This window comes from Drosophila mojavensis, unplaced genomic scaffold (genome assembly GCF_018153725.1).
Source record: "Drosophila mojavensis isolate 15081-1352.22 unplaced genomic scaffold, ASM1815372v1 contig_277, whole genome shotgun sequence".
In the NCBI taxonomy this organism is placed as follows: Eukaryota; Metazoa; Arthropoda; class Insecta; order Diptera; family Drosophilidae; genus Drosophila; species Drosophila mojavensis.
Genome location: NW_025318822.1, coordinates 3,512,448 through 3,798,485, shown reverse-complemented (window position 1 = coordinate 3,798,485; position 286,038 = coordinate 3,512,448). Strand labels below are relative to the sequence as shown.

The 286,038-nt window shown below is 39.5% G+C and overlaps 24 protein-coding genes, 1 long non-coding RNA gene, 2 other non-coding genes and 1 pseudogene across 51 annotated transcripts; 12 read left to right on the top strand and 16 right to left on the bottom strand.

The window, feature by feature from the left end:
- The first annotated feature begins 75,976 nt into the window (after positions 1–75,976).
- On the top strand, positions 75,977–81,081 carry LOC6574259 (indole-3-acetaldehyde oxidase-like). Of its 2 annotated transcripts, XM_044008237.1 has the most exons (7): positions 75,977–76,100; positions 76,306–76,366; positions 76,481–76,635; positions 76,703–77,434; positions 77,494–77,727; positions 78,220–80,023; positions 80,090–81,081. In XM_044008237.1, exons 2-7 carry the CDS (start codon positions 76,327–76,329, stop codon positions 80,887–80,889), a joined length of 3,765 nt encoding a protein of 1,254 aa, XP_043864172.1. In that variant the 5' UTR covers positions 75,977–76,100; positions 76,306–76,326; the 3' UTR covers positions 80,890–81,081. The 2 variants fall into 2 exon arrangements, with proteins under 2 accessions (XP_043864172.1, XP_032584183.2); XM_032728292.2 differs by lacking the exon at positions 75,977–76,100 and having other exon boundaries at positions 76,188–76,366.
- Positions 81,082–82,109: 1,028 nt separating this feature from the next.
- On the top strand, positions 82,110–82,577 carry LOC6574257 (annotated as a pseudogene).
- A 1,343-nt stretch (positions 82,578–83,920) lies between these two features.
- LOC6574256 (indole-3-acetaldehyde oxidase) lies at positions 83,921–89,807 on the top strand. Its single transcript, XM_002000276.4, has 6 exons — positions 83,921–84,143; positions 84,842–85,764; positions 85,871–86,104; positions 86,202–88,005; positions 88,758–89,378; positions 89,444–89,807. The coding sequence occupies exons 1-6, from the start codon at positions 84,104–84,106 to the stop codon at positions 89,623–89,625; spliced, it is 3,804 nt and encodes a 1,267-aa protein (XP_002000312.2). The 5' UTR covers positions 83,921–84,103; the 3' UTR covers positions 89,626–89,807.
- Positions 89,808–91,035: 1,228 nt separating this feature from the next.
- Positions 91,036–92,104, bottom strand: LOC122757050. Of its 3 annotated transcripts, none has more exons than XR_006356947.1 (2): positions 91,627–92,104; positions 91,036–91,550 (listed from the first exon to the last, which is right to left on the bottom strand). It is a non-coding gene; the product is annotated as an uncharacterized LOC122757050 (long non-coding RNA). The 3 variants fall into 3 exon arrangements; XR_006356946.1 differs by having other exon boundaries at positions 91,672–92,104; XR_006356948.1 differs by having other exon boundaries at positions 91,699–92,104.
- A 29,169-nt stretch (positions 92,105–121,273) lies between these two features.
- LOC26527162 lies at positions 121,274–123,270 on the bottom strand. 2 transcript variants are annotated; one of them, XM_015167352.3, is made up of 2 exons: positions 123,084–123,270; positions 121,274–123,025 (listed from the first exon to the last, which is right to left on the bottom strand). In XM_015167352.3, the coding sequence occupies exon 2, from the start codon at positions 123,010–123,012 to the stop codon at positions 122,467–122,469; it is 546 nt and encodes a 181-aa protein (XP_015022838.1). In that variant the 5' UTR covers positions 123,013–123,025; positions 123,084–123,270; the 3' UTR covers positions 121,274–122,466. The 2 variants fall into 2 exon arrangements, with proteins under 2 accessions (XP_015022838.1, XP_015022839.2); XM_015167353.3 differs by having other exon boundaries at positions 121,274–123,012.
- A 480-nt stretch (positions 123,271–123,750) lies between these two features.
- LOC6574255 lies at positions 123,751–124,899 on the bottom strand. Its single transcript, XM_002000275.4, has 2 exons — positions 124,696–124,899; positions 123,751–124,629 (listed from the first exon to the last, which is right to left on the bottom strand). The coding sequence occupies exons 1-2, from the start codon at positions 124,882–124,884 to the stop codon at positions 124,123–124,125; spliced, it is 696 nt and encodes a 231-aa protein (XP_002000311.2). The 5' UTR covers positions 124,885–124,899; the 3' UTR covers positions 123,751–124,122.
- A 507-nt stretch (positions 124,900–125,406) lies between these two features.
- On the bottom strand, positions 125,407–126,270 carry LOC26528416. The gene is made up of 2 exons (XM_015167351.3): positions 125,997–126,270; positions 125,407–125,930 (listed from the first exon to the last, which is right to left on the bottom strand). The coding sequence occupies exons 1-2, from the start codon at positions 126,132–126,134 to the stop codon at positions 125,412–125,414; spliced, it is 657 nt and encodes a 218-aa protein (XP_015022837.1). The 5' UTR covers positions 126,135–126,270; the 3' UTR covers positions 125,407–125,411.
- Positions 126,271–144,269: 17,999 nt separating this feature from the next.
- LOC6574253 (sex-lethal homolog) lies at positions 144,270–145,735 on the bottom strand. 2 transcript variants are annotated; one of them, XM_015167350.3, is made up of 2 exons: positions 145,634–145,735; positions 144,270–145,521 (listed from the first exon to the last, which is right to left on the bottom strand). In XM_015167350.3, the coding sequence occupies exons 1-2, from the start codon at positions 145,705–145,707 to the stop codon at positions 144,432–144,434; spliced, it is 1,164 nt and encodes a 387-aa protein (XP_015022836.2). In that variant the 5' UTR covers positions 145,708–145,735; the 3' UTR covers positions 144,270–144,431. The 2 variants fall into 2 exon arrangements, with proteins under 2 accessions (XP_015022836.2, XP_002000309.1); XM_002000273.4 differs by lacking the exon at positions 145,634–145,735 and adding an exon at positions 145,590–145,607.
- Positions 145,736–149,378: 3,643 nt separating this feature from the next.
- On the top strand, positions 149,379–154,299 carry LOC6574252 (tensin). The gene is made up of 2 exons (XM_002000272.4): positions 149,379–151,647; positions 153,836–154,299. The coding sequence occupies exon 1, from the start codon at positions 149,394–149,396 to the stop codon at positions 151,599–151,601; it is 2,208 nt and encodes a 735-aa protein (XP_002000308.1). The 5' UTR covers positions 149,379–149,393; the 3' UTR covers positions 151,602–151,647; positions 153,836–154,299.
- Positions 154,300–156,801: 2,502 nt separating this feature from the next.
- LOC6574251 (F-BAR domain only protein 2) lies at positions 156,802–169,012 on the bottom strand. 6 transcript variants are annotated; one of them, XM_044008308.1, is made up of 13 exons: positions 168,923–169,012; positions 163,393–163,761; positions 162,756–163,322; positions 162,497–162,692; positions 161,603–162,262; positions 160,361–160,654; positions 159,629–159,737; positions 159,198–159,559; positions 158,963–159,132; positions 157,973–158,715; positions 157,576–157,911; positions 157,284–157,513; positions 156,802–157,227 (listed from the first exon to the last, which is right to left on the bottom strand). In XM_044008308.1, exons 2-13 carry the CDS (start codon positions 163,420–163,422, stop codon positions 157,130–157,132), a joined length of 3,795 nt encoding a protein of 1,264 aa, XP_043864243.1. In that variant the 5' UTR covers positions 163,423–163,761; positions 168,923–169,012; the 3' UTR covers positions 156,802–157,129. The 6 variants fall into 6 exon arrangements, with proteins under 6 accessions (XP_043864243.1, XP_002000307.2, XP_043864244.1 ...); XM_002000271.4 differs by having other exon boundaries at positions 158,963–159,129; XM_044008309.1 differs by having other exon boundaries at positions 161,792–162,262.
- On the bottom strand, positions 163,917–169,011 carry LOC6574250 (lysine-specific demethylase 3A). The gene is made up of 2 exons (XM_002000270.4): positions 168,923–169,011; positions 163,917–166,728 (listed from the first exon to the last, which is right to left on the bottom strand). The coding sequence occupies exon 2, from the start codon at positions 166,720–166,722 to the stop codon at positions 164,038–164,040; it is 2,685 nt and encodes an 894-aa protein (XP_002000306.1). The 5' UTR covers positions 166,723–166,728; positions 168,923–169,011; the 3' UTR covers positions 163,917–164,037.
- A 320-nt stretch (positions 169,013–169,332) lies between the features above and the next one.
- On the top strand, positions 169,333–170,407 carry LOC6574249 (39S ribosomal protein L47, mitochondrial). The gene is made up of 3 exons (XM_002000269.4): positions 169,333–169,499; positions 169,573–170,130; positions 170,192–170,407. Exons 1-3 carry the CDS (start codon positions 169,396–169,398, stop codon positions 170,340–170,342), a joined length of 813 nt encoding a protein of 270 aa, XP_002000305.1. The 5' UTR covers positions 169,333–169,395; the 3' UTR covers positions 170,343–170,407.
- On the bottom strand, positions 170,332–172,018 carry LOC6574248 (serum response factor-binding protein 1). The gene is made up of 2 exons (XM_002000268.4): positions 171,869–172,018; positions 170,332–171,813 (listed from the first exon to the last, which is right to left on the bottom strand). The coding sequence occupies exons 1-2, from the start codon at positions 171,896–171,898 to the stop codon at positions 170,404–170,406; spliced, it is 1,440 nt and encodes a 479-aa protein (XP_002000304.1). The 5' UTR covers positions 171,899–172,018; the 3' UTR covers positions 170,332–170,403.
- A 199-nt stretch (positions 172,019–172,217) lies between these two features.
- On the top strand, positions 172,218–175,012 carry LOC6574247 (ras-like protein 1). The gene is made up of 4 exons (XM_002000267.4): positions 172,218–172,463; positions 172,883–173,194; positions 173,277–173,533; positions 173,610–175,012. Exons 2-4 carry the CDS (start codon positions 173,056–173,058, stop codon positions 173,781–173,783), a joined length of 570 nt encoding a protein of 189 aa, XP_002000303.4. The 5' UTR covers positions 172,218–172,463; positions 172,883–173,055; the 3' UTR covers positions 173,784–175,012.
- A 131-nt stretch (positions 175,013–175,143) lies between these two features.
- Positions 175,144–179,083, bottom strand: LOC6574246. The gene is made up of 6 exons (XM_002000266.4): positions 179,004–179,083; positions 177,287–178,350; positions 176,571–177,232; positions 176,212–176,403; positions 175,567–176,148; positions 175,144–175,485 (listed from the first exon to the last, which is right to left on the bottom strand). The coding sequence occupies exons 2-6, from the start codon at positions 178,334–178,336 to the stop codon at positions 175,227–175,229; spliced, it is 2,745 nt and encodes a 914-aa protein (XP_002000302.3). The 5' UTR covers positions 178,337–178,350; positions 179,004–179,083; the 3' UTR covers positions 175,144–175,226.
- On the bottom strand, positions 178,634–183,700 carry LOC6574245 (aldehyde oxidase 4). Of its 2 annotated transcripts, none has more exons than XM_002000265.4 (6): positions 183,027–183,693; positions 182,219–182,953; positions 181,812–182,045; positions 181,315–181,759; positions 180,206–181,246; positions 178,634–180,112 (listed from the first exon to the last, which is right to left on the bottom strand). In XM_002000265.4, the coding sequence occupies exons 1-6, from the start codon at positions 183,237–183,239 to the stop codon at positions 178,980–178,982; spliced, it is 3,801 nt and encodes a 1,266-aa protein (XP_002000301.2). In that variant the 5' UTR covers positions 183,240–183,693; the 3' UTR covers positions 178,634–178,979. The 2 variants fall into 2 exon arrangements, with proteins under 2 accessions (XP_002000301.2, XP_032589702.2); XM_032733811.2 differs by having other exon boundaries at positions 180,001–180,155; positions 183,027–183,700.
- A 2,295-nt stretch (positions 183,701–185,995) lies between these two features.
- On the top strand, positions 185,996–190,777 carry LOC6574244 (RNA-binding protein cabeza). Of its 3 annotated transcripts, none has more exons than XM_002000264.4 (5): positions 186,004–186,156; positions 186,305–186,885; positions 187,838–187,973; positions 189,164–190,346; positions 190,411–190,777. In XM_002000264.4, the coding sequence occupies exons 1-5, from the start codon at positions 186,154–186,156 to the stop codon at positions 190,464–190,466; spliced, it is 1,959 nt and encodes a 652-aa protein (XP_002000300.3). In that variant the 5' UTR covers positions 186,004–186,153; the 3' UTR covers positions 190,467–190,777. The 3 variants fall into 3 exon arrangements, with proteins under 3 accessions (XP_015022833.1, XP_002000300.3, XP_015022832.2); XM_015167346.3 differs by having other exon boundaries at positions 186,005–186,156; positions 186,302–186,885; XM_015167347.3 differs by lacking the exons at positions 187,838–187,973; positions 190,411–190,777 and having other exon boundaries at positions 185,996–186,156; positions 186,302–186,885; positions 189,164–189,366.
- Positions 190,778–190,829: 52 nt separating this feature from the next.
- On the bottom strand, positions 190,830–192,190 carry LOC6574243 (nucleolin 2). The gene is made up of 2 exons (XM_002000263.4): positions 192,061–192,190; positions 190,830–191,999 (listed from the first exon to the last, which is right to left on the bottom strand). Exons 1-2 carry the CDS (start codon positions 192,088–192,090, stop codon positions 191,052–191,054), a joined length of 978 nt encoding a protein of 325 aa, XP_002000299.1. The 5' UTR covers positions 192,091–192,190; the 3' UTR covers positions 190,830–191,051.
- Positions 192,191–194,337: 2,147 nt separating this feature from the next.
- On the top strand, positions 194,338–200,254 carry LOC6574242 (ras-like GTP-binding protein RhoL). The gene is made up of 3 exons (XM_002000262.4): positions 194,338–194,587; positions 199,297–199,542; positions 199,623–200,254. The coding sequence occupies exons 2-3, from the start codon at positions 199,309–199,311 to the stop codon at positions 199,944–199,946; spliced, it is 558 nt and encodes a 185-aa protein (XP_002000298.1). The 5' UTR covers positions 194,338–194,587; positions 199,297–199,308; the 3' UTR covers positions 199,947–200,254.
- A 154-nt stretch (positions 200,255–200,408) lies between these two features.
- On the top strand, positions 200,409–201,508 carry LOC6574241 (transcription initiation factor TFIID subunit 9). The gene is made up of 2 exons (XM_002000261.4): positions 200,409–200,623; positions 200,690–201,508. The coding sequence occupies exons 1-2, from the start codon at positions 200,473–200,475 to the stop codon at positions 201,274–201,276; spliced, it is 738 nt and encodes a 245-aa protein (XP_002000297.1). The 5' UTR covers positions 200,409–200,472; the 3' UTR covers positions 201,277–201,508.
- A 217-nt stretch (positions 201,509–201,725) lies between these two features.
- LOC6574240 (replication factor C subunit 4) lies at positions 201,726–203,184 on the bottom strand. Its single transcript, XM_002000260.4, has 3 exons — positions 202,989–203,184; positions 202,037–202,904; positions 201,726–201,977 (listed from the first exon to the last, which is right to left on the bottom strand). Exons 1-3 carry the CDS (start codon positions 203,096–203,098, stop codon positions 201,891–201,893), a joined length of 1,065 nt encoding a protein of 354 aa, XP_002000296.2. The 5' UTR covers positions 203,099–203,184; the 3' UTR covers positions 201,726–201,890.
- A 78-nt stretch (positions 203,185–203,262) lies between these two features.
- Positions 203,263–204,763, top strand: LOC6574239 (syntaxin-18). Its single transcript, XM_002000259.4, has 2 exons — positions 203,263–204,369; positions 204,434–204,763. Exons 1-2 carry the CDS (start codon positions 203,359–203,361, stop codon positions 204,620–204,622), a joined length of 1,200 nt encoding a protein of 399 aa, XP_002000295.1. The 5' UTR covers positions 203,263–203,358; the 3' UTR covers positions 204,623–204,763.
- On the bottom strand, positions 204,684–237,559 carry LOC6574238. Of its 7 annotated transcripts, XM_044008382.1 has the most exons (7): positions 237,297–237,558; positions 235,282–235,992; positions 210,422–212,674; positions 209,080–209,632; positions 208,260–208,331; positions 207,463–208,191; positions 204,684–205,746 (listed from the first exon to the last, which is right to left on the bottom strand). In XM_044008382.1, the coding sequence occupies exons 2-7, from the start codon at positions 235,693–235,695 to the stop codon at positions 205,508–205,510; spliced, it is 4,260 nt and encodes a 1,419-aa protein (XP_043864317.1). In that variant the 5' UTR covers positions 235,696–235,992; positions 237,297–237,558; the 3' UTR covers positions 204,684–205,507. The 7 variants fall into 7 exon arrangements, with proteins under 7 accessions (XP_043864317.1, XP_032589698.2, XP_043864314.1 ...); XM_032733807.2 differs by having other exon boundaries at positions 209,080–212,674; positions 237,297–237,559; XM_044008379.1 differs by having other exon boundaries at positions 209,080–212,674; positions 235,282–235,748; positions 237,297–237,559.
- Positions 237,560–237,852: 293 nt separating this feature from the next.
- LOC6574237 (BUD13 homolog) lies at positions 237,853–239,887 on the top strand. Its single transcript, XM_002000257.4, has one exon. It carries the CDS (start codon positions 237,921–237,923, stop codon positions 239,838–239,840), a length of 1,920 nt encoding a protein of 639 aa, XP_002000293.1. The 5' UTR covers positions 237,853–237,920; the 3' UTR covers positions 239,841–239,887.
- A 278-nt stretch (positions 239,888–240,165) lies between these two features.
- On the top strand, positions 240,166–269,276 carry LOC6574236 (protein CREBRF homolog). 3 transcript variants are annotated; one of them, XM_015167336.3, is made up of 7 exons: positions 240,166–240,303; positions 247,116–247,180; positions 264,791–266,772; positions 266,836–267,056; positions 267,636–267,891; positions 267,955–268,080; positions 268,155–269,276. In XM_015167336.3, exons 3-7 carry the CDS (start codon positions 264,963–264,965, stop codon positions 268,259–268,261), a joined length of 2,520 nt encoding a protein of 839 aa, XP_015022822.2. In that variant the 5' UTR covers positions 240,166–240,303; positions 247,116–247,180; positions 264,791–264,962; the 3' UTR covers positions 268,262–269,276. The 3 variants fall into 3 exon arrangements, with proteins under 3 accessions (XP_015022822.2, XP_043864173.1, XP_002000292.2); XM_044008238.1 differs by lacking the exon at positions 240,166–240,303 and adding an exon at positions 246,054–246,266; XM_002000256.4 differs by lacking the exons at positions 240,166–240,303; positions 247,116–247,180 and adding an exon at positions 253,094–254,750.
- Positions 269,277–271,789: 2,513 nt separating this feature from the next.
- LOC6574235 lies at positions 271,790–271,896 on the bottom strand. Its single transcript, XR_047500.1, has one exon. It is a non-coding gene; the product is annotated as a U6 spliceosomal RNA (small nuclear RNA).
- Positions 271,897–272,116: 220 nt separating this feature from the next.
- LOC6574233 (extended synaptotagmin-2) lies at positions 272,117–281,449 on the bottom strand. 4 transcript variants are annotated; one of them, XM_015167333.3, is made up of 11 exons: positions 281,280–281,448; positions 280,371–280,445; positions 277,848–278,373; positions 277,233–277,784; positions 276,544–276,714; positions 274,816–274,901; positions 274,488–274,536; positions 274,049–274,225; positions 273,551–273,982; positions 272,950–273,444; positions 272,117–272,495 (listed from the first exon to the last, which is right to left on the bottom strand). In XM_015167333.3, exons 2-11 carry the CDS (start codon positions 280,373–280,375, stop codon positions 272,406–272,408), a joined length of 2,583 nt encoding a protein of 860 aa, XP_015022819.1. In that variant the 5' UTR covers positions 280,376–280,445; positions 281,280–281,448; the 3' UTR covers positions 272,117–272,405. The 4 variants fall into 4 exon arrangements, with proteins under 4 accessions (XP_015022819.1, XP_002000291.2, XP_015022820.1 ...); XM_002000255.4 differs by lacking the exon at positions 274,816–274,901 and adding an exon at positions 276,218–276,303 and having other exon boundaries at positions 281,280–281,447; XM_015167334.3 differs by lacking the exon at positions 274,816–274,901 and adding an exon at positions 275,807–275,904 and having other exon boundaries at positions 281,280–281,447.
- Positions 272,670–272,776, bottom strand: LOC6574234. The gene has a single exon (XR_047499.1). It is a non-coding gene; the product is annotated as a U6 spliceosomal RNA (small nuclear RNA).
- Positions 281,450–286,038: the final 4,589 nt, after the last annotated feature.

Below are 286,038 nucleotides of genomic sequence, written 5' to 3'. Positions count from 1 at the left end.
GGAGCGAGAGGTAGATAGCTGGGGATGGGAGCTTTCTGGAGCTGCTTTTAATTAAAATAGACAAATGGCGCACGATTGAGCACTCGGTGGTTCGTTTAGCTCCGCCCCCCACTGCAACCACCACCGCTGGCGCAGCTGTGCGCCTAATTTATGAAAAATTCACAAAACGAACTTATCAATCATAATACCAGACACTCTCCATAGCCAGCGTCCTTGCCTTGCCTTAACTGTGGCTACATTCTTGCCTTTTTTGGCAGTCGGGGCACGTGCCACGCTGCCGGCAAAGAGCTGCTGCTGCTGCTGCTGGTGCTGCTGCTACTGCTACTGCTCAAAGGCAACAATTCAATAGAAAAATTGCAAATACGTTGCAAAGAGTCCGGTTGCAACATTTCTTCTTCTGTTGCAGTTGCAGTTGCACTTGCCAAACAGCAGTTTGCAGCGCTCATCGTTTATTGTAATTGTGTGCGTGTGCGAGTGAGAGGGGTGTTGGAGCAGCTAAAGGCCGCATCGGAAGTGCGGAACACCGACCGAGTGCCTGATGAAGTTGTTGATAATGCGGTGGATGCTTTACTTTAGCCAATTTGGCTCTGGCAGCCGCTCAGCAATGACACGTTGTACGTGACCTGTTGGCCAAATGCCCACTGCGAAAGAGATAGGGCGAGCAATCAAGTGCAGACAGAGAGAGAGAGAGAGAGAGAAAAAGAGAGAAAGACATAGTTAAGGAAACGGAGGCAAGTGCAGCAGGCGGTTGTCAAGCTTTGATCAGGCTTTTAGCTGCCAGGTGGCACATCATTTATCAGTCTCGCGCAACTTGCCACAAATATAAAAATAAATTGCTGAGCATTATAATATGAATAATATTAATATATTATGTATACTCAATATTAATTAATATATTCCCTATTTAAATTGGTTTAATATTTTATTTTTTACTAAATTTTTTTTTTTTATCTTTGTATAGCATTTCTGTATTTTTACATAAATTCATCTTTTGAGGACCTTAAAGAAATCACAAATTCTGCTCCATTAAATATCAAAATTTGATGGAACTTAAATGGAAATTTCTGAAATTAGTTTAATTTAATTAAAGTAAATGTCAAAATATTACTCCGAAGCTGTTGGAAAATCAAAGGCAAGACACGCGACTACAACAATAAATATGCTGTTTGTCTAAGTTGAGGAAGAAGCAGAAAAACATAAATAAATAAGGAGACAGTGACGACAAAGCAGCCAATGAAATTTCCAAGAAATTTTAATTATTCAACATTTTTAACGCCAGGCAAATGGGTGAGAGCCGAAGAAACCGAAGCAAAAAACCCACGGCAAACTAATTAAAGACACGTCCACCTACAAAAACCGAGATAGACAGAAAGAGAAGCACGAGCAGGAGGCGAGTGGCAGGCACTTCTCGCAAGATCTTTGGCAGAGCAATTCGAAAAATCATACAAAGTTATATAGTCATCAAGTGTACATCAATCATAGGCCGCAAGAAGTTGGGAGTCTCGGCTGATGGCTGCTTTGTCTGCGGCCGCAGAAACAAAAACATACAAAAAATGAAACCACAAGAAAAGCATGAAAAATTGTTGGGCATGACGCAGTTCGTGCAACGCATCCCCAGTCAGAGAACAACGGCAGAAGAAGCAGACAAAATGCATTTGAGCATTGCTAAATTTGGCCCAGAAACCACGTACGAAGGCAGCCAGAGCCAAACACCACGCAGCACCACGAGGCACCACCAAGCACCGCTGCTGATGCTCCGTTGCCATGTGTAGGCATTTTGCTGATAATTAGCGGCCTCTGCAAATGTGAGGACTTTGCGCCCTAATTGATAAACGTGCCAGCCAGCCAGCATCTAGAGCAGGCGATACCCAGTTCTTGCTTCTTGGTTCTCAGCTCTCAGTTCTCAGTTCCCAGTTCCCAGTTTGCAGTACCATTCGCAGTTCTCTCGCAATGCCCAATCCCTGCAGCGCTGCCGTCGCAGTTTCTGCCAGGTCTGCGTTTGTCTAGCGCCCCGCTTGCTGCCGCCTGGCTCCCTGGCAGGGCAGCTCCCCTGTGCTGTGCGCTCTGGCGTAAAAATTATCTTAATGGACAATTTAAGAATCACTCATTGTGAATTATGCGGCGCATTTAGCTGCCGAGTAGAGTAGTAGTCGTTGCTCCCAGATCTGGGCAAATGGGCAGAGGAATGTCTGCTGCGTCGTAAGTTTCCTGATGCCCTTACAGTGGGTTATTTACTCCGCTCTCAGCTGGCTTGACAAATTTAATATGGGTTCTCATTGAATACATTAGAGTTACGATAAAGATTATATAAATATGATTAATATTATATTCAAATTAAAACAAACTTAAAGTGTCAAATGTAATTTCAGTAATTCAACAATAATATTGCTAAATTCCCTATGGAGTGAAGAGTATTTCCACATTCGTTTACCTTTGGCTGTTTCTATACATTTTTGTTTCATTATATACTTGATAAGCATTGCGAAAGTTTTGAGTTCGTAAATGTTTTGGAAAATCTTCTTCAGCGAGAGGCAAATGAAATATGCTATGTGTGGAAGATATCCAATGGAAAGAGATGGTCATTACCCAACCAGGCAGGGCCATGTGTGCCACTCGAGAATTGTTTTTGGGGTCTAGGGAAATTCTCTAACTCATCACTCAATGTTACAGCCGCTAAAAACAATCAACAGGCCAGCGAGAACTATGCGAAATTATTATAGAACTTAGAGTAGGGACGGCACTCTGCGAGCAGGAGCCGTCTTAGGGTCTCTCCCTCTCTCTCTCTCTCTCTGTCTCTTTCTGGTGTTGTCTGTCAGTGTGTCGCTTTGTCGGTTGTCTGCTGTCGGTTCGGTGCGGCCCGTCGCTTTATTCTAATGACTTTAATGAAATTTTTAATTCCCAGCAACGGGAATTTATTATTGTTTTATTTTGGGGTCTGAAATTGTGATTGCTCGACGGCTTTGTCGCTTGTTGTGTGGCCACTCAAAAATAAACCCCCGGCAAGGGGCGCAGCGAGGTGGAGTCAAGTGCTATGCAGTGGAGTGCTGTACGGCGGGTTAAGTAGCCAGTTCGACTGGTAGCCGCGGCAGTAGCTACAATTTCCAACTTGCAATCTTTCAGGCCAAGCTGCTTATGGCCAAGCGGGAGAGGGGGGAGAGAGAGAGAGGGAGAGAGGATCGGCAGTTGAGGCAAATGCAGATTAATCAACTGCTCACTGAGTTTACCTAGTCGCTGTTTCTGATATGCAGCCCGGCACGCCCCTAACGCCCCCCTATTTGCTGCTGCCGACTGCCACTTTGCCAGCTGATTAATGTCTTACATGCGACGTTTTAATACCAATTTTTTATGCATATTCCAAAGCGACTAAAACGCAGGCACAAATCGCGCCAAGTAAAGTGAAAAAGTTGTAGTCACTGCAGCCGTGACATTTCCTGTGCGTGCGTGGGGCAAACTACAGTGAAACCTCAGTCCAATGGACGACACACAATTAGACGTAAACATTATATATAGATAAACTGAACGAATCTAATTCATATTCGAATATTTATCAAAAATAAATTAAGTAAAATGAAATAAAGAATAAATACGTGAGGCAACTACAGTGAAGCCTAAGTCCAATGGACGTCACACAATCCGATAAATAGACCAACTGAACGAATCTAGTGCTTATTGGAATATTTATCAAAAATAGATCAAGAGGTTAAGTGAAGCACAACTAGGCAGAATATTAAATTGGCAATAAATCAATTGTGAATATATATTAAATAATACAAATTTTAAATAAAGAATTCAGTCACAATAAATTGAGGAATATCTGCAAAGATGCCAAAGAGCAGAAGAAACGTACAGTAAAGACTGCTTACATCAAAAAATGGTTTTCCTTTAAATTGCTATCAGTATTCCTACTCATTTTTCGCCATCTCTTATAGTCTTGCTCCACTGCAGTCTCTTAGGAGGGCCCCCCAATTCGAGCCAGTCAGAAATATTCATAATGTTGTTGCTACTCGCTGGGGGATTGAAAGGTGTTAATGCCAAAAACTTGCACAAGATTTGTACACAACTAATTTCAGCGTATTCACAGAGACGGAAAGTTGACAACGGACTGACATGCGACAGGCCAAAGCTGATGCCAAAAAGCAAATGCAAACTGGAATTGAGCCTCTGCGGCTCTGACGGCCGATGAGCAATTGCAGCTAGCTCTCATACAGCCAGTTTGGTAATTAAAAAGAAATTTGTAAGCCCGCACGACAGCCAACCCAAATACATCCTGTTCGCATTTGAGAGGCGCCCCTCTAAGTGAGCTAATAACCTTCCAGTTATGGGTTCAGTTTTTCTGGAGCGTGTTATATCATTGTGTTAAATTAACCAATTTTCGTTACATTTGTATTTTACCTCGTTTCGCTGCCAATTAGCGGCAGCGCTTTGTGCCCCCTAAAAAAGTTGAATTCAGGTGTCATTCGGGGCACCTTTTTGATGACTGGCCATGATTGAAGGTGATTGCACCTCACAACTTCTCGACTCACCTCAGCCAGCCTAATGAGGCACGCTGCACGTAGCACGTTGAACGTTGCAACCTTTTGGCTGCATCCGAATCACTTCCGATTTGATAGTGAGCAGGTAGCACGGGTAAAGAGTAACTCTAATTGGGCTTGTGCCGGCGTTATTTAGAAAAGCAGTTGCCATGGGATTTAAGAAGAAATACTTAAGCTATTAAACAAACGAAATAAACCATAAAATATGATACACAATTATTAATGAAAAATACGTTGTTCAAGGCTCAAAGATGTTTGCAGAAGGCTCTAAGGCATATGAAATTGAGTTCTAGTTGGGACTAATCGACTAGGAGATACCCTCACCACTGGGCAGATAAATAAGGAGAAAGTAGAGTAAATCAAAAATCTTCAGCTCTTACTTTATTCAAGTTAAAAACGAAGGTAAATTACCGACTAATATTGTTCGCCGCGTATATTGTTAAATCTCACTCCGACATCCTAATAAAGATTATACTATTCTGTCTGTTACATACATTTTTGCAAAACCAATATACCCTAAATTCAATTTTTCAATTCCTTCAAAGTATAATTATCTCCAAGTGCTTTCAATTGAAATTCACAAAATTTTTGGCACAAATTTGTTTTGCTGATAATCGGTAATTGAATCTACGCATTATAAATTGGTATTTTCCCATGTAGCGCCATATCGATTTGCAAATTAAATCGCAAATTTTTCAGCGAAATAATAGCAACGACAATTACTTTGCTCATACCTCTCATACCTTGTCAAAGGAAACAGAAATCTCATTGACAATTCAATTTCAATGCAGTCTTAAAAATATATTTTAAAAAAATATTAATTTTTTAATTAAAATAGATTTTATTTAAATAATTTGAGCTGCAAGCATAAAGCCCTTAGATAAAAATCGAAGCAATTTTACTTTTTTTTTTTTTTTTTTTTGTTAAATATCCTAAAATGTCATGATCGAAAAAAAAAGAAAAAAAATTTAGTTTAACTTAGAAGAATATAAGCTCTTTTCGATTTCAATTTGTAAGTCAGCTTAAAGCTTTGTCAACACAATTTATTTAAATACAAATTTAACAATGCGCTGTCCTGTTTTATACCCCTACAGACACGCCCACCGACTGCTTGGTAAAACTCAATTAAAATCTAATTAAATTCTACCGGTATTTCATTCAATTTTCGCTGGTACTAACTCACTCAAGTACACATACATACATACACACACACACACACGTACTCACACATCCATGTTTAAGCAGCATGTAAACAGGCACTCATAATGCTGCTGTGCACAACAATTATGAGCAACAACAACAGCAGCAACAACTTAGCCGGCATATCATTGACGAGCACTCAATGTCAGCTGCAAAACAAGCAGTGACAACAGGGCAACATGGCCACGCCCTCACAGCCCTCCGTGCGCGAAAAAAAAAAGAGAAAATAAATAATAATAACGCCCACACACGCACAGAGTTCAGAGCTCAGCGCTCAGCGCTCAGACACACTTGAATCATGAAGAATAAAGAAGCAGAGATAGGCAAATCAACAAGAAAAACTCAACGAAAAAACTTTAGAAACTCAATTTTCATTTTTGACAACCCAAAAACCGCCCACTTTTCGTCGAGCAGCAGCAGACGAAATATGTTCTCATATTTAGGAAAAATATTTGTTTATATGTGGATGAATTTACGACTACTAGAGCTTCTGCCAGTGGGAGGGTAGTTAGACGGGGGTTGATGGTGTTTACATTATTATCTTTAAGAAGGTGTCAGCCACAGATGCCCTACCCCAGCCACTTTCAGCTGACAGATTCATCCAAGGCGAGAACTGCCAGCCTCGACGACACACTCACACACACACACACGCACATGAGTTATTTATAAGTTGTTGAATTTTCATTTTCATTTTCATTTCAATTTCAATTTTCGGAAAATTTCATTGTCTGAAGGCGGGCAAAATTGTCAATTGCCAGGTGAGATTAGCATATCGCGCGCCCAGGGAGCAGCTGCCATAGTCAGCCTGCCTGGGTGTGTGTGTGTGTGAATATGTGTGTGACGCAGGGTGTGTAGAGCTTAGTTCTCGAAATCAATTTCATTTTGATTTCGCCATTAATGAAGAAGAGCGATTATTTTCGGTAGACAATAATTTTGACCTACTGAAATTTTATATAATGATGTATATATAATATGGAATATAATATTATAAAATATATATTACATAATATATTATATATACATATATATTATTTTGGGATATACTTTAAAAAATATTTCTTTTTCTTTTAAATTCAATAATTATTTAACCAACATGAATCAATCTGATATTAGTTAATATATTAATAATATATTAATTTAAGTATTTTAAAAGTTTTATGAGCTATTATGTACTTTATTTAGCTTTTGAAATATTTAAATTAATATTGAATACATAGTATTTAATATTTATAGAGAATTAAAAATATTTATTTTATTATTTGTATATATTCAAGATTTTCAACTATTTATGATTTGTGGAACATCTTGCAATTTGCGTATAGGAAATCCAATTATTTCATAATAAAATCAAATGATTGCACACTAAATCAATGCTGTCATTTATTATATTTCAGATTTTTAATGATATTTTCTCTCTGCCAGCGACGACTGTCGGCAGCTTTCGTAATTTATGTGCCGCTGCCACGCCCACTTGACACCATACAGTCCATACGCATATAGAGCGACATATGGCCATATGGCGAAGACCCTGTCTCGATCGACATGTAAAGTGGGCGTGCCTGTTGCCCAGGAAGAGTTGAACATGGCGCGTCGATGCGCTGCGATGCGATGGGATGGATGAGCGACTTCTTTTTGGCTACCGCATTGGCTGCTACACAAAATGGGCGTGGCCCAATACAAGCACTACAAAGTCGTTGACATATGCAAGTGGCGAAGCATCCATACATACATACGTGTATATAGACCACGATCCGTGACCGATCTCAATTGTCAGAAACGTTTCGGTTGCGACTCGTTTGAAGTAGACGTTCGAATTGAGAATGAAATCGAAGGAAATAAAGAACTAAAGGCATTTTATTGAAGTTCAAGCTATTAATAGGCGCATCATTTTGATGAATTGATGGCTCCCCAGTGGATATATATATATATCTGTATATATATGTATATTTGTATAGAAGTTCCCTAGACTGTGGACTGTGGGCTGTGTCCGCCTATCGTCTGGGGCCTCGTTGCGCTCGTTTTAGTTTTGATAGTTTTTCAAAATGTTTTGCTCGCTGCTTTCGCATTGATTTTTCTCATTCGGCATTTTCTTTGCTCTTTATTTTTTTTACTCCCGAGATTTTCGAAATATTTTCAAGGATGCATGGCATGGCTGCGTCTCTGCCAGAGCCGTGCAGTCCCCGTGGCTGTCGTCTTCGCTGTCTGAGCAAAATGTCGTCAAGTTAATTAAGTGATTTATGCGCCTTGAGGTCGCGCGTCTACTTAATTATCAAATAGTGTGGCATTTGGGGAATGTTTTGGGAATTATTTTCATGCCCAGATTTACTTTCGCTCTCACTCACCAGTGTCGCGCATAGGGAGAGACCATATAAAATTGGTTTATAGCTCATGCTCGATATAATTCCAGTGGCTTATGGCAAAAGTAGCTGTCAAATAGAGGCATAACATATGCGACTTTACGGTAAAATGGGTTGGACACTAACTAAATCACAGATTCAGCTCGAATGCGACGAAGCATATAAGTATGTATATTTAATTTAATTCAGAGGTTTAAATGTATTCTTGATGCTTTAATAAGAGGGTTGACTGAACTTTTTCGGCGAAGAGAGAGAAAGAGATAGAGAGAGGGGGAGAGTGTGAGAGAGATGAGGAGAGAGAGCAAGAGAAAATGAGTGAGAGATGGAGAGAGAAACAGAGATAGATGAAAAGAGAAAGAGATAGAGAAGGGAAGAAAAAAAACAGGTGAGAGAAATTCAAAGGGAATGAAAAAGAGGAAAAAATAAAAATAGAGATACAGAGAGAGACTGAGAGAGTAGAAGAAACAAGTAAGAAGGCTCCAGTCGAGACTGCTCGACTAGGAGATACCCTGAACCCTCTAAGCTGATATTATAATCATTCTGCACTTCTTTTATGCACATGCATCCACACGCACGCATAAGCCCGTGCTCTGCTAACTGCGCAGTAAGCAGCGACTGCGCTTGGGCTGCGCTGCAGTGTGAGCAATATTATGAGAATTTCTTTGTTAAATAATTTCTTTTGTAGACATACGATCTTAATGAAACTTTTAGAACGTAATCATATGGTGAATATGTGTGTACATTCCAAAGCACAAGTCTGTAGTACTTGAAATGCGTTTTTTGTAAATTGGGGGGAAAGGGGGCGTGGTATCCGAAATCTGTAAATGACAAAATCTTAGTATCGATTGTCTTTATATACAACGCAAATTTGAAGACTCCAGGTCCAAAAGTGTTCAAATTAGGCTAAAAAAACAAAATCATTTTTTCGATTATTCTCGATAAAAAAGTTATCGGACGATTTATCGAAAAAATAAAGCAAACTCGTACTGCGTATGGTACACACGAGTATTCAGCTCTCTAGCTCTTATAACTTCTGAGATCGACGCACTCATACGGACGGACGGACGGACGGACGGACAGACGGACAGGGCTATATCGACTCAGCTCATCGCGCTGATCAAGAATATATATACTTTGTGGGGTCTGCCACGCCTCCTTCTGCCCGTTACATACTTTTTCACAAAACCATTATACCCTGATTTCCCATTTTCAATGGGTTCAGGGTATAAAAACAGACAAGGATAGTGTGAATAAGTGATGAAAAGAGATAAGTAGAGCAACGACAGATATTATCATTTATTCACAATTATTTGTTGTTATTGCTGCCACTAGACTTAAATCTATCATGGAGTGAGTTACGCAGCTTCCGCTGCGTCTTTAAGTAAAAATTGCTTAAAGCTTTTCAATTAATCCTCCCATATTGCGCCACATCAAATATTGCGCATCAAACATATATTAAACACCACTTTTGATCTGTGTATTAAGTTTACTTCTGCCCAGTCGACAGTCAGAAATATGTTATATATGTATGTATATGTATTTATTGAAGCTCTTTCCTCAATATGATGGCATATTGCGAACAGCAGCAGATCTTTTTGCTTTTATTTATCAACACGCCCGAAGGATCTGCACACAACAAGGCGCATCGTGTGTTTGTCATGCATGGCTGTGTGTGTGTGTGTGTGTGTGCGTGTATGTGTGTGCGAGTGCTGCTGTCAGCCACTGTTAACATTATCCTGCTGATTATTGTGCCTGAAAAATGGCCAGCTGGCCGAAGGCTTCGAGTAAGAGTGAATTCCGCTTTAAGGAAATGAGGGCAACGGGAAAACAAGGGCAAGGGTCGAGGGCAGTTCCAGCTTTTGACCAGATTATATTTGCATGCATTTATCGATATACGCGTCATTTCGCTGCTTTTTAATAAATTTCGGATTTATGCTGTGCAACAAAAAAGCAACAACAACAACAAGGAAGCAAAAGAGTTCTGTCTCCTGACCCTAGGTTCCGTCCCCTCAGCGCATTCAATTAACAGCGCACATAAATTTACTTTGGCCATAATAATGCAGCTGAGTCCTGGCCAAGGATACACAGGCTTCATATTCTGTTTATTTAAAGCAGCGCATCTCCCATGTATAAACGGCAAACAGAGAGTGGACGCACATACGTACGAATATGCGATACGAGCATTTCCATAAGGACAACACGGGCGACGGCTTAAGTTGCGGCTCATAATTTATTGGAGGCCAGGTCAGAGCTCTATGGGGCAGGTCTCAGCCGTCGATGCAGGACACATATGAAAATGGCGTTCTAATTACTTTAAGCTGCCAGACGGCTGACCCGACCCGACCCAGACGCCGACAAGGCTGCCCCCAAACAGATGAGTCCTGCAGCGATTATTGCCTGTTTGCCCCGGCCAAGCCAAGGATAGCAAGCACACACCCACACACACACACTGCCACCTCTCCAAGTTGACACAGCCTTTGTTGTGGGCAGTCGAGGCTCGTCTATTAGCTAACCCCCACACGCAAATCTCAGCCCAGCTCCAAAACTAATTGCAATATGGCATTGCATCCTGTTGCTGTTGGTCGGACAGGAGGCGTGCGCCAACGCATCCTTGTGGCCATCAACATCCTGACAGCGCTGTCATGTTTGCTTGCACGTTTCTCCTACGCCCAAGCCGGCGTTTGACAAGCTGCCAACATGCAAGGGCGCCTATTGTCTCAGCCAGGCCGCACATCCTTTGAATGTTTGTGCACGCATCACTGGCAAGGACATGCCAAATTAAAATGCAATAAAAGCGTTAATGAATTTGTGCAGCTTAGGCAGCGCTGCCGAATCGAGAGACCCCAACAATAGGCCTATTTAATGAAGTGCTCAGTGGCAAGAAGCCTAGCACATAGGGGTTAAGCCCATTAAAAAGGGGTTCAAGCTGTTCTAGTTATACTCCGTCAAATTTACTGAAAGGGGTATATTAGCTGTATACACGTAGTAGGTATGCATATTTTGTATTGTTTATTATTTTTTTTTTATTTTCCATCCGCTTATCAAAGTCAAATGGCTTCCAATTTCAGCAAAGCCCAAAAGAGTTCAAGTCTTCAAATACTCCTAATCACCCAGTAAAACAAGTTTATACTAAGGAGTATCTAGTTAGTCAGTCATTCATTGTCAACTGCTGCACGCTTTCCGTTCACTTTGTTGGCTTGGTCAAAAAGTGCCGTTGATATTTCAATGTGTTGTCATTTTTGACATCGCTGACTAATTCCCTAGCCCCTACTCTGAACCCCACTCACACCCCTTGGCCGCATGGACAGCAAATAAGAAGGCAGCTGTCAACATTGTCCATCAGTTTGCATTACACTTCCTGCTCGACTGCCGTAACAACTGCCAACCCTTTTCATGCCCCGCGGTTCCACTTGCTGCCCAAAAGGTCAGCGAGTCGGGGAACGGGGCCAAAGGGGTCGCCTAATTTAGTGGCGCACAATGTTAAGGATATTTAAAGCAAATGAGTGCACATTTATAATGACAACAAGGACAACAACGACAGCGACAACAAGGATCGTATGCTCCTCTTTCCGAACTTATAGCAATTTATATGACAGTGTCATTAGTTCGGGTTATGCAGCAGATGACAAAGCAGCCAAGAGATGCAGAGTAACGAGCCAGGCCGTTCGCAAAGGGTTGACACGATTATAAAATACCCTAAAAAGCAATAAAGTGACTGAAACTTTGAGTATTTTTGTATGATAATACATCGAAATGAATATAAAAGAAAATTAATGTAGACCCCATACATATTTCAATGGATATTTATACATATGTTGGCTTGAAGAGCAAAACACACTGAAATGCATATGGAATTTCAAAAATAATGAATTACCAAAAATATAAAATGTTTAACGAATTTAATTATTAATTAAATTATTTTATTTTAGAATTAATTTATTTAATTTATATTATTTTGTTATTTTTATTATTTATTATTTTATATATATTTAGAGACCTTTCTACTTTCAGCTCTATAGCGTATATCGATTGCTTATCAAGCCGAATCTTTTGGTGACAGCTCCGCAGCTTTGTTTCATTATGCCCCGACAATTATTTGCATTACCCGCTCATATATATGAATTTGTATATATATGTATATTAAATATAGAAAAAGGAACAGCTACATCGCAAATTAAGGAATGACAAGAAAAAATGCGCACAGCTGAATGAGTTTTGGTTTTCGCCTGTTTTTTTTTTTGTAGAAATTGAAAAAGGGACAACGGGAGATGGCATAAAAGCGACCGACAACGAGGACAACCGCCAGAGGACATTTTTGTTTTTTGTTTTTTTTTTTTTTTTTTTTTATTTTTGGCAGACGTTACCCTAATGCATAATCAGGTTTAAAAATGACAACAGCGAAAATAATAACGGACCCGAAAGTGCCAACGGAACAAAGGCAATCAGACGGCAAAATGTATAAAAAATTAACGCTCCCAACATTCAGTAATCAAATTTAATCGAGAACATTTTCTATTGTCTTTCATTCATTACAGTTGTATCTTTTCGTTATTTAATAAGAGATATCCCAGCTACAATGTTTTGAGACTAGACAAAGCAAATGAGACATTTATTGGCCAAATGTTAATTCTACTACGTGAACTGAATCAATATTCTAATTTGAGGAAATTTATAGTATAATATTTGGTATCGGCAAGGTCCTAAAAACATATATTTAGCTTTGTATAATTTTTATAGATTTATTGACATAGATTGTGATGAATGTGTAATATATTTTTGTCAAATAAGCCGCATCCATTTATACTCAAAAATAAATGTAGGGTTGACTAAACCCATTTAAATTTATATAATTTGAAATACTTTTTTGCATTAGTCACACCTCAAAAGTTATTTGTAATTGAGTTCCATTACAAGATAAGGGAGTTTTCAGATTTTAAATTAATTCCGCTTACCCTCCGCTCTACTACTACAGTCCCACTCCACCTGAAAGGTGCACGGTTACTGCTAACACGTACGACTTTCGCATAACGACGACAGCCACTCATTTGTCATGGACCCGGCTCATTTCGTATACAACAAAAAATGTTTCAACAATCTGGCAATTACACACCTCACGCATCAGCCGAGGCACAAGAGCCACCCCCATGGTCCCCGCACCCCCCTCAACGAAGGACGAGCCAACCCCAAAAGCTATGCAGACCCGACCTCAACCAGAGAATTGTCAATTATTAAACTTTGCATTGCAAATGAAAACATATGTTTAACAAGCGGTCCAGAGGCGAGACTCCAACCAACCGAGCGCATATACACACTCACACACACTTACCCACACATATGCAAGCTTTCATATCCGTTTCCGGCTATCGGCATTAGCCTGCCCCCTCACCAGCCCAGCCTGGTCGGCAGTTTAGCATTGCACGTTGGAAATTAAATGTTTCAAAATGAAATTCCTCAATTGCAGTCGCCACGCTCAGACGCCGGCCGACACCGTTACAACTGTCAGGCTGCTGGTAAGAGTGGGCTCTGGCGATAGACCCAAAAGCAATAAATCCTGGCACAGCAACTACAGCAGCAGCAGCAGCAGCAACCCTTGCAATTGCTGCCCCGTTGGCAGTTGCTTTTCAAATTGCAATTAAACGTTTTACAAAACCGCGCTGACCGTTCGTCTGAGAAGCTTCAACCACCCACATCCCTGGGTCGAGCCCAATGTTAGCTAAACAAAGACTCCAACGCCGAGCTCGTGGCCACAAGCCCGAGCCAAAGCCCAATCCGAATCCCAGTGCCAATCCCTAGGCTAGCTTCAACTCCTGGATCAGCCCTAAACTCCAATGCAATTCACACGGCCTTCACTGCTGACCAGCGTCGTGGGCTGTTGCGTTATTTCCGCTCAAGAGACGCGCCTCGTCGAGGCAACCCAACCCACAACCCCAACCCCAACCCCCAACTCCCATCCCCTAGATGACGGCTGCTGCTGCTGCTGTTGGAAGCTCTCATTGACGCCGTGCTTAATTGCGTTTGTGTTTGCGTCCGCACATTGAACGCACATTTTTGCACGTGCTGCTTGGCCCAGCAGCCAGCCCCCACCCCTCGCCACTGCTCACGTTACCAGCCCCACCCAACCCTTAGCTTAGCACTAAACGGAACACTGTCTGTCCTTCAGGTTCAATTTACAATTTTTCATTGCCGTATTTAGGGGCGCGCTTTGTTCCTGCCACGTGTGAGTTGCGCATTTTTAGCGATTCGCTGCGGTTGCCAACCCATCGCCCTCCTCTCCTCCCAGCGCTCTATCAGCCACCACCGCTTCCACTAGCTCAACGCGAATAATTAAAAACTTTGCCAACTTTGCGCAAAGCGACGACAATTTTTTTTATACATTTTTAATAACCAAGCACTCAAAATGCAATTAAATCTTGGTCAACTTGTTGGCCCAAAGCGTCGTGTGGTTTGGCTCTGCTGTGGTGCAATTGCAGTGCAACAGCTGCAAGCATGAAATGCCACCAAATTAAAATTCCAAATGCAACAGTAAATGGCTCCACCTCCTCCCAACCTCAACTTCCACTCCTCCTCCTCATCATTCTCGTCCTCCACCACCTGCGCACACAATGACCCAGCGGTTGAAGCAGCAAGGACACGCATTAGTTAAGAACTGCAAAAGTGGATTTTGAATTCAGATTTTACGTCGAGTAGCGTTGGTAAATGGAATTTGCGTAATGCTCGTTCATTAGTTTGCCAGTTTTCCAATAGATGAAGGCAGCCGGTGGGGCTAAAGCAGGTGAGACCATCGCAGCTCCACAGCTGATGCCCTGATGACAAAGTATGAGTTTAGTTCTAAGAGCACGTTTCGATACACAGAGCAAAATGGAAAGAAATAGAAATAGATATAGATATAGATATAGATATAGATATAGATATAGATATAGATATAGATATAGATATAGATATAGATATAGATATAGATATAGATATAGATATAGATATAGATATAGATATAGATATAGATATAGATATAGATATAGATATAGATATAGATATAGATATAGATATAGATATAGATATAGATATAGATATAGATATAGATATAGATATAGATATAGATATAGATATAGATATAGATATAGATATAGATATAGATATAGATATAGATATAGATATAGATATAGATATAGATATAGATATAGATATAGATATAGATATATATATAGATATAGATATAGATATAGATATAGATATAGATATAGATATAGATATAGATATAGATATAGATATAGATATAGATATAGATATAGATAGATATAGATATAGATATAGATATAGATATAGATATAGATATAGATATAGATATAGATATAGATATAGATATAGATATGTATCTGCGCTCTCTGAAGAGCATGTCAAACAGTCTGTAAACTAAACGAATTTTGCGAGATGCCGAAACTTTCGCAAGTTTAATTAAATGGATCTTTTTGCTCAGTGCCTGACTCATTTAGCATGTAAACTGTGCGCCGTGTCGCTGATAAAATTAAAAACCATTTTGGAGCCACAACAAAAAGCCGAAGAAGAAGAAGAAGAAGGCACACGACAAACTACAGGACAGAAACTGCGCGCATGGAAGCCAACTAGATATGCTAACTAGAGTGTACAACTTTTTTCGGGCGCTGGATCTAGTATTTGTTATGCATGTGTGTGTGTGTGTGTGGATGGGTGGGTGAAGGCAGCTGACAGCTGGCAGCAGACAGCACCTATGCATGGTCAGAGGGGAGAAGGATGGATGTGCGGCAAGGATTGCCGGGATGGTCATAAAAATTTCATTGGACATTTTTAGTGAAGCTGCTGGCCGTGTGCCGTGGCTGGTAACAGTTGGTTAATGACAGTTAAAAGCCATTTGGCTAAAAGTTTTTTGCATATTAAAAACATATTTTGGCAAAGCTGAACGCAAAGCAAATTAGTGGCCGCTGGGCGAGGTAGGGAAGCGATTTGGGCATGACTGAGCCAAAATCAATCACAGCCAATTAGGCTAAGGCGCTTTTTATGATAGGAACCAGAAGCCGGGTTGGGGCGGGGTGGAACGTCTGATAGTTTTAAGTCCAGCTGATGATGTCCTGCTGCTGTTTCTGTTCCTGACTGTCAAAAGGAAACAGCAGCCGATAGAGACTGGCCATTAAATCTAATCGCATTAAATGCACAGCTCTATCAAAGCCCACAGCAACCACCGCACATCCCAAACAGCGAATACCAAAAAAAAAAAAAAAAAAAAAAAGGAGAGGACTCCAGTAGAAACAATGACAACAACAACAGAAACAACAAGGACAACAATCCGCTGACAGTTAACGCAAATTTATCGATTGACGATTAAAAGGACGTTGCCAGGCGACCGCCGCATACCAAATGGGCTCCTAGGGTGCCTCATCTACGAGTAAAAACGAAAATCACAGGAAATTAATTACAATTACGCTAGACGCTAGACGCCAGACGATAAACGCTTCATGCACCCCTTACTCCAAGCAGGACCAGCGATAGGGAGGTGCGCTGGACAAGAATCCGCGCCATATGGTGGTTTACTGCCTCAGTGGTTATCGGGACATTTGCCCAGTTTTTATTCGACACATTTTTAGCATTTTAAGTGCGCGAATCAATTGTGTTTGCTTATCAAACGCGTCCCCAGCAAATGTCAAATCACCAACTGCATAATCCCCTGGAACAATCATAATGATATTGTGCTATTGTGGGTTATGGTTCGCAGCCAGGGTGGGTTGGTTACTTCTGCTGCTGAATGGAAACAAATCGATTGGAAAATCACAATAAAAATGGAAAGTGCTTTGTGTACACTCTGTGTAGGAGTTTGCCATGAAAATCAAAGATAATCAGTGTATTGCATTGGCCCAAGTATGAAAATTTGCAGATTAAGTGTATAAAGGATTAATTTGACAGCGTCGTTTTCGAATTTAAATATTTATTAAGTGGTTCTAGTAGGACTGTTTCTATATATATATATATATATATATAGTATTATTTGATATACCTAAAGACTTGACTCCCTATCCATATTAATCAAAGGCTTAACGATGTTTACCTTACATTTATACTTTAATTTTATAATATTACATTTTTTGGGAAATATTAAAATTTAGGTTTTGAATATAATAGATAGATGTAGCGATTGTTGTACAATATTCTTCCATCTATCGCTAAAGAAAAATATTTTTCAGAAAGAAATCCTCCCATAAGTCTGAACTTAGCACACCTGCACTTACTCGTGACTCACGAACCAACCCTGATGCATGTGCGTGATAGACAATAAAAAATATTTAAAGCTAGCTCAAAACTCCATTGCGTGCTTCACGAATGTATATTAATATGTAAATCCTATTTAAACTAAATGCAGACTGCAGTGCGTGATTCCCTTCAAAAGTTTAGCCATTCAGCACACACACATATACATATGTAGTATATGACTAATGTGAGAGCACCCCTGGCGCCCACTGCCAACGAAATAACACAGATTATAATATTTAAACAGGTGAGTAGAATGGTCTGAAAGCTTTATATGTTGATGCCAAGCTTAAATATCCCAAGGATATTTCTGGTTTACTCTTATGAGCTGGCCACATCAAAGTGTATCGCATTTGAAACCGCAAGCCAATTTAAATACTCATATGTTCTATGCAAATGAAAAGCCCTCAATACCCTGTACAAATTAGAAATACAAATGAAATGCACAGAGAATATGACTATGACTAGAAGAAAGGCGAATCACTATGTGATTCCAAAAATATTTTTATTTTTTACAAACATCAGTACAGGGTATCAACGAAGTCAACTAATGCCAGCCAGTATCTTCCATTTTGTTGTTTATTCGAATGTTCGTTTATGCTGTCAGTTTTAATGTATTTAATATTTGCTTAAGTCTGCCCCATTCTGAACGGTCGTGCCCACGTTTTTTTGGGGCTTTATGCACAATAAATTGCCCAAAGACCAAAGACCGGAGATCAGACAAGAGCCCCGAGACACAGAACACCGAACACCGAACCCGGCAAGGAATTCCACTAAAATGGCCTAAAGCGTGTGCGCTATATGCCTTTGAAGCGCACGCTTGAGTCGATGTGAGTGTGTATTGTGTGCGATGTGATGGGTTGAGAGGGGCTGGGGGTGCATCCTTATGCTCACATCCTCGTGCTCAGAGATGCTTTTAATTTTGCGCATTAAGCGTAGTTAATCCTTAAACGCCCCTGAAACGCTGCTGCATATGTAAATGGACGCGTTGAGGTTAAAGTCTCGCTGCAAGGGGTGAGGGGTCAGGGATCCCTCCACTGCTAAGGGTTGTCATTAACAGAACTCGTCGCGCAACAGCTCACTTAATGTCATGTTGTTGCATCCAATGATTGTCTCTCGACTTTAATTTAAATACATTTTTATATGGCTATGACCGCTTAGTAGCCAGCCCAACCCCTCCCCCGGTAATTGCAGAGTATTCAGCGAAATGCGACGTGACATGAAAATTGCATTTGGCTGTATCTACACATCCTCATCCTGCCCTCCGCTCTGATTCACTCCTTCCTGTAGTGCTCTGTGGCTGGCGTTTTTAGGGTGACCATATGCTTGGGTATTCTTTCTCGTTTTTTCTGTGGCATTTACCGCCCTCTTTTTGCCTGGCTTCTTTTGTCTATTTATGCATTTCACCGCGAAATAGGATTAAACGCTTATGTAAAGGACCCAATCAAAGTTGCCCAGTCGCGCACACCTTGCGTGACGTCTATATATACGAATGTACATATATATCTCACTGTGGCACATATGCCCCGGTTCCCGTAGTGCTGGCCCAGCCCGCAAATCCGCTTTTCAAATCCTATCAGCCTCCCCTACCCCTCGGCAGCGCGTCGAAAACTTTGTCGCATTCTGGAAAGCAAAAAAAAAAAAAAAAATCCATTTTCAATTTGGCAATTCCTTGCGCAAGTAGTTTTCATTTCTTGGGCAGGGGGATAGGGAGCCCTGGAGAGAACCGTTGCATACTTGTTGGCATCTTATCGAGCTACAGAGCCGGGCGACCCTCGCATAGAACTTGACCATTTTTACGCCTTATAATTTCTGATGTCTTTAATTTGTCTTGCCTGGAGGAAAATATTCAGCTCGAGCAGCGGGCAATCGCTCGCCTAAGCCGCAGCAATTTTTATTATGACAGCAATACAATAAAGCAACACAACAAAACAAATAAACAAAAGCAAAGAAATGTTTTCCCTTAATATAAGGCAAGAAGAAGGAAATATTTAGAAACGTGGCCAACAAGTTGTAGTACAAATTTTGTGGTCCATTTTACACAAATGAAAAGTGAAGCACACGAAATTTATGTAACGTAAAAAATTTTTGATGATGTCCTTAAATCAAAATTTAAATAAATTTTCTAAAATAAAACAGTGGGCGTGCCATGTGGGGGCGCTGACATGGGCAGCACTTGGCTGTTGCCTCAAGTTTTTATTTCTCTTTTATATTACTTTGGCCTACACATATTTCGTATTTATTTTACTTTTTGCTTCCCTTTTCCTCAGTCGGATTTTTTTTTTTTCTTTTTTATTTGCTCACTCTGAATTTATTTCTGGCCCACGATTATTTGGCATTTTGCATTTGTGCCCGCCCCTTTGCCCTCTCGAAGCGTACCACCCTCTCAGGCCACGCCCCATAATAAAACTTGGACCGGTGCTGGCCAAGGAAGAAATGCAAAAAGAAATGAAGCAAAAAACATAATCCGTTGTCTCAGCCGAAAGTTGTAAAAGGAAAAGTAGCTGAATAAAAATACATGACCTCATATATACATATTAATATATATATGTATATATATCATATATCACGGGCAGATTGCTTTGGCTTTGCGTGTTTATGATTTTCTTATTCCACTGCCTCTGCTGCCCCCTCCATCTTATTCTGCTCTTCTGAGTTGCTCCAGTTTTCCCTGGGCCATAATTTTCATCTAATACGAAATATAATTGCATTATAAAATTTTGTGCGCGCATGATTTGTGGCATGTGAAGCAGAGAATGCCCACAAAGTATCCATAGATAAGTTTGGGGATAAGCGCAATAATCGTGATGCGAATTGGACTCTGAACACAGCGAATATCTCTGCTTTTCTTTTGCAAATTTAACAGGGAGAATATTTATTGCTTTTTATCATAATAATAATGTAAAAAGTTTAATTGGAAAAGACTTTCTCTAAATACCTTGAATACCTTGACATAAATAGCAAATTGAAATTTATCTAGCAGCCAAATGGAAAGACAATGCAGAATTAATTAATTAATTATTTAATTGAAATTGTAAACAAATTTCAATAATGGAAATTCAATAACAATATTTAAGAAAATTGTTAAGTCTAAATATCCTTTTAATTCAATTAAACCATATTTGAATACATTTGCAAAACGATTATTATATTTATTATTATTTGTCTGTAAACATCTCTAATCGATGTATTTAAAAGCACGTTTGAAGTCTGCCTTGTGAGCCTTCTGCCTGCGGCTCATTTCCATTTGTTGATCCACCTACTTAAGCCATGAAAATCCCCACTCAATTGCCATTTATTTAACTGCTTAAGGCACACACACCCACACACTCCAACACACACACTGTGCTGTGAGCTAAGGGGTTCATTTGCGTAAGGGAGTCCACTAGAGTCCACTACTATGGTCGTAAATATAACCGAACTGGAGCACTTCAGAAATCGAGTCAATGACTCATAAAAATGCCAAAAATGTGCGCCCAGCTGAGTAGTGGCACACACACACACACCTCCATACGCACACATACAATGAAATAAGGTCCTTCAGCTTGGCGTATCCTAGAGCAACACGCTCGCATGTTTATATATATAAATTTTTTTTTTTTTTGTGTGTGAAGCGTTGAAATTTTGCGAGCTTATCTTATAAAAATCATAAAATTTGCATAATAATATTTTGAAATGTGGCCTTATGCCGGCTAGTGGGCGTGCTGGGGCGGAGGCGGTGGCGGTGACCGTGAAGTCCAGCTGCGGCACATCCTTTTGGCCAGCGGGTTTCAGCTCGCATATTCGCATATCCTTTTATGCTGATGATGAAGTGAAAGTGTTGTGAATTATGGGCATTAGTTGCGAATGCGCATGAAATTGGCTTGTCGGGGGTGTGGGCTGCGGTTGTGGGTGGTTGAGTGCGGGCGGCACTTAATGGACTCGCATAATCTTGACTATTGCTGGGATTGTCTGCTGGGACCTGAACGACGGCAGCTGTTGATCAAGTGCCATGGATAAGCGGCACATCCTTGTTGTTTAGTTGTCCCTCCCGTTGTTGATGTTTTTTCTTTTCTTTTCTTTTTTTTTTTTTTTGTAGTGCAAACATTTGAACTGCTTCTAAATGCAGTGATTTCCATGGGGCAAGGATTAACTTCTCACCAGCTGTGGTTACCAGACGCCGCCGGGACGACGACGACGGCGACGACGGCGACGACGGCGACAACGCGACAACCAATCGCTGCGACACGCGACTCGCGGCACGCACGACTCACTGCGCAAACAACTACCAACACACGCACGCACACACTCACATATGCATTGAGTGAGTGGAAGGATTGGCGCGTCCTGTGTCAATAAAAGTGTACGCATTATCCAGGCAGGTCTGCGGGATTTTCCTTTTCATTTCTTTTTCCAGCTCTGTGTGTGCGCCGCTCGTGCGTGTAAAATCATTCGAAGCGTCGTCAATCAAAGCGAAAAGCACTTTTCCAAGCGCAGCCACAGCCACCCACACTCGCTGCCACTCCCGCTGCCACTCACACTCCTGCCAGCTCTCGGCACTTGAAGTTATCCCTATTGACAAACACTCAACTCAACGCATCTCAACTCATCAGACATGCAGACGCATTCTTAATGCGCGACTCTCCCCGCTTAAGCACAGCGAAATGCACATTTTGTTTATTTTAATTAGCGAGCGCAATAAAAAGGCAGCGAATGCCGTTAGGTGAAGTTTATATTCTATATTTTTTCGTCTTTTCCCTATCAGTTTGCGCAACTTTGAGCTAAGAAATTCAATTGCAATTTCGTGGGGAAGTCGTTAAGACAAACACAGCAGCTAACTTAGCCAGCCATCAGAGAGAGAGAGAGAGAGAGGTGAGAGGGTGGCGTTTGGCTTTCAAGTGGATTATTAAAGATGTAAATGAGAGAAATCGTATGCCTGACACAAAAAAAGACACTCGTGAAATATTCAAGATGAATATAGTTTAGAAAAGAGAATCGACAGAGAAAAACTATGAGAGAGAGAGAGAGAGAGAGAGAGAGGGGGGCATCAATAAATTAATTAAGGAAGGAACGAATCGGAAAATATCAATGAACTGCCACGAGGAGTTCATCCAAGCAACTATTTGTTTACTATGGAAGCTCTTCTGTAAAGAGAACTTAACTGAAGCATCTTTTATTATATGTTTATTTATTTATACATATGAAATACTTGTTTTATATTTATTATTTTTTTTACAAATATTTTATATTTGATTTTTTCCCTCGCTCATTCTCTTCTGAATCATCAGTGCAACCCACACGAAGAGTCAGCGACAATCTCATTATATATACACTTTAACGATTGCATCAATAAATAGTGGAGAGCTGAGCATAGCTTGGCAGTGTTTACCTTGATAAACGTATGAGTGAAGCAAATCTAAACACAGGTATTTTATATGCACCCGGATATCTGCAGACCCGTACAGATTATGCCAGCCTGATGCAGAAAGACCGAAGCTCGAAACTAAAAGCCAAAGCAGCCAGATCTCATACATATAAACATGCGATTGTGCAGGCAGAGCCATACAGATGTAAATGTTTATGTTTCCTGTGGTCTGCCCTGTTGTGGGGGGTGTGGGTGGAAACAATTGGTATAGCATGGAGGTTCGAGGTGGGCTGGATGCTGGCACAGTTCTGTTATTATCATTTCATGTGCTTCTGGTTGCTTATGTGCGGCATTAAATTCTCTTCTTTTATTTCGCCCTTTCATTTGGCGGCGTTGCCACACTTTTTAAAAATTTATTAAACACGATTTTCTTTTACTATTTCTTCGTTTACGCAACCAGATAGAAGGAAGGATAGCGAGTTAGAGAGAGATAGAGAGTGTGTGTGATAGGGAGGGGGGAGAAAATGAAGGCAATGAAAGAAAGACTCACAACACATGGACACTCGGGAATGGTGAATTTGTGCAATATTTTTAATATTTATATGGCAACCACACAAGCACACAAATCATCAGCAGGCGACGTTAGCAGTGCAACACGACCAAGAAAAGGACCCCAACAAAAAACACAAACAAACAAACCAAAAAAATAGTAATAAAAAATTCCCTGTAAATAATAAATTCCTGCACGCTACAGCAGCAGCAACAACAACCACTGGAGCTGGAGCAGCGAAAAGCGCGGAATTATAAACCGTGGAAAACTATTACCCCAAGGATGCTCAAATCCATAAGCACACACACGCGCACGCAGACAGATACACACAGATACAAATACGGTTACGTGCTTGGCGGAATATTGCAAAAATATTGCAACAACACAAATGCAAACAGAAACAAATGATAAAGGACCCAGAAGTCCAGGCGAAGCCCAGATATCCTACTCACAATATCAAAACATCATATGGTAGAAGCATATGCAATCTGAGCAAGAAGTCGACTGGAATAAGTTGGAAAATGAATATTACATGAAGGCATGCGAGGCATAGATGATGCAGAGAATCATAGATCGAAGGAAGGAGAGAATCAAAGATCACAGAACTATCAGAGGAAAGGGGATAAACAAGCGAATAGCTAAATGATGTGCTTAAAAGTGAGAAGCAATAGGAGAAGTAGTGCAACGAGGGTAGCGATCAGAAAAAGTTAAATGACAACTTCAAGTATATAAAGGAAGAGGAAAGCATTTGCATGTACTTATAAAGAGGGAAAGAGAGAGAAAGAATGACAAATATGTATATGGTAAGGAGAGTGACAGAAAGAGAGAGAATCTTAAGATCTACAACGAGTCTTCTGCTCGGAATATGAAAAAGTTTAGACAAGTAATATGCAATGTTAATGAAAGAAAAGAAATGAGGGAAATAGAGAAATCCTACGCTATGTGAGTCCGTGTATTAACTTTAACAGAAATAAGAAAAAGCAAATTGCTAACCATTCCTATCTGATTGCATTGATTGGCTAACAAGCCAAATGAACTATTCGATATACCCTACAATTTATAGACATACATAGCTGTACATTGGGGGACTTTCATTTTTTCTCGCCAATATTTTCGCTGATGAACTTTTATGTTGGTAACAAATACAACGACGCAAAAGGCACCAAAAAAAATGGCGAATGTTCGAATATTCATTCATATGCAGACAGCAGCAACAGCAGCAGCAGAAGCAGCAGTAGCGCCCTCTAGCGATACGCTCCGCAACTCCCATTTTCCCCTTACTAGTTAACCTGCACTGCCAGCAGCAGTTGACTTATGTGTGTGCGTGTGCTTGCATATGTGTGTGTGTGTGGTATGCAAGCACCGTGCATATTTTTTAATTGAGTGCGCGGGGAATTGATTGTCAAGGACGTGAACGTGGTCCTGACGCTGAGCTATGGAGCTATGTGGGCCACATGTGGAGGAGGTTTGTTGGCTTGTTTGGCTGCCGTTACCGTTACCTTTTAGCAATTTGCTTCAGTGTTTCTGTGTGTGTGTGTGTATGTGTGGCAGTATGAATAATAGCACTTGACTGGGTTCGTTTGTTCCTCTCTTTTTATATTTTTCATATTTTTTACAAATAGTATATATGTACATATATATTTTTTTGGCTTTCATTCTCTGCAACGTGCAAATAATATGAGTACTTAAAGAGCTTTAGCTGCCTGCCACTGGATGATTCAACAGCTCAAGCTCAGGAATGCTGTAGAATAATACTTGAACATAATTTCAAACTGCGGCAAGTACTTCAATGTGTTGCCCTCATAAGCTCAATTTGTTCATTAGCTGTTCCATTGCTATTCATTTTTATTCTAAATGAAAATAAAACTGTTCTACATGAGACTAAGTGCAAGCAATAATAGGAAAGGTTGAAATTTTTACATTGTATGTCAAAAGACTTGGGTTTGAACTATATAATATGAATAATGAAATATATAATATGAAAAAATAAATAATTATGCCTTTAATACTTACCTTAATGGAATTGAAATGGTATGCAACAAAGATATTTAATTCCACATGCAACATATATATTCTCGCTCTCTATCTCTCTTTGCATTTATCTGTTTTACAAACTCTTCTTTGGTTTGTATGCATTTCCTTTTGCAGGTTTCTATATCCGGTTTGCACACAAACGAATACAACAAAAGGCACGCTTGATATATGTGTATATGGCAATGGCCAGAGTGAAATATGTTTATAAAAATAAAGAAGCAGAGCGCGCATAGATGCATATAAATAGAAAAATACAAATAAAAACCTTTTGGTCGGCAAACACTCTTTCCTAATGTATCAAATGGCCGTGCCTCGGCCCTCCACATATCTAAAATCCCATTCACTTAACAATTTGCAACGACCAGCGAAACAAACTGCGAATGAACTCGACTCAACTCAACCATTTTGCATTGCTGGGGCGCACAGTTTGTTAGCGTCCTTCTGCATACTTTTGTTGCTGCTCTGTTGTTATTGCACCGTTATGGCCGCCATTTTGTGTTCGTGTTACAGTTACGCAGCAGCAGCAACAGCAGCAACAGTGCATTGCAATTTCCGTTTGCTGCGCCATATAAATAAACATTTATTTTGTGTACTACTTCCCACACATGTCAACTGCCGCAAAAATATCTCGTATTGCGCTTCAGCCCCTCGAAGGCCCCTCATCCACGTGGAGCTCTCTTGGCTTAGTTTTCAGTTTACCGTTAGTTTAATTAATCTTAATTCACGACTACAACAGAAAAGCTGCGCCCCACTTCACATGCACAGATTTTATTTATGGCCCACCCCCCGAAAAAAAGAGGCGAACTTCGTATGGAAAGAGTAAATTTGTTAAGCCCTATGAGCTCGACTTGACTACACCCTGTGCACGACACTTACCCTAACATCTATCTGAGTAAATTTCTCTAAAATTAAATAAAATCCGTTGACCATTCACTTAAAAATACAAATGAAATCTTTTGTTCTGTGATAAAATAATATGTCATCTTTTATTCAACGTCCGCTCTGCATATGTCAAAATATTTGATCTGCCAAACTTGCATAGCATTCATGAGCTTTTCAGTGTTTTTAAACAAAACTATTTCAGCCATGTAAAACCTAATGAAAAGTCGACTAAGTCGTATTTGTATCAATTTTTTGACATGAATGCAAATATTTTGCAGTGGCAATGCGATATCGCCCGCCTGTTTGGCATTCAGTTAACTTTTCCTAAAAATTCCAGCCAAAAATGTTATCCCTGTGGAAATAGAAAATAAAAATCAAATATTTTCAAATTTATTTTTTTGTTATTTTGTGTTTGTTGCAAATATCGCATAAATTGAATTATTGAATTACTATTTTTGATGGCATGGCATATTGAAGGGCTGCCACGCCCCACTGCATTGTATGCGCACTCATATTTGCATAGAAATAGAGGCGATGTCGCACTCTATGTATGTATGTGTGTGTCTATATATATATGTATAACTCCAAGTAAACAGAATACACGATTCGCTTTTCAAGCGTTTGATGTCTTTGTTTACAGAATGCCAATACAAATTTTATTTTCACATTTATTGTAAATATTTTAAGTATGTTCTATTTTTTGTTTTTCGTTCATTTTTCTGATGCGCTTTAATGCAGTTTCCATATCCGCTTTCCTTTTGTGCCATGTAACGGTGCATTTCAAGTGAACAGCAGTATATCATAAACAAAAGTACAAAAGGAAAATTGTGAAATTGGAAAATATAAAACAATGGCCAATGAGCGTGGCAGCGGATTTTTGTTAACATTTTGATTTACTTTGAGGGTTTTTCATTAATTTCACTAAAGGATAAATTGAATAAATAGATATATTTCATTTTTTATAGCCCTCAACTGATTTCAAAAGAAGCGAAATTGAATTTATTAAATTAGTATTTAAGAAATCATTTATTTTATAAAACTCATTTAATAATAACATTAGAAATTTTATTATTTAATAATAAAAAAATAAAAAAACAATATATGTATATAATTCAAGAATTTTTTATTTTAATCTCTTTTGAAGTGATCCTATAACAATTTTTCATTTAAATTTCTTTAACTACAAATTTTATTCTTAACTTAAATTTTTGAATCATAATTTTTAATGATTAAATAAATAAACACATTTCTGTTTTACTCTGAAAACTAATGAAAGCTAATCACTTCATACTCTAAAAACATTCTTAAGTGATTTATTTTCTACTCTCATTATTTCTATTTTCGTTCCCCTTGCCAAATGCTAATACCATAAATGAATATGTTCGTATTGATGGGGTCGTCTTTAATTCTTGTTGTTTCGAATAGCCATCAATGCAATTGGTTTCATATCGTGCCTGCCAATAATCAAGTTATCGAGTTATTTTCTCCCCGCTTGCCATCCAAGCCCCCAGCTCCTTGATAGCCTGCCGTTATCCTGTCGCTCATCTCGTGCGAATTCCCTGCATCTGGTCCCAGGGCTGATTAGTTGCACAGCTCCCGCGTCAACCTTTGCGTGAGCTGTCAAAGTGACAAGCGAATTGCAGCAAAAACTTTACGCTAACCAATGTAGACAGAGTACTCTTCATCTCCTGCCCTGCCCCTCACTCTCACCCCACTCGTTTCCCTTTTATATTTAGTGTCCCCACTCCCCTGTCGCTTAGACGTGTGCCCACTCGGAACAACGCAGATCTCATTCTGTCTCTCTTTCTCTCTCTCTCTATCTCTCTCTCTCTCTCTCTCTCTCTCTCTGTCGCTCTATCTTTATGTTCAGCTCGAAACAGACGATTGTTTCCCATAATACATACACGTATGTATTTATTTTTTTCATTTTTTTTCTCTTCGTGGCGTATGAATTTTCATGCATTTTAAGGCCACATCCCTGGTGTATTTTGGCACTCGTCTTCTTCTTCGTCGTCTTCTGCTTTTTCACTTGAGCTGTCAGTCAAGAGTGCGCCAGGGTGTGTGTGGGTGCAGCATACATACGTGAGGTTTTTCAGGCTGGTCGCGTTTTTTATTTCGTAGTTGTTTTGCTTTCGCTTTTGACAGCTAAATGCAGAAGAAACAACATTGGAAGACTCTCTTCCCGCCACTCAATTGTCAAATGCTTCTGCACTTGCTACGTGTACGGCACTCCCCCTCACACTGCTCACCCACCTCGAGTGCTTTTAAAAAATGTTTCTTAGCAAATTGTTTGCCAAAATGCTGAGGCAACGGCGAAGACGAAGGCAAAGGCAAAGGCAAAGCAGCAGCAGAAGCTGAAGGCAAAAAAATGACGCTAATGGAAGCCACTGTCATTTACCTAGAGAGTGAGAGGGAAAGGAAGCCAGCAGAAGATGGAGAGAGAGAGAGAGAGAGAGAGAGAACTCTGCTCTGGGTAGGTGTTCTAGTCCCTGACATGCCCTGGCAGTTGTGTCATATACGTTTAATAAAAAACTGTATGTGCACTGCGTTAATTGAAGCTGCCTTACATTTTCTTCCTTTGCTTCTCCGTTTTGTATGCTTTTTTTCTGTGGCTGCTGCCACCCATTTGACAGCTGCCAGTGTTGTAAAGAAACTTTATTTATATTGCGGAAAACATCGACAAGTTATTTACCATTGTCAACAAACCTGACAGCCTCTACATTGCAATAACAGTCGCAGTCGAAGACACTTTTAATACCTGGCTGCGCGTGTTGGCTTACTGGCGCACATAATACGGAGATCTCAACTGTTAAGCAAATAAATGTTAATGTTAAGTGTCGCCTATTGATCGTGAAATTGAAATCGGAGTCAGAAATTTACAGATAATTTAAACTCTTCAGAATATAACTCTACTAACATATGTAACAAGTTTTAAGACTAAATGGATGTAAGTTCAACTCAACTCAACAGTTATAGTAACATTTTCATAAAGCTTGCTGTTATGTTATGCTATTCAGGCAGAAAAAAAAAAAACACTGTACATGCTCGAACATTTATTTATTTATTGTTATATATACATATATTAATTATTAACAGAGTCTCTCAATGTTAAGCAACTGTTAAGTTACTTCATACTATTTGTATATGAAGTATAACAGTCCATCAAATACTAATACGATAGCTTTAACCACTCATAATATAGACATCACATGAACCTTTAAAAAAATATAAGAAATATCTATTATTTATATTTTATGTTAGTAAATATGTAATATAACAATAATCATAGTATGTAAAATTTGAATGTATTTTTATTCACTCCAGTGACCCTTCCTGAACGGAATGCCAATTTCTTTATAAGTCTACGGCATATGCTAATGAGCCATTCACACCTACAATTTATTTCAGCTCACCAGCACAATATCATCTGCCATGTACAGCTGGCCACGCCCTACCACGACGCGCCCTTTCCGGATTGAGCCCTACTCGAGTGCAATCGTATTGCGTCTGTCAGCTGCTTTGCATATGCCTTGCATTATCCTGTCAGGGGAGAAATAGTGGTAGACGTGATCGGATTAGCTATTTTATTAGAAGCTCTCAAACACACTCTATATATATGTGGATATATATATTTGTATATAGGTCTATATGCAGGAGTATATGTGCCTTTGCCCACAAGCTTGGGGGCCGCAGTTCATGTGAAAATTGAAATACGTTTTATTTATGTAATATTCAATAAAGCTGCCTGAGCCGTCGAGCACACACACATGTGCATATACTAGATACGTATATAAAAGGAAGCTATAATATTTTTTCTATTTCTCGTCTTTTTTTTTTTTTTTAACAGATATGATAAAAAGTTATGAGCGCACGTGGGGGCGCAGCTAGGACACCGTTTGCCTTTGGCTTGACTTTGACAGCGAGGTGAGAAGGTGGAGCACGGCAAAGGCGCTTATGTATGTGTGCGTTGTATAAATGAATGCATAAGTGAATCACTGAGAAACTGACAAACTGACAGACTGACTGACTGATTGACTAAATGCATTGCGGGTCTTTTACCGATTCAATCACTTGAATAACGCCAGCCACAAATTTAGCTAACTGCAAATGTTCAATACAATTTGATTATGATGGAATAGTGGAGGGCTCACAGGTACATATGTGTGTGTGTGTGAGTGTGTGTTTGTGTGTATGCACTTGATTGAGTGCCTTGCCATGGCATTTGAGTGGCTTTGAGTGCCAAGCAGCGTCAACGAACAACTCACAACTCTGAATGCGAAAATTGCATAAATGCATGGCACTTTTCAGCGATTGCGATTTCCATTTTGAGCCACCCTGCAGAACCCATGTGTTAGCAGTTAGCTGCTTGATGCTGATGCTGTTGTTGTTGTTGTTGTTGTTATTGTCTGCTTTCAATATTCAAAACAGTTGGCCATATGCAAACGTTTGGCAGCCAGCGTGGACCAGAGGGCCAAAGGGCCCGAGCCAGAACCGAAAACAAATGCACGCAAATGACCCAAGCGCTGGACAGAGCTCTGTGGCCCTTGGGGCAAGCTACGCCGACGAAGGACAATAACAAGTTAACCGAGAGAAGGAGTCTGTGTGTGTGTGTCTGTGTGTGTGAGTATGTGAAGCACTCTTGCGCAATCAGACAACAATTGTTAATAATAAATGCATAATTTGCAATTGGATTTGGAATGTTTTCGCAAGTACCTAAACGGAACGGGTTGATTAACGAGCCAACCAACAAAGGGAGGACGATAGAGAGCGCTGGGAAATGAATGTAATTGATGTGGAAATGCGCTATGTGGCATGGCCAAGAGCTCCACGAAACAAGTAGCAAGAGCAAAGACTTAACATTCATAGACTATGCAGATAAGGGGCAAGGGCGTGGCAGCTTGATAAATGAGCCCAGAGAGAAACTTGGATCAGTAATAAAAATATTTGCGCATAAATATATGAATATGCAAACGGAGTGCTCGTTAAGAGATTAAAGCTCAAACAGGAAGGTTCATATAGGGCTTTCGGGGTAAATCAGTCTTATACAATGAGGAATGGCAGCTGCTATAATCTCTGGAATGAAGAAGTTCTGCTGAGGCCTTCTGCCTTCAAGTAACAGGCTCAAAATTTAAAGAGAATACATGGAATACAGAAATAAGCCGAAGGATCAGGCAATATCTTATTTGATTAACGACCAAATGAACTGAAAGAATCTCAAACAAAGATATGGAAAATTACATTAATAATTCAATTTCAGATATGTAGGCAGAACGTGGCCAAAAGGACTCCGATGCAGGCAGGTGTGTCCTGCTTAAACATTTTCAACCGGTTTGTTACCGCAACTAATTGGGTTTACCCAGGCGTTAACTAATTATGTGGCTTACATATTCGATAAATTCGGAATATACATTTTTATTGCTTTCGATTAAAAAGACATCAAAACTGAGAAAACAAAAGGAAACGGAAGGGTAGTGCAGCCAGCCGAAGGCATACGAGGGCTGATTATGGCCAGGTCCATAAAACTTACATATGTAAAATGCTCAAATTAAGTTAATTAGATGGCAGCGCATGCAAAAGGCGTTGGTGCGCTACTTTTTTATTTGAAGTGAAACTGGTAAAGCAGCTGCTGGGGCCAAAAATTAGAGTTGCGACCCAGAAGTGAAGGTATTCGAAAAACGCGTCGCACCTGCCGGAACTCTTGGCCCAGAAATGTAGACACAACATATTGGTTGAGAGAAAAACCAAAGCAGCAGCGGCAAACTCGACCAACTGGCCGAGTACAAGTGCGGCCACGCCCACCACAAAAGTCGAGCGCAATTATTGTGTTAGTTGCTCTGTGTTGCTCATTAAAATTGATGTCTTAATTTGAGGAGTTTTACATGCAGCAGGACACGCACACACACACACAACGTGAGGCACCCTGTAATTAGGCGCCGCAGCAAGAGTCGAAGCCCAACTGGCTGAAAGCCCTACGAATTCCAAAATGAAATGAAATTGTTAACAAATGAATTTTACCTCAAAAATTGGCTCGCGGGCAATATGCAAGAGGATGAGCCAGAGTCGGAGTCTGCAGATTGAAACAGGAGCCGTTGCTGCTGCTGCTGCTGCTGCTCCTGCAGACTGCGAACCAGTTAAATGCAAAGACAAATAACGAGAAATGCACAACAGCATTGCCTTTTGATTACGCGTTTGGTCTGCTGCAATTAAGGTCCAAGCCCGAGCTGGGGGCTCAGCTGGTGGGGCGTGCGCGTTATGATGAAGTTGTCAGTGGATTGGGCTACCGTTCAGACGATTTTACCCGCAGGCAGCCAGCAGCAGCCAGCACAGCCAAGCAACAACAGTATAAGTTGGTTTTGGCCAACTCAATAAGCTGCATACTGGCCAACGCCTGCAGCTGACCAAATGCGGTTTTCTCTGTTGGCTTTGTTAAGCAGCACCTATGAAAATGAAATACTAAATCAAATCGATTTCAACTGCTAGCAGCTGTTATCTGGCGCCAAGTGTATTAGCACGCCTACTAAATCGTATTCACGCTACTCTGAGCTGTTTTTGTTTGCAGTCCAGCGAAGTTACTTTGGCAGGAGTCTGGGTTGCGTAGGCTAAACCTGATGATTATTGAAAAACTTTAAGGTTTTTCATTTAAATACTCTTGCTTATTGCAAGAAATAATCTGAGCTTGCTCAGAAATAATCTGAGCATAAACCAACGAAATTGATTTCAAACATTTCTTCGATATTTTTTAAAGCACATACATATGCTGTTCTTCTTATTAAAAATAGATTTGCTTAAAAAAAAAAAAAAAAACATTTTGTAAAATTTCAAATTTTGACATTTTTTTGAGTAACCAAAATTCGAATACCTACAAAAACTCTTTAAGCAACAAAAACCTATGATAAGCCTGAACAACAACAATTTCAATTTCAATAATAACCCAGAAGTCTGGAAACAAAGTTGAATTGAAAGCTGGAAACTAAGTGAAAAGTTATTGACTAACAATTTGTTACTGAATTAGAAGAGCTTATAAAATTACCTTATGAAATGATTGCAGACATTTTGCCAAGAAAGTATAAAGTGCTTATATATCATAAATACATATAATATCTTAAAGATGCAAAGGAAGCCCCACACACACACACAGACACACAGCTGGCTGGCAGAGAGCCAGAAATCAGTAGAGAGTATCCCTTATCCCGTGCCCACATACAGCTCACATCCTGGCTTTGATTCGCTTCAGCATTCGACATGCCAGTGGCTGGCAGTGCACAAAAGGCATTGTCCTTGCTGCTAGATGTATCCAGGTAGACCACACGGCCAACTGCTCGACGTATGCATTTTGTCAGTTGTCGACTCGGACATCCTTGGGACTGGCTTCCCTTTTATCCCAAAGCTTTAGTTACGCTACTTTGATTTTGGATTATTACCGGGCATTTGACTACTCGCTGTCGCAGGAGGCAGCCCCTGGTGATATAACAACATAATCTCCGCTGGACATGGACAGCTGTTGCAGTTGTTGTGCAAGCAGCTGTCCTGCTCCTGCTCCTACTTCTACTCCTGCCGCCGCCCTAGTTGTCTTTATGATGCTTTAAGGACACCCACAGGACACGCTACTAATCACAAGTCGTTGTCGCTGTTGTCACTTCCTAATGAGAGTGCAACACAACACCGAAAATAAGAGAAACAAAATATGTGTATATGGACAGAGTTTTCGGAACAGATCCATGTGTATCCTGTTGTCCTGTTGGCGTCACGAAGTACCAAACACTTGATTTCCCAGGCCGTATAATTTTATGCGCGCGTTTCGCAGGCGTCAAAGTGTCAACTGTCAAATGCGTCGCGTTGTTTCAACACTTAGCAAACACATTGCCCCGCGCCCCCCAGCTCCTGCGGCAAGGTCGCCTCAGCGGCCCAGACAAGTCTGCTGCCTGGACAGACGGCAATTCTGTTCCCTGGCTGGCTGGCTGGCTGTCTGTCTGCTAGACCGTCTGTCAACTAGAAATTGGACGCCAGCGACAACGACTCGTGTTTATATTTAAAATGTCAGCACAACTGGCAATTGGATAGGATACATCCTGTCTGGGCACAAGAGCACATTGCATACCATTGATACACTGAGAGAAAGGTACATGAGCATTTGACTTAAATAAAGTTGAAGTATTTGCAGTTCTTAGCAATATTTCTCAGAAAATAAATTCAGCCAATATAAGATATTTATTAAAACATTTACATAAAATATAATATAATATTTATTTCCTAGTTTTATGAGTTTTATAGCACAATATCATATTTTAATTTCATTCAAAAATAATTGATTTAAATATTTAATAAATAATAGAAAATATATAAAAATAAACTCTCATGATTTTACTGAAATTTAAATACAAATATTTCTCTCAGTGTTGAGCTGAGCTCCTGGATTCAACTCAACGGCGTCATCATGAGCGCGCTCAGCTCATTAGCATCGTTGTGTGGGCAGCTCTAGTGGGCCATCACACGCTGATTACCATGCACATTAACCAAACACACACACACAGACACACGCACTCACACTCGTATTCACAGTTGTAATTGCAACTAGTTTAGGGCTGTGGCATCGCTACTCAAGAGTCCTATGCCTAGCCCATCCAACTCCTGGCCAATCATAAATCTTTCGCCGGTCAGTGATTTTAAAGCGCATAAATATAAATCAAAACATATAAAATGGATGTTCACAGTGGCAGGGTATAAACGAGGCATTTTTGAGTGTAGCGTTACACAACACTGAACGACCAAGAACGCATCAAATTTCACTAACACTTGAAAATCAGAATAAACAAGGGGAAGCATAGAGGGGCAGCGTAAAGGAGATGCGATGAATGTGACTTAAATGGAAATTTTGATAAGTGCGTTTCCATTTGTCAATTCTAGTGAAATCTAGTTAATATATAATTTACATTACATAGAATTCTTTTCAAGTCAAACTGAAATCAAGAGCAAATAAATTTGTTTATCTCTTTTAGATTTGGACTAATAATTCCTTTTACGTTCGCATATCTTTTGAAAAAAAAAAGTAATATAAAAAGCAAAAATGTTGTCTTTTTAAACTGAACATATATTTTTATTATATATATTTAATTCATAAAATATATATTTTTTAAAAATATTTTTGTACATATAACAGGGCAAACTCAAACTGAAACAATAGGGAAAATTAAATACTCTTGTTCATAAATATGTATATAAATCTTTTGCACAACGCGTCAACTAATCTTTATTGGCTGTACCGAATGCACTCTGTATAAATTCCATTCCATTTAATCCACCCAGGCAAGACATTCAAAATATGTTTCAGCGCAGAGGCGAATGTTTTTCTCCATTAAAAAATGTGTAATCTATGTAATATTTACTACGAAAATTGGTTTTTGCTTTTCTTTTATCGTACTCAGTATCAAGGCTGACCAGCGACGATAACAGGGACTGGTCAGCCTCTCTGCCGTCGCCGGCTAGGAACTTTCGCCGGCCCCTTTCTATTAGTTCCCTTTTTTTATGGTTTTTAATATGGGTGGGGGAGGGGATTGTAGCATTATTTATAACTCAGTGGCGCAGGGATAATGCCATATTAAATGTCAACTACGCTAGACACACACTCATAAGACATGTGGGACACACACAAATCCCAAACATGAAAAATCTATTGCTGCGTTCACGTTTTTGGTAACGTTGCTAAAGTAAGTTAAGTCCTTAAGATGTCCTGCAGCGACACAAAGGCGGAAAGTAAATCCATTCGAGGTTACCTTTGCTCCACAATCCCTAACTGGCCGCTTTCCTTTCCTCCCTTGTCCTGCCTTGTCATCCCTTCTCCTTTTGTCTTTACGCCCCAGTGAGGGCTCTTTGGAGCAGTTACACGAGAGACACGAGAACTCATCCGAATCACCCGGCACCCGGTGCCCGAGTGGTTTCGATTCATTTTGCCACTCATTTTTAATTCAACTCACATGCTCACATCTGTTGGTCGCTGGAGTATCCTTCCTGTCCAGTTTTCGGCCGCTACATGCTCCATTGATTTATGCGCCGCCAATGCTCGCGCATATCCCAGCACTGGCCAGCCTGCCGCATTGTTCATCATATGCCTCGCTGCCCACTTTGTTTCCCTACACTGTACAATATATATTGGCCACATTTGTGGCTCATTTTGTACATGCTCCGCATGCCTGATAATGACCACAGAATTTCATTATCCATTCGAAATTCGTATTGTAATTAATTTAATATATCCATATACAGACACATATAGCGCTCATAAGTATTCTGTCGATTCTGCCAACGAAGCTGTCTGTGCCTGACAATTGCGGCACATCAGTTCGATTATGCAGCTTGCGAAAATATTCGAATTCATTTAATAGCTATTTAAATTAATTCAATTTACTTGTGATACTAAATCTTTATCTCAATTTAAACTATATTTTTTATAGCCATTAAGTTATATATATATATATATATAAACCTGTTGAAATTCAGTAAGAAAGTATATCATAATTATATAAAATAAATTAAACCTCTTGAAATTCAGTAAGAAAATACATCATAATAATTATAGACAACTAAAAAATATGTTTTACGTATATTTAACTCTTTAATCTAATATATTCAGTACTATATATGTCTTAAGGACAGCATCCTTGTTCTTAATACCCAATTTGATTAAAGAAATATCAGAATTTTTTCTTATGGTCTTGACATATTTCATAGAAAATCTGCTAATAAAAGCAATTAACTTTTGGCTTATACCAATTAATAAATACAAATTGATCACAATTAAAATATTCTCTTTTCGTGTACGTCTTGTCATCAGTCTGTCAGCAGAGCGATTCATCTTTGTCCACACATCTCCCCAGCTTAATTCCTTTAGCCTCTTAAGATCTCATCCATCCATCATATAGCCAAACTGAAGCCAGAGTAGTTCATGCCAGGAACGAGCACAGCCGGCACTTGTCTTCCGTTTGTTTGTACTCCTTCAGAATGGTAAGTAAATACCCAGAAGTGGGAATCAAAGGAACAGGCAAGGAGAGATAGACAGAGCGAGGGAAAGAGAGAGTCTGTGGAATTGGCCACAATTGCCAGCCGCCGGCCTTTGTCTAATTCTATCAATTTAATTAGTTTCCTGCGCTCCACTCGAGCTGCAGCTGGAGCTCGGATTCTTGCTCAATGCATGGCATCGCCTTGCCAGCCGCATCACGTACCAAATGAGAGCAGTCGAGCCGTCATATTCTCTTGTGGGCGTTGCTGCTGTTCACAGTCGGTACGCGTACTTATCAATCATAACGGCAATTGACTACCAGATTTCTGACTTCTGAATCCTTTGACCCTCCTTATTTTTAAAGCGAAAAACTGCATCTCTGAAGTCATTGAGTTCTGCTCAATCACGAGCATCAATCACTCGGGCACCCGACTTCCATTTGTACGTCAACTCCTACTTTCTTCTCGCAATGCGCTTTGTGGTCTTTGTGGTTTCTTTTTTCTACCATTCTTTTTTTCTTTTTCTTTATGCTGGACTTGCTATCTCAATTTCAGCAGCTGATACTCGGATCCGGCACTGGGCACACCCCGGTTGACTCTTTGTTGTGTGTGTGTGTGTTGTTGTGCATTGTAGGTGTGAAATGCTCAAAGCGCTCATGCATATCCTGTTGACAGGCTGCGCTGACTGTGTGAGCCGCCTGCTGTTCCTGCCGCTGCTGCTGCGGCTGCTGCTTCTCCTTTTGGACTCAGGTCCTTTGTTGTCCAGCCGCTTATCTGCCTGCTTGCCTGCTTGCCAGCCTGCCAGCCTCTGTCTTTCCTGTTCTTTTCTGTATAACATGTGTTTCACAAATGTTCCTTAAAACCATCCTCATCATCGACTCCAGCAGGCCATTGTTCCCATCTTCTTCGTCAATGACAATTTTGTAATTTATGTTCGTCCTTTATGCGAGGCGGCAGCGTCTAATAACTCAATTAAATGCCCGCTACTCCTATCGATGACAGGCAGCGCTTTGCAATCTCTATAAAAATGCTCGCGCACCTTAATTCAATATCCTGGCAAACCGCAAACGCAGGATACGACGTGTCGCCCGCCACGGAAGCAGAAATCATTATCATCATCAGTGACAGGAATATCAATTTACGCACGGGGAAATTAACAAGGCGCCGACAGGGGAGCTAAAATAATCTACAGACGTTTAATTATGGCGCGGTGTGAGCGAAAAATTGGCAGAGCACCAGAAAATATATAGAGCAAATACGGGCATAGAGCTTAAGTAGCAGAGGAGGTGAATTACGAGAGCATGAAAATGCTTCGGGCAATTGATATAGAAGATTTGAGTGATGTAATCTAAAACCTTTTAAGACAGCTTTATGAATATGTTTACAGTTACAAATCGTTTACCTAAGAAAGCTGTAGATTACATGCACATATATATATTTCTGGCTGATAATAATAATTTGTATTTATTGTATTATATATTCCTAAAAATGCTTGAAAGAAAAAATATATCCGACATATATATTATAAAAAATATAAATAATTTTTATATATGTATATAATTATCTATTTATTTTTTAAGTAAATATCTTAACTTTTGCTTACTTTTTTCTTTAAAATAAAATTTGTTCTGTTGGAACCAATTAAATTATTTTAAATATATAATAATATTAAGCATGAGTTCTTCGCCAAGTATTTCTAGTCAGGCATCGCCACCAATTATTTTGCTGGTATTCAATCCTAGCACGAACTCATGCCAGGACCAATAGTCAGCGCCGGAAGCAAGGCAAATGGCATGAAAATTTGCCGATTCATTGTTAACATAGAAGTGAAGAGCGAGCGAGAAAGATAGAAATAGAGAGAGACAGATAGTAGGTAAATCTAATAAACACTCGAAGCAATTCAACGTGGAAAATTCAGAGAAATGTGAGGCAAAAATAATTGCAAAATCAGTGCTAAGAAGTGGATTATGAGCGATGCGTACTTGTGGTCTGGTCTGTGGTGCAGGTAGATTTTCGAGTATCTTGGAGGCGTACATCGGGTCTAATTAGTGGCCTAGAGGCTCAGAGAGCACAAGTATGCTTGACATGCCTCGAAGGAAACCAAAATAATTTGAAGATCTGTGACCTAAGTCGCTTGGTTTGCCTGCTAAGCCCGCCTGTAGAACAAATCGAGGCTCTTCATTTGCGTGCCACAAGTTCTAAAATCAGCTTAAGAACTTAAATGCAAGATGTAGGCGAGCGCGTATGATGCGGACTGTGAGAAATATCGATATTATTAGCTGCATAATTGAGCTATTTATAAAGGCTCGGCCCAGAATGATGTAACGTTAGGCATTATGCGTCGCCATTGAGCTGCATGTTCTGTCTGCCTGGCTTAAACGAGCTGTGAACCGTAGGTGTTGGCCCAAATCACGACAGCAGACAAAGCCAACGCCTCCGCCCAGCGACTGCGACTGCGACTGCGACACCTGCACAATGGATTTCGGAATGCCATGGGGTTACTCTTAATTAAAAGCTGCTTTTCATTCCCTACGCACACATACAGATGCAGATACAGAGCCAGATACACGCCAGCTCGTTGCAGCTCACAGTGTGATATCTGCTCCTCCGCTGCCCATTTTCACCTGCTAACAACAACAGAAAAGAGGTCGTGAAAATTTACCTCGCTGCCTGCTGTGCAGTCCGAGTCTGTCTGCTACCCGAAAACGAGGTGCTGAGATCTTAAATTGACTCGGGCCGCATGCTGATGCTGATTAGCTGCTGATAAGTTGAGGGCTGCCAACCGATCCGCAGCAATCAATGAGAATGTTATGTAAATTGCTTTCCACCTATTTCTCACAGCCCAAAAGCCCATCTCCATCTCCATTTCCCTTCCCATACTCATTTTCATTTCTATTTCCATTCTTTAACCTAATCCAACGCCTCATCAATTGGACTAGAGCATCTGTGACAGCTTTGTTTGGACCTCAACTCTTTATCAGGCAGTCGCTTTAATCTGTAAACCAGCTCTAATGTCTTCATCATCTTGCGTTTCTCGTAGTTGCTTAAACAAATTTCATTGGCATACTCTATAGAGAATTTAAATTAAAAGAAAAACTCTGCTGCCTAATAAAGATATCACAAATTTGTGTACATTTTTTATTCACTTTATCAATGATTATAATGCTGTGCCGAAAGATAAAAAACACTTCATTAGCCGCGTGTTAATCTCTTTCGAATTGTTTCTTAAACCTGAAGCGTGAAAGTTGCACTGATCGAGTCCACAAATCAAGAGAGCCCAAAGACAGATTGAGATTAAGTGATATAGATTATTTACAGATTATGGGGCATCAGCTATCAGAGCAACATTCTATTGGAAATCAAATGCGGCTATTTAAATTCAAGATTTCCTAAAGTTTAAACAAAACTTTCTTTTATGTATAGTATTCCTCTATTTGATATATGTGGTTGATAATTTTAAAGCTACAGCCAAATAGGGAAGATAGAAGATGTATGGCCATGCTCTTGCCTTTACACCGATGTCATTTTCAATTTTGATATAAGAACTTAATCTGGCATCTTTCAATCAATCGCGTCGTTTCTCTTTCTCTCTCTCTCTCTCTCTCTCTCTCTCTCTCTCTCTCTCTCTCTCTGTTCCTGTCTCTCTTTGATATAAGAACTTAATCTGGCATCTTTCAATCAATCGCGTCGTTTCTCTTTCTCTCTCTCTCTCTCTCTCTCTCTCTCTCTCTCTCTCTCTCTCTCTCTCTCTCTTTGCTCGCTCCACTCTCAAGTCTAAACACATTTAAGCCGCTACTAAGTGTCATGTTGAACACATGTACATCAAATTCAATCATATCAAGCGGCGACCCCTTTTCGCCGCCACCGCGCGAATCCGGGCGGAATCTCCGATCCGGCATAAGTACAGTTATGCCAGAGCAGGCATGAATATTGCCAAAGATGTATTTTATGTGCTCTGTCATTTGTCTGTCAATCAGCTGTCGAATATTTTCTGGCAATAAGGGTTAATTTACGCTCATAATCCTTGCCCCTGGCTGATGCCTCTGACAATTTGCTTGCACAATTTTGTCACACAACATGTCCTCCAGGCTAAAACAACAACAGCAGCAGCAGCGGCAACAAATGTTGGCAGCAGCATCTATTGATTTTTAATGCTGATTGACAGTCAGTCGGAAAAGTCTAACAAGTCTCCCTCTCTCTCTCCCTCTCTCTGCCTCTCTCACGCACTCTGTCACACATTGATTGACAATTGGCCTTGTCACGCTGCAACGAGTTTTTTTTAAAGGTTTTCCGACGCTTTTCGTAATTTTGAAAATTTGCATAATTTTTTGTTTGATGGCAGCTGAGGAGGGAAAGGAGACGAAAAACAATTCAGTGCTAAGCTCATTTAATTGCCGCATAATTGTCCCACGTTGGAAAGACCTCGGCTATCGGGACAACAGCTTGGCCATGCGAGGGGGCGTGGCCGCACATCTATTAAAATGCGAAACATTTGACGTGTCCAGGGCCCAGGCCTGATAATAGCTGCAATTCCCTCGACCGCAGCCCAAAGAGCTAATCATCCCCGCAAAAGGACACTCGCGCACTCACATCACTGTGACACATAATTATTGGTGCCACAGTAGAGGCAGTGCCGCAATAATCGCCGGAGGGGTTGCCACGCCAGAGCCCGCTGGCTTATTCACACATAATAGTTGGGTTTTCGTTTGCCCCGTTGCGCAAAAGTTCTTGTTGTTATTGTTGTTGTTGCAGCTATTATTGTTGCTTTTGTTGCAATAATTTAAGGATTATATTCATAAGTCCGGCAGCAACGTTTATCTGCAACTTCAGGCACTGACTGGCATAGTTGATGTATGCCGCAGGATGGGAAAAAAAAAAAAAAAACTGACAGCAGAGAAATCAAACAAACTTCAGTTAGCGCTAGGCGACTTGGCTAATGCGCTACATTAGCTGGCTAAGTTTTATGCAACGGATAACTGAATCACAAGTGAACTATAGGAGATACTAATTGTTAGATAGGAAACTATGACAGAACTCATAAGTGAAAAGTAGTGCAGATCTTAGTGATAAAGAAAAGAGAATTGAGAGATAAAAAATAGAAATAATTTAATAATATAATATAATTGATAATCTATTTAAATCTTTCTCTACTTTCTAAATTTTAATACTCTAAATTATTATATGTACATATTTTATTACATTCTCCTCAATCTGCACATCTAAACACAGCCCCTGGACCAACAAATGCAAAGAGCGTTCCTCAATCAATATACCCCATTGCAAGTAGCGCAGCGTGGAGGAAAAAAAACGTAAACCGCAAAATTAATGAGCAGAAAGAAAATGAAAATGAAACGATGCACGAAGCGAGCCGATGGCTGCTCGATGCAGCCATTGTCGCAGGGCAATCGGTGGTGCGCAGAGAGCAAGAGAAATGCAGGGAGTCAGTGGGTGCAGTGGGTGCAGTGGGTGCAGTGCTGGGGTGGCTAATGCAAGCATACGCTTGTTTGCACAATGCTCGAGAGCTACCGCCTGATGCTAATCGCCAGAGACAATTTAATCTCTAATCAAAATTCAAAATCGCAAATTTCCGAATTGCCAAATGAGAAATGCGAGATGATAAATGGAAAATGCTGTGGGTGGGATGCTGCAGGCAAATAAAGGGGAAACGCTGTCATGAAAATGCAATCAACATTTGCCCCGAGACTTGCGCATTAATGAGAGCTCATTAAGCCAGAGTTGGAGACAAATGCAAACAGCTCCGAAATGGGAACTGGAACCAGTGGAACAGGCTGAGCGTGTGTGTTTGCTTTGTTGAGAAAATTGGAAAAATATTGCTGTTGTTGTTTATTGTTTACACAGCCAAAGGATTTTCACACGTTGCCCGCGAGCCTATATTTATTGATTTATATGAATAATATGTGAAACTGGAGTGTGTGTGCGTGCGTGTGTGTGTGTGTGTGTGTGTGTGTGTGTGTGTGTGTGTTAGCTCATTAAGAGCAATGAACGGCGCTGCGTTAACAAGAAAATGCAACAATTCAAAGCAAAGTCTCGAGAAAACAAAACAAAATGCATCGATTCGTAACCAAAACCAAAAACTAACGAGCTGCTTGCTCAGACCGAAGGATCGGCACGCGGGCTTTGAAGTGCAGCGCGCTCAAGGCATTAAAACAACAACAACAACAGCAGCAGTGATTTTTTATGATCATTTGGTTGTTTGATTGCAGCAAACGGATAAAAAGAAAAAGGAAAAAAAAAACACCCTGCCAGGAACTGAGAAGAAAGCCGCTCACACAGCCCTACCTCGCACCGTCTCTACCTCAAATAAATCCAACTGGGATGCTGTTGGGTTCCTCTGTTGCTTCTTTGGTAGATCTTCGGTTGATCGCAATGGGTACTCCTTGTTGCTGTGCTGCATGCGCCGCATGACCTGCTGCCAGCGAACAAACAACCCCAAACAGAACTCGAAATTCACAAATCCTCCAATGCACCTTTTCTCAAAAAAAAAAAAAAAAAGAAAATAATAATAAATGAAAGCAAGCGACGCGCGACGCTGTGCAAACAGGAATCCTACGTAGAATTTGAGAAATTCCACTCGATCAAACAAGAGACGCATGTAAACAGTTGAATGGACCCGACAAAAAGTTCGTGAATTGTCAGGTCATTGTGCAATCGTCACTAAGCCGACGTCCCCAGACTTAGGATTGTCCAAGAAATTAGCATTAAATGTCTGGCAACATGTCCCGGGAACTGAAAACGAAATCATGAAACCCACGGATAAGTCCTAAGAAACGCTGACCTATATGTCAAGTTGCAGTTGTAGTTATAGAGTCAACAGGAAGACTCTAATGTAATAATAGAATAGGTTTTTCATTCCAAGTCAAGTTCTATACGGTTCTATTGGTTGATTAGTTGAGTCAGAGCTCACGGCACGTACTAATGATATATGCAGCATTACTAACTATAGTAAGATTACAATGGGATCACTGATTACATATATTTTATGTTTTATGTATTTATTTACTTTACATACAAATAAATGAATTAAATAAATTATCAATACCAATTGTAATATCGATAACAGTGTTTATTTCTTGGAATGTTTAGATATTAATTAAACACTTCTAATTCCCATCAAATTTTTAATATCTTCTAAATTTCCAGCTGAACAAATTAGAAAATAATTTTCGAGTCGACTTATTTCAATGAAAAGAGCTCAGTTTTCATTTAGCAGCCCTTTCCATTCAGTTTCTTTTATTATTTTGCTTTATATGACCAATTACGAACCTTCAGTTGATTTCTTTGACTCTATTAAATTCAACTCATTTCCCTCACAATAATAGAAAAAACTCGCAGCCATGAAAAACTCTTTTCATTGACTGATACATATATAAGCGTAGACGTGGAAATGGGCATAGAAATATCTCAGGAAATATCAAAATAATAAACCACGGGCACACGCTCCGAGGACAGCCATCATGATGAAGACGATAATAATAATGATGATGCCGATGATGCTAGGAAGAGCAAAGGCGACAAAGACGACGACGATGTGCCACAAATAAAAACGGTGAGGAAGTTGCCACTCAGCGGCGTCAGCGGCAGAAATATGTTGTCACTGGCTTATCCTTGCACACACAGCCAGCGACTTGGCATGCAGATTCTGTATACCCTTACTGGGAGTGCTTTGGAATTTATCAACAACTATGTAACACATTTAAGAATTTAATGCTTCAGGCAAGAGCAAGTGCATATACCTTCAATATAAATTCACTTTTCATGCAACTTATCTTTTCTCCCTTTTACAGCGATATTAAAAAATATAAATATATACAATTTAAAATATTTTGTGGTTTATATGTGTCTAGTATATATATAAATATATGTATACATGTACATATTTTATTAGTTATCTTTCCCGCTGATAGATTATTAACTTGTAATATTTAAATACATACTTTATATAGAATTAGTTTAGTTTATATCTGTATCTGTATCTGTATATCTGTATCAATAATATTCTATATATTTTTGTCATTTTAGAGTATGACAGTTGTGTATTTCACTAAGCATCCAATTCATACTTTTTGTAATATTTTTGAATTTCCGCAGGCGACTGGCCTCTCGATGCCTCCTGTTGCCACGGACGTGCTGTGTGCGCGTGCATCGGGAATCACACTTTAATTTACACTTGAAAGACTTTTCACGATTTCCCACACGGCGCTGGGAAACGTGTCCGCAACAAATGAGCAGCGACAGCCCATAAAAAAACATAAATTCAGGCATAGAGCGAGACACGCAGAAATGTCAGGCGCAATAATTCGATTGTCCACTCAAATGAAATCGAATGCACAAAATCACAAATCACAAATCAGGGAGAACTATCTAAAAAATCATAATAGGAACTAGCAGGGGTTTTCGATGCTGTGGCAGCACGAGGGAAATGCATTTCCCAAGCAATAATAAACAATAATTGCTGTTGTTGTTGTTGTTGTTATCGCTGCGATAAGCATATTGCACACAAGATTTACCACCACTCCCCACAGCCCCCTCTTTCGCACTTTCGCACATTAATGGCAGCCCGGACAGGCGCTCAAGTGTTAAGTGTCAGATGCAGGATAAGTGCGTGCAGCGACAGGATATTTGTTTGTTTGTTTGCTCCTTACACTCGTTGCCCCAGCCTGACGTGAGTGCGTGTGCGATTGCAAACACATCAGCGACAGGCACATTTTTAATGCGTACTCCACTGCGAAACGGGCGTAAAAATCACGATAACAACTTACAAATGACATGGCATGTGACTTGGGCTCAACTGCAGCAGGACTCTGTGCGACATGTGCTTGGGATAAGCTGTAGCCCTCAAGCCGCTGACCAGAGTCAACTTGAATTTGTTGGCCTGCACTCTAAATGTTATCTCAATTGCAGCAGCAGTGGCAGCAGGAGCAAAGAATGAAGCAGGAAGCTGAAATATGTTTTTGGCGTTGATAAGAACTTAATTTGGTGTGAGCTGCGTACAGTGGGCACAGCTAAACATATTTGATTTCTAATTCAGTTTACAATTAAATTCCCTTGCCCAATGCTCAGGCTTGGACTAAAGCTATCTAAAAACTGATATAATATATACCGTAAATACGTTAGCTTTAAGGATAACCGATCCTCTATTCCTATGCAAACTCGTCTTCGTTCACTTTCATTGCTTTTTTAAACATCCATTAACAGCTTATGCCAGTATACCAAATCAAAATAATCTCTTCGCATGTTCACATGCAAAAATGTGTTAAATTAGATTTTGAGCTTTGCAGCCATTCGGATCTGTTGTCAACCCACAAAACTCACATATTACAGGCAATTAGTTGCCGCAGAGCAGAGAACTTTCCTGGCATGACAACTGCGTGCGGGCTAATCCTAGAGCTTTGGACAATTATTTATGGCGTTGTGTAACACTCGACTAATTCGCACTCGTGACTTGGCATTAGTCAACACTGAGCACTGGGTGGGCACATTTTCCAACACTTGCAACTGATTTATGACACTTTATCAACTGAGCGAAGTAGTTAAGTTATTCTATGCCGAATAAAAACAAAAAACTTTGCTTGCAGTTGACATATATAGACAGATCCACTCGGCAACTATATATACATATATATATATATCTATGGAGTTTTGCGAGTGGCGTCAAGTGGCTTAGGATCTGCATAGCCTGTGCGGCGGTTAGCTCTTAATATTATTCTAAATATGCTTTTATTTATTTACGCAGCGGCTGCAGTCGCTCTTCACGTTGTTTGCACAATTTTCCGCCTGGAATCGTTTTGCCACCCAGCTACAGGCAAGTAGCAACTGTTGCATCCTTTTTGCCCAGTCAGCCTTGCAATTAAGCCAACTCTCAACAAAATGACAATGACATGCACACATACTTACTCACTCGCACTCACACATGCACACAGAGTTACATGGCAACTACATGTACATGAGCTGCTGCTGCTGGCTTTTTCCCTTGCCTTCCCTCCCTTTGGCTTTGGCCCCTCTGGCCGTGCTCTGGCACTCGTTCATGTTAACTCGCTTTTGGCATTTTAGCTCATAAAATGCAAATTATGTTGACAATAAATGTTGATAAATTGTTTTTGCAACCTGCATTTGTTGTACATGTTAAGTCGACGGCATTTACATGTATTTCCCCCCAAACATTTTAAACGGCAACACTTTGCGTCAATTCGTCTTAATTAGCTCACATAAACGGAAATTTTCCAGAGTGCTTCGAAATGCTCAATTTAGAACCGCAAAAGCCTTGCTTATGTAAAATAATAGCAATTGTTTCAATACTCATAAGTGAATGAATCTTAATAATTTAAGTGCTTTTGCACTAAATTTATTCTCCATATGAAGTATTTGGCTAGCTATAAGTACTGGACTTAAGCTGGACTGGACGTAAAGCTGAGCAAAGTTGAGCTACCACATCAGTATATCACAAAACAGGGACTATTTTAAGCCTTAACAGACAGATAACGTGAGAGTGGGAGAAAGCGAGAGAGAGAGAGACTAAATATCTTAATTAGCCCAAATAAACAAAAATATTTCAAAGAACTTCCTAACGCAGCCCAGTTTTAAACAAATTCTCAGACAATGCTCGCTTTACTGAACTTCACCTCTCTCTTCTTCTTCTTCTTCTTATGTTTAATGTAAAATTAAATAACTTTTTCATTTATTAGAAACGAAAATGAACCAGAAAATTGTTAACTGCTTACGAGCTGCTCGTTATTAGCCTTTGACTCATGGTCGGCTTCAGGTTCTTTTCATTTTGCCTTGGTTTTTTCAGGTGTTTTGAAAGCATATTAAGAAACCAAATTAGTGCGAGCAGGTTAACATTTAATGATGCTCGAATTGCATTTCGTAGCGCTGGGCGCTGAGAATGTTAACCCGGCTAACGGATCTCGTTCTGCAGCGCCATTAAAATGTAAAAAGTCGTAAACTAAAAATTGGTAGGGCGTATCTCAACCAAAATAAAATAAGAATAATAAAATAACATTCATTTCAATTGAGCATGGTCAGCTGGAAAACACCTTGTATTCTTTGGTAATATTATATTTAATGAATGACTAATAATTGTTTGAAGAGTTGTATTAAAATTGAACTTAAGATTAACATATATTAGTATACAAATTTGTTTATATAAAATATGTATTTATGTATTTAATAATAAAAAGGCTTTAAAGAACTAGCAGAATATAAGTAAGTATTTTAGTTACTTCCAATTATTATTCTAGGCCAATATATATAATTCTATAATTAATTTTACATTTAGTCGAAAAATTATATCTCTCTCCCATGCGAAGCTCCTGTGGCATAGTGTATACCCAGTGTATACTCTAACAGGGTATTTGCAATGAAGAACTATCTGAGTAGTGGGCAGCTGGCAGACAAAAGATGAACAGTCGAGCGTGTGGTAATTAGAATTAAGAAGCATTAAAAAGAAACTCAACAAAATTCACACAATGCGCTCAAAGCGAAAGTCGTAAATAAAGCCATAAAAACGTAAAAACTGTAAAGCCAGTGACTGTTTTTCCTGCTTCTCTTACCAAATACTTGTGTTACCATTATTTCATTTTTGTTTTTCGTGTGGCACTGTGGAAACTTAATTAGTTTGAAGAGGCAGCATAAGTGCGAGCTGCAAGACGATAAAGCCCCATGGCTAGATAACAATTAGTTTGGTCGCCAAAAACTTCAACTCCAACTAATTTATGAATGCACCTTGTTGACAATGCCGCTTTGGACAGCTCGTAAAATGCGGTTCGAGAGGCCCATTAAAATAATGGTAATAACCAGGCGCACAACAAAGCAGCCCGAGGGGCTACGACCTGGGAAAACAGCTGCGTGGGCGACCTATCCAAATAGAAAATAAACAACAAACAACAAATGAAAAACCTGACCGACCAGCTCTCAGAATTACAAGCTCGATTGATTCGCAATGCCAGTGCACAAAATTCCATTCCCATTATTCCACAATTGAAATACATTGAGGACATATAGAATATCTGTATATTTCTCTCTCTCTCTCTCTCTCTCTCTCTCTCTCTCTCTCTCTCTCTCTCTCTCTTTATGTCCTTATATATAGATTTATATTATTCACATTTTTGCTTACCTTGTTTTCGTCAGCTTTAATCCCGCATGGCTTGGTTCGGGTAGGGGCTAATACCCAGCGCGAGCTGTTGACATGCAATTTGTTGTCCTCATCCTGATCCTCACATCCTGCACTCAACCCCAGAGGCGAACACAATTGACATTTGCCTTGGCTGCGACAAAGGCAGATTTCGTTGCAAATGCGGCATGCGGAATGTGGGCTTAGCTGCAGGAGCTCGGGACTTGCCTCGGCAACTGCAACTGCAACTGCAGCGGAAAAAACAACGACAACTGCAACGGCAGCCATTCGGCTTATACAATTGCAATTGGCCATCCTGGCCTTGAGGTTTTCCTGTTTGTCAACAGCATGGATGGTTTTTGCGGAGAAAACGTGATTAATGCGGCGTGTTTGAGGCTTATGAGTAGCGCAAATATTTGTTGAATAATGATAAGTATATAGCAAGTATTTTGTGTGTTTCCTACATGAATATATGTATATGAATATATGATATTATTGAATAGTTTATATTAATAATTATTGAAACATAAGTAAATAGCATATATTAAACTATTATTATTTCTCATCCTAAAAGCTGAATTGATTTCCATTTATATTTTATTTGGATTATTTTTTGTTATTTTCAAAATTAATATTTTAATATAAATTATTAATTAAAAATATATTTGAGTTATTCAAGAGCCACACTTGGTTAAAAATATTGCATGAATTCATATCATAAATTATTATAAATTCAATAAAGATAAGGTGTGTGTCTTCATCTCTACGCTTGCAAAAACCTATTAAACTCCTTAGTTCGTCTCTCTGATTAAATTTTAAGCGTGTGTATTATAAACGCTGCGCTTATCCTTTCAGTTAACCCATAGTCAAATATCTCCTCCGGCGAGCAGTCTTAATTGTGTTGCTGTTGCTTTAGCCTCAAGTATTTATGGCCACATGTGGCATATTTATGAACTGTTTATTGTAAGCCAGGCCAGGCTTAAGTAATTCCCAGCGTATAACTTAATTAATTGCAGCTAATGCAATGCTCGGCGCGCAAGATAAGAGGAGCAGCAGCAAAAACTAATGGACATGGCAGCAGGATATATCCTGCCACATGTTGCAACAATAAAAATGAGAGAGAGACAGAGAGAGAGAGATAAAGAGAGAAAGAAAACACTAGAAAAATTGAATTTTATATATGAACATGAGCAGCAGCAGCAGTAGGAGTATCAAGCGAATGGGGCGTGGCATAAATATGAGAATTTAATAAAATATGTTTAATGTAATTTTTGCACCCGGCAACAAGAGCAACCGGAAGCACTTGACCCACACGGACTACACCAGGCATCCACACAAATGCCAAGCTGGAAGCTGCAACTAAAACTGGGTGGCTGGACCAACAGCAAGGGGGCGTGGCCAGGGCTAGGGCGCTAGAGGCGCATGTTACAGTAGTAAGTAATCTGGCAGTCGAGTGGCATCCACTGCAGCCTTAAGGCCCGGCTAATTGGGTCAGCTTAGGGCCTCTGCTCGGCCACCCTGCCCCTCCCTCTCTCTCTCTCTCCCCCTCGCTCAGTGTGTGTGCCTGACCGGATGTGTTGGCCAGCAGATATTGCGAGCTACATTCTAAATGAATTTAAAGCAATTATCTAAATTATTATTATTTGTCTTGCATTCATCTCTTATGCACAACATGTAAGCATCATCAATCAAGTTATATGAATTTTATTTCAAAACTCAGGAAGATGTTGACTCAAATGGAATCAAATTTAGAATATATTCTTTGATTTATTTAAATGGAATTTATAAAAGTGCACATAGAAAGAAAATTAATTTTTTTTTTTAATTTTAAATATATGGTAAATACTTGCATAAAATATATTCTGCAATAAATTTTGTCATTCAAATACAGAGTTTTTGCTGTAGAGCAATCATTGGAATTAAGTTATAATAATTCTCTGTCTAACGTAGTTTTTGCTAGACTTCAATTTTTTAATTTAAATTCAAAATAAAATATATTCTTCGATTATTTTTTTATTAACGTTCATTAAGGTATTACGGTAAAATTTAAACCGATTTTTGTATATAAGGCAATCGTTGGAATTAAGCTATAATAATTCGCTGCTTCCTACAGAATTTTTTCCATATTTTTTTTAAATTGTAATAAATGATAAATTCTTGAATAAAATATATTTATAAATTATTTTAAGGCTTACATTAAGCAGACTTTTTGGAGTCAAGTGCAGCTACTTTAAGCTGCTTCTGCAAATCCTTGCCTTCAACAGGACTCGCTTTTGCTTGGCTAGTCAATCATTGCCAGCTGTTTTGTTCATTGCAGTCTCAAATAGTTGTGTGAGGCTGCCAACTGCATTTCAGCTGCCACTTGGCGCAATCATTAGTGGCGTCTGAGCAACAGCAGTCACCCGAACCCAAGCCAAGCCCACGTACAAAATATGGCGGCTGTGCCTTGCCTTGCTTTGCTTTTCGAAATAAAAACGCACTTTTCTTCGGCCAGTGCAAATAAAGCATTTCCATGGCCTGACGATTTGACAGGTTTTAACGGACATGGAAAGTGAAAAGGCATTAGATGTGAAGTGCGAGCAGTAGCAAGTGGAGCACAAAAAGCTCTTTGGCATTGCCACTCACTGGAGCTGCTGGCAGCGTATTTGAATGAAGCGTATAAATTATGCGTAGTCGTTGTTGCTCTTAAAACACTTTGCCTTTGGTAAGCCAAATGGCAGCAACAACAACAACAACCGCAGCATTAATCGCAAGCATCTACACACACACTCACATAGCACTCGACCCTGGCTCAAACACTCAACAAAGCCACGCAACAACGAATTGCATTCATTATGATTATGCCAATGCCATAGCTATGGTGCTCTCACTCACACATGCACTCGCCCCCACACGCCCTCTCTCTCACTCACTCTCCCTCTCTCACTTACTCTCTGTTCATCTGTTGGCTCTTGACGATTTGGCTGACTTATTTGCATTTTTCGTGCGCCAAAAATGGCTAAAAATACTTGACTAATGTTGTTGACTGTTCCCATGTTGTTGTTATTGCGTCGACTGAACGGATTTAATAGGATTTTAGTGCATTGAAGTGATTTTTCAACGCTGCCTGATGATGATGTTCACGTTGTTGCTGTTGCTGCTGCTGCTGGTGCAAATGGCTAAGGGATATGACTGAAACTTGGGCTCGTGTAAGTTATGCATGCTCTACGCTTGGGCCGACAATGGAGCTGGCTTGCTAAACGTAGGCAGGATGCGTGGGTTATCCTTTCGCTCACAATGGACAGGTCATTTGTTAGGTTAACCAGCAGAGGACTGCAACGCGGAAGCCGCTGCACAAGAGCAATGCCTTTTGTGTTTGATATGCTCGCTCGTCTCGCTGGAAAACTGTTCAGATAATTGACAAAGTGCATTTTTTACTGAAAGTCTATACTGAAGGGCGTCGCTCAAACCAAGTCGTTTTTAGCCTGAACTAATTCAAGCTTGAACTAGTTATTTTTCAAATAATCTTATTCCATAGACAAATCAAAGCGGTTCTAGAGCTATAGGTCTAAGCAGTTTAGTGAGAAAATCCTTCTTGCATTTTTCCTCAATTTTATTTCTCAATCCCTAGTTTATTTGATTTCTGAGCACAGAAACTCTCCTCTGGCAGCTTCTTCAGTGTGTGTATTATAAGCTGAACATTCATTTTGACACTGTCTGACAGTTCGAGGAAGTCGAGCTTAACAGCATTTTCCTCATGCCCAAAAGCCATGCAAGCCAAGCCATTGCGAGCGAGATAGTGCGAGAAGCAGCGAGAAAGGGAGAGAAAATAAATGTGAGAGAGAAAAAAAGACTTTTGTTTAGAGCTTGGCCTGGTGGCAAATTTATGGCTTGCCTTTGGCTACTAATGAGTTTGTCGGCATCCGTCAGGGAGTTTGAAGGGCGATGATGCCTGTAGTCGGCGGGCCGGGGGAGAGGATAGATTGAGTCAGTCGACAGCTTAAGCTATGGTGGCCGGCCTTGAGGTCCCTAGCGTAAATGCACAAGCATAATGGGTTAAAAATGCGTAAATGCTTTCGGGCGTCGTAAGCTTCTTAGGTATTTGCATCAGATTTGCCATAAATTAAGTCGAGAGAGAGAGAGAGAGAGAGAGAGAGGAGAGAGAGGGGCAGGAGTGGAGGTCGAGGTCGCTGGCACGGAAACAGTATTGTTGGCGGAAGCATTTTGATTGATTTACACACACACACAGCCATATACACCCACGTACTGAATGCAGTGGCAGCGAGAACTTCCTTCTCTAAACAGCTCATCTTACTGCTGCTGCTGGAATTTGCCTTGCCATAATGCCGAAATTGCGGCAGTATTTCTTCAACTTCCGGCATTAAGTGCACAAGCCAGCAAATTAATTAAGTAGCGTTGCCAGACCGCTGCGAATGTGTATGTGTATGCATGCAGTTGTATGTGTGCCCTGGACGGGATCAGAGTCTGTTGTCCGTTGTCAAATTAATTAAATGCACACCCATCCAGCGACAATATCTGGAAGAAAGTCCACTGCACTTGGGCTCCTACATAAGTCCAATTACTTTGTGCAGCTTAGGCGTGGCTCTGCCTAAACATATCTCACTTCCACTTGTCCGAGTTGATCCAATTAATCACCAAGCAATTAACAGGAATAAAAAGAGATTGTTGTGCTGTCTTACATGCCTTCACTGTCAAAAAACCTAAGCAAATCATATTTGGCTTAAAGGAAATTATGATTAGTATACTAAAATGTCGGTGGTACAAAATAAAATACCATACCATATCTAGTTAGCAATAAAATCTAATTATATTTACCTATCAATTTTTGAATAACTAATCCTGTGTAAAACATTCAAATGAGAAGAAAATAATATGGTGTAATTTATATAAAAATCTTTAATATCAATAAGCTTTTGCCTTTCACTAGAAATATACTACTTCAATAATAACGAATCGCTGCAGACATAAATCATGCATTCTTTTTTCACTATACTCCATAGAGTTATTATATCATTCAAAGCCTCTGCAGCGAATCAGCTTGCTTGCAGTGATTTCTAATATGTTAGCATACATTTAGGAAGGAGCTGAAATTCGGCTTGTGTTTCGTCGCATCCATCGAACCAGAGTCAATTTCAAATCCGAGCTACTAAAAACTGAACAGCAAACACAAACTGCAAACGTTTCAATAAAACTAAGCCGCAAAATTGCTTTTTAATGCGTGGAAATCCCATTGGCATGGGTGCCAAATAAAAACACACATCAATGTCGAGCATCAGGCAACAGTCGCGCTGTCCTCTCCATTTCCCTTCTACAGTTCGCCTAATTTCACTCAAAACGACCCGACTAAGCTGCTCCTCTGCTCCGGCATTCGCCCTGCCAATCAGCTCACTAAAAAAAAACTATGTCACTAAAGGATTTTCGTGTAGCTTTTTCTATTTGGCATCAAAATGTAAACCTATTCGATGATGCTCCCAAATTGAATCCACTCTAAAAAGTTTTTAAGCTGTCCCAAAAAAATATTCGTATATATAAATTGAAATGTATATTTTCGTGTCTAGGCTAATCGTTCTGCTTCTTTTTATATATGAAAGTGAAAATGCAAATGCGTATGGAAATGAAAATGAAAGGCAATTATGGATTTCAAAACGAGCGAAAGTTGTGCAAATATGTGAGAGATGCATTTCAGACCAGAGCTTCTAATTGATTTGCAATAACGAGTAAAAAATGAAATGTTTTGGCCTAGATAAACATAGATTGAACAAGCCGGACTAACAAATACTCATGATAGCAGCACTCTTTTCATAAAACAGAATTTTAGATCAAAGACAAATATGTTTATCGTTACTTTTATTGAAATCTGAGAAGCATTCAAACTTTTGTACAAACAGAGACAACATTAAAAAGGATTGGTTTAGTATAGGATTTTTTTGTATATTCTAGAAGGATGTTAGAGCTGTTCGACTAGTTTACTATTTAGCCGGTTTTCGGATTTTGAAAGCTATGAAAGCTTGCTTAAAAATATGTATATTATTATGGATTCTTAGTAATAGAACGTTTACTTATGAAATGATCCGAAGTAGGTTTCTTTTGCAATCAGGCTTATAAAAGCAATAAAAAATGAATGGAAATTAAATATTTAAAATTGGCTATGAGTTTCGAGGAAATATTATTCTTATTAGTTTCTGTAATAGATAGGAGATTGAATGTCTTTATTAGATTTCCTAAAGTGAAGTCAAGCTCCATTGCAATATTTGACAACTAAGTCCAAAAAAAATATAGCGTACAAACTGTTTAAAAATCACTAAAAATATTGTTTAATACTTCGAATAAACTTTAGCATGTTATTTAAAGTTAAAAATGAATACCAGTATTAGGAGTGAAAATAATATACATAATTGAAGCTTTCAATTTGGGCACTCAGACTGTTAGTCAATTTGTAATGTCTCTAAAGGCTAAATCAAATATTTGCACAGATGTCATCGATGTTGTTGTTGTTTTAGTTTTTGGCAAATTTCAGCTATTAAATAACTAATTAGAATGATGCGAATGATGACAACATTTATCTGTCTGCGGCCAGCAAACACACACACACACACAGGCACACAATTTAGCCTTCTGTCTCAATGAAATAATGAAATTTTCTAATTGCCAAAATGCTAAATGCGAAATGCATCTGAGGCTAAAACTTTCCTAGCTTTAATTTAATTTTTAATATTTAAGTTTTGACCAGCACACAAACGCACACACACACGCAGGCACACACACATGGGAATTGAAATCTTGACTGCTGCATCTTTGAAGTAAACCAAATGCCAATATTTGTCTGGCCCGAACTGAGTCTGAATACATCTTCGAATGGATGTTCATTTGTGCTCTCGGCTGCTGGGCAACATGATTTTCAATTAAAATTGATTTTATGCAAATTTTCAATTAGTCAAGCACATTTTATCGTCAACAAGAAGGACGAACAAACAGGATACCACACAGGATGCGTATTTGCTTTCTCGCTCTGTCCTGCGTCCCCCACTTCCACTTCCACTCCTCTCAAGCTCTCCCTCTCAAGCTGGCTAAAAGACTCTTGTGCAAACCACTTGAGATAAATAGATTTTAAGTTGCAATCACTTTTTATATGCATATTTACTTTTGCATATATATGTAGATATGTATGTGGCCATGTCTCTTGCTCAGCCACGCCCCCGCCTCTGTCTATTTGTGTTGTTTATCTGGAGCTGTTGTCCCATGAATGCTGATTAAGTAATTGCATTTGCCCAAAATTTTACAACATTTTGGCGTTGACTTCATTTGCGCTGCCTTTCAGCGTCAATTACGAGAGCTGAGCGGCAAAAAATAATATATATACATGCACAACTTTTCAGTTCTTTATAGTACAATATACATGCATATGTAACTGTGTGTGTGTGTGTGTGTCTATCGCCTAATGTTTTGCAGCGCTCACTAATTGCATTAAAAAGGAGGAAAACCCGCTGCGCCCCCGGCCCCAAAAGCAATCTGACGCAAGCCAAATTATACAAAGCATGAAGCAAGAACTTGTTAGCCAAGGGATGCTAAATTACTAATACCCTTACAGCTGCATAAAGTAGAAATTATAGGGCTGAGTATAGTCCTATATTATTCAGTAGTTCATTACACCTTAATCGGCGAATTTATAATATATGAACTGATAACATGAAACAATAAATATTTAATGTTTAATACGCTTGAGTTCCAAACTGCAGTACGAAAGAGTCGATAACTACAGGGTTAGTATATACAGTAGACTTACACAGATATTCAAATTTTCGATCGAATTTTCTTCGATTTATCGCGATTTTCGATTTAGCGGAGAACGAATTATCGAAACTCGACTGTATATGTATATATTTAATTATATACATACACATATTTCCTTGAACTATATTTTCTATTAATATAAATTTAATTTTCAATTATTATTAATTTTCAAATAATATCTCTGGCACTATGCGGTACATATTGCATAGCAAAGGCATATGCCTGTTCGTTCTGGAAGTGTATCAGAGAATAGACGACGACAGTCTAGAGACAGTTGAATAGTCAGTTAGTCAGATAGTCGTATAGTCTGTACATTGGCGCACCCACCCCCTGGAGGGATAGCAAATTTATATATGTATGTATAGGTGGAGTCTCTGTTTCCTCCTCTCGTGTCTTATTCGCTTTTAAGTTGCAATTTGGTTGCATGTCACTTGGAAAATGCTTTCAGACATTGTTCCCAGGCTACTTCACATGATGTTTTTCCATTAGTCAGCTGCGAGTCAAGTACCTGGTAAGCGTTGCCCTCCCGTTTTAGTCCACGTGACGTATGCTTAATTTGCACTTAACATCAATCCCAGAGGCAGGATAAGCAGCAGCAACAGCAGAGCAGGAAGTACTCAAATTTTTACTTCTGGTAATACTACATAGTAGAGAAATATATATTGGCTATTCGAAAAGGTAGAATATCAATTGAATAATATTGAAAGATTATTTGAATATGTCAAACAAACCTCAATTTAATAAGAATATGTGTACATACATATATGTATATATTTAGCTAAACATAGTCATATAAGTTGCTGAAAGCGTATTTAATTAATAAACGAGAAATGTGCAAGTCATTTACAAACAAATCACCAACACATCTCTATATGCATATCTAGAATTTATCAGTGAATGTGATTGGCATGAAAAGTCATAAAGTCATGGCAACATGTTTAGCAATTAACTTACGGTTTGCACTGTCCAAATATTAGCACTTACATTTTCAATAAATGCACCGAGTGCATGGCCAGGAGACGACAGCTCATTTGCATCTGGATGTGTGTATTTGCCCAAGCTGATGGCCAGCTGGAGACAGTCGTGGTGAGCAACCACAGAGCTCAATAAGTTTGACTGGCATTGAAAGTAAAGTCAGTTCCAGTGAAGAGCACGCTCAATTTAGCTGAGGAGAACGACGGGGGAGGAGGCAACCGAGGGTCTCAGAGTGGGTGAGACTTAGACAGTTGAAAGACAAACAACAATGGCACGCACTGATTTGACCAGGGTACAGAAACAGGATACCACAGCTACCCAGGCACTATAGTAAATAATGCAAAGCCAGACAGACGCTAGAGCTTTGATTGGCCAGAAGACAAGGGCCGGCCAATTAGCCGGGCTGGAGCTGACCAGGTCTGAAATGAACCTGAAGCTGAAGCTGAGACTGAAGCAGACGTCAACAGTGAATGCCTCACCAAGTGCATGAATAAATAAACTGAAGCCACTTGACTAGTTAGTCCCCACTTCCCGCCTCTCTCTCGCTCTCACTCTCACTCTCTCTCGCTCTCGGGCTCACAGTCAACACATGTTAACAACTTGATGGCCAAAAGTCAAATGGCTTAAATGCCCAGCACATTGTAAGCAAACAGCGTCAGTCCCAGCGGCCAACGGGGAGCAGGATACTAAACAAAAAGAGCCAGAAGAAGCTGAAAAAACCGAACCAACTGAGGGACATATGCAAATGCAGGCAAATAAAATTATTATTCAAATTTTTGGTATGTCCCATGAGCGTTAAACTAACAGCTATGACTACAATGGACAACTTGCAACTTAGCATGAGCTTGCTCCTCCTCCTGTTGCTGTTGCTGTTGCTGTCAGTCTCAGCTTCCTCTTCTCCTCCTCTTGAATGGGGTGACAGTCCAAACAACTTCAAAAACGCTTCATAAAGCCCCAGCAGCAGCATTTTAATAATGAAGATGATAATGTTGATGTTGATGTTAAAGTTGATGGGGCTCTTGTAGCCGGTTGACAATTGGAAATGAAGCGATCAACAGTTATGTACCGGTGATGGCCTTAACTATGCACAGTGGGACAGGGCTTGAGGGAATCATAACATGCCTAGAGGTAGTGGCTGAAAAATTAAGTGACGATTCATTAAATCAACTTGAAAGCGGATCTTCGAAAATTAGGTAAATTTCTTATAAAGTTAAGTATAATTTTTCTATAATATTTATGCCAATTAGAAGACATGAAAATATTTACTAATATTTTTGGGCAGTTAGGAGCATAGCGAAAGCTCCATGGATCACGATCATCTTTTGTATGATATAAAAAAAAGTGAAAATTAATTACATTATATTTATAATTTTATTTAACTATAAATATTGATATTGTTGAGGCTGTTTAATGCAACAACAAACAAATTTATGTGATAGGCTGATCAAAAAGTGTTTTATAAAAGAAATATAGCACATCTATAACATTTCTAGAGCATAAGCACAGTTGCTAGCGTTTTAAGGCATTAATCGATCGAAATAATTCCCAATCCCAATTAATAATTGATAGCCTTATCATTCTCGACTGTCTACCTCGCTTTGAGAAACACAATACTCCAATATTAAAACAATCAATTTTAATGAAGCGCATGCAAAATGTCAATCTCAATTCCGTCGAGCTCTACGTCCGTGTGCTTGAGAATACGCCCGTGCGTCGTTGTTACGGTTCACATTGTTCTAAGGAGCAGCAATGCAAGCCATTAGCTTGGCTAAATGTTCTCAGGCCGCAACAAGCAAACGCTAGACAACAAAAGGTCAGCTACTTCTGGTCTGGCTGCCACACAAGAGCCACACAGCAGACAGCAGTCACACAGACAGACAGTAAAGTGTTACGCCCACAAATCACGCCCCGTACATGGCAGCCACACGAAGAAAACAAAATCCGAAAGCCACCCAAATGGCAGCACAAAAAAATGACAAGAATTTTACAGCCAGTCAATTATGGCCGAGAAGAGGTGGACAAAATCGGACGAAAACGGATGGTCTGGGTCCTCAAGGGGCTGAGGGAATATGTATTGGCCTGGCCGGGCCTGGCCTGAGCTCTGCGCTGGACTGGGCTGGACTGGTCTGAGCTCTGGCTAGCCAAGCTACAAGCAACAACAAAGCCACGACGAAAAGCAAAAGTTGTTGCTGTCTCATTGTTGTTGTTGCTGTTGTTGTCCGTGTTGCTTGTGTTGTAACCAAAACGCGCATTTTCCATGCGATTGGCATAAAAAAAAAACGACGTAAAAAGGCAGCAGCAGCAAAAAGTGGCCAAAAGCTAGAAGGGAAACGAGGCGGTCCAAATCGACATATTGACAGACTAAATGGAGTTGTGGGTTTTGAGTAGTAAATCAAGTTAGGCACTTGCAACACACACACACACACACAGAGAGAGACTGTTGAATACATAAGCGAAAATTGCATGCCGCAGAGAATTTACAGAAGAATCCGACAGGAAAACAAAACACAGCTAGAATTCTCATATGCAGACTTTATGAAGACTTGATACTCTTTCATTTGTTGGAGTTTATTATCCAAGTGCTACTTAATGAACTGCAAATTGCAAATAGCTAAACCAGCTTTTGTTTAAATTAATTTATGGCAATGAAATTGTGCAACCATTTGAGTCAAATTTTGTAATTTTGACATTGTTATTTTATGGAGTGGAAAGTATTATTATATTATATTAATTATGATTTAGTTAGTTCAACTTATTTGCTTTTTCAAATAGTCCTGAGCGAATGCTCTGTTTCTCTCTTAAATATGTTTCGATTTATTCATATTAATTTAGTATTTCATATTTTCTTCTTATATTTATCTTCTCTTCCTATATACAATATTTCAGTATATTAGCTATCTCTTCCAATCAGAAGTAAACTTATTGGAAACACAATTCTAATTGCGGCTTGTCCAATCTTATTATACTTTTATATATTTACTATAAGAAACAACTTTGGTATAATTCTATTGTAGTCGCACAGTCTATGTAAATTTTAATGCTCATATATGCCGTAAGTATGCTTCTTCATTTAAAAGTTTTGCTCTCCTCTTCACGTTGACAACAAGTTATTCTACACGCCCCCTTCAGCAAGCAGGAACCCAGCCAAAAGCCAAAGGGTCTAAAAAGCTTCGTTGTGACTGGTGGTCCGCTGGGGCCACTGTTTGGGGCAGCTTTTGTTGACTGTCAAGTCAGAGTGGCCAAATATGGTTGTTAGATTGCTAGACAGAAGGAGTTACCGGCCAAGCACCAGCAGCAGCAGGAGTTCCCACCTCTTACGTCAACTCCGGCTGATGCATTGAGGCATTTGCATATTTTTGCTCGCCAAGTTGTGTTTTTGTTTCGTGTCTTGTCTTCTCTGGGGAACTGTGTCTTTTTGCACTGCAGCAGGAGTTGAAGCTGCAGCTGGAGCAGGAGCAGGAGGTGGAACGGACAGCCAGCCTTTTGCTAGTTTGCACAAAATCAAAATCAAAGCCAAAGTTCGTTTATTGCCAACGTCGCCGAATGTGCTTGCCACTCGTCAAATGCTCCTCAACGGGCTGCCCCGTGAGACAACTTAGTCAGTTGTTGCCACTGCCAGTGCCACTACCACTGCCACAACTGCTGCCACAACTGCTGCCAGTGGGACGCATTGTCTCTGCTCCGTTTGCACGCAAATATGAAAATCACAACATGCTCGCATCGGCTTGTGTTTAGCCTTTGGCCAGATGAGGCAGCCGAATTCCCATGCCGTAAACTCGATCGATGCGCCACTTGAGGGAATATTTATGCAACAGTCTGGCTGCCCCTCGGCATTACGCCCAAAAACTCGTTAGAGCCGCGTTGCATTCATTGTGCCGCTCGCACAGATCCATAAAACATGAGCTGATTTCATTTTGATGGAAATCGGCTTTAAACACATTTCTCATCAGCTGTGACAATTTCTGCTAGAAAAAGAACGAGATAGCTGATAGCTGTTAGCTATGTAAATCAATCTATATTCACATAAGCTCAACTTTACACACACTTTAGGCAAGCTCCTTAAGCATCCTCTGATCGCCGGAACAGCCTGCCAACCGCATTTTATTTGCCATCGCCTGCTCGGACAATAACTTCATTAGCAGGAAGCCGACAAACACTCGTCTTGACCACTTGAGGCTGGCCAAGCGAGTCGTCTGCTGGGGAAGCCCAATGCTAACTTTTAATGGGTACATCTATATGCACGGGTGTATGTGTGTGTGTGTGGGAGTGTGTGGGTGGGCAGCAGTAAAAATAAGCAACTATGTCAAAGAGGACCCCAAAGTGCAGCGTGTTTGCCTAATTGGCATCTGTAAAAGGTTCCTCTAAAGTGCATTTTTCGATGGGGCACTCAGTTAGTTGGCTCTTCCCTTTTTTTTGCAGTGTAACCTCAAGACTGTGTGGCAAGTTAGTCAAGTGTTCGGCGCATATTTGTAGAGTCAGCCTTAGCATTTATTGACATCTCATGGGCGTGGCTGCTGGCAGAATTTACTACAAATTGGCAGCCTGGCAGCAGGAAGCAAGAAGCAAGCAGCAAGCAGCATGCAGCATGCAGCTGCCACTTGCCACTTGCTACTTGCTCAGTTGCTTGGCAACTCTATGCAACTTTCATTAGTTTTGAGTGGGTGATTCTTTTGTATGCGCCCACCCTGCCCCCACCTCCTACACCTGCCTCGGCGACCCCGCCTGCACCGCATGTTGGCCTGCCAGCCTGTTAGCTCAGAGTTCATGCGAACAAAACGCCCAGAGGCATTGTTTCAAGTTACCAAAATTTAATTAGACAAATTCTTAATTGATATCATATGGCCAACGCCCAATTCTTGGGCTGCTCCCGGCATCTGCTGCTCGCCCAAATGCAGCAAAACTTGCACGTTCACAACTTGCCACAAGGCACGACGCCAATTATTTGCGTCTACCCAATGAAATGTTAGACCGCCAACTTCTTTACAAACTTAAACAAGCTGCCTCCCCTTAGTTCGAGTGGGGGCCAGAAGTAGGAATAATAGCTCACAATTATTATGCGTGTTAGGTCCAAGGATTAGCATTAAAAGAATTAAGAGTAGCTGAAACTAAAAGCATTTAAGAGACTTAGATAAGTCTTATTTAATCAAAGGATTAAATAACAGCCGGGACTAACTCGAACTGGAGGATTATGATTAAAACAGGGTTTTAAATATATAAATTAAACTTAATTGAAATTCTTAAAATTTAATGTATATGTTAAAAATTTTAAAAATTATATTTAATTTTAATTTTAATTTAAATGCGAAACCAAATATAATATATTCTAATGTAAAATTTAAAAAGGAATAAATTTGAATTAACTTTAAAAATCCTATAAATTTTGTCTTTTTTTTTTTTTTAATTTCAATTGAATTAGTTTAAAATATTTTATTTTATTTATTAAAAAAAAAAATTAAAATAAATAAAAACAACAATTATATTTTATATAAACTATCCTAATGATTTTGACTACTTAGTTCGAGCTTAGAAGTCTCATCGCTTGGCTTGGCGTCTAAAATCAAATCGTATTTCAGTCTTAAATAAACAAGCGCATAATTAAAGCAGCTCACGGCCTTCGGCAATGTGGGACAAGAGATAAACGAGAACGCAACCCCGTTTAACCCATCGAACTCATTGTTTGACTGTCTGTATATTTGTTTATTTATATATGTATATCTCTCTCTTTTTTTTTTTTAAGTGTAGCGCAGATTTCAGCAGCAAAGCAAGGAGTTGAGCGGGTGGCAAAGGGGATTTGCCAGATTGTTTAGCAAGCGGTTGCCTGGCTATAAACCAGCTAAAAGTGTGTGTGTGTGTGTCTGTGTGTGTATGTGTGTGCTTTGTGTCGAGTGTTGTCAATGGCAGGCGATAAGCGGAGAGATAGAGAAAGAGGGAGAGAGAGTGAGTGGGGATGATATATACATATAATGTGCCTGCAGGTTGTAATATTAATTGTTTTTAACGTTGAGCACTTCTCGAACGAGTCAAAGGATTGTCTGCGTTTGGGGGCGTTGCACTTACCAAACGAATTAGCAGAGCACTACGAGCGTACTGAGGTGGGCGGAAAAGGGCGAGCTGATAGCAACCTGGTCAAAGCGGTATCGAATGGCTTTGACAGCAGCCGGTACACGCCCCCTTAGCAAGGGGGATTCGTGGCGAGCTCTCCAGCTGAAAGTATGCTTTCAATTTGCAATTAAGCGCCACGACACGGCCAGGATATGGCCAGCACATTGCTTTGATTCAATTAGCCAGCAGCAGTAGCAGCAGCAGCAGCACCAGCTCTGGCAATGGCAACGCTAGGAACAGCGGCAGCAGCTGTCAAGACACGCAACTAGAGCGCAGCCTAAACCACATGATCCCCGACAAGATTCTCGTTTCATTAACGCTGCGAAATTCGATTAATTGAGCATTTGTGCGTCTATGCGGCTTGGGGGCAAGTGGGCGTGGCCGCGCACGCACCGCATGGCCGACTGCCCATAGCACCAGTTGTCGCCAACGACAATTGTCGCCGCTTGACAAGCCAAACTTTGTCGCTGAGAGAAGGTCTGCCTTCACCGCATTTCTCTGCCTCTCTCACTCTCTTCACTCCCTTCTGGTACATCCCTCACATGTCAGCTTGTGTCAGTGACATTTCCGGCTTGCTTTTGACTTAATTTGATTAAAAGTTTTGTCGCTGGCAATTGAAATTCGTCGTTCGACGACGTCGAAGTTCCTAAGCCGAGGAGCCAAACTCGCATCCACAGCAAACACAAATTGAATTCAGGCCTAACACTTGACAGCATCTACATCTATGGGCTTTAATGACTTAATTGTCTGTGCAATTAGGCGCCAAGTGACAGGCTGACTGGGCTTAAAGTAACCAAAATAATCACAAAACAATTTTAATCTGTCGGTAAACCGATTAAATCCAAATGAATGAGCTTCATCAAGTCGATATTTTGGCATAAATGTACTTGGCTTAATGGAAACCATAGCTGGCGCCACCTGTTGGTAAATAGCAGATGTATGAATGGAAAAAAATACTGAGAAATATAAGGAATTTAAGTAGATGAATGAGTGTGAGAGTGAGGAAATAAGCAAAGTAAGAAGCAATGGGCGAAGTTTAGAAAATTGCTAAAAAGGATAACATTGCAGATGAGAAAAAGTATAGAGAGCAAAAGGCGAACTTGAAAGGATTAAAGAGAAAGAAGAAGCAAAGACATTCAAATACATGAAAAGCTAAACGATAAGCGAGACGAGATGGCAATATAAACTCAGAATCTTAGCACTGAATTATTTCCATATAATCTGAGAGATTCAAGTCATATCAAGAGAGAATAGAGATCCAGATAATATAGTAAGTATGAAAAAGTAACTTAAATCAAAACTAATAGATATGCAGTGAGAAGCACTCAATAAGCTTGAAATCCAAAGTTAAATACAGTCATACTGCTGATCATATTGCTAAAGCAATTGAAAATGTGAAAATCCCGTGGAGATAAGGGAATGGGCGACTGGAAAACGAATTGCTGTGCATCAGGGCCAAGTCTGTTAATGAAGTCAAGTGCTTGGCAATGTGAGCCATCGCATGTCTATGACAGTTGACATCCAGTTCAAGCTTCATTTGCTTACATTAATTGAGCTGCTGTTTAGTTAAGACTGGGCGAGCGAGACGGTGCATGGAGAGGGGCAGATTCATTAAGCACGGACAAAGAAATCATTTGCCCAGAACACTTTCAAATCAATTCCTTTTTATGATGCCATTGAGTTTTTTAATTAATTCTGCCTTTGCCGAACTACAGTTTAGATATTGATTTATATTGCATTTAGCATTAATCTCGCAAATGCTTCAAGTGCCTTGCGGGCTGCAATACTTCAATTTGCTGATAGATGCCTCCATCAAACGATTTTTAATTTCATTTGCCACTCCACAACTTTATCTCCCTTTTCGATAAAGCGCAATGCAACATTTTCAAGCATTTGTGACGACGACGACGACGACGACGACTTTTGTGGTCAATAATGAGAAATTCCTTTGGCTCTGCTCTGTAATCAACGACTAAAAAACGAAAGCAAAGACTGCAAAAAAGAAACCAAAAAGGAGGAAGCAAAAACAAAGCCAACTATTTGCACTCCATTCAATTAAGTAATGACACAAAGCGTACCCAAAAGCTTTGACAACATTGCTCTGCTCGACGAAATCACTTAAATTCTTGACATTTCGTATGGAGTTTGTCAGACCCAGAGCCAGACCCTAAGCCCTGAACCCAGAGCCACCTACTGAGCTGCTGCTGACATTTAAGCAAAGCATGCACGAAGTCTTTCACTCAGCTCCTCTGTCGAGGACTCGCAGGCACTCGAAGCTTTGTTTTGTTGCGCTCCGAAATGCCAGTTGCATGTGTGTAAATAATCAGCCAAGTCAACTTCAAATGGAGGAGTTGTGTATATGCATGCATGAATATAACGTATACGCAGCGTGCCAGTACCAATGCGACTGGCACATGAATTATACGTAGCTCCATTCAGTCGGGTCTCATCTTTTGGGCTAATCAAAGCTAAACAAAGCACCCGGAAAAGCAACCAAAAATTCTCATTACAGTCCCACTCACATTTCATTTGCTCTGCCCGAACGAGGCCCAAAGGCCGTAAAAGTCAAATGTGGCACTTAAAGTGGTCCATTTGCAGTACGGAATAAAACGAGAGCACGTCCCGGGCTCCCACAGGTGTGTTCGACCGACCCGTCGCTGCTCCACCAGCTGCTGTGGCTCTTCAAATTAAATGAAATGCGTAAAAATGGCAACAATTTGATTTTGTCAGATTTTCGGCCAGACAACGCGCCGTACCACAATGACCGAGCAACCCTCCCCCGCTTCGGCTTCGGCTTTCCAGGAGAAACGCATGTCTCATGCAATCTTCATTCCAACTGGCAATCCGAGTCCCCGAACACGCCCCACACCCTCGGCTGGGGGTATTGCACGCGCGCCTCCCAAGTTGCTAATTTAAGTGTAATAATCCTCAAAGCCAGGGAAACGTGAGCCAATTTATATGCAGGCATTAGCAGGGCAGTCGTACGTAGCGAGCTGAGAGAGGGTGCCCCAGCCGGATCTGGATCTCGGGTGGGAAGTTTCTCATTTGAGTTGGGGTTGCCAGCTACTGCAATCACCTGCTTTGTTGTTTGCCCATTTCTCCACACGAGATGCTTCTTCCCCCTCTTCCCTCTTCCTTTCTCCCTTTAAAATTATGACAGGCAGCCACAACAAACAAACATCCACCCAGCCAACCTAGAGTGGCTCGCCTTGTTAAAATAAATTTAATATTGATTCAGCTTTTGTAATGAGAAACGCGACGTCATCAAAAGTCCACTTAAAACCCGAGGCCTAGTTTAACAGTGCTTGTTTTAGATGTTTTCCAAGGGGATGCGGCACGAGGGGCGCTCATTTTAATGTATCTAGGGATGAATGTTGTCTATATGGCCGTTGTTGACCAAGCCCCATTGTCGCTGTTGTTGCATTTTGTCAGCCAAATTAAAAAGCTCTTAAATTATGCTGATGACCAGAATACATGCGGCAGAATTCCAACCAACCCCACCTCCACCCACCCACCCGCCACATCAGGTGTTTGGACGGGCGGGCTTTTTCATTATAAAGCCGACCATTGAGAGCAGACAGCAAAAGCACTTAACACGTCGCCCGTTTTCATTAACTATAAACACAAATGCCGAAACGGGGCCGAGATCATATCAGAGGGGAAATCTGTTGGGAAAGCCGCAACGAAAGCTCTGAATTACTGCATATTGTGATTGTAAACTTGATGCTTAGCTTAGTGCACCATAAAGCCGCAGTTAAAGCTGCAAAATTCTAAAAGCCTATTTAACTTTACAAAATGCCATACGAAAATATGAGCTACAAGGCTCATCCAGGCCAGAGCTCGTCTCAATTTCATATTTAAGAGTTCTATTTTTTGGAGTACTCGAGCTCTAAAGCTTTGCCTTAGCTCTCAAAAATCCGACTATCTCCGAATGCCATTTGAAGCGCTTTAAGTTGCTGGCTGTTCGCTTGTTTGCCATTTAGCATAATGCCATGCCCAGTTATTTAGAGAGCAGCTCATTAGACGCCCACTGCAGTGGGGGGCAAAAAGGGTTTCTGCTTAGAGCCCGAGGAACGGCGGAGTTTCGGTTTGGGCGACTTGTCGCATTCCATTTTCGGTTTTAGACACAAATAAATGTTGAGTTTTTGATACTGCCCGCTGTGTCAGCACGAAACGAGATGGCAACTCCCTTTGCCCTTGGTTTTTGCTTTTTTTTTTGGCATAGGGCCCGTTTGCTGGGCTGGCAAAACTATTAGCCAGACGTGCCTCAATTTTGATAAACCTCAACCCTCAACTCAAAATGAAAATGAAATGAAAGTCCTCCAAGTTGGGCTCGGGCAAAGAGAAATGCAATTAATTTGAACGCCAAAACTCATTAATATTTCGTGGAGGCAGACACTCGAAAAGTTGTCCTTAAAAACGAGAAAAAAGGAACGAAGAAGAACCGTACGACGACCTTTTTTCAGCCCTTTGGTACGTATTTACCTCAGGTTAATAATAAAGCAGCCAGAGGCTTACGTATTATTTGCACACAAAGATGAAAACAAACTTGTTGCTCCACTTGCCACTTGCCACTTGCCACATGCCACAGCCTTAGTATAGTCGAGTCGACTCCAGTCGAGTAGAGTCGACTTTTCATATCAAATTTACCTTTTTCGGCGCAATGATTTATGGCCAAAGGGCAGCAACTGAGAAGGCCCGAAAGGATTTGTGGCAGGCGCAGGAAATTAAGTTCAAGGCATCGCAAGTAGTTTCGGAAGTAAAAAAAAAAAAGAATGAAAGAAAGAAAAAACATAAAAGAAAGTAACGTTTGCAAAGTGTTAAAAAATTCTCAACTCTACCTTACTCAAATTGAAAAGCGCACTTGAAGCTGTCCAGCTTTTCTTTTGCCTTCTCCTTCCGCCTTTCTTCTTGTGATTTTTCTCGCTTTTTTCATTCTTTCGTGGTGGGTTCTGGTTGCCAGCCGCTAGGCAGGGCGCAAAGTTTCATTGTAGTCCTGGGATTTTGGGCGCAAACAAAATTAAGCAGTCTGCAAGTTTTTAATTAAAAAAGGACACGAGTGTGCATTAAGCAGCTCGAGCACAAGGTGAGAAAGCCAAGCCAAGTGCGCATTAAAGCCAACGCTAATTCAAAAGCACTTTAAGGCATAACAGCCTTACCTTACTTAGGATCTACTTAGGAGTGAATACATAGGTTTGATACGAGTGATCGATCTGATATAGATAAAAAATAAATAATAATAATAAAAATAATAATTAAGCAAAATAACCAACTATTCAAGCTTAGCAATAAAAAAAGAAATAGTTGTAAAATCCCAATCAACAACAAGTAAAAGTTTACCTAGTTATTATTTGTAAGGCCTGTGAATAGAATTGAAATTCCCAACAATATAAAATTGTTGGCTATAATCATTAAAAATTATATTTATTTACTGCAACAACTACAACTGAGCCGTCAAAAGGCGCATGTGAATAAATTGCGTGGCTGTTGCCAGGAAATTTGTTTAATCTGCCAACAAATTGTGGAAGACACGCGAATGGATTCGCCACAGCCAACGTACGACCAGTTTTTTCAGTTCTTTTCCTTTTTTATTTATTTTATTTTTTTTTATTTTATTTTTTTTTTTTTTGCGCTGAGCTGAAAGCTGATGAGATGCAAATGGATTGAGCGCGATAAGGCGCCAGGTGAGAGACGAGAGGCAGACTCAAAGACTTTGACTTCGACTTCGACTTGGAGTCGGACTTAAAAGTTAAACGTGGGCTGTTCGCGAGCTGGTAACGCCAGCTTATTATTAACTGTATAATTTAGTGTGTAGGCAGGAAATTGATTTATTATCAGCGTCAGTTAATTTTTAGCTCTCCTTTTCTTTCTTCAACTCATGCCCGCTCTCTCTCTCTCTCTCTCTCTCTCTCTCTCTCTTTATCTGTTTACTCCACTTGAGTTAAGCGGCATAAATCTTGGCACTTTGTCTTTTAAAAAAATAAATTACAAATTAAGTTGTTGGCTCCCACAGTTAACCAGCCGGGTGACAACAACTTTAACAGCAGATTTAACAACAACTATTTCGTCTGTAGATAAGGATAAGAGTCAACAATCTTGTCCCGCCGAGCCGATGCTGTGTGGCAACCTTTCGCTTTGGCTTTGGCTTATAATTTATCGCGCCTACCTTTTAAATATCCTATGCATATAAATATTTCTTGCTCCACGCTTTATCTAAGCTTATCGTCGGATTTAGCTGTTTCTCGCCCCAATTAATCTCTAAAGTAGCCGATTGTCGAGATAAAAAGAGGAAATGTCTATAAAGACAAGGCGACGCACAACCCAAGGCCATGCAAAAATTTATTGCCTGCAAAACCTTAGAATTTATCGTTTTTATTTTGATTTATATAGTAATATTTGTAGCATCCTAAAAAAAAAATAAATTTCAAATGAAAATATAACTAAAAATTGTATTTATTATTATATTATATTATATTATGAACTTTAAACATTCAATCTGAAAAACATGCAACAAATATATACATATTTATTATGCATTTGTCTTAATGTCTGATTTTTCTTGAGCTCTAAAACCCCAACAACTCTCATATTATAGAAAACAAATTTTTTAATCTATAAATACACTCGATTGCGAGACATTTTCTAGTCCATCATTTTCACACAAAGTGATTCCCTACCGAGAGCCAGCTCATAAGGATTTCTTCACGCCAAACCAAATGGCTTTAGATCTCATCAATAGACATCCTTGCAGACTAATTGCTCAGCTGTTGTCCCTAACCGAAAATGTGGCTAAACCAAACAGGAAATTTGCTGTCGATTGCCCTTCGTAATGCAATGGACTACCAAAATGTCATTTTTGGCTTCCAATTGCTCAACATTGTTGGCCTAAAGAGTAGTAGATGCTGTTGTTTTGTTGTTGTTGTTGTTGTTACTGTTGCCATTGTTACGCTGTGCAGTCAGTCATTCAGTCAATTATTGAGTGAGCTCTACCATTTGAGCTGTGACTATTTCCAATTGCATTTCGTCAAAATTTCGTCGGCTTTCAGGTTTTCGTTTTGTTTTCGGCCTTTTTTCTGATCGAAGGGACAAATTGCTATTAAATTGCCTCACAATTGCAAAATGCCATAAATCGAACAGCAGACGAGTCTCCAATAGTCCAATAGGGCTCAACCCCTCCCGCCTCTGGCTGGCCCTGGACACCCCCTACAATCCAATTTTAATGGTCTGGTTTTCCGCTTGGTTAACTCAATTTGCGTGGCTACTTTCAATTAAGTTTCCGCTCAGTTTTGTTTTGTTTTTATTTTTTTTATTTTGATTGGTCGAAAACTCAATTCACTTAAATAACAAATAGAAATTCATTAGGAGACTCTCTATGACGGAACTAGAGTTACCATCTAGTTTTGGCTAGTAGTAATATAAATTAATAAAAAATAAAATTATTACAATATCTTAAAATGTTTATATATGTGAAATATTAACTATTTATTTTATGATTTAGTTATGAATTAATAATCAAATTATTTCTTTTATCATTATAATAATACATATGAAATATATTAATATTTTTATATGATGTTTGTTATTTTCAGTGTTATATCAGTGAATTCTATGTTAATGTTAATGTTAATCAGTTCTTAACTAAACTATTTGAATTAGTCTAATACTCCCTTCATCCGTCCTCATTTTGTAGGGGATATCGAAATATTATTATTTGTTTATTTGTCGCAAATAAAATGTACATTAACAGTTAGTTTCTAGGGTTCCGCTCTTTTCTATTATTCCCTTTTTTCAAAGTTTTATAGACTTTTCGTTGAACTCGTAAAATAGAAACGTTATAGATGTCATTTGATGTCATTGCCACAAATGGGTTTTAACGACAGTTGCCCAGGGCGGGGGCGTGACAGGTGCAGTGTGGCCCGCCTTCCGGTGCAAGCGAACCGCACAATCAGCCGCTTGCTCGAGCAACCCGATACTCAGTTGGACCCACCCAGAGAGAGAGAGAGAGCGAGAGAGAGAGAGCGAGAGAGAGAGAGAGCGAGACAGACTCAACAATCGATTGACTAATGAATCAATTAAAGAGGCCTTTTGGCCAGGCCCCAAAAACCTGAATTCGATTTCAAGTTTTTGCACACTTAGCAACGTTCCCACTGGGTTGGATTTATCACCCGGTTTTAAGGAGCTGCCAACAAATGCAGCCACAGCCATCAAGACGCATCGTTGGTTTTATCAATGCGAATGCATCAGGCGCGCGATAAACGGGAAATTATTTCAAGCAAATAATCGGAATTTAATGTGACATCCGACAGGCGACAAGAGTCCCGAATCGCAAGTCACGAGCCAAAAGCCAGACGAATGAGAGAATTTCTTTTCGACAGCTCGATTTATATATACCCTTTCAGGTTTATCTTAAAACTTTAATGGGTATATTTAATAATTTTCTCAATACAAATTATTTTCTACCTTAAACGTAATATCTTCCAAGCTAATAACACTGTCTACATACTGATGATGATTAGTCTACAATTGAAATTTCCTTATCCAATCCATCGAATCACTTACATGAGCTTGCTCTCTCATCTTAATTCAAACAAGTTTCTCAATCTCGAATCCCTCATGGCTTTTGACACCCACATTTGTGTCTGCTACAAGTAGATATATTTCTCGCTGAAAAAAAAAAAAAAAAAGAAAATGAATAATTAAACGGAAACTCGATATCGTTAAATATTTTCCAATAAATAAAAGGCTATGACTTAAAAGGAATACATATTATATCCAATAAAGCGAATGCAATATTAAACACGCTTTTATAACAAAGCCATGTCTGTCCTTTGTAAGCGAAATACCTTTGGTACCTTTGGTACCTGGCCGTTACTTCTGGCAGTTGATATGACACCTTGTCCCTACTCAGAAGTCGCCTTGCCGTCTCCCCTTTCCCTTATTCCGCATATCAATAACAGACGGACAATGGCTGGGAGTGCGTTCCCTTTCCGAATGAAGCATTATTGAACTGTCAATGCCTGTGACAAAGGGTTAAACGTGTCACAATCGAGTAGTTTCTCTGTCTTCAGGCTTTTTTTCGCAAAGGGTCGCAATGCATTAAAAAATGTTTACCATGGACTGTCATGTTGGGTACACCATGTTGCAAAATGATGCTCGACCAATCAATGATATATAAATACAAATATATATACCTTACATATATATACAAATATCCCTGTAAGGCAGACAGCATCCAAATCGATTACCATTTGATCAGCGCTTGTGGCTTATTTTTCAAAAGATATTAAAATGAGAATCTCTGAAGGCAATTTGATTTCGCTCCAAATGTAATATTGTCGACTTGATATCAAAACTGTGATTATTCTTTCATTCTCTGAGTTTGGCTTATCATGAAAGTCTCATAGAAGAAGTTTTTAATCTCGCATAAAACTTTTCCTTCTGATTCATCAAAGCCCCAGCCTATAAGAAACATTAAAATTTGCAACATGTTAGACCTAATCGGAACACAAAATATTGATGCCATCAAATTGGCTACGAGGCAAGTTTCGAGACAAGGGACAGACAGCCAGACTTGGGCTTGGCGGCACTCGACGCTTTTGTGGGTCAGTGTCGAGCGACGCTCATCAGAGCACTGGATGGAGGCAGGTGGGGTTTGTTTGTCTGTTGGCTAACCTGGAACTGTGTGCATCATCATCTTTGGTAGTTGGACACGTCACTTTTCGTGTTTGATAAGGATCCGCAGCGAGAACAAAATCAAACTAAAGAAACGAACGAAGGCGAAGGCGAAGGCGTGCGTCCGAATATATATTCGAATTTTATTATGCATGACAGCTCCAAGAGCAACAACAACAGCACCATTAACAATGGACACGCCCACAGCCCCAGTCATGAAGTCAAGCTTGCGTTGGCTAGAGTGTGGAAGCGGTTGGGGATGGGCAGCGGATTTTTGGGTACCTGTCTGACGGCGGGTTGCCGGCCTTTCGAGGTACCGAACCGAATGCTTAGCCATGTGAAAAAAGATTGCGTTTTTCATATTTTAATTTTACTTGTTTAACGTTTCGAATACGATTTTTGAATATCGATAAGCTGCAAGGCGGAACATTTCCCTTTATTGTTACTCTTGCCTTTGTTGTAGTTGTTGTTGTTGCTGTTGTTGTAATGATTCTTGGGCTTGTTCTCTGTATGCCGTATGCATGATTATGTAACATTTTCCTACACCCTTATTCTACGCTCGTTCCCGCTCGATTTATATATTTTGACAAATGATTTCTAAATGAGTGGACACTTTTTCCACCCATCCCTTTATGGAACCACCAATCCTGAAGTTAATAAAAAACATGTTTGGATAAATATTTTTGACTGCTGGCAGCAGGTAACGGCAAACGGGCATGTATTTAATTAATTAAGCCGCGTCAAGATAACAAGCGAACAAAAAGAAAACACGACACAAAAATCAACAACGATTAATCGAACGCTGACTAATGCCAATAAGGACGGAATATCCCGGAAAAAAAAAACAGAAAATCCTAAATCGGTTCAGAAGATAGTACGGAGCTATAAAATATACATACATACATACTAATCATATCGATATATGACATGTAAGTATATATGCAGAAATAAAAATAACTCAAGAAGAATTTCCATTGAATGAATTTGCAGTTTGGCAGTTGCTTTATATATGTATGTATATATGGATGCATGTACGTATGTACATATGTATATGTGAATGCATGTATGTCTGTAATGTATAAATAAAATAATTGTATTCCATTGCATGCATCCGAAGTAATAGATTTAGAATACAGTAACCACCTCATTATTATCCATTATTCATAACAACAAAAGAATAAATATAAATATATTGTATATTTTGTAATAAAATATATCGAATTGCATGTTAGTGCGCTCACCCAATTGACATTGAAAAGCTACACATGTAATTTAGGCTGGCAGTGCTGTTCACTCACATACATACATACGTATGCATGCATGTGTGCTTGCAACATTTGTATTTAAATTTTTCCAAATAAATTCATTATTATTAAAAGGCAATTCGTTGGACTGGCATTATATTATATTTGTCATCGGAGTTTTTTCATTTTTCACTTGGGTGTTGTCCGTTTTGCGCATTTCTTACTTGTTACTTTGAAACAATTTGGATAAACTGTCAATCAGCAATCATTCCACTGTTCACACTTCTTCCAAAATGAGAAAATGCAAACATTAATTTAGGCTGGCAGTGCTGTGCATGCCGGCCGGTTAGATTGCGCTCTCTTCTTTTCCCTATCTCTTTCTTTGTTTTGAGTATTTAACACAGTGGGCATTAAAGCAATTTTAAGACTCAAAATCTTATATACCTAAAATTAGGTTGATAAATTATTATTTAATTAAATACATCAATTATTTTATAGCATTTTTAATGCCATCGACATGAAAATGCATATCAAAACACAATTTGCAATTTTAATAGTTTACAATGCAAACAAATATTTACATATGCATGTAAATTAAATACAATTGCATGTGCTTACAGATATAAGTATACAAATAATTTATGCGATTTGTTTGCATTTGGCATTTAAATTGTTTAATTCACATATATACATGTATATCAGTAGTTACATATTTATATATGTATGCATATGTATGTGCTGCCACGCTATGCACTCCAACTGCTGGGCTCTTTCATGGTTCATTTTGTTGCTATTTTTACAGAGATCGTGCCCCTATTCTTCACACAGTCACAGCACCACAGACATACAGACGACAGACCAAAGCAAAGTCGACAACAAACAGCGGGAAAACAAACTCGAAGCTAGACGCCGTTAGTATGTTTCGATTGGAACGGCACAGCAGCTGCGGAATAAAGCTGCAATTCAAGTTGCGCAACAGCAAATATTTTTTATTCAAAAATCGTTAATTCAATTAACTACTACAGGTTTGTATGTATGTCTATATACATATATGTATGTGATTATTTTGAGCAACAACAATTTTCATAACAACAACCTTCAAAATTGCCAAGCTGCTGCCGAGCGAACGAACAAATCGAGAATCAGTTGAAAGCAAACAACCGAGGAGCACAGAAGCATCAGCTGAAGTAGCAGAAGCTAAATAACGGCGGATTTTTTCATTCTTTTCAGTTTGCAGCGATTTTTATCAGAATGACAACTACTTTTACGATCAATGGACAGCCCTATACGGGTAAGTTTTTATATGAATAACAAATGGTCCATAAAAAAAATTAAAAATACAAAAGCTAAAAAAAGATTTGTATTACGTACTAACATATCTCCTTCTCTCTCACTCTCCTCGCAGTGAATCTGAGCAGCCTGCCGGCAGATATCACTTTGAATACCTTTATCAGGGAGCATGCGCAGTTGACGGCGACGAAGTTCATGTGCCTGGAGGGCGGCTGCGGTGTCTGCGTTTGCGTGTTGCGCGACGGGAAGCGCAGCTGGGCGGTCAATTCGGTAAGAAAGGGTATCCATATAGCTGAACAAAGACGAACATCAACATTTATATTGGTGCTTTTGGTAGTGCTTGACTCTGTTGAATACCTGCGCGCAGCTGGAGATTGTGACTTCGGAGGGGCTGGGCAACATGCGAAGCGGCTACCATCCCATACAGAAGCGTCTGGCCAAGCTGAATGGCACCCAGTGCGGCTACTGTTCGCCGGGATTTGTGATGAACATGTACGGGCTGCTGGAGTCACGTGGGGGTCAAGTGAGCATGGCCGAGGTGGAGAACGCCTTCGGCGGCAATATTTGCCGCTGCACCGGCTACCGGCCCATACTGGATGCCATGAAGTCATTTGCTGTGGACAGCTGCATTCAACTGCCGGCGGAGTGCACGGACATTGAGGACCTATCGCCGCGCAATTGCCCCAAAACGGGCGAGCGATGCTCGGGCAGCTGCGCGAGGTCCAATTTGGTCCACGATGATGGACGTCTGTGGCATTGGCCGCAGTCCCTGAATGAACTGTTCGAGGCCTTGGACCGGGTGGGAGAGGAGCAGTTTATGCTTGTCGGTGGCAACACGGCCCATGGAGTGTATCGTCGTGGGCAGGACATCAAACACTTCATTGACGTGCGCGCCGTAGCAGAGCTACACGAACACCAATGGGAGCCGCATCAGCTGAAACTGGGTGTCAATCTAAGTCTCAGCGAGGCCATGGACATTCTGAAAGATACTTCCACCAAGCCAGGCTTTGAGTATCTGCAGCAGCTCTGGCAGCACCTAGATCTGATTGCCAATGCGCCTGTTCGCAATGTGGGTTTCCCTCCTACTCGCTTCAAGCTCTTCAACTCTTTAACTCTTCTTTGTTGCAGACTGCCACCCTGGCAGGCAACCTAGCCATCAAGAAAGCGCATCCAGAGTTTCCATCCGATGTCCACATCAGTTTCGAAGCACTTGATGTGCGTGTCGTCGCCTCGAAGAGCGCTAAAGATGAACAACAAATGTCACTGGCCGATTATTTGATCTCCAACGATAAAAAGCTCGTGCTTAAGGCCCTTCTGCTCCCTGCTTATGCCACGGATAAGTTTATATACGAATCATACAAGGTAGGGTATTTATAGGCAGATCATATTCAGATCTTGCACTCACTCTCGGTCTGATAAGGAGGCTTCGGTTCTTTTCGTTTTTGACACTCATTTTAACGAACAGTGTTTAGAGAGAGATCCGATAATAATAGGGAGAGATCCAAAAAGACTCAGTAGCGACCAAATAAGACATGCACACAACACAACGAGCACAACACTCGCTCGCACACATACCAATGCATACACAATAGACTTTTTGCATAAGTTAACTCAGTCGAATGGTCGGAGAGCCACCAGAGATCTTTCTAACCGAACGAACTCGCTAAAGAACCGACGCAATTTGTTGCTCTCGGAGCTTTTTCTGAGTGTGAGAAAAATACACTTTATTGCAGACATCGAGCAATGGTTAATATTTATTTGCAATATATGGTAATCAGTTATAAAACTTTGTATAGTTATTGTAGGTAAACACTTAGGTTCGACATGTCTATAAATATTATTTTCATTCCGCAGATTATGCCACGTGCCCAGAATGCGCATGCGTATGTGAACGCCGCCTTTCTGCTCGAAATGGATGCAGAGTCGAAAGTGAAAAATGCTCGCATTTGCTTTGGCGGCATCCGGCCGGACTTTGTGCATGCGACGCCTATTGAGCAGCTGCTGGTCGGACGCAATCCCTTTGACAATGCATTGCTGGCGAAGGTATTCGACAAGCTGTCGACGCTGCTGCAGCCCGATGAGATGCTGCCGGAAGCATCCCCCGCCTATCGTTTGAGTCTGGCATGTGGACTGCTATACAAGTTTCTTCTGAAACATGCTCCCAAAGAGGAAGTGAACGAAGCATTTAAGAGTGGAGCGCAGCTATTGCAACGTCCATTGTCCTCGGGCACACAGGTGTACCAGACCCAACAGCAGAACTATCCCGTTACGCAGGCGGTGCAGAAAGTGGAGGGCATGATACAGTGCTCGGGCGAGGCGACCTACATGAATGATGTGCTGACTACTTCGAATACTGTGCATTGCGCTTTTGTGGGAGCCACCAAAGTGGCCGCCAGCATAGAGCAAATTGATGCATCGGAAGCCCTTCGGCAGCCTGGCGTGGTGGCCCTCTACAGTGCTAAGGATATACCCGGCTCGAATACGTTCTGTGATCCGAACTTTGGCTACGAGCCAGAAGAGATCTTCTGCACCACACCGGTCAGACACTATGGACAGCCCGTGGGTGTGGTAGTTGCCCTCACGGCGGATATTGCGAAGCAAGCAGCCCAGCTAGTAAAGATCACCTATGGCCAGCAGTCTACAGAGCATAAAGTATTGCCCAGCTTAAGCGATGTATTGGATATGTCGCCGGAGCCGGAGGCTTCGCGCATTATTCGTGAGGTCTCCGCGAAGCCGGGCAAGTTGAAGTGCTCGGCTACGCCGGATAAGACTGTGCGAGGCGTCTTGCAGATTGGACTGCAGTACCACTTCACCATGGAGCCCCAGACAACGGTGGCAGTGCCTTTCGAGGATGGCCTCAAGGTTTACTCCGCCACCCAGTGGATGGATCATACGCAGTCGGTAATCGCCCAAATGCTGCAGATAAAGGCCAAGGATGTGCAGCTACAGGTCCGACGCTTGGGTGGCGCCTACGGCAGTAAAATATCGCGCGGCAATCAGGTGGCCTGCGCCGCCTCTTTAGCTGCTCAAAAGCTGAATCGACCCGTTCGCTTTGTGCAATCCATTGAATCGATGATGGACGTGAATGGCAAGCGCTGGGCTTGTCGGTCCGACTACGAGGCTCAAGTGTTGGACTCTGGGAAGATTGTGGGTCTCCAGAATGATTTCTACGAGGATGCCGGCTGGAATAAGAACGAAAGCCCCGTCGTAGAACATTCCACATTTACAGCAACTAATTGTTACGAGTTCACCGATTCGAATTTTAAAATTAATGGAAACGCTGTACTGACTGACGCACCAAGCTCGACCTGGTGCCGAGCACCCGGATCTGTTGAAGGCATTGCAATGATGGAGAACATAATTGAGCATGTGGCCTTTGAGCTAGATCTTGATCCAGCTGCGGTGCGGTTGCTCAATTTGGCTAAAGGCAACAAAATGGCAGAGTTGCTGCCTCCATTTTTGAAGTCGAGGGAGTATGCGTCGCGACGCAAGGAAATCAAGGAGTACAATGAAAAGAATCGTTGGATCAAACGCGGGCTTGGCCTGGCCATAATGGACTATCCCATCTTCTACTTCGGCCAGTATCCGGCGACTGTCGCAATTTATCATGTGGATGGCACCGTCGTTATCACCCATGGCGGCATTGAAATGGGTCAAGGTACGGAGTGTTCAATCAGCTCGTTTGGTATGGTATAATTTCAGTTCCCTTTATTTTGTCTGTCAGGCATGAACACGAAAGTCGCACAGGTTGCCGCATACACGTTGGGCATTGAGCTGGACTACGTTAAAATCGAATCGTCGGACACCATTAATGGAGCCAACTCAATGGTAACGGGTGGTGCAGTCGGCAGCGAAAGTCTCTGCTTTGCGGTTCGTAAAGCCTGTGAAACCCTCAACGCTAGGCTGAAGCCGGTCAAAAAGCCCAAAGCCTCTTGGCAGGAAACAGTGCAGGCAGCATATGCAGCATCGATCAATTTGATTGCCTCGGATCATTACAAAGAGGGCGACATGCAGAACTATCACATTTACGGAATGGCGTTGACCGAGATCGAGCTGGATGTGCTTACCGGCAACAGTCAGATCAAGCGCGTTGACTTGCTGGAGGATGCCGGCGAGAGCCTTAGTCCCTATATTGACATTGGCCAAGTCGAGGGAGCATTCGTCATGTGCCTGGGCTATTGGCTCAGTGAGAAGTTAGTCTATGAGCGGCAAACGGGACGCCTTCTTACGAATCGCACCTGGAACTACAAGCCACCTGGACCCAAGGATATACCCATTGATTTTCGCATCGAGCTGGTTCAGAATCCACAGCCCAGCAGTGCGGGTTTTATGCGGTCAAAAGCCACAGGCGAGCCACCCTGCTGTCTGGCTGTCAGCGTTGTCTTCGCCTTGCAGGAGGCATTGCAATCGGCCAGAAAGGATGCCGGATTGCCCAGGGAGTGGGTGCGTCTGGGTGCGCCAACCACACCTGAAACGTTGCTACTGAATGCTGGACATGATGTCAAAACGTTTAGCCTTAAATGAAAAGCTTAAATATTGTAACAAAAAATTACATACATAAATATGTATAAATGAACGTTTATATGCTATTGCAGTATATTTAAATTTTAAAGTGAATGAAAATTCCTCTTAAATGTATTCCGTCGCAAATATTGTTAGAAATTATTTTCCAGCGAATAAACTACATAGAGTTTATATATGTACATATCGAATACACATATGTATCAATAGTATAAAATAAAATAAATTTATATAAAAATAATTAAAGTTTCGGCCTTATATCAAAAACTAACATACCAAAACATATCTTATGAAGACTGTTTATATTTATGAAAAGGTAAATATTAACATTGGTAGTTACTAAATAAATCCATTCCATATAATATAAATAAATTAGCAGTTGACTAATGATAGATTGAAATAGTCGAAAACGAGCTATCAAATTCCAGATTCCACTAAAAGATGCCTGTTTAAAATTTAATCAAATAAAAAATGTATATAAACAAAAGCAAACTTGGCGATGAGCCCGGCTAAAGCGAACTTATCAAAGAGAAACAAATAGAGAGTGAGCGAACTAGAGCTTTTGAGAGTGCCAAAAAAGCTTATCGATCAACATAGAGAGGTAGAGAGAGAGAGAAAGATAATGAAAGATCGGGAGAGCGGGAACGAGTAACATATGCTCGATAACGTCACCGTGATTACCAGTTAAATGTAGTTTTGTACCTAAAACTGGAATGTACCTAAGTTCTGAATGTACTTTTAAATAGTACGAGTTAAATTTTTAAGTTAAATTTTAAAAATATAAAAATTAATAAAATATATATGCAAAAACATTATAATATTCATATAGTGCGAATAATAATGTAAATGTTAAAAAGAAGCTTTACGATTTCATATGGATTATATATTCCAATTTACTCATATATACTTAATGTTGTTCAAATATTACTAAACTCTTGTAGTTTTTCAGTCAAATATATACTAATTTATTAAATTTTAAAATATTCATTATTTAATAGCTCTGTAAAAGTGAGCACAAAGATCGCTCAAGTTGTAGCCCACACTTTGGGAATCTCCCTGGAGCATGTGCGCATAGAGGCTAGCGATACGATCAATAAAGCCAACGCGATCGTCACTGGCAGCTCAATGGGCATTGAGACATTATGTTATGCTGTGCGAGACCCTGAACTCACGTCTCGCCCCAGTCAGGAGATCAAACCAGCCGACTGGCAACAGCTGATCACTGAGGCATACAACCGAAAATATTGGCCAGATTGAGGGTGCCTTCATGATGGGACTGGGTTATTGGACCAGCGAGCAGATTGTGGTCGATAAGGAGACAGGCGAGTGCTTGACAAATCGTACCTGGAACTACAAGCCGCCAGGTGCCAAGGATATACCCATTGATCTGCGCATCGAGCTGCTGCCAAGAGCCCCAACAAGGCGGGCTTCATGCGCTCAAAGGGTGAGTCCAACTAGTGAATATATTTTCAGTGGATGACTTACTCCATCATTTCCTTTTATGTACAGCTACTGGAGAGCCTGCCATTTGCTTGGCCATTGCCGTGGCTCTTGCCCTGCAACAGGCACTGCAATCGGCACGCGATGATGCCGGCCTGCCCAAGACGTGGATTACCCTAAATGCGCCCATGACGCCAGAGTTGCTGGTCTTATACGCGGGCACCGAACCTTCTCAGCTCAAGTTAAATTAAGGTCAGAGCTCAACGAACTCATTCCAAATTTGTAGTGAAGTCAGTTTTTGTCATATATATTGGATTTTTATACATATAAATAAAACTCTGTTATTAAATTCGTAATAAGTTTGATTGAACCTAGAGCGAGGCTGTGGTAAATCTAGCAAAACTATATCTTCGGGTTGAAGCTTTAATATTTTCGGTTCAATTTTTTTCATTTATCAAAAATGATTCAATTATTTGTAGACCCTGATGAGCATTGTATTTGATCAGTTTTGACCGACTGCAACATTCTAACTTGTAAAGCTACACAATCAAGCCAATTAACTAAAATATTTCATAAAATAAAGAAATGATATTTAAATGATCTGTTTAAACCTAGAGAGTTTACATCTATAGCTTCGAAATAAAAATAAATAATTCTAGACGCCAACGCTGCAGACATATCGAAATAATTGAAAATGAGCTATGACACCCCAACAATTATTTCTCGGCACTGCCGCCAATTGATGCTCTGTTTGTGTATTGGCATTGTGTTCTTCCCTCTCCAGTCTTTTCATAAGGTACGTGCCTACACGCTTTTTCAAACGATCTTTGTTTAGAATGGAAATCAAAACAAAAGTTTTTATAAACAGAACCTCACTTGGCGATAGGCCCGGTTAGAGAGCGAAGTAATCATACGCAAATAGAGAGAACAAACTTAGAGATAGACTTAGAGATAAAGTACGAAGCATTCCGAATTGCCCAAAAAATGAGCGATTTTAATAGAGTGAGAGAAAGAAGTCGGGAGAGAGCGCTAGACATGCGACAACGTAAGCACGATTGTCAGTTAAATGTAGTTTTGTACCTAAAGCTGGAATGTAAATAAGAGAACGTAATATAAATAGTTTTTATTAAATACACAAATTTTAGAAGATATACATATATATTTTTTTAATTCTATTTAAAAATATATTTCGATAAAACACTAACTTATATACTATATAAATATATAGTATAATGAAAAAAAATTAAAAAAAAAATATAAAAATAAAAATTATGAACATATTAAAACAAAACCATTCAACTACGTTACATTAAAGTAATTTAAAATAAGCCGAGCTGGGCTATAAGGATTTAAATTTGCACTAAACACAGAATTAAAATTAAAGCGAATAATAGGTACAATTTTATAGCAAACCGAATATTCACAGTAGCTTACCATCGATAGAGTAACAATTTTTGGCGTTACTTGTGGCAAACGTGAACCAAAACGTGAACATAACGTCGTTATTAGGAGACGTAATATTTTGCACTCTCAGTTGAACTTGACGAGCGTCCACGAACGCAATGAGCCCATAAATACGCGATCTCTCGGGCCCCGGAACTACAGTACAGCTGAGATCGGCGTGGGTTGAACACTAAAAGTTGTCTTGGTCATATAGTTGGCAAACGTTGTGAAATACATTCCAGAACAAAGTTTATTTTGCTTTAATTTAATATAATAATCCAAAAGTCATATAAGTGTCTCTAATAGATAAAACGCAAATAAAAATCAAGAGATAATGGTGGAAAGTATAACTATCAACGGTGTTAGCTATGAAGGTACGTTTACAGATAATTACATATGTATGTACTTTCAGACATTCATATGTACATCGATACGTACATGTGAATATGTAGAAGTCTATTAAAATTATTTGTAGTGGACTGCCAAAGAAGGTAAAGATTATATGTACAAATACACTAACATGTTTACTTATATATGTCGCCGTATCTAAGTAGTTTTAATAGCTTTTATATAACATCAAAGATAACAGTCTACAAAATTGTATAAATATGTATGTATGTGTATGAATATAAAGTCTGTTCGTCAATCAGCGATTGGAATTTTTCAAGTTTAACGGAGCATTGTTTTTTATTATTATTAATCGATTTTTCTTCCTTATCATAATAAACACAATTAAATATATTTAATGTTCAATTATTAATAGACAAAAGTCTAAAAAATGAACTTATGATTATTCCTTCTTTTGGAACTTTTACAAAATGTAAATAAATGTGAGCCCTTATAAAAATATTTCAGTGAAAATAAAATAATCGTAAATATTGGAATGTATATATAAATCTAAAACAATTATTATAAGAAATATTTTAGTTACTCTACATAAGAAAATGATTTTTTCTTAAATATTTATATATCAACTTTTATCAATTATCCTAATTGTGTGGTTAGTATATTGTATAACATATTTAATCAGCATGATTGTCTTACTTAACATCACTGTGAATCTTTTCCCCAGTTAATCTGTCGAGCCTGCCCGCAGACATCAGTCTGAACACGTTTATCCGAGAACATGCCGGTCTCACGGCCACCAAATTCATGTGCCAGGAAGGTGGCTGCGGTGTCTGCGTTTGTGCCTTGAGCGGAGTTCATCCGGCGACCGGGGAGCTGTGCACCTGGGCGGTCAACTCTTGCCTAACGCTGCTGAACACCTGCCTGGGCCTGCATGTGACCACCTCAGAGGGCTTGGGCAACAAGCGTAAGGGCTACCATGCCATACAGCAGCGCCTGGCCAAAATGAACGGCACCCAGTGTGGCTACTGCTCGCCGGGATTCGTCATGAATATGTACGCGCTGCTGCAGTCACGGGGCGGACGGGTGACCATGGCCGAGGTGGAGAATGCTTTCGGCGGCAACATTTGCCGCTGCACCGGCTACCGACCCATACTGGATGCGATGAAATCCTTTGCCGTCGACAGCAACATAGCCGTGCCAGCGGAGTGTGCGGACATCGAGGACCTGAGCAGCAAGCAGTGCCCCAAGACGGGCGAGCTCTGCGCTGGCACCTGCAAGCAGAGCCAGCCACGAGCTGTGCAGCAATACGCTGATGGCAGTCGCTGGTCCTGGCCGCAGACCCTGCCCGAGCTGTTCGAGGCACTGGGAGCGGCTGCCAAGGAGCAGCTTCCGTACATGCTGGTCGCTGGCAACACGGCGCACGGCATCTACAGGCGCAGTGCAAAGATCAAATCCTTCATCGATGTGCGTGCCCTGGCAGAGCTGAGGGGCTACAGCTTGGCCGACAAGGATCTTACTCTCGGGGGAAATCTGAGCCTAACCGAGACCATGGACATCTGCCGCAAGCTGGAGCAGACCCCAGGATTTGAGTACCTGGCCCAAGTGTGGCAGCATTTGAATTGGATTGCCAATGTGCCAGTGCGCAATGTAAGTCACGGGGCAGGTTAGTTAGCCCAGTGCCCTGAAGACTTGCTATCTTATCTGTGAGCTCTATTAAACGCTGTCTTTATCAATTTATTTCGTATTAACCCAGGCCGGCACTCTAGCGGGGAACTTGTCCATCAAGTACTCTCATCCCGAATTTCCCTCCGACGTGTTCATCGTGTTGGAGGCTCTGGATGCAAGGATCATAATCCAGGAGTCGGCGGACAAACAGCAAACTGTCAGCTTGGCCAGCTACATGAAGCTGTCCATGGACGGCAAGATCATTCGAGGAATAGTTTTGCCCGCCTATTCGAAGAACAATTATCTGTTCGATTCGTACAAAGTAAGGATTGAGTGATTTCCTATTCCCACTCTTACTCCAATTAGGAGCTCCTATCTTCAATGTACTGCTTTACCTCTTTTCGATTTTCCCTCTGCAGATTATGCCACGTGCCCAGAATGCGCATGCGTATGTGAACGCCGCCTTTCTGCTCGAACTGGATGCTGAGTCGAAGGTGAAGAATGCTCGCATTTGCTTTGGCGGCATCCGGCCGGACTTTGTGCATGCAACGCCTATTGAGCAGCTCCTGGTCGGACGCAATCCCTTTGACAATGCATTGCTGGAGCAGGTATTCGACAAGTTGTCGACGCTGCTGCAGCCCGATGAGGTGCTGCCGGACGCATCGCCAGACTATCGCCGCAAGCTGGCCTGTGGACTGCTGTACAAGTTTCTGCTGAAGGCCGCTGCTCAGCGGCAACAGACTCTGGGTAGTCGGCAGGTAACTGGAGGGTCCCTGCTGCAGCGACCCGTGTCTAAGGGACAGCAGAGCTTCGAGACCTTCGAGCAACACTATCCAGTGACGAAGCCCACCGAAAAGCACGAAGGACTTATTCAGTGCTCGGGTGAGGCGACCTACGTCAATGATCTACCCACGCAGCACAATCAGCTGTGGGCGGCCTTTGTGACGGCAAAGCGTGTTGGCGCTGTGGTTAGCAAGGTGGACACGTCGGCTGCTTTGGCATTGCCTGGCGTGGTGGCCTATTTGGATGCCAAGGACATTCCTGGACCCAATTCGCTGCGACCGAAGACAACAGATGACTTCTTTTTCCCGCAGGAGGAGCAGCTCTTCGCCACGGGCGAAATCAAGTTCTACCACCAGCCGATCGGCATGGTGCTGGCCACATCCAATGCCCTGGCTCAGCGTGCAGCCGAGCTTGTTAAGCTCAGCTATGAGGGCGGTGCTAAGGAGGTGCTGCCCAGCATGAAGCATGTGCTGGACTCTGCTGCATCTGGAGATCGCATTCTTCACCCTGTCAAATCAATGCACGACAAGCTGCACCTGAATGTTGCCCACGATATCAAGGGCAGTGGAAAACTGGACTTGGGACTGCAGTACCACTACTTCATGGAGCCACATTCGACGGTGGTAGTGCCCTTTGAGGGCGGTCTGCAGGTCTACGTGGCCACACAGTGGATGGATCTATCGCAGGATGTCATCGCCAATGTGTTGCAGCTGAAGTCCAACGAGGTGCAGGTGAAGACTCGTCGCATCGGAGGTGGGTACGGCGGCAAGGCGACTCGTTGCAATTTGGCTGCAACGGCTGCTGCTGTCGCTGCTCACAAGCTGAATCGTCCAGTGAGATTTGTGCAGTCGCTGGAGTCCATCATGAATACCACGGGCAAACGGTGGTCCTTCCACTGCGACTATGACTTCTATGTGCAGGCCAATGGAAAGATTGTTGGTATCGAGAGTCGATTCTACGAGGATGCCGGCTATTTAACTAATGAATCCCCCATCGGACATACGGTGCTGTTATCGAAGAACTGTTACGAGTTCAGCGATAACTACAAACTGGATGGATTTATGGTCATTACGGATTCGCCTAGCAACACGCCCTGTCGGGCACCCGGATCTGTCGAGGGCATTGCGATGATTGAGAATATCATTGAGCACATTGCATTTGAAACCGGTGTTGATCCGGCGGATGTTCGTTTTGCTAATATTTTGCCCGCTCATAAAATGGGCGAAATGATGCCTAGATTCCTGAAGAGCACTGATTATCGTAAGCGCCGAGCCGAAATTATTTCCTACAACAAGGAGCATCGTTGGCACAAACGCGGTCTCGGCCTATGCATAATGGAGTATCAGATAGGGTATTTCGGACAGTATCCGGCTACGGTCGCCATCTATCACAGTGACGGAACTGTTGTGGTCTCCCACGGCGGCATCGAAATGGGTCAAGGTAAGCTGGAAATGAACGCATTAGTCATCTCATTGGTGTTAATCCTGTGAGGAGATTTACTTTTCGGTACATAATATGGCATGACCATCATCATAGGTACCGTCTGAGTATAGTTTTTTCTCTACTACGTTTATTCTCAACGTTTTTCCTCTACATATTTCCTCCACGCCTCTCCTCAACGTCGTTCCACAATGAATATCCTCTACGTATATCCTCTACATATAACCTCTACGTATATCATCTACGTATATTCTCTACGTATTTCTTCTACGTAATTCTTCTACGTATTTTCTCTATGCCTTTAGTACTTAAATAAATGATTACACACTTCACTTAACTTTACTGCACTACACGACTGATCCGGGACGACTGAAGAATTGCTGCAGCTTCTGCCATTTATAAAGGGCGACTTTCACTCAATTCCTAAGTCTCGCTCAAAAGTTGAGCCTGACGCCAGGTAAGGCTCGTTGCGGTCGAGCCTTTTGTGACCAAAGGGAACACTCTCTTACGGTGCTAGTAGCATCGTTTTACTGTAGTATAAATACGAAATGAATACTGATGCATTCATAAAGCCAACTTTAATGAGCTTCTGTAGTTAGGCCGACAGACAGACGGAGAAACAGACTATGACATTAACAGACAAGTATATAGGCAAAGAAACACACATAAATATACCTGATTACACTACTCAAGAATTTATATGCTATATTTAATATATACATGTATATTACAAATGTATATCTTTATTCTAGGCATGAACACAAAGATAGCCCAGGTTGTGGCCCATACATTAGGCATTGCCCTTGAACAGGTGCGCATTGAGGCTAGCGATACGATCAACGGAGCCAACTCAATGGTTACCGGTGGAGCTGTTGGCAGTGAGACCTTGTGTTTTGCTGTACGTAAGGCCTGCGAGACCCTGAACTCGCGCCTCGCCCCAGTCAAAGAGGAGGTGAAACCAGCCGACTGGCAACAGCTGATCACTGAGGCATACAACCGAAAGATTAATTTGATCGCCAGCGATCAGTGCAAACAGGGCGATATGGAACCCTACTCGGTGTGTGGCCTGTGCCTTACCGAGGTGGAGCTGGATGTTCTCACTGGTAACTATCTGATCAATCGTGTAGATCTACTGGAGGATACTGGCGAGAGCTTGAATCCCAATGTGGATATTGGCCAGATTGAGGGTGCCTTCATGATGGGACTGGGTTATTGGACCAGCGAGCAGATTGTGGTCGATAAGGAGACAGGCGAGTGCTTGACAAATCGCACCTGGAACTACAAGCCGCCAGGTGCCAAGGATATACCGATTGATCTGCGCATCGAGCTGCTGCCCAAGAGCCCCAACAAGGCGGGCTTCATGCGCTCAAAGGGTGAGTCCTACTGGAGAATATGTTTTCTGTGGATGACTTACTCCATCATTTCCTTTTATGTACAGCTACTGGAGAGCCTGCCATTTGCTTGGCCATTGCCGTGGCTTTTGCCTTGCAACAGGCACTGCAATCGGCACGCGATGATGCCGGCCTGCCCAAGACGTGGATTACCCTAAATGCGCCCATGACGCCAGAGTTGCTGGTCTTATACGCGGGCACCGAACCTTCTCAGCTCAGACTGAGCTAAGGTCATGCCTCAACGAACTCATCCCAACTTTTTGTTAGGGAAGACCTATACAAAGACAACGCGTGAGAAGCGGCACGTGGCGATGGGAACGCGCCGATAAGCACGAGCTTTATATATGGAAATAGATAACTACTGCACACCTTGTTTTATGCACAATAAATTAGAGACTTATCCAACGCAAATCCAAATGACATTCATTGTAAATGTCCCGGCGGGCTAACAGCTTTGGCCAGCTATTGTCCAAAGTGGCCAAGTGGCATTTTCTATTTTCCTTTGCTCTGTGTTTTTTTTTTTTACTTGTTATTTTTTTAGTGCTTAACACCTTAACACCAGCGCAGCACACCCCCGCCAACATCGAGCTCTTCATTAATTTTAAAATACAATTTTTGTAAGGAAATTTTATGCCACACGAAGCGTTAAGTGAATCCTGTCTGACACCAGGGGGCTCTTCATCGAGGGTTGCATCGCTTTTAATTCAGTGGTGGGGTGGGGGATACGGTTCGGCTCGTTTGCCAGTTCAAATAGGTCTTCCTGCGATAACACCAACATGGCTGTTAATGAGCAGCACATAAATTATACTAATGATTGGACTACAGCGAGATGGATCCATTTCAAATACAATTAAGTGAACTTTCTATTTGAGTAATTATTGTGAGAGGGAAACAATTAGATATCCACATCTACATAAGTTTTAAAAAGTAAACCATAATAATCTTCATTTCTAACATATTTTTGTCAATCTTATATTCATCAATTGCACACCTAAGAATAAAATAAAGACAAGACTCGGAATCATATTGTTTTTGTTTTCTTCTGATCAATATGCTAAGACCCTAGTTGATCAATTTTTGAAGAACTAAGATGATATTTATTCATAGAGTTTATATACTTATATTTTATCAGAAGAGGAAAACTAGTTGAGCTGAAGATCAGCGATGTAAAAAATCAGCTGTGTTAAATCTTATTTTCAGAGGCTGTTAACTTGAACCGGCTGATGGAACATCGAACAATATTTCATACATGTAGGTTAGGCCGCTTGGAGCCAAGTGTAGTTAAAGCACGGCCAATGTCAACTGTGCGCCACGCCTACGGACACGATAAAAGCGCCGAAAAAAGTCGCAACTACGAGAAATGGGCGAACAAAATCAGCGCATACAAAAGCAAATAGTTGATATTGAGGAATGGGGCACTAGCACAAGCTCAGGTCCTGGCTCAGGCGCAGACACAGGCAGCGGCAGCAGCAGAGGTCCAGTCAGACGGACCCATTTGCCGATAATCAGAGAACGCATTTGCATATAAACATGTTGTTGGGCCTGATGTTCGCATGCAAATGAAAACATTAGCGGCATACGCGCATCCGCATGCACACATACACACACAGATACAGATACAGATACAGATACAAATGTATATAGTTGCAACTGCTGCGCTATACAGTTACAGTTGCAGAAGCGCAGGACTGGCACTCTGTCTGGCACAGACCGGCTTAAATATATATATTTCAATTAAAATTTTACACACGAATAAATGCACTGCCACGCCCAGCACATTAGACCAGCTCCCCCAGCTCATCCCGCCTGGCACTCGGCACTCTCGCGTTTGTTTATGAGCGTCTGAAGGCCAACAGCAACAGACAGACAGACAGAGGCCAGCGACAATGCCGTAAAGTGCCACTGCACATGAGTCCAGGCCCGTATCCGTGTCCCTGTCCGTGTCCGCATCCGCGTCCGCGTAAGAGTCTGGGTCCAGGGATCAGTTCTGCCTGCCTGTCTGCCTGCCTGTCAGTATCCGGCTGGAAGTGTGAGCTGCTCGTCAAGTATTCCACATGGGCGTTGATGCTGCAGCGAAAACTTGGCATTGTGTCCAAATAGTTGCTCTTTGATGCTGAAAATATATTCTCATTCATGCTGTCTGCCATTCGAAATCTGTAAATCAGAAAGAAAGTGTTGAAAGTTGCAGTCTGTGAAACGTTTACGAATACCAAGAGCATCAGCACTCAACTGAAAAGTCAATAAGGCAAGGAAATTCATATACAAACATACATACATATGTGTGTATGTAGATATACTAAACTCTTTAACATAATAAGCTTTAATAGACTAGAATATCCCTGACTTTAACTGATCCACAAGCTTTCAAATCCTTTTTCGGCGAAAGGGGCGAAAGAAATACCTTAACTACTACAAATATGATTATACTACGAAGTTTTTCTGTAGTTGTTGCTGTAGTGTTGCCAGTGTTGCCAGACATTCGAATTATTTGCTATCAATGCCACTTGTGCCCAATTAGCAAAACTTTCAATAGGTTTTTATTGTATACAAAAGTTGAGCTGGAGTCAACAGAATTTCAATAGCTTATCTCATTAAGTATACAGCTTCTATATCACTTCATTGCAGTCTATGGTCTACGAATACCAAAGCCAGCTCTAATAAAAAACTGAATTGAAGACGCAACGCTATTAGCGTTGCCAGACTGTGCACTGCACCTGAGCTTCAACTATAACTACACCCAGACAATCCAATGTCACGTTAATAATTCAAATGCTTGATTAGCCAAAGTTTACTATTCAATCCATTCTATAAAAGCAGCTAAGCTCTTGACAGCGCTGCCAGACGCTCGCTCACTGCTGCCACTACATTTGCATGGCTTGCCTGGATTCCTAAGGATTCCATTTCAAGCACGTGCACAATGAACGTCCTGAACTTGAACTTGGCAACTGTAATAATAATGCGCGCTCTGCGACCGGACTCAAAAACTGGCAACTGGGCTTCACTTTTGCATAGCTGCTGCTTCTTTCTTTTTTTTCCGTCCATTTCCTGTGCAATTCTGCCCGCTGCCTCTCTCTACCTCGCTCTGTCTCTGTCTCTCCAGCTGTCTCGTTCCTTATGTTGCTTTTGTCTGTGCCATGCATTTCAAATTCTAAGCAAATTTGTCGTCTGGGGGCGCCGGGCGCAACATTTTATGAGCGTGTGCGCGATGCAGCGCCTCAGATACGAACAACCAGGCAACGTCTGCTAGAGCAGCAGCAGGAGGAGCCGCTGCCGCAGCAGGAGGAGCAGCAGCGGCAGCAGCAAACTGCTCCAGTTTGTGCAGCAGCATGAACGAGAGTTGGAGAAGATGGTGTCATGTCTGCCTGTGGCACACACACAAAGATGTCCTGGTGTGATTTATCGCCGGCGTTGCCAGGATAATGGCCACGTATTATAATAATGCCGCGCCATGGCGTATGCTTATCGCTGTCGAGGACGCAGCAGCGTCAACGTCTAGACGTCCTGCGGTGCAGCTTGGACGAAGGATATTGCACGGCAGCGTTTGCACCAGCAAAACTCTCAGCTCTCGTTGCTTTTTCAACAGGCATTCAAGCATTTGCATTCCTATTGCAGTTTATTAAATAGGAAAAACCCCAAAATTAAGTACATCATTTCAGTTGAGTTTCTTGTTGATGCCGACTGTGTACAAGTGTGTGCATGTGCGTGAGTGTGTGTGTGTGTGTGTGTGTCTGGCGCATATCCTGTGGGCTACATAATTTACAAGCCCTGCATGAAAGCCGTTGTTGAATTTTACGCCGCAGCGAACGTCTTTGGCCAGCAGACGGACTCGATTCGTGAGCCAAATACATAAAATTTACGCAAACCCATATGAGAGCGAGACTGTATCAGTGTGTGTGTGTCCTTTAGCCTTATCCCTTTGCACATAATGCCAACTGCAATATACACAAACACAAAGCAAACTTATATAAATATATATATACGATTTCATGGTTTTGTATGCATATAGTTTATAATACATTGTCATTAAAATTTCGTTTTGGGCCTGGCATGTCCTTGCCATGCCTTTTGTTATCCTTGTATGTTAAGGCTAAGAGAAACCAACAGCTCCCAAGTGTCTGGCGAACAAAAGGGAAAAAAGGAAAACAATAGTTGAAATCCAGCAAAGCAGTCTCAGATCTAAGCTTTAAAGGATTCACAAGGAATTTTCGTTTTAATATTTTAGATTTAGAGAAAATTAAAAAAATAATTAAATTATTCGAGTCAGGTCATATTTTGAACTACTTGATATACATATATAAAAAATTATATAAATAAATCTATTTATATATTATGAAATGTTAGAACATATTTTTATTCTTTAGCTGACATTTGTCAACTAATTTTCTTTGGCTTCCAGCACATATTTATGTCTATGCCAATAGAATTTTTTCTAATTCAAGAAGTAAAGCATCCGCCTCAGTCATATTATAGTCCGAAATCGATAAGGTTGCTTCAGGACTAAAGTTCAATTGAATAGGTTCCGCTTGACGATTGCAAACGGAGAGGTCCGTCTTAACACTATACAAGGGCTTCGTTGTGGGGTCCAAGTCTAGCCGCTGGCCGGCAAATATGCCGTTAGATCTTGGCCTATCTATTGATTATATAGAGAATATATCAGAGAAAGTTTATAAATATCTGTGGCAAATTGTGTAGCTTACCAAATGTGTTGATAGTTGCCAAGGATCCCAGCACCTGAGCTAGCTGCTGATTCAAACTTAATTGGTTCGTCATTTTCCTGAAAGAGAAAATTTATTATTAATTTTACATAAATTAACAAAATATTTAGCTTGCCTTATGAAAACTCAATGCAATTCAGAAAAAACTATTTCCCACGTCGAGTTTCGTGCACAATTATCGAATTTTGACAGCAAAAGCAGTGAAGGAAACCATGGGCGTATGAGCTATCGATAGTCCAAGGCAATTTTTTCGCACAGCCAGACAATCAATAAAGCGCCTCTGAGAATTTTAATTAAATTTAAGTCCAAATGGGACTTAATAACCGGCTGCTTCTTTCATTATTAAAAAATCGCAATATTCGAATTTTTTCAATAACAAATCCGGACAGGACACGTCTCAGTTGCATGGCCCCAGACAAATGCCGCGAATCAGCGACTGCGAGGACACCAGCAGAGTTAATGGCGAAGGACAGCGACAACAGCCGTAACTCAGTCTACAAATATGCTAAAGGAATCATCAACCAGCCACACGGCAGCAGCACAATGATAGCAGGATCCGCATGCCGCCAAAGAAAAAAATAAAAAAAGAAAGAGGATAGCCACGGTTATTTGTTATACTCTATATTTGGAAGCGAAGAGGTATGTATGACTATGTATTCCAGGTACGTTCCTGATATAGACTTAGGCGAATGTTTCACATTTTTTCCGTTAGTATTGCCAATCCCGATAGTTCTAAAACGAGTCAGGTGGATAACATTTCTAAGAAAAAAAATTCCATTTTAATATATATTAAATTTTAATGTTATGTAAGTATTTAACTTAAATTAGCTAATAATTTTTAGATATTAGGCTGAGCACAACACAGTTGTGCTTATCCCTTTCGATCATTTTTTTACGAAACTGAATAAGGTAAACAATTTTACGTTTTATATTTTTTGATTAACATTAAGCATTTTTTGCTAACATATTTTTATTTTACTCTAAGCAAAAATATTATTTAGTTTCAATAATAAATTCATATATTTATCTATAGCCAGTCATCTTTTTGACAATATTTTACATTATACATATATTTATATTATATATTTCAAATTCCTGAAGCCCATTGAACTTGCTAATAATAATATATATTTTTGACTAATTGTGTGTAATTTCTTTTAGAGTAAGCACAAATAGTATAACCGCGTCTTTTGCTCGAGATGCATCGGAATTAATACTTGGTTTCCTTTTTGCGTTTAAGTACATTAAAACAGTAGAAATTTCCATTGAAAGTAGCTGGACGCATCTTTTGGCAGGCCAATAATTGAATCAATTTAATGCAGGCGCTGCCGACGGCACAGCAGAACTTTCGCCCCCACGGGGCCCCGCCCCCTCTCGCTTGTCGAGCCACTCATCACCGAATCCACAACGCCCGCAACTCATTGAAAATAAAAATGAAATCAATTATGTTGAAACTTTTTGAGCGTTCGCACCGCCGGCTATGTTGTAATTAATACAAAATGCCATGGACCAGAGCGGATAGAGAAAGCGAAGAGTGAGAGTGAGACTGAGAGTGTGAGCGTGAGTGTGAGTGTGAGTGTGAGTGTGAGAGTCCTTGCCAGCAGCAGCAGTGCCCATGCACTCCATCTCCCTGCCCCTGGACGCACTGTGAATTGCGCCCAGGGCATGCCAAAAGTTGAGTACTTGCCCCAAACTCAATTTGAGAAAAATTTCATTTACGATTGCCATCGCCATTGCCATCGCAATGCCACATGCCTGCCTCTTGCCACCGTTTTGAGCTCCGTGTGAGTGGACAGTTGTGCTGCCTGTTTGGCTCTGTTATGGCCTGGAAGGTCGGGGCTGGGCTGGGCGGGACTGGGCTGGACTGGGCTGGACTGGGCTGGCCTGGGCCTGGCCAACAGCAAGGCCTGTGCCAATTGTTGTGTTTATTAATTTAATTTGAGAGTCGCGCCCCACGTACGACGCTGCCTGGAGGCACCATCCGCAGCAGCTGTGGACAGTGGCGGTTGGAGCACAGCTTTTCCACACTTTTCCTTTATTCCTCTATTTTTTTAGCGGAGGTTTTGGTGGTTAACCTAAAAGTGCTGATTTCATAAGAGATGATTCACAGTTTCAGTTAGCTAGCTGCAGGCGTCAACGCGGAATTGAATGAATCTAACGACAGCTCTGAAATGGAATACTAACTTAAGAACGTATAGTATAGTATTTTGCCGGTATATTTTCCCAATATTGGTAAAATATATAAGAACTCTTAAAGTTATTCAAGCAAATTCTCACATTAATACAAGCTTTAATTATTGTCTTTTATATCAATCTTGAAGACCTTATATAAATATTATAGGTAAAACCATTTAACCATATTGTATTAGGCCTTTCAAATATTTCGCAAGATTTCCATTTCACACTATTTCATATATACTAACAATATTTACTTCCTAATTCATTTCTCATGAGAACTCTACGTCCATAGAATATCGAAATACAACTAAGATCATTTCTATGCAATGGTAGTCTAGCTCCTTCGAAACTATACCATTAAATTGGATTGCTTCCTTCTTCTATCAATATTGCAATTCGAGTGGGAAACGCTTAAGCACGTGCCATTGGTTCCACTTCGCCGCATTCGTTTGCTAATCAAATGCTAAGTGGATATTCATAATCACGCAAACCCGAGAGACGGCGAATCATTGATTTGCCTTGTCGAGTCATTTACAAGAAATGCTCAATAAATCAAGAGAGGCAGATAAGCAAAAATATGTTCAAACCGACTTTTGTATACCCTTTCGAAAGTCCAAGCCATGGACTTTATATGCCTTTAATATATGATAATCAATCAGCTAAGTAATTCCTATTGGCTCTAGACTATAGTGATCAGTTAGTAGGTTAATAATTTCTTTTAACTATAGTGATCAGATTAACGTTATATTCTCATTTCTATCAATATATATGTACCTATATTTTTAACATTATTTTTATCATGTCGATAACAGTTATCGAGAACATGTTTTTGGAACTACACTTTCTTGTAAATAATGAAATAAATAAATAAAGAAAAAATGAAAAATATATAAAATAAATGAATAAATAATGAAATAAATAAGAAAAAAATAATCATTAAATAAATAAATAATTAAATAACCAAAAAATTAAATAAATAAACAAATAATTTAATAATTAACTTTAAAAATAATTTACAAATTAATTGAAATAAACTATAAATAAATAAATATTTTTATCGGTCTAAATTTGTTTGCTATAAAATATCGATAGCTGTTATCGTAACTGTTATTTAACAGTTTCACTATAAAATATTTATTATATCTTGTGTAATTTATGTAGATGGACGTACAGAGCAGGGCTTTGTTCTGCTTGCTTACAGAGCTTACAGGTTCGACATAAAATGCAAAGTTATTCGGCTCAGAGCGTAGTGTATAACGTGCAATTTGTTGTAAATTTGCAAAGCATTTAGCATTGATTGGGCTGCATTGAGGTAGGTAGATACCAGATACCAGTTACGAATGGCCCGCTGCTCGTTGCCAGTTGCCAGTTGTCAGCAGTTGGCTGTTGGCAGTTTTCAGTTTGCAGTCGGTAGATAGGTGGCTGGCCAAGTCATAAAGTCAGGGCCAACACTTTTAGTTAACAGCGCATGTGGCTGGGGCATTTGTCAACGGCAGCGACGTGTCGGCAACTTCAACGCCAACGCAAAAGGCGTCAGTGGCGACACGTTTTAAATGCTGTTGCCCCACACACACCTCTGCCGCTCTCCGTCTGCCTTACGCTGCCATGCACTCCCCTCGCAATCTGCGTGGCGCCCACCTTCTGCCAGTTTTGCGAGGGGAAGAAAAAAAACTATAAACAATTTATGCGTTTGGGATGTCTTCTACTTGCGCTACCTGCCCCAAACCCAAAGTGCAGCTGTGTCAACATGCAGCGCATGCCAAGCGCCTTTGCATTTGCTGTCAACTGTGTTTGGGGCAGCCACAACGAAAGAGGGCGAGAGAGAGAGCGAGATGGAGAGAGCTTGACTTGTACTAGTATTGCATTACAGCTTTTTAAGAGCTGCATGGAGAAGGAAGAGAATGGGGTGAGCTGCTGGCAACATTGTGAACTAGTTTTTGATTTGTCTGCAACGGCGCAACTTTGTTGCACATTGTTGCACTTGAACTTATGCCCCACGGCTATATTTGGGGCTAATTATTCGCCAGGCACTCGCAGGGCAACTTTGTTGATGCCGCTCGTATAATTTACAAAATTTGCAAACAACAACAGTAACAGTAACAGCAAAAGCAACAGCACAGAAGAAGAAGCAGCAACAACGACCCTCGTTGAAAGTTTAACAAGTGTTAACTTTGCCATTTTCATTCTCATTTTCATTCGCATTTTCATTTCTTTGGTTTTATTCATTTTGCCAGATAAGCGCCAAAGAGCCAAAGCGCCAAAGCGCAACGAGCCAGCGAAAAATACAATAACAAAAGAGTTGGCTGCCTGGCGAGTGGGGCTAGCCGCAAAGCGTGGCTAGCGATTTGTGGCAGCTGCTCCTGCTGCTCCTGCTCCTGCTGCTCCTCCTGCTGCTGCTGCTGTGGCTAGCAACTGGAGCCAAATCATTTTAAATGACCGCAAGTGTGTAATTAAAGTGCAGCGCGTAATAACAATAATAATTACAAGAATAACAACAACAGCAACAACAACAACAATGACGCATAAAACTTAGGGCAATCAGCTTTTCCAGCGCTTTTCTTTGCTTTGCTTTTCATTGACAGAATGTTGAGCAGACACCACAATCGGAATACAATTTATGCATAGCTCTAATAAGCTGATAAGCTTCAACATTAGTTACTGTTGCAGAGTTTATGAAAATTATGTGCATAAATAGTAAATAACTAGGGAGCTCTATATTCAGTAAAAACTGATTCATATCTAAGGTACCTTCATAAGAAATAAAACAGCTGCATTTTCATAAAGTACATATTTCTCACTGAATGAAATATTCCAATTAAAGAAAAAAACTATATATAGCTATATCAAAACCTATGTCTCGTCGATCACAGGCGCCAACCTCTACCATCTGGCAATCGATAATTTGAAGCTATAATGTTTTTATTTAAATGGAAATCGCTATGGGATCATCTGATATTTACTAATATAGAAGAGGCGTAGAATGATTGGAATAGCAGCCTTTTTCTTTATTCTAATCGTCGAATATATATATACATATATTGTATGCAATATTCATTTTATTCTATACACATATAATATTTATTTTTTTTATCTACCCAATCAATTTGCATAAAATCTTTTTGTGTTTTCCTATCCATAATCCATTCGCTAAAAAAATAAAGCAACGAGTTAATTTTTACCGTTTTCAATAAACTCTATTTTATAATTCAGTTATGTGAAAAACTTTTGTGTTTTGAGTGTAGCAAAAATTAGTTTATCCAGCTTAATCGAATTATTAAGTTTATTTTTGTGGCTAAAAGCAAAAATAACAATCGAACCATTTACAAAATTGAATCATTTGCATTTTGCTGCTGATTTCAGAACCTCAGACCCTATATATATTATATGTATAGGAGTTCAGACAACTTCCGTTAGTCGGTTTCCGCTGGACGCATCGAAAATAATAATAATAATAAAAATAAATAAAAAAACGTTTTTAAATCATGTGGCAACGCTTGTGATCCATTTGAATCGTGGATTTGCCCAAGAGCCACGTTTCATGTGTATTTAAAATCGTTAAAAATAATCTGCAAATTGTGAATTTTTAATGCATTTCCATGTCTGCGGCGATTCGTTGTTCATTCACAGTCAGCCGGTCCCCAAAGGCGTGGCCCCAGGGCAATAATGCCGTCTGGTGGGCGCGTCGCCGTCTGGTCATCATCCACAGGACCTCAAAGTGGAGCTGCAGCTGGAACTGGAGTGGGAGCTGCAGCGGGAACTGGAGCTGGAGCTGGAGCTGGAACTGGCATTGTACTCCTCAGCGTCGTCATCATCATTTGCATTTATTGTTTTTGTGCCTTTGTGTGCGAAAAGTGATCAGCGATTGTGCCTAGCACTTGCCAGAGCACCGCACACATATACATATACATTTATGCATATGTATGTATGCGTTCGCATGTCCGTCTGCTTGTGCCACACGCATGGCCCATTGCGTCGCCTGTTGTGCATTGATTGTACGGCGGAAGTGTTGTGGCGGAATTAAAATAAATAAATGCATTTCATTTCCATTGGGAGAACGTTGTAGCTACAGCAACAACAACAACAGCAACAGCAACAGCTACAGCTACAGCTGCAATGCGTATACGCGGGGTAGGACAGCGAGGGATGTATATGGACTGAATCGTGTGCAATTCTGGCTTGTTGCTTCATTATGTTGCACATTAAACAATGCCACAAATGAGTCACTCTTTAAATTGGTACGACGAGGAAATTCATTATTCCTGCTTGATTTTTGGCGGAGAAAAAGTTTTCGCAGAGAATTGCTGAAAATGATCTTTAATCATTTTTTGTTAGTAATTTGAATCAAAAATCAAATTTTACTGTAAACAAAAATTACAAGCTTTAAATTTTATCAGAAAATTTATAATAAAATGGAAATCTGAGACTTGTTTATTATATAATTTTAATAATTAATTATTGATTAATAAAAAAAATAATAATAACAAACAAACTAAAATCATATATATTTTAAATTCTTAAGTAAATTTTTACTTTATTTTAAATATATTTTAAATAAATTACAAGTACATACTTCGTAAACCCCTTCAAGTCCTACATTGATTTCTAAATACGCCCATTAAGCTAAGTAGCCCCGAAATGTATGCCACACTTCGATTTAAGCCAACTGCCATTTGCAAATCAGGTTCTATTGATTTTGTACAAATTTAGCCCAGGTTCGCGCCTCATTTAATCAAAAAAGGGAGATTTCATACGCCGCCTAACGTATTAGTTGAAACGCCTCAAGCCGAAACCAGAAGCGAATCGAATCGAATCGCAGGTTGCTTTGAAGTCTCATTAGTGGTGCGGTTGCCAGGTGATGAAGATAAGGCAGAGGTCGAGGTTTAGCTATCTAAGAGATGTGATACATTTTGCTGCCTATTGAAGCACACACACATACACACATATACATATATACACATATATGTAAGGGTATTCTATACACACATCTCGGTAACTGTAACTGTAACTGTATCGATACCGCCCCACAAGTTACACGTGATTCTCTGGTATGCGTTACAAATTTCCAAACATAATTTGTATACATTTCCTATTTATCTTGAGGCATTTGAGACCTAAATGAAGGCAATGGTTTCTTTGGTTCCTTGGTTTCGTATTACCTATTAGAAGCATTTGGGTATTTGATTGCCAGCGTCCCATTAAAGCTCTCAACTAGCTCTCTCTGTCTCTGTCTCTCTCTCTCGCTCTCTCTCTCTCTCTCTCTCTTTCTCTCCTCTCATTCACTTTCCTTCCCATTCTCTCGGTTGAGTTATGACAGTACTTAATGGTAAAATTAATTACCATAAATATGCCAATTATAGAGCAAGGAGTGAATTGTATGCACGTCAGCGCCACCATCGGTCATCGGTGAATGGAACTTTTGGCTGCCATTATATGGCAGCAATAACCGCATATACTTCACTGAAGTGCTGCGGTGCCACTTGCGTTAATCAGCCATTAAATATATACATTATTTGCATATTGTAAATTAAGTGTCCGGGCTGAGCTTTAAATTTGTGAATGCATATTGAAAGCCGTCTCTGAAATATGTTTGTTTGATTGGCAGAATGAATGAGTTACTGATAGGTGATCAGGGCAGTAATTATGTTTCTGTTTAACTGCTTTAATATATGACTGACGTATTCAATATAGCCTTATAGCACTTCTTCACACGATTTCAAATTCTACAAAATATTGATAAAGTCAAACAGATGGATCAGACAGATAGACTAGATAACAATAAATAAAGTTGCTTAATTCAGTTGACTTCAAGTTGATACAAAATATTGCCAATCTCCGGACTTCTTTAAAGGCTGAGAGGTTTGCCCTTATTATTATCATTCACCATTTTAGCCACGAACATTACAAATCGATTTCATATCGTTGCTATTTTGGTCAGTCATATTTCTCATAATTATGATTAAGTGTATTTTCCATCAATTACATTTATATTTATACTTTCCAACTATTATCTCCAAGTTAAGTTGTGCATTTTCTGATTTGCTGAGAGCACTCCATCATATTCTTGTTTCCTTTTGTACGACTGGCCGCAAGGGCTTTCGTCTATAAATACCCATAACAAATTTCTTACCTCAACAACAATTACAACTTTTTCTTTATCCTCACATTCTATTTTTTCCTTTGGTATTTTTGTTTTGTCGGTCGGCGCAAAACTTTTCACACAACCGGCGAAAAAAAAGAAGTTTTCAATGCTGCCGCATATTAAACAAAATGTACACACACACACACACTCAAACTTATACAAGTATGTGTTTGTAGTTATGTAATACTTTATTTACTATACAAATACATTTATTTGTATGTGTGTGTGTGTGTGTATAGAAAGAAGGAAAAGCTTTGCATTTTTGCCTAACTTTTGCATTTTTCGGTCTAAAAGTTTTGTTGTATTTTTGCAACATGCGCAAAATGCGATTGTTGCTGTTGCTGTTGTTGTTGTTGTATTAGTAATTTTTGTTGTTAAGACTCTCGGCATTTACTTTAATGCGCAGACAAAGTGGCAAGAAAAGTTTACGTGCCCAACTCCAGTCCAGTAGCCAGGCCCAATCTAATATAGCAGGTACAGCATTTTGGGCAGTGCACAAAATCCAACTTTTACTATGGCTGGCTAATAATGCCGCATAAACTTGCCACAGGTTGGCAGCGCTGGTTCCTTTGGTTCTTTTACTTTTTCCATACCCTGTAAAGCCGTAAAGATATGCTGTAAGGTTGTTAGACAATGCATATAATACTAGTTGCAATATAAATTATAAAGCCAAAGATCCAGTAGTATATATCTCATTTGGCATCTTCTTTATAGTTTAACATGGCTTAATTAATCTACATATATTTCATTTCTGCTACTTTTACCAATTTGAACTAATTTAACATGACTTGAAAAATTTCCTCATTGAGTCCGAATAGTTATCCGAATATTTAGCTAAATGAGCTACTTCAGAGTATCTCATGGTCGCATCTAGGGCTCCGTTTGCTCGGCTTGTTTAATTTTCTGCGTTTGCATGAAGCTGGAATAGAAGTTTGTGGCTTGCTTTTATGAGCAAGTTTTTGGCCATGGCTTCAACACGAAAATTATGAAAGTCGGCCTCAACATCTTCGTGGTGTGCGTGACTCCTCGGGGTCACATTAACATGTATTTGTGCTAAAAGTGTTATTAGATTTTAGTTTGAAGTCAAGTGTAGCTGTTTATATCACACACACACACACTTGTACACTCACACATATATATGCAGACACACCCAGTCACTTCTGTTAAGATATACTGGCCTTGGGGCGTGACTCACATGTTTGTCGCTTGTCCAAATCTTAGTCCTTGGCCAAGGCACATTATGTTTGCGTATGGGCCGGGACTGCAGTAAAGTTTTATTCGACCAACATAAAGCAAAAGTGCTTTCGAGTTGACTTAACATATTGCAGGGCTTTATGGCACTCGCAATTCCCATTGAGAACGGGGTACAGCCAACTCGACTCACAACTCTTATAACATCAACTTTAAAGCGTGCCAACACTTAACGGAGCGATAAAGATAACGTGCTCAGCTCTATATACATATATCCCAGACTATGTAGTCACAAAGCAGAATGCAAAACTCTTAATACGTATTTGTTAAATGCGAAATAGATGAAACAGAATCTAATATAAAGTAAACATACTTTTCTCTATACATAGTTACATACATATACAAAATGCATTAGACTATTGAAAATTAAAAATTGTATTCAAATATTTTGTGTGTACTTTAATTCACTGATTTACATATTTTTATATTATTTTAATTATTTATATATTAGTATTGCTCAAGTCTTGCAGTTCCAATAGCTTTAAAGCTTAAAGTCGGACTACTCATCCTTTGGCTTTTTTTTAGCTGCTTTGATCCTTTCGAATGTTTTTCTGTTCAGTTTTAATGACAACGTAAACAAATTTCAGTCAAAGCCAACGCCAAGCAACCAATTTTAATTGCAAAACTAAAAGTTTGGCTCCATCGCAAACGTCAATCATAAACCGAGTCTGGGGTGGAGGCGGAGTCGCTGTCTGCTCGCCAGCGAGTTGGCAAAACTAATTTTAATCGCTGAAATTACGAGCATCAGCAAAAACAAAGTACAACAAATAGAATAAAGCAAAAAGCACTATGAAGTGCTGCTGCATCAAAAAAAAAAACAAATTCCAAATCGATATCGATGCGTTGACATTCAGCCAAATGGCTAGACTTTGGCCCTGAAGTGGACAGTTGAACAGTTGAATCAATGCCAAAGGACAACGGCCTGCCATGGATTTTATTTTTCCTTTCTATGGTTTTTTTTTTTTTTTTTTTTTTTTTTTGTCGCATTGACACTTCAGTGTCATTAAAAAACCAAGAGACAGTTTGAAATTAAATAAAAATGTGATTATGCGTCATAAATATCGCAATGCAGGCAAACGACAGCACATTTTTGTCCTTCATTTTGATGCACAAATAAATGTTTTTCTCTTTTTGTTTAACTCAAAAAACAGACAAACACGAGTATAATAAAATTTGAGTATATTGGAGTATTGGAGGGATTGCCAATTCAAATATGCGATGGTTTTTTAATGAAATGGAGAAAAATTTCCTTTAGCAATATATGCTAGATTCTATCGGAACTATGAGGACTTCAAGACTTAATTTGATCTTTGGAATGGATGTATGGTTTTTATTACAGATTAAATAATTCATTTTGTAAATAAATAATTATTTGTTTTTAATCTCTATACCAAAGTTTTGGCTGCCTTTCGGCATGGCTTACATTAAATCATTTTAAATGGAAATAATATTACAACTGTCTCTTTCAAATACCCTTTAACGAAAGGAGAAACAACCAAATATATATTATATAAATCTATATTGAATATATAGATGGATGATAGTTGTAATTTGTAAATTTTCCATTGATTTCAAATATTAATCAATATTTTGCTGGCTCTTCGAAAACAATATAAATACATTGGCAGTAAGGCAAACTTTAGATTTATATAGCTACCACCTCGATTATTAAGGGTCTCTAAGCGACATCTCAACCCCAAGCACTAAGCCGTTTTTGTTGTTGCAGACTTTTCAGCTTTATTCTTCGGCCATTAAATTTTAAGTTGTATCCGCTGTCCCCCTCCCTGGTGCTGTATATAAATTTTCCATTATCAAACTAACTGTCAAAGTAAATGTCAATTTCTGACGACCAGCACATGCGGCGTATACGCGATGCAAATTATGTAGATGCTTTAATAGAATATTCGTTTGAAGTTTTTCACTTAAAAAAGTTGACGAAATTTACATAGATTCAATTCCGGGACACTTGCCAGGCGTCGAGCCCAGTCTCGACTAATTTAATTAGAGTACTGGGCGTGGCCAGCGTCAAGGCGTTAATAGCAGCAAATTAGGAGGACAGCCTTTTATGCGGAAATATAAATAGCTGCCGCTCGCTGCTCGCTGCTCCACCCTGACTCTGTAGGTGTTGGTAATTCATGTTTACAACTAATTAAACAATTTGATGTCCTTTGAAGTCGGCGCGGGCAGCCGTAGATATGCGTTTCTGATACTCAGAAATTCTTTTACTATCCTTACAATTTTATTTTTGCTGCTCCAGAGAGTATTCGCCCCACTAATTTGCGCTTGTCTTTCTGTCAAGTCAGCTGAAGCGCTCAATCTCTCAATATCTCTATTTCTGGAGCAATTCAGCATTTGCCAACCATATTTATCTCGACTTTTCAAAATGCGCCCCATCGCCTCGCTGACAGTCTGTGGCTTGCTGTGAAATATTTTAAATGTCATTTGAAAAGACTCGCGTTAAGTCAAGTCAAGTCTCGGTTTGGTCTCGTGCTTCTGCTGAAATTGCAATAAAGTATCTGCTGCTGCAAGTATCCAGGCGCATCTGCATCTGCATCTATACGTGCGCATAGCTCAACTCCACATCTTATTGCGTTTTGCATACTTTTCATTTTATTTATTTCTTAACGAAGCTCCAATTCCTGGAATGGCCGGGCACAATATGCTGAATCGCGGTTAGCTGAGTAATTGGTTTAGATTTCAGCACCAGCTTTGTTGTGGTTCTCTTGACTTGCCTGCGTTTGCTTTCTGTCTTTTAGGATGTAAGAGCTTGCTAAAAATGATGAACCACGGGCTTTAAATTCTCATGATGAAGCATAAAGTAAGTTGTAGTTTAAGGAGGAAATATAGCTAAAAAATTAGTTGGTATAGGGTATAGTAGTAGTATAAGTTGCATAAATAATAGAAGTGGCATCAGAAGTGATAATAGAAGTAGTAGTGGTAGTAATAGTAATAGTAGTAGTAGTAGGATAAGTATTAGTAGTAGTGGTAGTAGTAGTAAAAGTGACAAGTAATAAATTTAGTAGTAGTAGAAGTAGTAAGAAGGGCAAGTAATAGTAATAGTAGTAGTAGAAGTAGTAATAGTAGTAGGAGGAGCAGTAGGAGTAAGAAAGGCAAGTAGTAGTAATAGTAGTAGTAAAAGAAGTAATAGTAGTAGGAGTAGCAGTAGTAGTAGTAGTAGTATAACTAATTGGTAATAGTAGTAGGAGTAGTAGTACGAGTGGCAAGTGGTAGTAATAGTAAATGTAGTAGTAGTAGTAGTAGTAGGAGTAGCAGTAGCAATGGTAGTAGTAATAAGAGTGGCAGGTCGTTGTAATAGTAGTAGTAAATGCTATTACTACATTTACTACTACTATTATATAGTAGGAGTAGCAGTAGTATTGGAAGTATTAGCAGTAGTATTGGAAGTAGTAGTAAGAGAGTCATAATAGTAGTAGGAGTAGTAGTAAGAGCGGCAAGTAGTAATAGTAGTAAAAGTCGCAGTAGTAGTAGTAAAAGTTTCAAAAGTAGTAGTAGAAGTACAAGCAGTAGCTTGTCTTAGTAAAAATAGTAGTATTTAGAGAAGTAATAGTATATTAGGTACACTGGTAACTATACCCACTGAAAGTAGTAGCAGAAGTGTCAAAAGTATCAATAGTAGTGTATCAAGATCTAGTACTATTTCAAGGCAGAGTGTAGACAAAATCCAGTGACAGCTCTGCCAGCTAAGGCTGGTTACTCTAAAGATTACACCAATCTCGGCACTCATTAGAAGTAAATCCTCTGAATGTTGTACGAGAGCCCAGAGCAGAGCAGAGTGCATTAATGACTCGAGAAGGACATCAATCATGACCATAAGCAGGACACTTACGCGGATATAATACTTTAGAGCCGACGCCAAAAGCGGGCCGCAAATATTTTGACAAAAGCATTTCCGCTTTGAAGTCAAATGCAAAGCGGCAGCGATTGATTGATTGATGGATGGACGGATGCATGAGTGGATGGCAGGGCTGAGTGAACGGACGAATAGTTGGGGGGATTGATTTGTCGCGGGCTGTAGCTGGGTCGCATATGAATGCAAAATGTGTGCATGATTAATGAGTTCTTCATTAAGCTCGTTAAGGTGACAGGCGCGCAACCCCGGAGCAGAGGCGCCACCACAGAGGCCTGTTGCTGCCGCTGCTGCTGTTGCTGCCGGCTTGTTGTGGCACGAGCTAAAAATACGCAAATACGAAGCTGCCACAAGACTCGTAAAATTGGCAACGTTCTGCTGCTGCCACTCACATTGACACTTGCCGCTTGCCACTTGCCACTTGCGACACGGCATCTCATTGATTTAGCGGTGAGTCCTTGGTGGCGGGTTTTTGCGCCACATGAAAAATGAAGTGCAAAGCAAAGCGCCCAGCAAAACAAAATCAAATATTTTGCTTTACTCAGCCAAGAGGAGAAAAAAAAAAAAACAGAAAAGAAAAACGAACAAGAGAAAATTCATAAATTGGGTTAAATCCTTAGAGGATTCACCATGACAGCGCGAACAAGTGGCACGCGGGTTACCCTGACGCCTGACGCCTGGCGCCTGCCACGGTGGTTGCTTGATTAAGACCTGCCACCCTTAGAAACCGCCGGCCCAGTTTAAAGCAGCCCTCATATCATTTATATTTTTTATTTCATTTTATTTTCTGTTCTCTGTTTTCCTACCCCATCCCGTGGCCTCTTTTCTTTAAAGGACCTCGTCCTGCCAAACAGACTTTCTTGTGCAATTCGCTTGTGCAATTGCTCAACAATGGCGCCTAATTTACGCTTTCGGGCATTGCGTTCGACTCCCTCGTGCATTGGCTCGTGTGTGCCACGCCCCCGTCGGGCAACTGATTTCCATAATTAAATCATATGTACTTTGCATTTCCGCTAACTACTCGCATTGAGCTCATTAGCAGCTCGCAATCAAGCCCGAGCCGAAGGAAATAATATCAAAATAGAGTCTCACGATTCGGATGCGTGTCCTTTGGGAATTGTGAAGGAAGCTTTGAATAAAAAATTTGATTTGGTCTTACAATTGGTTATTTTAAATATTCATTTCAGTCCGGTTTACAGTTTATTATATTAAATATTCAAGAAGTTAATGAAAAGTAAATAAATCAAATTAAATCAATATCATAAATAAAATAAAATTATTAAAATAATAAAATATAAATTCCTTAAGCATAATTCATTCTTTGTTTTTCAATAATGTCTAATTTTAACATACAAGATACGAATGTTAAAAAAAAAAAAAAAAAAAAAAAAAATCTATTTATATATAAAATATTTTTAAAATAATAAAAATAATAATTTTAAAACTGTTTTACATATAAATAGTTTATTTTTTATTTTGCAATATCTGAAATGTTAAAGACGGACTTTATTAAAAAACAAAAAATGAATTATGCTGATATACAATATTCTTATTTTAATAATTTTATTTCAATAGGAAGAAAACTTAAAAATCATTTACTAAATGTATGTAACCAAAATTTAATATCCATTAAATATCTTAAAGTAACTTTCCATAAAAAGCTATAGAGATTAAAAACAATATATATATAAATAATAATATCCGATTTGATTTCCAATCGCTTAATTCAGTTTAAGCTTTTCACCTTTTCACAGGTTCCTAACCAACTCTCTTCAGTTTCACGTTAAGCAAATGTATTTAACGTAATGTAATTAGATTTCTAAAGATCCGGATTCAGAATTAATTACAAGTTCAAAGTGCAATCGCCATTATCATTATCCATTTAGCTAGTCAGACACGCAGCAGCGCAAAGCCACGTAAGGAGAAAATAAGTGTAAAAAAAAAAAAAAAAGAAAAGAAACTCAGACAGACGTTACGCAGTCCCAAATGGCTGTTGGCATGTCATAAATTTACGGATTAACTTTTAACCAATTTACAAGGGGCAACAAACAAGCAGCGGAACGAAAGGGGCGGGGGGAGGTTGAGCAGAAGGGAAACGCGAGACGACATCGCATCATGTCCCATATTGCAAGTGTAATAAAGAGCAGCTGTGCGGGGTATATACTAGCACACAGGCACATATATATGTATATGTATATATATATATATATATGCATATATATATATATATATACATATACAGAGGTGCACGCACACAGCGCAAAGTCAAGTCAAGACGCAAGTGTTTGTGATAGAAGAAGGCGAAAGGACGACATTGCGGGCACCTCAACAAGCATCACGTACAGCCCACTTCCGTTTCCGTTCGCTTGTTTTAAACTTTCCTTTGTGTGCGTGTGTGTGTGCGTGTGTTTGTGTAAATCAATGCAAAGGCTGTTAAAAGCTGGGCGGGCGCCAGGCTGGTACGCAGTGCAGACAAAGGACGTTGCTTACACAAGGCTTAACAGCACCCAGTGACAACGCACAGTCGACGGTCCACACACAGCAGGAACAACTGCCACACCCACCACCGGCTTCCTTCCTCCGCCCCCCACCGACACATCGATGCCAAAAACAAAGCAGCAGTGCATAAAAAAAAACGAGAACGACAACTGCGAGAGTAAAGCTCTTGGAGCTGTCGCATCCTCATTCAGCGAAGCTGTGGAGCAGCCGGAGCCACTCATTAAGCTGATTATATTGTTATCCTTTTTATGATACGTGCAATACGTGAGCGCATATGGCAGCCGCCGCAGTTCCATCCATCCACCCAGGCCACTCTTTATCCTTGCATCCACTGTGAGTTTTTCAGTACATTTTTGCAAGTGTAATTATATGGAGCAGTAAGTAAAAGCAAACGCGTTAAGTCTCATTTATGCACCGCATACGCTAAAGACCTTCAAATTGATGAGTCCTTTGTCCTATCGAGGTGAGAGTAGTGAGAGTTGGGTGAGAGAGAGAGAGAGAGAGAGAGAGAGAGAGAGCGTAAAAATATGCTTAACATGACTTCAACATAACTTATAAATTTAATTAAACTGATTAACAAATATTAAGAATAGCTTCATAGCGTTGTTTTAGCCCACTGAAGTGCTCATAAATAATATAATGCAAAATCAACTCGAAAACAGAATTTTTACATAAGCTGCAGATAATATGTATCAAAACTTTCGCAAATTAATACATAAATTGAAAAACAATCCCAGTAAAATGGAAAGTCCGCCAAAAAGACAACGAAAAACGGTTTGAGCTGACAAAAGAAGACCAGAATTTATTTATTTAAGCGAAAAGGATATAGAATTATAAACAAATGTAATTTAAATATGAATTTAAGTGAGTTCTGTGCACAAAGAGGAAGGCGCTCGTCGTTCAGCGAGGCGTGGCGTGGCGTGGCGTGGCGTGACGGCTGCGTTCCAGGCGGGACAACAGGGCGGATACGCCACGCGCTCAAACAATGAGCCATGTAAACAAAACTGTTGCCGCTGCGGGGCACTAATATAGAGCGAAAGAGTGTGGGCAGCAGAGAGGCAACAAAATTTTCATAATCATAATCAAAATGGCATTAACAACAAAAGCAATGCAAATACGAGTTGAAGCAGCGACAACGACAACAGACGCGTCGCAAAATGTAACCAAAAATGCCATAATGAAATGCAAAAGCAGCGACAAAAACAAACTTTCGAGTGGCAAGAACAATGGTAAGAAGGCATGCACGACTAACAGATACCGAGTGCTTGAATTGAAAAAGAAAATCAGCTTTCATTTCGAATGGTCTGTCATATTAATTTAATTAAATAATATTGTTGAAACTAAAAATTGAAATGGCCAAAATCCGAGTTATTTTTCTGAGAGAGCTGATGTCTTTAATCTATGACTAGTATAGTTAGTTATAACTAGTTCATTTCAGAGAACTTTCTATTTTTCCCTTTACATCTCTTTCTCTCTCTCACACATGGGCCACCAAATATCCTTACAGGGTATGCACTAACAACAATTTGCGGCGTCTGTGTCTGTCGCTCTGCTGTTGTGCATAATGCAGTTTCAATTTCAATTGTTGTCGCCCAAAGGATCTGCGAACAGGACAACCAACAAAAAAAGGACTTTTCCCACTCTACTCTCAAACTGCAGCAGCAATAGCAGCATGGCAACTTTTGGGGCTTCTCAGCGCCCATCGTCATCATTGCCGCCAAATTATGCTAATTAGATTAAATCATAATTTCATGCAACTTACGGCTGCGTCTGTTCGCCCCACACCCTATATCCTTTTGCCCGCGTCCTTGTTGCCCATTGTCTGCTGGCGCATTGGCGTTTACGGCTTCTCCCATTGCCTTGTGCCATGCAGGCAGCCAGAGAGCAAGTGTAAGGTTGGCGCACAGAGCCTGTGTCAATTTGTCCCCATGCTGACAGACATTCTAATGGGGTCTAACGGGTCTAATAAAGACTAATCAAAATCGTGCAGCGATTTGCATTGAAACAAAAAAGTATGCATTCAAAATAGGGTTCTCTTTTCTATTTGAAAGGTAAAACTGATATATTATAATAGGCATCTAAGAATATACAATGATATAAAGCAATATTTAATAATAGAAAAATAAAAATAAAAAATTTCAAATCAATTTAAACACAAAACTATAAAAAAGAATATAAATAAATAAATTAATAAAGTGATTCTGAAACTTACTCTGATTATTAAACGTGTAAATTGATTGCATCTTTTTCCCAGCGATTGCGAAATTTATTTCATAGTTTATAAAATGGTCTCTTTAGTAATTTTAGGACAAACTAATTAGAAACTAAAAACCAAACAATTAATTAAACATAGTTGAATACCAATTACACGCGAATTACGCAGAAGGGAAAGCAAATCAATTAAGCAAATGCCAGCCGACTAAATTCCACTGGAAGACAGGCGCCTACGCTAAGCCAGCGTTCTCACTAATACTATAACAGTTAACAGCGACGCTCGCAGCAGTCACAATGCATTGCATTGCAACAACAAGCACAATAACGGAATCGAACAGAACATAACTTACGAACTCAGCGAACTCAGCATCCACATTGATCGCTCTTCGTTTTGGCTCTCAGCTCTTGAGTGCAGTTCACTGAGGTCATGTGAGTGAGCAATTGAAAAAGCTCTTTTAAAGACAGCAGCCACATATTCCACTTTTCTGATTGGCCGTCTTTAATTACTCTCTATTTCTCTCTTTGTTTTTTTGCGTCTTGTTAAAGCTTACATTGTTTTTGTATTCAGTAGCACGCAAAAGTCAGAAATACAATCAGTGCAAATTATAAAAAAAAAAACTTTAATGTAATATTTTAAAATTAATCTTTAAATAACATTTAAGCTATAGCAGACATTATTGAGATACAAGTAAAGATAAAAAGTTGCAAAAAATAATATTTCAGCCTTAACAGGCTGCAAGTCATCAAGCTGTGAACCCACTTGACTCATCATTGTTTATAGACTCTATAAAAAACTCACATAATGTTAAGCCGAGTAGCAAAGCCGAGCTACCCCTGATTGGCGCGAGTTCTCTAAAGACTCCAGAGTCGCGCAATTAACCTAGCAGGTTTTTTAAAAACTCCCCAATGATGTGTCTAAGCCAACAACCAGATCACATTTCCCAAAATGCCGGGCCCAGCTAATGCAGTCGAGGTTTATGATTATTAGTTATGATAATTTAAGTTGACGGCGCAAGAGAAGTTGACACCACAGCGAACCAAAGTCGCCATGGCAATCCGGTCCAAGGGCGCTCACTCAACAACCCTTGGGCAGAACTTTACCGTTACTTACAGTGGCATCGAGACTTCCGTTAGAGTCCCCTGTAGCACTTATCCCATATTTTTTTTGTGACCCAATCCCTGGACGCACATCAAAAACTGTTGCGTATTCGACTCGGATGGCAGAGCATCCGGCTTGTCTGTTTGTCCTTTATTGTTTTCCATTTGGGGTGCGAGTACATCGCATTTGCACCTTCAATTAATGCAAGGGGTGGAGTCGGCAGCAACCCTCGTCCTACGTTGTGATTTATGAGGGTGCGCCAGGCAAAACAAAATTAAGCCACGACAACGAACGACATTTGGCGTCAGCATCTTATATGCATAGAACAGAAGCCTCCCCCACCCTTAGCGAAAGGCAACTTCAACTTTTAATTAAAAGTCACTTTTGATTTATTTTCACAGTTTTACATTAGCCAAACGCAAATACGATAGTTGATATCTCGATAAGTTTGTTTAGCTAGCAGTTGAATTTAACACCAAGTTTATTAGCTTGGATAATGGTAAATATTTATTTACTTAAAGTTTGAAGTAAGCTTTTGCATATACTTAGATTGTTTCTTAATTCCTTAATGATTTTAAGCAAAGTTTTTCGGAAAATTACCAAATTCAGCTACATGTACTAAAGAAATTCAAAGGAATATAAAATTAAGAAGCGACAGAGCTATTAGAGTAGAGACCTTAAAGGAGCTAATCTGGAAATAAAATAAACTTTGTCTGTGACTTCTTGTACAATAATTAGATTAAGTAGAATGGATCCATCGTGAATGAAAAGTATAGTCATTCGACTCTTGTGTTACATTTCGAAAGGATTATTCAAAGAATTATCAGGTCTATTTTCCATACTGGCACCCTTTGAAATTAATGAAATGCCACGTAGGTATATGGAATTGGCTAATTTTCAACAATATTCTCCCACTCTTGGCAGCTTTTCACGCAACAGCAACTCTGGATTGCTGTACTGAAATGCTAGCCAGACAGTGTTGGTAACCCTGGCAATGTACCGTTCGTCTGCTGCACGCAACGTGGCCATATTGTCAGAGGGGCACGTGACATGTCGCGACAGTTGAAAGTGGGGTGTCCGGTGACGCGTGTCCAGCATATAATCAGGATTTGCATGCATCAATGCAAAGCCGTAATGGTATTATGACAATGAAATATATCAAAATTAGGCAGGGAAATTAATATGAGAAATGAGAATAAGAAGTACAAGAAAAATATGATATAGACTGGTTGATCCTTTGAATTAAAGAAGAGATCGTAGTGCTTTAAAAATAAAATATAAAATAAACAAAATTATGATAAAACATTTATTATCGCCTTTTTAAGGAATTCAAAGCGCTAAAAGCATTTCTTTTGTTATGCAGCCCTGTTTGAGAGTCCAGTCCAATGGCTACAAATGCTAACAGAGTTCAGCTACCCACAGCAATTCGTTGCAGCTCCTTCGATGCGTAAAATGTTTGCGGCAAGCATTGATGGGATAAATGGAGAGGGGGAGGGGTTTGGGGAGTACAATGCATACAGCGTGGCATGTCAGCCCTGACGACCGTTGCACATTGCGCGTGTGCAGGGTATGTCTGCGAGTCGCGTGTGCGTCTAATAAGCCTAATGCATGGTAGAGCCAGGAAAATGCTTGTGGGCCACAGAGTCGGAGTGTTACGGAGGTTACGCAACTGACTAGACAATATTGGCAATATTTTAAAGTGCGTCGCAGATCGAGTGGGCGACGGAGAGAAGGGGCGAACAGGCACACGACCAACGAGCGTCTGTTGTCACAAAAACGCTTTAATTAAATTCATATTTCGATGCAAGCTGATTTATATAGCAAAGGAAGGAAGGAAGTTTGGGCGTGAGACATCGAGAGACAATTATTAAGTGTCATTGTTGGGCTGCATTAATCTAATTGGATCGCATTGTCTGTTCATGAGGGGAAAGTACTATAAAACTCACCAAAATTCAAAATGTAAAAGGCAAAAATGAAACCCAGCTGCAGAAAACTGTCGCTAGGTGTCGCCTTATGCACTCAACTTAACGCCCCAAAGTTTTACAATTGTTGCGGACGTTAATTTGACATTTGAATTTGACATCTGAATTTTTGCGACTATGAAAAAAAAAAAATATATATGCAGCAAATGCTGGCAAAAAGTTATGTGACAGCAATCGCAGCAGTTGGTCAAAGTAAAAGTTTTGCACTTTAAATTTGAGTATATTTTCATGGATTACTGGCAAAGTTTCTTGGGGATATTTGTTGCCAGTTCAGCCATAGGGGTATTATGTAATAAACAAAGTATTCAAATTATAACTGATGCATTGTGTTGATAAATTTATTTAAGGAAGATTTCCTTCCTTTCTTATATGGACTAGATTTTGGATCCGTATAGATATTGCTGTTCGAACTTTCAAATGGAAAATTTTATATCGTATTTTATCCATTGCCATAATTTAGCAAGCCTTTGAGAAGTGCTAAGCAAAGCTACAAAACTATATATACTACTACAACATTCTTCATTTTTGTTTTCAAATATTTGTTGCAACTATTATAATTTATGGCTGTTCCACTGCTCGTTGTAAAAAAGAAAAAACTAAAGCAGATGCATGGATAACATATATTTCATCTGAACAGTACTTATAGCTTTATCATGATCAGCTCACATTTAGCATTTCAATCGGTCGAGCTGCACATCAAGAGCATATGTGCTCATATTTGCATAAGCCACGACCTCAAGACGTATGCCCCGATATATCCATGTAGGAGGCAGGAGACAGGAGGCAGGACGCCGGGCAGTCAGGCAGTCAGGCAGCTAGCCCGCCAGCAGGATGTGCAGCATCATGGTCATCATTACTCAACTTCTGGGCTATGTGGGGCGCTCAGTAAATAGCAGGCACTTTACGACCTGAGCCCAGGTTACTCAGTGGGCGTGGCCGTAAACAGCAACTGCTGCTACTGCTGATGCTGCTGATGCGGCTCCTCCTGCTGCTGCTGCGGCACGTGCCGAGCATATTGAATGGTGCATTGAAGAGCAACATGCAGCATGCTGCATGCAGTGTGGAGCATGGGGCATGCGGCATGTGGCATGCAGCAGGTTTCGTCTCTTTTTAATGCTTTTGAAAAATGGTCAAAGTTGTTGCTGTTGCGCGTCTTTTTTGGCCAAACTGATAGGGGCCAGCATTTACCTATATACGTATATACGTATATATATATGTATATCCATATAGGTATAACTCTGACTCTGGCAAAAGATCACGCGCGCTGCTTAACCCAGTTTTTGAGTTTTTGGCTGCTGCACGTGAGTCCTTGCTAATCATTTGTCTTCCTAGCTGCATTTCTCCAGTTGGCAGTGCTGCGAAGTTTCCATTACGCACTGACAACTGATTGCCAAGTTTATTATTGCTTCCGTTTGCTTATGAACAGCCAACGGATATGCCATTTCTTCTACCGTTGCCAAATGCTGGCAACAATTTATCAACTCGATTTTTTTCCCCTCTAACTCCTCCGTACACGAAAATACGCCATAGAATTACGAGTGATTTTCTATTTTTTATGTGCTTATTTTCTTGTATTTTATTTAACGGGCCACATTCATTTATTATCCTCCAAAATGTCATTCTCTATCGCCCGATAATCACTTGAAGGAGTTGTGCACGAATATATTATAAAGTGAAGTTTGCAGATGAAGATGCTTGCCGCCTCTCAAATTATTAGAATACATTAGGATAAAAGAAAGATCAATTCCAGAAGAGTCCAAGTTAAAAATAAAAAATAAAAAATAAAAAAAAAAACACAACTAAGAAAGCTTTAGTCGAGACTGCCCGACTACGAGATTCCCTGAACCCTTCAAGCAACTGATATTTCAATAATTATTCGCACATGCACACACACACACACACGCATAAACAAGCATTGTCTGCAGTGGCCCCTTACTATGGGAACTTAACTGCTTAATAACTTTTCTTGTGGATACACTATCTTCATGAATTTAAATTATGAATATAACATATTATTATAAAACCCGAAACTCCATTTAGTACATTTAAATCTACATTTAAGAATATAAATACTTTATGGGGTCTGCCACGCCTCCTTTTGTCTGTTACATACATTTCAACGAAACAAATTAAATTTATACTAAATTTATTCTATAAATTATCGAAATTATTATTATTATTATTTTCTATCCGCGATCAGAAAATCTAAAATTAATTATGAATATAATATTAACTAATATTATGAATATTTGAAGTGACATTTTATCCTAGAGTCTTCAATTGTCTTAAGCTAAACTTTACGTTACATAAGTAACTATGATATGGATCCTGATTTTCTGTAATCAAACAGACTTAATCATTTACTATCCAATTAAAATACGGATTGCATCATGAAACCGCAAAGTACTGCGCTTCCACTGAAAACCCCTTGTTATCTAGTGCTTAATTTTCCCGCGTACCCTATCCTTGCTAACCAATTTAATTCGCTAATACTTGAACTATATGTATGTCAAGTACTTCGGGCTTCTTTGTCGCTTGAGTAATCCGCATTGAACTTGACATAACTTCATGGGATGCGCCTCAATGGAGATGCATCAAGTCAGACAACGATTGCATTTAAAAAGCTGTAAAAGCTCTGCTCTGCTCTCTGCATGTGACAGCACTTAACACTGCCACGCCCACACACACACACACTCTCGCACACACGCACGCACACATACGTAGAGTGGGAAAGTCAAACAGTCGGAGCCACAGCAATTGAAAGTCAGTTACAAAAATGCAATCACAGTTTGACACAATTTTACCGAAGCGCCACTTCAACACGTTGCAACTGCAATATCTTTACACAGAGCCTGCAGCAGTAACAGCAGCAGCAGCAGCAGAAGCAGCAGCCAAACAAGCGAGCCATCGCACGAGCGACAACTCTGCAAACAACACAATGACAACTCTTTAACAATGTTAAGTTCGCGTCGCCGTCGGCGTCAACGCAGGCGTCAGCGTCGACGTCGATTGATTGTCGCTTTGCTCTGTTACTTCATGTCGCCGCATGACATATGACTGTATAACAGTGGGTGTTATAATTATTATAATAGATTTGCAGTCATCTCATTCTAATCAGAAATATATATAAAGCAAAAAGCAAATGTAATTTTTTTTTTTTTTTTAAATTATTGTAATATGATGTGTTGTTTAATAAAACATAAAAATGAATTATCCTGTAATTATTATTTGAATATATTACAAATATATATAATATATGTCAAGTTATATGCTTGTCAAAAGGTGATAATTTATTAATTTAATTTAATTTAGGTATTAATTTTAATTTAATTTAAAAATATATGCCTTAACAATAATATTAAATTATGTATGCCAAAAAAGGCTTTCATTTCATATAAAAACAAATCTCAACATATGTATGTATGTATATGCATAAGCCTGTATAAACACATACATATGTACATACCAATTTCCCAGTGCATCTCTCTCCAACTGCAATTTTCAGAGTGTTCAAAGGCCGAAGAGAGTTTTTATCTTAAACTGTTGTTGTTGCTATCGTTACGTGGCTTTCATCGCCGCTGCGCGTGCTCGAGTGCATTTACAGTCACTCACACACATTTACACAAACACACACATTCAAACAAACAAAAGAAATACAAATACAAACATATGTATGGCATTGCCGAATGCCACGCACACACAGCGAGGACATTTTTGTTGTTTGATTGCGTTTTTATCTACGTCATTTCAGCAGTGCGCAAACATGTTTGGGCAGTGTGGCAACGCTGGTCATGCGGCGACTGCAGCAGCTCGACTCTGGCGATATTTTACAGCGCCAACATTTTATTGCAAACATTGTGCAATTTCAACTTAAACGTCAATCGATTTTCATTTGATTTTTACGACCATTTTCTTTCTACTCCTTTCCCATTTTGTTTCCCTTCTTGCCTTTGTATGTTGGGCAAGCTTTTGATTTTCTCAATTGCAATCACATTCACATTTTTATACCCTGTAGCAGCACATAAACCACTCGCTCGTTAAGCGGTCACAGCGAACAGCATAAATGGTCTCTAAAGGATATATAATATAAATTTAGACTTCTTAGGGATAAAGAGAGCTGATCGAATGCAGACTCTGTCAAGATAACTGTTAATGAAATTTAAATATTAATTCACTAAGGAGCAGCTGATAGTCGAGCGGACTTTATTCAGAGCGAAGACTCTATTCCTTAGTTGTTATTCCCGACATTTTACTTAACGCATATATTTTGTATTACAATCATATTATCTCGTTCAATGTGTGTGTGTGGGTGTTAATTTAATTAACTTGACGTTTATGGAGGCAGACACTTTGCAATGCAAATTTCTTGATATGATTTTCTCAGATACTTAATTTGTCAACGCTTCGCTGATTTATGAATTCAAATCGATTCGATTCAATTTGCTGTCAAATGAGCGACTTCTGAATGCCATAAAATCAACAATCGGCTAAGCAAGAGGAAAGTGAGAAGTGCAATGAGCGATAAATAATGAGAGAGAGAAAGAGAAAGACAGGCAGATGGACAAAGAAAGATTTTCAGGCAGACAAGGCTAAAAAAAAATACAGTAAAATAGTTTTAGAGTAAAAGAAAAACAGAAACGGAGAAAGAGACAAACAGACAATCAGAGAGAGATGAAGCGAAAAACTAAATTTGCAGTTTATAAATGATAGCCCAATTTAACAAAGCTTTCATACTCTCATTTAATATTTCAATTTCGAAATGTTACAATCAAATAAATGAAGCAATATTTATATTAATAATAAAACAATCAATATTCAATTAAAATTTATAGTTGATCAGAATAAATCTTTATCAATTCCTACTCCAGCTTTACATATACTCTCAAAATGCTCTCTTGATTCAGTTACATTGATCCAAGCAGAGGTCTATTTCCATGTGGGCTAAATTAACCCCAAGCACGTCTACATGAGAAATGTATATCGATGAATTATAAAAATAATAAAAAACCTAAAAACCTTCTTTAGCTTTAATATTGTGGGAGCTGTTCGGCCTGTGGGAGTTGAGGGAATACAGCTCTCTCCCTATTTCTACAGCCTACAAAATGTGCCACCACCACAAAGGTGTGCGCCGTGAAGCGTGCTATACATTTATTAAAGGAAATGTCAAAAGTAATTTTTTTTTTTTTTTTTTTTTTTTAATGTGGTAGAATGCTTGCCTGCTAAAAGTAATTGAACCACGTAGGCAGAGCGTCGCAATCAAAACTCTGGTTAACTCTTCTGCTCTTTGGCGACCTCATGTGCTACATTAACTTTCGCTTTTTCTGTAGTTTTCTGTATGGATCAAAGAGGCAGTGAGAACATGGAAGGGGGCGTGGTTGGGTCTTGCATGTTTGTGCCATTTCGCAGAGTCATCGCATGATTTACGTCGAATCGGCTTTGGACAAGTAATCATGTTGTTCACACACACACGGGCACACACACACGCACACTCACACGAACGCCATTACGAAAAGCCAACAGAAAGGCAGCTGGACACAATTATGGGAGCCAAGAGGGCTTTCAATTTCACTTGGCTGGCTTTGGGTAAACAGCTCCTGCCGCTGCCGCTGTTGCTTTCGCTGCCCTGCTGCTCTGCTGCTCTGAAGCATGCAACAACCGCAAGCATCACGCAAACGCATCAAATCAATGAAAGTGGCCACTGCGCCACGATTTGCACTTCATTGACTTCAATCTATGGACGAGCGGAGCCACAGCCGGTCCGTTCTTCAGCTCAATAGCTGCCCCGAAAAGTCAATGAAGTTCAAGTAGAAGCTGAAGCTAGAACTGCAGCTGAAGCTGAAACTCAAGCCAAAGGCGCTGCTTTAAACATTTCCAGTCTATTCGCTTTATTTTGCAGCCGGCAGTTTATAAAAATGAAAATTGCAAAAGAAAAAATGATGGAAAATTCTTCATGATATTTTGCAGTACCCTAAAAATTTGTGATATGAGGGTTTATATATTTGTAAGAAAATACATAAATATACATATTAATAGTTCAAAGAAATTTCGAAATGGAAGGTAAGTCAAATAGATATTCACAGATTGCTATGAGGAATACAAATGAATATATAGATTCTTTAGCGATATGCCAAGCATTATCAAATTTAGTTAATTATATAATCTTATTAAAGTAGAACTAGTTAAGTTATATACTGTTCAAATACTTCAGTTTTTTAAAGTCTATTCGTTTATTGCCGTTTACATGATATCTATTAGCCAGGGCCTTTCGTCTTACAACTAGTAGTCTTCGTTATCCGCTATAAAAATGCGCTTACATGTGCTTATTTAGGCACAGCCCTCAAAACTGAAGCATTGACCCTAGTACATAGTACATAGACTGCATATTGATTTAATCTGAATAGAAATCGCTTATCAGCAAAAAAGGAGAAACGAAAATTGAGACAAAAATTGAAAAAACATGAGTATCAAAAAACGGTTTATAAAACCATGCATGAAAGGTTGATGAAGGAGCATAATATACTTCCATGAACTTGAAGAAATTGATTTTGAGAGATATAAACAAATATTGTTTTGTACAGAAGAGAGCTGTAAATATTATATTTTGCAATAAAAGATAGGGGCACAGATTAGCTACAATTCGATTCCGGTTTCTATTCCATTTTTACAAAAAGTAAACTAATAATTTTAAAAGTTAATTATTGTATTTATGATAATTTAATTTACAAAAATTCAATAAACCTCGTTGCGAAATTATTAAAGCAATAGCGCCATCAATCTAGTATAATATAGTTAAAGTACTAAATACTCGTACCTCCACTACTACTACTACTAATACTATTACTTCAGCTGTAAACAACGGTGCTTAGAGCATAAGTAATAGTATTAGTAGTAGTAGCAGTGCAAGTCTTTAATGCCTTTAACTACATATATTATGCTAGTAGAAGAAAACTATATAAAACATAATCACATGGAATAGTATTAGTAGAGTACAGTAATCTAATGTCTTCGCCTGATACAGGATTCAAACTAATCTTCACTTGTTGCACAACTACGATCACTGCTAATACTATGATTCTTGATTTCAACTACTGCTACTAGTGGTAGTAGTATCAGCAACAGTAGTACTCAGAACATAACCCTGAACTTAATGCGATAATTCCAGTTGAACAAGTTCAGTAGGGAAATCAATGAAAATATTATTATAATTTTTGTCGCCAAGCGATTTGCAGCACTGCATTGATCCGGAGATTGCTCTGTCCAGATTATCTGGGAACCGATGCCCATCCTGTCGGCATCCGCTTTTATAATATCTATAAGATTTTGATCTAACCTTCGCTGTCGCGTCAACAGCTTGAAGAGCGGAAAAGGCGAGATGGTCGAGTAGCCGCAGAGTACGATCATAAGTTGAGGATCGCTGTAGAGGACCTTATAGGTGACTGTGACGTTCATTTTGACAGTTTTATAATGTAACTGAAATACGCTGGTCTTGGTGAAATTATTCCATGGAAATGAAACCGTTTCCTTGACAGCATGAATTTCCCCATGGATTGTGCTAATGTATTCCAGCCTCAACTTGAGCTTTCCATCTGCAGTTGGCGGCACGGAGACATTCAGGCACTTCATAATGTCCATGTTAGGTATGCGAGCTGCCTCATACCAATAGCCCGACATCTAGGGGGGTGAACTGCTCGATCAGTATGGCATATAGCATTTTATATAACAATGTAAAGCTTTCCACTTACAGCAGATAGATTAAGTGGCTGTTCCCGAGCATCTTGACTGCACGAGAAGCGTCTCAGACTCTTAAGTGTGTGTAGATATTGAGCACAGCTCGTCGAAACGAGCACCAGAAAGAGCACCACAAATCGCTGGACAGCCATGCCAGAGTCATCTGTGCTATACAGCATCCGCCAAACAACTAATTCACATGCTGCCCAACTAAAGCTATTATAATGCGAATGCCACGCTTATCAGACAATTGCTATGTATATAAGAATATAATCTATACCTTTTAGAAACTCTCAGAGAGAGAGAGAAAGAGCGAGATAGAAAGAGAGAGAGAAATGCTAAGAGACTGAATTCATAGAGACACTCATTGAGATAGAGCGAGAGAGAAAGAGTGAAAGACTTAGAGAGTCAGTTGTCGTTCACTAAATGACAACTGACTGAGTCACATGCATAATATGAATACTACAAATTGAATTTTTATAAACATAATAAACATGGGTATCTTATCGTGTGGCAAAAAAAAAAAAAATTGTATTGTCAGTATTAGAATGCAATTAAAGTCTTTCAAGAATATACGAATATTATTTTATCTAAGTTAATACCTTAAAACTTCCTACAACTAATTGATGTAATTTTTGAATGTGTAATATTTAAACAAATTTTATTTGGGGGAGCTCGTAAATAGCTCATAAATAGCTGCATTTGAAACTTATAATACATGGTTCTGATTAAGAAAACAATAAGATTTCAATAAGGAAAAGTTTTTTCTTAATTCAGATAAGCAATACAATATATAATAAGAAGCAATATACATAACAACAGCTAAGCTTTTATAAATTGTATATGTGTATATAAAATTGTTGAACGGCATTTAACATCACTTTGTGCTCTACACAGAATATTATATACAAAGTACATTAGATAAATATTAATACTATTATTATTATTAATAATACACACACACACACTGTGAAATTACGACTAATCACAAACTACAATAATAACAAAGTATTACTTGGAAGCCTTTCCTGGTAATATAACGATAAGCCCACCCTAGTTACCCAAAATTCGAATGATAGCCAGGGCGAATATGGTTAGGATTGCCATTTCTGGACGAACTGCAGCATTGCAGCGATCCGGCGATTGCTCCGTCCAAATAATATCATCGGCATAGCCACTTGCCTGCACCAGATTGTTAATTAAAACCATCTGGTATTTTGGGATCTCGGGCTGGCGTGCGAATACTTTGACGATTGGCAATGACGTTGAGGCCGCATAGCCGCAAAGGATGACGAGGCGTTTGGGATCAGAGAACTGCACTTTATAGGTGAGCGTAAAAGCCGAATCATATTGGAGTTGAAAAACGCCATTCGAAGTATTCTCATCCCAGGGAAACGACAGAGTCTCCTTAACGATCCATGGCTTTTTCGGATTAATCGTCTCGATATACTCCAATTGAAGGTTCAATTCCGTATCCGCAGTCGACGGCACAGAGACATTCAAACACTTCATAATATCCATATTCGGAGCACGAACAATCTCGTACCAATAGCCCGACATCTGTGCAAGGGAAATCAGGTTAGTATCACCTCCCAGAGGAGCATGCCTTCAACACAGCCAACTTACAGCTGTTAGATCAATTGGATCTCGTTTCAGTTCTGTCAGGCAATTCACATTCGCCGGCAGCTCCGGTAAGTTTGGTAGCTGCGATTGCACACATTGCAACCAACTTAGTGTCAAGAGCCACAGGCCAATTATATTCGTTTTCATAGCAAAGTTCTGCACACTTCCGAATTCGACTAACGACTGACTCATGTGACGGCCAATTGATATAACTTGGCTTATCAAATGGCTCTACACATATATTGCTGCAGCCCAGACACCAGATATGTCGAAAAATATAGTTCAGATTAGGTTATCGATCTATTATCTATAGTCTGACTTTTATTGGGTTCTTGTAAAGGTGAATAATGATGTGTTTCTTTTTTACTCGCTCACGAAGTGAAACGAGCTTATTGGTTTCTGCAAAAAAAAAAAAAAAAACTGGATTACTGTTGACCTATTCCATATGCGGATCAACAGTTGTATAAATATCGTCATCTTCAGCTAGGTAGATATTGTAGTTATACTCATATTACTTTTGAATTCGATATATTTCAGTTGCTGGCGAGTATTATGCAGCCAGAAGGAGGCGCCACACCTTCGTTTATTATTGTGAATAGTTAAGATTAGTTAATATATACGATCTTATCATTATATGCATTTAAATTCACATTTTCACGGCTGAATGGAAAACTTTTGTTTCCTGCCAAAAGTCAAGGATTATAAAATTTCATATATTATCAAATTATGTATATATTTAAGAGTGAAAATGCAATAGTAAGTGTTTGAATAATTCTTGAGCTGACAAACGCGCAGTTTGCTCTATCACAGTTGGAATTATCCAACCACATGAAACCCCGTTTCAGTGGAGTTTTCTTCAGTTGCTGATTTACGAAATCCTTCATGTTGGAGTCCAATGTTTCGTTACGCGAAAATATTTTTATCATTGCGAAGGGTGTGATTGGCGAAGAGCCACAAACCAAGGAGACATTTACGTAATCAGTATAGACTATCACATAACGCAAAAATGTTTTCATATCGCGCATCTCATATTCCGTCTGAAATATGCTGTTCTTGGTGAGATTGTCCATGGGAAATGTAACCGTGTCCTCGACTCTTTTAGCCTTTTGACCAATGTGGCTTACGTAAGATAACTTGATATTCAGATCTGGGCTCGCACTCTCCGGACACTCCACCGACAAGCAGCGTACGGCATAGGACTTTGGGAAACGGGCCACCTCATGCCATACGCCCTTAAGCTGTAAATCAATTCGAATCCAATCAATATGTATACCTATATCTATATTGATTTGATATCAACCTACAAGCTTCAATTCGAGCGGCATGCCCTTGGGGTTACTTTGGCAATCCAATATAAATTGATTAAAAGGAGAGTCCCTCAATGAAACGCTATCCAACCAAATCAGCACAGGGAATAGCAGTATAAATATTTTGATCTCCATTCGAAGAAGTTATCACTGCTCTACTTCAATGTCCAAGTACTTTCTGCAGTTAGCGCAATTGATTTTCGAGTATCTGATATATTTTTAATACAGTTAAATTTTGTTTACTATGTTTTTATACCCTGAACCCATTTTCAATGGGAAATCAGGGTATAATGGTTTTGTTGAAATGTATGTAACAGGGAGAAGGAGGCGTGGCAGACCCCACAAAGTATATATATTCTTGATCAGGGTGACGAGCTGAGTTGATTTGGCCCTGTCCGTCTGTCTGTCCGTCTGTCCGTCTGTCCGTCTGTCCGTCTGTCCGTATGTATGAACGCGTCGATTTCAGAAGATATAAGAGATAGAGACTTCAAATTTTTTTAAAATGTTCGTTATTACAGCGCGCATATCAAGTTTATCATTAAAAATCGATAACTCATCCCGATCTTTTTTATCGATAAAAAACCTTATCGAAACCCAGTTATAAAATTATATCTTCTACACCTTTATTGCTAGAGTCTCCAAATTTTTAATGTATGCTTATATGCAATTTATACAATTTCGGTTTTTGTTAAAATTTACCCCCCACCTCTAAATTCACCCCCTCACCCTCACTTTTGTAAAAAGCGTATTTCAAATACTAGAGACTTGTGCTTTGGCAATTACATGCATATTTATGTTATAATCATAATCTAAAAGTTTCATGAAGATCGTACGTCCATAAAAAAAAGTTATTAAACAATTAAGTTCTCATAGTAAGCGCACACTGCAGCCCATGCGTGTTTATGCGTGGTTGCTTGTATGTGTATGTGTGTGTGTGTATGTGTGTGTGTGTATGAGTTTGTGTCTGTATGCGTGTGTGTGTGTGTATGTGTGTCTGTTTGCGTGTGTGTGTATGTATACCTGTGTGTGCGTACGTGCGTGTGTGTGTGTGTGTGTGTGCGTGTTTCTTGTGTAAGCTGAAAGTCGCGAAAAAGTATTGAAATATCTATTGCTCCAAGGGTTCAGGGGATCTCGTAGTCGAGCAGTCTCGACTAGAGCTTTCTTACTTGTTATTTCTCAATTCAAGTCCTTCGAACTCGCCTTTAGTAGCAACTCTTCGGAATCTGGCTAAACTCGCTGTTTCATTTACTATTTTTAATACCTTAACAGCTTTAACTTTAGTCTTACCCTAAACCAAAAGAATTATGCATTTTGTTTGCCGAGCTCGCTGCTTAAATATGCAGCTGCAGCAAAAAGCTGGCAACTTCTACCATAACAGAAAAAAATATATATAAAAAAAAAAGATCGAGCTAAAAAAAAATGATACTGAATAAAGCAGGCAGCGCAAACATGCGAAACTATTAAAAACATGTCTTTGTCCTTTGGCTTTGGCTGCATATAATGAAATTCCTTTGCCCCTTGTCCCTTGCCCTCCCCGGCGAAACTCTAGAGCTCCCCAGTATCAATCTAGGTGAAATATTAACAAGCCAGTCGCAGTCTGAAGTTGCTGGATAGAAGGCCGATGTCGTCCCCGACGACAGCTCATAAAAATTCCTAGCTACAAAGAGCCTGCTCCCGCGTCACATCCCTATCCTCCCTCTTTATCGCTCTCACTCTCTCTCCCTCTCTGTCTCTCTTTGCTGCTCTTCCGTGAAATGGAATGAAAGGAGACTGCGAGCTCTGGTTAAAGCGCGAACAGACGCTGAAACAATAGACTTGAGTTAACTTAAATTGATTTCCAGACGCGACATCGTTTAGGAGAAACCAGCCAGCCACGCCCACCCAGCCCATGCCACAATACGCAGACGTTGCACTTTGTGGGAGAGAGAGAAGCAGAGGGAGGGGAAGTACAAGTAACCTCTGCACCTTGATTGCAAGTTATTTGAAATTTTGCGACAATTTGCTAGAAGAGGGACGAGTGCATATCCTGTAAATAGATCGAATGTCAAAGCATAGATTCTATATGTGATTATGATATAATTGAATTACGAGTAAATAGGATATATACGTTAGAATAGTTAAATTAGTAGACGTCCTGTTTTTATACGATAGGTAATTTTATATTTCTGTTTAAATTCAGCCGCGTTTTACATTATAATATATCCCATATATAGATCGAAAAGATATATACTTCCTTTGCACATATATATGCATATATTAATCAAATTTCAGTTCTTCATTTACCTTACTCTAGCATACTCATACCCTACGCTTACAGGGTATTTCGAATGTCAGCAGCCAGGCAGCACAGGCTCTCCGTCAGCGTCTTTTATAACGTTGCACTTGAAAATCTTAAGATTGCTGCACAAATTTTTGTTGCAATTTGTTGGCGCATTTTTTGGCAACATCTTGGCCCGAACAGCTGGGAAAGGGACAAGCGGCTCCACTATTTTGACTAAACTTGCTTGGAGTTGCAGTTGCTCAATTTGGTTGCTTGATTCTCGCACTTTTATTTCTCTGTTGCTTATTGAAATCGTCGCTTTATTTATGTCACTCAATGAGCGCCCTGCCGGAGATGAGACAGTCTGAAGTGCAAATGGTGATTATTCTAACTTGCTCACATCGAGTCTGACAGTTGGCCAATCAATGTAATTTAATTTATTTGGCTAGCTGTAATTCGCATCTTGCGGTGGCAGTTAAGCCATTAAAAATAAATGAATAAATAATAATACTAAATAAATCCGTAAAAGCTGAATAGTTGTGCCTGTGTCTTTGAAAAGTGGACAAGTGGAATAAATATACATATATTTATGTATATTCGATTAGTGAATGAGCATACAAATGATTTAAAATTCTGCAATATAAAATGTAAAATTAATGATTTTACATATGTATTTCTGTCTAATTAAACGATCTATATAATTGTAAAATTGTCTAAAACCAAATTGTTGCTATGAATATTAAATCATTTTTAAATAATTATGTTAAGAACTGATTTGCCTTACTAAACAATGGCTTAGAATGGCCCATACAAAGGCATACTTTATTCTATTTTACTTAATAGTTAATCTTATTCTTAATCCTACTAGCTACGATTTGTTGGAGACAATATTATTTTGATGTGCCTAAATTTTCCCGAATTCCTCCATGTGCGCACTTTAACGCAGAATATATCAAAGACTATTAATGTGTTACTTAGTTATTGTAAATAATTATTGTTTTTTATTGAAGTCAAGAATCTTATTTAAAAGCGACTGATCAGAGGCAATGCATATCGTAGCTAATTTTAATAAAATTCAGATCTTTGCAGTCAATTTCTTGGTATTAGCAAGCTTTAAAGCCAGCTGAAAATTACAGAAACTTTGCAAGAGCTTAAAGCATTATTTGCATCGTTTGCGCTTTTGCAGTTATTAAAAGCTGCTCGAAATGATCGCTGATTGTTTAACTTTCACCTTGGCGCACAGCAAAGAGCACAATTTATAAAGCGCTCGTCGCCTGCAACAATGGAACTGCAACAATTCGTTGGGGTCGGGCTGAGGGACAAATGGGGCCTGCACTTGAAGTTGTTTCGCACCGGCTGGCCGTGGAACTGAGGGCAAGCGCAAACTTTTTAAGTGAATTTTTGATTAGATCTGGGCAAAGTTTTTGTCGCCAGCGACAACAAACGGCATCGGATGCATTCCGCCAGAGTTGCCAACGTTGCTCAACGCACAGCTAGCCGAGCTAGTTGTGCCCTTTTGTAATTTGCGCAAAAGTCTATTTATTTGCGCAAACGATAATAATAAAATATGCGCTGCAGATAGTACCTAGTAGAGCATAAAGTTGACTGCCACGCGCCCGGACATCGGACAGCTGGGCTGGGGTCCACAATTACGAGGCTCAGACTGAGAGAGGCTCAGACACTGCACCTGTTTCTACCCAAAACTTTTCGCGAACAGTTCCCAGTCTCCTTAGCTCATGCTCTCCCTCCCTCTCTCTCTCACCCTCTCTCTCTCTCTCTATCTCACTCTCCCAATTTAACTTAAAGTTTCTGTGCGAAAGTTAATAAAATTATTTGCCACAGACGTTGATAAATATGACACAAAAGTCCTTCGCAATGGCAAATAAATACCAGTGCAATACAAAATGGCGTCTGCTGCAGCTAACGGTGTAAACAATATGGCGGCAGCGCACTGATACTTCGGCAAATTATTTACTCAAGTTTTATTGCATTCTCCTTCAGCATCTTTGTGTGCGTGTTGGTCGCTAAAAGTCAAGGCAAAGCAGGAAAAATATAAAAGTATATATCGCATTATCTAATCTATTTAAAGGTTCGACAAGCTAACAATCATATTATGGAGAACTCCTTGACTTTATGTAGCTGAGATCAGTGGATTATAAAAATATATATATATATCATTAATTGTTCATATCGATTTCTTAAGAATTGTAGAATAGACCAGAAATAGCTATATGTATATTTATTATTCCTACAATTGCTTGAGTACTTTTGAAAATTGAGTCTAAAATTTTAATTAATCAATAAAATACTGATTAAAATTTCATTTAATATTTAAATAAATGTATGTAAATATTTACTGAAATTATTTCCAGCAACTGTATCTTTAATTTTCTATATGTATGTAGAGACTGCATAAAAATCTCTAAGCATCATTATGAAGACACATTCTCAAACATTTTTCTCCCAAATGTGCTCCGATTCGATGTGCTCAAAACTTATTTCACGCAAATCAAGTCACATTTGAAGAACCATTTTCTATATTCTATACCTCGCGACCCCTGACGTTTTGCGACCCCCACATTTGAGTGCAACTGCTAACCACACTTAAATAAATAAACAGAATTCGCTATTAAAGCAAAGTACAGAGCGAGAGTTGCGAGTGGCACCCCTATACCATCTACAACTGAAGGGTGTTTGCTTAGCTCTTTTCTGTATTTTGTATTTGCTTCTTTTTTTTTTTTTTTTTTACCAGATGCATTCGATGTGTGTAGCTATTATTCATTGTCGTGCTCGCACAAATATCAAATAAAGTTTTTTGCTTCTGGGTGAATTTCTATGTTTCTTCATATAAACATACATACATATACATATATCTGTATTTTCTTGATACTTTTTGCACATATGAGCGGGGCGTGTTTTTTTTTTTTTTTATTGCCAATCCCTTCATGAGATTTCGCTTTATATTTTAATCGAAGCATTTGTTGCGTGAAATTGTCCTTGAGTTTGCAATATGCTCGAATTTAAAGCGAAAACTTCGATTGGATTCTTGAACTTTCTTAATGCAGAAGAGCTGTGCGTGCCAGTCATTAGCTAGTCATTAATCATAATTAATTACATAAAACTCACTGACAAAATATGAGTAAATATGCAAAGTACTGAAAGCTCTAAAGGGTTCGAAATTTTGTAATTTTCGATCGATTTGCTGGCTGAGCAAAGTCTTTTGCCGCAAAACTGTTGACAATAAATCTCAATTTTGGGCAAATTAGGCGACGATATGGCCAACAACAAGGCAGCAGGTCTGCAAAGATGAAGATGAAGCTAACTGATATACGATATAGCTGCTCAACCACCTACGCCCTGACAGGTAAGAGCTAACCTGTGAGCTGACTGCCGAAGGGGGGAGGGCGGCTCTTGACTGGCATGTCAGCCACATATCAAGTGCAGCCATAACTCAACTCTGCAGCCACAAAGCTGGCCATTCCGAGGCGCGCTCCGCACTGACATTTGCTCAATTTATCGTTATTTCTCTTTGCTGGGCAGCAAAAATGCAAAAAAAAAAACAAAAAAAAAAAAGAAGCGGGACGAAAAGGAAAACAAAAAAAATCAATTTTTGCTTATGATAAAACTTGAAACGAATTGCTCTACGAGTCACAAGGAAAGAAAAAAGAAATTATTAAATGACTGCAATACTCTTGCATATCTATTTAGTACACTATTTTATCAGATAATAGAACAAAACTAGAAAAGCTAAGAGACCTAAGTCGTTTCTTATATATATTACTAATTAGAGACAAAAGAAATTGATCGACGAAACTTATGCAAACTCACATATTTATCGACATTTATATCTAGAAAATATAGAAGAAATATTCAGAGGTAAATTAGCTAAAAGAGATATACATATAATTATATTTTTTTTATTCATTTAATTGCGAATTTAATTTTTGTAAAATTAAACGAATAATTAAAGCTAAAATTTGTACCTTGTAATTACATTTTAATTTAAATTAAATTCAACTTTAATTTTCTTAAGACTTCTTCAAATTCGTAATTTAAATAATTTCCCAATTTGTAACAAACGACATCTCTAAATCAATATACCCTTTGTAGGTGTAGGAAAAATTGTACTTGGAATCTGGCAAATCGAACTGTTCCCGTTTGCAGAGCTGTTGAGGCATTTAAGTGATTTATGCCTTGGAAACTGTTTTTGAAATGTGGCTCAGATGGCCAAAGCCAATACTAGAGCCTAGGCCATGCTCATGAGTTTCGAATTGGTTTCGACTTTCAGCATCGAAGTCGTCGTCACCGTCACCGTCACCATCACCGTCGCCGTCAACGGAGCTGGCCAAAAGTCAAGAGAGCGCCAAACGCAAAACTGTCCAAGTATACAAATTGGCCGGGCATGAGTTATTGATGATGCAGGCCATGAAATGAACGACCGCTGGGACTTTCCGCTCCGCCAGCCCCTCTTCCCACACATATATATATATATGTATATATATATGGCTAACTGACTGGGAGACTAGCAGCCCCGTAACAAATGCCTGAACATTTCACTGAAATGTACCAGAGAATACTTCACGTAGACCCCCAGAAATGAGTGAGCCATACCGAAGTAACTTGGCTAATTGCAAAAAGTTTCGTTCAAAGAGCATTTGGATGAGGTTTTCATTTGCCCAACAAGATGAGCTCCCATCCTACTCTAATGAAACCAAAATGTTTGGACATCGAGTGCATTTTCCAATTCCTCTATCTTTGATTTACGACCAATCAAAGAGCGAAGCTCCCTCACTAGCTCAGCTGCCAGAAGAGAGTACTTGGTTTGCTAAGTGAATAGCCGGCAGATTAAAGCATACGGTATAAGGGGATATAGCAACTGAGAGAGTTTTCCAAAAATAAGATAATATGAAAATTATACACTCATGAGAGCGTTAAGGCTAATAATAATAATTAGCTTACTCTAGTTAGGCTACATTAGGCGTTTAATGAGAATATAAGACTTAGTCTGTAGCAATTTCTTCACTGTGACAAACCTTTTTCCATAATTGACCTAATTAAAACGTATTAAGACATACAACCTACATTATATATGTATGTGTATATGAATAGTCGGCTTACTAAGCCACATTCCAGCAGACGCATGAAATATGCAAAGTACCCGACGGAGCCACTGCCAGCCCAAACACCACGAGATCATAACTCATGTCAGGCATAACAAAACGAATTTATATATACACTCATATTGTCCTATACGAATATGTATATATTATACCGTCTCTTATCAGAGCGGCCAAATCGTGTAATTTAATGTTGTGCTAATTTCAGCCAAGCCGATGTCATTCCAGGTGAAAGTCGTGACATTTTTGTGGTCAGCCCCAGCCCCTGGCCAACCACCCTGACGGACTGTGGCTCATTTCTTGCTCATTTCCGTCAAGTGTTGGCCAAGAAACACGAACTATTTACAAATGACCAGACATTTAAGCAAAATGCTTCCGGCCTGGTCAAGCTAAATGCCTGAAAATTATGCTGCCTCAACATGAAATGGCATAAAGGACGAGAGCCAAAGCCAAGTCAACTTGGCCAAGTCGAAGTCCAAATGCTCTATTCGAGCTAATAAATGAAAAGCATTAATGGAACAAAAGAAAATTAACTTAAAGAGACAAAAACCTTTAACAAATTAAAAATATTTTTTTTTTTAATGAAAGAAAATGTTTTAAAGACTGTAACTGTAATATATTTCTTTGTAACATAATATACTACCATTACCTCTTAAAGTAAAAAATATTTTGGGTTATATTAAAAATCTCAAAATAAAATGTTTACCCAATTATGTTAAAGCCAACTTTAATCTGAATGATTAATCGATCAGTAAATGTTTATAATCTGGCCTAAGCTAATTTCCAACATACCTAGTGACGAATTCGATGATAGTTCAGGTAATATATATTAAGTTAAGAGTTAGCTCGTCATATGATATAGTCGCAGTGCCCAGTCCCTCGATAGTTCGAAGAAACTGTGAGTTATGTAAACATACAGGATATGCATGGCAGACTACGACTGCGACTCCGAGCAGGAGCACGCGCTGGTGTCACCGTGTCAATTGGCCTGAACTGGCTTCTGATGTCATTGTTGTTGTTGCTGTTGTTGCTGTGTGGTCATTGTTGTTGTTGGTGCTGTTGGCCCGACCCAAAGTTGGCTGGCTCTTAATTAAGTTACAGCCGCAAGCAGCAGTCGGTCGGGGACAGGACGATTCAATTTCACAAATATCCGTGCAAGGCGACACCAGCAATCAGCGGCCGACGCGTCGCCTCGACATAACCAAACAAATGTTAACTGCTAAAATAAGTTCATAAATTGTCGCCACGGCGCACCCAATGCGCATCCCACCAATCCCCCAACCCCCCTGCCCAGCTGAACACCCTAAAACTGGCGTTAAAAGCCAAAATGAATGGTCAATATATGAGGCATAAATAATTTTTAGGGGTTGTATTTGCGTGTTTGACCAACATTTCCCGTTGCTTTGTTTACTTTCAATTAACCAAAACTGACCAAGCTCCTGGTCGGGGCAATAGACCAAATACATATGGATATATATGTATGTGTGCCACTGTGTATAAATATATTGGTTATGAGCAGATCCTAATGTGAAACTTGCTAATTGAGTGCCGTTTGTCACATGAGACGGCAAATAGAATATGATTTGAATGGTAAATAAATGTATCCGGATAATATCTCTTTAAGATATGGGGATGGTGATGGGAATCAGGATTGCAAATTAATAAATTAAAGTCAAGCTAAAATATTAGTTTAAAAATATCTACATATTATTTTTTTTTTTTAATTTTTGTATACTTAATTTATTTCATTCTTTTTAATATCATAATTTAATGTGAATAGTGGGAAAAGAATAACTTAAGAACATTTTATTTATAATTTATTTTAGACAAAAATTAATAAATAAATAAATACTAAGACTAACAAAATGTTTAAATTAAATTTGGAAGAAATTCATTTTATTTATTTAAAGAAATATAACAGTCATCAAAATAAAGTCTGCCATATAAAATCAATTGATTAAATAATTATTAACAATATTTTCAATATATACAATTTTTGAAATATATACCATTTCCAAATATATTTTTATTTTTATATATTCAAAAATAACTCACATATATTCTAACCATGGCACACCAACGGAAAAATCTTAAATGAAAGAGAAATATATAGAAAATGGTCAGCAATACGTTATTACAAATTTAATCTTTAAGATTAAGAAAAAAGAGAAATAGAGAGAAGCAAAACATTAATTTAGAGTAAGTCTTACCTAAACATGGGGCCAGTGAAACGTTTAAGCGTAAATTAGCCAAACAACTGAAGTAATCAAAAAGTAAATGCAAAACCCCAAAAGAAAACTCAAGCTCCAGCTGATCCATTGTGTAAATATTGACGCTTAGCTCTTAGGTCCAAGTACCGCTTAAGCTGAAGTTCTATTGTCTGTCATCTATAATATAATTCCCAACTCGTTAGCCAATCACGCGTCATAGCTTCAGTATTCCACTCGCAGGGAGTCATCCATCGTCTGGCTGGCGCTTCCGTCTGTCGGAAGCGTTTGGACCACCCACTCGGACCAGGGAGTGGGTCGGCGTGGTTCCGCCTGTTGGCGTTGCTGTCACACTTGGCTTCGACTGCCTCTGGTCGTATAATAATCTTGATTTTGTGGTCAATTGAATTCTTAACTTCTCAAGCTCAAGAACACAACAAGGAAGCTCGACAGATACGAGCAACTCGAGGGCGTGCACGGCGCGAGGTAGACAGTGGCAAGTGGGTGGATTATTACGGTGGCCCACCAATTGTGGTGCTCAACAGCTCACAGCGAAATGACTGACCAGAAATTGTGTTGCCTACTCCTTATTGGCCATTGATTTGGCCGAATTGTTAAACGAGGGCTGCCAGCAAAATGGTCAAAAGCCAGGATATCAAAAAATATATTTGCCACACAATGGACTTCACTCCACTTGTTTACAGTGGACTGTTGCAGGGGAAGGACGAAATCTATTTGCCGGCTGGTCTATACGTAACCAATAAGTATTAGCCAATTTTATGCTTTATGCTCTTTATGAGCCACAGCTCCTACTGCTCCTCCACCTTCTCCTGCTGCTGCTGCTGCTCCTACTGCTCTTCCTCCTTCTCCTGCTACGGCTGCTGCTGCTGCTGCTGCTTCACTGCGTCTGATTACAGTCCGGACGCCTGAACCGAGACCGGAAAAAGTCTTTACCCACAACAATTCCCCAAAAAACATTTTGTTAGCACTTGCTACTTGTTTCGTTAGTGTTAGTTTCGTGTAGGAACATCTTTATGGGTAATTAAAACTTTTGCCCATTTTGGTAGCGATTTGATTGCGGCTATACCCTGTAGTGTGTATTATGTGTATAGTGTATAATGTTGAAATGAGCATAGCCAACGTGCTGCAGTGCTTGTAGCAACAACATGATTTTTTTTATTATAATTTACGCTTATGTCATGAGATTCATAGAATAAGTTGATTGAAACTTTTATTATTTTCTTCAGGATTTCTTTTTTTTTTTTGTACACCTCAATGCAATGTACCCAGATTCTTTCTATATATCTCGCTCTATATATGTTCCTCATGAAAATACTTATAATATACAGGGTATTTGCAGTCCTTTCATAACTTTTTTACTCGTTCGGCTTTGTCTTTGCCTTGCTCAACTCCAATTTATTGCACTTCAATAATACAATTTTTTCCTGCTTCCTCGCTGTGTCTACTTATATCGTTCGTTAGCTCCATCGAACTGTGTGAAACTATTTTCGAATAGTTCTGGGGCACGTTTGTGTGTTTGCAACATTATTGAAATGGGCAATGGGTAATGGGCGTGTTGTGTCTGCAGTTCTCCAGTTTTGCATTCCATTTGCGCAAATGATTTTGGGCTGGGAATGTTTGCCCTGTTACTTTTCGGCAAATCCAATCGAACTTGCAATTATTTGCGGTTTCTGTAACACTGCAAATATTTGTACATACGTACATATATCTTCAAACTTCTGGTCTTAGCATTCGCTGAGGATATTTGTATGGAACTTTTTGGCTACATTACTTTAGATAAAAGACAGCTTGGAAAAGAGAAGATTATCAGTAAAGGCACGTGGTAGTGCGAAACTAGAGAACTGTGAAGAGTTCCTAAGTAGCCTTTGAGCATATGCAGTCAGTGAAACATTAAACAATAGTTCAACCCATAGATAGATGATGTGCATATGCAATGGTGCAGCCAGTAAAACGTTTAGGTACAAAAACGAGAAAAGAATTTTGAAAATAAACAATAATTTTAAGAGTAGTAAAAACTAAAGAAACAAAATTGTGTAAGCCAGAAGTTTCTGAAGTAAAATTCTTTAGAAACACTTAATCAGCTCAAAAAGAGTTGCTCTCAACTAAAGTTAGCAGTCAGTGAAACGTTAACGTAAGAACACAAGAAGAGAGATTAATTCAGATTAAAAGAGACGAAGCATAAGATTCTATACTCAGCAGGCAGTAAAAGTTTAAAGCGAACTAATCAGAGTGAGGGAGAGACAGAGATAGAGAGGGAAAGACATGCATAAGACTCATTTCATATCTCTGAAGCAAATTACTAAGAATTTCCAATTGTCTATTTAATTTTATATACATATTCAATCAGTTTCATGTAGAAGCATTCAATCTGAACCATTTGAATTTCCCATTAGACTATGAGCGCATTATGAGCTACGTCATAAGCAACATGGATTATACAGAAATTACTGTGCCATAGGCAGCACAGCGAGTGCTTGATGGGGATGTAACTAGGGCTTGGGCTGGTGGCATACACCTGGGCGTGGCACTGGGCGCCCCATTGTGCTGGCGAAAAGCAGATTTGCTGCATTATCTGACGGCAAGTGCTAAGTGCAAAGCCTTTACACAAATTTTCAAGTATTAGCGAGGCGAATGCGTCGCTCTCTCTCTCTCTCTCTCTCTCTCTCTCTCGCTCTCTGACGGCGCCCCAGCGGCAAACTTCCGCTTGTTTGTTGGGGAGCTTAAAACTACGGCCTATCAGACACACACACCTACAGCCATATGCACACACTCACATGTACAAACACAGGCACACGCACGTCGGGCAAGACAAATTGGTCTTTGGTAGACTCCACTTAAGGCGGCTCTACATATTTTCCTTTCGCAGTTGCCCAAAGGCAATGCGAACAAAGTTAAGGAAAAATCCATATTTTATTTTGATTATTTTCCGGCGTCTGTCGGCAGGTGTCGATTTCTTGTGACTGTGTGGGTGAAATTAAATTTAGCCCCACACAGCGTGAGAGAGAGAGAGAGAGAGAGAGAGAGATTGACGCCTTTTCTTTCAGCGTCAATCAATTTCGCTCGTCAGACAAAAACAAGCCCACAAAAATGTCCCCAGTAATGGGAAAAATTATTGAATTTGTCAACGACTGCCACAGGGCGGCCAAGAACAAAAATATTATAAGAGCGTGCTGATATCGAATCTATATGCACTAGCACATACCCTGTAATCAGTTAGCAATAGTTAACTATTATTTCTTGCAATATAATCATAATACAAACTAAGAAAAAACTAACGAATTATCATTTAATATCGATTCGATAAATTTATATGATTATATATAACTTATATGACCATTAAAAATAGTTTACTGGAAGCTGCGCTGGAATTTAAGATTATCTTTGCAAAGTTTTGGTTCCAGGAAGACGTGCCACATTAAGTATTTAAAAACAATCATTAAATTGAAAATTGATCAATGTAGTAGAGTTTATAAAGAGAAACCGATCATTATGACATATTTTTGTTTTAAAGAACTATGATCAAATATTATCGTTTTTAAGCAAATTATTTAAATTATATCAAAATCTTGGGCATTATTATCTTTAAGTTTAACTTATCTTTATATAAAATTAGTTCAGATTACCTCGTGATAAAAGATTAGTAACTAAATATCGTTATTTATCGAAACCGATTAATATATACTAAAAAAAAACATGCATAGCTCAGGCATTAAAGGCTCTCGGCGCTAATACTTCATTAATCACAGTTCGAATCCATTGTAACAATTACAGGGTATAAATACTGTTTAGCCATAGCTTAAAGCCGCGCACAGCTTTAAGCTGAAGATTTATGCGACTTCGCATAGGTGTCAGACAAACAAAATTATGTTTGAAAACGATTTCGTACCTTGGCAGTCATACATCATCAGGCTCGATGTTGGGCGAGGGGAGAGCGGAATGGCGCTGAGGATGTAGGGATTACGCTTGTAGGTAGTTGGGGGTCTCTGGCAACCCTCCAAAGTGTAACAACCCTCAACGTTAACAAATTTGTTTGCGACGTTTTTAAATTTTCCCAAATACACACAAACTGGGAAGCTAATGTAAATTGTATGTGTGTGCGTGTGTGTTATGCTTGGGGTAGGTGAGGGGGCCGCACCTTATTTAGTCAAGCTAACCTAACGGCGCCCGAACCAAGTGATTTGTTGACAAAGAAATTTTTTAATAATTCACAAGGCTAAAAAAAAAAAAAAAGAAAAAATCTCATTCAGCATAAATGATGATGTAATTTTCGCTAAAAATTGAAAAAATCTTCAAACGTAAACGAAGAGGGGGTGAGTGGGGGGACGGGGCGCAGCGTGGCTTGGGGTGCGTACATAAAATATGTTGCAACAATCTGTTGGCGTGTGTTGCCACTGACGATGATGAATGTTGCACGCATGCGTTGCACTGATTTGACGGACGGACGAGCGAACGAACGAACGGACAGACGGACGAGCGAACGGTTCTGACAATCTTGTCACGGCGTGCTGCTAACTCCCGCCTGAGTGCGCTCCCAATTCCTGCCAGAAATGGAGTAAGCTCAAATCTAATCTATGCAGCTGGCAAAAACGTGTGCAAACCCAAGGAACTCTGCATTGACACGAGCTGTGGACTAGACAGAGTTGCCACCTGCTACGAGTAATTGAATAAGGAACACGATTCCATTTGCCATATTGCCTACTGCTGCCGAGGCAGATAACATTCTGCTAGCCGAGATAAAGATCTATCTTAGAAGAAAATTTTAGAATTTATTCATCTGCCGTTATCGAGCAACAGGACTTCCACGTATTAAAAAAGCTGTACATTAGATTGTGGCGGTATTTCAATGCTAACCTGAGTCCCATTTGAGACATATTTCAAAAGCGAATTAGTTGTGAGCCCATCATATACACTAATTCTGTTCTGCAGTAGTTCTGCAATAAATGGAGTTGACATCTGCTGCTAGTTTGCTGCGGCCTGCAGTATAAGATCAAGTGTTGCCACTTGCTATAAAGCGCCTGCCATTTGCTATAAAGCGACTAGCATTGGCTATAATAGAGCTGCCAACTAGTCAAAATTTTAGCTTACTTTTCACAGTAAATAGCTGACAGTGGATAAACAGAGCTTAGTATTATTTTTTTTGGATTACTTTCTGAATATTTATTTCAGCAAGCGAATTGCCGTACTCTAAATTCTCTTATCATCAACATTCTTCTGTTATTCAGCACCTATCCATTCTCAGCTAACGCCTGTAGCACGCTAAGACCTCTCAACTATAATCGACTCTTCAACTACTTATTGTTGCATTATTTCGGCACAATTTGCTAGCTAAAGTTCCATTTCTCCCCGATATTTGTCGACATTGACTCGGCAACCCTCCCAGATGTAATGAAGCGCATGATGTCTGACGGGTTTTCCAAAGCAAGGACCCCATAATTCTACCAGTGAAATTGATAGTTGACCGCAAGTTCCGCTCATGTACGAAAATGTACCCAATGTCTGTCGTAATGCTCATGGCTCATTAGTTTTCGCCTAATTTGAGTTGCAAGCGGCTTGTACGTCTGTCTGGCGCTGCCTTCTAATGGAATTCAATCAATTTTCATTTATTTCGATTACGAAATTCGCACCACCAAACAAATGGAGCTAGCCACTCCGGACAAGTCCCCCCCTCAGCGCCGGCAAGAGCCCGACCAAAACCATTTTGTGTCTGCAAATGGGCACTGAAAAATTTCTTAATTACCCTGACGTGCAGCCTGTGTGGAATCGCAGACGAAGGCGACGGCCAAGAAGGAGGCAGGAGGCGGGTGAGGATGGTGTGAGCCCCTTGGTTGACATGCTTCATCAACATTTTGGTTGTGTTTTCTTAATGTTCCCCAGACAAAGCAAGACAAATGAGCAAGCATATCAAATACATAAAAATAAATATACTTGGAGTCTAACGAAATTGTACTTTGAGAAGCGCCAATAGAGGCGGTATGAGAAGGCGTAAATTTATAATACATATTACATGTTTTAGAAAATAACACCTTGAGAGGCGCAACGATTGATGAGGATGCCATGAGAAGCGCGAAGAACGACGATTGTAAGAAACAACAAATATACATAACAGCAAACTGTTTCCATGAGAAGCGCAAAGGGATCCTAGAGCAGCACAAAAGCATTTCTGATTTCATCTTTCTAGGCTTTGTTCGGTCCGTAGCGATGTTGTTGAAAACAAATGTCAATGGGAAAAATGAAAGGAAATATCAAAAAGAAAGATAGAAACTGGACCAAAAATAAGCAAATGAAAAAAAGGTTTCGTGGATGCTGGCAACTGCGTATAATCTGCTTATCAAAGGGTTGCATGGACGTAGGCTACCCCGCGAGTCCTTCTAACTATCCCAATGTTTTGCACAGAGGACTCCGTCCACAAAAATGAAAGCACGTCAACAAGGAAGTGAAAATTCGATTTGCATTTTCTTGTGCGAAATGAAATGAAATTAAATTTTTCTCTTCATATCATTTATTGTTTTTGGTTTTCCTTTGAATTTTGCTCCTTTCATATCACAAAGCAAAGGGAAGCCCGCAAATTGATTTTCACTTGCTTCTTTTGTTTTTGCAATTCAGGCCCAAAAAGTTACACAACCAACAAAAGTTCCGTTGCCCAACTACAGTGAACTCTGCCGAGCACCTGCTGTCAAGTAATGCAATGCAAATTATTATACAACAGGTATCTGCCCAGATGAATCGCATATGTATTATACTTATATATAAGCAACACACAAGTTTATTAAAAAATGCCAACATATTCACAAAAATAAACAGCATGAATGAGAAAAAATATTTATTAACTAGCCGAATTTTGTATATACTTATCTATTTATATGATATGACTTTTAATTCGATTTCAATTTACATGGAGAAGTCTATTTATCGATATAAACATATATAATAATATATGTCTGTTATTTAACACGATATTCCTATTCAGGATAGGATAACTATGTTAGCTTAGCTACAGAAAACTATTTAAAAGAATTTTAAAGTCAGGCGCGATCTTCTGCATATTAGTCGTAGCCAAATCTTATAAGGAATCTAAGTTGCATCAATGGATGAGCCACTAGATTTATTGGTCTTTGTATTAAGATGTCCGGAATATTTGGACTTTCGCAATAGGAAGGAAAGCTGAATGAGCATTGCACGAGATCGATATCCTCTTCTCATTTTGTAATTGTGTAGGAAATGCGCTCTCCTCTGCGATTCTCACACTACTCTCATACTACACTTTCACTTATACATATGTACATATATGAATATATATTAAAAATCTCAAAAGGTTAAATATCTCCAGCTCAACAGAAAGTCACAAACCGTTCACGAAACTGCATACATCCTCAGCTGGGCAGGCAGGAAGAAGACCCTCGCAACAAACAGGAGGGACATCAAACAAATCTGTAAGTGAAATCTGCCTGCCCATTGGCAATGCGCTGCGTATGGGGAGGGGACACCAAACGTAGGAATTGAGCTCTGCGAATTGCGAATCGCGAATCGCGCCTCAATTATAATGAGAAAAGCAAACGAATTGGGAATAATTTTCAATTCACTTGTTTCCCACCTACATTCGTGCCGCTTTTTTGGCTTCATTTTATTTCTTATTTTCGGCAGCGATCCTCAGATATTTATGCGCCCTTTGTTTTCATTATTTATATCGTACAGCGGGGCTCTCCGCTTTATAGGCATTGCGCATTCATGCGAAACCTAAACGGACAATGCCTCGCGGCGCTGAGCTCCTCAGTTTCGGTTAGCTTTGTATAATAAAGCTGTTAATTTTTTGTTTTGTTTGTCGCGGGGGCGTGGCTTGTTTGGAGAGGATGTTCACGTAAGAAACAGAGAGCGCGCGCGAGAGAGAGGGGGATATGAAATAACGGAGCTATCTGTCAGGTAATACCTGACTGCAATTGCATAAATATATGGGCTGTGCATTTTACATTCAATATCTAAATTCTATTATTGGCTATATATAAATTGGCTAAAATATAAACAATATTCCGAAGAAACAAGCAGACAGACGCACAGATGGAGAAGCAGACAGTCAGGCAGACAGACAGGTAGGACTAAATCGACTCAGCTTTCTGTTACATACATTTCAACATAACGAATGTACCCCGATTCCCCTGATACATACATACATTTCAACAAACAATTATTCAATATATAATAATAATATATACAAATAAAATTATTTATTATATTATGAAATATTAAAAAAAAATAATAATAAGATAATTTAGATAAATAAAAAGAGAAAACGAAAACTCTTCGTTCTGCGGTCGGTTCGAACCTGGAGAAACACCGCAGTGGCGCTAACATCTCTTCCAACAGAGCAACGCAGGTCTGCTCACGAACAGTGTTCGAAAACCTCAAATACATGCAGGTATGTGCACATGTATATATATATATATGTATTAGTTATATATATATATATATACATGCATATATAGAGAAATGGCGTCCGTTCGACGCTGACGCGACTACCACATATTCGTTCCTAACCTCTGCGAATTCACGAGCTTAGCTAGCGAATTTTGATTAAATTTTGTTTTGTTAAATATTGGATATAGCAAAAACAGTGAGCTGAAATTTAATTGATTTTCTGGTAACCCAAAATGCGAAATAAAACAAATTTGGATATTTGCACTCAGAGAGAGTGAATACTAATGAAATCGTTTATTGAAAACAGAAAAGGGGTTTCTTATATTGTTATTATCCCTAGAATTATTATTAATTATTAATTATTATCCTTAGAATAGCAGATACTAGGGATCTCAAGAATATGGAACGTAAAAGTTACTTAGGTGTCACCTGGTTTGGGAATGGTGGCAAAACGCTTATAGGGTATTTTACGACGAAGTGCGCTTCTATTTATGATATTTGCAATATCAGATTCTTTTCCTGTCAATCCGGTGTCCAGTGACGGACTGGAGCAGTTAGCTGCCTTTTCTGAAGCCTTGTCTGTGCCGCCAGCCAAGCCAACTGATTCATTTGTTGCAGGTGAGGCAGGGGTGCAGGTGGGGGGCGGGACCACAAAGCGACGACCCTTGTTGGAGTTGATGTTCGTTAAGTATTTGTAGCTGAGAGATGACATGGGCTTCGATGAAGAAGCTGCCGTTGAATCAGCCGTAGACTTGTCCATATCGCCAGAAAAGAAACATTTCGAATCCATGGATTGTTTTATCTCCTCCTTCGGCGAGTCCACGTGAGTATCAGTCGACGGCTCCGATGGCTCGTCGGGCTCCCGATTCATGCCCTTGGACACTGCCCACTCCTTGGGGCGCTTGACCAATCTGACGTGCAGCGGTGGATGGCCACGCTCCACAACAAAGTCATTCAGGGCCAATATAGCCTTTTCGACCGAGGCCCTCATCTCGTAGCGCACAAAGGCAGTGCCCCGCGACTGGTTGGTGTACCGATCCTTGAGTAGGTTCAAATCAACTATCTTCCCAAAGCGCTCAAATATCTCGCGCACCTGCGCCGCATCGTAGCTCAGTGGCAAATTGCCCACATAGATATTGGTTTTCTTAGTATCATCCGAGGAGGGACGAGCCATCGAGACCTTCAGCTTCTTTCCGCGCACTGGGCAACCGTTCATCGAGTTCAGAGCCTTGTTGGCACTTATGGAGTTGGTGTAGTTGACAAAGCCGTAGCAGTGGCTGGCTCCTGTCTCCGGGTCGCGTATGATCTTCACCTGCCGCAGTAGGCCAAAGCTATTGAACAGCTGGTGGAGCTCATTCTCCTGCATGTCGCTTGGCAAATAGTTGATCAACAAATTAGTGCCCCCGGACTGCTGAATCTCTTTGCCATCGGTGACGCCAGTTCGGTTCGCCATATAATTGGAAAATACTGCCTCCTTGTAATTATCCATGGATTTCTTTAAACGGTTACTATATAGAATATTAAGCAAAACAAAACAAAACAAAAACAAAAGCTAAAAATAATCAAATAACTTAACGATATTTTGTTCTCTCACGTTCTCTCGGTTTTTGAATAACTTACGAAAATATCAAAATTGACTTTAAAACAAAAAGCACGAGGCGCAGCAGTTGAATACAAAATTTTGGCATTCTCATTTTGCTCGAGAACTAAGTATGATGTTAGCCAACACTAGTTTATTATCGATCCATCGGTTGAGCTGTCGATGTATGTATTTTAATAACTATCGAGTACTTCTGCGAATTTACAGACTTAAGAGAACAAATTGACTGCTAAAATGTAGTAGTAAATTTAGATCAACAAACTGCTTATTATTAACAAATCGTTTTTTGCCACACACAGCTAAATTGCTATGGATAAGAGGGAAGTGATATCGATAGGTTTTCATATTTTTTAAAATAATTAAATTGACCAAAGCTCTTTTATTTCCATGAAATTCCAATTTATGTCAATTGATATACGAAATCTAAACGCCGTAAGTTTTTAATTAGATAAATATATAGATATATATATAAATTTACATATTCACAGCCTTGCGTGCCAAGATGAAATGAACGCAAAAGCTGCTACCAAAAATGGGAAAAATAAATGAAACCGAGTTTTTTCAGCTGTTTATTTATTTGTTTGCTGATTATGGAATTGTTAAGGACACACAAAGAATGCGAACGATTTGAAGGCTTGCCGCTGTGCCAGGTACATTAATTGGAGCAGGTGCAAAATTTGGTGGAAAGCAAAACAAGCCGAAAGCGTGATCAAGTATGGGGCAATAACGATTCACTTGCTGTAGCTCTTGAATAATTTCTAGGGTATTCCAGTCTCGATGCAGTTGGAAAAGGAAAAAAAGCTTTTGCTCATTGCATGAGTTTTCATATTAATTAATTTCCATTTCCGTTTTCCGTTATCTTGCGCACGCCGATTTTTACCTTTATGCAGACTCAGCAATTAATCAAGTTTAATTACGCCCTAACGTTTCGAGTTAGCCGGGCCTCCACATAGGGATTCTAGCGAACATTGGCCGCATTAATCACTCGAATATGCCCAAACATTTCTCATGTGTGCGAGTGAGCGAGCGTGGGCGGAAGTGCGGCGGGGCCTTGGTATCCCATGAGATAAGAATAAGAGTCTCATAAAAAGGGACGTCTCACGTAAACAGCGCATTTAAATATTTGCCAGGATAACGACCCATTGTCAGATCATTTAATGACCTCTCAACTGAAAAATATGTTTGAAATAATTTTAGCCGAGACACGTAAGGCACTTGTGTTCCACAATAGTGGCACGACTTAGCGAGTGCAACAACCGGCGCAAGCTGTCACAGTCTGACTGCTATGTCCAGTAACAATGAATTGTGGTTGTTGTTGTTGATGAGGATTTTGTGTACCCTGTGGGCCTTATTTCTTAAATCCAATTGGTATATTCACGTAATACCCTAGAACAACTTCATACACCTATATATGCAGTTACATTTTTATTTTTGTATTGTTTTTAATCAGTTTAAATTATTTTGTTATATATTTTTACCCTGTTTTAATAAATAGAAAGATATCAATTTACAAAGCAAAATAATCAATCGAAACACCTATAAATAAATTTTAAGTACATACATACATACATATGTACATACTTACATATATCAAAGTCTATGAAATAATTTAAATCAAAACACATTCGCGATATATAATATCGTTCAATTAATTCGATTTATTTGATGAACTTCTCGACGTTGTTGCTCTCTACGTTTCATTTATCACATTTTTATGTGCAAATCTTCGATTCAAGGATTCCCCATATTAATGCACACACGCAGAAACACTGTATGTATAATCACGCACACACACACGCATGCACATGCGTGTCAACTGATGCCGCGACCTCCAGCTTTGTATCTAATTGGCAGCAACGTTGTGAATGCAAACAATTCACAGCTGCAATTTGACAACAATGAAATACAATTTCGGTGTTTCAGAACCAATTGAGACGATCTTTGTATGCGCAATTGGAAGATATCTTAACATATGGATTGACTGGCTGGGCATTTCCCCCCACACACTAACACTTACGCGCACACACAGCTACATTCATACATATATATACATTCCACATGGCTTTGCTGTCTGTCAAAATTGCCAAAAACAACAATAATGGCAACTACAATAACAACAGATGTTCGAACTTCGAAGCTGCGCGAAAAGGTAAACGAGTTGCGCTCACGATTATATCCAAAGAGAGCGAGAGAGCAATGTAACTGGTTGGCTTCGTTCGTGTGAATGTGTGTATGCGAGTAAGTATGCGCATGTGTGTGTGGGAGGCATGTAACACTGACTATGACCTCAAACCACCCACAGTTACAATGCAAGCCGCTTGCGCTGGCAGCGACGCAAGCGTCAACAGCGATTTTGCATTTTGAAGAAACAATTTTTGCATTTGCTGACGTCACACGCAACAAAATACTATTGCTGAGTTTGCCAATGTTGGTTGTTGTTTCTTCTTTGTTGTTAGTTGGCCGTTGGTTTAGCTGCTTGTTGTTGTGCCCACAAAAGGTGCGCTTACAATTTTCTCCACTTTCTACAAGAAAAATGTGAGAAATCAAAAAGATGCCACCGCTTTGTCTCATTTTGTGTAAGTGTGTGTGCCTGTGTGTGTTTGAATCTGTATTTGTGTGTGTGGCGGCCACAAAAGTTCACTGAGAAAGCAACTTGAGACTGGGCTAATGTTGAAATGAAAATAGACCGCAATTTATTGATAAAATCAATCAAAATGTAGCGCTGATAAGTCTGCTCTCTGTGTAGTATTTTATTTATTTTGTTCACTTATACAATGGCAACCCTTTCAGAACAGATGGCTTGCTGGAGTCCAAAAGGCAGCGCAGTCAACATTGGCGGCGGCATTCAATTGATGCAAAGTGGATGGAAGAACATCGAAAGAAAAAACGTGCGTGGTTTCAATTGACGATAGGCAGCGGGGATGCCAAGAATTGAGGGAAGGAACTCTCAACAAGACGTATTTTCATGCTAAAAACGTTCAAAATGTTTGTTTACAATTTACAACAAAATCTTCACACACACACAAACGCAATCGCGTCCACAATCGAATGGAAGAGTGGAAGAGAGAAGCAGCTTAAATTCTGAATGGGAGAGCAGCAGTGAGAGTGAGTACTGATCGAATAGGTAGTGAATGAGTATCTGTGTTGATCTCTTGTTGTGATTAACGGCTTGCGTGTATGTGTGTAGTGTAAATGTGTGTGAGTGAATAATATTGTGGGGGGATGACATCACCGCACGTTGCTGTCGCAAAGTTCGCACTATAAAATTTTTTATCTCCCTCTCTCTTGCTAAATTTTTGTGCTCTCTAAGTGTGTTGGAGACGCCAACGTAGAGTGCTTGTACTTATGCACATGTGCGTGTGTGCTTATTCGTGGGGACTACAGTGGGCTAATGTAAATAAAATTATACTTATATATTTTTAAATATATCTAATTATATACATATATATAAGAGTAAATCATACCTCATTTATTGATTTTATTATTTTTACTATTGTATTATTCTGATTATTTCAGGCAATGCAACAAGTGACAGGGCTGCGTCGAATGTAAGCATTGTAGCACTGTGCGCTTGCATGTAGGCGCAACAACTCAAACGGATTTAATAGTTGACCAGCAACAAGAGAGCGCCCACCGCAGAGAGAGAGATAGAGAGAGAGCGTGTGCTTGAGCTTACGCCAACGCCAACTTTTATTTTTTACGTTTTACGCGCTCTTACTCGCTGGCTGCTGCATGCATGTGTGCGTGTATCGCTCTCTGCTCTAAACCTGGGGCCTCTCAATGTTCAATCAGTCGTTCGGAATTCGCGAAACTATGCGGTCGGTGTACGAAGATAGCGCTGCCGTCTCTACGGATAGCAGCAAATACCACACCAGCTATAGCTATAATAGCCAAACGAATAGTAATAACAATAATTATCATAAAAATTATAATGGCAACAACAACGGTAATGGCATACCCTATCACGCGCGCGAAAACTCATTGCCCTTTAGCTATGGCAATGCCAAAGCAGCGACGCCGCTGCGCAAAACGCCAACTCCGACGCGCGCCGATAGTTTTCTCGACTTCGATTTTGGATTGAGCAGCAAGAGCAACGGCAGCACCAATAATAATAATAATAATAATAACTATAATAGCAGTAGCAGTACGGGCAGTGATATGATAAAGCCGCAGCCACGTCTAACCAGCCCTCTGCTGGTGCGCAAAACACTCGGCGGCAGCCGTTCAAATACAAATGGCAATACGAATGGTTCGAATACAAATACCGTCATATCGAATACCTATCATTACGGGTCGGCGACGGGTGTACCGAAGCCGCGTGTCGACTTGGAGCAGCTGCTGGGTGAGCGACGCGACAAGGTGTTCAGCGAGTATCGAGTGCGGGAAAAGGAGCGTGAACTGGAACGTGAATTGGAACGTGCTACGGCACGTGTGCCGCCTACGCCACCACAGCGCCGACAAAGCAACGGTCTCAGCCACAACAAGTACAATTATGATTTTGAATTCAATCTGAACCTGAACGATATCAACGATCGCAGTTCGCTGCCGGCGCCAGCGACAGCCCCAGCGCCCTATACAACACGGAACATAGAGTTCAGACAGGATATGGATGTGCCGGATGGTGCGATTGGTGGCACTAGTCGGCGCTTGGAGTCCACACTTGTGGAACGCAATTATCACACAATTAACAACAGCAGCCGCAGCATCAGCAGAGGCAACAACTACAACAATTACCACAGCTTGGAACGACCTCCAATGGAAGTGACATACAAACAGCTCGCAGAGCCACAGTTGGAGCAGCAGGCGAGCATTTATGGCCAGAACCAGCTGCATCTGGAGACGCACACGCGCAGCCGTCGCGATTTGTCGCCCATTTATGCCATCAGAACGAAACGCAACGCAGCTACCGCTGCAGCTGCTCCAAATAGCAATGGCCATCAGGTACAGATACAGCAGCAGCAGCAGGCGGATTACCTGCTGACACCCAGCCCCACTAGCCGGCCAGAGACGCCCGCTTTTCCGGTCACGCCACGCACGCCGTTCGGCAGCAGCAGCTTGCAGCGCGCCTCCCCCACCACCGAGTCCATATACCAGACAATGGCAACCAATCGGCAGCGCCTCAATTCAGCGCCCTCGCCCACCTTTGAGGTGGCACCGGATCTGGTGAAATTTGCCCGCAACTCGGCCAAGTTCTGGTACAAGCCGATGCTCTCCCGGGAGGATGCCATAGCGCTGCTGATGAATGCACCACCGGGCACTTTTCTGGTCCGTGACTCCACCACCTATGCGAATGCCTACGGACTGGTGCTGCGCGTCGCTCAACCGCCGGCGGGAAGCCAGGAGCTGGTGCGTCATTTTCTCATTGAGCCGACGCAACGTGGCGTCCATCTGAAGGGCTGCGATAATGAGCCCACCTTCACCTCGCTCTCGGCCCTGATCTATGAGCATTCCATAAACAAGCTGGCGCTGCCCTGCCTGCTGCGCATACCCGATGAGGATGTGGTACCCGGTTTGGCGTCCACCACGCCGGCCCAACAGCATCTGCTCACCCATGGTGCGGCTACGAATGTGCTGTGGCTCTACAGCTGCGACACGGAGTCGCTGACTGGCAACGAGGCCATACGCAAGGCCATTCGGCAGATGTACGCCCAGAAGGAGCTACCCACGCCCACTGAGGTACACTTCAAGGTCACCGGACAGGGCATCACCCTGACGGACAACACGCGCAAGAAGTTCTTCCGCAAGCACTACACAGCCGACGTCATCTCCCACTGTGCCATCGACCCGGATAACCGCACGTGGAACTACAATGGCAACGAGGCCGACAAGAAGACCATCTTCGCCTTTGTCGCCCGGCGATCGCACAGCTCTAAGGATAATCAGTGCCATGTCTTCTGCGAGCTGTCCGTGGCGCAGCCCGCAGCGGCGATTGTCTCCTTTGCCAACCGCACGCTGCCCGTCGAGAAGCAGCGCAACTACGTGCTTTGAGGAGCGGCCGGACATGGAAATGGGCCACCAGCCGAAGGCACAGTAGGTGAGTAACCAGCGACCTGATGGAGGGTCATAAAGTCTAGGCAAATTGCTCTTGGTCTAGGGTGTGCCAGCCTTTGACGTGCATTCAATTACAGTAGACACCCTTAGAAGGGAAACAATCTTCATTTCAAGTATTTTATATGGGGTAAAAATAAAAATGAAAATACAAATTTATTTCAACTATATATTGACATGCCAAAGATTTCAAATTAAATAAATTTTATTTGATTTGATGGATAAAATTAATACGTAATTAACAAACAAAAGTTAAAAACTAAATTTAGTTTGCCAAGATTTTCTTTTACATTTCGAAACTTATTTGTTAAAGAATTTTTTATAAAATGTGTCTTCCTTTAAAATTAAATATCAGGTTAGAATAATTATATTGCATACATACATATATATATATGTATTTTATACAGTACAGTAAACCAACATAATAGCTCCCTATATAAAAACTATCCTTTGAATCAATTAAATTAAACAATTTATAAATGCTCAGAGAAGTCTATATAAATCCATTAAAAAAAATTATTTTGGATAGGAATATCTGTATTACGAATACCTCAGATTCCAGACTCTTCTACAGTATTCACTACACATTCAAATGTTCCATCATTTTTAGCGTCAAACGGAAAACAATTAAAATTGTTTCAGTTTCTTAGGCGTTGCTTTCAGCTTTTCCCCTCGTTTGTTTATTTACCATATAACGAACGCCCCACACAACCCTTTGGCTGTGTTTGTTTGTTTTATGGCCTTCATATGCATATACACACTGTAGCCGGGCCATATAAACATCGTCTAAAACACATTTCGTTACGTTAGTCGCGAGTTCTTTTTCGCAACGGAAGTTTGTGCCATGAGTCAGTTGCCCAAAATATGATGTAGAATACAAATTGGATTGATTTTCGATCTAGCTTAGATGATTATATGGTAGCCGATTGCCTAATGGGCCCACACACACCTACTATGTAGAACTACATTTAAGGCACTACGTTGTTTACCTATATACATAGGCGTACATATATACATATATTCTTGATTAATTCGCTTCACCGCTTCACGGTCAGGCGTTGCGGTTGCCCGATAAGGCTCACACAGTTCCTAACTGTGCCTAGACATGCTTATGGACGACTTTTCCTGATTACTCACATATCGCATAACACATTCGCTATCATTCGTCGGCTCAATTTGTCGCTGTTCTATTATAATAAAGTTTCAGACAGCTCAGCTCGACTGTAATAAGTATCAATATAAATGATTGCAAGTATCTGGTTTCGATTAATTTGACTATATCTTATCACAAGTGAAAGTTTTGCAACATTCTCGAAAGATTGCCCAAAAGAGTATATATTAAGTTTGTTTTTAAAAACATATTATATAATGAGTAAAACAGTATAAGCCCAAATCATTTTGAATTGAAAAATGTGCTTTATTTCCACTGCATAATAACACTTTATATATACATAATTTGTTTTCCAACACTTCTAATCCGATTTCCAGAGTTTCGAAATAGCATTACAATCTTTTTCAGACTCTTCAGCATCAGCATCTGTTAGATCATTAAGATATCCTTCAAGAAAATCTCACACATTTCAAGGCAAACTAATTTAATATCTTTTGGAATTTCTCGCCAACGATAAAGACAAATAAATATTGTTATATATGTATGTATACATTAGTATTAGCAAGAATCGTATATAGCACAAATGTTTAAATAAATTCTGTGGAAAGACACATTGAGACGTCCGCCAATTGCGCATTTTAGAAAACGCAAAAGCGAATGGGGCGAACAAATTAATTCCAGACGTGTTTTTGAATTTGATTTTGTTTTCTTTTCTCTTCTTTTTTTCGATTTTGCCTTTTGCGATTTCACTAAGTTCGCACATAAAAGTAACAGTAAATTTAATAGAGAATTCTAAAAATAGAAACAAATTCGCTTAAAGCTTAAGAGTAAACAGACGCCAATTCACTCTCTTTCTCTGTATGTGTATGCCCCGCTCTACACCCCCTACCCACTCCTCTCTCTGACCCTGTCGATTAGCCCGATCAGACGATTCGTTTGATCTACAATTAAGCAATTAAAGTTTATATATATATACATACATACATATATAGATTATACAGATTTTTATGCCCTTTTTTGCTATACTAAATACCATTTTTCGCAATTTTGTTTTCAATTTCAGGCGGCTTACCGTTAGAGCTGAGCAGTGTTGTACAGCGAACATAAATTAGAAATGCCACGTAGAAGAGCACGAACATTACACGAAAGCTACAAGCAATAACAAAATATAACAAGCAAAATAAATAAATTAACCAAAATGATGTCAGTTAAAGTTTGTCGGCCAGCTAACGCACAGTGGAGCAAAGATAATAGGTAATACGACAAATGTTAACTAAATGAAATATAAAATAGTAATTTAAAAACAAATTGTACTTCATAAATAAACTATGTCAGTTCTCTACATCCTTGTACATATTTTACCTAAAATAAATATTGTAAATATGTGTGCTAATTTCAATTATTCAAATTCATTACCTATTTATGAATTATATTTTACATACATAATCGAATTATTATTCATTGAGCCACTTTGCTCCACTGTGCACAGATTAAAAACGAATAAAGATACCTGAACGAAATAAAATATGGCATGTGTGCGTATTTATTTTGATGTCTGTTTATATAATCTAGTGTTAAAGGCTAATATATATCAGATGAAAGCTAATCTATAATCTATAAAATACCCATGTATCCATACACATTTTTTTGATACACATAATCTATATTAAGAGACACGAACGTAATAAATGTTAATTTAATTTACAGCAAACATAAAAAAAGGAAATTAAATGCAAACCCTAACAAAAGTTTGCCATATAATTTATAGAGCTATACGTAATATTTACATATATATATATACGATATGAAACTTTATATCTATAATAATTAATGTGTGCTAGTTTAAAGATCTACTAATGCAGTCAATATAAATAAAGTGCAATGATGTTGAAGATAAATATCCCTAACAAATGCAAATATTTTTCTTCTTATCTAAGGATGTTTATCTTCTTATTTTAGATACCGTAAAAATAGTGAAATAGTTATTAAATCAAGAGTGCCTGACTAAAGGATACTCTGCACCCAGCTCCGAGCACCTGTTCCACAGATGGTCTAGCTTTTAAACACATACACACACACATGTAGAAAGCCGCTGAGTTTGTTCTTTATACAGCTCTAGAGCTATGAAAAATTTAAATAATTTATTCAATTCAAGCACTAAATAGAGATCTTCCTTTGTCTTTCTGTATGTATTAACTTAATTAAATGTTAACAGCTTGTCAAAATTTTCAAATATTAATTGTTTTCATTCACCTAACGAGACGAACACTAAATTTTGGGTCTCTTTGAGAGTTTAAAGTTATGACTGAAAAACTAAAACCAAATATCGATTCTTTCGCTTCTAAGATATTTTGAGGAATTTTTCAGACCACCTCCAGCTATTATTGATCGACAGAGCTCATCTTTCAGAACCACGAGATCGGTTAAGCCTGAGCTACCCACCTATCATTAAACTGTGATAGGTGGTTGCATAATATATATAAATATATACTCCATATATTATTGAGTAATTCCGGAACTGTGGTCAATAAATAAATTATTTGCCTTTATTTTTAATTGGCAACATCTGTTTGTAATTTAAGCCCATATTTTTATTGTCTTTGCCAGTGCGTTCCAATTCCAAGCTGCAGTACAATGGGCAAATATCAACAGACATATGTAACAATTGTTGTGGCTGACGCTTTTGTCAAACAGTTAAAGTGTCTGCCAGATATATATATAGATATATAAGGCTATATATTGTATATGTATGTATGTCAGTAAATATAAACTTGTCGTAGCTCTAACGTACACAATGGCTGCCAGCGACATTTGTTTTGTAATTTAATCTTATCGTTTGACAACTTCTATATAGATATTTCCCATATAAAGATGTATATACATACATATGTATCTATATGGTTAACGTATATATGCACTTAAATGCTCTATGTATCACTCGGAAGTTCTAATAGGTTTTTTTATCCATTAATTGTATAATTTATTGTGTGCATAAAAATTCCGCAACATTTTAATGGCTTAATGCATTTTATAACACTACAAAAATAATAAGAACCATAACAGCAACAGCAGAAGGCAGGAGCCAAAGCGTGTCAAGTGAAATGAAAATGCGACCGGCTGACGACCTTGAAATCAATTTGTGCCATGATGACGTCATGCGTCAACAACAACAAACAACTGGCGCAACAGGCACCGCAGACAAGCCAACGACAGCTGTTTACTGTATGTGCCTATGGGTATATCATTTAAAATAGATCTCAACTACAATTTACAAGCAGAAATTCTATGCATAACTTCGAAAACACTTTGCACCCACGAAATTTCTTTAGATTTCTATTTCATTAGTCGCACGCGATTATTTCATTTTTTTTTTTTTTTTTGCTGCAGCTAATTTCCTTTTTTTAATGGCTCGCCGAAAGCGAAACCGGTCTGTCATGTTCTCTTGCTAATATGCGTGTGTGTATGTGTGTTGGCGAGTGTATTTTCGTTAATTAAGCAACAGAAAAACATCTGACGCTCTAAAGCGGCGCCAACGCGCTTTGGTGACATTTTTCGGCCTTCTCTTATGCGTGCGCTGATGCGCGAGTTAGCATAAATAGCTGTCTAGACAGCTTCTATAGATTTAAACTAACCGAATATGTAAGTATTATGTTATATTATTTTTATTTTTCATCTAAATATTACGCACTTTGCTTTATTTTCGAAAACTGTATATTTATCGATAACAAAACCTGTGTATTGACATTTAAAATGGGGAAATAAGCCACAAGCGCGCGATCTGTTAACATAACAGTCGATTCTCTGTTAAAATAACAACATATAAGTGAAACAAATTGCTGTTAAATTTTGCATTCGTTTTAATACATTTGGTGTTGTGTGAGTGTGTGATTGTGTTTACAAAAGTGAACATAAAATAAACGTTCTTTTACACGCTGTACTATGTGGTGTATGAGTGTGTGTTGCTTTGAGATATCTACATAGCTACATACATACGGGTTGTTCACATCATATTTAATTAAACATAATAAATACATTTCTAAGCATATCATATATATATATAATATATAGTGTATATAAATATAACAAATAATACATCCAGTTGTTACGGCTACACTAAAACAGGCCATCCAATTCAATCAGATTCAACAGTACAAGTGATACAAAAATACATTATAATGATAACCCAAAAACGGAGAGTAGCTAAACACAGGTGAGTCCACTAACATCCACATCCACATCCATTCAATGCCCAATACCCTACTGCCGTATTACAAAATTGGTTGTAGTCATTTTCTTCTTTTAGTTTTCAGGTTTTAAATACGTATTTCGCTAGGGTTTTAACAAGCGTATTGTCTCACTAATTCGATTTAGCTGAATACGGACTAGTCGATCCGACCGAGGGCGGTGTGGGCGTGGCACCGCTGCGTATGCCATCACCCTCGCAAACGTATTTGCCTGTAAAGCAGAATACATAAGAATTGACTTTACCAATAGCAGAGAAATGTACACACCCGAAACAAAACGTCTTTTCACCAAGGACAATCGATATCCGCCTCCTTGCAGTTCAAATTCAATGCCCGAGAGTGTGGTACCCTCACAATTGAACTGTGCGGCCAGCGTGGCCGGCGTTGAAGGCCCATCATTCAGCTCGAGCCGTGCACGAAGCGTACCCACGCCGCCATCCTGTGAATTCTGCGATATGTCCGTAAAGTTCCAAACCAAGCGATTCGATTCACCCAACCTGAATAACAAGCATTGTAAGTTAAAGACTGAAATGCATTCCTGCCAGACGGGTCGACTTACCAGGATGAATGCGGCTTAGACTGAACAATGCGCACGGAGCCATTCACCGGCACAGAGAGTGTGACATTCAACAAGGGCGACGCGTTGGCCATGGCATGATTATTGTACTTGTAGTCAACCTTGAGCGCCGTGTAGCTCGGCTCGCACTTCCAGTAGCTGACCAGCTGAAGGGGACACGAGCTGGCGCCCGGCTTGGTGCGCACCTGATATTTGAGTATGTCCACGTTGTAATATGAGGCAGTTGGATTTTTCTCCGCCTGCCTGCGCAGCAATGCTGTCAACGCAGGCATATTAAACTCCAACAGCGTGCTCAGCGCGCTCGACTGTTGACGATCTCTGTGAGAGAGTTGGATTAGAGCAGGGAGTTGGGAGTGTGTTTAGGGTTCGTTTCACTTACATTTGCACAAGTTTCCCGTTGGGTACAAGACTCTCCAGATTTTGTACTTGCTTAATGCGAAAGCCCAGCTTAGCTGGATTTGGATTATTGGCTAACAGACCGGCAATGCCGGCTGGGAATGATAGCATCATATCACCGGACACCTTCACCTGGCAGCGCGACTCGTCGCTGCCCCTGAAATAGGCGTGTATAATCTCATGGAATGCCACAGCAAGTGGTATTGTATCCGATATGCCGATTGTCAGTGGCGACGGCCCACGAGACGAGCCCATGCCCCCAATGGCGGTGCGAAACTCTAAGCTGCCAATGCTGTCCGCTCGATTCATTGCTGGCGCTGGACTCATCCGTCCACGTCCAAGGTTTGTTGCACCCGCAGCAGCCGCCGCAGATGCTGCCGGGCCAATGGCAATCATATCCGAGCGCCGTGAAGGAGGGCGCGGAATGGCAATGCTGCTGCCACCAGATGTGGGTGTTGGTATCTGCCGCCCTGGCGGCTTACTAAACGTAGCCGATGCTGGCGCCGAGACGCTCACTTCGCCCAGCTCCGAGAAAATATCGCCCAAGTCCGCATACCGATTGTGGCTAGTATTGTTGTTCGCATTATTATTGGAGAGCGTGGGACTCTGCAGTGGCGCATATGGGTGCACGCTTGCCGTGGGCGTTGATGCATTCGATATCTCTGGTGACTGTTGACGAGATGCAGGTGCGCCGCGTTGCCCACCTTGCAGTTGTTGGCTATGGTGCTGTAAATAAATTAAATTTCATGATCATCTTTTGACTCGCATTTAAAATTATTCTTCAGCAGCTGTTAACGATAAAAACTTAACATTTGAAGTATGCATGGCAGCATTACACTCTCCTCAATAACAGCCAGAGTGATTTAACGCTGACTGTTAGAGCTCAACATTAAATGTTAATACCAGAAACTTTTATGAACATTCTGTTAGTTAGTAGTAAATGCTGTTTTATTTTATTTAGTAATTAACTTACCGCAAAAACTCCAGTGGGTGATAACGAAATATTCTCGACAGTTGCTCTCAGCTCATCCACGCTAGCCGACATGGGCGCCTGTCCATTGTTGAGTGGCTTTATCTTCACATGAATGCGTCGCTTGTCGTTATCCGAATCAGAGTCTGAGTCGGTGTAGAAGCTGCCAGCTGCTAAAGGAGTTGTACGTTTAGTTAACATGCAGTATTGCTCAGACAACAGAAAACGTGTGGCTTACATTTATCGTGGCCCTCCTCCCAGGCTATTTCCTTAGCTGGCTGTATGCTAAAGCCCTCTTCGTCCACTTCGTACCCACCTCCACCGGCATTGGTTCCACCGACAGCACCTGCGCCCGCTGCACTCGCACTAGCTCCACCCACTCCAGAGTTGCTGCTGGCATTGGCTAGAGCACCGGCTACAGCCACGCCGCCCCCGCTGCCACCCATGCTACTGGCGCCCGCCGAGTCAACGCTGCCTTGGGCCGAGGTGGCGGACAGGGCAGCCAGCCCACCGCCTGCGCTGCTGCCGCTGGAATTTTGAGTTTTCATGCTGCGTCCGTGATCATCATAGTCGAGTAATGTGTTATTCCCCCGATCCGCACTGCAGGTAAAGCGTAGATCGATTTAATTGCATTTTCAATTGTTTCATAATTATTAAAATGCTTTTTACCTGGCCAAACGCTCTTCCTGGATATTGTGATCTGCAGCCTCGTTGTCTTTTTTCTTCTTGGATTTTTTGGTTTTCGCCTTATCGCGTCTACTACGCAAAATGCCCGAAACTATTTCAAATTATTCAAAAATTAGTTAGTTAAATCGAAGCTTAATTGCAATAGCAGTTCTTGGCTCTACAAGGACAGCAAGCTCTACAACAAACATTATGAGCTATACTATATGCAAGTCTAATTCACAAATTTAGCAAGCTACGCAAATTCACATAAAGTTCAGTATTTAAAGACATTCTGCTTGGGTCTACAAAATGCATATGGTTAAAAATATGTTCTCAAACAAATTTTAATTTTAAGAGTACTTTAGTCTTTTAACACTGAACTTTCTTCGTTTTAAAGTGCGTAGATTTACTCATAGTGTTGAGCAACAATATATAGAAACCGTTCATAAAGATTCTTAACTCAACTCAAACACCGCCATGGATAAAGTGCAACAAATGGTTTAGTGAACATGTTAGAGATATTTTACAAAAAATAAATAGCCGTGCAAAAAAGCATTGAAAACTTGTGCTTAAACTTAAATATACATATATATACGTGGATATATGTATATATATATATATATATATAGACACATATGTATATATAGTTATGTGTGCATTTGAGATATGGATTGGATTGGTTTCGGTTTGTTGTTGCTGGGAAGGTAGACACTGTATGTTTATTTTCGCATTTACCCTGAGAGTTTGATGTGAATATATTTAAAAGTGACGTTGTACGTCTGGACGTTGTTGTTGTTCCTGTTGGCGTGGCTGCGTTGTTACCCACTGCAGTCTGTTGTTGTTGTTGTTGATGTTGCTGATGATTTAGATGATCTTGATCGTTTAATGATTTCGATAATTGCTGATCGCTTGTCGTTGCATTCAATTGTTTTCTATCAGCTGCGCTAGCAGTTGGTGTTAAGACCTCATTTGGCTGCTGCTGCTGTTGTTGTTGTTGTTGGTCTTGTTGTTGTTGCTGCTGTTGCTGATCTAAAGTTTTTAATTTCAATTAGTTTGATCAGTGGTGCATGGATGATCAAGTCGATATTGAAATGAATGGTTATTCATTGAATGAATGAATGAATGAATGTTGTATTCGATGTTGTCGGCGTGCAAAAAGCGAGACACAAAAGTGCAAAACAGAGAAGCGTTGAAAATATTGTTAGTTGTTGAGCAGTTAATCATTGTAGTGTACGTGTGTTTCTGTGTGTGTGTATGTGTATTTGTGTTCGTGTGTGTGTGGGTGGGTGTGAGTGAATATAGGCTGTTAACATTTAGCTTTTGGCTGGTGTTTGAGTGTACGTTTCGTAGAGTACATAAGAACATAAAATAAACGTAAATAATCACAAGTGTATATACATGAGTAAGAAATATAACAAAACATAAATATAAACGAAAATTTAAAAAATTTTAACACTCTAGTGTAATTGTTTTCCGGCGGCACATCAAGATAATGCATGGTTAAAAAATACATATTACAAAAATAAAATAATATTCATATGTCAGCAAATGCTTTGGAAAATCTTTAGAAATACTTTCAGATATAGATAGATGAGTACAGCATTGTTATTTAATTCGGACTGAATGGTTCGAAATATCTAAAACAAGTCCATTTTTAATCTAGGTTGAGCAAATTAACTTTGTAAATAGGCTGTACATTAAGAGAATCAAGTCAACGCTAACGTATCGGCTTAGTTCTTGATATTACTTCATCGAATTAGATTTACTGGAAACAAGTTTTGCCCTTTGAGTTATGCATTTGAAAGTGGGATGGACAGATAATGTAAATTTAGATAGAAGACAGAATAGTTAACATACAAGAATTGCAGAATACAAGATATACACATATGGATAGAGACTGGTACCGTTGTAAAGGAAACAAATGAAAAGCATTAAGAAAACAGAGCATTAAGAAAGAAAAATAATAAGAAAATGAACCTTGACTACTAGTTGTATCCAGAAGCTCTGAGTTAGGGATATTTTTGTTGGTGACATTGGTGGTGAAATTATTTGTGCCGGTTGCTGTGGTGTTGTTGGTGTTCGAGTTGACGCTTGTTGTTGTTGTTGTGATGTTCGTGTTGTAATTGTTGTTGTTGGAGCTGCTACTGTTGCTGTTGCCAGGCATACCGAAATTCCCAGCGCTAACAGAGCTGGCGCTCTGCTGCGGTTGCTGTTTGCTGGCCGTCGGCAAGAACCAAGAGCGCAGACTCTTTACCGTTGACGTAGCGGTGCTCGCTTGTGGCGGCACCGGCGGCGGCGGCTGTGCCCCCAACGTTTCCGGCGAAGTGGGCCGTGGCGATGACGGACCACCGCCCACGCTGCCCAGCATCGCATCGTCTACATAGGGAATGCTTCCGCTGGCCGCACTGCCGCTGCCCAATGAGATGCCCGCAAGTGCATCGCCAACACCGGCACCGCCTCCGCCCCGTTGGTCCATCGAAACCAGACTACCCGAAGCTGCTGCTGCTGTGCCACCCGTACGCAAAGCAGCCTGAATGCTGGTTGCCGAATTCGAATTTGATGCCGCGCCTGTTGCCTGAGGCGGCTGCTGCAGACGCGATGCATTTGACAGCGGAATAAATTCCAGCTCGAGCATCTCTGTGAGTAGATCAAAAAGATTTGAATTAGTATCATTAAATATAGTTTAGTACTACTTGATTAATTAACATGTATGTAAACCATATATGCTGCTGTTATTAACATATTATTCATAAGCATTAATTATTGATCAAGTGCTGTTATTGTCTGCAGAGCCGACAACTGTTATTAAGCCTGCTTATGAACACTATGTTAATAACAGCTCTGAAGAACGATGTAATAGAGTAGACGTACCGGGCTTCTCGAGACCCGTGTATTTATTTAATACAAATTGCTCGAGTAGCTTATCAACGGACATGTCCACAAATTGGCGCTTGAAGTCCGAATGCACTTGTCCGACCATATCGTGATTGTTCTGCAGCATCTCCAAGTAAGTGGATAGAAACTCTTTCATCTGACGCAGATGCACCTCCTCGATCTCTTGGAAACGCTGCAATGCAATACAGAATTTACTATTATATTGTATCATATTACAATTTGCAGCCTCACATACCCTGCACGTTTGCGTCATGCGTCGCTCAAACTCGTTCTTGATCGGATTATGCTTCTCGAGTAGCGCTTTATAATCCTCCTGCAGTTTTTTAAGTTTACTCTCCAGCTTCTCGGCATCCTTGTGGGAGCCATTGTCTTTGCGAAGCTTTTCCAGCTCGAGCACCTTGCTGGCATATAAATCGCGCAGCTTTTGCACAGCAACTGTTGATGTTTGTATGGCCTGAACGCACTCGAGCGTGTGCGATTCCTCCTCTTTGACGCACTTGTGTTTCTTGTGCAGCTCATCGGCGTACTTGGCCACATCTTTGACCAGCTCCGTCAACTTCTGCACCATTTGCATGTGCAGCGTTGACAGCTTTTCCGCCGAGGTGCGTAATATGGTCCAAACTGGTGCAAAGGTGCTGTTCAATGTGCCCGTGCTGGCCTTGTGGGCCAACTTGGACATCATTTTCGAGTTCTGCTCCTCTATGTTCGATTTCTCGCGCAGAAACTCTGACAGCTCCTTGCTGGCCACCAGCCCGTACTTCATATTATGATACAGCACATCGAATCCATTGTTTTTCTCCCCCTGCACCAAAAGCAATTGACATTTCAATAGGAATAGGAATTGTTACTTGTTTCCATTAGCAGCAACTCACCCAAAAATAATCGTTAAAGTCCACCGTCATTTCGCGTGTGTGCCTTAAAATCTAAATCTTACAAAATTCTAGGGCCCCCGGAATATTTTAAAAATGCTTTGCTGAGCTTCGCTTTAGCTTGTTGTTGGTTATGCCTTTGGCCTTATTGTTGCTTTGCTTTGTCGTCGTCGTGGCTAAATAATTGACTTGGTTACCCAATCCCAATTCCAATCCAATACCTAGTGGCTCAACAGTAGTGTGGAGCACAGTGGCACAATGCTGGTTGATCCCATCACCATCTTTACCATGATCATAAAATGTTCCGTCTTCAGTACGCTTTAGACGCATTGGTCTTAGGAAATCCCCCTTATTTGATATCCTTGACAGATGCTGCAATAAATAAGATATAAACGTAAAATTAATGATCTTTTAAAATAGTTGGTATTCAATGAATTTTATCTGAAATTGCAATACTATAAGGTTCATGGGTACAGGAAATATTAATGAGAAAAACAGAAATTCCTCTAGCAACAAAAATTCAAATATTCAGTGTTTTTTTTTTTCTTTTTTAATATAAATTAAATAAACACATATTCCGTTTATAAAGTACATTTTCAGAAGCTTATATAATACTACTAAAATCCTAAACCCGAAATGGAATCGCATCTACTGCCCAGCCTGTGCCTTGGCCAACTCCAGATCGATGCGTTCCTCCAGGGCACGCGTCAATATAGTGCAACAGTCCTTAATTGCATGATAGATAATGTTCTTGATCTGGAGTTTGTCCTCGTGATTGGTGTGCGAATGCGAAAGCCGCCTGAACTCATGGGTCAGATGATAGCAGTGGGTAATATTCTCCGGGGAAACAAAATCCTCGGCTACCTTGATGCAGTTGTGCAAGTTCTGCACCTGGTGCGGTGCACCGGCAGGTATGAAGACTGCATCGCCCAGGCACTGGACAATCGGATAGCCCTCGACGCCATACTCCTTGAACAGGCGCGCACGCAACTTGTCGTCGAGATACCAGTTTTGGTCGTGTATGGGATCGTGGTCCGGCTCCAGCCTGAAGCCCTTCTCCAGGGTGACGCGATTAAGCAGATCCCGTATCTTGTCCGCATCGCGTGCGGGAAAGATGTGCCACAGTGCGCCAGGCAGCACATCCGGCGACTGGCAACGCGCCCGTGTGATATATTCACAGCCGCCCAGTGCAATGGCACGCTGTGTGGCCGCCAGCTGGGGCTTGCTGTCCTCATCCGTGGGTATGCCCACGTAGACCATTATGTTGACTGCGTCCGATATGTCCAGATGCAAATTGGTGGTTCCCTTATCCGGATGCAGTGCCGAGCCATAGGCATTGTACATCTTCGGCCCCAAATCGGGAGGCACAAACATTTTGGGTAAGCAGCTGGCTATGTTGAGATTGCCAGTGCGCAGCGTATACTCGGGCATGGGCAGACCCCTCATCAGATCCGCAAAGCGTGTGGGCAGTATTTCGGCGAAATCGTCGCCCGGCGGCCAATCCTTGAGCTTCAGCAGCATTGGCTTGCCATTGGCGTCGAGCAGGCGCTTGTGCATGCACTGGAAACCCTCCCAAAAGTGGCGCATCGGCTGATTGGGCACCAAATTGCCATTCAGGCAGTTTATCAAATCGTTTGGTTTGTCTCCAAAGTCACGGCAAAAGGCCTGCGGATGCCATAGGTCCAGATTGAGCGAGCGAGCCACCTCGGATATCATCACCGGCTGTCCGCATTTCCACACCTCTTGGAAAAGTACCCGATTATCGGGATGCATGGGATCGGTGAGGCGCAACAATTTGCCATCGCATAGCCATTCATGGGGAACACCCGGCGCCAGTTGCGTCGAGTGCACCAGGGTCATGGCGCGTGGTGGCAAGAAGCGTCGCAAGCCGGCGAGGCCCTTACGCAAAAAATTGATGTGCTTGAAGTTATCAAAAGCGCTGGTGATGGGATCCTTGCCGAGTGTCTCCTTGGTCCAGACGCGACCGGGCACATAGTCAATGCCATTTTGTCGGGCGAATTCCAGTTTCTTGGCGTGCAGCTGCTCCAGCCGCTGCTGCTGCTGCACCTTCTGAGCGGTGGCCAGGGAAGAGGCGCTGGTTTGCTGCTTCAGCTGTGACTCCTTGATCATGTCTTGAATGAGCTGCGTCAGCTGCTCATCCTTCACCTGCTGTTTGCTGAGCAGACAGCCGCACACTTGCGGCACCTGCCACAAAGTGCGCACCTCGTGCAACAGACGGCCGAGCACATTAAGTGCATCGCCTGCAATAATTTGGGTCAGCATCAGCTCGGGCAGCGTATGCTGCTGCTGCTTATCGCTGTCGGTGCAGAGCAGCCAGTGGTAGGCATCGTAACCTCGCTGAGCCTCGACTCGCCGCTTGTTTTGCAGTCCCTCCTTGCGATCCTTGTAGCAATCGATGCATACACCGAAGCCACACTTTCTGCATGTCCAGTGATAGTTGAATAGCGTTGTATCGCAGACATCGCAGATTTCCCGTATGCCCTGTACGGCTTTCTTCCAGGCAATCGTACCGTCGGGATTCTCGTGCAGCTTCAACGCCTCCGCCTCCTGGCGCCACAGATAGCAAAACTGATCACCGGCATGCAACAAAATGTAGCGGCACACTTGTATATCCATAAAGCCAGCGGTAGGCGTTGTCTTCGAGTCCGGCTGCCAGATTGCGTAGTCAGCGCTGGTCGGCTCCAGGTAGGGATTGGGAAATCCTGCAACGCTTAACTCTCCTTCGGCATTGTATTGGAGGCGTCGAAACTCGTAAAAGCGACAGTAGATATCATTATTGCTGTTACCGCTGTTGTTATTGCTGTTGCTGCTGCTGTTGCTGTTGATACTGATGTTGCTGCTGCTGCTGCTGTTGGCTTCCGCTGCTGTTGCAGGTGACGCTGCAGGCAGTGTATGACGACGTCGGCACTCGCGACATTTCGGTATTGGCGTCGAGCTGATCAATTGCTGTAGCTTAAAGCAGGGCAAATGCTGCAGAAAGATTTGGCAGCTGGCGCGGTTATCGCGGTCACGTTGCTGTTCCTCAATGCTCAGTTCAATAACATTGCTTTGCGGCGGACGCTGCTGCTGTTGCTGTTGGTGTTGATGCTGTTCTTGTTCATCTTTCATGTCCGTTTGAGGTTCTGGTTCCAGACAGGCACGTTTACAGCTGTTATCGCTGCTGTTAATCTCATTAGATATGTGTATCTCGATTATGGATTTCGGCTCCGAACGTGACAAAGCGCGCTTTCGGCACTTGTCGTCACTATTTGATAACGGGGTTGCCAGACCGACGTTAGCTGTGCCGATGGCTGCTGCTGCTTCTTGCGACATTGCGAGCTATGAGCGTGCAGAATGAGCGAGAGAGAAAAAGGGAGAGAGAAAAAGCATAATATGAACATCTCATAATTTGCCAGCTTATTACAAGTTTGCGTTTGTAGCCGGCTTTATTTTGCTTTGTAATTTGTGATATGCTTGCTTAGTTAAACTATAAATTTGTTGTTGCTGCTGATGCCGCATTTATTATTATTGTTGTTTCTTTGTGAGTGGTATCTTCTCATGCGATCGTTGTCGATAACATTTATGATACGGTACAACTATTACATGCTGTTAAAAGAATTGCCCTCATATGAAGGCTTTTTCTTCGTTTATTTATATATATACTGCATTGGTATTTTCTGCAGTCACATTAACCTATCTCAGAATAAATTCTGTACAAAATATTCTTATTATATATAACAGCAATTAAACACATTAGGTTAAAAGACTCAACAGCGAATTGATAATTTGTCATAAATTGAAATGGGGCGTTTGTTTGGTTGTCGACGCATATACCTTGCATATACATTTGTGCGCGAGTGTCTACCTGATAAGCATAATATAGTAATGCAAACACCCCCAATAAAAAAAAACTATTGACTCACCCATATACAACAAATAAATAAGCACTATATATGCTTTGCAGTATTATAATAATCAAAACTTGATATAAATATATATATAGAGAGAAACAGGGCTTCCTATTTTTGCGACACTCAGCGCTATTTTTAGGCAACATTTGCTAATTACGCGAGATGGTCATTAAAAAGTACACACAAACATATTGATATTTGCATCTACATACATATATATCCACACACACGCACCTACAATATGTTCACGTGCAAATTTTTAACTTCATTATGATAAAAACTCCCTCTCTCTCTCTCTCGTAATCTCTTCTCACAAATATGTTCAACAGATGTCAGTATCATTTGCCGCATATCGATAAATTTACTCTTTTGTATCGATTTATTATAACCAAACAGGGGTGGAAATGTATATATGTACATATATTATATGATTTAGACATTTACAGAGATTCACTAATTATCCAAAGTATGACAACACTAATATAGCCAAACACACATCGTTCTTCTGAGACGCGTTGAATTAACCTTGGCTGACATAGCACACAAAACACATACAGACGCATACGCCCTTGTAGCAGTTGCGATAATGTTTTGGGCGTGAACCGCAGCGAAGCCGCCACAGCTGCCGCTGGTGCTTCTGCGTGTCTTATCGGTAAAAGCGAAACAGAAAGTTAAAGAGAAACATGAAAAGAAAAACTTTACAAAGCGCTGCTCTGCATTCAACAACGGCGACCTCTTCCACAGCACAATTGGCGAATAAATTCACTCTCTGTGCACTATATTATTGACCTTTCAATTAAGTTGACTTTAGTAGCGCCAATTGCTCGTTTTACATAAGAATTGAACGAAAGGCGTTAAATCAATAATATAAATAACAAAAGTGGTGGTAGACAGCAAAGACGTGCTTTCATTTAAATACATACTACACACATACTATATGTATGTACATACATATTCATATATATGTACACATATATAAATAACTATGCAGTAGAAATAGTTGGCACTAGACTCCCTTTTAGGTCGCACGACAACACCATCCTCATACTTCTTTCTTCGTATTTTCTACACGTATTATGAAACTGGTAGCAGCTACAGTTAATATGGTTTAACTTTTAATGTTAATGGCCAATCCAGCTGATAACAAGCACAACTCCTACCATTTGTAGCGTAAACACAACAGAAGCACGACAACACTGTTGTGGGATTACTACATCGCCTACTCTCGCCCACTCCTGATGTGTTGTTTTGTCAATGAATGAGTCGCTTTTTTCAGTGCAGTGGCCATTAATCGGTTTTGAATAACGAACGATTTTACAATTCACTTTGTGCTACTCGCTTCCTTTCAGCAATACCGATTTAGTGGCATTTTTATTTTTTATCAGTTTAAATTGTGTACTTAATAAAACCAAAAGCACAAATACACGCACGTATAGTCCAAGCATATTCACACACACTCACCACACATGCAGTTGAACGCTGAAGCGTTCCTGCATACCAAGTATATACATTTGTATAGACATATGCATACATACATACATATAGATTTGATTGGGGACGGCATAAAACTAATAAATTTTCACACAATAATTATTAGAGTTTTGACATTAATTAAAACTTACATTTTATTATTAAATATTGCTTAAACACATCCACATTCGTTTTAAAATGTTTGTCATTTGAATATCAAACTCCTTGTATATAGAATGATAATTTTTTCACAAACGCGCACAATTAACATACACTCACATAGCAGAACGCGTCGTACTTCTATCTGACTAGTGATGTGCCAATATTGATTGTTAGTCAACAAGTGTTGAATAACATATAGTGTTGATAAATATGCTATAAATTTAGTACACAAGGGACATCAAAATTTTGAGTATTGGGTTTTCACTGCCAAAAGACTATTTAACTGTAAAGATATTGTCAATATATGTTGAATGGACTGATTAAACATAAAAAGACCAAGGTGCAAAATTTAAACCAAATTACTATCGATAACTTCACGTGTGTCCTAAATTCACATGTATCGTTTTAATGCGTACACATCTCTAAGTACCGGACAGCTGAGGCTGCTTCTAATTTGGAAAATATGTCTTCAACATTAATTAAATGTTTAAATGTAGCGAAGACCGTGGGCAGAGTGACGTTCAAAAACTTGCTAACTGCATCGCAAAACCCATTACCATCATTGAGGTTAGTGAAAAAACGTAAAAGATACTGTATTTCGACTGTCGGATCGTGCTTTGAATTTTTATATAATACACAGAACAACAGCTGTTGGCGGATTACTGAAATGCGGCGTGCACACAACAGCTCCGGTACGGAACGAGCGGCTCATGGAGTTCTTTGACGATCCTAAACATTGGAGCGAAAATGAAGTGAAAGTGGGACGCGCCTGGAAACCGGATGAACTGCGCATAAAGTCCAACAAGGAGCTGCATCAATTATGGTACATTCTACTCAAGGAGCGCAACATGCTGCTTACAATGGAGCACGAATGCAATGATAAAATGGAAATCTTTCCCAATCCCGAGCGTATCGATAAGGTAAAAATCTCTATGGAGAATCTAGAGACAGTTGTGCGCGAGCGCAACAAGGCGTATCATCTCCTCGAGACAGGGGAGACAGGCGAACGTCCTCAGCGGCAGGTGAATAACGCCTTCGGTCTGCGCTGTACATACAAATCCTGCGAACATGTACTCCCACCCTTCATGAACACCAAATGGATTAAGTCACGCAATTTGGGCTATGGCGGCCGTGCCGTGCACAAATTCCTGCTGAAGTATCGCGAGAAGCTCTACAATGCCAAACGCAAGGCAAAGAAGTAAGTCAAGAACAATTAATTCTAAGCAACCGATTCAAATATGCATACTTATTTATTTCAGTCGCTCACGAAATGAGGTCATGATGATACTGAGGCGAAATCCAAACTTTGATTTGGAGCTGCTGAAACGCAAATATGCCGATGTGGACATCGACAAACTACGCAAGACCGACAAAACGCGCGGACACTTCGTGCCCAAGGTTGATGCTTGAAAAATGTTCAATATTTAATTAAAATAAATGTAACACAAGTATACTAAACTAGATTCAAAAGTTAATCATCAAATTTGATTTTTTTGCCAGAGAACACGGCAATTTTGGGCTTTAGCTTTTGCTTGGCCACCCAAGAAGGATGCATTCCCTCTGTGCTGGCTGGAGTTGGAGTTGGCGCAGTAATTGCTGGAGAAGCAATTGATGTCTCTGTAATGTCCCCATCTTCACCAAACTTGATTTTCTTTCCTTTGAAATTAGTGACAGTTGGTTTTTGCTGTTCATTGGCCACCCAAGCGGGATGACGTTCATTGAAACGCGTATTCTTATAGTCTTGTTTGTTAGCCAATGGTTTCTGTTTACGTTGCTCCACACAATTTTGAGGCTCCGTCTTGTCCTCATCGGCTACCCAAGTGGAATGACGTTCATTGAAACGCGTATTATTATAGTCCTGTTTTTTAACCAGCGACTTCTGTTTACGGTGCTCCACATAATTTCGGGGCTCCGTCTCGTCCTCCGATTCATTGTTGCTATCGCCAGATAGCACTACTGCCGTTGACAGATATGGCTGACCCGATTCTGTTATGAAAAACGGATCGACTACATGAGTAGGGCGTTGTTTTTCCATTTTCTTGGATTTGTTCCGGTTATCATTAGGTAATGATTTGTTTTCTACTTCTCTAGTTTCCTTGCGCTTAGGCTGTTCAGCAGCATCCATTCGATTTGGCTTCATTTCTGCATCCACGGGCTGCTGCTTATTGGCATCTGTTTTGGATTTCTTATGCCTTACATCGAGCTCAATTTGCTCACTTTTTTGCTTCTTTGATTTTGCTTTGACTTTTATTGCCGGCTTAGATTTAGTTTTTGTTTTCCCCGTGAGCTCTTCATCAGTTTCTTTGCTTGACTGTCTTTTGATTAAGCATTTTCCAGCATCCGTATCAATATTATTTTTTGTATCTTCTTCGCATTTATCCACTTCTGGTTGATTTTTCTGCAGCCATTCGAGCCGATTGCGTGTCTTCTCTTTCAGTTCCTTGAGCTCTTTGCGCTTCCGTCGCTTCTCTTCAGTGCGTTGCAGCTTTAGGCGACGTTTGCTTGTCTCCAATATTGCAATACGCCAATCCGCATTGGCGGCATTAGTTAAATCTAGCTTTTGTTGAAATGCTGCGACAAGTGTTTGCATTACTTTATTTAAGCCCAGCATAGCTATTGCTATTTCATCCGGCGTTGCTCGGCCATTGGTCAACACAGTATTGTGATTTTTGCCATCTTGCAGTAGTAGTGTTCGCATGATGTCCAAGCTTTTGAGCGACTTAAGCTCGGACATGCATTCCACAGTTTTACGTATACGTTCCTGAATCTTTTCATTATCCGGCTGTTTCTTTAATCCTTCCTTTAATTTGCGCACTTTGTTCACCAATTTTGAAATAGTTTGTACACGAGCTTGTTGTATTCGTTTTTTATTGGTTATTACCTGTTGTCGAATACTCATAATAAATGTTATATTTAAATTTGATTTTTTCACTTACCAAATTATTAAATTCTAGTTTATTAAACATTCTGCTTTAGCTCTAGCAACATGCTGTTTTTGCCCGTTGAATTGTTTTGGAATCGAAGAACTATCGAAACTATTTAATATGAAATTCAATGCAATATCAAATACTATCGATAGTAATTGGCAGAGATGTGAGAATTGTATATTATTTGTGTTAAAAAGAAATTGCGTATGATACAAATTGAAAAATAAAAAATACATATAATTATGAGGGCATAAAATACATTTCAAAATTAAAAAAAAAAATTAGTATTCTTTTATAGGAATGTCCTCAAACTCTGTCGATTATTTTATGGCAACTTAGAGGCAGTGTTGAATAATTATCAATAGCACACGAAACTAGCTAACACTTACAAAATACGGCGATATAAAAAATTCTTTCGACAAGAAAACATAAAGTCGGAAATTTTTATTACGTACAAATTATAAAATTAGTTATTGATAGAAAAAAAAAGTGCTATAGTATTAAGCTCATTATAAGCAAAAAGTTAAAGTCGATTAGTTCGAATTCATGTGAGCAGAAAAATTAAAAAAAGGAGGAGCCGATTTAAGCGACAGCAACAAAGAAGGTCCGGCAGCATACATACATACAAACACTCGCAACATGCACACACTCTTACGCACACACACATGCAGAGATAAGCCTGCACTGCAAGCCAGGAAAATGGCAAATAATTGTGGTGTATGATTATGTCTAACGACTGGTAAAAAGTTTGGTGTTATTTAAATTGTGCAATTGAAAACCCTGTAATTAATGTCGATGTCCGCGAAGGGTGTATGCAACGCTTGAGTCATTATAATTCCCCTCTCTTGTGCGGATAAGTGCGTGCAAGTGTGTGCGTGAATGTGTGTGCGGCAAAGAAAAATATATAAACTCGATCGCAGTCAAATACTACTCTGACTCATTAATTTATGACTAATTATACGCTTAATTAATTTCAATCATTTTTAATTAATAATGCTTTGTGTATATCTGCTTTTCTTGCAGTCGCCACAATCTTCAGTTGCAGCTCTCATTTTTTGAGTGGGGCGAGGAACTCACACGCACACCAATACAAGCACACGCGCCAACAAGCCCACACACTTATATACGCATACACTTAAAAGACTTACGACTGCAATTGTAAACATCGACAGGCACTACGGAGCGAGCGAAGTCAAATGACGGAATACAAGTTAGTTGTTGTTGGTGCCGGTGGTGTTGGCAAATCGGCGCTAACCATACAACTTATTCAAAATCATTTTGTGGATGAATATGATCCCACAATTGAGGACTCATATCGGAAGCAAGTGGTTATTGGTGAGTATAGCATGAATCGATAACATTCGCGATTATCGATTAACGTACATTCAAAATGTAAACAACAATTGAATGTTGCCAGATGGTGAAACCTGCTTGTTGGATATTCTGGACACCGCCGGTCAAGAAGAGTATTCTGCAATGCGTGATCAGTATATGCGCACCGGTGAGGGTTTTCTGCTGGTGTTTGCTGTGAATAGCGCTAAGTCTTTTGAAGATATTGGCACATATCGCGAGCAAATCAAACGAGTCAAGGATGCCGAGGAGGTGCCAATGGTGCTTGTGGGCAATAAATGTGATCTGCCTTCGTGGAATGTGCAAAACGAACAAGCACGAGAGGTAAGTTCATGTCCAATCAAAAAACAACCTCTAGACTCCTGTATTTGTTTATGAGTATAAATTTCTTCATTCGTAGGTGGCCAAGCAATATGGCATTCCATATATCGAAACATCAGCCAAGACGCGCATGGGCGTCGATGATGCATTTTACACATTGGTGCGAGAAATACGCAAAGATAAGGACAACAAGGGACGAAAAGGACGCAAAACGAATAAGCCGAACCGTAGATTTAAATGTAAGATGCTCTAAATGGCCTCACATTGGTTTTATTATTATTTTTTTTTTGTCATTAACGCCTGTCCGGTTTGTGCGTTGTGTGTGTGTCTGTGTGTTTGTTGAGTGTGCTAGATAAATGCAACAGTTTTTATATTTTGTTGTGCTATTTGTCAGTGCGGCATTTAGTTTACGCACGACAACACATGCGCACACCCACACGCACACACTCGCACAAGTACAAGTGCGCGTGTTAGGTTGGTGCAATTGATGGGAGGATGAACAAAATTGTAATTAATTTAAGCAACTAAAGTTTTATTGTATGTCAAATCATTTTATGTTCAACTTGTGTGTGTCGTTTTAAAATGTTTTGTGGCGCCCTTTTAAGATTATTAATAATGCGCGTACACGTAAAAAAAAAAAAAAAAAAAAAACTATGAATTAAAAAACTATTGTAACTGCCTTGGTTAAGCTATTGCGATAGCGCATCTTGGAATAACCATTTGTTTTCAGTGAGCACAAAAGTAAACAAAATTTAAAACCATGTTATTTGTGTGTGTACCGTGATTAAAACGATATACGATATTTGTATGTAAATGTTTAATTTTTGTTTAACTGAAAGGCCTTGTAACACGTATCATTTTAAGAATAAGGATATATATCCTTATATATCTAATGTCAACCGCGTTCAATTTCGTTCCCTCCTACAAATACACTCACACACGCACAAACACAATTCCATTACAAAATTTCCACATGAAAAGAGAAATGAAAATTTAATGAAAAGCTCACTGTCGTATATATTTTTTGTGGTGCTAAATTCAACAACTAATACCAGCACAATATGTATGAGTTATTTAAAAAGAAAAAGAAAAAAAAAACGAAATAAAAAATATTATTTTTTCTACTTATCTTACTGAACGATCGATCAGCTATCTAGCTTATGCAAAGCTCTCTTTAGACTTAAAAATCAGACAAAAAATTGAATCGTATATATATTATATACATGATTCAATTGACTTCATGCACCTTACTCACATATGCAATTATTATTTCAGTTTACAAATAAAGAGATTTGCATAAGCTAGACTGAACTAGGTATGTAGTAGATAAATGCTGCATTACGCAACAAGCAGCCAATTACATACACATATATAGTTTGCTTTAAGCTTTTTATACATACATAAATTAATATTTAATTTTTTTGTATTCATTTTTGCCATACAAAAAGGAAAGTAATAAATCAATTGTGTGTACTATTTAAATACATCGTAACGGGTTATATAGTTCGAAGGCTGCCAGATTGTTCGAAAACCGATGAACTCCGTCGGTACCATGATAAATGAAACAAATGCCTCAAATTACAATGTAAACAATTATATTTAAATATTTGTCTCAATCACAGTACATAAGCTAGTGTGTGTGTAATTACAATTGATTAATACATATTTTTAAAATTAAAGACAAAATGTACGAACTTTAAATTTCAAGACTTTTAGACTTATATGCGCTGCGTAACTTGTCAAGATCCTCCATTTCATATTGTGAAAATAACCATTTTGGATTTTCGAATTCATCAAATGGAGCATTTGTGATATAAAGAATTGCATCTGCTACATTAAAATTCTCTGTCATTTTTGGTAGCAAAAGGCGCGCATCTGTCTGAAAATCTAAGTTCTTGTCATCAATTAACAATGCCAGATTAGCCTTTGTACCGCTAACCAAAGGGACTTCCATACTAAGTGAATAACAGCAATGAAAGTTTAAGGATCATTATATGTATATATAGAACAAAAATATATATGTATACAATCCATACCTGCTCTTCTCACATTTATCAGCCAGTCTGCGCAGAACTAGCTGGCTGAAAAACATTGTCCGGAAATTTACAGAAGCAACGTGTAGCCAAAGCAACTCAAATATACTTTGCAATTGCTCCGTATTTAATGTATCCCATTTGCATATGCAGTAAATGTGAGCAACAGATATGACTGACTCCTGTTGATCGGGCTGAAGAGTACCAAGCGCCATCAGCTGTTCCTGTAGCATTTCGAATCTTGGCACAAGCTTGGCCACCAGACATTCGTAGAGCAAATTGATATTCATAAGGTTCCTCGGGTTTAACAAGGCTGCCCAGAGCTTGTCATTCCAATATTCAGATATCGTTTCACCAAAGCGTTCAAGATTCAAAATTGCTCGGATAAAACGAATTTGTACTCTGTGGTCTTTTGAATTTTCAGCAATTTCTCTTTGACTTATATTCGAGATGATATCAAGCATTTCGTCAAATAGTTCGATTTGCCCTGTTTTCATTTTACTCACGTACGTTATAAAATTGCTCTGTTTAATATGTTCTACTGTATTCCAGGTCGATAAACTGTTTAGATATGCACTCTCGATGCTTTAAAAATACAATAAATCAATTGACTGGAATTAGATTTCAAAAATTACAAAATTATCTTACCGTTTTACTCCTGTCGGATGCTCGAAAAAAAGTAAGCCACTGATTAAAGTTGATTGTAATACATAATCGGTGTTATATAGTATGTTTCCCAGATCCCAGCCGCTTCTACTATTGGAAATCAATTTTTGAACGAGTATTACCGTTTTACTTGGCTCCTGATATTTGGATATATAATTTAATATTTTTCCAGGGCTGAAAAGAGACTTCGTTAATTGAGTATTTTAATTTTGTGTAATGCCTGTCTCTCTCTCTATAGGAGAAATATGGAATCTGTTCTCGAGTGTTTTCTTGTCATAATCCATAAATGGAGTTAATATTCGTATTCTCTATATAATAACCACAAATATTCGAGTACTCACTTTAGTAAACGTCTGTTATATTTATTTAACTGCTCTAAGAAGAAGTCAATCAAGTTCTCGTCGGGCAACTTTTGGTCGTGCTTCTCCAAAAGACTCGCCATATGTGACAATGTATCGAATGAGCCGGTCTCCAGAATGTCAATTGGGTTCAAGTTAAATTCACCAAGTTGACTCCAATGATGCACATTCTTGATAAGAAAATTTTGAAGGCTTCGTTGCTTTACAAAAGATATCTCGTCCGCTGATTGGCATTTTAACTTGTCAATTAGGTGTTGCTGTAACTCGTTCAGATCCTTGCACTCCTCGATCAAATCAATATTTACGTCATATCTTGTACGAAAGAATTCCCTAGCTGCTTCCTTTGTACTGAAGGTGGAAAAAAATGCGGGCAGACGCCACCAGCCGTGCAAATTTGTTGGCACAGAATCAAGTTTTCGCAGTAGCTCCTTAAGTGAACTCCAAAGATTATTATCATTATGCTCATCACGGAAGATCTCGTAAGTGCTCTTAGTGAGATGAACAATTTCTTCTTTCATGTCATCACAACTATCAATTAGGATTTGCAGTATGTCTATAAGAAGGCCGTAAACATCTTCGTTGTCTCGATAGAGCGTCTTAACGAATTCTATGAAATGAGGCAACGATAAGCTTTCAATGGATACCTGAAATCGAAAATGTTAATAAATACTATTTCGTATATATAACAGTTCACTTACCTCAAAAAGATCACAGAGGAGATTGCCGGCGCTGTTTCGCAAGCTCGCATTTTCTATTTTTCGCACATGTGCAGCTAACTTGAGCAGCAGATTATTTTGTATTTGGGTCTGGTTCCTCGGCTCTTGGCAGCTCAGCCAGCGATGCAGTGGCACCCCAGTCCAGGACACCTCGGCCAAGGCCTTCAGGAACTGGTTATTATCATTTTCAGTGACAAACTTCTTCATTTTGGTCTCCTGGATAGGATTGCCCTCGAAGTTGTGCAGTTCCAGATGGTTGGTAGCTGAAAGGAACTCGATCAACAGATTTGCACTGAAGAGCTCAGCAACGGTGAAGTGGTCCATTATGAAATCGATGATGACGTGCCGCATTGAGATATTTGTAGTTTTCAATAGTCGTATATATAAAATACGCATCCAGTTACCATCTAGATTTCTCTCCTTTATGAGGGATAAGGATACTGATTTTTCGTCAATTTTGATGCATTCCATTACGCTTATATAGGAGTACAAATCCAGATTTTCAGAGCTAGTGCTGTTCAGTAGCTTATTTAGAATCAAATAACCGGAATTACGTTCCTCATTAATCTCTGATTCGAGGAGTTTTTGTATACGGCAATAAAGTTTTGAAGAGTCGATGCACTTAGGTCCTAGTTCGTGTAAAATATCATTGAACAATTGCCCGAGCACCTGGCCCTCCTCGTTGTTTGAAGTCCTGGAACACACTTGTGTCAAGAGGAACTTTCCTTCTTCCGGGAATCGACTCGCCCACATTTGTACACACAGCAGAAAGTCGGAAACCAGTTGAGAATTATATGTCTGCACTTGACAATCGTCTTTGGGACTGGGTACTATCACTTCAAACAATTTTCGAATCAACTTCAATGCCAAATGCAGATTGTCACTGTTGTTTGTATTGAGCAAACCGAATACATATTGTATGAGTCGCTTTAACTGAGGTTCCTTGGACGAGTCCACAAAATCCAGGAGAATTTCGACCAGCTCCATGGCTGTTAAGTTACCCACTTCTCCAGTGGTATTCGCTGCTAACATAGCAGAGCATAAACCTATGAATAAAATAGCAACAAAAACTAGACGATTCATTAACTATTTACAATTTGATTTTTTTTAGATATTCTGCGATTGTGTGGTCAAAAATAGTGGTATTAAAAACAGCTGACGAGACAAAAATTCGTTCAGTTTTCAGAGATCCGCTCCGGCAGCTCATAGTGAGCCAAAGTGTTAATCTTAAATTAAATATTGTAAGCTGGCCATCAATGAAATCAAATTATGAACATGATATAATACAAATATAAATACGTATACAAATAGAATAATGTAAATACGCAATTGCATTGAAAAACATTTCAATAAGTAGTTTATTTCAACAGCTTGTGGCTCAGTAGTTCATTCCAAAAACTTGTTCAATAGAACAGCAGCAAGCAGCACTGTTAAAAGAAAAATCTAAAGACGCGCGCACTATTTTCTGAAATAATGACATCATGATGTTAACATAACAACTGCGGTGGATCTATTTCGGATTCATAAAATTGATCAAATTGGTTCAAATAAATTTAATTAAACGGTGACTTTGTTAACATTAAAATATTTAAATAAATTTTTCCTTTTTACGTTTGTAAAACATTTAACAATGCACCGATAAATCAATAGTTCATTAATAGTTATGAATGTTCATTTATTGTAGAGTAAAATTATTTACTTCGTGGCCCGCGGAAAGCATTACTGTTTCGGGTGTGGTGGGAGCGCCGAGCCTGACCCACTCTCGAGGCAACCCGGCATCCTGTCTAGCTGCCTGTATGGCATGTTGCAGGGCAAAGAGTACGCCCACCGCCAGGCATAGAGCTGGCTCTCCCGTAGCTTTTGAGCGCAGAAATCCAACAGGATTGGGACTTTTTTGCAGCAGTTCAATGCGGAAATCAATGGGTATATCCTTGGCACCTGGAGGATGATAGTTCCAGGTACGGTTTGTGAGAAGACGACCCGTCTGACGATCGTAAACCAGATGCTCGGTGAGATAGTAACCCAAACCCATGACGAAAGCTCCTTCAACTTGACCAACATCTATGTTGGGACTAATACTCTCGCCCGCATCCTCCAGGATGTCTACGCGGCTTATTAAGTGGTTGCCAGTCAGTATGTCCACCTCTACCTCGGTTAGACTTAAGCCGTAGATGCTGTAGTCGCTTTGATCACCCCTTTTGAACGATTCGGTTGCAATCAAGCTGATGGACTGGTTGAAGGCTGCCTCCACTACCTGTGGCCAGCTGGCCTGGGATCCCAGTCTACGTTTAACCGGCTCCAGGCGCTTGTTCAGCTTATCGCAGCACTTACGAACGGCAATGCCCACCAACTCGCTTGCCATAGAATTGGCTGTCACAAAGGAGTTAGCTCCTATTATAGTATTAGTGGTCTCAATTCGAACACGCTCAAGGGGAACGCCCAGCACGAGGGCAGCCACCTGGGCTACTTTTGTATTTATGCCTTGGCCCATCTCGATGCCTCCGTGAGATATCACCACAGAGCCATCCGCATGATAAATGGCCACCGTCGCTGGGTAGGCCAAGGCAACGCTCACAGTTAGAGGAAAGTCCATCAAAGCTAGTCCCAAGCCCCGCTTCCGCCATCGATTCTGAGCATTGAACAAGTTGATTTGCTCCCGCCGCTCGCGGTATGCCGTGGAAGCGAGAAATCGGGGAAGAAGCTGCACCATCTTTGTTCCCGGTCGGAGATTTACTAGTCTGACATCAGCTGGATCCAATTTGCAGGCGAAGGCGATGTTCTCCAGTGCCGTCTCAGTCATGGCAATGGCTGTAAATCGAAGCACGGAAACCAGCTTGTAATGCATTTCCTTCTGCTACGACATGAGATGGAATAGAGCTAGAGACAATCTTATTAACTTACCCTCTGCTGTCCCTGGTGCCCGACACCACGTTGAGCTAGGTGCATCTGTTCTCACAGTAGTGCCTTTAACCTTAAAGTTCAAACTGGTCAGATTATAGACATTTTTGACTGCTGGTAGGGTGAGAAAGTCTACGACATTTTCGTTAAGGCTGCATCCGGCATCCTCGTAGTAGTTATTGGTGAGCATACGAATCGAGCCGTTTGCGCTAGCTCGGAATTCATAATCGGAACGACACGCGTAACGCTTTCCATTCGATTCCATCATAGACTCAATGGTCTGCACGAAACGTGCTGGCCGATTTAATTTGAATGCAACCAGAGCACAGGCACAGGCTACCTGGTTACCTCGTGTTACTTTAGCACCATACGCTCCGCCGATTCGTCGCACCTGTAATTGAACGGCATTCGCCTCCAGCTTGAGCATTCGTGATATGCTCGCTTGGGTCACGTCCATCCATTGAGTGGCGCTCCAAACCTGCAGTCCTTGTTCATTAGGAACCACTACTGTCGTTTGTGGCTCCATGGTGAAATGGTATTGGGACTCCAACTCCAGAATTCCACGGCCCAGCACATCGCCTGGCTTTAGAGGCGTTTGGGCGAGCTCCTTATTGGGCTCAGTACATATCACCAGACGATCTTCCACTTTGGCTGACAGAACCGCATTCATGCTGGTGTAAATCTTAACCTGATCATTGGCATAGGTAACCTGCACCAAAGTCGCCGCATAGACGGCCACATCGTGTGTCAATGCTGCGATTACTCCCAATGGCTGATCATAGTACAATACACGTCCAGAACAAAAGATTTCCTCCACATCACCCGGAACGGTGAACACTGTAGTATTGTTGAAATTATTGTCGCCAGGAATGTCCTTTGACCCATAGAACGCAACCACGCCCTTGCACTGGAACGCGGGAGCCGAGTCGATCTGCTCTATTGTTGCACCCACCCGTTTGGCCGTGACAAAGGCACAGTGCACAGCATTAGACGTGGTTAGCAAATCGTTGATGTAGATTGCTTCACCTGCGCATTGAATGAGACCTAACGGAAGTAATGGAATTCCAATCTAAAACAGCTCTCTAATATGCTCAGAATAAATATAGGCATACCTTCCAGTTTCTCCACTGGCTTAGTCACGGGATACTTATTTGGTATGGTCTCGAATGATTGGCTGCCGGAGGAAAGCGGGCGCTCTAGCAGGTCACCACCACTATGAAAACGCTTTCGGACCAGCTCTTCGGGCGCCGAGCCAAGCAAAAACTTGTAGAAAAGCGAACAAGCTAGTTTTTGACGATACGCAGGCGAGGCCTCGGGCGGCATTTCCACTGCCTGTAGACTTGTCGGCAGCTGTTCGAAGACCTGCGCCACAGTGGCGCTGTCATACAAATCCCGACCTACCAACAACTGCTCGGCATGCTCAGCGTGCACGAAGTCAGGCCTGATGTTTCCAAAGCAAAGGCGAGCCGAGGCCACTATGCGATGCTGAACATTCTGCCACTCGATCAGGAATCCACTATTAACATAGGCATGCACGTTTTGAGCACGCGGTAGGATCTGTTGGAGAGGGGGGATTATTAAGTGCCACACCCCTATCATTAAAACTAACCTTGTAAGAATTGAACAAGTATTTGGACTTTGGATAAGGCCTCAGAATAAATCCGCCTATAACCAGTTTGGGTGTAGTATCCTGTAGATAAGACAACAGAGTCATTATCCGTTGACTGCTCGCATTGTCGTGCACCAAGACATGAGCATCCAGGGCCTCAAGTGTGATGAAGACATCCGAGGGGAACTCCGGGTGCTGCTTCTTGATGGAAATATTACCCGCCAGTGTTCCATTCTAAAATTTAATATATTCTTGTTATGGTTGTAAATTTGAAATCTCTTCATTAAAATTTCAAATTCATTAATTTCAATTCACTTTCTGTTTCCATACACATATGTATGTCGAATTAGGAGTGCGCCTGAAACAAGTTTCAAACTGGATTATGTGGAATTATGGTCACCACTTACATTCCGCACTGGCACATTCGCAATCAGGTTGAAATGCTGCCACAATTGCGCGCAGTATTCGAAGCCCGGGCGTTGCTCGGCCTGCTTGAAGAGCAGCATGGTCTCTGTGAGAGTCAAATTGGCACCCAGCAAGAGGTGGTCTGGCTCAATGCTCTGCTGCTTTAGCTCCGGCACCATATTGACGTCCACATAGTGCTTTATACTCCTCGGCCGCCTATAGACGCCATGCGCCGTGTTACCTGCCACCAGAATGTACTCCTCTCCACTGGGCACCTGGGCGAGGGCTTCAAACAGTTCGGCCAGAGTCTTGGGCCAGTACCAGTGGCAGTTGTTCTGGGCAGGCAGGGATGGGCGGGAGCAGCTACCACTGCAGCATTGACCGGTGCGTGGACAGAGCAACTCAAAAGAGTCCTCGATGTCCACGCACTCTGCTGGTACCTCAATGGTGCTGTCGACAGCAAAGGACTTCATGGCATCCAATATGGGCCTGTAGCCAGTGCAGCGACAGATGTTTCCTCCAAAGCCATCTTCCACTTCAGCCATGGTCACGCGTCCACCTCGACTCTCCAAAAGTCCGTACATGTTCATTACGAATCCCGGCGAGCAATATCCACACTGGCTGCCGTTAAGTTTGGCAAGACGCTTCTGTATGGGATGATAGCCGCTGCTCTTATTGCCCAGCCCCTCATCGGTGATAATGTCCACATCGTTACAGGTATTAAGCAGGGTTAAGCACTTCAAAGGAGGTATAATATAATTTAGCTTAAACAATCCACGTCTGATATTCATCCATCTGAATCATATTTACCGAGTTCGTGGCCCGGGAGCTTATTTCCCCCGTAATGGGATGACGACGTCGTATTAAACAAACACAAGATCCACAGCCGCCCTCCAGGCACATATATTTGGTGGCTGTCAGGTGGAGATGTTCTCTCAGGAATGTATTTAGAGTGATGTCCGCCGCGTAATCATGCGGCTGCACTTCGTACGGGAAGCCATTTACATTGAACTTGATGCTCATCCTGGTAAAATTGGCGGCCGAATGCTGAGTTCATGGCTGAGCTCTTCTATTTAAAGCCTCTGTTGACAGTAAACAGGTAAAAGCTAAACGAGTTTCTGGTGTCAGTCAATCTTTGCAATACACAGCAAAACCCAATATAACATATGTATATATTTCAATTTTTTATTTAATTTAATTTTAATTAATCTTTTTCAGCACACTTCTTGAAATACCCTTCTGAATAAAAGCATTATATAATAAAGAAAATTTATAGAGAATGCACCCATTAATTTATACATTAGAATTGAATAATTTTATAGTGGTCCAATATAATCTCCGGCACAAACATGTTTAATAAACTTGTATGCTGTACGAAAGAGTATGAGACCTAATTAAACTTGAAATCCAAAACATTTTAGTAATTCAATGAAAAAACCCAACTCATTGAGTTTATCGCCATGCATCAGAGACAATATTTTTGTGCTGATAACGCAAACTTACATATGTATGTCAGTTCAACTGGATATATGTGTATATACTGTTTATACATACATATGTACATATATTAACTAGTTCTACTTACATACATACTATGTATGTTTGTTAAACTAGCTTTAATAGCCCACTCTTTTAATTTTTGTTAAGACTAATGTATGATAAAACTTAACAGGAGAACTTTTATTTAATAGAATTTCTTAATTTTATATAACGATGATGTAAGTAGAAAATATTTGAATTCTTACTAAGTTCGGACACTGACCAGAGAACACATAGACTAGACATGTAGTACAAAGTTTTTCAACACCGAAAAATCTGTCTCCTAGGGCCTATCAATTTCGTATTTGCTCGGCTCTTCACTTTTTAGGTTCGGGCTACGAAAATATGCGAAAGTACAATCATTCCGCTTCATGCGCTCGACCGAGATGGTCAAATGTTGAATGAAAGATGCCTCTATGCTCAATTTTTGTTCTTGCTCTCTCGCTCTCTCTGCTCTCTGCTCTCTCAATATGTATATGTATGTATGCATGTGAGCACAAGCAGCAGCTCACGAAAATTGAAATTTCTGCGCGTTAGACTGCCGTTTTTTCCCTTACGTGAAGTGTATTCCGAACGCTTCAAGCCATTTGCCATGCGTTTTCGTTATTATTTATGGGAAGGGTATGAAAGCGTTGGTGCGCATAATGAAAATGTTTTCGCGATTAGCATGCATACACACTCTCGCTTGCTACATGTACTATGAGCATTTGTATGCCTGTGTGCGAAGCTCTTGCCGCCTGTAGCAATTTTACAGTCCCCAGCATTTGCATTTGGTCGATCTTGTGAAGTCCTCAGATTTAATTCGAAATCGCTCGCACAATTAAAAGCCCTTGGCAGGCATTCGCCAAAATTTCACGTATTATGAACATACATACATACATACATATGTATGCGTGCACATACATAATATACATACATACGTACATAAATTTTTCACAGGAGGCATGACTAGAGATTCGCACATATGTACATACATATGTAATTGGATGTGTATGCATGTAAGTAAAAACATACTCATTATGCACAGTACAAATAATAACAATAATCTTAAAATCTGACATTATCATTGTAAACTCCCAACAGTATGGCAATGGAGGAAATGACGACGAACCCATCGTCGCCAAGAAATCATAATTTTTGAACGCAACTGGCTTGTGCGTGCAAACACACATAGAAATTTATATTTCTAAATTTATTATTAATTTATCTTGTTAATGTTATTGAATTATAAATTTATTGAATTATCTTGTTAATTTTATTAAATTATCCTTGTTTTTATTGATTTCTTTATATTAAATTTAATGTTTTCTATTTTTATATTTATTAAATTAGTGAAATAATATTAAACAGATTCCTATTTAAAACAATTGTTTTTATAAATTGTTAATAGAAAATAAAAGGTACTTAAATACAAGCGCGCATCTTCAATTAAAACCCTAAATCGTTCAACCAATTCCAAGTTGAGGTAGGCACACGCCAATGTTCATTTCCCATGCGTACACACAATCAAATGTATATACATACATACATACATATGTATATGAGGACTTCACAAGATCGACCAAATGCAAATGCTGGGGACTGTAAAATTGCTACAGGCGGCAAGAGCTTCGCACACAGGCATACAAATGCTCATAGTACATGTAGCAAGCGAGAGTGTGTATGCATGCTAATCGCGAAAACATTTTCATTATGCGCACCAACGCTTTCATACCCTTCCCATAAATAATAACGAAAACGCATGGCAAATGGCTTGAAGCGTTCGGAATACACTTCACGTAAGGGAAAAAACGGCAGTCTAACGCGCAGAAATTTCAATTTTCGTGAGCTGCTGCTTGTGCTCACATGCATACATACATATACATATTGAGAGAGCAGAGAGCAGAGAGAGCGAGAGAGCAAGAACAAAAATTGAGCATAGAGGCATCTTTCATTCAACATTTGACCATCTCGGTCGAGCGCATGAAGCGGAATGATTGTACTTTCGCATATTTTCGTAGCCCGAACCTAAAAAGTGAAGAGCCGAGCAAATACGAAATTGATAGGCCCTAGGAGACAGATTTTTCGGTGTTGAAAAACTTTGTACTACATGTCTAGTCTATGTGTTCTCTGGTCAGTGGTTCGGAGATGTAATAACAAATTTAAATTGCGATACAATTGAGCCGATAAGTACTCGATAGTTGTCGATTGTTGATAACGTACAGAACTAGCAGCTCATTTCGATTTGTTCATACACTAATTTAGTTCCATTTCCACACATCTCCAATTTTTTTCTCACGGCAGTCGGCATATGTCCTCTTTATTGATTATTGTATTTGTGTTAATGTAAAAACAGTTCAATTACAAAAAAATATAAATAAAATTATATCAATACAAACTTACAGTATAACATAATTAAATGGTGAGTACAGCGCATAGACAAACAGGGCAAACTGCATAAACGGCGCAACGACGCCGCAAGTCGCCATCTTTTTTTCGCAATGACGCTGAGGAGCGCGTTAGTGGAGTGAGAATTTGTTTGATTTTACACTTAAGAATTTTTGCAGCAGGCAGCCATGAATATGGACGCAAATGCTGTCGAGAATCGGGAGAAAGAGCGTGATCGCCGAGGACGTGGTGCACGCGGCTCCCGCTTCTCAGATGCGGATGGTAACAATGGAAACGCCGCTGGAGGTGGGGGTGGCGGAGGAGGCGCTAATAATGCACGCGACAGAAGTCGCGAAAGACGCAATTGCCGCGTCTATATCTCGAACATTCCGTACGATTATCGCTGGCAAGACCTCAAGGATCTATTCCGGCGCATTGTCGGCTCCATTGAGTATGTGCAATTATTCCATGATGAAAACGGCAAAGCACGTGGCTGCGGTATTGTCGAGTTCAAAGATCCAGAGAACGTTCAAAAAGCAATGGAGAAAATGAATCGATATGAACTTAACGGACGTGAGCTAGTCGTCAAGGAAGATCATGGCGAGCAGCGCGATCAATACGGTCGCATTGTTCGCGATGGAGCAGGAGGTGGCGGTGGAGGCGGTGCTGGTGGTGGCGGAGGAGGAGGTGGAGGAAATGGTGGAGGTCGCGATCATATGGACGATCGTGATCGCGGTTTCTCGCGACGTGACGATGACAGAATGTAAGTAATATAAAATATATAGCATATCTACAATCGTTTTCCTATAGTCTAAGCACATTTAGCAAATCACAAAGGAATGATTATTTTCGACGTTATTGACAGGAATACAAAAAAAAAAAACAACTAGTGTTGTTGACATTATTTAATTAAGGGCATCCAGTGTTTAAGATTTATACCAGACATTGTCATATGCTAATGTCACCGAAAAATTGTATACATTATATAAAGACGAATGTCTATTGCAGGGCTTAATGAATTCTACTTTGAATTGTGCTGATAATTTTACTTCGAACAAGGAAAAGAAAACAGCTTGGGCCTCTTATGATTATTGGATCCACTTGGAGTCCTTTTAAAACTTCAGTTCACCGGTCGGCAATATGTTAGCTTCATCAGAAGGGAAATTACTAGACTTAAGTTACTTAACATCTCAACGTTTTTAGACGATGCTTTTACTGGAGAGCTGTGTATCCTGTCTATAGTTTTTGTTTTGAACACTTTTCCAGTAGTGTCAAACAACTGTTCATTGCTAAATTTGTTCTATTTCTACATTCGGGGCTTAACTTTTGCATTTGTAAATTTGTTATAAAGGTTTCAGTTGAATTTTGATCCAGCATTGCTTTATGTCGTTAAAGTTGATGACTTAATTTACAATGTGTTTGATGATGACTAGAAGTTAGTTTTAGCCGACGATTACAAGCTGTCAAATACTGGCCATTATAGAACTTTTTATATGCTTTAAGAAAGAAGATTCCTAAACAAACGATCAATAGTTGTTATAATACTTAGAGGTTACACGTTAATCTCGACGTTCTGGAGCTAATCTCAATCTTTGTTTGTAGCTTAGATGAAATGGTATGATGTGCGTGCGCTTTTCGGATACTTGTATTTGTTGTGCTTTTTATCTCTTGCTCTTGTTATTTTTTCTCTCTGGACTTTTGGCTTCTTTTTCTAGATCTGGGCGTAATAATTTTAACATGATGTCTAATGATTTTAATTCGTCGAATTACAATTTGTATGGTCTTTCTGCTTCGTTTTTGGAGAGTCTTGGCATAAGTGGACCTTTGCATAATAAGGTCTTTGTTGCTAATGTGAGTATATGTATAATAATAATAATAAACTATGAACCAAATCAAGAAAAAAAACGAACAATACCGATACCGTTACTGTTACCAAAACCAACCATATTTATCTAAATACGCATATCTTCTATATGATAGAAATATGTATTCTAGCTTGTGTACTCTTTGCCCAGTTCTGTTTAAGTAGTAAATTGCCTTTATTCTATCTAAACTAAATGTATTGATTACGTTTCATCATGGGCTCTGTTTCGTATTTATAACCCAACTATAAAAATAACATTGTAAGTGTTATATTATAACTTGTTTGTGGGTAAAATGCTGACACAAATTTACTTTGCCAATCTACTATATGACTTTTTTTCTCCTTGTACACTTGAAAGTGTTTACCACATTATTACTATACAATCTTCTCTTCCGAATAATTTATTGTTATTAAAACTTTGGTGCTGTTCGCTGCCTTTCTAAATGAAAGTAAACAACTATCCGTGTGAGTAACTTCTATTGTCCGATATTTTCTAATAAATATAACTATTCGTGTAATTGGATCTGCTATCTATCGGTAAATATGGAATTCAATGTCGATAATAGCTGTTGAGACAGACTTGGGCTTACGCCTAGGACTGCTAAAATGATCAGTTTCAGCTCAATCGCCGTTAACTTGAGAATGGGAATATCACCAATTATTAAAAGAAAGCGGTCAACGGGAAGTTGTAAAATTTAAATTAATTAAAAAATAAGAATCGAATCGGAAATTCAATGATTTCAGTTTATTGACCGTCGACTATATATGAGATAACTGGATCTTTACCTTAATCGCTCTGCCTAGTCAAATGACCTATTCACAGAAATATTGTTGCATAGTGCGCTAATGTAATAATATGCAGTTCAACTGGATTGTTTGTCCCGCCCGAGAATCGACAATCTTTCGAGTGGTTGTGTTACCTGCAGCTGGGTTATAAATATGAAACAGTCGGTTTAACTGCGAGCCTGCTGCGTCGGTTTTGGGTTAGCCAACTGGGCCAACGGCTTTATCCTTGTGTTCCTTCCTTCAGACTTTGTTTGCTCCTAGTGGAGGTGGCAGCCGGAGTCAGTGTGGATGAGTGTTTGAACTGGACAATGCTTTTAATGCTGTTTCCAATGATGCTCAAAGCAAACTCTTCTACTTCACTTTCTAAATTTTGGCGTTTATTTTATCACAGCTGGACTACAAAGTGGACAGCAAGAAGCTCAAGCAAGTGTTCAAGCTTGCCGGAAAGGTGCAGAGTGTGGACTTATCCCTGGACAAGGAGGGACACAGTCGCGGTTTTGCTGTAGTGGAATATGATCATCCAGTGGAAGCCGTACAGGCCATTTCAATGTTGGATCGCCAGATGCTTTATGATCGACGCATGACAGTACGTTTGGACCGAATACCCGACAAGAGCGAAGGTCTAAAGCTGCCCGAGGGATTGGGTGGCGTTGGCATCGGCCTAGGGCCCAACGGTGAGCCACTGAAAGATGTGGCCCACAATCTGCCGAATGGCGGCAATCAAAACGCCACACAGCTGCTCGGCAATGTACAGGGCGCTCAGCAGTTGTCCGCGGTTCCTGGCGGCGCTGTTGTCGGCGGCGGTAACTCAAACGCAAATTTGCTGGGTAGCCTCAGTGGCGTCATGTTTGGTAACAACGCTGCTGTGCAACCCTCTCCAGTGGCACCAGTGCAGAAGCCGAGCATGGGCAACAACGCTGGCGGCGGCGGCGGTGGCATCAATCTGAATAATTTAAATCCCAGCAACTTGGCTGCTGTGGTTGGCAACTTGGGTAACCTGGGAGCAGCGCTGTCCAATCCACTGCTCACTTCATCGCTGAGCACCCTAGGTCTCAATTTGGGGAACACTGGTGGCAACGATGACGGACTCGTTTCCGCCAGCAATGTTGGCCTAACCAACAACTACAGCAGCGGTGGCGGCTATGGTAATGCCGGTAACAACTATAATAGTGGCGGCAACAGCGGTGGCACTGGTGGTGGTGGCGTCTCTGGTGGCAATGTTGGGTTCAATGCATACAACAGCAGTTCTGGTGGTGGCACAAATTCCGGAAACAACCAGATCGATGGCAATGACTACGGCAACTCGGGCAATCAGTTGGACATGTTTGGCGGTGGCGGTGGCAACGTGGGCGTTGGCGGTGGCAATGTCGGTGTTGGTGGCGGCGCCGGCAATCCCGGCGGCGGTCCCCGCAAGTCTGATACGATCATCATTAAGAATGTGCCATTGAGCTGCACCTGGCAAACGCTGCGTGACAAGTTCCGTGATGTTGGCGATGTCAAGTTTGCTGAGATACGTGGCAATGATGTGGGCGTAGTGCGCTTCTTTAAGGAACGCGATGCGGAACTGGCCATAGGTAAGAAATCAGTGCATTTGCATTTATTATGTAGACAACTTTTAACAACCTGCTAAATCGACAGCTCTCATGGATGGCTCCCGCCTGGATGGTCGCACCATTAAAGTAACCTACTTTTAAGCTGCATCCCCTAAAATTGTAGAGCGCATTTTCCGTGTGAATGAACCGCATGACCTTCTAGACACGACCATCGGTTTACTTTAACCAAGAGCAAACAGCAAAGCAAAGCAGACGTGGCTAGGTTATTGCAATGTTTTTAGTTCATAGTGACCACAAACAAATAATTGTTTAATTTTTATACATACGTTTACATTAATCATAACAAAAATGATCATAATATATAAATAATTGACTTTCCAAAACACAGAAGACGCAATTCATCTAATTTATAAGTGATTGAAGCCAATAAAAATATAAATATATTAAACACATCATCTGTGCACCTCCCTTTAAATATTAAAATAGAAGCCTTTGGCTCCGATAGCCTGTTAGAATTAGGTATTTATTTATTTTGTCTGAATAGAGACTTACAATAATCGATACAGCAGCTAGTTGAAAGGTCAATCCAACTTCGCACAGTTTAAATGTAATAAATTCTGTGCAGTTATTATCTGGCTTAACAGTTACATGTATATAATTGGTGATTGATTGTGGCTTAAATAAAAAAGTGGATGCTGAGCTGAGTTGTTGCACAGCGCGTGTGACTTATTTTGTCGGCGCGGCAGCAGCCGCAGGTGCAATTTTAAAGCGTTCCAGGCGGGCGCGCGCCTTTTCAGCCCATTCGTTCTTGGCCTTTGGATCGCCGGCAGTTGCTGTTGTTGTGCCAACAGTATTACCGAAGCGTTCCTTACGTTTTTGCAGCCGCTCATCGACTGTGGTTTTCGGGCTCTTCTCCGGCACCACACAGCCAAAACGTTCGGCACGTCTCTTCAAAGCCTCCTTTTGCTGTTCCTCCGTTTCCTTGTTGCCCTTGTTGGCCTTTATTGAAGCCGACGAAGACTTGTTGACCGCTGATGAAGCAGTTGCAGCTGAAGCAGCAGCGGCTTTCGCATCGAGGGCAATACCAAACTTCTTGGCACGCATCTCTAAACGCTCTTGTGCGCTTAGTTGGATTAGCTTCTTGTCGGGAGTGGATGTGGAGTCTTTGCTTTGCGTTGCAGAACCACCAACCACAATTGGTTTTCGATGCGTTTTTGTGGGCTTATCAGCCTCCAATGATCCAGCTACACTGCCCGCAGTATCAGGGGCGGCATTCTCCTTCGATGGCGTTGTTGTTGCTGTCGTGACCGTTGTCAATAGCGGCTGCGAGTTATTCCGTTTGAGCACGATTTTTTTAGCTGGCGGCGAAGCGGCACTTGCATCTGGATTTGAATCCGTCGCTGTTGCTGTTGGAGATGATAAATCTGGTATTGTTGTTGTCGTAGGCGTGTTCACTGGGCTCTTTAACAGCAAGTCCTCGTGATCTTCACCCAATAATTTATGCTCGTCTTCATCCGTGAACGAGACATCGTCATCAATAGCGTCATTTATTGCGCTATCTTCCAACGAAATGTCGCCTTCCAGTAACGCCGTTTGCAAGCGGTCTTGTAATTCATTTTTATTGCCGTTCAATGGCAACCCACGCAGCTTCAACTCTCGCTTTAAATCCGCAACCTGGATTGGTTAAAACATGTTTTCTTGCTGTACATTGATTATTAATATGAAAATTACTCACCTTCATTTTAGTAACGTCGGTTTCGGGCATTTTATTGCTGTTTTTATTTTGTTAATTTGCGGCACAAACAAGTTTTCTATCAAATAAGTTATGCCTAGCAGTATGGCAGCTCTGTATGAAATAGTGTCAAGTTATCGATAATAACATTTGCTGTAATTAACAGAAGTGCTGTACAATGCTATCAATGCACTAAACTAAGTGATGTAAAACGAAAAAAAAAAAAAAACGCTTAGAATCAAATTCTCACTTTGAATCTGACAAATTGCTTACAAAATCGATTTTGGATTCAATATATATATACGAAAGAATGTGCAAATGACCAAAGTCGAGCTTATATTAATATAAATGCTCCAAATCAAACTTATTTCGATTTATCATATGTGAAAATGGTGACTGGAGATTCGACGCTTTGCTCCAATGTTCCATTGGTCATCAAATTCGGAGTAATTTTTTTGATGCGCCGAGCTGTACGTGCTCTACTTGTCCGTTCTACGGTTAGTGTTTCAACTTTACAGTAATTGGTATTCATTTTTGGTATTTTCGAATTCACGTTATATGGTCATACTGTACATGAAGAACTTCCCATCAACAATGTCTTTCGAAAGTCAACGCACCAAACAAACATGATATTCAATATGCAAACCATCCGCTCTCGAGTGAGCGAGTATATTGGATTTGTGCATATATGCGTTCGTCTGTTCTTATGAATATAAAACATTGTTCGTCTCACATATATTTTTATATAACCAAAGGCCCAAGTAGCCAGTGCTTAACTCTAGGTTAGTTTTAATTTTATATAAACTGTAACGTCTAATAATTTATGTTGTATGTCTACATATACATATTCATATTCAAAATCTTTTGGACACAAAAAATGAATTTATGATAAAAAAAATCCGACCGGAAAAGGGAAAGTGAATGCAATAATATCTTGGGCCTATTTCTGCATCGACGTACCTTGAGAATATATTGTTGCTATAAATGATTTCAGCTCAGGGTATAAAAACGAAAACGAAGCTACGAGAATGGGGAACGTGTGGATGCTTCACCCGCAGGGTGACCTTGAATTGTAAGTGTGTTGCTGATAAAGTGTATTGCTTTGAAGTGAATACCGGCGTGCCACAGCACCTGTTCTCTTCAGCACACACACACACTGCTACAAAAATGCTCTTGAACACACATGTTGCTCATGTGGCACATAAGTAGCTGTATCTAATTGGCACTGCAGCATACTTATATTTATTAATAATTTTTCCGGTCTTCCCTTTGTGGAGGCCACGGCCCACGCATTAACCTTTTGCCTGTCAGCATTTAAAAAGAGTTTGCCTCCCTTTAAGGCATGGGCATGAGCGTGAACATGAGCACGGACATGGGCAGTGCAATAATAATTATAATTAATGCCTAATCTGCTGGCAAACGTGAATTGTGTGCTGTGGCTGTTCCACTTCTTTGGCCATGCCTTGGCCGTACATAGGGAACTTTAATTACAGTTACAACGACTTAACGGGCACGCATAGGAGCACGAGTGCGCGGTCAAGTCGTTGATTAATTGGTCATGACAGTCGCGTTTATGTTCTTCATATACGGATTACGCAATAACGAGTTAAAGGCGTTACTCAATGTTAATTCTAGTTTTACTGTTAATTAAGTGTTAATCATCTGACTACAAAGTAATTGAACTATTATTACGATGTTTAATTATAATTTCACATATAAAATGTGCTTTGATTGCGGTTAGCGTTATTAAGGTACACGGAATCTGAGAAAGCCCTAAATGACTAATATCCACTTTAAAATTAAGTGTTCTAAATTATATATGAACGTAAATACTATATAATAATATTCATTAAACACTGAGTTTTTGCTTAAAGAGAAGAGCTGCTAAGTGGATTTCGATAGGCCTTATCATCCAGCAGCAACAGCGGTCCTTTGGCCAAACTGATCCGAGGAATCGGAAAGAATATAAAAAACTCACTTTAATGTTTTCAAACATAATTATTTCTCATGTGTTCTTTATTGATTGATAGACTATCTCTAAAACATATTCTTATTTGCTTTATGGCTGAATGGCGTTGCTCCTAACTGAGCTTCCAAAACACTTTTACTTCAATAACTACGCTCAATTGCTCAAAACGATTTTCATTTGGTGCAGTTTTGCTCTTACGCCTTCTACGAATGTTCTCTCCGCTCATTGACTGCTCTCTGCATTCAGGCGAATTGTGGTTGGGCTGGGCCACTAGCCAGTGCCCTCTCAGCGTCTTCTGTATGGTGCTTGCTCTCAGTTGCGTGTTGACTGCCCGGGTGATCGGTTGTGCCAGCTTTGTAGCTGTCGTGTTTGTACTGAGTGTCCAAGTGTTGCCGTGCTGCGTCGTGCTTCCAAATACGTTCACTGATCAACAGACGTCATCGCTAGAGGCGGACGTGTGGCTCGATTGATTTGTTGCAAACAACAACAGTATATATATTGAATATATATATATATATTTAAACAAAAGCAAAGCGAGAATACTAGTGCGAGTATATATAAGTACGTGCTGTGTGCGCTGCAATTGAAATTGCACGCAACTTTAATTTGGCCGTAACGCCAAAGCCCCATACTCAATACAAAATAATAATACGTATTATACACATACATGTACATATAAACGGCTTTGCTGACCTTGTGCAACTGCGTATCTTAAACTATGCGTATGTGTGTGTGTGTGTGTATCTGTGCGTATGTTTTGTGTAAACATCATTAACATAATCAGTAGAAAGCATCTTGACAACAGTTTTGGCTTTGCAACCTGTTCACTGCATTCTGGGCTAACACAACTTCTACAATACTTCCACTGCTGCTGCTGTTGTTATTACTCTTTTTGCGTTTTCTTTTTCGATTTTTTGGTATCGTTTTCGTGATCACCTCTTTATCACCTGAGTCACTTTTGTATGGCGCTCACGTCACACGCTCACACAAACGCCCGCCCAATGGCTCTGGCTCTGACTCGGACTCTGTCTCTGGCTGTGGAATGCCAACCAGCTTTTTGATTACAGCTGCTCTCTCGCTCTCCCACATACGCGCCGCCTTTGTCTACCACTCTCTCGCTCCCTCTCTCCCTCGCTCCCTCTCTCATTCTATCTATTGCTCGCTGTCTGGCTCTCTGGCTCCGTTTTAGGCCCGTTACCATTTTTAGTTAACAACAATTATATGGCTGCCTATCCATTAAAGGCCAGCTGGCTAGGGCGCGTGTATATGTGTGCGCTATCACAGGAAACCTTCAAGTACGTGACAACTAAAGGCCCCCTCTACACCCAATACTTTGCCGGCGATCTGCATCAAATCAACAGCGAATCAATCTAATACGACCTATGCCATAAAATATGACCCCAATTAATTAAACTAATTGACGGCGTGTGCGGAGCGAGACCCCTAGCCAAATCGCAACCAATTTCCCCACATCATGCATATATATATGTACATATGTATAATATTTATATATTTGTGGTCTAACGTTAAACCAGCTTCATAGTTGCACTTATCGTGCTTTCCAGTTGATTTCATTTTATATGGCGCAGAGGAATAATCGCACACACCTATGTACATATACATACATGTATCTTATCTAATCTCTTCATTAAATACCAAAATACAGAGAGACACCATAAAACAAAATACACATACGTACATACGTATATGTATAGAAAAAAGTGAATAACAACAGTTCTTTTTTACGGTTGCCATATGCGGTTTATAAGAACAATTGATCTTAATACTACATAAATATATATATATATATATATATATATATATAGGTAATAGCCTAATGCAGATTATGCGCTAATCAACATTGTTTTCAGTACTTTGATCTCCTGAGATATAATAGTTTCTTACAAATCTGTTTAAGTTGTCTGGGAAAATTGAATCATTTCCAATCATTTGAATTATCAGACGCTCTGGCAATTTATTGAGCTTTACTTTTATATAGGAAAATGACGGAATGATAAGAATGTAAACATATTGAATTTCTCATTTCATTTTGTAATCGAGTGTAACGGAAAAACAGCTGCAACTATTGCTCATAACTTACTGTTTGACTCTAATGAGAATATAAATAATACTCATAAGCGAGTGCTTTTCTTGAATAGGCATACACATAAATATTTATATACATCGCTATATAGAGTAATACTTATTACATTCACTGCATCTACAGCCTATTCGTATTCGTACTCGTTTAATATGATGCACAATGCGATTACAATGCACTGATAAAGTCACAAAGGAGTGTGGACAACAGCTGAAGATGCTAAAGACTGTCCCAGACATAAGTAATGGGATATTTCTGCATATATAAGCTCTATGTACATATATATTATACACTGTATATTCAATAAACTCACTTGAGCTATGAAATAATGCAGAGAATGATCCATTAATTCGCATTAAGCAATTTTTGAATTTAAGCGGACTAATGGAGAGAGACAGAGAGAGCTAACGACAGAGAGAGAAGGAGAGCGCGGGAGAGAGAGAGTGCATTGGCAATGAGTGTGAATGTTGCAAGTGTTCCAAGAATATAACGACAACAACAACAAAACTGTAACTTGATATGTAAAGTTTATAAGAGGCCAGCGCAGACGCTGCCCCAACGGCTGCCCCTTTCCCTTGCCCCTGCCCCTGCCCCACACCGAGCGATAACAAAAACAGAAAAAAACTCATTTTCCGTATTTCCCATTTCATGAAAGCGTAATTATGTTTTAAGTAATTTATTATGTGTATTAATTACAATGAGAGCATTTGTCGAGTCTCGCTGTGTGCTGTGCTGTCTGCTTTTGGTTAGAGCATTTCCTTTATCACATGACACATAATATACGTACATGCATACATATACGTACTATATATTTGTGTAGTTGAGCTAGACTGTTCTTTGTAGCCGCAGCAATATTTATGATATCCAAATATCTATGTACATATGTATGTATGTGATCGAAATTCGCAGTTGGTTTTACATCAACAACAACGAATTGCAATGCAAAAGAAATACCTGATCAGCCGCACCAAAATAGCAAAAATTGGCTTCCTCTTCCTCTTTCCATTTTTGTTTTTTTTTTGGGTTTTGGCAAAATTTCCAAACAAACTTCAACGGCAGCCAGTGAAGCAGCCAACCATTAAGTAGTATTAATACCAACAACAACAGTGTAGCAACAACAACGCCAATAGCAAATTCACTCGCGTAGCTGAACTGAAATAAATAAACAACACTTGCTTTTGTTTTTGCTTTTAATTGGTTATTCTCTTGTTCGACGCTTTTTTATAGTAAATTATTATAAACAAACCAAATGTTTTAGTGACTAGCGTGCAAATAATTTACTTTGTATATGGCGGCGCAGCAAGTGTATCTCAATGTACATATATCTGTACATACATACATCATGTACATACATATGTATTTACGTCTGTTACTATTTATACAAGCAGCTGATTAAGCAAACTTTGCCAAAACGTTCTCAATGATCAGATGTGGAGAAACACACCTGACTGAAAATTCCATTGAAACGTTTTTAAATGAGCAACTAACAAGTGGTCATTGCATTTTTACTTGAGATGGATGTATTATATGCATTAAATAAATTGATTACCGATCTCTTTGCTGCGAACGTATATCAATTAGTTAACAGCATTATATTCATAGAACAACATGAAAATAGAAACAGCAGCATATTAACAGCGTACTGTTATCAATAGCGTAACAGAGAGTTTAAGTCCCCAACAAAACAAATTATTGGAAGATCAATTGCAAAATCAAGAACGAAAGAGTAAAATTATAAATAGAAATGGCAGCATATACATGCAAAAATAAATGAAAAAAAAAAGAAACGAAACTACAAAGCAAGCACTTAACCCCAGTTGGGATCCCTATACAGCAATTAGCTTTAATTGTGCGCTTGGGGAGGAAATAGGGGCCATGGTAGCGTACTGAAATGTCGGATGTTAGCGCCGCACATCAAAAAGTCCGATTGCAGTTGAGCATAAAGTTCAGGGCCTTCTGAGCGCGTGGCCTGCAACTGAATGCAACTGAAACGACAACAGCACTACGTTCAAATTCTTTGTGCCAAAAGTTCAAATGGAAACGGTAAACGATGATCAACGTCTGTGAATATGTCAATATAACCGGTTTTCAGCTGTAACTGCAGTCCGTTGTTGCCTCCACTTCTGATAAAAGTTTCATTATTATATTATGTGGGCTGAGACCTGTTGGCAGCCTTTTGGATGAGTCACTAGATTCAAATCGTCATCTAGGCGCACATACGCTCTTAGATTTCGTTGCTCACATCCACAACAGCGTCTATAATTGTAATAAGAGTTTGCTCAGTCAATTTACTGACGATCTTACGGCATGACTCATGTCTGAAGATTTCTGTTTCCCAGAATCAGTATGAGTTTTCTGCGTAAAGTGTGGAACTCCAGAGCGTTCGGACTCTAACTGTAACTGTATGCAAATTAAACATTTGTATCTCTGCGACACTGTTTAGCACTGGACTTGAGATGCTGTAGGGAAATCTAGTTCAAGTTTTGGGTCAACAACTCGTTTGGTTGACGTTGGCTAAAAACCAGTTTTAATTAAAAAACGAAAACTAAGAAAACATTTATCAAACATAATTTTGTTTGCTTGGTGAAAGTGCATAAGTTTTTCAAATGCCTTTTTGTTATATAAGGCAATCATAACAACAGCAACAACAATAAGAAATCACAAAACTGTGACAAAGTTTAATGAATTTCGCAGAATAGCTAAGTAAACATTCCGAATGGACCTTTATAAAAACTTTTAATTGAATTGTTAATACTTTTTGCAGCTGTCTGTGTGCAATTTCGTTAACAATTTAAATTGTAAAGTTGATTTTTTGTTGATTAGATTAAGCGCTTTGAAGTTCAAGTGTTAACAGCGCATTGCTGATAACAGAAGCTATAAGTAACAGCTTAGACTTATGTTAAGATATCGAGCTTTGCGAATGTGAAGAAAACGCGCCCGTATACGCATACACACACACACACAAACATGCACAACGCAGATTTCCGGTTGCAGTGGGATGTGGGTGTGGCAAGATAAACAACGCATGTCGCTTCAACATATGCCACCAAATGGTGCAATGCAACGCATTGAATGTCACACATGCATATGCACACACACATTCGCTCACATGCACACACATATACACATGTATTGACGCCTCGATTTCGCTTTCTTTATATTTTTCCAGTTCGTTTGCACAATGTCGAAAAGTCTGCGCCCTCTTAAAATAACCATCGTTGGCGATGGCATGGTGGGCAAGACCTGCCTCCTGATAACCTACACACAGAACGAATTTCCCGAGGAGTATATACCGACTGTATTCGATAACCATGCCTGCAACATAACGGTCGATGATAATGAATACAATCTAACACTCTGGGACACGGCCGGGCAGGAGGATTACGAAAGACTGCGTCCATTGAGCTATCCCAATGTAAGTATATAAATATGACTATATAAATAAACATATGTCGTATAACTTATCTAATCGGTTTCCTTTTAATTTCAATACAGACGAACTGCTTCCTATTGTGCTATTCCATCAGCAGTCGTACCTCTTTCGAGAACATTAAGAGCAAATGGTGGCCGGAGATTCGTCACTTTGGCACCAACGTACCCGTTGTTCTGGTGGGTACTAAGCTCGACTTGCGTATACCGAATTCGGAGAAATTTGTGACCACGCAGGAAGGCCGGCGGCTGCGTAAGGAGATTCATGCCCATAGTTTGGTCGAGTGCTCGGCCAAGAAGAAGCTGAACTTAGAGCAGGTGTTTGAGGAGGCGGTGCGTGCGGTGGAAAAGAAGCCGGGAAAGACTCCACCAACGTGCAAAATACTTTAATTAAGTCCTATGCTTAATGTTTAATATTGTTATTATACGTAATTGTATTATGTAACTATATAATTGTCTGATTAGCGAGCACTCGACTCGCATCTTCCACAGTGTGTGTGTAGAAAAATGTATCGTTATGCTTTAATTATAAGATGTAGTTATGGGAAAACAATATTTGTATGCGACCAAAGTGCATTTTTTATGTAAAAATCAAAACAAAAATTAGAAGTAAAGAATTGTTTGAATTTAAATGCGTACATAACAACGCCTCAATATGCTGTGTATTATATATTTTCAATAAACACTAGTCATTAATATCAATATTGTTTTCCTTTAAAATTACATAGTAAGAGTAATGTGTTTAAATTGCGCGGTTGTAATGGCCATTTCAGAAACGCACTGCTAACTTACAGCAATACTGCAATATGTCGAACTGACTTTCTGGGAGGTATTTTGTTTGGTATTTTTTTATTGGTATTTAACGGTCACACTGACGCTTTGCAAACAGCGCTGAAAACTTACAAATTTATAAACAATGAACAGTGAAAAGGCTGAAAAAGCCAAAGTCAGCGCACAAATCAAACATGTGCCCAAAGATGCACAAGTTATTATGTCCATACTTAAAGAGCTCAACATTCAGGAGTACGAGCCACGCGTAGTTAACCAACTGCTTGAGTTTACATTTCGTAAGTAGCTCAGCTGCATCACAAATTATTTTTCTATAAATAAAAAAACGTTTATTGCTTCGGTAGGGTATGTGACTTGTATATTGGATGACGCCAAGGTATATGCTAACCATGCACGCAAAAAAACAATCGATTTGGAAGATGTGCGGCTTGCCACCGAGATGACTCTGGACAAGAGCTTCACTGGACCTCCGTCACGTCATGTGCTAGCCAAAATGGCGGAGCTGCGCAATGCGATGCCACTGCCTCCAATCAAGCCCCATTGTGGTCTCCGTTTGCCACCCGATCGCTACTGTTTGACCGGCGTCAACTACAAGTTACGCGCCACAAATCAGCCCAAGAAGATGACTAAATCAGCACTGGAGGGACGCACGGTGAAAACGATGGTCAAACCCGTATCTAGCGCCAATGGACCCAAACGTGGCCACTCAATGGTGTCCAAGCAACAAGTTGTCACCATTCCAAAGCCAGTCATCAAATTCACAACCACAACGAAAACGGTTACTAATACGGACGTCAAAAAAGAGGCGAACGCCAGCGACATGAAAATGGAAGTGGACAGCGATGCTGCAGCTGTGGGCAGCATTGGTGGAAGTAATGCGGCTGTAAAACGGGAACGCGAGGAGGAAGAATTTGAATTTGCAGCGAATTAATAACATATATGGATGTAAAACAATCAATTATATTTTAAGCATATATTTGTAACTTTGATAGATATGTGAAATCCACGAATTTCGGATATTCTAGATTATTTTTTTCTTTTACAAAGCAAGTCTCAACTTTAAGACAGCATGGCAGATAACAACGAGCAACAGGTGGCTCTATTGGCGGCATATTTGCCGAATAAATGTACATTGCATACTTTTGTGCTGTCGCTAAACCATATAGAAATCCCTTTTATTTAAGCTTATGAAAACTATCATAATTTGGTGCTCGTGTGTTTCAACTAAATTTCGAGAATTAAATTTATTAATCCACAGTTGGAATCAGTACAAGTCCAATTAATTGGTTGTTGATTGGGACATTTTATACATTGTGGCCACGGCTATAACCAAATACAAATACAAATTTATATGCATATTAAAATATTCATAATATATTAATGTAAAAGTGTTTAATAATTTATTCTTGTTAAATTTCTTCAAACTAGTTGAACAAATTTTATTCATAATTTATTGCCAACCTTAAAATCGGTCGGATTTCTTAACAGTTTGCTCTAGGAGCAAGCTTAGTGCTAAAAATGTTTAAGTATAAGGAATTGGAATTTCTATTTAAGTGCTAGAATGATGGTGCACCCAAGATCCATGATTTGCAAATATTCAGAGCCGCCATCCTGCAGACGATAGCAACATTCCTAAAAGAAACAATGGTGTTAGCTGACTTGTTGCTTATTGGGTACAGGTTTCAACTTACGCCCAGTTTGTCGCATATGATGGCCTTCTGGTTGTCGGTTAGGGAACCGCAGCGCACAATGAACTCCACGAACTGTTCCATCATTTGGCCAACGCTGTAAGCCGAGTAGCCAATCTCTCGTACAAAGTGCTCCAAGCGCTCATACTTGCCCGAGCGACAGACCTCGAGATAATCCTCCAGATAATGCTCTGGTATAATGCCTGACATCTCGAGGAGGTCGTCTGTATTGATGGTGTGGTCGGAGCCTTTGAGACGATAGCAGGACTGCAGAGTGGTTATGGCCCGTCTCATATCGCCGCCGGATATCTTCACAATGGACTTGTATGCATCTGGATCAATGTTAACGTTTTCCTGCATGCAGATGTGCTTCAGTCGAGCAATGATTTGCGTCTCGCCCAGTGCCTTGAATCGAAACTTGGAGCAACGCGACGTAATGGGCACGATGATGCGTGACACATAATTGCAGATGAGGCAGAAGCGGGTGCTGCGACTCTCCTTCTCCATGGTGCGACGCAGCGCAGCTTGTGCCGCATGTGTCATAGAGTCAGCCTCGTCCAGCACAATAATCTTGAAAGGCGGACACGGCCGACCATCGGGTCGCACGTTGCTCGCCGTAAGCTGTGCAAAGTTCTTGATCTTGGTGCGCACCACATTAATGCCGCGTTCGTCAGAGGCATTCAGTTCCAGTATGCGATCGCGGTACATGTCGCCAAATATTTGACGAGCCGCTGCGAGAATCGTGCTGGTTTTTCCTGTGCCGGGCGGGCCGTAGAGCAGCATGTTAGGCAAATCAGCACCTTCAACACATTTGCGAAGTACTGCCACCACCTCAGATTGCTCCACTACATCTTCCACGCTTCTTGGGCGGCTATTTGAAAATATGATTGTAAATTATTATTGCTTTCTATCTTAATGTGCTTCGGGTGCTTCAACTAGTAGAGCGTTCACTTACTATTTTTCCACCCAGGGCGCAGGAGGCTTGCGACGTTCTGTGGGTGCATTAGATGCTTGTTTTTCTGTAGTACCATTGGCAGATTTGCCAGCTTTTAAAAACGCCTGCATTTTGTTATAAAAAACAATGGACCAATTTAAAAGATGCAGCAAAAATTTGGCGCAAAAACACAGCTGAGCAAGATGTTAACTCAAAATGGTAATAACAGTGTCTGCTACTGTTAAACCGAAACCGTGTTGGTAAACGTGCAAAGCGAACTAGTTCTCAGTTACTCAGCAAGTGTTGGCAATCGTTAGATGATGATGTGGAATTTACAAATTGAATTGTTGCTTCATTTAATTTAGTTATTTAAATATAAACACAGTCAACCATGGACATAACGCAGGACTTTAAGGCCAGCGTTATGACAGTGCGGCTGCAACGCAAGACTGAACTGGCAGCGGCCAAGGCCAAAGCTCAGGACAACAAGAAACAGCGTTCAGGCACCGCTTCCGGAAAGTCCACCGCTGGGACAGACGACTTTGCCAAACAGGCGAAGGATGTGTGCAACAAGATAACAACGCTTCGGAATGTACTCATTGAGAATCGCTCGGCATATATGCGAATCGGGCAACATCTGAAGAGCGCCACTCAGATGACGGACGCTGAGCGTGATTTAATTGATCGCGAGTCGGAGAAATTCGTGACGTACTACACACAGCATCTGGCCAAGATGCGCAGCGACTGGAAGAGTGTGAAACGAAAGCCGCAGGAGCGCCAACATATCGAAGCGGTGCTTGATATGCTGGTCAGCTATTTGCACAGCATCGAGCAGATCTACCTGGATCAGAAAAAGTATCGCGTGCAACACGAGCTGGAGACCTACAGGTTACTGAAGCTGGCGGCAGACAAGAAGAAGATACCAGTTCGTCCAGCAGGCAATAATAGCGGCAAACTGGCGAACCGCCAGCAGAGCAACACTAATGGTAGCGTTGACAGCAACGAAGATCTGCTGCGCGATGAGAAAGCGTCAGAGGAAGAGGACAACGATTGGAGCAACGACGGTTGGGCTGAGTGGGATGATGAGCAGGAGGAATCGCAATTGGACAGCAGTTCGATTTCAGATAAACAGCACAAGCCACGCACGCGTAAACGCAGCCGGCAAGCAGAGCCAAAAAGCGACGACTCCTCAGCCAAAGTTGCATTAGACGAGGACATGCAAAAGACAGCGCAGCAGCAGGAGAACGATGAAGAGAATGCCTTAAGCGCCGAGGATATGCAGCTGTTCGAGGCGGAAAATGTACACATTTACAATCTGCTCCAAGGCGTCTCCGAGGAGGTCGAACAAATCGAAAAGAACGTTGTGGACATAGCCCAGCTACAGGACATCTTCACAGAGAAGGTGAGCAGTAAGCAATCCTTTACTCTCAACCAGGTCAAACTAGTGTTTATTCCCTTAACAACAGGTGGCCATGCAGCAGCACAATATCGAGCGCATTGTGAGCGCCGTGGTGGGCACCACGGAGAACGTCAAGGATGCCAACGAGCAGATTCGGCAGGCGACGCAGCGCAACGCTGGCTTGCGCGTCTGGTCCTTATTCTTTCTGCTGGTCATGTCCTTCTCATTGCTATTTCTTGACTGGTACTACGATTAATATACAAATTATATGGTGTAAAAAAATAGAACGAAAATATGTGAATGTGAAAACTCATTAATTGTTTTTGTTATAGCACTCTAAAACATAACTTGTTTATTGCATAATTTATATTTATACATAAAATAAAGTTTGAAAGAATTCCGTTTTGTATTAGTTATTGTTCGTAGTGCTATTTCGCTTCATAACTCAGCGTTACAAAATAAGTTGAGCTCAGACTTGATTAAATTAAAATTAATGTATTGTTTAAATTAAGCTTAGACAGCCAAATATTTACCCATAGAGAGGAAATTCAAATACCTTCTCTCTTAAGGACTAAATTAAATAGGCTTCAATCAATGTGATTCGTTACGAAATGCGTTAATGAAAATATTTGTATTTATGGCAGAGTGTTTGTTGTGTGCTTCAAATCTTTGAGTAAATATTTGGATTGCCACTAAAGATCTTAAATGTAATATTTAAATCTGCGCCTCATTGCTCTTCTAATAATGTTTGCACCTGAAATGACATTACTTAATAAAATAAAGCTATACACATACTTTCTTGTTCACAATTCGTATATATATTGTATATATACATTAGAGTCATTCAATGAATTCAATTCTCCAGTTATTTATTTTAGATCTAAACTTCTGTGGACTAAAATTTATGTGAACTAAGTCTGCGTGTGTGTGTGTCTGTCTGTGTGTGTGTAGCTTAGAACTAGTGTGCATTGAATGCAGTCTGCAACAGTTTATCATGTTGTGCTGGGTTTTTCTCTCTCTGTGTTTGTGTGCTGTGTCTGTGTGTGTGTATGAGTGGAACCCATTGCTAAGCATAGCAATAATAATAGGAGGGCGCCGTTCCAGGTTCCTGATAAATCAAATAATAAAGTTGCGCCAATTGTTACGGCGTATTCACAGTCATGTCCAGCGAAGGCGTCATGCTGCTTTCCACCAGTTCCACGGAGCCAGGGCAATCATCGATGCTGCCGCTGTTCCCATTGCAGTTGCTCAGCGGCGTTAATGGCAGTGATGATTCTTCGACAGTGGCTGACATTGAAGGATTCTCCAGTTTACTGCTTACACTGCTCGGCATCTTGTCGTTGAGAAATACCCCCAGCGGCAGGTGAGTATTTATGTGGGCTGCACATGAAAGCAAATGCAATTAATTAATAACTAATTTCATATGCATGAATTGTGAAAAGAATCTGTTTATAGTCTAAAGCTGGTGCAAGTGTTATGCATATCAGGCAACAACTTATCATAATGAAATCAAAATCATCAGGACTAGCCACTACTACTTAGCCTATGTCTTATTCAAGTGCCTAATAACGTTACCACGATAACTCGTAAAATGTAGAAATGTGCGCGGGCAGCTGTCGCATTTGTAAAATAATTCGCTGTTGTGGCTGCGACGGTGTTTGCGCAAATCTTTCATATAAACGAATACCTCGCCGCATTCTTCGCAATCGAAGCCGCGCTCTGTAAGAAATCAATTTGGGTTTTGTTCTGTAGCTGAGCTGCTGTTGAATATTTAACATGAATTGAGTTAACAGTGTGCCTGTGGGATTAACACGTTTGGCATGTTGTCGAACAGTGAGTTTAACGTTTGTATAACAGCTTGTGATCATCGAGTGTACTGAATCCAATTGGAACTCAGTTGGAAAGTGCGCAATTTGTTTTTTCGCTCGGATGGGATAAACAGGATTACAATTCATAGTTTTAATGACACTCAATTTAAATTGTTGCACTCAACGGGTTGAAAATTTGTTGTTTTTTTTTTTCATATCGAATTATAATGAGGCAGCTATATAAAATCGGTTTTTGCACTTGGCAACTAAACAGAAAGTCTCTATTATTACATGTATAGTGTATTCCTTTCGCCTTATTTTTGTTGTTGTTATGCAATGCTGTTATTATTGACATCTGTTTGTTTATGTGTGTACACAAAACCCATAAGCAATTATCCAAATACAAACTAAATACATTTGCATACAATAAATAAAACTTCGCACTAGTTGATTATCATATGATAGTGCCTCATATACGCTAAAACCCACTCAACGTGATCATTAATTGATCTTGAATGATATAGCAAAATGAAGCGATGTTCAATGCTGAGATCTTAGATAAGCGAGGGACGTACGTTGACAATTTCCGGACGCATGGACTATATAATTAAAAGTTTATTTGGATGCAACTGAAGCAGTTTTTGGATTAGTTCTTAGATTAAATTTCTGCCATGCTGTGCTCTGCGTAAATTGCTCGTGAAATTTAAAGAGGATTATCAATTATTAGATTAATGATGAATGAAAACCTTTAAAAATTATTTTTATTTTAAAAGGAATACTTTAATTATCTTTTCAAGGTTTTCAACCATTGCATGCCATCAAAGCCGTTACGAATGAGACGCAAAGAAGAATTGAAAAGGTTCTCTTTTCTATATGCAGTGAATGCAACTAGGCATTCACAATAGATCATTGTATTTTACCTTTCGAGCGAACAATCACTGTAGAGTAAACTGTTAGCACAATGACAAATAGAAGAGGTTTTATTTGTTTTATTTGGGTTAAGATTAGTAAACAAAGGCTGGAGCTACACGTATTGGTTCCATAAACGCTACGGTTAGTTGATCTCTTAAGATGTACATTTATTAGCAAACTAAATATGATTATGTGTATGTATGTATGCGTATTTCAGGTATAGTTGTAAATATATATATATATATATATATATATATATATATATATATATATATATATTTGTACTGTATTTATATTGTAGTAAAGCTTAGCTAGCATCCAACCGGCACCCGGTTAGCCACCGCATCCGCATGCGTGCGAGCACCCAAAAACTTACCACCGTGAAACTTAATGTGCGTCTTCAAGGCGCTCTCCGTACCAAATTGTTTACCACACTCATCGCAGGTATGCGGCTTGATCAGCTCATGGACGGTGAACTTGTGCATGGCCAGCTGCTTGAACTCCGGAAAACGTACCCAACACTCGTTGCACTCGTACGGCCGGCCCTTCGGCTCGTGCGACTTCATGTGATTGTCCATATCGGTGCGTTTCCTATAGCCTCGCTTGCAGATCCCGCACACCCAGGGCATCGTTGTCTGAGAGTCGTGGGCCAGTTGCTGGTGCTTGCGCAGCGCAATGATGTTCGTGAAGTGCTTCTCGCAAACGGCGCACTGGTGGTTGCTGCGCAGCTTGCCCAACTGCAATGTGGTGCTCGTCTCCATTGTGGATGAGGACGGCGATGAAGACGGCGACGGCGACGGTGCAGTCGATAGCATTGTTGTTGCCGCCGTAGTTGTTGTTGTTGCTGAAGTTGCCATGGAAGCAGCTCCGGCTGACGTGCAGTTGCTGGCTATACAGCGCTTGCGGAACTGCCTCAATGTGGCCGTCGTCGAGTCCGGCTCCGATTGCTCCGGCGACGGCAACGTTATGTGCGGCGCCGGTTGCGGCGATGGCAGCGATGCGATTGTCGAGGGCGGCGTCAAAACATTCGGCGGCGGTTGCAAGTTCGACAGCTCCTCATACGACGCCTGCCCCCTGCCATGAGTATTTCCACTAACCGAAGAGCCTGGCAATTAAATATAATATGAACAGTTTAATGATTCCGTTTCACTTGCACTAGCTCCTAATACTTACAGTCCTCGCAGTCTGGGCAGCAGAGTATGCGCGTCCTGCGTGGCTGTTGGCAACTTGTTTGGGATTCCAAAGCTACGCATGCGCAGGAAAATTTAGTTAAGAAGAAGAACAGAATTATGAGAGAGAGAGAGAGAGAGAGAGAGGGAGGAAGAGAGCGCAAGCAGTAATTAGTAATGGCAAAATAGAGTTGGTTTAAACTAATGCAATAGTATACGTAGTAGTACAATAACTATTTAAGGAACCAAATTCAACTACAACAGGAATGCTAGCAATCTGCAGTTTAAAGAGAGCTAGTTCAGGAAAGGGAACTAAAATAAATAATTATAATAGGGGAAGAGCTTCACGAAGAATTTTGTTACTACTATTTATCTAAATTTCATTTATTATTCATATTAGAGAGCTCGCTATTTTGAAAAGAGAAACTATTACGGATGGATTGCAATGGAATGGAATAGATCTAGTATATTTTCTAATTAATGCTAAGAATCAGATCTATATATTTAAAAAGTGGTTAGCTATATGAAAATTCAGTTCAAACTTCATTTCATATGATTTTAAGCTGATTCAAACGAATGAAGTAAATATTAAGAAATAGAAACTAATTTTCAGAGCTTAGAGACTCCGATTCACAAAAGAAACTAGTTCAAATGAGTTGTTGTAGCAAACAACAAACGAATTTACTGATTGATAGAAAAGAATTAATTAATGGGATATCTAGGATATCAACTAAAACTAAATCAAGAATATACCCAGACAATAATTGAAATTCAGAAAATTCGACAACCACCTGTTGAACCACTTAGTTCAGTTTAGTACTTACAAGGTATATGCTGGTGGTGCTGCTGCTGCTGCTGTTGCTGGAGTTGCTTGTGCTGCTCGCTGTGGTTGTTGTTGTTGTTGGCTATTTGTAAATGAACCTCCTCGAGGCGCACGCCAGCAGCAGCAGGAGCAGCATCAGCTGGTGGCTCGGTGGGCAGTGGCATATGGAAGCGCTGCAAGTGTAGATCCAGAGCACGCTGCGAGGGCAACAGCTGCGAGCATTGGCCACACTGGAACTGCTGCACCATGTGATTGCTAAGGATGTGCTGGTTGCGTTTGTTGCGCCCGGCAAAAGCCATCGGGCAATGGGGACAGTTGAAAGGCGCCACGGGCGGATGCAGCTCAATGATGTGGCGACTGTACTCCAGGCTGCTGGAGAAGCGTGGTCCATTCTGACAGAAACGGCACTTCAATACGGGCGGACGGCCTCGTGTGGGCGGCGGCACGGCAGCAGGAGGTGTGCTTAATACTGTATTTTGTACTTGTTGTTGTAGGCGTTGGGGCTGTGACTGCATCTCTTGATGCTGCTGCTGCTGCTGCTGCTGCTGCTGCTGCTGTAGATGCGGTTGCAATTGTTGTTGCGGATAGGCGGCGTGCAGCTCATTGCTCAGGCTGGCGCCATATGTTATATGCAGCGGCGGCTGCTGCGGATTGCTGGCGGATGCCACCGGCTGCTGCAGCTCCGGCTGCTGTATGAGTATCATAATGGGTTGCTGCTGGTGCTGCAGCTGCTGCTGCTGCTGCTGGGGTTGCGTCTGCTGTTGTGGCTCCTGTTGCTCCAGCAGATAGTTCTCATTGCTGTCCAGCAGCGCATAGCCATTGCCCGTTAGCTGCGCCGTTTGCGACTGCAGCTGCGTCTGGTAGAGATCACCGGCACTGATATAGTAGGTGGTTGTGCCACTGCCATCCAGGGCGTCCACGCCGGCCACGGGCGCTGTCTTGATGGCCTCCAAGCCGCTCACCGTTGACCACTGCAGTTGAGCCCCTGTTGTCGGCTGGGTGGTAGTTGCTGGAGCCTGCCACAGCGTCTCCTGTGGCTGCATCTGGATCACCTGCAGCTTGCTGCTGTTGGCTGAGGCAACAGGATACAGTGACTCATAGCTGACTGTCTCCGGCTGCATCTGCAACTGTTGCTGCTGCACCGTCGGCTGCAATGACTGCTGCAATGGCTGCTGCGCTGGCTGCAGATCGTTGAGTAACTGCGTCAGCTCCAGCTGCAGGCTCTGCTGCGCCGCCGTTGACTCGGCCGTCGCCTCAATGTTCTCGAAGCAAGGCATATCGTTTTGGAAGCCAATCAGCTCATTGCTAAAATTACTGCTATCGAACAGATTCCCCTCTTTCACCTGCTGCTGCTGCTGCTGTTGTTGTTGCTGCTGCATCTGACTCGCCTCAGCTGGCGGCTCATAGAGCTGCGTCGCTGCCGGCGTCGCCACAGGCGCTTCCGCTTCATTGTGCACAACGTAATCCGCGGGCGTCAGCAGCTCATCGATGGGCGTGCAGACAGGCGTGTAGAGATGCTGATCCTGCATCTCGTTGAGTATGCCATGCAACGTACTCTCCACGTCATTCATCTCCACTTCTAACTGCTGCTTGGCCTCCACCAGCTCGAGTTCCACATTGAGTGGCGACTCCTGCGGCTGCGAATGCGACTGCGCCTGTGCCTGCGACTTCGACTGCGACTGCAGCTTGAGCGTCTTCTCGCAGTGCTTCTCGAATTCGGCCAAGAAGTCCATGGAGTTGGCAGTGCTAGCACGTGGCAGCTGCATCTCGTTAACGTTAACTGGCTGATGCTGCTGCATATTGACCAGTCGCTCCAGCGACTCCATGTCGTCGTCCAGTGTTGCCACCACAGTCACAGTCACGCCCCCATTGGGCTCTGCTTCAATTTGGTTGGTTGTGAGTGCCACAGCAGAATTGAAGCTATCTGCTGTAGCACTCTGGCAAAAATTCTCGCCATTCTCATTGTTGTTCACATCGTCCGCTTCCGCTGGCTCCTTGGGCTCCGTCTCCTGCTGCTCGGTATCCACCAAGGCATCTGTGTTGCTGCACAGCTTGCGCTGCAGGTCATCGTCTAGCACTTCCAGGGGTATGCTTACTTTAAGCTCCGACTCCTTACCTTCCTCATCCGCCCGCAGCTCCTCATGCGCTATGTGCAACTCTATTTCGGACTCCGCTGCGGGCACCTCGGGCGTCAGGGATTGTCTGCCCTGCTCCGTAGTGGACGATGTCAGCTCTTCGAATTGTACTGTCGAATCAGCTGACTCGGCAATTCCATTCGTCATTTCTATTTCGCTAGCCACGTTAGCTTCCTTTGATATGCTGTCCATTTGTCCGATTGGCTTTATGACCTCAGTTTCTTTGACTGCAGCGTCTAGAGAGGATTCGATTGGCTCTGACGGCGCCGGAGAGGTGCAGATCTGTTCCTGCTGTTCCCTCAATTCTCTTATTTCTGCAATCGTGTTTACCGCATTCCTATCAGCTGCTGTGCTCGCTGCTGTTTCGCTCGAGTCCACCGAAGAGTTGCTGGCAAACTTCTCTAATGTCTCGTTTGCGACTGTCGTCTGTGGAGAATTCTCTGCTAATGTATTGCTGCACTGTTCCATCGACCCTTCATCGCACAATTCGTTCTTGACAATCTGCTGTAACTTCTTCTTGCCTGTGATGCGCCTCGATCGCTTGAGCGGCACAGAGTTGACTTGCAATTTGCGTCCACAGCGCACCACCATGGGCGACTTTTTGGGCGACCGACGCTTTGGTGGAAACTTCCGCTTGGATTTCGGCGTTGTTGCCTTTTGGCCAGCAGTCAAAGCTGTTGCTGAGGAAGCGTATGAGCTGGAAGAGGTTGACGAGGAGTAACTGTGGCCATCAATGTCAAAGCCGAGACATGGATTCACAGACAAATCACTCAGCTGCTCCAGTGACGTTTGGCCTGAGCTTGATTCCGTCTCAGTTTCGGAACTCGGCGCTGACTGAAGCGTTGGCAGCTGCACCTTTGGCGGCTCATCCGGCGTCGTGGTGTCTGTGCCGCAGTTGGACATTGTGGAGCAGCTTGACAACGTTTCGGAGAGCTGTTTGCGCGCCGCTTTCGTTTTCCAGGGCACGTGCATTCGTTTGGTGGGCGACCTGTGTGGCGTCCGCCCCCTCAACCTCACTTCGCCCTGCTGGGACACACTTCGTGTTGCTGGCGTCGGCGTAGGTTCAGTCTCTATTCTATTGCCTGGCAACGAGGCAGTTCGCATTTTGCGCGCACGCAGCTGCAGATGTTGGACACTCGATGCCGTCGGCACTTCCACATCGGCTTCAGTCTTGGCTACTTTGGGCTGCGGCTGCGGCTGCTCGATGCCGAGCAGCAGACGCCGCTTGCGCTCCGCTTGCGACTCGGGCAGATGAAGATAATCTTCTGCAGGTACATCACTCAACTGTGCTCGCCTACCCAGCTTGGCAGCCAATCGTTGTTTGCGCTCGGCTATATTCTTGGCATACTCCTCCAGACGCAGCTGCACACGCAAGCAGCGCCGCCGAAACTTGGCCACCATTATGAATTGCGCCTTGCATTGACGGCAAATCTCCTGCGGCAGGCCATCCCTATATGAGATCTGCAAATGGAAAAATCTGTTTAATAAAGTTGACAAAATGTGGGGTTACTTCTATGGGGTTACTGTTCTATGTTAAAGAGTGGGCCAAATATATATATGTGCCTTCAGAGTTATTTAACATTAAAAAAATGGATTAAAAAATGGATCATATAATATCCAATAACGATTTAATGCATATATCTTGCCCAATTGTTGCCTAACATCCGTTTATAATGGTCATTTAAATTAATTGCCTGTCCTACAATTGTTTTTATAAAACCATTTGCAGTTTGGATTTGGATTTGAGTTCCATCGTAGCTGTCGGTATTATATTTTTAATTGATCGATCATTCTATATATTGATCATTCTATATATATACATATTTGATATATTTTATTTTATTTTGTCAGCCACAAAGTCCCAAAAAGTCTAGCGATTGATCAAGGCAATTTATTTGAAATTTTTGTGGTGTTTCGCATTTTTTCGGATAATTTGTTTATTGCGATGCATACATAATAACAAATTTTTTTTGTTGTTCTAGGCTTGAATTGATTTACTTTAAACTTTTCCCCTTTAAGAATAGCCTAACAGTGCTTAATTAACAGTTGACTCACATAACATAACATAATTGTTACGGCACGTTTCTAGCATCTAGTCTACAAAAACTAATCAATAACATCACCATAACATCATTTAATAATAATAAAAAAAAATTAAAAAACAAAGCTATAATTTTTTAAAATATGTAAAAATATTTTTATAATAAATAAATGTACTTCAAAGTAATTCAAGTGCTTATCTTTCACTTTTCGTTGACTTTATGTACAAATTAGGCATTAAATTGTTGGCATTGAAAAATGCTTATAGGGCAAGAAATATTGACTGATTAACTATTGTCTCTGGCTCAGCATAAATAAATATTTTATGGCCAGTTGAGCAGACAAAGCGGCTTCACGAAGTGTGAGGAAAGTTCCGTCCAGCGTGGCCAGCCAAGTGGCAAAATTTACAGCCACTTGTCGCTCATGCCTCATGTTGTTATTTGGAGCAAATAATTTGTCTTTGTTATCCAAATGAACGATTTCATTAGTGTACAAACAACAACAACAACAATACTAGCTGAACGAACAGAAATAAAAAAGCAAAGATCCAAAACAATTATGACTGCAAATTATCTCAAGATAGTATCAATATAATTATGCAATAGACTTGGAGCAAACAAGCGTTGATCTCATTTTTTCTTAAATTATGATTAATTAGAGAGCTGTCACGTTACGGTCTAAAACCTTTTTACGTTTGTAGGCAAGCGAATTTGTCTTCACTTCCTTCATTGAGTCGCATCCATTAGCATTTGAGTATGAATTCAGCTAGAAACTGTGAGCTCTTTTGCATTCCATATCTCTTCAGAGAGCGACTTCATATCACACTAAGTGTAATAGTATATATTATTATTATTATCATATTGCTGTCGAGTTCCAATATTTCGAAATGTCAAGAGAATACGTTTTTTCGATTTACACAGAAATTCAAATTATCGAAAATTATCGAGAACACGATTTTCGATTTAGAGGGCTAGAAATTATGGAGACTCGACTGCATTATTATCTTGTTATTGATCTGTAGTAAATAAAATTTCATTCAATTCCAGCGCTTACTGTTTTAGTAATCAATTTTGGCGACACGTGTGAAATTGAAAATTCAAAAATTCGAGGTCAGACCTTATCGTTGACACTGCTAACGGTTGTTTGGTTCAAGATCTTGTCATTGATTGATAATCACTTGTTTACAGTGCCAATAGATGCGAGACAAGGGCAAATGCCGGATCTACGAGGAAGAGCATCGCAGCCGATCCAATCCAGGGCGACGAATTGCAAAGCATTTTTGATTGGAGTTCAACTTGTAAATGCATAAAATGCAAAATGAAGACGCGACAGCAGCGGGAAAGGCAAAAGAAAAACGCGTAACGCAAACGGATCGAAAATGCGAGCAACGTGATTGGGATACAGATAAGGGCATATGAATTGTATTGACGTTACTCAAAGTATAAACCGTATGGTAATTGGCTACAAGTTCCCAAATCGGCATAAGAGTGTACACAACAACAACAATAATAATAATAACAACAACAACAACATGAAATTGTACAATTGTGATCGTTATTTATGCAGAGTTGGACAATAAAAGAGACGGAAACTCAGCATTTCGAATGCATGAAAACCGCCGACTCTGCATCGCCAATGAGTCCCCGAGCGAGTGCCAAACAGAGATGGAAGATAGCGCTGATGCAGAGATAGAAATAGATATACGAGACGGCATAGACGCCGAGGAAGTGCCAGAGACGTTGTCAAGTGTAAATTACACACAGCACAGATAAAGCAGACAACGAAGCGAACAAATAAATAAATAAATGAAGACTACAAATAAAAAAGACGCGAATTAACTAACGGCCGATCAAAGGCGAACGCCTGGCCCCAGCTAAGTATAAATAGATGCAATCAAAGAGTGCAGCAAATGCTCTTTGAAATGCATTCGAATTGAAGAAGCCCCACGAAACGGAATAACAACAGAGCGTACTTGAAAAACAAGAGGAGAGATTATTTCAATTGAGATATTTCACAGGAAAATGCATCGCATTCAAATATTTGATTTAGCCGTATATTATAGGTTCTCAAAGAGAATCGATAGAGATAAATATCTTACATTTTCTATATGTATAATATATTGTTAAATGAATGTTTGCTTGTGTGTATAAATGCATAGATATGGGAAGTCTTTTTTAAAAATTATTTTTTATCTTTGTATATATTTTGAAATAAGAAATGTGAATATCGGAGTATTTAGAATGTTTTAAATCACATTAAATAGAATATTAATTTTATTTGTTTTATTTGACTTTGTCAATTTCAGATTTCCGTTTATCAGATTTCTGGTTTATCGTATAGTTTATGTAAACATATATTCTTATATTTCAGCTGTTTGATCAACCTTTGAAAGTCATCTCAATTGTCGACTTTGTCGAGAACGCTACACAGATCATCCATTTGTCAATATCGTCGGTAATCAACGAGTAAAAAGTACAGCTCAGGTCACATTGACCAAACACGAAACACGACCTATTCATATTTATAATTAATAATGAAGATATTTTAGTTACAGCAACGTAAGCTAAATAAAAATAATAATAATAATGACAGCTTTAAGTGCCGGATTTGTCAATATATAAATATCTATATCAATATTTGTTTAAAACACATCTATTTAAACTATAACCAACTCTTCAGATCGGTAAAACGTTGCGAATCGCATATTACTTGCAAATGAATTGAAAGTCAACATCGAGTTATACACAAATTATGAGTCTGTTAATTTATTTTGCATAATATATTCCACATTCAGAGATCGCTGCAAAATGATAAAAAAAAAAAGTTTAAAATATACACACAAAAAAAAAAAAAAAAAAAAATTATGTAAAATTGGGTAAAAGTTGTAGGAAATTGTATCAACTTTAATCAGGGGATGTTAAATATTACTAAATTTGCTTAATTAAAATCTCATAGCAATCTGAAGAGAGATTAAAAAAAATAAAAAGCTTAAGCACGCAAGATTGTTTATTGACTATCATCAATTAAATTTGTTGTTCGATACTTTGTATTTAATACACATAAAAGATTTACTTTAATCTTTATTGAAAAAAAAATTAGGCTTGCTTGTTTTACAACTTGTTAACATTGTCTACATATAAATTTGCATTTAAATTAATAAATATTCTTTAAAAAGACAAAAACAATATCATGAGTAATGCCTCGCCTCCAGGCACGGGTTCAAAAGCCGCATTAAAAATAGCATATATAGCAAATATCTGGCAAAGTGCAAAGATTTTGTAAAGCCCATGTAAATATATAGCATAACAGGTTTACATGGACGATAAACTGTAAAATCTAATGAAAGAGTTAAAAGCTAATACGTGCTTGATCTTTTACTTGGCTCTTGACTTTTACCTCTACTACTTCGCTCTATAAATCATTTCTTTAATTGTTTACCAACTACACGAAAATAATTAATTTTCTTTGCAAAAGCCGTGCAGCGAAAAGGAAAAGCGTAGTGAAAATTGCATGCAAGGCAAAACAATTCGCAGCAAAAAAAAAAAAAATAAATAAATAAATAATACGATGTTAGCCGTCGGCGAATTGGCCGAAAATTAATAACTGAAAAACAGCAAATGGCCATAAATATATATGTCTAGGCGAAGCCAAAGAGAAAGAGCGAGAGGGAGAGAGTGGAGGAGCAAGAGAGCGAGAGGGAGAGCAATTGGTGTTGAATACAGACAATAAATCGCTTGTACCCAAACATAAATTTACATTTTTGATGATAATTCTCCCGTAGCACCGGCACACACAACAACACAACCCCAGACGGTAAATGAAAGTGGAAACATAAGTCAACACGGCTCAAGAAGAGGGACTTGGCTAAAGTGCTACTAGAGAAATGTCGCATCTTGGCGCCGGGGTTGACAATGCCAATGTTTAACCAATTAACGAGGGGGTTGCTCGCCCTTTTCCATCTTATTCGTGTGAATGTTTTGGAGGGTGTTAAATTCAGTCAATTCATTTAAAGCGCACGACTCTAATGTAGCCATAAAAAAAGCCACAGCAGACAGCGCCAAATATCAAACTGTAATCAAATTGCACACGCCCAACCTAAAATAGAGGCAAAAGAAAAACAGGAAAAAACAAACCCGAATGGAGAACAGACAGACTGAATGAGCGAGAGGCAGCATCACTTAATAAATCATAGCTAATAGAGGCGAGGCAGAGAGGCGTGTGCAGGCGAGGGAGGGGGGGAGCAATTTAGACAGTTTGTCCCCCATGCCATAAGGCAAAACACACGTTCGGCTGCCCCCCGCGCTCGAAAACCAATTCCACAAGGGCAGCGTTGAGTGGTTAGCTCTTTGTCAGCCAACCAAAGCTAACGGTGAGAGCGCCACGCACAGCAAGAGAGACAGAAAGTCTGGAAGAGAGAGAGAGAGAGAACGTGCGAGAGGAGTCCGTTCGTTTATGCTTCGGCATTCAGTTCGGATTTGGATTCGGATTGGGATCCGCAACGCCTTTTCGCAGTTAATGAAACAAACACAAAAACCGAACAAACAAACATCAACAACAACAACAACATCAGCCATCCACTTGTGGAACTTGTTGGCTTTGACAATTTGCGACTTAATTGCAGCGGAAGGACAGGCTGCCAGAGGGGAGCAGCCGGGGGTATAACAAATGGATGCTGGAGGCAGGGGCTGGAGGCTGGAGGTGGGAGACGGGAGGCGCGCAGCTGCTGTCCAAAAAGATAAACAAAAAGGATGCTGCCGTCTCGCTCAGTCGCTGCAGCTCTCCACAGTGGAGTCTGTGCCCGGGTGTGCGTGTGCTAATAGGCGGAGCAATAAATGCCATGGCGGAACGGCAATGAGGAGTGGGAAGCACGCTGATATGGGAGCGCTAGGATGGGAAAGACGACGATGGAGGGAGCCGCAGTTAACATGACAGAAAACAGGCCACGAACAGCGCAATACTTTGTGTTCGGATGCGCTACAATTAGACGAGTCAGGCATATCGCTTGGAAATGGGTCAAGTGCATGGGGAGCCGCTAATTAAATGAATTAAGCATCGCAAGCACCAGTTTCATACTTAAAATAGCAAAACGAATTAAGTGGAGGAAAATACACTTAAATATAAAATGCAAATGAACTAGTTAATTGATGTAAACTTCAAGCAGTTCAAATTGAAGTGAAAAGAACATTTGAACTTGAATGAAACTGTAAAAAACCGAAAGTAAAACGGTTTATATATTTAAAATGATGTTGAAAATTGATCATTATTTCGATAAAAATAAACTAAGAACACAAACAATAATGATGAAAAATAAACATTATATACAAATGGAAATATTTCAAGTGGCTTAGAAATTTCAATTTAAACAAGTTGAGGAACTAGATCCACTTGAAAAATTGTAGTTCCAAAAAAACCTACCTAAAATAGAACTACAAAAATCTTGAAGAAAAATACTAAATAAACAAAAACTAAAATAGTATTAAACCAATCAATCTGGTAGCATATACAAATTAAATCACAAATCAGCCCAAACAAAAAATAGATATCAGAATCTGAAACTATACTAAAAAATAAATGGAAAAAAATGTTAATTTTTCTATTTATTGTTTATACTATTACTTGAGTTCCTATTATAGACAACAATAAGAGAATGCGAAGTTAATTATAATAATGATGAACTTATGGCTTAGACAATAACGAGAAACTGATCATCCAATGTAATTATTAGCTAGAGTGTATAATTTGCATAGCAAACTGCATTTAAGATGAAAAATGTATTGCCAACTTGTGTAGATGACGACGGATTATCTGTGTGCTAATAATGAGTCAACGACTATTTCTTATGAGAGATCTGATGCGAGGGCAAAAAACATGATGAATCAGGCATGTGCAAAGGCTTACGTTAATAATTACCGATTTGTAGTGGAACAAAAATTATATAGAGCATAGAGCGAGCGAGCGGACCTCCCTCACAGCCAAATGAATCGAACCAAAACCTTTTTGCTTAATTTGATTGGAATATGCGTGTAGGGCAGCTGTTGGTTTTGGGATGTTGGGCATGGTCGTTGCTCGTGCTACTAGGGGGGATTAGCAGGCAACAGTGGCTACTAAAAGTTAACGCTCCCCTCGTCCTGCCGGCTCCGTTGGCGTCTGTCAGCTGTCTGCTAGCGCTTTGGTTGGCTGATTGTTTCAGACTCAACGGTGGCTGCAAAATGTCAAAAGCGGTGAAAAATGAAGCCACACGGCTTTGATGTTGTCCCGGGGCTGTTTGGCCGGAACTCTGTTCGGCTGTAGCATCCAGCACCCAACTCGTCCGCGATAGCTCTGTCTGTGTGTGCCTGTCTGTGTGTGCCTGTTTGTGTGTGTCTGTGTGTGTGTATGTGCAGGACAACCCTTGGCGTTGGCATTGGCATTAATTTTTCATTGGCGTGTGGCGCTCGGTACCAAAGCCGACAGCTGGGATAAATCCATAAAACAATTTGAGAAATTAAACAATCAAGAGGCGTTAAGTGTTACTGACTTCTAGCCGGGGGTGTGTCCCGCTTGTTTTTGCGGGTGTTTTCGCTTGCTAATGTTGCTGTTCTAGCTTGTTGCTCTTGCCCCTGCCCCCTCCCCTTACTGTTTGTACGAACCAGCTGCTCGTGTTTGGGTGCCCTTGTTTGTTTACTTGATTAACCCACAACAGAGAGACATCATCAGCATCAGCATTAGCTTCTCCTTTTTTGGACTTATGAGTTGTTTATGCTTTCTCGCGTCACACACGTGCACCGCCGCACACACTTTCATTTAGAGTGCGTGTAAATGTTTTTGTGGTCAGAAGCAGCCATTAGAAAATGTATTACAATTCACGAGTGCGACTGGAGCGTGCAGCTGCAGCTCAAATAGGGGCGTGGCTATCAAAGAAATTTATTTAGCTAGCCACAACTACTCCTACAACAGAACGTTTCATATAAACATGTATATATTATAAACATTATGATATAATATTTATGAATCGATTATATGTTTATAATTAGGTATTGCATCGAGCAGAGCATTGCGTTCTCGTATTTGCCACATAAATCGTTCTCAAGCATTTTTGTTTATGGTATGAGCGTAAAAAAATTGTTTACAGCTTTTAATTCACAACGAGTTTATCTGCTCTAATCAAAAATAAATGCTAATTTAATAATAAATAAATTCATTAGACTGGCAAAAAGAAATTTGTTCTTTACAAGATTTCAATATTTAAAATTATTTTGTATATAATTTCAGTGCAATCAATATAATAATTCGTAGATATATTTCATTAAAAACTGTAATGTCTCCCATTTGATTTTAGTTTATAATAGATCTTCTTATATATGTAGTACCCTCTCCTGATGTTATCAGTTTAACATAAATATCTCTCGTTCTACGCTTCGCAGCTTGTAAATCGCAATTAAAATGCTGTGGCTCTTAGCTCACTCGAATTGCGATTATCTGCAATTTGGCATCGCTCAATGCGATTTTGTTGTTGTCAATTTGTAAGATATTTTACAACATTTGATTGCATTTCGCTGCCAGCATTGTTGATATAAATCACCGTTTGATTATAATCCACGAACACGACGTTTTTTCATTGTTTGTTTTATGTGCGCCCGGCTGCCGTTCATTTAGCCAAATAAATATCGCGAATTGTTGTAGCTGTTGTTGTTGTTGTTGTTGTTGTTCTTGGTTTTGTTTGTTTTCTCTTATTTTGCTGTTGCCATTGGCTCGTTGGCAATTTGGTAATTTTAAATTCGCAATTGGCCGAGTTCCCAAATTATTAATTAAACTTATTTGCGTCTAGCTGCTTTGCAGGCAACATCTTAAATAATTCGTCGACACGCCAGCTAAATAATGTTCTGTGTAATTTTGCTTGCGACACGCTACCTCCCCCCATCTGCCGCCCACTTAGCTGCGCTACTGCCGACATTGAGGGAGATTTGCTTTTCCTGGCTAGTGCTAAGAATTTGCCAGAGACAAACATACTAAAGGCTTTGTGTTTAATTTAAGAAATTAAAAAAATTCTAGCAAAATATGAATACATAAATGCATTTTGTGCATTTTTAATTGGACTGCAACAATTACGATTAGAATTTAGTGCATGCAAATGTGTACTCAAAATGTAAATGCATATATGCATATGCATGTGCATGCACATTTAAAATCTCATATAAAAGTAAACAAATATAGAAATCTGGTTCAAACTGTTTATGGGTTTTAGTTTAGTGATAATATCTCTGCAATAAATACGTAAGTAAAAGGTGCGAATATCGAAGTGGATTAAAGATTTGATTCACACTTTCTTCTGCAGCTTTTTATATGTTGTTAGTATCGATTAATTTGTGTACAAAATTCTTGCAACAAACAACTTGACCGCTTGGCCCACATTATCAAATTGCCAAATAGTTGGCGTATTTTTTTTTTTTAGTGCCAACTCTGATCTATTAGGGTTGAAAGAACTAATAAAAACCATTTGTGAGCAGCAGAGCCAAAAAAAAAAAGAAGCACAGCAGAAAACAAAATAAATAAATACAGAAAAAATTGGGCAATAAATAAAGCCCACGGAATGATTTTTGGCGCATTTTTAGTATTTATACATATTTATTTCTGATCCCACATGACGTAGAGCATATAAATTTGCGCTACCCCGATTCTATACTTAGCACTTAGATGCGACCAAGAAATTCAAGAATTCTTGGAAATGCTCTTTCAACAAAAAGTGCCAAAAACTTTTACCTTGTTGAACAGAAACCTGCTAAAGAATGCCTTTGATGAATCTATGGGATGTGCTGTAAAATGATTGAATAAACCTATATAGAATATATATTCCATATAAGCGAAGGAACTTTTCACATATAATTTGATATGAATTGAATTGGAAAGTCATATTAACAATGTAATTTCAAGATCTTAAATACTTAATTTCAGATTCCGATATATGAAGAAATTATGAGTGTTATTATATGCCCATAGCTGCATACTCAAGTATCTCTGAAACATTTGCACAACATAAATATATTGAATTTTATATTATTTATTTTACACATACATATTTTTTATAGATGTTTACAGGGTATAGCTTCGTGAAGCAGCCATTAGAGTGAAAGTGTGTACACACTAGGTGATCGAAATTCTGCTGAAAGGCAAACAGCAGCTGGTAAACAAGAAATATTCAAGAAGACCCCGAGTCAAAAAAGAATTCTTGCCCAGACTACGGCAAATATTGCCACAGACCCCCCCAAAAAAAAGGGGGAAAACAAATGAAACAAAACATGGGCAACTATAAAAACAAGAAACACTCATCGCCATTGACCTTAGAGCACTCGATACGATGACGCAGTCGACAATGGGGCCAAAACTGAAAATGAAGAAGACGACGTCATTTGCATAATGGAAATGAAGCTCAGCAACAGCAAATTGCTCGGATTGTTGTTGCTTTGGAACGTGTCCAAGTTCTTCTTCTTCACTCGTTCACGTACGTTAATTCACAAGTTTTTGCCGGTAATATTGGCAGCAGCGTTGAAAAGAGACGGCTAGATCGTAGACTTAAGACCAAATTACCGCAAGAGCCAGCGCAGCTTTCATGCTGTTTAGCCGGTTTACACAGTTCAATAAACCAAAGATGCTCCGTTGTGATTTATTTATTTTGTTGCTTTTCTTGTGCTGGCCTTTAATTGCCGAAAGCGAAAAGAAATTTTTGACGCGCTTGGCTTTTAACTCTTGTTTTCATGGGTTCTGCGAAATCTCCTCTCAAAATATTGTGCATATATGGTAAGTGGCACACCACAAATTAAGAGTAAATATTTGGGCTTAAGAGGATGTCATTAATACCCTTTCACGAAGAGCATTATAACTTTTACATGTAATGTGTCACACATGAAATGAAGTTGAAAGTGAAATCTCTTTATATAATATATTGAAAAAATTTATATCTTATAAATTATTGTCAAATGCGGCACATCATTATAATATATTTATCTGTTTTCGCTTAAAAATAAAAGTTTTTAGTTTGTATCATTAGAGCATCCACAGCACCTCAAGCTTAACGTTTGGCTTTTTTTCAGCGGTTTTCACAAATTTTTGTCTGTTGTTTATCTTTCGCTTTGGCGATCTCTTCTGCTGTGAATTTCGCTCCGCGTGAAAGCCACAATAAAAACCAAGCAAAAAAAAAAAAAAAACAGCCTAAAACCGAAAAGAGACTGAACACGTTTGCCGCATCATTCAAAGGCGAAGATGCAATGGGGAATTATGGAAGTGTTGCATGCATCTTATAAAATCACCAGGAAAAGCCTAAAACCGGTGCTAATGTGTGTGAGAGTGTGGTGTGTATATCTTTCGTTGTTTGTGCCTTGATGATGGATCTTTCGGTCAATGCACCAAAGCGAATGCCGACTGCCACACTCGTGTCAGGGTTGGCCAAGCATGGCCAGAACTGGAGCAGTGAAGATCTTTCAGCATGCACTCATTACTATTGGGCAAGACAGCGTAATGGCATAATTGGCGCAAACTGACATTAATGGCCAGCAACTAACCGATGATAACTCGAGTAATTGCAGTGCCCGGCCCCTCATTGTCACCATATGGCACCTTAATCGATCCGATATCGCCAACGGGTCACGCCATGCTCACTCAAACGCAAATCGTGTGCCAAGTGCATCGTTGAAAAACAACTTGACAGCCATTTCTTATCACGCCTTTAGACAAAAGACAACGCTTTTAACAAATTAACCAACAACAGCTGAATTAGACTGTGCGACGCCCAGGTAATTATTCCTGGTTACTTCTCTTATATACAAATGAAATGAAATGAAAGCTGCCTGGAAATCACAAGCGTCAGCATATCTGCATGATAAACAAACAAATCAATTTATAAAATAGATCGATTGATTTATAATTACAGTGTACCTCCTATATAGATGACGTCAGGCATTTTGATTTATAGTTTTTTTTTTTATAAAAGTACTCCAGCACACACGACTTTAATAACCCTTACGATGCGAGCTAGCTCAGCGAAAAATGATATCACTTGAAATAACAACAAACCCCAATTAAAGTGGCAATATCATGAATAACCATTCTCATAGACCCTTATATATGTATAAGGTCAATGTTAGAGATGTGAATGTTTCCCATCCGTTTCGAGCAGCATTGAATGGCAATTACAGAAACCCTCTATCGGTTATCAGCGACACGACTATCGTATATATGCGTGTACTTAATGATCAGTTGCTATTTGGATTGCATATGTACATACACATACATATGTACATATAATCTGCTCTAGACGAGCACTTAACATGGCAACAAACAAGCCGCACTTGTGGCCACATTTAATAGAACAAAAATAAAACATTAAGTGCTCGAAGTATTTTATGCACTTGATGGAAATAAACTCCACGAGAACACCATTTATATATCTATAGCTGCTATCAAAATACATTTTGGAATAATTGTCACAGCTGCGCGCAATGGATAGATGATGCGGTTATAGTATATCGTATAGAGATGGAGAGGTAGAGGGAAAGGAAGAGGATAGAGAGCCCGACCACAATTTCCTCCCCCTTTTGCGACTAGATTTACGGGGCGTGAGATACTTCAAATCAGATTAACATACAATACGCCTCATAGCAGGCAAATGTATTCAACTTGAATTTTGGTAGGCGAAAACGTTAAATGGGCTTTATGATTGCATCATTTTGTATCCGAGTGGCAGAGTGAGTCGATATCTTGGACGCTACGCTCCTTGAATTTGAGCCACTGTGTCGTCATCAGTCATAAATGCTGTTAGCATATTAGTGCTGCTTAGCGGGTGTCCATGGTACGGGTAGCACTTAAACGATTTGTGTATTATTGTATTCACGTTGACTTCAACCTGGTCCAGCTGTGCTTACTGACATCATGGCAATAATAACAATAACTATAACGTTAGCATTAACATTAAGTCAAACCATAACCATAACTATAACATAACATGGCAACCGCAAACAGTCGCAGCTGTGCCTTGGCACATTTCATCTCTATCTAATTAAGATACAATACATTTGCGATAGTGAGAGTAGCCATAGAGATGCCCTCGGCTGTCCAGCTGCAGCTTCCATTGTCTTCAGTTGATCGAAACGTTAAGATTTAACGAGCAGAGCTGACTTTGCTCATTTGAGTAGGTCCAAAACTAGCTATTGTTTATATTATGGAAATAAACATTTCTAAACTTCAGTTAAGATCTTAAAGAGGAGAAGCCTGAACTAGCACAGAGGAGTCTTCAAAGAATTTAATAAATTAGAGGAAGAGCCTTTAACTGGTTGACAATAAAATAAAAAAAAAAATGAAAAAGAATTTCTAAATTGTTCTCAACATCAATAAAATGTTATTTAACTTAACTGCTTGTAGGTTTGTAGCAATCCCGTTGCGATCTATATTCACTGTAACATATATATATTTTATAGTTTCCCACGTAGCCAAAACGCAATCAATGAAAGCAAATGAAATTGTATTGCGAAACCTAAAGAAGAAGAGAGAAACACTCAAGTTAAGTTCTCAGGCATTTCCCAATTTGGTCCACTTTAATTATGTCTGCATCGCCTGTCACAGTTTCTTTATTTTTTTTTTTTCACAATATTTCTTCTAGATCAATGAGCTCATCGCACACATAAGTATAAATTGCTTATAGCTAACCCAGCGAAAGAAATTGAAAGGCCTCCTACGGCGATTCGAACACAATTACCGCAAAGCCGAACATATTGAAACAATTGAGTGTAATATAAATTTTACTTTCTTTAGGGGCCTACACAATGAAATGTTATAATATAAACCAAACAACAACTGTGCGGCGATATAATAGGGATTTATCGGGGATTTATAGAGGCGGAAATCGATAGATACACCAGGCACCGTATGAACGGAACGAAACCAAACGGAATGGCAAAGCAAAGCAGGCAATCGTTGCTGCTGGCAAAACGAAAAGTAAAAGTCAAATAGAGCGCAACAAATGCAAAAAGTGGCCAGACAAGCGATAGACAACGGCAACAGCAACAACAACAACAACAACAGCAACAGCAGTTAACACAATAAAAAAAATTACTACAGTGTTACCACAACAAAAACAACAACAGCAGCAGCAGCATAAAGTACATAAAGTAAACGTAAGGCCTGTAAACCGGCTACACAGAAGAAACAAGAAGATTAAGAAGAAGAAGACAAAAATAAACATAAACTCAATGAGACACCTCGACGTCTGGATGCCCTTGCAAAATTACAATTTGCGAATTAACATTGACGCACAGAGCCTGCACAGAATCAAGATATAATATATGTGCATATATGTATGCATAAATAAAAAGGAAGGAAGAATCAAAAAACACATTAAAAACACAAAGCTCGACCGGTTAGTACTCAAATTTAAATTGTTGCTCAGTTTGGGGAAATTCATGTAAGAGTGGAAGCTTTACAATATTTTTTGAAACATTAGTAATGAAATGCAGAAACTTGTATAATTTTTAAATTGACTTCAAAAGAAATTAAATAAAGCGCATACGACTTTCAAATATCCAAATCATATTACATTTAGTATCTATTATATTATATCTTATGTCATAATTTTTTAAAATTGACGGCATTTTAATAATACCACAAGTATTTTTTTAAACAAAGAATAGAGGAACATAATCAGAAATAATGAGAGAAATTAAGTTGTATATGAAACCAATATACTCCACTCGCTGGCTGTCGTAACAGGGTGCACAACGAAACTAACTTGAGAACGCGATAACATATACATACACACATATATATCCAGATACACACACACACGCACACACATGACAGTTTAACACCTCTCTGCTGTGTTGTGATGTGAATTGGTTTCCCAATTGTTGTTGCTTACGCGACGCATAGATCTGCAGGCTGCAGCTTAGTTATACGAGCACATAAATTATATATTTATATCAAATATATACACGATAAATAATTCGCAAGTAACGTTCTCAAGGAACGTTCGCAGAAGGCCAACATTTCTTTAAATAAATATACAAAATAATACGTTAAGTGCATGCAATGCATATTTCAACCATAAACAGAGTTTTTGACCCAGTTGATTGAGTCAATGAAATTGCCACTCTTGTGGAGCTTTGTAGCAGCTAAGTGTATATAATAGTTAGTTGGATCGCATTTCGTTGAAATCTGATCATGATAAAACAACAATTTTGGAAGCTTTAACAAAAATTTTACTGAGTCATGAATTTTTCTTTGATTGGCTACATACTACTTTCACTCACAACAGCATCATAAAACGCATCTTAACTAAAAACCGATGACAGAAGTAACCACACTAGCAGCCATAAGGCCCTATTCATAAGGCCCTTTTTGAAGACAGTGTACAAAAAATAAACGACTCGCATTGGACTATACGAATTAGCAGCCGAACTAAGAAACGGGCCACAAATGTCAGCTTGTGAATAGACAACAGGCAATAACTGCAGCAACAACAACAACAAAAACAACAAACAATCTGACACGTGAGAAAATACTTCATTCACGAAAAAATGAAAAGAAAAAAAAAACAATTGACTCTTTCATGACGGTGCCATGCGAGAAAAAAAAAAAAAACTTACAAAATCTAGTTCAAAAATGCAAATGACCGACTTTTAGTTACCTCTTATATAACAAAGCTAGGTATTTGTCAGCTTTCAGTAAGTGCATTGTATTAATTTTCATGTTATTGATTATCCGTACTATTCAAGTTATGTATGTATATATTTTGTGATTTATATAGTATCAAACATGCAATTGATATGCTGAAGAGCTAACTTAAACTATTAAAATTCGCATTAAAGAGTTTTCTTAATTAGGTATCGAAAAAAATCATGTCTATAGATATTTTATCGATTTAAGCGATCAATTGTTTTATGGCTCTATTCAAAAGTTTAGTTTTATAATTGCTATTACTAATTATCTTTTCATGGATCAACTAAGATTTTATTTGGATTTTAGAGATGACTTAACCAGCTGCTTTATCATCGATTTATAGCCATTTATTATAAATTTCGCATTTCGATTACTCATATATTTTCGATGACTTAACCAAACACCTTATTTATTCGATATGTAACAAATTAATTTAAATTTCGTGAATTAAAATAATATAGAACTGTTCATTGTTTATTCTCCTTATGACGTACTGTAAACATTCGTTCTGAACCAACCCCATATTAAAGTTTCAATAAATAAGAAGATAAGCCTTTAAAATACATAAACAAAGGCCGACTTCGCTCTGCCGTCTCGTTACCATATAAATTGAGTTTAATAATAAGGGATTATCACCTCTTGAATGCCACCTGGTTGTCGGTTATATAAACACCATACCCCCGCAGCGGCTACCTTTGTTATTGTACTTATCAAGCAACCCTCGATTCAATTAGCAACAACAACAAACAAACAAACTTCTTTTACCGGCTATTGGCTGGTTGGCCGTGCGCTGCTAATAACAGCGTGGAAAATGAGTTGCGAATACGCCCAATGAGAAACGCAGGTAAATAAAAGAAAATTGCAAAATAATATTGTGTGAAAAGCCTGAAAACGTGTGCACCACAAACAAACAAACAAACAAATAGCAAACAAAAATACGAAGAAATTGTGAAAGATAGCGGGGGCGGCTTTATTTGTTGGTTGCTTGCGTTGCTTTTGTTATCGAATGTAAACAAAAGCGCACAAATCGAATTGAAATTGGTGCAAACTTTATAATAATGTAATCGACCGTTAAATAACAACAACACGTGAGTCCATGTGTGCAAGTGTGTGTGTATGTGTGTTTGTGGGTGCTAGAGTGTTCTAGACAGGCTTCAGAATGGAGTCGAATCAGTTTCAATTCCTACCCTACGACTGGCCCAATAAAATCGTTCCAAGCGTCACGTACACCCGGGTTGCAAAACCTTCTCTGTGTAAGGAATATATGTATGCACACTGAGAGAAATATAGGTTTATTTCAATCTAGAATGACTAAGCTGAAATTCAAAAGAGCTACTCTGACGCTATCATTGTGTTATATTATAAAAGTTCTGAGAAATAAAAAATATAAATAAATTTGTAATATTTTTCAGGATTTTTTTTTTTTAGTTTTAGATATATATTTTGTGCAACTGAAATGCTTGGAATTGATATAATTCTGTTTTGAAACGCACAAAAATATATTATAAGGAATATAAAGATAGTGAAAATATCCTCACTTATTTGCTGTCAACTGATTTGACTTTTCTTCCTAACCATCTTCATTTAACTTAAACTTAAAAGCCTTTCAAAATTTCTCTGAGTGTGCTTGGTAGTTTTATAATTCGAATATGTGCGTGCATTGCTGGATCGGATAGGTATTAATGCTTTTGCGATTCGCTTTACGTTTCTGGTTCTGTTTGTGCCACCTATTTGAAAAGCCTCACAAATTGCATTCAAAGAGCCAAAGTCCTTTCTGCCCCAACCTCCGTTGCTACGACTGCCTCTACCTCTATATTCCACTTAGTGCTCCTGTCAGGGGCTTCATATTATTTGATTTGCTTTCTTTTGTTTGCAGTTTCCTGGACATATTTTACAGTTCCTGGTCGTGAGCGGTCGAGCGTGCGCCACATTGTTTGTTTTATTGCTGCCGCCCGCTTTAATTGGCCACGCAAAACTTTTCGGCTAAAGGTAAAACAGCAAATGCCACGTCCAGAGGGTGGAGTGGGGGCGGGATTTCGACAACACTGAGCCGGGGTGCGAAGTTTCTCTCGCTGCTGGCAATTGATTAGCATTGCTAAGAGAACGGCAAGCGCCTGATGAGAAAGATTTCCAAGAAACAATTTGGAAAGCAAATTAGAAAACGGTATTCGCTGCATAAAGAGACCTACGAATGGGGCTTTTCTTTGCAGCATCTATCCGAAAAGAAAGTTGAAACACGATTCTGAATAAATATCGAACGAGTTTTATGAACCCAAAACTGAACTGTCTTAATATATATTGAATATCTTAGCACAAATTTATGATATAAATATTTAAATAAATATATATCTTTATCTACCACCACCACTATGTAATATAAGTATTCCATTTAATATTCGTACTCAATTTAATTATGTTATACGGAGACTGCTTTATTTATTAAATACTCTGGTGATTTCATAAGGCAATTATTTACAACGTGCGCAGCACGTGAACACGTGAAGCAACCAACAATTGATAAGCCGATAATTTAATATTTATATAATTTGTATGTATATGTATATGCTTATCTCTATTAGCATACATCTAACCTACAACTGTTTATGTATGTAAGGCCCCCAAGACATTTCACCTATCGCAATCATGGCTTAGAGTACAACATATATTTTAAAATTTTAAGAATTAATTAGAATAATGAATAAATGTATTTATTTTTGAAAATCTAAATATTTTTTTTGGAAGCTGAGCTAAAAGTGCAAAGAAAAAGTGTCACAATTCAGAGATTAGACGCCGCATCACCGAGTGCCTTATCAAACAAATAAATATGTATATGAAATAAATATTTAAAATACTTCTATATATAAGGTATATAAATAAATATATTTATAAAGAAAAGTTAAAGTAAATATTTACTTAAATTTACTGGCAAATGGTAAAAAAAAAAAAAAAAAAAAAAAGATTAGATACCCCAGCTGACAAAGAAAGTCTTTAATTTAAATTTCCTAAACATAAGATTCTATTTTGCTATGCTTCCATTGGCAACTGTTTACATACATACATATATATTAGGTATCGATTGTTGTCATATCAATAAGGAATGCCGTTGTCAGCTCACGGGCAGGCTAAAACGTTTAGTTTGATTGACTGTAACACGAAAGCTCATGCTTTATTAATAAGTTTACCCATAAATCCGCGAAGTTATGTACATTGGTTATTTATTCACATAATACTTTTAAGGTCATAAGTTATTTATTTATTTATTTTTTTTTTTTTGCTTTCCTTTTTTGATCACGCGCCCATCTCTAAGTAAATAACATCCAAGGCGAATTGTTTACCAAATTATTTCAGTTTTATAACTAAATTGGATTAGTAGATAGCAGCGCACAGCGCGTGTGTGTGAGTTTGCCTATTTATGTATGTGTTTGTATATCTGTGTAAGTGTGTGTGCGTGTGAGTACGTGTGGAGGCCTGAAGATAACAATTAGTTACAAGCTGCCAGCCTTTTATGACTAAATCAAGGCATATTCTTGACCGACAAATTGCCGCAGTTGCAGCGGGATTAAATTGATTGTTTTTGTTGCTCGCTTTTAATTCTTTGCTTTCGTAATTTTTCATTATCAGCAAAAAAAAAAACACAAGCGAAGCAATGAGAAATACAGAAAGAGGGCATTGAACAGCTTTTGATTGATTTCAATTATGTATATACATATGTATATATATGTATATAGTACATACAAAAACAGAAACACACACATATAGACATATACATATATGTCTATTTATGGCTTGTTGATGCAGCTAACAGTATCATTGATAAGGCATTTAGTTAGATTGGATTTTCATCATTTGTTGTTCAATGTGAATCAACAAATTGGCTAAAATATATGATAGTTGTTGCTGGCTTGAGCAGATTTCGCAATCTCCATAAAGCCCGTTAACGGCTATGTCCGGAACAATTAAGTTTCATTGCGGTTCGCTTCGTTTAATTACTATAACAATTAAAGTGTTGCTCGCTAATCAACGATAATAAAAGATTGAGTATGCCTCGCACGTATAAATGGCTCTAAAAATGCAGCACTTATTTCGTAAAATGCGCTCAGAATGGAGCAGAATGTAAATTCCTGCGAGAGGGGAAGACAGAGGGAACTAGAGCACACTAGGACAGTTTCGAAAATGAAAAAAAAAGAAGCGCGTTTTCTCATTGGCCAGAATCAATCAGAGATTTGAAATTGAGCAATGAACCGAAGATGAAGAGGGCAAGAGAGGTGCGCTCACTAATACATTCAAATAAACAAATAAATGAATGTAATGAGTGTGTGTTTTCTTATGCATCGCTTACAGGTAATTTTATAATTGAATTCAAGTACATCACGATCATTCATAAAGTCATCTTTAAATTAAATCTTTATATATATATGTACAATGATTTTGTTTATTGTTTTTCTTTTATTATTTTATTAGTATGCCATAGAAGTGTATAGGTTGTTGGTTCGATAGAACATCAAATTTATTGAATTTAATTTGGAATTCTGATTTGAACTGCCTTACATAAGGTTGCATAAATTATATAATTAATTATTATTTATTGTATATGGTATTGCCTTTTTATTAATTTATTTGTATTTAATTTAAAATAAAGTAAATAAACAAAATATTATTGAAGTCAAATGAATTTTTAACAAAATTTAAAAAATATCGTAATCGTCCAAATATAACATCTTATTACTTGAAAAACAAAATTGTGCAATTTAGTGTCTAATAAAACGAGCATTGACTTTCCTAAGGCGAAAAATGTAAACGTTTGGTTTTTACCAAATTTTTCCGCCAAGCATGCATAACACACACGCACACACACTTGATTATAGCCAAGCAGTGGAGATAAACCCCTTTCACTTAAACAAAATTCAACGATGTCTGCCTTGGAAACAGCCATTAGTGTAACTTTGTTAGGTGTACTGAAAATGCAAATGAATTTGTAAGGTGTAATGGCACGTCTCTCGACTGAGCTCGTTTCAATTATGCATGTGTATGTATTTCGAGTTTATAGGTCTGTGTGCAGTATGCGACTAATCATAAATAATGAAAATAATTACAAGCCAAATTGTATAGCAAACCAAATGTGCGACTTAAGGTCAAATACTTTTTCATGCAACACCTTGAGCTGTGGCCACACACACACACACACACACACATACTGTGGGTCCAAATCATTTTAGCGATGCGGGTTTCAAAAAGCAAGGCCAGGGGGTTTCCACTCTCGCTCTCGCTCTCTCTCGCTACCTCTCTCCTTCGAAGGAAACCGGTTATAGCCATGACTGACGTAGAGCCCACCACGATATTGGTAATGAGTATGAATAATTGTTGCCGCAACCAAAGCTCGATCTCAGCCTTAGCATTACGTACACACATACATCTGTATAAATTAAAATATATAGGGGTGCCGGATTGCTAAAATAATAAATGAAATGCAGCTAGTGGGAACTAAGGCCAAGTCACAGTCGCAAACGCATTCACAGTACAGTGAAACCTCCTTAAGCCAGACCCTGATTCAGCCAGGTATTCAGATATATATTTTTGAATATACTATGCGTAAATTCCATTGAATTTCGCTATTTATTGGTAATCAAAAGTTGATCGAGTCTACGTTAGGCAGGCTCTACTGTAGTTTTAATTGACCGGAAAGTAACGCTGAGTTGACTCCATTTGGGTTCCAAGTTCTTTTGGGGGCTGTTATGCACAGTGGCACGAGCAAAGCTCAGCTTGAGGTATGCGTGTTTATGGCACACATTGCTCACAGTGAGAGAGAAAGAGTAGGACAGAGGGAATAGGGATAGAGTAAGAGGAGTGGATAGGGTGGTAGAAGGTGAACGGCATGGCACGCGATGAGGCTTTATTGCCAAGAATAACAGAAAGGCAAACAAGAAAAATTAGGTGAAACACATAAGAAATAATAGAAATGAGTCCAGTGTAATTTACAGAGAAATACCCTGTAATCTAAATATTTTCACATATTTATATTCAAATCTTCTGTAAATAATATTCTTTTTACATTTAAGTATATATATAATTATCATAGTTCAAAAGTGTAAAGTCGCTAGCAAACAAATTTGCATTCATTAATGTATCTTTAATATTATAAGTCTCATTTTGTTCTACCTACAACGCGAATTTATAAATACTATATATACTTTTAAAGGGTATAAAAACCCATACAAGTGGCTTGAATTTGTAAATAAACGGAAGTAGAGTTACAATATTATTTTTATACAATTATATTTAATATTATATTTAATGATTCATATTTAGAGGAACGAAAATAATAACCAAAAGCGAAAAACTATTTAATGGTATCTTAAATCTAATAAAAAAAATTGTTCTTAGTTTAAGATGTTAATGTGTATTTTTTAACGGTAATTATTTGGAGGTGATTTAACCTTAATTGCATTGCATGTCGCAATTATAAATCATGAATTATGAAATATGATATCATTGAGATATCTCACATATCATTCAATTAACAGCCACAAAGTCAACATCATTATCTACTCTAACTACAAGAATGGCACCAATCTAATGAAATGAAAGAGATGTCAATTGAATTTAAGAGCGCACACACAACAAACGGCAAATGTAAAAGCGAATACGGACAACAGCCACAACAAAACAAAAATTAAAGCTTGCTTGCTTGCTGGCAGAAATCCAAGAAGGAAAATGGCACGTCAAAGGCAGTCAGTCAAATCCCTCATCCAGTCAAACATACATATACACGCACATATATGTTCTTTGGTTCGTGCCGAGTCAGTCACAATGTGCGGCATATAAATCATATTAAAAATTAAACAGAGCAAAGAGAGTGAGAGAGCGGGCGACAGCACCAGCAACGCCAACAATAATAGCATACAGTTTTAGTCAGAGTATCAAAATGCAGTGCAGGCACAAAATTCACGCAATCTCACAGACTCGCTTACATTCGCACACGTATTTATAAACAATACAAGCCAGGCATAAAGTCTCTTAAGGCAAAGCTTTTAAAACATTGCCGCGGCTTTAATTGAAAGGCTTTGAAAAATACAAATTCGCTCTTGCTTCTATTTCATTCTACGTCAATTTGTGTGCAATTGCATTTGCCTTGAGCTCAGATGTCAGATAGAGAGAGCGATGTGCGATTAAGAGAGCTATATTTATAGCAATGCTTGGCTTAAGCGCAATTTATCCGTTATAGTAAATAAGTTTAAGAGCAATTCGATCGATTTTAAGTAGCAGATAGCGAGAAGACAATATGAGTAATATTCTAATTGGACCACCTTTAAACTTTAAAACTAATATTCTTTTGCTTTTTTACTTACATTGAGCATCCAAATGATCATCTCCTCGCGCACAATGTCCATACCGCTGTGTGCACCGCTGAGCGCATAATCCACTGGATTATCACTTTTACGCTGTTGTGTTGCTTCTGACGCAGTTGTGGCTGTTATTGTTGATTTGCGTAGGCGTTGAGTTTTTGTTGATGTCTGCAATTTGGCTGCCTCATCGCTGGCTTCGAACAGGCTGAGCAATTCCATGTCGCCTTTGCAGCAACAGCGACACACGCGCGGCATTTCAAGCAGCTCGTCAACGCTGCTAGCGTCAAATTTGTGAAGTCCGTTATCTCCAGCGGCGACGTCGCGCACATCCTTTGCTGCGTTCATTTGGTCAGCTGTGCCCATTCGAGTGGTGCTGCTGCTATTGCTGTTGCTACGGCGTCGTTTGTTGGCACTCATTTTGTTTGATTTGTTGTTATTGTTTTGGTTCTTTCACTTTTGCGTTATCTGCGCTGTTTTAAAATTTATTTATTTATTTTATTTTATTTTTCCTCTTTTTTCAACTTTGTTTTCCTTTTGCACTTTCTTTCACACGCACGCTTCACATTCACATTAAATATCTTGCGCTCTCTTTCTAGCTTGCTCGCTAAATCACACTCACACGATAGCTGCTGTCGCGCTGCCTTTCTTTACGGCCGCTGCTGTTGCTGATCTGCTGGCGTAACGCGCTTTCGTTTTGACCACGACAGAAAATACCTAAAGCAGTCCGAGGGGGCAAAGATAAACAGATATTCAGATATACTATGTACAATAAAAAATAAAAAAAAAACATTCTTACGCGTCGGTTGCTGCTGGCATGTATGTGTAAGTGTGTGTGTGAGAGCTGGGGGACAAGTTTTGGTTAGTAGGCCAACGGCCGGAAGATTTGGGCTTTAGCGCGATCTCTTTTTTATGGGCTTATTTTACAAGAGAGAAAACATTGAGCACCGTTCATTTTTAGGAGGGGCTAGTTGGTGCGAGTAACGGGCGCCCTTGCTGGCGTTCTAATTATAGCAAATTGCTCTCTTTATGGCAGCATCGCGTGCGTACGCCAAAGTCAAAAATATTTCAATTGGTCAAGAGCCACAGAAAACAGCAGTGCAAGGCACAAATGCAAACGGTAAATATAACGTTTTGAGGTTACTCGCAACTAAATTCAAACATTTAGCAGCAATACATGCCCCAAACCGTGGCTAATTCAAATTTACAATCACACCCACACACACACATGTAAATACGCGTGGGCAGGCAATTAAATTGAAATAAATATAAAATTGAAATAGATATAAAATCAACCGACACACACAACTGTAAATACTCAGGAGGCAACTGAATTTTTATTTCTTTCTGGCGGCACACGAGATTTATTTAATTTCCTAATATTGCGCGAGATATCCGCATTGACTCAACGGCACGAACTGCGCCCGGTGCGTGCTGCTTTCAAACTGAGAATAGTCCAAGTAGATCCCAACTCAAGTGCTGCACGTTCAAATCAAAATCTCACGCTCTCATGCGCTCGCTTTTGCTCTCTCAAAGTGAGAAAGCGAGTGAGAGAGAGAGAGCGCGAGCGCACGTCTTGCATGTGCGTGTGTGTGTTTGTGTGTCGGGCCCGCACTGACTGGGAGAGCAAGTAGCCCGCACATACCGCAATAAATTTCACTTTAAATGCCGATTGCAAGCTGGATTCATTGAAAAATAACTGCAAATCACGCAAAAAGGGACATCATGTCAGGTCTTTTAGGCTTTATTTTCTTTTTGCAGGTCGTTTTGTTTTTCATGCCACTCAAGCAAGCAAAAGTACGGGATTAACGCTCTGTTTTTGTTTACCTCCGTTTTAGTATCGAAATTCGTGGTCTCTCGTTTATCTTGTCAAGTGCTTTGCTTGTCTGTACGTAGCACAAAATAGGGTTCGTTGAAAATATAAAAAGAACTTAACATTCATATTTGTGCGCTCGATTGACTATGTCTATACTACATAACATTATTCTTTCATAATTTTTAACTTTCCGTAAAATACTTACACTTGTCAATAAAAAACAAATATTAAAAAAATTGTCGACGCCACCGCCTCAGCGGCGGCGTTTATATTTTCACTCCGATTCAACTATAGCTTCTTAATTGCCGTTAGCTGGGCGCTCAAATTAAAAAAAAGAAAGTGAATAAGAGGAACAACACTCATTTTCGTTTAATTTGATTCTTGTATTATTTAAATTGTCAAATTTATAGTGGCGCACGAAAAAGAATTAGGATATCGTTGGTGGTGTGACCGAACTGGAGATAGTTAAAAAAAACCATATGTTTTCTTGGGAGATACCAAAACATGCAGCAATTTAACATGTGTTAAATACTTCGCGTTGCCAATTGCTTTAAATACACATACATATCGTTTAAAATGCGTGGTTTCTCATTTAATTTTTTACATTTTAATTTTATAATTTTCCACGTTACTTAAATAAAATTAAATTAAAACCATATTTATAACTGTAAATAATTATAATAACATATTTAACTACATTTCAATATTATTTAAATTTGTAGGGTAAGCGATTATTTTCAATCGACTAGTTGGGTTCTTCGTGACTATCGATAGGCATTCAGCCAGCTGCTTGAACGTTTTGGCTTGTTGATAAAAAATAAAGTGGAAAATGTCTCAGCAAAATGCGAAATTAATCAATCAAAAGGAATATTTGAAGAAATATTTGTCGGGTGACAAGGAAAAGAAGAAGAAAAAGAAGGAAAAGAAACAAAAAAAGTTAGCACATGCTAAAGTCAAAATCATCGACGATGATGACTATGATGCAAATCAGGAGGAAATTGACGAGGACTTGTTGTTGGGCGGCGAAGATGCACCACAAATCGTGGGTGAATACATCGAGGAGAATCCCGACGCCATGCGCAGCAAATGGCGCAACATTGCCGTTAAGGATGAGCCGAAAACAGAAGCCGAGGAAAACGGCATCAAGCAAGAGCCGGCTAGTGAGAAGGAGGAGGCGTCTTTATGGGGTCGAAAAGCGTCAACTGTGAAGATCAAACAGGAGCCGGAGCTGCCTATAAAAATCAAATTGGAGAAGCGCAGCAACAGTCGAGAGTTGAGCCCGACGAGGCGCAGCCCGCTCAGAGAGCATCTTTATTCGGATCAGAGCCCAACCCGAAGAAGACGAAGTGATGAAGAAAAGCCGAACAAGCGAGAGCGTAATGTGGATCAATCGCCACCCAGAAGAAGAAAAAATGATGATCAAAGCCCTCCCAGGAGGAGAAGAGATGATCAAAGTCCACCTAGGAGGATAAAAGGAGATGACGATGATCAAAGCCCACCCAGAAACAGACGAGATGATAATCAAAGCCCACCTAGGAGAAAAAAACGAGATAATCATGACAAAAGTCCACCCAGTAGGAGACGAGATGATGATCATAGCCCGCCTAGGAGGAAAAAACGAGATGATGATGATCAAAGCCCGCCCAGGAGACGTTTCAATGCAGACCAGTCTCCACCTCGAAGAAGAAAGGACGCTGATAAAAGCCCGCCCAGGCGAGTGCGTAATACGGATCAAAGTCCGCCCAGAAGAAGAAGGGATTCGGATCAAAGCCCGCCCAGAAGAAGAAAGGACTCAGATCAAAGCCCGCCCAGAAAAAGAAGGAGTTCGGATCAAAGCCCTCCAATAAAAAGAAGGGATTCGGATCAAAGCCCACCCAGAAGACGCCAAGCAGACTTGAAACAACACAAAAATCGACGAGATTCCGATCAATCTCCGCCCAGACAGAAAAGAAATTCTGATCAAAGTCCACCTAGACGACGTCGATCCGGCAGCCGAGATCGAAGTCGAGCGTCGCCAGGGCGAATCAAAAAGGAGGAACGCAAAAGCCGCTGGGCCAAGGAGGAGCCCGCTCGAACTCCATCACCGCCGCCAACGCACAAGCCGAAAGGCCAAACACAGATGCGAACGCTGGATGGCAAAAAGGCGGGTTTGCAGGATGCTCAATCCTTGAAAATCGAAACGGATGAGCGACGGCGCGAGGAGCGACGCATGTTCGAGCAGATGTCCAGTGAGGTGTCTGGACGGGATGCGGAGGTGCAGATGCGCAGCACGGGTCGGCGTGGACGACGCGCGCGCGACGCTGCCGCTGAGGATCCAGTGGAACGCCAGCGCAAGGAGGAACACGAGGAGAAGAAGAAGCAGCTCTACGATCGCTGGGGCAAAGGACTCAAGCAGCTGGAGGACCAGAAGGTAAGGCATGCGGAAATGGTGCACGAGGCGTCAAAGCCTGTGGCCCGCTATGCCAATGATGAAGACTTGGAGCGTCATCTGCGCGAGCAGGAACATGCAGACGATCCCATGCTAGAGTACATGCGGCAGAAGCGCAAGAAACAGGAACAGCATTCCGATAAACCTGTCCTGCCCGTGTACGAGGGCAGTTATCCGGAGAATCGCTATGGCATACGGCCCGGCTATCGCTGGGATGGTGTGGATCGATCGAATGGGTATGAGCAGCGCTGGTTCGACAAACAGAATGAGCGACGAGCGGTGCAGGACGAAGCCTACAAGTACAGCGTCGAGGACATGTAAAGCATTCTTGCATTTAATTATTGAAATAAATATTTGTGTACAAAATTGTCATCGATTATTTTGTATATGCTAAAAAATCGCGCAATTGCAATGCAGCGTTGTAAAGCAAAGAATTCTATTCGAGTCATTTTCCAAAACAACCTTAATAATATATTTTTGTCGAGAAGAAATTTAAATATCTCTGTTTATAATAAAAAATATATATAATATTTCGATACCATATTCATATCTCTTTTTGCGCTGCTTTACAGCACTGCTTGCACTGTGCGCGCGCGCTAAATGCAACCCTGTGTGTAGAATATCAAAGCAAAAGCGAATGGTAAACTAGTTAAATAGTCTTCAACAACACCTGCGTGCGATTGCCCAAAGAATTCTTGGAAAAACAAAACGAAAGCTACATAGTTTACAATAAAAATTTGTGTGTATTTCGTGCAAGTGCAAGTCTTCTTTAAACGGCAACTGGGTAAGCACTCTGTTAATAATAAATAAAGTGTATGCATATTTTTGTATACATATACTAGATATGTAAAATACTTTGTGCTTGGTACAAAGAACAAAGCGTAACGTAATTTGGTGTCAAAACAAGAGTGTGTGCGTCTGGTTGTATGCCCCGCCCCCGCTCATTAACATAAAACGTTTGTCATCAAATGAAAAACTAAAAGGAAGCACAACAACAAAAATTGACTGCTCGGCAAAACGTGTTGTTGCTTGCATTTTTTTTTTACACAAGCGACTGGTTGCATTGTGTTATTTGTTGTCATTGTGGTGTGTATGTGTGTGTGTAGGATTCTGCTGCTTCAATTGCAACCTTCACCATGGCAACCAGTCGGTCAGTCAGCCGTTGTAAACCTGTTATTTGTTGTTGCTCTAGCTGTTGTTTATTGTGATTAGCTGTTGCTTGCTACACATTTTTATGGTCGCGCAAATTGGCGCGAAAACTTTGCCAGCTGCAAAATGTGTGCCAAACGCTGTAGCTTGCATGCTGCATGCCTCACTTATACATGCAGATGCATGTACATACATATGTATGCTCTCTCTCTCTTTCTGTGGTTTTCTCTATCTTGCCCTCTGTTTGACACACTTCCGCAGATAGCATTCATTTAAAGCACTGGGCTCACCCTCCTACAACTTAATGACTTCGTGCGTGCGAGCGAGATGCATATGCTTTGTACTTATTTGCATATTCTTGATCTTCGCCTTGTGCAGTAAAGAGAGCGAATTAACGAGCATTGACTCTCTGAGCGACATTTCCGCTAGACTTTGGTTAATTGCTCTTCGCTGTTGTCTGATTAAAAAGAGAAAGAAGCGAAATTTTATTCATTAGTTCATCAGCTTAAGTTGTAGAACTGCATTTTAGCAAAATCAGGTATAAATATGTACATATGTAGTAAATCGTTCAGTAATTTTAGTTCAATTGTGTCGGTTCTTTGTCTGAGTCTTAAGAGCTGAATATCTAAATAAATGGATCAGTATCTAATTAATTTAAATGAAAGTTTCACCTACCTTCAGACGCATTAGACGTTTCCCTTTAATTAAAGCTCTTATCTCAGCTTGAAGTTTTGAAGCTTTTAGTTAGTTAGTTTGTGGTATTAACTATCTATTAAAAAAAAAAAAAAATGATAATTATTTTTTGCAAGTACCTGTAATCTTTTTATCTTCTTATCTTTTATAAGAGACTTGTATCTCCATGTGCTCAGTGTGTATATCTTAGATCATCTTATCTGGCAAAAAAATCCCTGAATACATTCACTATTCAAATAATGGGGATAAATAAAAATTTCGCCGCTATTTGCTTGTTTACTTAAATTCTTCAATCCTGAAGTGAAGCTTTTTACTGTACACACATTTGTCTAATGATCGCCATTTTCCAAAAGCTCCGATCCAAAAAGCTCGCTGCTGTTGCTGCCGCTGCCTCCACAACGCAGGTCCAATCATCCCCCAGCATCCAAGTGTGTGTGTGTGTAATTGTGATTTACTCATTCATGTTATGGTTCGCTAACTTGTGCACCCTTGCCTCCCCTCAGAGTGAAGCTTAACCTGAACCACAACCCTTGTCCTTCGGTACTTCGACTTCAATGTCTTGCCCTGGCTTCACGGTTTTAGGGTGCTTCCAAGGACCCAGTGACATTGTAATGGCTTAGACATTTACACGCATCTCATGCTGTGCCGTGTGCGTGTGTATAAGTCTGCAGCCCTTACATGACTGTTTGCCTTGAGGGGTTGATTTGCTTTTGGCACTGAGTGTAAATATGCTGTGTGGCCTTCCATTCAAGACGGTCGGCGTTTTTTTTAAAGCGTTTTTTAATTCCTTTACATGCCTACAAGTACAGCAAGTTATTCAAACGCCTTTTGTTCCACGTAGTTTGTTGAAAAGAATTCTCGTTTCGTTTACCACGTGCTTCCAAGTGGCGTATACGAGGGGTTGATCGTGAGGGAATTCAATTGGAGAAGTTACGTGCGAAAAATCTTCCAGTTATTCCAATAAGCTTTGGGTATCACGAGAAAAAATGTTTCTTAACCAAAAAAAATCTCATTTAGATCTAATCACTCTATTTTTATATAAAGCAATACTTGAATATGTTTCTATATTAATAAATCTTTTTTGTCCCCTATCTCTGTAGCTAGCTTAACTTAGTTATCAAATACTCCCTGCTAGGCCTAGCTAACATTTGGAAAACAATAGCATTTTCCTAATTTCCATTGGCTGCCCATCTGGCTGGGAACAATGGCATTAGGTAAAAGCGCCCCTGGTGCCAAACTACTTTCATGTGGTTCCTTTTTCTAATTTAAGAAAAACATAAGGTACTTCTTTCCTTTTTTTTTGGAACCAGTTCTGCTAATTTGTGCACACGTGCAATTTTCAGCGTCTGTAACTGGACGAAAACAAAAGGTCCTGCAAACAAAAGGATCCAGCTGGAACCGGTTGCCTGGGGGCAGGAAGTGTTAGGTTCAAAATGCCGCCAGCCACTGACACTGCAAATTAATGTTAATTTTTGGGTAGCAATAGATAAAAAAAAAATGCATATATACATATAAATACTGACAACTTTCTTTTTGTTTTGTAAGAAAAGTTTTTCTTAATTTATCTTCAATGTAATTGGAAGCTTGTTAGAAGATTTGAAAAATGTTGGAAGAGCTAAGTTCAAGTGGTTCCTAGATGATTTGCCAGAAATGTTAAGCCGGGTGAAAGTTCAAATTGGTTAAAGTTCAGCTGTAACGAGTTTCAAACTCTATTGAGCTTTAGAAAACTTGAGTTTAGCTAAGGCGAGAGTTCTTGGTTTTTGAATATAAAAATGTGATTTTTATATTTTACAATTTCAACTGAACTATCTATAGTTCCAGTTCTCTTTGTATTTTATAAATAAATTCATCTTTAAGGATCTAAGTTATATTTTGCTTGCAAAACTATAAACGAAATAGTTTTGATGACTAATGTAATTATAGTTTAAATATTTAGCTTCTAAAACTTAAAAAATAAATGAGTCAAATGTAATTTGAAGACTCGTTGATATTCCTTGACTCTTTATCAATGGGAGGGTTACGAATTGTTCGCTGTGTTTATTTCTTTTAATCGAAATTATGTATGCACCGTAAAATCGATTGAAGAACCTCTTTCAATTCAATTGAAAACAGTTTATAAATCATCGACGTCATTTGCAACTCTCGAGCATGGGGGAAATTGACTTGAGGAACTCTCCACTGTGGGTTTGCCGCATCCAATTCCCGTCTGGGTTGGCCTGTAAGCCACCCTTAGGGAATTTTCCTACTGGCAAATCCATTTCAATTATTATGAAAATTTTGTATTTACATTTCTATTGAAATGAATTGCTCAGGGAGGGAGTCTTATGGACGCGAGTTTTTAGGGAAAAGCGCACCTAAATCCACATATTCACGTAAATCGCTTGAACGTGAAAAATTGGAGAAACATAAAAGTAACATAAAACTAAAGCCGAAATAGGGTTGACTCAACTTTTTTGATTGTCTTTGCCATTGTATCTGAAACTTGGGAGATCCTCCGCAGCTCGATTTGGATTTCCTCTTGCGTCTCTGCTTCGCCGACAGTGGGACAGAAGTTAATGTTTTTATATGTGAAGCGCTTTTGTTCGGCCAAACTGGAACTGGAACTCGAACGCGAATCGGCATAAAGCATTCGAGGTACAATCATAATAATAATCCCAGTTCCTAAAGATGCCCTGCCCCGAATGTATCTAGGGCAACGGGTTGTCTTGTTAACCATTGTTCGCACAGCTCCTGCTCAGTGAGACTTAAACGCTAGAGAACAATTGTCCTCCAGCTGACACACACACACACACACACAGACACACGCACGCTGTTCAATAGTCGGCGAGGGGTAGAAAGCTAGCAAGAAGATGCTTCATTAATTTCGAGGAATCCAATTTAATGCCCAGTCATGTGATATCATGTGAATTGGGAAGGCTCCCTAGCCACTTATGACTTAATATTGATTAGGCAAGACTTTATTAGATTTGTGCAATCTAATCGAATCTACTCTTACTTCATGTATAGCATAGTGTTAGTCACATGGAATTTTGTTAAGCTATTCCAGTGACTCGGATAAGTCATTATGTAATACATATTTAGCGATATTTATAATATATATCCTTATTAATAGCAGGTTGATAGCACTGAATCTGAATCTGAATAAGCAAGATCAATATACCCAAAATATTTCTTTTAAATTTAACAAAATATACAAAAAGTTTACAAATGTTTAGCTGGATCAGCTTAAATATCTTTGAAATGTCTCAAAAATATGTCATATACAGGACATAGATATCATTTATATAATTAATTCAGCAGACATTTCAAGTTTATGGTTTTATCTATGATCCATGTCTTATTCTCATATCATCCTCCCGCTTCAGAAGTAACCCTCTATTCGCTGTCATTTTCGCTCAACCGAGAAGCAAAACACTAACAGAAATTGGCAAGTTTTACTGTACTTTGGTGTGGTCTATGAGTTGCTTCTATAAACGTGAGTAATAAATGCTGCAGTTATAAAAAAAAAGGAGTCCTGTTGTCAAGCACACGCGATTACTCACTCGCTTATACTCAGTGAACTTTACGCCGGGAACTTCAGCCGCCGGCGCTTACCACCCCGCGACGTTTGCTGGCGAAACACGTTGGTTAAATCGACTCAAAACAGAAGAATCAAATAAAAATTTACGTTCGGCTGCTACTGACTTCATGATACTCGTCTACAATCCGAAAATAGGCTAGAAATTAATTTTTCCTGCTTTCAATTTGACTTAATGATTGTAAATATTGATGATTATCGGTTTAAATCTAAAGAAAATAAAGTCTTCATGGAATTTCCAAATTATAAAGAAGCTCAAAAATATTTCCCTAAATATGTTCTATTACTTATTTTCAAATAGCTTAGGACTAAATGAATCTACGCGCTTGGGCTCGTGAACGTGCATATAATAGCCGAAAGATTTGGCAATGCCATTGAAGGAAACCAGAAGGCAAACATTTAAGAGACATTTTGGGGTTAGTTTGTGTTCCTCAAGATTTTCCCTTTGTTGACATGCCCTAACTTAAAAAGGTATTTCAATTGTGTACCTTATTTTGTTACTGACAGATAGAGGTTGCTGAATTTTCCATGAAATATATATATAGAGAATCAAAATATTTGAAGCCGAGTATGTTTTAAATATCATTAAATTAGTAAATCCATTTATATTAACTAAAAGTAAATCAGATCATATTTATTTTTGCTAAATATGAATAAAATTTGTTGTATAAAAATTATTTGTAATTAAATAAAAACTATATTTTTAAGGATATATACATATATAATATACAAAATATATTTTATCTTTTCTATGTGGAAGGGAATTTAAATTTCGTTATGTTGAGCACAACTCCTTTCAAGTTTTCTCTATTATCTTCGCGTCCCCTGCCAGGATATGCGAAGATACACATTATAAAAATTTTCTTCAGCTCTATGCTAGCTAGGTGGTGGTGATGGTGGTGTTCTTCCTGCTGCTGCTGCTATTCCTGTTGGCGTGGTGGTGGCTGTGAGTTCCAATCCGCCCCGACACCGCCAACAAATCCAACAGGAGCGTCGCATCCAGTGTGGTTCTCTCTCTCTCTATTCAGTTCTGTGTCTCGCTCTCTATTTGGGTTTTCGGGCATTCCATCGGTACACACTGACACAGTTATCGAGTGCAATTCGGACAGGTCGGTTGTGTTTTCTCTCGGTTCGCGTCGCGCATAATTCGTTGTTCGTATTTCGTCTTTTATATTCCGGGCTTAGCTCTTTAATCAGTTTATTGTTGTTTGTTAAATCCTTTCGATAGTTATTTCGAGCATCTTATAAAGCTGTAGATCTGCACTCGCTTGACTCATCGCTCTTTGCATCGTTTGCACTGTGAAATCTTTTGTTGTATTTATTTTTGGGTAAGTTCAAGCGTGTAATTCCTTGATCTCTGGACCTCAACACTCTAAGTGCCGTACATTAATTACTTGTCAGATCATGAACTTGTCTCTATATATAATGTGTACATGTATGTGTATATAGACATAGACCGCTTCACTGTGCTTTGTTGCAAGTGCAGACACACAGTAGGAGATACATTTTATATCTTTTATATGCACATGCAGTTGCTCTTTGTGTCTCGCCTTGGATTTGTTATATTTCAACAACTTCCGCATTTTCAAACATATAGAAAACATATAGACGACGGCCGCTGTTGCTGCTACTAAAGTCGACAAGTCAGCAAGTCGTCTGCAATCAATGAACCGAGACCCACACAAGTTTTTCAGTACAAATATCGCAATTGAATGCATATTTACGTACATTATATTAACATTAAGCATGCTAAGAACTACGATACGACTCTCGTATACCCTCACTATATCATATCATAGATATGTACTCCACTAGACATCATCTATTGTTTATTAAAGACTTGACTAAAAAAATAAGATATATGTATAATAAATCTATAAATAAAAATTATTTATGGGAATTTATTTTTATAGATGAAAAGCTTTAAAAAAAAGAAAATTTTTTTTTTTTTTTTTTAAATTCATTCAATTCAATTCAAACTTATATATAATTCATTTCATTTCATTCAATGTCCTCAAGTCTAATATACCTCTTCCCAAACGTTTTTGGTACGGGTGTGCTCATATAAATATTTTTTTTTCAGTTTCGAGTCTCTAATATTTATTTTATATCTTACATATTTCACGCATACATTTTGTATAATATATATCTCTTTGTTGCTTATTTTTCATGTGCAGTTACGTATTCTTCTTAAGAAATTACTTGAATATGCTATTCTTGTAGTAACCGGCTACTGAAAAAGGTGAGTGATATAGCATAAGAAATCCTATAGATTATAAAAAAAATCTAAGATTTTCATTGTGAATGGTTGATAGAAGTTTTTTTTTTTTTTTTTTTTTTTTTTTTTTGAGTAGCTGTCACTCTTATCTGAACGTATTGCTTATCTTGAAAAAAAATTAGAACTGAATAACAAAAAAACCTTTTTTAGAATATTATTGTACTGTAAATCAAGTACAGAAATGAAATTAGATAGCAAATAATATTCTCTATATAAAATAATTCTAGATAGGCAATAAGTCAATATTTATATGTTTATATATTGTAGTGTAATAATTTAAGCTCCTTTCTTTGCGCTTCTCAACATCACGCTAGTAATGCATTTTTCGCACATACATATTCGCTATTCTCGATAATTATAGCTATGTCATGTTCTAAAATTAAATCTGTTGCCAGAAAAAGTCTTCCATATTAAATTAAATTTCCTTGAATGATTAAAATTGGACTTTATGTAGCAGTTAAAATTATATGTTGTGACGTCGTCTGGCGATACTATATCTAATATATGTATAACTGTTTCAGTTAATGCTTGTATAGCAAGTCGATAAAACAACTGCCCCTAAGCAAAAACAATAACAAACAGAGAGATAGAAAGAGAGAGAAACAGTCTGAAGCTTCAATTGGCCCTGAACTTGACTTGAGCACTGTGGAAAAGTCAATGGCTCTGCGTTTTGGCCTATACGTCTATAGTATATGTTAAAATGCTTAGTTGCTCAAATTGTTATTGTGTTGGTTTGTGTTATTATTATTTTTTTTTTATGGGAGATATATAATTTGTACGCTGCTGAAAGAGGCCAATGAACGTTAAGCGCACGAATCAGCAAAAAGCGAAATAGGCAAAATAATAATATAATCGAAATATTGTTTATTTGTGGAAATCGCTGAGTGGTTTCAATCACATGCGAAATGCATGTCAGTTCACGAAAGCTCTATAAAAAAAAAACGTGAAATTATAATTAAAATCGAATGCGATTTCCTATTTGAAAACATTTTAGAAACGTTTATAATATAAAATTTATGGAAATTTAACAAATTTAATTAATTTTTATTATAGAAATTTCTACAATGGTATTTTGTAAGCCTTTGTCCAATATGAATTTAAAATGTTTTTTATTCGTAGCGGACTTTGATCTCGGACTGGTCTAACGGCTTTTATAATCCGTCTTAGAATGCGTATAGCTAATCATAATGAAGTATAGAGCACTTCCTTATTGATAGCAATGCTGTGTGCCGTTCCTTGCGCTTCTCAAATATTCGAGGCACGCATTTTCTTTTTTAATTGAATCATAAGTCCCTTAACAATTTTATCCAGCTTTATGAAATTTCTCAGAAAAGTGCAACCTAGTTCATGCAGTGGCTCGAAGTATTACTTGTGAAAACTGTCATTGGGTGCTGTGGACCCTCTTGAGCAGTCCACCCACACGCAGTGCCCCTACGCCCTACTGTTCGCCTTCGGTTTCCTTTTTTTTTTTTTTTTATACCCTGAACCCATTGAAAATGGGAAATCAGGGTATAATGGTTTTGTTAAAAGTATGTAACAGGCAGAAGGAGGCGTGGCAGACCCCACAAAGTATATATATTCTTGATCAGGGCGACGAGCTAAGTCGATTTGGCCCTGTCCGTCTGTCTGTCCGTCCGTCCGTCCGTCCGTATGTATGAACGCGTCGATTTCAGAAGATATAAGAGCTAGAGACTTGAAATTTTTTTTCCTAGGTCCGTGTATATCACGCGCATATCAAGTTTTTCTTTATATATCGATAACTACTCCCGATATTTTATTATCGATCAAATACCTTATCGAAAGCTAGTTATTTAATTATATCTCCTACACCTTTAGAGCTAGAGCTTGCAAATTTTAAATGTAGACTTATATGTATTTTATATAATTTCGATTTTTGTTGTAATTTACCCCCCACCCCTATATCCACCCCCTCACCCTCACCTCTGTAAAAGGCGTATTTCAAGTACTAGAGACATGTGCTTTGGAATGTACATACATTTTCACCATATAATTACGCCCTGAAACTTTCATTAAGGTTGTACGTATAGAAATTAAATTATTCAACAAATAAATTCTTATAATGTTGCCCACACTACAGCGCAGCCCAAGCGCAGTCGCTGCTTACTGCGCAGTTAGCAGAGCGCGTTCTAATACGTGCGTGTGTATGTATGTGTGCCGAAAAGAAGTGCAGAGTGAATATCAGATTAGAGGGTTCAGGGTATCTCCTAGTCGAGCAGTCTCGACTAGAGTCTTCTTACTTGTTTTTTTTTGTTGTTGCGAATTCTCATTTAATAAACATAAACAAATCGATACGCGTCACAACAACGCCCGCAATGTCTGCGCGTTCCCCACCATTCGATATATAGTATAGGGTCGGTCTGTAGATACATATGTATATCTCTATAATACAATATAAGTGTGTACACACTTGCCGGCTGCTGGTGAGCCCCCACCTCATATTGGGGGTTGTTGTGGAGATTTTGTGTTGTTGTTGTTTTGCTGCCATGTTGAAAATTACGACGCAAAATTTCATTTGAAATCCTTAAACAAGCTCTGGACAGTCGCACTCTCTCTGTCCTTCTCGGTGTTTCGGTCTCTTTCACTCACTCTCGTTCTTTCGCACTGGTGGTTTCCCGCTATTGCTGACATGCGCCCGCATAATAAACGCCCACGCTCTGTCGAAATTCCCCCCAAGTGGTAAACGCAACACCCACTCGCTTTCTCCCCATGTCCTTGAGAACCTTGCGAGAATTCGGTTGTATTTTTTGTTGTGCTTCTGCACATTCATAACAAAAACAAGTTGGAAAATTTCAAGAGGTTCACACCGACAGCTCGAATACACTTCATAAAAAGATCACAAATTGCGTGTCAATATTTAATTGAAATTCCTATCCAAATATTTGCGGATTTCTCTGCAATTTATGTATATGTATATATATGATTTATATGAGTTTATTTTGAGTAATATTTATAAATGTTTCACTGAGCTCTAGAGAAAAGTAACACTGAAACGTTTATTTCTTGAATAACAAGGAAAAAGTTTTGGGCAGTTATGCCATAATTCATGATATACAACCTTTAAATATTTTGTGTACAAACATACAAAGGCCTTGACCTTCTTAGAATTACAAAGTTATTTTACAGCATTCCACAACTTTTTAAGTGAGAAAAACTTTTCCTTTGTACATGCTGACAAATTGCGTTTTCCCGGAAACTTTTAAAAATTTTCAAAATTCTCTCTAACAAATCCTTAATCCTTTCATTTAAAGACGGCGGATAAAAACCTAGTTAATTTAGTTCCTGGACTGAAAAAAAGTTTTCTTCAAACTAATTAGTCAAAACACACGCACGGTTTACAGTCGGTGCATGGCCAGCCGCCGTTGCCAGATTTCTGAACAGAACGTGATAGCTTTTTGTTAATTAAAACATATTTATGCTGGAGCTTGTGAAATGCTTTGCATTTAATTAAAAAGAACGCGCGCGCGGTAGCATAACGAATACACAAGTAGCGGGGCCGTAAAGCGAACGCCCAACTTATAGGGTCGGTCTTGACGGGGTGGCAACACTGGCAACGCCCACTAACTTCTCAAGGTCCCGACGCGTCGGACTGCCATGAACCCGACGACGACGCTGCACGAAGCGAAAGTGAAAGTGTCGAGGAAGAGTGGGTCGCTAAAAAAAAAACACAATAAGAAGGAAAGCAAAATGGTAGCAGAGAATAAATAAACCGGTGCTTGTCAGCCCCAACACCCACATGACCACGCCCACGCATCGTAAGTCGCGGCGTAGGCGACTGCTTTATGTGCTGTTTGGTAAATACTCACCGAAGGATTCCGGCGCCCACGTCCTTGACAATCGTTTACCGCATAGTGGATCCTTGAAGTGGGCGTGTGAGTGTGTATGTGTGCGTGTGTGTGGTCTGGCATCCTTGTTTTTCTACGTAAATAGAAACTGGAACGACTGTTCCTGAAGAGCGCTTTACTGGCTCATGCTTCTGTTGTTGTTGTTGTTGTCCTGTCGCCTCGTTTCCCAAGCTTATACATATTTACTTCACTCGCGCGCTGATTTTGTTTTCCTGTGTCGCAATTTACCATTCAAGGACATGGTCGTGATTTTTTGCTGTTGATTTTTTTTTTTCTTTTTCGCAGCAACAGCAACAGCTCTTTGATGAAAATTTTTCCATAATTCAATTGGATTGTCATTGAATCGTCAATAAAACTTAATTATCCTCGATGGCTGAGTGTGTCCAGGAGCAGGATTAAAATGTTTATATTGGATTTTTATTTTGGAGTGAAATGCAATTTGAACTGATCAAGCACTTTAATTAGTTGATTCAGACAGAAAATAAGACTTCACTTCATCAGCATTAATAATGAATATTATCACTTTCTAGAATATGATATCTATCTTATTCCATTACCGCAATATGCGTAGGACGTTTTCATTGTTTGAAATTTGTTTTATGTAACAAGAAAAGGGAAATTTGTATTCATATGTATGCATACATACATATGTATATGTACATATGTATTCGGTTATAACATATGAGAGATGGCAAGCCTTAGCAGAAAGACTTTTATATCATACAATATACAATGTATGTACATATACATACATATATGTATGTACATGTGTGTATGCCATATTTTTATTAGATCAAATAAATACATACATACATATGTATGTACGTGTACGCATGTCCACCATTATTTCGAAAATCAGATTTCACATTGTCAAAGGCATATTGCATCAGCTCTATGCTATAAAACCCTAGTATGAGCGAATTGTGTCAAAAGGCAGAAGGAAAAAAATAAATGCTGATATTTGATTCATACATTCACATATAGAAATATGAAAAGATACATGCATAATGTATATGCATGTATATATGTACATGTCTGTATACATATGTATGTAATGCATAAGTATGTGCAAAGCTAACAGTGAAAATTATTGGGCGCATTCCTTTTGTTATTATTATTATTATTTAAATGTTTTTACTGGTTGCTATAAACAAACCATAAATGAAGCGAAGACAGAGAGAGAAAAAACGCAACGTCAGCAGCGAAGAGCTGCCGCTGCAGCGGTTCTTGGAGCGCGCGCAAATCCCGCTTGCGTCGCTTTGCATTTGTTTTGTTCTCTAAATAAAACGACTTTAATATTATAGTGTTATTTCAACGTTCAACTAGTTTATTTTTGCGAAAATCAAAACACAAATCAATTCGCTAGGCAATTTCATAACAAAAATTTGCATTATAGAAAAAATAATGAAAATAACAACAGCAATAACAATACGAGTGCGCAGAAAATGAAAACAAGCCGCCTAACCCAAAGTAAACAACAAAAGCGACGTCAAAAAAAAGAAAAAAAAAAACGGGTGGGCAGCGGCAGCACAGTGGTTGCGCATAGAAAGGGAAAGAGAGCAAAAGAGAGAGAGTGAACACAAGCGCGAGCGGAAGCTTTATAAATGAATTTATTTATTAATCAAATGGGAAAAACATAAACAGCTAAAGCAGAGCCGACAAAAATAAAAACCCAAAACAACAGACTGTACCCGAGCAGCTGCGCTGTCGCTTTCGATGTTTAACTACTCTCCACTGTCGCACGCTCCCAGCACCGGCATTCACGAAACCAAATGGAAAAGTGGAAGTGAAAGAAGCAACAGACGATGAGATATTGTTTTGCTGCTTTTACTTGTGTGGGTGAGTGACATGCGCGCTTATAATCACACACACATACACACACTCCGTTCTCTTTGTCGTTCTCTCTCTGTCTCTCTTTCCGACTGCTACGCTCGCACAGCTGAACAATCAAAACAAAAACGTCGACGGCGCGAGCTTTTGCTTGTTGTGTATTTGTCGTCGAGCTTTCAGTTTTTATCAATCGGTCAAGAACGTTTGTCGAGCGCGGACACGGAACGGAATATAACACAGTTAATGTGTGCATTCGTGTGTGTAGCAATACAGAATACACACACACATGTACTCACATAGAGCTCGGTGCAGAGTGCGATAATCAAAATAAAACACACAAAAATTATTTTTATTGTCGTTTCGTACATGTCAGAAACGCTGATAGAATGAACAACGAGCGTCAATGCAGCGCGTGCAAAAAATCAAAGTAAATAAATACAAACTAAAAAATTAAATATATTTCATCAAAAAGTAGTTGTGTTCATAATTCAATTAGCGTGCAATGAAAACAAATCTTAAAAAAACGAGAACAAAACGCGTTTTGGTCATGCAAACTTTACTAAATTAAATCAGATGCCAGGCATTAATTTAAACAAACTCGCTTAGGTAATGCGCGAACTAGTTTCAACATTCAATCACATAAAAGAACAACAACACCAAACAAATCTGCATAAATAAATACAGCATCAAACATTCAAAATACAGAAATAAAAAAAATAAAATAAAAAAAACCCTGCCAAATATAAAGAGTGCTGGAATTTAAAAAACAAGAATTCTAACGCTGCCGTTAACGTCGACATCGACGCGACGTCTGTCCAACAACTCTGTCTCTCTTTCCCCCCAGCTGAAACACTCATACACACACATACGCCCATAAAGGAGCGTGCGCGCACATGTGAGAGAGCTTTTCTTTGCTGTATTCCAACTGCTCAACGCTTGCTTTGATCAGTTGTTCGCAACGCGCTCAGCTGCTTGGTTGAAATCACCGCAAAATTGACAGCAACAACAGCAACGTAAACAAAAGCGCCCACAAAAGCTTTTAAGTTGTTGTAAATTTTTGCCATAATTATTAAGCAAATTTACGCTATATATACATATACATATATAGATATATATATATATTGAACCTCACAACGTGTGCCATCGAGTAACAGTGTTGTCTAACAGTTGAAGATAAAGCAAGAATAGCTTCACTATTTAAATTCTCAAACTTCAAGTCTTACGTCAACAACAATAACCACAGCAGAACAAATTCGATTCAAAGTATAACAATTCATTGAGTTAATGTTTTTGTTTCTGGTGACAAGCTGATAAGATTTCGCCGCGAGTGTATATATACATACATACATAATATATATTATAATTTTACTTATCAAAATTTATAGTGTGCGTAGTTCTACTCTTATAAATATTATACCCATACACATATAAAATATTTCTGTTTTAATCGCCACATGTGTGACCCAATTTATAAAAAAGAAAAAAAATTTAAACAACAAAAAGCGTGTTTAACACCAACAGAGAAATACACAATTTACATATGAAACAAATCAAGCTCCAATGCATGGGCACGCATACGAATTAATTAATGAAAGAAAAAATGCGTTAAAGAAAATGTTTGTATAAACATTGCGAGCAATTTGCTTAACAATTTTTTATGTATTATTCGTGGTCTTTAAAAATATATAAAATCAACCCAACGCGGAAGTTAAAAACGATCGCTCTATAGACGATTTACAACACTATCAACGCGCCTTAACTGCAAATTGTTTATACTTTTATATACATGTATATAAATATATAGTATATCATTTTATAACTGAACGCTGCTAAATTACAAGGTTGGTATTCCAGCGACTATTTATAAGAAACGAATATATATTTATATGGGAAATATATATGTGTGTAGATTGCCAGACAACGACCCAATAATCCACAAAAGAAATAAATGTGTTTAAATTTACAAGAGGGAAATAAATGTATAGAAAACAGGCAAAGTCCACAAATGTTAAATGTAAATTATATAGGCTTTGCACGACTTGAAAGAGATTATACAAATGACTCGGACTAGAAATGAAAGACTTGAGCTAATTTTCATTATGAACCTAAAGTATAACGTGAATCTCAGAACAAAATAGAAAGTCAAATGGGAGCAGCTATAAAGATCTTTAGAGCACATTAAGATTTTCGAAAAAGTGGGTAGGAAAGCAATAATTAAAATTAGACTTAAAGCTCTAGAGTTACAAGACTAGATTAAAAACAAACATTTCTAAATTCATTCCTAATACATTCCTAAAATAGTCAAAGCTAACTTTTGCTTTATGTATATATGTATGTTATTTGCATTTTATTATTTCTTAAGAACCTGAAACGAGAATCAAATTAACCATCTTCCAAGTTTATATATCTTCAGCTTATATTCTAATTGGGAAATTTGTTCCCTTTTCCGTTCTCAAATTCTTGAAGCTGTCAAAATTTGTTATTTATATGCCCGAACCAAGAACCAATTAAAATGTCAACTCATCCCACGAAACTCACACATCTAGTTGAGATTTAAAATCGAAATTGTGTAATGCGAGACCTTGCAACAAAGCGAGTCACATAAAACCATAAATAAGCTCGCATTTGTGTTTATGCTTGGGCCATAAAAATGAGCTCAAAACTCGAGCGTTTCCTGTACAAAACGAAAAATGAAATACACATTTTCATCCATTTTCATCTGAGTGCACATTAGTATTAGTAACATCAGCAATAATCTGTTCAAATCTCTCCATTATTCGAATAGTACATACTATATATTATATGCTATATTTGGATCGGCTTCTTTGCCTAAAGACTGTTTATACGTTTATATTGCTCGCCCATTTGTGCATAAAATCAAAAGTCGAATACAATACAAAAATTTTGGGTAAATCAAAAAATTAAATATATATAGCGAGAGTGTACGACTGCATGATACCCTATAAGGGTTCGTGAATGTAGCCTCTTGAATAGAATTAGTATTTATTGTGGAATTGTTAACAAGTTCTTCATGCATGTGGAATGAAAATTTAAATATTCGTAGAACAATCAATCGAGGATCAAATACTGGAACTATAGTATCCTAACAGAGGGTAACTCCTCTGCATTTTGCATTAACATTTAACATTCCTCAGAAACCACCCTTCCTTTCTGCATACTGCATTAATGGGTATGACAAAAGTAGGCGACCCGAAAAGAAGAAATAAAAAGCAAATTAAATTTGAAATTGATTTCAATTTGAATTTCGAATTTCAACGCGTTCAGAGAGTTCAGTGTCAGAGCGCGAAAATTCAAGGCTGTACAAAAAAGTGTTGCTGAGAAACACAAATATCGAGTTGGAATGCCTACTAACCGGCCATATGTTGGGCAAATACTAATACACACCGCTCTCTGCACCCTGCCGCCCTCTCGGCCCTTCTCTCAGCAGGTTTTCGCTTTAGTTTCTATTTGTGTTTCTCTCTCTCTGTGTGTGTGTGTGTGTGTGTGTGTGTGCCTGTCTTTGTCTTGCAAACCTAAAACCTCAAAACTTAAGCCACATTAGATATTCTCCATTCTGGGCTGATTTGTTGTTGCGCCGCTTTATTACGCATACGACGGGGTCTCCAGCTGTCTGAGCCGCCGCTTGACTTAATTGAATAAACAGCGACCGTTGAATACTGCATATTTGTCATTTCATACCTTATAGCCATTGTTCAGCTGCCTTTTATCATTCAGTGACTCAACAGTTGAGCGCACGATAAGGGCCTGCTGATAAGCAGCCAAAAGGAAGACAAATAAACATTAGCACAAGTACAAACGGGTTGGCAGGTTGATCAGCTGCTTAAAAACTGTTGATTGTTGACTGTTGACAATATATTAATACATACATATATCAAAATGGATCCTCGAAGCAACTTTATTAAATGAAAATATGAAATATGAAAGTTCCGTATAAAGGTTGTTGAATTTATCAACACAACTTAGCCTTCAAACACATATGATGAAGATAATCGGACTTAAACTCTAGAGATGAAATACGATGAGTTGAAATAATTTGAGAATGCGGTAGGATGAGATGTAATGGAAAAGGAAGTCAGATTCATTACATATTTTGAAAGATTTTTATTTGAGCTGAATAATAAATGTAAATTAGAAGCTACCATTAGGGATGAGAGCACGTGAATAAATTATAATTATTTAAATTAAATTATAATATTTAATTTGTAATTATTATATCGCGTCACGATACGTCGCTCAGCTGTATTTCCCAGTTCCATTTGCCCGACTTGCCCAGAGAATTGTGTTGTATCGGAATCCAGTTTCGATGCGATTAAAATGCTGATTACATTTGTCGCACTTATTGCATCATTTCTCAATTTCTCGATTGTTGTTTATCGCCCCGTTTCGATTGAGAGCATATTAAGTACATACATAGTTTAAAAGTGCTCATCATGGAATGTGCTAAACAAATGTCTATATATATATATACGAGTAGAACTGTCATATATATATATATATATAAATAATTCTCATGTATATATTCTATATACGGTCAATGATTTGTCGGCCTTCAACTTTCTTTGTTGTTACTTGATGATGTTCCCTCTGACTGTGGCCTCTGCGGATGCGGCCATTAAGCAAACTTGTTTGCTTTTCTTTGAAATTTCGTAAAAAGTATAAATATCTACCATATACAGAGTGTACTATATATGTATATCTATAGCTATATCTAGGTCTATATGTGTTATGAGATCCGCTGTTATTCTACTGACTCATGGTTTTAAACAGTTTTTGTATTTGGTTTTATCTACATATCCCTCTATCCAAATGCAAAAGCCAAGAAACCCTTTTTGAAAGAATTCTTGGAATTTAATTTTGCTCACGATATCAGTTTCTTTTGTTTTTGTATTCGTTTTCGTTTTCCTTTTTCGTTTCGCGTTTCTTATGAGACAAATAGTTAATGAAAATAGAAGTTGAGTGGACACTTCCGGTCCATTGTAATTAGTTTTTATTAATTTTTGCAAACCTTTTTCCGAACATTTCCCAGTGGGCGTTAGTTACTTATCTCGTTGGCAATTTTGCAGCTGTTTGCTGCTGATAAGAGATATCCATGAGCTGCTCATAAAGTTTTTAGATAAAATGGTTAATCGTCAGTGATATCTTCCAACTGTATCTAATCTTTCCCCTACACAAGACTCTTTTACACACAGGACTGTTAAGATGCGATGCTGCTATATAATTATAACTTTGTCTGTTAAAACAGTAATACTCAAATATGTGTTCATAGTAAGGACATATAAAATCTATAATATAAACTTTTTTTTAAAGTATCTTTACACTTCGTATACATTTCAAGTGCTCTTAGTTAATGATTATTCACTGCCCACAAATGGGAAATGTCTATATTCCAAAATCCTTATCAGCCGAGAGGCAGTAGTTGCAATCGTCACTGGCACGCGGCTGTACGATGATGATAAGAGGGAAGCCAGACGCCTCTCTGTCAAACTGTTTCCTGATACGAAACTCACGTGTTCCTGCAATGTATCCGATTAAATTGAGTGTGTATATACACATGTATATAAATATACTATACTATATACAGAGATGTAGTACATAGTATATAAATAGCTAAATGCATTTGAGGCTTAGCTAAATGGAAAGTCGTAAGTCCGGTCACGATTTTAATTTTTAAAGTCTTTCCATTCGATGTTATCGGAACTTGCTTTTAGGGTCTTTCTACGTATAAATGTATATAGGCTGCTGTATGGGAGTGTGTTTGCTTAACATTTCAGCTGATTTGTGCTAATTTCTGTGCATTGTGCACAAATATGTTGCTAAATCAATATAAATTGATTTTAATTATTTATCTATTAGCAAATCAGCAGGCAAGCAATTTATATATACATTGATATGTATATATATTTGATGTATATACTATAGGGTGTTTCTTTCATATTCTATATATGAACTGGCATTGTTATTGATTGGTGGAGGCAACGAGATGGAGCCCGAATGGGTTGGCATGACAACTAGCAAATTGCAAGGTAGATCAAAATGCGAGACAGAGAGGGTGATAGATGTCTATAAATATATATTGATATATGTACAAATATAACAAGTCAATGTGTAACCAATTGATAAAATTCTGAAATCTAATTTGATTTACTTTTAGCTGTTAACAGCTGTTAAATATGTATGATACTAACAGTAAAGTAAATAGATCGCTTGTAAAGCTTTAAGCTATTTCGATTACAATCGATAATCGATTGGATAAGCTATTGATAGCTGGACTAAAGCTGTGTTTTGTCCTTTTAATGGCTTGACTGTTGTAAATATTCCACTGATTATACATCGATTCGATAAACGACTGGTTATATGGATCAACGATATTCCGATGGCATTTTGCCATTTTCATAGTAAATTAACAACAAAATTGATGCATTACAATAGCAAAATCTATTGGTTCCACGCGTCTTCAGCCGTCCTTTCGCCCCGGTCCGTTTAACTTACAATTTGCGTCACTTGTTTGTATAATGGGCTAGAAAGTGTATATAAAATGTGTAAAATGCGACGGACTCCTGTTATATCATCAATTGACAGGCAATTACAGCTATATTCAGTTTTCTGTTTTCGAGACATAACTCGACATATTATTATGAGAACTGTGTACATACATATCTAAAACAGCAACGCCCACGCATGCATACCTTGTGCTTATGCGGCTCTATTTATAGCTCTGAAATTGGCGCCCTAAAAGCGCGAACTAAAAATAGGCGAATTTGGCTATAGAACGAGAGTGACAGAGATAGTGAGAGAGAGAGAGAGAGAGGCGGAGGAGCAAGAGCAAGAAGTTTGCACTTGACGGTAACTGTGGCTACCTCAACATCAATTCGTGTGGCTGTGTGCGTGTCTGTTTCTGTGTGTGTGTGTGTGTTTGTGTCGTCCACATTGCGTGTGCCTAAAATTAAATGAAATGCAAACGTCAAGAAAAACAAGAAAACTAAGCACAAATGACTTGCAGAAAATGCTAAACAAAGAAAATAGAAAATAGAGAGCAAGCACAAGCGAACGCGTACGAGGATAGGAGCAAACAAAATATAATAAATACAAAAAGTTGCATGCACTGGGAACATGTGACAGCGATGACGACAGCGACGCTTCTGTTGTTATTGTTGTTGTTCAGTGTTGACAAATCCAAATTGCCAGTTAAAAGGCTGTGTTTGGGCAGAGGGGTAGAGTAGAATCTGTGTGTCAAAGGGGGCGAGCAGAACTAGTCAGTGACCCATTGATAATGCAAAACGGAAGTTACGAGCGCGTTCAACGATTGAAATCGACACAAATGCATCTTTGGGCAGCGGCGCGAGGAGAGAGAGAGATAGAGAGTGCAATAATAGATTCGCCAATGTTTTGAGTTTGAGTGCATTCTTTTTTGCTTTGTCAGACAGCCTGCGCGCTCGCTCACACAAACGTAACTGATAATGCAAAGCGTGTCTCGCGTCGTTTATGCAACGTGCCAGAGTTCTGATTTAATTCTTGTTTTGTATTGAATTGTATTGTGTGTCAGGCAAAAGCAAGTCAGTTGGTCACTCAATAGAGTGATTTGATGCTTGAATACCTATACTACTTATATTTTATTTATATCTTCATTTTATGCATTATCAGCAGACCCACGGAATACACATACTTACATTTTTGTATAGATGTGAGTGTGTGAGACAAACATCTAGTATATATTCTGGCGAAATGTAAAAAGCTTCCTAAGCGCTGGCATTTTGTTGTTGTAAATTATATTTTATTTACACAACAAAAAACCCGTCCACTGCCAGCCACAGCGACAAAAAGCTTTAGATTATTTACTACATACATACGCAAGAATACACACACAGACGCCACGCACACGCCATACACATCCACGAAAAAGGCGACAAAAGCAAATAGTCGGAAAACATATGTTGCTCCCAGTACAAGCTTTGAGTACGCTACAGTGCTGAAAGAGAGGGAGAGAGAGAGAGAGAAGGCGCGCACAAATGGCCCACGCTCTCTAAAGCTTTTTACAAGCGCCTAGTTTGTTTACAACTCTTTGTTGACTGTGTGTGTGTGTGTGTGTGAACGTGTAAAACAAAGGCAATACAGCGATAAATTAAAAATTCAAAACAAAATATAAAAAATAAACAGTTTTGACCTTGAGTTTGGTTAATAACTGCTCCCACAGCGCGTTGGCTCATTTGCTCTTTGTTTGCGCCTGCCACTCTCTGCCCTTTCTTTTGCTCTCGATAATTTGTTGATACCGTGGCTGCCTTAACTATTTTCCCTGTATAGCTTTTGTATATAATTATTCCACATTATTTCACGAAGTGTTGAAATTGTCTGCCTGCTGTGTTTATAATTTGAACTGAAATTTATATAAATGTTAATTTTAAATTTTTATCATATTGTTTTTTTTCTTCTTTAGTATTATATGATGTCATAGTCAGCTGCTCTTGTTGTGCTTTATGTGCGTTGGTCACGCCTTGTAGCCAGTTTTGTACTTTAAACCTTAGCCCCCAGCTAAGAACGAGCCATTGAACATTTCACGTGCATCCCACGCGTCCTTTGTTTCGTTCCGTTCCGTTTCGCTTTGCTCATACATATTGTACATGCAAAACATGGATATACACATACAAATTTACATACACAGAGTCAAACTTACATACCTACATATATGTACGTATGTGTATATACCTATTTATTTATTATATTTTCGGCATCAAAGCAGCTTCTATCTAGCTCGTGTCTGCCTTTTGTAATCATATGTTTTGCATCAGATGTTTTTTCTCGCTCTCATCTGTCTCCTCGCGTCGACCTCCGCAAACATTTCGCGTTCATTACTTTTTCCCATGCGCGTGTTTTTGCTGCTTTTGTTGTTATATTCTTCGTGATAATTATAAAGACATGCTCTTCGCTTTCAAGCTTTTTTGTGCTCTCTTCCGTTCTTTCTCCTACTACACTTGAGCCATCACCAAATGTTTGCTTGTCGTTCGGTTTGTCTTTTGTACGATTCCACTTAACTTTATAAGTATTTTCTTGTTTTGTTATTTGATTATTTTTATTTTCTGTTATATTATTCGGCAGCAAATTTGTAATAAATTCTATTTGTGTTTTCTCTATTCCCATTCGTAGCTTTTGTATATAAGTGTCAGCCGTATGTTTCCTATGTATACTTAAGTACATACATGTATATACGTATAAATGTATGTATATATGTTTGTATTCATATACATACATATGTTCTCGACTAACCACATTTGTTCATAGAGGGCGCTTTGACTTCGAAATAAAAAAAAAAAAATTGTTTGGCCTTCGACGCGTTCGGCAACCTTTGACGAATATTAAACAATTTAAGAGGCAACAACGCGAAAGAATACTGTTGAAGAGGCGGGCTCGAGCAATAGGAATAATATGTAAAGAAACCAGAGAAACAAGCATATCACTTAGCTAAAGTAGAAAAGTAGAATTGTTGTTTTATTTGCCATTCAAGTGCTGCCTTGGATGCTACACGTTGTGTCTATGAATGTGAGTGAGAGTGCGTGTGTGTATGTGTGCGACTTGCTTGGTTTGCTCTCTCATGACCTTGACGAATAGGGCGGCAATGCTCGGTCCACTCTCGTGTTTGGGCTATTGTAATTGATTCCGGCTATCAGCTGTTAAAATGTCGACTTATCGCCCAAAACCGACAGACTACATGCTATAGATAAGCTTGGTCGACTGGGTGATATTAACTCCAAGGTCTTTCATACAAGTACGATTATAAATTTATATGTAAATCTAAATGTATGTAAGTATATGAGTGTTGTATCAAACAGCTGACTTCATAATTTGTTAAAATACCAAATGAATTATTCAGTTGTTGTGTTAACTTTATAGCGATTATTGATCCATAAGGCATCGGTGTGTTGGCACAAAATTGAAAAGAGTAGAGGTACATCCAACTATGATGATAACATATGTAAAAGGTTTGCTATATATAGATTTTTGTGTTTGAGAGCCTTGAAACTGCATTCAAGGACTCTTAGCATTTCATTATTGTAGTTTTTAATTGTATTAAGAAATGCGCAGCGGTGAAATTTATAGTCCCAATACTGGATGCAATTTTCCATTCAAAATTTATGGCCATTTAAATCATTCAGAAGTTTCGTTTTCTTTGTAAACAAACTAATTAATATTTATAATCTACAACAACAACGGGTAGGGAGAACAATAACAAACTGTGGAGTCACCTGCCCGGCCAATGGCAAAAACCGTCGAAACCACAAAATGAACAACAACAAATCAATCGAAAAAGTAACAAAAAATATTTGGCATAGTTTTTTTTTTTTCATTTTTTTTTCAATTTATTTTTTTGTTCCCTATTTTTGTTATTTAGTTGCTTTCGGCTAGATTTCGCGTTTCTCGTGTTCTTCGTTTTCTAACTTCTTTCTTTCGGCTTTGATAGTTCCTTATTGCACAAGCGTGAGCTAGGTATATAGTTTGTGGCCAATTGGCAGAAGAAGAAGGGAAACTAAATCTAAAAATAATATTTATATTCGCTATAAAGCTGACTGAGTGCTACTGATTGCTAGGCCCAAGCTCCGTAAATTTATAGTACTTATAATCATAATATTAATGTTAATAATACTAGATACACTTCATGATAATCCTGTTGATATTCACAATCTTGATTGCAATGATGTTTGTGAATATGATCATGCTGATCTTAATTAATGATGCAAATAACAATAACAATAATAATTCGAATGATTATTATTATAAGTATGAACATTATGATAGTGATAAATATGACTAAATATGATCATCTCGGGCTACATTGTAATCCCATACATTACAGCTGCTTGACTTGATGTCTCGAAACAAAAATAGATGGAAAATGGGAGCCTAGCGTAAAAAAAAGAAAATGAAACAAAACCAAACGAAAAGTCTAGAATTAGTCAAAGAGTTTTTGCAAAACATTTGAAAGATCGACAGTTCGCAATTTGATGTCATCTGGTTTGCGATTATCTTTTATAGTTTTTATTATTTTTTTTATTTAAGCATGGATCTTTAAATGTCGCTGTATAAATAATATTAGAACTTGCAAATCATTTGGAAATAAAATAAAACATTTCCGTTCCCGTTGCTTCCTTTCTTCCTTTTACTCTCTCTTCTCGTTCTCATTCTCGTTGGCTATCTATCTATATCTGCCACGTGTCTGTCGAACAACATCGTTTATGTGTTAGTCCATCAATCATATAACACGAGCCAACAGTCGCGATATTACAAACAGCTGTATATATGTTTATATATTAATATTAACTTCACGGTATAGTTCCGGCTCAGCTTTAGATAAAAGCTGCATTGGAATCTGGCTTTGCAAGAGGAATTAACATAAAATTCATTTAAGCTGATTAGCTTTTTTCAAATGAATCAAATCTGTTGTAGTCTATGATAATAGGCATTTATGATCTGATATGCTATTGCTGTTAATCCCATTAAAATTATCTTTAGAAATCTATCTATTATTTCTAAATTCCATATTTCTAGCTCGCAGTATATCGTTGGGTAGGAATAATTTCTTTATATTAAAAGAGTTTAAAAAATAAATTCTTAAAATGCATTTTACTCGTTTTCTTATACCTTTTCTGATATACTCTACTCTAAAGATCGTTGTAAGGTTATTCAGTTCTTGGGAGATAGTTTAGAGCTGAGATATACAAGTTATTCTGAGTGTTGTTGTCCACAGCAACTGGCAGGCCTTGAGGCTTGGCTTTCAACCATTTCGTATGCTATTAAAGACTATTTATGCTTAATTTAATCAGAAATGCAATTGGCTTTAACTAACTGTTTGACTTTTCAATATCTTTCGCAGCAGCTCTAAAGCAACTGCGCAGTCGCCGCGCAGCGCCTGGGCGCCAGGCGCTCAACAACAACAACTATCATCCAACAACAGCCAGCAGCAACAACAATAATTAAATAGTTGGGAGCAGCCACGCCTTCTGCCCACCTTCGCCCACGGCATTGATCTCTACATTAGTGACGCCATGACTGAGAATCAGGTATATCCCATGTCATCGGAATTCTTTGACAGTGGCTCGAACAGCAGCAGCAATCCGTTGAAATACGAATTATATGCACTGGCCACGCCCTCGCTGAGCATACAAACCGGCAGCTACAACAACAGCAGCAGCAACAGCAACAACAATAGCAACAGCAACAGCAACAACAACAATTCGAGTGCCATTTCGAGCAGCAGCAACAGCTACACATCAAATGTAATGCTGAGCACAACGGCAATTAGCATACCGCGCAGCAACAATTCCAATCAGAGCCACCATCATAGCCACCACCATCATCCGTATCAGCAGCTGAGCGGAACGCCAACATTGACACCGACTCCACGCCAGCAGCAGCATCATTTGCACAGTTTGCCCAGCATGGCGCAGCAGCAACAATTGCAGCAGCAGCAGCAACAGCAGCAACAACAACAGCAGCAGCAACAGCAACAGCAATCGCTGCAGCTGGGTGAACTCAACGTTTTTGGTTTGGACGCATTGGATGCAGCTTCGTTGTCACCAACTCTGCTGCAGGACGTCAGCCTGGGCGCCACCTCGCCTCTGAGCTCCAATTTGTATAGCAACAGCGTCAACGATTCGGGCGGCCACAATGCTGGTGGCAACAGCAGCGCTGCCGGCGCCGGCGTCGGCAGCAGCAACTATTTCACGCCCGATCTGAGCTCGTGCCTCAGCCTGAATTTGCCATCGGAGCAATCGCTGCTGCAGGATGTGGTCCATGGCAGCGCATTGCTCTACGAGATGACGCCCAACTCGAATGCCATGTGGAGCGACATTAGCAGCGCCATTGTCCATACCAAAAACGAGCCATTTAGCCTAGACGACGATTACATCTTTCCCAACGACAAGGCCGAGATGCAAGCCGAGCTGGCCGAATTGAATGGCGGCGATTTCTTGGACGTGATGAGCACCATTGAGGAGTTTCTGCCGGCACAGAACTTTTTGCTATCGCCGCAATCGCAAACCCAAGATGCTCTACCTCTGGAGCTGCTGCAGCAGCAGCAGCAACATCAGCAGCAACAACAACAGCAGCAGCAGCAGCAACAACAGCACCAGCAGCAGCAACAGGCACAGCTGGAAGTTTTGCTCTCGCAGACCCAACAACAGCAAGCGGACACCTACGAGCTGTTCCACAGCACACCACAGAAGCCGCCATCTCAGTTGGGCTCGAGCTTCTCGCCGGGCAGCCAGGCATCGCAGTCGCCACTGACGCCACCCCCACCGCCGCACGCCAGCCGCTCGCAGTACCAGCTGGTCAAGTCGCGCAACATGCAGGAGCTGGCAAAGAAGGGCATGGCCATGTCGTCGCCGCCCGACCGTCACTCGCTGCTCAGCCAGACGGCCGCGCTCAGTCCGGGCGGCAGCAGCAGCGGCTTTGGCAGCGCTGCCAGCGGCAACAGCACAACAACTGCCACGGCAAACGCCAGCTCCAGCTCCCACCAGAGCCCCGGCCAGGTGGTCATCACGGCAACTGCCGCCACGCCTGGCAACATGCGCAAATCCTTTGGCTATCCAACTGGCGGCTCCTCTGTGGAGAACTCTCAGCTATCGCGCCTATCGTCGTCGGCGCCAACGCATCTGGGCGTGGAGCACATCTGGATGCGACGTGAGCCGCGACAGCATTTACTCTCCACCGGCTCGCTGGCCGAAGCCGAGAGCTTCTCCTCGCTGAGCACCGGCAGCGTCTTGTCGCCCGATGGCATCGATTTCTCCCAGGACGACGACGACGATGCCTCCAGTGACAACAGCGACAACTACGATGACTTCAGCAGCGATAACGGTGAGCAAATCAAATCATACCAATCCATACGCATATACTAAATTTAGTATTTTATAAACTCAGGCTCTGGGGATGAGGACGAAACACGCACATCGACACCGAATCAATTGGCCGGCAGCAAGGGCAAGGAGCGTTTCTTTTGGCAGTACAATGTACAGGCCAAAGGACCGAAGGGCAAGCGGCTGGTCTTCCAGTCCAAGCTGGAGGATCCACACTTCCTCAACGAGGTCACTGATCCCGTGTTCAGTCCCACGTGCTCGGTGCGCGGCATAAAGGTGTATAAGGTAGGTCTTCCAAGGCATAATGATGAGGAGAAGAAGAAGACGAAGACGAAAAAGAAGAAAATGATGATGATAAAGAAGATGCTGATGAAGAATAAGAAGAAGAAGAAAAAGAAAAAGTAGATGAGGTCTACAAATTCAATTTGAATTTTGGGACCTTTATATTATAAGCATAGCTCGCAAATAAAAGTTGAGTGTGATCAACCCATGAAACCATACTCACTCCCTCACTCACTCCCTTGCTCTCACCCTGAGCAGTAGCATTCTTTTGTTTCGTTTCGGCTCATGGCTTTGCATTGAGCTAGTCGTGTGATGCTCGTTTCGGAATCGATCCGACTGAAGCTCCCATAATGAGGCTCCGTAAGTGAGCAGAGAACATAACAGTTCAATGCAAATAGTCTTCGTTTTCAACTCTCCCATACGTACCAATACATACACAAAACCTCACTCTGTTCAACCAATTAGTCGGGGAATAACCCGAACGAAAAAACCCGATCCGTTCGATCGCTATAGAACTAATTAAAGAAACGATGCAATCAATTGCTAATCTAATTCTAATCAAATTGATATTTGCCTAAACAGCACAGCGGCAAGGCACGCAAGGGCGATGGCAACGACTTGACGCCGAATGCGCGCAAGCTGCACAACATTGGCAAGGAGCTGGACAAGCTGAGTCGCACCATCAACGACATGACGCCCGTGTCGGAGCTGCCCTTCAATGTGCGTCCCAAGTCGCGCAAGGAGAAGAACAAGTTGGCATCGCGTGCCTGCCGGCTGAAGAAGAAGGCCCAGCACGAGGCCAACAAAATCAAACTATATGGCCTGGAAATTGAGCACAGTGAGTGCATGCAATACTATATTGATGTAATTGAACTATATCATAGCTATAATCTGTTTTTAGAGCGGCTGATGAATGGCATCGCAGAGCTGAAGCAGGCGCTGGCGCTGAAGCATCGCACAAAGAGTCAGGGCGAGTCCACCGAGGAGGTGGATCAGCAAATACAACGCATTTATGCAACGGCTTCATGTAAGTGCAATATGAATTACGTTTATAAATGTATATAAATCAGAGATTAATTGTCTATATTGAATTTCTTATAGCGGGCGTACGCATTGCGGGCAGCTCGACCGATTTTGTGAATAAAGTCTTGGAGAATATGCGCGGCGGCATGCCCAACGGCGGGCTCGAGGAACTGCGCAAATCATAGACCAAATATTCAAAGCTTAAACGAACCGCCCATCAAGTCTAGACATAAGCATTGACTAACATCTAGCCATAGCTCTCGCCAACTAAATCCCTGTCCTATAGCCCGGCAATGTGACCCAGACGAAGCACCCACAACACAACCAAACAAACAATTTTGAAAAATGTTCTGCTTGACTGCGTGATAATAAGTGAATGGAAACTGGTGTAGAGAGAAGTGAGGGAGCGAGAATGTCAAAAAACAAAAAACAAAAACAAATGAGAATGTGAGAAATAGTTGTAACTGTGATTTAGGAGCCTGGCGTTGCATGCAGCAGATAAATGCTTGTTTGGCCAGCGCTAACAAATTGAAACGAAAGAAAATAGAATTCCCTGGGTAAAACTAATGTTAAAAATTTTTAAAATATTCTAAAACAAAATACGAAACAAAATGTAAAGAAAGAGGCAACCATACAACATAAAACCACTACGAAAATTCGTTTAGTTATTAAGAAGAATAATAAGTTAAAGGAACGAACGCATGAATCGAGGAGGTAAATGCAAAGAAAACGAGTCTAGGAATTAGCTACCAGTTTTACCTGCTTACGAGATAAGTTTTTTGATTTTGTTAAAACATTTGAATTGCGAAACAAAATTAGGCTACACAATAACAACAAGGAAACGTATATATTTAACTATATAACCATATATGAATATATATATACAACTGCGATTTATTTGTTTAAGTTTTTATTCTATATATAAACGATGTATAAATTGGTTCAATGTTTAGATTTAAGTTTTTTCTATATATCAGTTGGCTAAAATGAAGAGCTTTTACTTTTATATACACAAACAGATATATATATATATATATATATATATATATATATATATACATATATTTAATCTATAACAATTATGTTTGTTGGCCCCTCCCGCCCCCACATACATACTTTTAACGGTCCTAGGTTGTCAGCTTTTAAGTTTTTGTTTGCGCCTAAGTTAAAATATGATTGAAAGAAAAAGCACAATGAAAATATTATTGTTTAATTTCTGTTAAATTTACCGCATGTCTTATATGCATACATTTAGTTAACATTACTGTTTAATACTATATAACTGCTCTTTTATATACGTATATATCTATATCCCTATATATATATATACACATATTTACATGTATGCGTGGTGATATAATTTTAATTTTCTTTGTATGCTTCGATTTCGTTCGGGTAAAACCTTTTTCTTTGCAGGTTTTACGCAAATACTTTTAAGTTTTTTATATATTAAACCATATTATTTACGTTTCCCGTATGATAAACCTTCAATATAAAGCATAATTTATTAACTTTAGGCAAAACAAACAAACAAACGATTTGCAAGAACTTAAATTACATTCATTTCTTAACTTTAGTTGCGGGTCGCCCTTTGAAGTACATACAAATTAAGTTTCAAATACAAAAACACCAAAAACAAAGAAAAAAAAAAAACTAAAACACAATTTGAGTTTTATTAATTTTCCCTTTATTTGCAATTTTATTCGATTGTTTTTTTGTTTATTATTATTTTTTTTGTTAAAGAACGTTTTGCTCTGCTTCGATGCTAATTTTGTGATATTTGTATTTGTTTATTTTGTTGTGTTAGGGATTTATGTATCTAGGGTTCATTTAGTTCGGGTTGGGGCCTGCCTAGCCTTATATAACTGCTATTTGTTGCGCAATACGTTGTGTTCAGTTGATATCAAAAAACAACTTAAGAAGAAAACAATTAGGCTAGAAGAAAGGGAAGAAAGTTCAAAACATTCGATAGGCGTTTAGCCTGCACTTGATTTCTATTTCTCTTTTCTCTTTTCTTTGATATTGGAGATCGTTTTCGAGGCTTTTGTTAAACAGCAAGAAAAAAATACAAACACAAAAGGAAAATGAAAAATAAATAATAAAAGTGATTAAAGTTAAAAACTTAGAACTTAGGCACTCGTATCACCCACAGAGTTGAGCACGTGGCAAACAAATTTAGTAGTTAGTTTAGGCTTTACAAATAATGGGAAACAAGAAATTCATATACATATATATGTCTAGTTGTATGTATATATATACATATATACTTGTATAATATGAAACAATTATCAATTGGCCATCAGTTTTGTTTAGGGTTTTCAAATTCATGTTTTAGGAGCTTCAAATCCATAAGTGATATGAATACCAATTCAAAATTACATTTACGTCTAATATATAATCACCCACTCACACACACACACACACACAGATACAAAGTACAAGCAACTGAAAATGTTTTGAAATGTAATACCTGCTATATATGGAAAGTTATTGAAGTGTATGCAGAGTTGCTTAGGTTTAGGATCGTCTTTGTCCAAAAATTTGCAAAATATGTAATATGCAAATGAAGTGCGAGACGCGGCATTGAAGTAAGCACGACAGTTCCTCAGTGTTTAATATGTGTAAAGAGCATACTAAATATTATATACATATATACACGTGTATATATAATTCTTAATTATATTGTAACAAAGAATGCGAATACAAAAGTATATATATATACGTATATGTATACACCTGCAAATGCATAAATATTATATTTGTGTAATGTAAATGTGTGCTTTAAATAAATGTGCTTCATATTTACCAATTTTTTTATATGTCGATATCAATAAAAAAAAAAAAAACATAATTGTAAATCGTGAAATACCTAAACAAAGGATTAACTACCTCAATGTTGAATACATGTTTCATATTCAGTAAATACATAAGGAGCAAAATGATATACATAATACAAACATATATGCATATATGTCCTAGGTTTACGTACAGCTTCGAAAATATATTGAAAGTTAACCAAGAAATTAACGTGGGAACTAAAACCTATATATATAAATAAATATGTATATATATATACATATACAAAAAAGAGAGCCTGATCCATATTCAAATGTGTCCATTTAAAGAATACAATTTGTATTTTGCAACTTAAGAATGTACGAAGAGCTGAAGAAAAAAATATTTTAGAACTTCGCTAGAAAACGAAGCGCTGAACATTTTGCAGTTCTGTAAGATTCCAGGTCAAGAAACTAACTTATCGAGCTATTCAGCTCAACAGACTGCCTGCAAGGCTATCCAAATAATGCAAACAAATATATATACAAACATATGTGGTGTCCAATAAATTGATAAACAGTTATGAATATATATATACATATTGATATACAAAAACTAATAATTTTAATGAAACTGTGTTGAAAATTTCAAATTGTACGAGCCTTAAGGCAAAACAATAGATTACATAATTATTATGTATAAAATAAAATGAAAGAAGGAACAGCGAAAACTATAAATATAATATATAGAATATGAATATATATATTTAAAAAAAAAAAAATCATAAAGCATGTCCAAGCAACATAACAAATGTGTCTATATATATTCAAATTACCTATAAAATTTCAATATGAAAAAAATAAATGGCGACAGCAACACAAAAAAAACTAATATTTATATAGTTTTCTTCACAGGAAATACGGAGGGAGCTGCAGCAAAAAAATGTGGAACGCTTCACGATTTTGCGTGTCATCCTTGCGCAGGGGCCATGCTAATCTTCTCTGTATCGTTCCAATTTTAGTATATGTTCTGCCGAAGCAAGAACGAATGTAGCACAAAAATTCTTCTATTTATACGTGTACCTTGCGAAATAAGCAGTTGGGAATTACAAGCACACCACTAAGCAGCACAGTGCGAAGTGCGCCATCTGTTGTTCATTTTGCGATTGGTTTGTGCACATGCTAAAGAGACACATTTTAATCGGTAATAAGCTAAAATCAGCATTGCTGTTAATCATTTCAATGTTGCTTGAACAATTAAACTGATTTATTTTAACAGGCATTTTTATTAACTTGTTAAATACACATTCGTTACAATTGTTAACACAAATGGTTTGCTGTATTTAGACTACAATAGAAAATAGAGATTCAGAGGCACGACTAAGAGAGTTTTGGTTCGACTGTTGAAATTCAAACAGTTTTGCTTACGAGAATTATAAATACATTTTTCTTTTATACACATAAGAAATCAAAAAAAAAATATAGTGTCAAATGATTTCAGTTGATTGTGCTGGCTGCGGCTCTCGAGGAGACTACGTTTCCTCCTCCAGCTCATTTACTCATGTTTCTGCTCGGGCTGCAAATCGAACCAGGACTTCAGGCCAGCGGGTGTAGTTATTTCGCTGTCATCCAACGGTATTTTAAGCTGCAACGGAATAAGATAAGAGAAATATGATAAACGAAAAATAAGAAAGCTGTGTACATATTTCTCTTGAGGACTACATATTGTATACAATTTGTATGTACCATATGGACAATTGCTAAAATGTTAATATGAATTTTCACTATGGATTTTTTCCTTTGAAATATTGTAGAGCAAAAAAATGTGGAACGCTTCACGATTTTGCGTGTCATCCTTGCGCAGGGGCCATGCTAATCTTCTCTGTATCGTTCCAATTTTAGTATATGTTCTGCCGAAGCAAGAACGAATGTAGTTGAAAAATGCTGCTATTTAAATGTAGCTGTAGCCGAATGGGCAGTTGGGAATTCTAAGGCATGCAACGTAGGTAGAGGGGTAGATGAAGGATAGGTAGGTAGATAAGGCTAGTTAAGGGTAGGTAAAGGGAGGTCAGGCTTGTGTTTTCTGCCTGCCGACTCACCATGCCAATAATGGGACTGCCACTCGATAGGAATCCCTTCTGTGTACAGACGGTCACCTCCAGCTCGGTGTGCCGCAGTTCGGCAATCGAAATGAGGTACTCAAAGGAGGCATCGTAAACTGGATTACAATTGTCCTTGATGACGGAGGTCTTGCGCTTGGACTCCTTGCTGCGTCCGGGCAGCAAATACAGCTTCACATATGGATCAGGTATGCTGCTCGGATCACGCAACGGTATATTCATGATCTTGTGTATGGTCACGTCCAGCTTTTGCCGCTGCGCCGAGTATGTGATGGATAGCTGTATGCGACCCAGACCATGCTCTCCGGACGTGGAAGTCGTGTCGGGCATGCGATGGGTCAGCGTGGAGCTGGCCACTTCGCTAATTGCTTTCTCCAGCGATGCAGATGCTGGGATTATTGTCGTACTCTTGATGGGCTCCTCCTCGCTAATCGGGGTCTCAGCGGAGAGGCGTTTAGCCTTGGCCTGCTCATCCTGCAAGGAAGCAGAAACCAAAGGAGATTATAAAATGATTTTATTTAATGTAAATTAATATTATTATCAAGTATTATGTATTATTATATCTGATTATATAACTTACCTTGGAAGCTTGACTAGTTAGTGCTGGTGGATCGGGCGTCTTGACAGATGTGCTACGCTGCATTGCTGCGATCTGCTCCAGTGCTTCCGACTCATCGTCGATTTCGCCGGCCTTCAAAATGCGCAGAGATAGTGACATATATAATCTGGATTCGGGTCCAGACTTTTGCAGCTGGAACGGCTGCTGAATGACCTCCATGTTGAACTGCTTCAGCAGAGTGCTGAGCGTGTAGGTAAATTGGCCAATATCGTTGCCCGTCTTCTGGTCATAGATCTTGATGTTGAGGCTCTCGTTATTCGGATTGGTTACCAGGAAGGTGAAACCTTGCTCCCAGACTGGCGAATCATCGCGCAGGATCATTGCAGTCTGCTTCTTCTGCTTGTTGACGCTGCACACCAAATAAGGATCGGGCTTGGAGTTGGCACGGGCTTGCTGCAACGAATAAGAGATTATTCAGAGATTAATCCATGATAGTTGACTTTAAACAATATTGCTTACCTTCAGATGGCGAGCGGAATCAATGAATACGCTGAGCACAGCCGAGCTCATGGTCGTCACACGCAACAGTTGAGTCTCCAATAAGATCTGCTGCAGGTCATTCGGATCGGCCGTCAACTTATACCATTGCAGACGTACATGCAGATCGCCATGCTTGGCATCCTCTAGAGCAAGCCACTGTGAAGGCGGGAATAACATATTAATAGGATTGAACGTGCTCTGAATAATAATAAATAAAATAGTTTCACTAGTTTCCAATTCGTATAGATGAATTTATTAATGGGGGTAAGATGAGTTTCTATAGCTCTTATACATAGGAAACGATTAATATATAAAAACTTGGAAAAATTCGGAGTATTCAACGAATTCCATATAGCTATGTATATATGACTTTTCTCACACCTTCAGTTGAATTTCTTAACCGTCTCTATATACTTACAGTATCTAGAACTCCCTTCTTGATCACGCTGGATATATCGATTGTAGCTCTAAATGTAATGGAAATTAAAAATTATATATTAGCATCAAGTTTCAATTTATTTCCTAACAAATTCGATAACGCAAAGTTGTTAAGTGTTTTAAGCGGGTTTCGGGTCGAAAGTGGAGCTTTGGAGTAGCTGTTCAGGGATTTCAGATTTTGTGTACTGTGAGAATTGTGTGAGCTGTACGGATTTAGTAGACAAAGTATTATATTGAATATGTTTATTGTTTTGTTTCGATTTTCTTTGAGATACTCATTGATGTGGTGGAGAAAACGATTGCCTAACCTGCCGAGCGACTCGTCATCACTTGTGCGGTCCCAATCAAAGAGTCTAAGCACGAGTATGGCACGTTGTGAGACCTCAACCACAGCCTTATCCGCATTATGATAATATGGAAGATATTGTATTAATACAGTTAGTTTCAAGCGGGTTGCTCAGCTCAATACAAGTTATGCTACGTATGTACAGTGGTAATTATTCGACTCAATCCATCTACGGCAACGACTCTACAGAGCATGCAGTGTACAGTACAGGGTGCTCCATCTGGCTGTGTGTATATGTGTGTGTGTAGGTGTATAGCTGCGCATGCATTGTTAGTAATTCTAGTAGTTTTTTTAGTATTAATATTTATTTAGTGTTCAGCAGTTCAGCGTATAGCAGTCGGTATGATCTAAATAAGGAACGTGTTTTAAAAACTTTTGCCAAATTGATAAATGTTACTAAGATCTTGCGCTATCATTAATGAATGAGAGAGCGTTGTCATTAATATTTACGAAACAATGAGAAAAGTAATTTCTCATGTTCACAAAATGGTTTCGGAGAGCTTACAAAAGAGTTGTGTCTAGATAAGTTGACATTAGATCTTGGGGCTGTCACGTCTTTAGATTATCAAGTTGCTTATATATATAGTTTCTCTTATTTAAAATATTGCTGTTAAAAGTTGACGTTCACTTTAAGGAATTGTCAAAATATTTTACATAAATAAAAAATATAAATCATAAGCATAAGTTCCTTATAAACATCAGTTTAGCTAACTTCTAAACTTAATTGCAAATGCTTAACCTGAAGCTAATACGCTTTACAAGCAACATTCATTCATGTATTTGCATCATAGTCTTGGGTCAACTCGAGTCAAATGTCGGAGATGTCAGTAAATGCTGGATAAAACTTAGTTTATTATGAGGCAGAACTTGCATAAACATAACGGAGCATAACAGGAAATAAAAAATGCAATGAGAAAGTTAAACAGAAACGCAGTTTCATGCCGCAATACAACCTGCCCAATACATCATCAGCCTGTACGCCGGGCATACTTTGGTCATAGTCCCACAAAGAAAAACCAACGAAGTGATTGATGCCGGTAAAAATACCCGCCTAGAAAAACAAGTGTGTGTAAGATAAGAAAGAGACAGAAAGATAGAGAGAGAGGGAGAGAGCAGTGTCTAAACTTGACAGCAAGAGAGAAACAGTTAAGCCTATTCTTAAGTTAAAGCAAGGCATGCATTAGTTACGGTAGCCAACATAGATATTACGGGTATTACTCACATACGATTTGCGGTGAATTTGAGTGGAGGGGATTTTTTTGGATGGGTTAGCGTTAGCGTGAGACCCGACCCGACTCAATGTCGTGAGCCACACCCAGAGAGGAGAATTTTGTTTGAGACTTGCAGTTAAATGAGTAGCTTACCTGCCGAGATTTTCATCTTGCTTGGAATCATCAGAGTCCTTCAGCTGGATATTAACAAATTGCCCCATTTCAATAAAAACTGTCGCCTGGTGGCACACCCGAGACGCACAAACAAAACACGAGTACATAATGTCAAGAAATATGCATGGAAATTCAAATGAAAAATGGTAAAAGTATAGAAAAAAAGACAATGGCTACGGCATAAGGAATTCATGTGGTTCACAGTGTTCTGCGTGTGTGTTTTGCAGCATGCAGCAATCGATCGGCAACGGCAATAACAGACTACGAAAAGCAGCGAGGAGTTGCATAGCAGCCAGCTTACGTACCTCACACCAGTAGTCCCACTTGGGATTCACATTATTATCAATGATCTGCGTCCTGAACTCCTGGGCGCCCACATTGACGATGGCATACGGATCCGATTTACCCTTGCCCAGCACACTGATGTCCTTCTTCATCAGATTCTTTGCTTCGACGACATGTATGCGCAGCAGACCCTGAAATTAAATATTATTTATATATTCATAAATATTATTAAGTAGATATATTTAACTTACAAATAATATTATTAATTTAGAAAATTATTAAAACTCAAATTATTTATATTAATTTAAAAAGAAAATGATCAGTTCAGAAAATTATTAATTAAAATATATTTAAAAAAAAAATTTAATAAAAAATAATGAATTTAAATAAAGAAATGTATTTTTTTTTATTTATTAAATTAAACATTTTTCAGCTCTGTTAATTTATATTTTTATTAATAATTTTCTGAATAAAAAAAAATAAATAATAAATTATTTATTTTTAAATTATTTATAAAAAATAATTATTTTGCTTTTCGTATAAATTAGAGCTCAAATATATGCTGTTCTACTAATCAGTCTCTATGCTCTGCTCCTCAAACATTCATCAGTCAGTCAATCAATCAGATAATATATATGTATATATCGTCAGGCACATCAATCATCTGTTTAATAAATCGGACACATGGATAATAATTACGACCACCCACCTCAGGCTCGGGCATTTTGAGCGACACCGCGGAGACCTCGTCACTGAGGGAAATAGGCAGCTTGTTGGGCAGCACCATCACATTGCCAATTTGCTCCACAATGATGCGGCGCAGGAGATCGGAGAGTCCCGGCATGTCCATAAAGTCAATCACGCCCACCAGATTGAAGTCAATGTTCGGGTTGTTGAGGAAGAAGATCTGCAGACCGCCCACCAGCGGCATGGAACGTATCAGCGGCTTCATCACCACGCGCACCCAGCCGTGAATCTGGAAGTCCTTAATGCCGCCCTTCATGCCGGCTAGATAGAAGTTGATGTCGCAGTCGCTGGCATAGAACAAATCCAGATCCATGATGATCTCATTGCGGTCCACGTTCTTGTCGTAGATCTTGACGCCGCCGATGCGAGGCGGAATCGTGCCCAATATAATTCGGTCGAAGCGGAAGCCATTCATCTTGTACTGCGACAGGGCCAAGGCGACATTTGGCTCAATCGTCTCCTTGACCAAGGTGCGAGCAAAGTGATTGGCATTGGGCCAAACCTGCTTCAGAATCTATCGTGGAAGGAAGTCCCCCGTTAGGCATAACTCATGTCAGACCCAATCTCAAGAGTTTACCTTATTCAACCACTCGGCGCGCTCCACATCCGGAAAGTAGACCCAGGCGGGCAGCTCGTCGATGCGCGCAAGGATCACATCCTTTTCGCAGGCCAGAGCTGATGCCTTGGCTATGTCGCGCCTCTTCGCCGACGTCTTGGCCAGCTGATCCCGCGCCACCGACAATATAACGGGCGCAATAAGCCAGGCCACAGACCAGCCCATGTAGCCAACCAGATATATGGAGCCCACAATGGCCACCTTCTTGCCCACCGAGTAGATGACGGAGAAGATGCTGTCCTCATTGCTGCTGCTTGGCTTTGCCACAGCTGCGCTGTCATTGCCAGCACTCGGTGTTGCTGTTGTTGTTGTTGTTGCTTCAGTTGTTGGTGTTGCTGCTGCTGTTGGCGTGGCTGCAGGCGTGGCAGCGGGCGTTTCGTTCATTTTGGGCGGCTGGGCGAGCGGCACTATGGGCTCCTCCAGATCTGAATTCGGCGGCACTACGAATTCGGCCAACGGCACAGTCGGCTCAGCTGCGTTCGTATCGCTAGAGTAATGAGAGAGTGAGTGAGAGAGAGAGACAGAAACAATAATGAAAATAATTAGAATACTGTCGATTCTATTCGCTTGAGACCAGCTGATTCATTAGCACTGGAACCGGCACCAACACCGGCACAGTGGATGATGTCACCGCTAGCTGACTTGATGGAGAGTGTTGAAGCTGAAGCAAAACTTGGTGCCGGCTACAAATTGTATTTTCTGTATACAAATCGTGTTTATCTAGCTGCTGTTTTCTCATTATATTGCTGTGCATTACTCATACGCCGCGTGGGTCTGGCGAATTGACACAGTTTTTAGGAAAGCACTTTCCACTGGCAATTGCCAATTGGCAGTCATAAGAAACATTAAGCAAGTTGGCTTTTAATATGCACACATAGGTATATAGACTCGGCATATAGATTTTCAGATGCTGCTTGGGGTATAGGTTATAAAAGGCATCTACTTTACGTGAAAATATTTGTGCATCTATTATCTTTATGTCTGAGCAAATTGATAGATAAACAATATATTATTAGTAAGATTTAATATGAAACCAAGGCAAAAAAAAAAAAAAAAAAAAGTAGGAAAACGAATATTACAATTAATTTAAATATACATATTAGTTATAAGACGTCTGAGTACTTGTTCACAACTGACTTGGAAAACTGTTAAATAGTAAGAAAAATTCTCAAAAAATCGAACGATATATTTAATAAATATATCAACATATATATTCTTGTATGCAATAATCAATATAATTGTAGTAGGAAACGAATATTACAATTAATTTAAATATACATATTAGTTATAAGACGTCTGAGTACTTGTTCACAACTGACTTGGAAAACTGTTAAATAGTAAGAAAAATTCTCAAAAAATCGAACGATATATTTAATAAATATATCAACATATATATTCTTGTATGCAATAATGAATATAATTGTATTTTATTGATGCTCTCTAAGGAGAGAGTGCAAGTAAATTAAGTAAATAATAGAACATTTCCATTTAGTCGGTCTGCATTTCAAAAGCCCTTAGAGACTTCGATTTCCCATTATCGCAGGAGCACGGCTCTCAGGTTTAACGATTCCTAAATACTCAATGAGCTGGAATCATGGCAGAGCTGGCAGCTCCTCCTTTCGAAGCTCATTGCTAATTCTAGACTCTTGGGTAAATTTACATCTCGATGCTGCCAGCGCCTTCTGTTTGTGTTTCACTTTTGTTTATCTTATTCATCTGTTACTTTGTACGGGCCAATTTTGTGGCCTCTAGTGAGCCGCCTGGGCTAAAATATTCATTTCGTCCGAAACTTTTGCAATTATATCAACTGGCTGATAAATTGAAAAAAGCTCTTGTCTTAACGATTTAACAATGAGTTGAGACCCAGCGAGGATGGCTACAAACTCTAGCTAAATATTTTATTTGGTAACTAGGCGTCGACAGAGCCAAGTATATGAGCCTTTGGGGCATGTGGCTATGTATTCCGGCCACCTGTTGCATGGCAGCCAGAAAAAGTAAACAAAATAGAGAGAGAGAGAGAGAGAGAGAGAGAGAGAGAGAGAGTGGGGTAGGCAGGAGAGAGGGAGAGTTGAGTCTGACATAACTTTAATGCCGTCTGCCTTCAAAAGCTGTTCCATTGCCAAGAACTTGAACCCGCTTAACGACTATTCGCGTATTTGTTTTGTTGCTTCTTCTAATTCTCTCTCTCTCCATCTCCCTCTGTCTCTCTCCGTGTCTCTTTAGCTTCCTGTCTCTGTCTATCTCTAATTGGCTTGGCGTTTTTATAGAATGACGTCGTCGTCTGATTGTTTTTTTTTGTTGTTCTAGTTTATATACTATATGTATACATACATACATATATTTTTATATATAAATTGTTTTTATATTTGTCACACTTATTCTATATTAGATGGGCGCGACCCGCTTGGCCATGTGCACAATCATCATAGATGTTTGTGAATAATAGAAACAAATAAATCAAATAATATTTAATTGTTGCTTCACCTCATTGTTTGTTATTGTGCGCTCTGTTTCTTTGCTTTCCCAATTGTGTTTGTTCAATTAGTGTGTGCTGGATAACTGAAAAATGAGTTGGTAAACATAAAAGATGTTTAAGGTTAAATAGTCACAAAAAAAAAACATAAAAAGTTAAATATGTTTTAAAAACAAGCGGTAAAATTTAATTAATACCTTACAAACAAATTAGTAGTTAGAAAAAATATTTAAAAATTGAAATCAGCATATAAGTTTAAAGAAAACATTTGAAGCTGCTGTTAAAAAGTAAAAAAGTGTAAAAATTGCAAATTATAAAATTTAAATAAATTAAAAACAAATCAATTTAAGTTTACTTAAACTTTGTGAATATTATTTTTGAAAGAAACATGTTTCTATTTAAGTGCTTCATAGGGGCTGAAATCTATGAGTCAATAGAGTCCTTTATCATAATTATAAATATAATTAGAGAAATGCAGTATATGTGGTTAAATACCCAGCAATCAGATGAGTTGCTCGGTTTTGCAGCGAATATTACTTAGTTGATATATTATTATTATACACATATATTGCAATGGGTAAATATTTATGTATTTCTACTATATATGTATACCCATATCTCAAGTCTTTATAAATGTGCTTGAACTAAATTGTCTTGCGTTTCAAATATACATAAACACAACACACACACATGGACAGGTATATGAGCACACACACACACACACACAAATGTCAGAGAGTATCTAAAATCGCTATGTGGCATAGAGTATATACAAATTTGCCAATATGGAATACAGTTTGTATATTTTTATCAAGTTCTAATTTTTCATTCATACAACAATAACAACAACAACATAAATTAAACATAATACATTTGTTGTTTTGAAAACCGGATTCTGATTACAAAATTTTATTACGCACCCTAACAAAACTTTATAAACTCTATACGATTCGTATTTTGTTTTTGTTTGTTTTTTTAATTTTTTCTTTCTGTTTCAAATGAGCTATTTAAAATTCTGTTTGTTGTTGTAGATTGCGCGACGCGTGTGACGACTTGGCGTCGAGGCGACGTTTCGAAAACTGAACTGAACTGAAATTCTGAGCGGCAGCCACTAGAAGATTTTGGGCTTTGAGTGAAAGCTCTGCGGGGTCTCGAGCAAAAGCTTCGCACAGCAGCCGGGCTGATGCGCTGCTCAATGCTGTAGTTTCCATGCCGCCAATGGGGTAGCCCTATCACAATAGTCTTAGCCTGGGCAGAACACTGCCCTACACAAGAATTCTTTAAACTGGATAAGGTGCACAGTGAAAGTTGATTTTAATTTGTTATGGTATAAATAATATATATTTTACACAGAATATATTTATATGCATTGAAAGTTTATTTCAATTTGGTATAGTATAAATTGTTCCTTAATATAATTAAGCTTTGATTATAATTCGACTGGTTTTTGAGCAGTGAGAGATGAAGAATAATAGAGTAACTGATGAGTATACCAGATTTAGGATGTATACATATTTAATTACTATTTCTAAAATGTATGTAATATATTAATTTTATAATTACTTCACATTTGTTTATTTATATTCATTAACTTAATTTGTTTTAGCAAACATAATTTTGTTTGTTTTGTAGTGTTTCCCCCAATTACTCTACATAATAGTTACATCATGAGCTTGTGGCACAGTGTAATCATTAGTTAATTATACATACAGCGCCCAGGTCAACCGTTAATTCTAAATAGTAGCAATTTGTGCTTGGCATACACGTGAATCCTTTGCAAGCTGATATCATACTTAAACTATAATTTGTCTGTTAAACTGTGCCTATGCGTGGGCCCACAACAGTTAAGCTGCCGGATTAAGTAGCGGAGCGAGGCGGTTTTCATAAATAACAAATATGCGTGCCACACTTCACGTATGAGTAATAATCGTGGCATATGCATTTATAATGCCAGCAGCAGATTAAAAGGTAAACAATGCGCCATAAAAAAGTGTAAATCAAATGCAAACAAACTACAGATGGGGCAACTTTAACACGGCCTTCAACACCCGCATCCGCACACACCCACACACGCACGGGCAGAGTTATACATGTCGATGCACATTGTTGGAGCTGGGCAAGAAAGGCAGGCAAAAGGCAGGTGGCGTTCGTTGTCGAAGGACGCTCATTGTTGTTGCTGTTGCTGCTGCTGCTGCTGCTGCTGCAGGCAATGCCTGGAAAATGTTGCAAAATGAAAATGCCGCTCCTCGGGAATTTAAAATTTGCCAGCCATTTGACTTGTGCCAACAAAGCAAATGCCATTGCATGCCTCGAGCTCGGAAATTATCGTCTGCCCATTAGGAACGCGGCCTATGAAAAGTTCTTTGGGCACATTAACTTGAACTATCTTCATACAGGTGTATGCAGCTGTGCAGTGGAATAAAAGCACTAACTTCATATAGGGAAAATCAAATAGAGAAAATCTTAATTAAGTGTGTTTAATATTCTGAGCATCTTTATCTGCTGCGCTATCAGGATTGCTCTAATATTTTCTGTTATTTTCTCATATTCCCCTTATATGCTTATCTATTTCTTGATTCAATTCAAAACTTTTTATTAATCATAAAAATGACTAAAGCAACTATTAGCTATTCCTGTCACGCGCTCAATGGCCGTGCGTGCTGCACTTGACGCATTTCTATTGCTTCATAAATAATTGGTCTTTCTTTGCGGCCTTGGTTTAGTTATCAGCAGCTCGACTGGGCACACGTGGCGTATGCATAACAATGTGGGTAGAACTTTGAAAACTGAAGCCACGATAGAAAAGTAATTTGATGTTTGTTCACTGATTGTCGATTCGATGTAAGCTAAGCGATTCGCAGACGACCTACAAAGCCGCCGTCAATTGGGGTCACAAGGCTGGCGGGACGACGCTCGAGTGGAAGAGTCGGTAAACAAATCCTTAAAGGCATCCCGGCTTTTGTTGTTGTATCCTTCTATCGTTTGCTCTGCTTGCTCTCGGCTGGATGACGTCAGGTCTGCCTTTGATTTATGGACAGGCAGTCAAGCAAATCGCATCGAATCTCAAACTAAATGCTACAAATTCTCAGCCAATTGCCATGCCACGAAACTCAGTGGAGGGCGTGGCAGCTGTGTGAAGCGCGACAGTTGGCCGACTGATTGCGTGGCCATAAACGACAATAAATTGAGTTAATTAAGTGAATTACCCATGCACTATATACACTGAAAAGCTGATTATATCTAATAGCATTTCCTACATGCTGCTGCCCTTGCGTTTAGCAGCTAGCAACTAGTCGAAGGAGTGTCCTTATGCCTCGCACAGCACTCAATTAGCGCCAGAATCGCTTGGGAATTGTAAAATGTATTTCACTGATATAAATAGTTTATGATTCATAAAAGCCTTTGCAGCGATCAGTAGTGGAATGGGATGCATACATATAAACATGCTCTTAGAATATCATCGAAAATGCTGGCTTAAGTATAGGGTTCTCTAGAATCTGTCTCCCACACGGCAAAGTCAAGTTCTTAGACTAACTTGAGACAGGGTATTTCAAGTTCATCATATCATATCATATCCACCTGTTGTTTTCTATTCTAGATGACCGCATGATGGCCACATCAGCTCGGAAGCTGCCCCAAACGTTGACCTTCGTTTGGCTCTCGTTGACCCAAAGAGTCAACTTAAACACGAGTTGTCAACCCCTTGAAAACGTAATGCAATTTGCATTATGAAGCACGTTTCGAGTGTTTGACTCACACACACACACTCAAACACTCATACACTTATACATATGTACACATTACATTCAATATTTAAGAAACTTTTCTGCCTGCCCAGCCAACGCAGCTGTGGGGCTAAGCGTAAGCCTATTAAAGGATATGAGCCATATGAAAAGAATTTCATTTTTTGTTTTTTCTTTTCCTTTTCCATTTTTTTTTTTTTGCAGGAAAAACATATGAAAATTAAAGTTGTGTATTGAGTGTGAGTGAGAGGGCCTCTTGTGCGCGTCTGCTGATGATGTTTTCATAAAATGGCCGCAGGGATACATATAAAATACATGTAAAGCAAGCAGAAGTTCGAGCGTTAATTTAACCAGAGCCAACCACAGCCATCCATCCACATACTCAAGTTGGCCAACAGGCGGGCTATTAAATTAGCTACCAACTTCCAAAAAGGGCAGAGGCCAGAGGTCGGGGGCGTGCAGTGCGAGGGGCTTTTTATTAATAGACATTATTATCGCCTCAATCAGGCGACAGCCTAAATGCGAATGGAAGGAAGCAAAACCAAGTCAAGAAAAGCAATTGGAATGTTTGCCTTATGAATTATACACAACTAACCGTTCCTGTAGGTAGTTCCAATAAAAAAGCCATAAATTTGAAAGGAACTGGGAGAACGTGGAAGTCAGAGTGGGGATTAGGAAGTGGGCAGGCCAGCGAGCACAGGTGCTGTGGAAAGTACTTTGGAAGAAAACACACACAAGAAAGAAAAGAATAAAATAATGTAATAAGAGTAAGGAACCATGCGCGGGTATCGTTTGCAACAGCTAAGGAAACAATTAAAAAGGCGAAGTTTCAAATTGATTGACTGCGAGATACTGCGGAAAGTAGGATTGCTTACAACATGAGGAAGACGCATTATAAGATAAGTCTCATCTTTTAAATTATAAATATCTATCAATATGATTATACTAAAATATGATGAGTTTATAGAAGGGAAGATTAATTTTATTTTTAATCTACAATATATAAGGCTTTAAATATTGCTTATTGAATTGTAGACCTCTCACCAAAATTTATATATTTTAAAGAAATAACTAAAATAGTTATGTTTTTTTAACTTTTAACTTTTAAAATACAGGTTCTTTTTTTTAACCAATAGAGAACTTAACATTAGTTTATTGATCAAATTTAGAATCTCATATAAGGCTGGAGCAACGCACGGTTCTTACAAAGAATCACATTTACAAAGAATTATATGTTCAACCTGTTAAGCTGCCAATTAGGTAGTAAAAAGCCTGTTTAAATAAAATTAAAAAAAAAAAAAAAAAAAAAGAATTACATTTGCATAGCCTACTTCTCGGGGGAAAGAATTTCATTACTTTGTATATAATTACTGAATATCCTATTTATACATATAACAAAGCTCTCAAGATTGCTCGAGATCCCCTAAGCCCTTCAAGGCACCGATAATTCAATTTCCATTTGCAATGGACTCAGGGTAAAAAAATTAAAGAAATTTATTTTATTTTAATAAAATATACTTATAATACTTTTACAATGCAACTTTACAAAATATGTGAAAATTTTACATAACATAAATCAAAATGAAAATGTAAATAAAAAACTACATTTACAGCAGTTCATTCTTTGACTGCCAATTGCAGTAACTGTATACATTAAGTGGCTTTGTCAACTTTAGTTTTTACTGTCAAAAACAGTTAGACCCATTGTCAGATCCATATTTTCGCCGACAGCCTGGACAACTGCAAAACTGTTCGCATTTGTCATGGGCCCAGAAATGGATACATGGCCAGCGGTCGCAATAACAACAATTGCTGCTAACAAAACACACGGCCACGCCCACAGTGTGAGGTCTGCCCCACTTGATGCGCCCTTCAAATGTGGTTACACTTTAATTATGTCAGGCGTCAAGTGCAAAGGGAGGGCCAGGCGCTGGCT

Excerpts from the sequence above, each read along its gene's own strand:
- LOC26528416 (XM_015167351.3), bottom strand. The coding sequence starts at position 126,134 with ATGGAGATCAAAATATTTATACTGCTATTCCCTGTGCTGATTTGGTTG. Across the intron at positions 125,931-125,996 it reads TGCCGCTCGAATTGAAGCTT|CTTAAGGGCGTATGGCATGA; the intron begins GTAGGTTGATAT and ends ATTGATTTACAG.
- LOC26527162 (XM_015167353.3), bottom strand. The coding sequence starts at position 123,248 with ATGCTGTATAGCACAGATGACTCTGGCATGGCTGTCCAGCGATTTGTG. Across the intron at positions 123,013-123,083 it reads AGCCACTTAATCTATCTGCT|ATGTCGGGCTATTGGTATGA; the intron begins GTAAGTGGAAAG and ends TCACCCCCCTAG.
- LOC6574251 (XM_044008308.1), bottom strand. The coding sequence starts at position 163,422 with ATGACGGTGGACTTTAACGATTATTTTTGG. Across the intron at positions 157,514-157,575 it reads TCTAAGCCGCATTCATCCTG|GTTGGGTGAATCGAATCGCT; the intron begins GTAAGTCGACCC and ends CTTGTTATTCAG. Across the intron at positions 157,228-157,283 it reads GAAAAGACGTTTTGTTTCGG|GCAAATACGTTTGCGAGGGT; the intron begins GTGTGTACATTT and ends TCTGCTTTACAG.
- LOC6574236 (XM_015167336.3), top strand. The coding sequence starts at position 264,963 with ATGACTGAGAATCAGGTATATCCCATGTCATCGGAATTCTTTGACAGT. Across the intron at positions 267,057-267,635 it reads GCGGCATAAAGGTGTATAAG|CACAGCGGCAAGGCACGCAA; the intron begins GTAGGTCTTCCA and ends TTGCCTAAACAG. Across the intron at positions 268,081-268,154 it reads CATTTATGCAACGGCTTCAT|CGGGCGTACGCATTGCGGGC; the intron begins GTAAGTGCAATA and ends AATTTCTTATAG.
- LOC6574253 (XM_015167350.3), bottom strand. The coding sequence starts at position 145,707 with ATGAGAATGCCAAAATTTTGTATTCAACTGCTGCGCCTCGTGCTTTTT. Across the intron at positions 145,522-145,633 it reads AAGTCAATTTTGATATTTTC|TAACCGTTTAAAGAAATCCA; the intron begins GTAAGTTATTCA and ends TATTCTATATAG.
- LOC6574259 (XM_044008237.1), top strand. The coding sequence starts at position 76,327 with ATGACAACTACTTTTACGATCAATGGACAGCCCTATACGG. Across the intron at positions 76,636-76,702 it reads GCAGCTGGGCGGTCAATTCG|TGCTTGACTCTGTTGAATAC; the intron begins GTAAGAAAGGGT and ends TGCTTTTGGTAG. Across the intron at positions 77,435-77,493 it reads CCAATGCGCCTGTTCGCAAT|ACTGCCACCCTGGCAGGCAA; the intron begins GTGGGTTTCCCT and ends TCTTTGTTGCAG.
- LOC6574248 (XM_002000268.4), bottom strand. The coding sequence starts at position 171,898 with ATGTTTAATAAACTAGAATTTAATAATTTG. Across the intron at positions 171,814-171,868 it reads AACTAGAATTTAATAATTTG|GTAATAACCAATAAAAAACG; the intron begins GTAAGTGAAAAA and ends ATTCGACAACAG.
- LOC6574242 (XM_002000262.4), top strand. The coding sequence starts at position 199,309 with ATGTCGAAAAGTCTGCGCCCTCTTAAAATAACCATCGTTGGCGATGGC. Across the intron at positions 199,543-199,622 it reads GTCCATTGAGCTATCCCAAT|ACGAACTGCTTCCTATTGTG; the intron begins GTAAGTATATAA and ends ATTTCAATACAG.
- LOC6574249 (XM_002000269.4), top strand. The coding sequence starts at position 169,396 with ATGTCTTCAACATTAATTAAATGTTTAAATGTAGCGAAGACCGTGGGC. Across the intron at positions 169,500-169,572 it reads AACCCATTACCATCATTGAG|AACAACAGCTGTTGGCGGAT; the intron begins GTTAGTGAAAAA and ends TATAATACACAG. Across the intron at positions 170,131-170,191 it reads GCCAAACGCAAGGCAAAGAA|TCGCTCACGAAATGAGGTCA; the intron begins GTAAGTCAAGAA and ends TATTTATTTCAG.
- LOC6574237 (XM_002000257.4), top strand. The coding sequence starts at position 237,921 with ATGTCTCAGCAAAATGCGAAATTAATCAATCAAAAGGAATATTTGAAG.
- LOC6574252 (XM_002000272.4), top strand. The coding sequence starts at position 149,394 with ATGTTCAATCAGTCGTTCGGAATTCGCGAAACTATGCGGTCGGTGTAC.
- LOC6574238 (XM_032733807.2), bottom strand. The coding sequence starts at position 235,695 with ATGAGTGCCAACAAACGACGCCGTAGCAACAGCAATAGCAGCAGCACC. Across the intron at positions 208,332-209,079 it reads GCACCACCAGCATATACCTT|CTTTGGAATCCCAAACAAGT; the intron begins GTAAGTACTAAA and ends GCGCATGCGTAG. Across the intron at positions 205,747-207,462 it reads GCACATTAAGTTTCACGGTG|CCCACATAAATACTCACCTG; the intron begins GTAAGTTTTTGG and ends TTTCATGTGCAG.
- LOC6574243 (XM_002000263.4), bottom strand. The coding sequence starts at position 192,090 with ATGCCCGAAACCGACGTTACTAAAATGAAG. Across the intron at positions 192,000-192,060 it reads CCGACGTTACTAAAATGAAG|GTTGCGGATTTAAAGCGAGA; the intron begins GTGAGTAATTTT and ends TAACCAATCCAG.
- LOC6574250 (XM_002000270.4), bottom strand. The coding sequence starts at position 166,722 with ATGTCGCAAGAAGCAGCAGCAGCCATCGGCACAGCTAACGTCGGTCTG.
- LOC6574256 (XM_002000276.4), top strand. The coding sequence starts at position 84,104 with ATGGTGGAAAGTATAACTATCAACGGTGTTAGCTATGAAG. Across the intron at positions 85,765-85,870 it reads CCAATGTGCCAGTGCGCAAT|GCCGGCACTCTAGCGGGGAA; the intron begins GTAAGTCACGGG and ends GTATTAACCCAG. Across the intron at positions 88,006-88,757 it reads CGGCATCGAAATGGGTCAAG|GCATGAACACAAAGATAGCC; the intron begins GTAAGCTGGAAA and ends TCTTTATTCTAG.
- LOC6574244 (XM_015167346.3), top strand. Across the intron at positions 186,886-187,837 it reads CGACGTGACGATGACAGAAT|ATCTGGGCGTAATAATTTTA; the intron begins GTAAGTAATATA and ends TTCTTTTTCTAG. Across the intron at positions 190,347-190,410 it reads CGATGCGGAACTGGCCATAG|CTCTCATGGATGGCTCCCGC; the intron begins GTAAGAAATCAG and ends CTAAATCGACAG.
- LOC6574255 (XM_002000275.4), bottom strand. The coding sequence starts at position 124,884 with ATGAGTCAGTCGTTAGTCGAATTCGGAAGTGTGCAGAACTTTGCTATG. Across the intron at positions 124,630-124,695 it reads ATCCAATTGATCTAACAGCT|ATGTCGGGCTATTGGTACGA; the intron begins GTAAGTTGGCTG and ends TCCCTTGCACAG.
- LOC6574247 (XM_002000267.4), top strand. The coding sequence starts at position 173,056 with ATGACGGAATACAAGTTAGTTGTTGTTGGTGCCGGTGGTGTTGGCAAA. Across the intron at positions 173,195-173,276 it reads TCGGAAGCAAGTGGTTATTG|ATGGTGAAACCTGCTTGTTG; the intron begins GTGAGTATAGCA and ends GAATGTTGCCAG. Across the intron at positions 173,534-173,609 it reads AAAACGAACAAGCACGAGAG|GTGGCCAAGCAATATGGCAT; the intron begins GTAAGTTCATGT and ends CTTCATTCGTAG.
- LOC6574246 (XM_002000266.4), bottom strand. The coding sequence starts at position 178,336 with ATGTTAGCAGCGAATACCACTGGAGAAGTGGGTAACTTAACAGCCATG. Across the intron at positions 176,149-176,211 it reads CATCCGACAGGAGTAAAACG|CATCGAGAGTGCATATCTAA; the intron begins GTAAGATAATTT and ends GTATTTTTAAAG. Across the intron at positions 175,486-175,566 it reads GATAAATGTGAGAAGAGCAG|TATGGAAGTCCCTTTGGTTA; the intron begins GTATGGATTGTA and ends TTATTCACTTAG.
- LOC6574239 (XM_002000259.4), top strand. The coding sequence starts at position 203,359 with ATGGACATAACGCAGGACTTTAAGGCCAGCGTTATGACAGTGCGGCTG. Across the intron at positions 204,370-204,433 it reads AGGACATCTTCACAGAGAAG|GTGGCCATGCAGCAGCACAA; the intron begins GTGAGCAGTAAG and ends CCTTAACAACAG.
- LOC6574241 (XM_002000261.4), top strand. The coding sequence starts at position 200,473 with ATGAACAGTGAAAAGGCTGAAAAAGCCAAAGTCAGCGCACAAATCAAA. Across the intron at positions 200,624-200,689 it reads ACTGCTTGAGTTTACATTTC|GGTATGTGACTTGTATATTG; the intron begins GTAAGTAGCTCA and ends TTGCTTCGGTAG.
- LOC6574245 (XM_002000265.4), bottom strand. The coding sequence starts at position 183,239 with ATGAGCATCAAGTTCAATGTAAATGGCTTCCCGTACGAAGTGCAGCCG. Across the intron at positions 182,954-183,026 it reads GCTCCCGGGCCACGAACTCG|TGCTTAACCCTGCTTAATAC; the intron begins GTAAATATGATT and ends CCTCCTTTGAAG. Across the intron at positions 180,113-180,205 it reads GGCACCAGGGACAGCAGAGG|CCATTGCCATGACTGAGACG; the intron begins GTAAGTTAATAA and ends TTCGATTTACAG.
- LOC6574240 (XM_002000260.4), bottom strand. The coding sequence starts at position 203,098 with ATGCAGGCGTTTTTAAAAGCTGGCAAATCTGCCAATGGTACTACAGAA. Across the intron at positions 202,905-202,988 it reads GCGCCCTGGGTGGAAAAATA|CCGCCCAAGAAGCGTGGAAG; the intron begins GTAAGTGAACGC and ends ATTTTCAAATAG. Across the intron at positions 201,978-202,036 it reads TCATATGCGACAAACTGGGC|GAATGTTGCTATCGTCTGCA; the intron begins GTAAGTTGAAAC and ends TGTTTCTTTTAG.
- LOC6574233 (XM_015167334.3), bottom strand. Across the intron at positions 274,226-274,487 it reads AGAAGGGAGTTCTAGATACT|TGGCTTGCTCTAGAGGATGC; the intron begins GTAAGTATATAG and ends CCGCCTTCACAG. Across the intron at positions 273,983-274,048 it reads ATTCCGCTCGCCATCTGAAG|CAAGCCCGTGCCAACTCCAA; the intron begins GTAAGCAATATT and ends TATTCGTTGCAG.